The 208904-nt window shown below is 41.4% G+C and overlaps 3 protein-coding genes, 1 long non-coding RNA gene, 1 other non-coding gene and 3 pseudogenes across 18 annotated transcripts; 6 read left to right on the top strand and 2 right to left on the bottom strand.

The window, feature by feature from the left end:
- The first annotated feature begins 37944 nt into the window (after window positions 1-37944).
- On the top strand, window positions 37945-105027 carry Vps45 (vacuolar protein sorting 45 homolog). The gene is made up of 15 exons (XM_004853951.3): window positions 37945-38154; window positions 38724-38858; window positions 42087-42147; window positions 50414-50493; window positions 51506-51574; window positions 51696-51833; window positions 52253-52363; window positions 54263-54397; window positions 54793-54906; window positions 55306-55473; window positions 64077-64235; window positions 64612-64719; window positions 65735-65856; window positions 77630-77761; window positions 104412-105027. Exons 1-15 carry the CDS (start codon window positions 38062-38064, stop codon window positions 104497-104499), a joined length of 1713 nt encoding a protein of 570 aa, XP_004854008.1. The 5' UTR covers window positions 37945-38061; the 3' UTR covers window positions 104500-105027.
- LOC147827781 (U6 spliceosomal RNA) lies at window positions 41473-41575 on the top strand. The gene has a single exon (XR_015452131.1). It is a non-coding gene; the product is annotated as a U6 spliceosomal RNA (small nuclear RNA).
- LOC101714303 (ubiquitin-conjugating enzyme E2 N pseudogene) lies at window positions 43548-44340 on the top strand (annotated as a pseudogene).
- Window positions 87987-89602, top strand: LOC110351011 (R3H and coiled-coil domain-containing protein 1 pseudogene; annotated as a pseudogene).
- LOC110351014 (uncharacterized) lies at window positions 95597-177480 on the bottom strand. Of its 11 annotated transcripts, none has more exons than XR_015452091.1 (5): window positions 149432-149456; window positions 137713-137786; window positions 134382-134565; window positions 131122-131216; window positions 126889-127184 (listed from the first exon to the last, which is right to left on the bottom strand). It is a non-coding gene; the product is annotated as an uncharacterized LOC110351014 (long non-coding RNA). The 11 variants fall into 11 exon arrangements; XR_015452090.1 differs by lacking the exon at window positions 149432-149456 and adding an exon at window positions 149135-149264; XR_015452092.1 differs by lacking the exon at window positions 149432-149456 and adding an exon at window positions 149135-149264 and having other exon boundaries at window positions 137661-137786.
- On the top strand, window positions 109231-118571 carry Plekho1 (pleckstrin homology domain containing O1). 2 transcript variants are annotated; one of them, XM_004853952.4, is made up of 6 exons: window positions 109357-109519; window positions 109990-110136; window positions 113554-113694; window positions 114441-114545; window positions 114889-114990; window positions 116197-118571. In XM_004853952.4, exons 1-6 carry the CDS (start codon window positions 109493-109495, stop codon window positions 116899-116901), a joined length of 1227 nt encoding a protein of 408 aa, XP_004854009.1. In that variant the 5' UTR covers window positions 109357-109492; the 3' UTR covers window positions 116902-118571. The 2 variants fall into 2 exon arrangements, with proteins under 2 accessions (XP_021121537.1, XP_004854009.1); XM_021265878.2 differs by lacking the exon at window positions 114889-114990 and having other exon boundaries at window positions 109231-109519; window positions 116197-117016.
- LOC147827782 (small ribosomal subunit protein eS28 pseudogene) lies at window positions 171339-171756 on the top strand (annotated as a pseudogene).
- Window positions 177481-190748: 13268 nt separating the features above from the next.
- Anp32e (acidic nuclear phosphoprotein 32 family member E) lies at window positions 190749-206590 on the bottom strand. Of its 3 annotated transcripts, none has more exons than XM_004853953.4 (7): window positions 206174-206590; window positions 202958-203107; window positions 202356-202478; window positions 201894-202059; window positions 200652-200815; window positions 194821-194875; window positions 190749-193296 (listed from the first exon to the last, which is right to left on the bottom strand). In XM_004853953.4, exons 1-7 carry the CDS (start codon window positions 206225-206227, stop codon window positions 193226-193228), a joined length of 783 nt encoding a protein of 260 aa, XP_004854010.1. In that variant the 5' UTR covers window positions 206228-206590; the 3' UTR covers window positions 190749-193225. The 3 variants fall into 3 exon arrangements, with proteins under 3 accessions (XP_004854010.1, XP_012931051.1, XP_012931049.1); XM_013075597.3 differs by lacking the exon at window positions 206174-206590 and adding an exon at window positions 205400-205523; XM_013075595.3 differs by lacking the exon at window positions 206174-206590 and adding an exon at window positions 204234-204391.
- Between the last annotated feature and the right edge of the window lie 2314 nt (window positions 206591-208904).

Genomic DNA, 208904 nt, shown 5'->3' on the forward strand with positions numbered 1-208904 from the left:
GATCATCTAAGATGTTTTCAGTTTGGGGCTATTATAAATGAAGATTCTGAAGAAAACACAAGGTCCTGCTGAACTTATCATTAAGTTCCATATATCCCACTAAAAGTGGCTGATGCACATGGATGTCAAATTATTTGGTTTGCATTCTTTTGGGGGGGGGGTGTACCGGGGATCAAACTCAGGACCTTGTGCTTGCCAGTCAGACACCTGTGATTTTGGATTTTTGAGACAGTGCCTGGCTTTGTAGTTCAGGCTGGCCTTGAACTGATATGTCCAGGCTGGCCTCTTGCTTCAGCCTCCTGAGTGCTTGGATTAGACATGTACCACCACATTCAGCCTATGTGTATGTCAATTGTATACTTAAAATTGCTGTGTGTAGCCAGGCATGGCGGCACACACCTGTAATCCCAGCACTTGGAAGGCTGAGGCAGGAGGATCACCATGAGTTTGAGGCCAGCCTGGGCTACATAGTGAGTTCAGCCCTGGATCATATAACAAAGAACTATCTCCAAAAAAGAAAGAAGAAAAAATGAAAGAAGAGAAGAGAAAGAAAGGGAGAGGCTGGGCATGGTGGCACATGCCTATAATCCCAGCACTCAGGAGGCTGAGGCAGGAGGATCACTGCAAGTTTGAGGCCAGCCTTGGCTATATAGTGAGTTAAAGGGCAGCCTGAACTGCATAGCAAGACCTTGTCTCAAAAAACAAAAAAAAAAAAGATAAAAAATATTCACCATTCCTTTGTAACACTTAACCAGGTTATAAATTTATATTTACCTGTGAATCATATGATTGATATTTGCTTTGCTCCTTAGATTCTGAAGCAAGCATGAGGTCCTGGTAAACTTACCATTAAGTTCACCATTTTATGTACAGTAACTAACATAGTATCTGACCTATGGCACTCATTCATGAAATATCTATTGAATTCATTAATAAATGAGCAAACTGGCAATTGGTGGTTAAGAACCATAACTTTGGTAGCTTATTGTTTCACACCCAGACTTCTACAATTATAACTGGGTCTGTCTATTCCCTGGCCCTCTGTCTGTGTGCACACCATTACTAGAACATACTTCCTAAAATATTTCATTGATTGCTTCTGTCTTTCCCAAATCTATTGCAGACATATTGATTGCTTAGCCAGTGTCCAACCCCTTCTTCCCCCTTGCCTGTAAAACCTTCATTAGTTCCAGTAGCCATGCTTCTCTGTATTGCTCCTAGCTTCAGGGAAGACTGGTGCTGTGGAAGCTGGGCACGGCTTTGCATGACTGTAATACAGCACTTGGGAGGCTGAGGCAGGAGGATCACTTCAAATTTGAGGCCAGCCTGGGCTACATAGTGAGTTCAAAGCCAGACAGACAGCGGGCAAGACATCCTAGCCTTCAGCTCACAACAGACAGGATGCCTTCGGGCTCCTGGAGACCACAGGGCATCCTGCTGGCACCATATTCCTTAACATGAGGAATCCCGACATGGGCTAACAAACATACTTCTGTCCTGATCACATTTCCTTGACCTCTGGCATAAGCCCAAGGAGCATGTGTGCTAAGAGATTTAGGGTATGAGAAGGTGGTATCGGTTACTGTAATAGCATTGGCTCTGTGGTTTTGATCCCCGGGTGGGCTTTGGCAGCCATGCTGGTTCTGATCAAATAGAGTGAAAAATCTCCCCTCCCTACATGAGGGTGGAGACTCAATTAATTGGACAGAGCCCAATTAGTTATGAACCCTGACCTGTGCCCAAATTCTAGAAACACAAAAGAGAAAGAAGCCAGCCCTGGAACTCACTGGAGTCGCTGCCTGAGCTCTGCCCGCCCTGCGTTCCTGAGCATGTACTTCATAACTGACAGCTGCCTTCTCTCGTGCTGCCTGCTTGGAACTCTCTCAAGTGGGTTTTAACCTCAAACCTAAACCAGACAGGGGCTGCTCTTGAGTTTTCTCATCAAACCAATCCTGCTCTATAGGGCATACTTCCCTTTAATAAATATCCGTCTTTCTCACTACTTCTATGCATCCTGCTCAATTCTTTGTTTGGGATCCAGAGAACCCGGATATTGGGTGAGTCTGACACCAGCCTGTAGAGTAACAGTGGAAATCTCTCTGATGTGAGGCAGGAAATCTGCTGGAAGCTTTTGGGAAAGATTTCTTTATTCTTACAAAGAGACAAAGAGAAGGGAAAAAATTTTTTCTGCTGTTGTATCTTGTTAGATTTGGAACTATTGTGCTGGTCAAAAAACAAACTAACATTCTAAGGATGGCAAAGCAAACAGTTTAAAAGAATCTGGATCTTTGGTGAATAACTAAATTAACCAACCCTGGAGTGGTCCTACTTACAATTCTTGTTATATGAGATAATACATCTTCCTTAATGTTTTGAATTCCTTTTTAATTGTTCTATTATTTATAATCAGAAGTAGCTAATACATTTTCATCAACAACTCCTCAGTATCTACAGGACAAAATTTGAATTCCTTAGCATGCTTTGTAAGATCCTACACAACCGGACTCCAGTGTGGTCCAAAACTCCAGAATATCGTAGTTTCCTAATTCCCATCTCTCCCTTTATGCTCTATTTCCTTTACCTCAAGTGCACTGGTAAATATTAACCACCAGCTCTCTGGTTGGGAGAAAGCCCTGACTTGTAGCATTTACCAATTTCCATTCTGCAAATATTCCTAGGAATGTAATGTAACTGAACAAGAAGTTAGTAGGAGAGACATTAAGAGACAGCTTACTCCCCTATCTATAAGTTTTCTTCAGAGATAGGGTTCAAGGCCAAACTTGTATCACTTCCTTTCAAAAATTTCCTCTAAACCAGGCATGGTGGTATGCACCTGTAATCCCAGGACTCTGGGAGACCAAACCAGGAGGATTGTAAATTGAAGCCTAGCCTGGGCAATTCAGCAATTTAGGAAGACTCTGTCTCAAAATTAAAGAATTAGGGGCCGGGGATTTAGCTCAGTGGTTCTGCCACCTGCCTTGCAAGTGCAAGGACCGGAGTTCGATCCCCAGTACCAAAACAAAAACAAAAGTTAAAGAATTAAAGACCAGAGATGTAGCTCAGTGCAAAGGCCTTGGGTTCAATCCCTAGTACCACCAAAAGAAAAAATATATATATATTTCATATAAAGTTCTAAACTATAAATGTTTTTACCAGTTGGATTATTTGTTCATATAACAAATATTTGTTAAGTCGGCTTAATGAAAAAATAGAAGAATAATAAAAATACCAAAAGAGAAAAGTTCAGTGACACCAGATTACCTTCCTGTACTTCGTAAAGGCTTTCTAGGATTAGATATTAGGGGAGCTCCTAAGAAAAGAATCCCTACCTGCAGGCCGCATGCGCTCTCCAGATCACTGGAGGTACTTTACTATAAACAAGGCTTAGCAGCTCCCACCTACTGCAAGTGCCAGGCCCCAGGAAAGCTGCAGAGGACCTTAACGAAAGGGCTCTTGGCATGACTGAGTGTGCTCCTATTCTGGTCCTGACAAATCCTCTCAGGAGGTAAGAATGGGCTTTTAAGGCCATCAGAGGCCAACAGGTAGGTAAAGGGGAGAAGCCAGTTTCTGAGGCTGAGGAAGCAAGTGCTGCCTTTACCTGTGTGGAATGCAAGCCAGGTGTGTCAGCTTTCTCTCCGCCTGACTGGGGGACACACCCCCAGCCAGGCTTGGAGGAAGCAAATAATTTAGTGGACCAGCACGTTGGCCAGAGGCAGTGAGGAGAGGCCTGGGAATGGAATGACTAAATCCCTCTGCCCCATTAGGTCAGCACTGGAAGACAGGCCAAACTCCAGCTACTAGAAACTGACAGAGCATTCAGGAGACAAGATGTGATACTGAGTCAAGCTCTGATTGTTGCTGCAGGATGTTTGCTTGACCTCTGTTGTTAACTCATTTTTTTTATGTAACTAATTGTCCTCTTTGACCTCTATAGGTTCAGCCCAAAGACTGTTTTCCTAAGTTATAAATACTGTACATCTTCCTTTCCTGCATCAGAGCACTCTGGGGCTGGGTGACTACACCTAATCCATACCTACTAGAGTGCCTCAGTGCTGTGCTCGCTGTTGTTTTCTGGATTATTGAACAGAAACCTTCCGACTGTTCCCATGTGTCTATGGTCCACAGAATAGCCTGCAGATCACAGCGATGACTCACGGAGAAGGCAATTTTTTTCAGCTGGTTGAAAAAAAAAATCTTAGATTTGAAAAGTGTGACTATTACCTAAGTAAGCTACTCAGTTTAAGAAAAGATAAAAATCCTGAGGTCAGAAGAAAATAGTGGGAAAAAAACTAAGAACTAGGGCAGGATCATGGATGAATAAAGTATTCTAGGAGCACCCAGGCAAAAGAGCAGGAACTGAGGGCAATTTAAAAAGAAAGTACTTAATCCCAGCACTAGGGAGGCTGAGGCAGGAGGATCGCCATGAGTTCGAGGCCAGCCTAGACTACATATCAAGACATTGTCTAAAATTTAAAAAAAGTATAAACTATAGTAGCAGAGAGAAAGAAGAACTGTGGGGCTGAATAATGAAATGATGCAAGGAGGTCCCAAGTGCTAAGCAGAGGTGCTGGCCCTGCCACATTTTTTAAGCAGACTGGCTGCCCAAAAGTAGTGTCCTGCCTCTTCCCTAGGCCACAGATCAGGGACAAATGGCAGCTCCCTCTTACTTGTAGTAAATAGTGTTGAATCAAGCACCAGACTGCTTGCCCCCTTATCCAGACCAACAAGGTCTCAACCAGATGGCAATTACTACAATATGTGAATTCTGTTGTTTTTTTAAGTGTCCACCAGTTGTAAGAAATGCAAAAATGCAAGTACTGGCCTTAAGGGGTTTTCATGAGCAAGACTAGGAATTAGAAGTCCAAAACCTCTGCTTGACACTTGTCCTTCATCTTATCCAAGAAAGAAAGATGGAAGGTGGTGTCATCTGTACAGGGACAATATGGTGTTTGACTACAGACAGCCATTCATTCCTAAGGAAACTGGAAGGGCGAGTCTTTCTCTTCTCACTCAGCTACATCCTCAGCCCCAGTCTAAGCCACCAAGAGTGCTGAGGATTACCTGTGTGCACCACCTCACCTGGCTAGGAATGGCTACTCTTTTTCTTTTTCTTTTTTTTTTTTTTGGTACCGGGGATTGAACTTGGGACCTTGTGCTTTCGAGGCAGGCAGCTGAACCACTGAGCTAAATCCCCAGCCCTACTTTTTTTCTTTTTAATAGACAGGGGTCTCACTTTGTAGCCCAGACTGGCCTTGAATTCACAGTAGTCCTCCTGCCTCAGCCTCCAGAGTGCTGGGATTACAGGTGTGAGCCACCACCTCCAGCCTAGGTAGAGCTACTTGCTGCCCACACAGTCTATTTATTGCCCTATTTCCTGCTTCTTATGAGCTGTTGCGTTTATTCCTTAGTCCCCTCTTCTCTGTATAAATACTATTTAGAGCCCCTTATGCCACAACATCTTCTGATATCCAGCAGGGCAGCACAGTGCTTACTGTTTAGCGAAGCACAGCACAGCCCATTGGTTTTGCTCCAGCCTATTCCTCTCAGATGCCCCCATCCTAGACATCCACACATCCACACAAGGTAATGCTGTGAATGGCTGTACCAGCATCCCTGCTCAGCCTGTTAGTATTTCTTTTGTTTTTGTTTTTGCTTTTGTTTGAGACAGGGCCTCACTGCATAGTTTAGGCTGGCCTATGGGACTAGGCGCCATCACACCTGGCAGTATTTCTTTTCTTTTTTTTTTCTTTAATAAATGTTATTTTATTTTATCCCTTTCCCCTCTCAAGCCCCTTCCCCACCTTATGTACAAAACCTTTGTTTCCATTTTTTCCTTCTATTTTCATTTTTTTCTTGTCCCTTCCTTCCTTTCTCCCTCCCCCCTCCTCCCTTGTTCCCCTTCCCATTTGAGCATTTTCTTCGCATTTCCCAATATCCATTATACATCTGAGTCCTTATTTCCACTTTCAGTTTCTCACATCAGAGAAATGATGCGGTATTTAAACATGTGTCTCCGATTTATTTCACTTAAGAGTATGGTCTCAAGGTCCATCCATTTAGCTATAAATGTCTGAAGCTCATAGTATTTCTTTGTTTACTATCTGAATCCATTGTCAATATCTCTACATCGAATCACTGTAAATTCCTCTCAATCTCTGCGTATTCTTCTGACTCCCACGCTGGGAACTAGAAGGGATGATCTGTTGTTATCTAGCAAGACATGTAATAGAATCCTTGGCTATCATGAAATAATCAAAATCAAATTCTAGCCGGGTGTGGTGGTGCATACCTGTGATCCCAGCACTTGGGAGACTGAGGCAGGAGGATTGCCACAAGTTTGAGGCCAGCCTGGGCTACATAGTGAGTTCAAGGCCAGCCTGAAATACATAGTAAGAGCTTGTCCCAAAACAGTAAATAAATAAATAAATAAATAAACAAACAAACAAATAAAATTATAAAAGGGCAGTTCCACAGAAAAATGGGGAATCTTTAAATGAGCAGAAGGGGCAGAACCATATGGCAATATACAACCTTGCCACTGTCCCCAAATCTTCTACAAAACCTGACATATAGACACGGATATCCTGTGTGAGAGTTATTGTCTGGTGAAAAGTAAGCAATTGGTTCACATCTTAGTGCAATGTGGTGCAACCAGCAACAGCCCATTAGCAACCGTGAAATGACCCAGCCGTTGAAATAGTAACAGGGAAAGCGGGAAGGCACATCCTCACCTCCAGAATCCCTGGAGAAATGGAAGGAGCTTAGCATGCAGGGGGAATCTCAAAGTACTGAGAGCCTTCACAGGAATGGGGCACTTCCCTAGCCACTCACTTTCCCTGTGCCAGGGCCTTGTGTGGCATCCACTGCCCACCATGTGAACAGAAAATAAATACTCACCTGGTGATAGTGCCGACATTTGCTTTCCATTTTCCTTTCATTTAAAATAGTCTGCTCAGAGCCGGGGATTTAGCCCAGTGGTGATGCCTCCTGCCTTGCAAGCTCAAGATCCCAAGTTCAATCCCTGGTACCAGAAAAAAAAAAAATTAAAATAGTCTGCTCAGGACCAGGGATTTAGCTCAGTGGCACCATACCTGCCTGGCAAGCGCAAGGCCTTGAGTTTGATCCCTGATACCAAAAAAAATCTGCTCAGAGGTCTGGTCCATGGTGGGTTTTCTGTTCCTCTCTAGCTGTGATCGGCAAGCCGTAGTTCCTCCTTCCCAGCATGAATGCTCCTTAGAGCCACTGCCCCTTACCTAAGTGGTGCAAGCTGGGCAAACGCTGTGAACAACTCGATTTTGGAAGCCTTTTCCTCAGTGAGAAAGGACATCCATCTCTTCCTCAGACTTATTGCTACCCGTGTTCTTTCTTTCCTGACAGGCCACACATGGGCAAACTTTGCTAATAAGAGAGTTCCCAAATAATTAGTAAGAGAGTTGGAATCAGAGGGAGAAATAATAGAAGACCCCATCTAAATGTCATTCTGCATAGCCTGAGGGGAAGTAATGGACAAGAAAAGAGGCAAAAAAAGAAGAAAAAGAAAAGGAGGGCCAGGGATTTAGCTCAGTGGTACTGTGCCTGCCTTGCAAGTGCAAGGTCCCGAGTTCAATCCCCAGTACCACAAAAAAAAAAGAAAGAAAGAAAGAAAAGGAGGCAAAAGACAAGGACAGAAGTTTCACAGTGGAGTAGGAATAATGAAGGGTGATTTTTAGGTGACAAAGTATTTGGTACTATTTGAGAGCCCTGGGCTCTGAGCCCTGGACTGGAAAAGGCCCATTTCTACCTTCCTCCAGCCATATCCCTTGCTTCGGATTAAGGAGCCTGCAGGACCAGGAGACACGTGCGCCAGAAACCTAAGACTCCCTTAAAAACCACCCCGAGAGCGCCCAGAACTCATTCCCAGCCCAGCTAAGGCCATTTGCAGAGCTTGTGTAGGCCTCTTCCTAGGCCCAGATTCCTGAGGGTGAACCAGACCACTGGTTACAGTGTGAGACCACCGGGGGACAAACTTCTGGGCCCTTAACCTGTTACTCATTAAAAGTACTCTCAATATGTTTTCTCCTGAGGTAGTCAGGGACTTGAAAAAAAAAAAAAAAGACTTCAAGACTAAGGACATCAAGATAAGAGATTTACAGGGACATTCAAATGCCAGTCACTGTGGTAAACCTCCGGTCACCTCGTCACCTTGGATTCCAGCAGAGCCTCCAGAAGACTGAGACTGCCCCAAGCAGAACAATGGAGACCGGGTTGAGCAATCAGGACTTCTCTGAGAGCCGCCTTGCCAAACCAGAACTGAGACAGTGGTCAAGCAGACTCTAGGCCAGGCCAACTCCATCAACGCTGTTGCTGGTTGAAGGGCCAGTCTGATCCTCTATATCAGAGCTGTGCCCCCTTTAGCTCCTCAAACTGAAGTCCTTCCTTGTTTTGTCTAACTTTCTAAGTCTGCCTGATAGATCGGACTGTGCCTCTCATGGAAGCATCCTGAAATCCTTTTTGGATGTCAAGAACCTATCTGGGGGCCTGGCATGGTAACACATGCTTATAATCCCAGTAATCCCAGGAGACTGAGGCAGGAGGATTTCCATGAATTCGAGGTCTACCTGGCCTACATAGTGAGACCCTGTCTCAAAAAAAAGAAAGGAAAAACCTATCTGGGGTAAGTTGAAGTCCACATCGCCTTTAGGGGACCTCCTTAGACCTCATTCAATGACAGGCTGGCTCACCCCATATTGGCATGTTCTAGGCCACAGCTCCAGGAATCTGATAATTCTAAATTTGAACCTAGCGTTCTAAGTTGCCAAGGTAGGAGAATAGAATATATTTTATTTAACAAAAATTATTAACTGCCAAGTGTGGTAGCCAACAGCTGTAATAGGAGCACCTGGAGTGGGAATTCAATGCCAGCCTGGGCTACATAGCAAATTCAAGGCCAGCCTGGACTTTGGTGAGACGCTGTCTCAAAAAACAAAAACTAAACCCAAAACATCAAACAAAAACAATAACAAAACTTGTTAGTCTTATGTATAACTTAAATATTTAGTCAAATGATATATGGGCTTCTACTCATACTCTGGGCCTACGCCCCACAAATGTTAGGGCTAGGCTTCTTTAAAATAAAAAGCGCTTGAAACTGCAGAGCTATATATTTAAGGGAAAATATGTTTTCCTGTTACTGATTAAAATCCTACTATAACTTAGAGACTTTCTTAAAGTTACTGACTGATCTTGAAAACGTTCTCTAGAATCAAGTATGTCCCAATCATAGCTGTCTATAAATCATGCTTTTCCTAAAAATGTTTGATATGACTCAATAATTACTGGCACTTGTTGATTTCATTGCTTCCACACAACGTGCGAATCGCAGCCCTTGGTGGGTTGATCTGACCTTGCCCTAATCTCTGTGGGCAGCCCCCTAGCTGCTTGGCCTCAGCCTCCCTCTCCTCTCTTCCATTAGAAACACTTCTAATGAAACTAAAGGAATGTATTTTTTTTTCTTTTTTTTTTTTGTACCGGGGATCAAACTCAGGACCTTTTGCCTGCAAGGCAGGCAGCAGAACCACTGAGCTAAATCCCCGGCCCTAAAATTGCTTTTTTAAATGACTCAGATTTTCCTCTCATAGGGTTTATACTTCTACTAGGAAACACATTCTATTTTGCTGTATCAAACAGTATATTGCTGAGGCTTTGGATGTCTTTTCCCCCCTCCTAAAGGGATAAGAAAGAAGCAGGCCAGGCATGGACAGGATTCTAGAGATTAGCAGGACCTGAGTTTGGTGTTTACCGACAGGGGCTGGGAGGGAATGAAGCCAGAAGGGGACTGTAAAACTACTCAGGAGGTGTGGCAAGGTTTAAGCATTAATCTGGAGGAGCACAATCTTGTCATCTCCTCAAATCTAAGGGTCAAATTCAGAGTTGAAAATAGGGGATGAAGTCAGAGATGGGGAATGCAGTGAACTCCAGTCTGGTGGCTCACACAGGTACTCAGTGAAGAGACCAGGACTACTGAGAGCAGTAGGTGGAGGCCCGCAGCTCTCGGTCAGGGATGAGCAAGTACAGGCTGAACCGGGGTTGGAGATAGTGAAGGAAGACACAGCAGCACCAGCCCAGTAGAACCCACGTTCTAGTGCTCAATGAAGACTTTTTGCATGATGAAATGAATTTATTCACCAGTCAACAATATTTATACATATTTATATGGCCCCAAAATTCAGTAGCTTTTCTTAAGAGAGGCAGCAGGGGAAAAGAGGAGCGAATGTGGGTACTTAAAATTCACTATAATTAACCATACAGTCGTTACTTTAGACTTTCTCTTGTTTCCAAAGATAGCATCTAATCTAGTTACTTAAAAACAGAAACAGCAGGCCGGGGATTTAGCTCAGTGGAACCTTGCTTGCCTTGCAAGCACAAGGTCCTGAGTTCAATCCCTGGTATCACCAACAACAAAACAGAAAGAGCCTATAATCCTAGCACGTAGGAGGCTGAGGCAAGAGGATCACTGGGAGTTTGAGACCAGCCTGAACTGCATAGTCAGTTGAAAGCTAGCCTGAACTACAGAGGGAGGGCCTGTCTCCAAAGGAAAACAACAAAAACAGAAACAGCCAGATAAAGTGGCACAGCCTGTAATCCCAGCACTCTGGGACGCTGAGACAGAAGGATTGCAAGTTAGAGCCCAGCCCTGGCAATTTGGTGATCTATTTAGCAAGATCATGTCTCAGTGTAAAAATAATAAAAGGGCTAGGGATGTAGCTCAGTGCAAAAATTCAATCCCCAATACCAAAAAGGCTGGGGAGGTAGCTTAGTCCCTAGGTTCAATTCCCAGTACTGGAAAAACCAAACCAAACCAAACAAAATCAGAAACAGTTTCTTATTCCAAAATGAAGAACCTAGTCCTGTTCTCCCCACCCCCTCCACCCCGCCCAGTATCAGGGATTGAACTCAGGACCTTGCACTTGCCAAGCAGGCGTGGCGCCACTGAGCTAAGTCCTCTGCCCTAGAGGAATCTAGTCTTATTCTCCACCTGTGTCCCCTCACCCCTGACCCCCTCACACCTGAGTCTGGAGCTCATAATAGAAGTACTGAGGTCTCCGTCTGCAGTCTACTTTTCCTAAACCCAAGCTTGCTCTGCAGAGCCAGTTCCTCCCTCACTCTTCACTTTTACTTTTTCAAATAAACTTTGCCACTGCTTTTTGCTTGTTTTGTTCAATTCTTTGTTTGGGATGAGAACTTGGAATCTAATTCCAGAAGGAGAGCCGAGCAATCCAGAACCCAGTAACATTTATTTGAGCCACTTTTAGAAGGAACTACTAGATCACATTTTGGCATAGCCAGCCAGGAGAATCAAAAGCCAGGAGATTCCAATAACACTATGAGAGCCTCCCTCTGGGATTTTTCCAACTGAGTTCCTTTCCAGTTACGAGAATACAAGCCCAGAGCTACTGAAACCTATGGCTGAAATATAGTGGCCGCAACTTGAAAGAGTAAAGCCAATACTGAAAGAGAAACAGAGATGAAAGGTGAAGAGAAAGAAAGGAGGAATTTCTAGATAATATCCAAATGCTTGGTGCCAGTCATCCATGAGAGCATCTCCACCCTGCCCTTTCTGCAGTTTGGCCATGTGAGCAAATAATCTCCCTTTCTTGCTTAAACTCATTCCATCTCATTATCAGTGCTTTATTTATATTTTCTTGTTTTGGGGGTTTGATTTTTTTGTTTTGAGACAGAGTCCCACTATGTAGTCCAGGCTGCCCTTTAACTCACTATGTAGCCCAGGCTGATCTCCACCTTGAAGTGATCCTCCTGCCTCAGCCTCCCTAGTGATGGAATTATAGGCATGCGCTACCACACCCAGCTACTTGTGTTTAAATATTATTTAAATTTAAAATATTGAAGATTTTGGGGTTAGGGATTTAGCTCAGTGGTACCGCCACCTACCCCACAAGCACAAGGACCCAAGTTCAATCCCAGGTACCAAAAAAAAAAAATTGAAGATTTTAATTTTTAAACACCTGACAAATGGTGCTATCTACAAAATCAATGGATGCCATTAATCATGTGATTCATGTGATGTGCTCCTGCTTGAATAATCTTCACCTTTCAGGCTTCAGATATCATAAATCAAATCTATTGTGACCAAAGCATGGTGGTCCATGCTTGTAATCTCAGCATTCTGGGAGGCTGATGCAAGAGGATTGAGAGTTTGAGTCCAGCCTGGGCAAATAGGCCAAGCAAACAGGCCACTCTCAGCAAACAACAGGTTATTTTCAGGTGCTTTTTTTTTTTTTTTTAGACAGGGTCTCGATTTGTAGTTTGGGCTGGCCCTGAAATCACTATGTAATCCATGCTGGCCTCAAACTCACAGCAATCCTCCTGCCTCAGCCTCCCAAGTGCTGGGATTACAGGTGTGCATCACCATGTTCAGTCCAACAGGCTACTCTTTTTTTTTTTTTCAACAGGCTGCTCTTTAAAGCAGGAAACTATGAGGACTCTGGACTCTTAATTTGAAGATAGGAGTAAAAAGCAGCTTTTAATGCTGATGGCTCAGCGTGTGACTATTATCAGTCTCAAGAGCCCCAAATAGAAGTTTGTGCTTCTTTATGTACCTCTTTTTACATCTATGAGGCCTAATTTCATTGGAATTTCCCTGGGAATATAGCAAGCAGGATTTACCCTAAGCAGAGCAGCAGAGGGGAGAGAGCAAAGAGTTCTGGCAGGACTTTCTGAGTCCGTTACACTCCTTTAGTGACAGAAGTTGTCATGGCTACTCAGGTACATTCTACAAAGAGCCTAGTTACCTAGTTAACCCATAATTACCTAATAACACAGTTAACCCATAGTTGCCTAATAACACAGTTAACCTATAGTTGCCCAATTCCATAGGGAGGGGTGGTCCCCCTCTCATCCCCAGTAAACAGGACAGATGGCCATAAGACAATATGCAATCTCCCCAGCACTGAAAAGTTCAGTGATTGTCTGCACACCTGCACTGACCGTCCTTGGACCGGCAGTCATAGACATTCTTTATAATGATAGCCCCTTTCCAAAAATCTATATAAGCATAGTTTTCTTTCCCATCTAGCTGCTGAAATCTATCCCTGATTTCAGTCTCTGCTCACTGGAATAAATCTTTTCCCTCATAAAGCCCGTTTCCTAGCAAGTGGCCTCACACATGCCCTTTATGACATTAGTGAGACCCTGTCTCAAAATAGAAACAGGCTGGAGATGTAGCTCAGTGCAAAGGCCCTGGGTTCAATACCCAGAAGAAAGGAAAGAAAGAAAGAAAGAAAGAAAGAAAGAAAGAAAGAAAGAAAGAAAGAAAGAAAGAATTGTACTGAGAATATTGTATGTGATAGGCATCTGGGCTCTGAGAGTGAGGTTATGGCACTCTCTCTAACTTCAAGATGCTCATCTTCCTTAGGGGAGGCAGAGAGGTAATAATTACAGTGCTACTGAAATATGTGAAATGTGAGTTAATGGCACAAAGACAGGCATGATCAACCCCACCTTTCTGGGTTCACTTACCAAAGATGGCTCCATATAATAATTAAGAGTTCCTTTTTTTGGTATCAGAGTTCGAACTCGGGTCCTTGTACTTGCAAGGCAGGCGGCGGAACCACTGAGCTAAATCCCCGGCCCTCCACATAGTAATTAACTGGGCACTCTAGTTGTATCTTTTAGTGTTAGAAGGATAAGTGCTAAGAAAAAGTGCATTTTCTTAAAAACCCAAATTAAAATTTTTTGCTTTTCTTTATTATTTCCAAGATGATCAAATTCTATTTTATCACAAGGGATTTCAAGTAGAAGAGTAAAGAAATCTAACTTAATATGGTTAGTTCCAATTGTTGAGATGATCAATCAGCCAAGACCAGATGAATTTCTCAGGTGTTTTGTTTTGTTTTGGAAACAAGATCTTGCTATGTAGTTCAGGCTGGCCTTGGACTTATTCTGTCAAACTCAAGATCCTCATGTCTCAGCTTCCCAAGTGCTGAGATTTCAGGCATGCCCTACCATGCCTAGCACACAAGTATTTTTAATACCAGGAAAAAAATATAAGAAAAAAGACTTCGACTGCTGGGCCTAGTGACAAATGCCTGTAATCTATGTGAGCACTCAGGAGGCTGAGGGAGGAAGATTTCAATTTCAAGGACAACCTGAAGTAGTTATATACTGAGTTAAAGGCTGGTCCAGATTACATAACAATACTCTGTCTCAAAAAAATTTTTTTTGAAGGAGCTGGGTATTTAGCTCATTGGCACCACACCTGCCTTGAAAGCACAAGGTCCTGAGTTTAATCCCTGGTACCAAAAAAAAAATTTTTTTTTTAATTTTTTTTGAAGTAGTCAATATGTCAATATCCAAATCTCAAAACCATAATTTCAAACTGAATTCCTTTAGGTGGGACACTAATGTATTACACAGTATGTGATATTCAATAATATTCATGTTTTCACTAGATTGTCTATACATAACTATTCTTCTCAAAAGAGTTATTTGTCTAAGTCAAAAAGATGCAATAAGGCTGAAGGCTGCAGTTGTTTGGGTTTTGTGTTTGTTTTTTTTTGTTTTTTTTGGTACTGGGGATCAAACTCGGGACATTGCGCTTGCGAGGCAGGCAGCAGAACCACTGAGCTAAATCCCCAGCCCAGGCTGCAGTTGTTAATAGTACCCTTAATACAACAGATAAGCATGTGTTACAGTTGAGTGGGCCAAAAATAGTCCAAGTTCTTGGGTACACAAGGAAAGAATAGCCAAGAGTACACCTTGTAGTATGTAGTAAGTAGCTGCGTTATTGAAGATCACAGGACAGTAGCAGGAACAGGGAGAAGGATAAAAGGGAAAAAAAGAGGCTCAGTAACTGCAGCTTCCAGGATTTATAGGGTCAGACACCACTGATCCAAGGTGCCTCCCACTGCTTCTCTCTCTCTGATGTCAGCATTCTGCACAACCTCCTAAATTTAAACCTGGATAACCATTAGGGTGGTGTTGTGTTTATGGTTAAATGGAGAGAAGGGAAGTGGCTCACACAGCTTCCGCCTTAGGATTATGGACTCCCGGGTGATCATGAGGGTGGTGTGGCATTTACAGTTGAACGACGAGAAGGGAGTGACTCAGCCCCTTTGTTTCTAACTGTACCACACACACCTGGAGCCAAGCAAACATTTAGCTCCACAGAAGCTCCTCAAGCCACCACAGTTCCTGGATTAAATCCCCCCAAAACCATTTGGCCTAATGAAAAGTTTCATACTTCTCAAGAGAATGCAGACAAAGCCAAATTAGGAGAAAAGACAAAGTGAATGAAAAATTAAGCACTGTACCACAAGGTATTTTTCCCTAAATTTTTATTGTAGTAGAATATATAGAACATCAACTTTATTTTCATCACTATTTTTAAGCATACAGCTCAACGGCATTGAGTACATCATATTGCTGCACAACAACCACTGCTATCCAACTCCCCAGTGGTCCTCCATCCTCCAGTCCCCCACCCCTGGTAACCACTGTACCACTTTCCATCTCTATGATTTGCACTGCTCTACCTCATTTAAGTGGAATCATACAGTATTTGTTTTTTTGTGATTGGCTTATTTCACGTAGCATAATGTCCTCAAAATTATTCTGTTGGACACATGTCAGGATTTACTTCCTTTTTCATATTATTTTCAATAATATTCCACTATATGAATATACCACCCTTTGTTTATCCATTCATCTGGCAGTGGACACTTGGAGGATTGTATTGTTTTATAAATTAAAACCATGTTATTAATAATGTCTAGTACCAACTACATTCAATAAATAGAAGAATAACTGAATTGATAGGAAACTCAGCTTTGTTTCCAATTCACATAAACATTTCAAAGAGAAGTTCGATCCCTGGTACCAAAAAACCAAAAAATAACAAACAAAAAAAAGATTTCAAAGACAATATATTCATTTATGCAAACTATTAGAGAGATGTTTTTTGTCAAAATTGTTACAAGTTTAATGAGAAGAGTTCACTGATTAAAAATAAACAAACAAGCCGGGCATAATGGTACACTCCTGTAATCCCAGCACTCGGGAGGCCAAGGCAGGAGGATCCCAACTTCAAGCCCAATTGAGTGAGACCCTGTTTCACAATAAAATGAAAAAAGGGTTTGGGATATAGCTTAGTGCAAAGGACTTGGGTTCAATCCCCAGTACTGAAGGAAAGAAAGAAAAAATTCTATCTATATTTGAACTGTCTTTCAAATAAATTCATTCCTGACAGAAGATGTGTTTGTATTCAGAAGATAGGCAACTATAGTAAGCCACTGCAGTGACGAGCCTATTGCTTAAGAATGTTTCAGATTTGTCAAGAATGAACTTAGGAAAGAGTCCAGAAGTTTTGCCATTTTCCCCCCAAGGAAAATGTGTTTCCCCCTCTGGGAACACACTCATTTGCAGCTGTCTCCAGGAGAGGTCGCTCGTTGCTCCACAGTTCCCAGGTTAAGCGATCTGGTGGTGGCATTGTCCTGACCTCCCATTTTTCAGATGAAGAAATCAAAGATCAGACAATCTAAGGAGTTTACCCTAGGTCATATAGTAGGGAAGTGACCGTGGATTCTCCTGGCTTACTACACCATATTGTCATCTCTGGAAAAAAAAATTTTTTTTTGAGACAGGGTCTACCTATGCAGTTCAGGCTGGTCTTGGACTTACTATGTCGTCCAGGCTGTCCTTGAAGTTTTGGCCATCTTCCTGCCGCAGCCTCCCAGGTGCTTGGATTTCAGGCAACCGCCACCACACCTGGGTGTCATCTGTGAAATCTTAAAGTCCAGTGATCCATAACCTGTAGCGATTTCCTATCCCTCTGCTCACCAAACTTACACCTGTCTTTTAGCATCAGAGCTGTCTCAAAGTCTAGATGGCCTCACTGTCTCAAGGTCCCTCTGAACTTTCCCAGCAACACTTCCTGCCAGTGGAGCCTGGCTCCCATAGTCCACTGCCGGGGCTCTGGCTCCTTCTGTCCTTCTGTCCATGAGTGCTTAACCTTGGAGCAGTCAAGCTGCCTTCTCCACTGCTATGTTCTAAGCAGAACTGCAGAAAATTATACCTGGAGACTAGTAACAATATTAAATTGTAAATATCAAATTAGAGTTTAAAAACACTCTAAATCCTTCACTTCACATTCCACACTTACACTACACCCCACCTTTATAATCATCACTTTGCTCCTTTTCAAAAGATGACCTAATCTCCCAGTTCACAGAGAAAATTGGGCCTTTGGTGTGATGGGAAGGGATTTATTTAACCTCTGTGCCCTGCATTTATATCTTTGTTTGTTTTTGTTCTTTAAGACAGGGTCTCACTATGTAGCCCAGGCTGGCCTTGAACTCACGGTGATCCTTCTGCCTCAGCCTCCGAAGTGCTAGGATCACAGGTGTGTGCCACCATGCCCAGCTTGGGCCCATGTATAACTGAGTCCATCCTTATCTTCTATAAGTTTCTTGATAAAACCCTTCCCTCCCAGCTTAGAGGAAATATTCCTTCTATTCAAGATTAATTCTCCCAGTTATTGTGCAAAATTCTCTTGCCTACTGCTTCTCCAGGGAATTTATGCCATTAATGTTCCATTCATCTCTTATATTTTCATTTTCTCTCTCCCTCCTAGATCCTTCTATGTAATCCATCTCAGCCTCACTTTGAAACAAACAAAATGAAAACCAGACTCAAGAAACAATCCCTGGAACCTGCATCTCCTTTAAACTCCTGAGCCCCTCAACCAACCTTTTAGTTTACATCAAATCTCTTCTTTCTACTTCTTAAATTCCATTTGCTCTTCTTCTTTTTTTCTGGTACTGGGAATTGAACTCAGGACCTTGCACTTGCCAGGCAGGCACGGCGCCACTGAGCTACATACCCAACCTCTTCAAGCCACTTAAATAGGGCTTTCATTCCCTTCAGTTCACAACTCTTCTCACAAATGTCTGAAGTTTCTGTAATGGTCACCCGCTTAATGATTACTGTTCTTTTTTTATTAGTACATCTTTGCAGGAATGATTGCATTCATCACAGAGAGTTGGTTCATGTACTTAACACATTTTAATTCTTCTTTTGGCCTGAGAGGGTTTTTTTTTAAAACTCTTTCTTTTTGATTGATTGATTTTTTATTTTATTGGTACATTTTAGATACACATAATGGTGACATCCATCATAGGGAATTTGTACCTGTATATGATAGATAGATAGATAGATAGATAGATAGATAGATAGATAGATAGATAAAGACGTATCTTCTCTTTTTTCCCCATCCCTCTCCCCTCCCTTCAATCCCACTTCCCTTCCTGTTTACAGAAGGTTTGTTTCCATTTTTTTCCTTGTTCCTTCTTTCCTTTCACCTCTGCCCTCCCTTGTTCCCCTTGTCATTTGAACATTTTCTTCCCATTTCCCAATATCTATTATACACTTTGGTCCTTATCTGCACTTTCATTTTCTCTCACCAAACAAACAACACAGTATTTAAACATAGGTGTCTGATTTATTTCACTTAAGAGTATGGTCTCAAGGTGCATCCATTTAGCTAGAATCTCCACACTGATTTTTTTTTTTTTTTTTTGAGACGAAGTCTCACTATGTAGCCCAGGCTGGCCTTGAACTCCCTGGGACCCTCCTAAGTGCTAGGATTACAGGTGTGTGCCATCGTGCCTAGTTCCCCTTTAGTATCTAAAGTACTTAGTGAATTTTATTTATAGAGTTTCTAATATTAAACCATTCCAGACAACCTAGAATGAACCCTGGTGGACCCTCCTAACACACTGCTGGCTTTATTTGCTCAGGCCATACATTTGTATCCCTAAGTTAGACTGGCCTAGTGTATTCTTTTCTGGTGCTAATTTGCACCCTTTGGGTACCCCGGCTTTGCAGGGGATAAACAGAGCTAGAATGTTTTCTTCCCTTTTCTGTCTTCAAACTAGATTAAGTTATAATTACTTCTGTCTCTGATGTTAGAAGGTAAACTCCCTGAAGGCAGGAACTGTCTGTCCCCTCACTTGCTGATTTCCCGCACCTAGGACAGCGCATAACATTCAGCAGGATGCAGGAGAGATTGAATAAATTGCTCTCCCAGCCCTGTCCTCTTAACGCTCGCTCGAAGTCTGTACGTGGGCGGCTGGTCTACTGTAGCGCTTCCTCGTCTCCCTTATTAAAACACTGGCTCCTTGCGTGATTTCTGCACTGTGTGCCTGGCCGTCTTAGCAAGGAGGAGTCTAAAGAGTATTCGTAAAATAAATTAAAGGCAGTTTTAAGTGACTTGAAAGCGCGCTGTGACATCGCCCACACTCCTCACTAACCTGCTCCTGCCGCCTCTGGCTCAGTGCCCCTCTGCTGCCCTGCGGTTCCTGTTTCTCCTGCTCCTCTCCCTTCTACTTCCATAAAACTGATTTGTCCTACTTTTCATTTCCTCAGGGCCTAAGGATTCAGCCCTCGAGTCAGACAAACTAATTTTCATTAATAGAGAACAGTAATTGGAAAAGCCAAAAGCAGCGCATACCTTGGCGATAAATGGGCATTTTAAAGAAAATATTGTCCCTTTTCTGATTATAAAACACATGTTTGTTACAAAAAGAAATTAAACACACACATAAAAAATCCACACACACAAGAGGAAACCAAGCATGGTGGTGTATACCTGTGATCCCAGCACTCTGGAAGGCTGAAGCGGGAGGGTTACAAGTTCAAGACCAGCCTGGGCAACATAGTGATTTGGTAATAATAGTAATAAAATTAAATTTAAAAAATAAAAAGGGCAGGAGATGTAGCTCAGTGCAAAGGCCCTGGGTTCAATCCCTACAAAACACATACCCACACACAAGGAAAATAAAAAATACACAGGAAATCTTAAGTCACATTTTGGTTTTAATTAACAGCATTGCAGTTAGTATTTATCTAAATTTTAGCTATCTCAGAATTTTTTATTTTTTAAAATTTTTTTTATTTTTTGGTGCCAGAGATCGAACTCAGGTCCTTGCGCTTGCAAAGCAGGCAGCGGAACCACTGAGCTAAATCCTCAGCCCTATCTCAGAATTTTTAAATAGCAATACATTAAAAATTACAATTGCAGATTTAAAAAAAAAAAGAAATCTTCTTTAGACAACTTTGACATCTTTTCTTTTTTTTTTTCTTTTTCTTTCTTTCTTTTTTTTTTTGTTTTTTAAGACAGGGTCTCATTATGTAGTTCAGGCTGGCCTCGAACTCATCCTCCTGCCTCAGCCTCCCGAAGGCTGGGATTACAGGCATGTGCCACCATACCTGGATAAATATTTTAAATATCTTTAATACATATTTCTCAATTGTCTTATAAAAATTGTGTTGCTTTGTGTTTCTGCCAGCCATTTCCTAGAACAGTCACTGATACCGGTATTATTAATTTTTACCTTTTGCCAAGAAAAGACCTATTAATACAATAGTGTGCATCTTTTAAATGTAGCTGATTAAGGACAAAATATCCCCAGTCTTCCAAATTCATTCTTATCCTGCTGTTTAGACAGCTAAGTGAAGGGAGATAAGAATCTCAGCTACATCCTTAAATGACGTACAAGATCATCCAAGTGTCTCTATGCCTCAAAGAATCTGCCAGTGGTAAATAGCAGGAGTAAATTAAGGAAAATCTTTTGTCTCAAGTAACCTCTATCATCCATCTATAAAAGTAGCTGAACATGGTGATGCAAGCTGTAATTCCAGCACTCTAGGAGACTGAGGCAGGAGGATCACACCTTCTAGCCCAGCCTGGGCCACTTACTAATTTACATAATTTAGTGAGACCCTACCTCAAAAAAATAAAAAATTAAAGGGATAGAGATGAAGCTCAGTGTAAAGATCCAGAGTTCAATCTACAAGGAGAAGGTAGAAGAAGGTACAGAGCTGGGCGTGGTGGTGCACATTTGTAATCTCAGCACTCAGGAGGCTGAGGGAGGAGGATCATCACAAGTTGAAGGCCAGCCAGGTAGTCTAGTACCATTTGCTGAAAACACTATCTTTTCCTCTGCTCTTGAATTGAGTTTATGTTCTATAAAATGTAAATGTTAAATAATCTTTCAAAACTCAGTGGACCATATATGTGTGGTTCTATTTCTAGATTCTCTGTTTCATTCCATTGGTCTATATGTCTTTCCTTACACCAACACTGCCTTGATTACTGTAGCTTTAGAGGAAGTCTTAAAATTAGGTAATAAATGTCTTCCAACACTGTTTTTTTTTTCTTTTTACTTTTCTAGGTCCTTTGTACTCCTACATAACTTTTTAATTTCAATATCCAACTCTTCATTTATGGCAAGTATACATAGACCTGAATTTTTATATATACCTTGTGTTTTCTAATCCTGCTAAATTCAAATACAAGTTCTAGGGGCTCCTAGAGATTTCTTAGTATTTTCTCTGTAGATGATCATTTCATCTACATATAAAGATTTTACTTCTACCTTGCCAATCGTATGCTAATTGTGTCTTTTTATTGCCAGACTATTTTGTTTTGAGCCTATGTTTCAAAGTTTAATGGACAGATGAAGAGTAGGCATATCTGCCCTGTTTCCCACTTTAGGGAGAAAGCATTGTATCTTCTCCATTCATATAAGCCATTTTTTGCTGGAAGTATGGAGTACATGGCTTATCTGTTGAGAAGGTTCTGTTCTACTTCTAGTCTCCTGATAGCTTTTACCATGAACAGCTGTAGAATTTAGTCCAATACTTTTTCTGCAACAACTAACAGGATCATATGGCTTTTTCTTTTCCTCTGTTAAAATGATAACTTATGGGGGTGGATCTTCTAATGCTGAACCAACACTGCCATCCCTATAATAAAACCACTTTCTACATACTGCCAGATCTGACTTCTAATTGTTTTGTTAAACAAATTTTTATCTATGTTCATACGTTTTTCTTCTATTATCTTTATCCAGTTTTAGTATTAGCACAATGTTGATTTCCTAAAATGAAGGGAGAAGTGTTCCTTCTTTCTTCTGCTTTAAATGTTTGATATAATTCATCAGTTAAAATGTATATGAGCCTGTTGTTGTCATATAGGTAGGCTTTCAAGCTAGGAATATACTTTCTTTAATAGATGCTATTCAAATTTTATATTTCCTCCAGAGTCAGTTTCATTAATTTATCTTCCAAGGTACTTCTTAGAAGTTGTCAAATTTATTTCAAAAAAGATTTTTGTAGTATGCTTTCTATATCCTTTTAAATTCTGTAAAATCTGTGGTAATGTTCCTCTAAATTTTTATATTGTAATTTTAAAATGTATAATTGATATTGTATAATAGGAAGAAAAGGTCTAAAGGAGTAGGGGAAGTGGGAGGGGTAGGGGAAAGGAAAGAAGGGAAAAGAAAAAACATGAGAAAAGGGAAAAGAAAAAACATGAGAAAAGGAAAAAAATGGAAACAAAGTCTTTGCAAATAGGGAAGGGTAGAGGGGGTGAAGGGAGGGCAGAGGAAGGGGAAAAAATAAGAACCAAGATACAGCATGTGAAGGTACAAGATCCCAATGAAGAATGTAACTGTATTTTATACCTAAAATGTACCAATAAACTTAATGGAAAAAAAAAAAAGAGGTAAAACCTAGTGAGAGAAAGTTAGGTCATTGGGGGTGTACCCTTGAAGGATACTGGGGCCCCTGCCCACCCCTCTTCTTCCTCTCTCTTTTGCTTCCCAGAAGCCATCAGGTGAGCAGCTTGCTTTATCACATGCTCCCAACCATGATGTTCTGCCTCACCACAGGTCTAAATGCAACAGAACCAACTTACCACGGACTGAAACTTCCAGAACGGTGAGCCATAATAAATCTTTCCTCTTTTTAAGTTGACCACATCAAGTATTTTGTTATAGTAACAGAAATGTAACACAAATATCATTCAAATTCCATTTGAAAAGATAATATTTTATTTGTTCTTAAATTGTCACAATCAGAAATATTATTTGGGGACTGAGGATGTAGCTGATTGTAGAGCACTTGCTAGCATGAAGAGGGCTATGAGTTTAATTCTCAGCACAAAAGAAGAAGGAGAAAAAGAATATTATTCAATAGATATATATATCAGAGTTGAGGGAAATTTTTTGAAAATGTAGACCAAAAAAAGCAGTAGCAGCCAAGTGCAGTCACATGCCTGTAATCACCACTACTCAGGAGGCTGAGGCAGGAGGATTGTAAATTCAAGGCCAGTCTCGGTAACTTAGCAAGATCCTGTCTCAAAATTAAAAGTAAAAGGGGTTGAGGATGTAGGTAAGTGGTAAGTGCTCCTGGGTTTGATCCCAGTATTGGTGGAAACAAAAAGCACTGAGAAAGTTAATTCTGCTGTTAGAAATAAATGTTTTAATTAGATAGTAATTTACTTGCCTTTTCCTACTTTATGTCATCTTTACTAATTTGTTGTTACAGTTTTAATATGTTAAATAACAGAAACAAACTAATTATATATTTTGCATGATTGGTATGTTACAACATTAAGCTCTAATAATACAAATCTACCACTGTCAATTTTTTTAATTCCCTACAATCTTAGAGCAAGCCCTTAAGTACATAAAAATGTGAACAAAAAGACTTTATGTTTATCTTACACCAATTTATAAAGAAGAGACATAAGCTCTATTTAGTTAAAAGTAATTAATTAACATGATTACAAAAGCATTTCTAATAAAGCAGAGGAAATAATAGATTGTAGTCCCACTCAGTTTATTGGATCATTAAAAACAATTCCAAAAATAGTAAAAAATTTTAAAAGGTGGTTATCGAAATCAGTTTGTACTGCTCTAGCATTCACTTTTTCCCCAATCCAAACAGCCTACTTTCAATTCCTGTGGTATAAAGCATGGCTTGGAAAGAAAGAAGCTAAAACTGAGCTGTTTCTGAGTTCTGCTTGTGTGGCACATGGCCCATCTAAGTAGCAGTGAAACTGATTTCAGCAGAAATGCAGTCTTCCCGCACACAGCCCGTTTTCCCTACAGTTCACTGCCAGTCCCCAGAATCCAACTCCTCCCTGGCCACCGCTGTGTTCTCAGCTAAAACCTCCCATCTCAACTGGATTATTCATGGGAAAAGCTCCTACCTGGCCTCCCTTCTTTAGCCTTTGTCCATGCAATCTATTCTAAGCCCAGCGGCCAGATCAATCCTGTCATCAAGGCTCTCCAGGGTCATCGCATCTTCCATAAATGAATCACCACAGGTCCCTGCACAGACCATTCCCATCATGCATTTCCCCTGCTAGTGACTCAGCTCCAGCTACAATGGCCACTTTGCTGTTTTGTGAACATCCCTCTCCCACCTCAGGGATCTTGCAGTTGCTCTTCCTCTTACTCAGAAGGTTTTTTAAAATCTAGATTCTGGTTGCTATTCCTTTTACTTACTTCAGGACTTTGTTTGGTGTTCACTTTCCAGCAAGTGGTTCCTTGAATACTTTGTTTTGTTTTGAGACAGATCTCGAACTCACTGTGTAGTCTAGGCTGACCGTGAACTCACAGTGATCCTCCTGCCTCAGCTTCCTGAGTGCTGGGATTACAGGTGTGCACCACCATGCCTGGCTTTTATTTGGCAGAGGGTGGATAGAGGGTACAGGGACTCACTATGTTGCCCAGGCTGGCCTCCAATTCTGAGGCTCAGGCAATCTTCTTGCTTTAGCCTCCCGACTCCTGGGACCACCAGAACATGCTACTATGCCTATTGAATATTCTATCTATCTATCTATCTATCTATCTATCTATCTATCTATTTTTTTGAGACAGGGTCTCACTATGTAGTTCAGGCTGACCTTGAACTCAATATGCAGCCCAGGTTGGCCTCAAACTTGTAGTGATCCTTCTGCCTCATTCTCCCAAGTGCATATGCCACCACACTCAGCTCATGAAGATCCTATTTATAACAGCAAGTCTTACACATCTCAATACTCCCTCTATCTTCCCTCTCTCCCTTCTTTATACTTGTTTTGTTTTTCTCTATAGAATTTACCACCACATAGTTACCATTTATTTTACTTATTTGTTAGCGTCTAATTGTCACTAGATTGTAAATTCCATGAGGTCAGGGATTTTGGTGTTTTGTTCAATTCCATATTTCTATGGCTAACATATAGCCAATGTTCAAGAAATCCTTGTTGAATGAATGAACACCTTCTACACATCCTCTAGCAACCAGGGTCACGAACTAGATGTCTACATATTTGACTCAAAATCCTTCCTCTAAGCACGATATAGAAAAATAATTTCTTTGAGTTTAGACATTTTTTCATTCAGTTAAAAATAGCAGGATTTAACATTTATATAAAAACCAGACAATCCTATTTACTTTTTTTCTACCTTAAACCTCATCCTGTCACTTTACTTTCAGAAAGAAATAGTTCCTAATACCTTCACAGAAGAAAGCAAAGGAACATCAACAGATGTACTGTGTCTACATTTATCCAGTTGTTCCTTCAAAAACTGACAAATTCTGCACCCAGGATTTAAGAAGGGAGAGATAGCCCTCTTCTCTTGCCTAAGTAAATGCATCAACCAAAACTTAAGGAGTGAACCAGCTGTCCCTAGGAACCCATGCATAAACAAAAGAAAAAGCACATCCAAAGAAACAGCAAAGACAAATAACTCTGAACCTTACAGCATTTTGAGGATCCACACTAGTGCTGAAGCAGGTCCATGACATTATTACATTTATATTAATACACTGTTCCCAGAAATAAAACCAGACCTGTAATATATATACATATATATAATAAAACAAAAAGATTCTCATATGCAAAATGTAAAATTCACAGATTTATGAACTGAGATTTCCTAGTTTATTTCCTTCATTTGAACACAGAGTTCTAGCTAAATTAATTTAGCACTGGAGCTCATTCAGGTATTAGTAGCAAAGTAAACTGTAACTCAGATTACCTTGTTCTCAATTCAGTGTCCTTTCCATCCTATCAGCTACTCTCTAAATGTGTGTTCTCTTGACCAGGAATTGTTAACTTTTTTTTTTGGTACCGGGGATCAAACTTGGGACCTTGCACTTTCGAGGCAGGTGGCAGAATCACTGAGCTAAATCCCCAGCCCTCTTGACCAAGAATTGAATTCTTATAGTATCTGAGTTTAAATTACTATCCCACCAGGAAATTAAAATTTCACTTTCCCAATATTATTCCTAACTGAAACTGAAATTAAGTTTCAGTTAGGGATGAGGATAGGGATTGTTGTATGATTTCAACAATAACTGGAAGTTAAAGGAAAAGAAACTTTAATTTACCATAATTTATGTATTTTGTGCCATTTACAGTAAAGTTTTCTAGGCATAAGCCTGGATTCTGATATTCAGGATTCCAGGTTCAAATCCCAGTTTGGTCACTTACTAATAGAAATCATCCTAATCCATCTGAGCTTCTATTTTCTCATTTTAAAAAAGAAAATAATTTATATTTCAAAACAATATGGTATGCTCAAAAAGAAGTACAATTTTTGTCAATTTAAAATAAGTAGATAAAAATTTTAAAAATAAAAAGAAGATAAAATCACTGCTTACGTTACTGAGTTGTTCAGAGACTAATACATGGAATGTACCTAGCCCACAGCCTAAGACATACATGTGTTCATACTCACAGATACATTGTCAACCATGCCAATCAGGCATGAATAGAAATTACAATCAGATTCCCATTTTTCAAATTTTAGATATGACTTTATATTTATTAAATCTTTCACATTAGAATGGTCTTTGATTTGAACCTCAAAGTAATTATTTTTATCTAGTCTTTAAGAAATGAAAAAAATTATATAGTATTCAACTCATACAACAACTCAATACAATGTAAAGCTATGAACAAGTTGAACTCCACACTGAACAGGCTTTTTGTAATCTCTTTGACCAAAACAATGCTTCTCCCTCAACCACATAACCATTCCTCAATGGGCCGGCACTCAGAATGTGAGTATTACTGGTACCTTCTTGGCAGTCCAAGAACGCCCTCTGTCTGAGTGCTGAAAAAATTAAAAACTAAATTAAATGCTTCATAAAAACTAATGCTTTCTTGAGTACGTTCTTAAGAGTTCTAGGGATTGATCCTATTTTTACTCATTGCTAGCAGCTGGTCAGAAAAAAAAAAAAAAATGTCGTCTGTCCCAAGGGCACCAGAGCAAGCAGGCATCCCTGTAATTTACCTGGGAATTTAGAGAGAAGTTTTGTGCTATTTGACTCAGACTTTTTCCTATATCATCTAGTAAAATTACGGGCATTAATCACCTAGATAAGTTTATTGATCCCTTTGTTTGTTCTGCCTGTGTAAACCTATACTTTCCTTAACATGCCCTCGTAACCATTTACCCAGTAATGAGTTTCACTGACATGAAATATTTACTGAGTATCTTCTAAGTGCAGGACACGGCAGGAGAGGTTAAAAAAAGATAGAGGAAAAAAGCTCTACCCTCAATGAAATGATAATCTAATTTATAAAACAGGATGTGTAAAAAGAACATGTACAAAGAAACACATGGCAAAATGTCCCTGAAAAAAGTACACTTCTCTCAGCTCTCTGCTTTGTGGCATCTTAGGAAACTCATTCAGCTTCCCTGAACTTTAGCGTACCCGTGTGATGGCAATAATATCCACACCGTGTGCTCAAAAGAAAGAAAGTTGCAAAGGTTAATTAAGATATTTATAAAGTATTTATAAGGTATTTGTAGAGTAAAATTTCAATGAAAGTTTGCATTTCTTATTTATTACTGTCATTAAGAGAAGAATCATGCATAATGATGCCCTACATTAAGGAAGTTTTATTTGCTTCAGTTGGAAAAGTGTATAAATAAAGTCTTTTGTGTCTAATTTTTACAACATTAAATATTCTCCATTAAGATACTGGTTTTTTTTAAGACAAGATACAGGACACCATATTCATCTCTAAATTGATGAAATTTAAGCAATTTGATGTTTCATTAAACTGCTTCTCAATCTCATGTTAGAAGAGGAAAACATAACCCGAGAAGCTTAGGCGGGAGGATTACAAGTTTGAGGCCAGCATGGGGAATTTGGCAAGACCCTGTCTCAAAATTAAAAATAAAAAAAGAGAGCTGGGGATATAGCTCTGTGTGAGCACCCCCTGGGTTCAGTCCCGAGTAACACACACACACACACACACACACACACACACACACAGGCAAATAGAAAAAAATAAGACATTATAAAGGGTATTTTATTGTTTTGTTTTGTTTTCTGAGACAAGGTCTCGCTATGTAGTTCAGGCTGGCCTAGAACTCACTATGTGGCCCAGGCTGGCCTCGAACTCTCGTCAATCCTTCTGCCTCAGCTTCCCAAGTGCTGGGATTACAGGCATGCGCTGCCATGCCCAGTTGAAAGGTATTTTAGATATAGTATTCTTTATGTTTGTCTGTTAATGACTACTTAGTAAAAAATCCTTTTTTTATAATGTTTCTTATTTCATAATTTTCTTCCAGAATGTACCAAATTTGTTTTTAAACATAGATCTAAAATTTTATTAGTTTTTTTTTTTTTTTAAAAAAGAATACTGACAGGGCCGGGAATTTAGCTCAGTGGTTTTGCCTCCTGCTGCACAACTGCAAGGACCCGAGTTCGATCCCTGGTACAAAAAAAAAGAATACTGACAAAGTAAAGTACTGAGTGAAAATAGATACCTACTTTTCACATTCTTTCTTTAATACCCAATCTAGGTAAGGAATATAAACATTCACTAATGTGTTCATTGAAGTAAACTTAATTACAATATAAAGACAAATTGTTCTGCTAAACGTAAGAGAGATCAATATGCAATACATGATCCATAATCTCTATTTGTCATTCCAAAAAAGGTAATCTTTTGATTTAGTATATTTTCAGTAATCTCAACCATTTTATGAAATACTATATAATTTTTTTTAAATCAAGGGATAGAACTAGAGTCATACATTGAGTGTGTGTGTGTGTGTGTGTGCGCGTGCGTGTGTGCATTGTTTTTATTTTTGGTTTGGTTTTGGTTTTGTTTTTTGAGATAAGGTCTCTCTGTATAGTCAGTCTGGCCTTGATCCTCCTGCCTCAGCTTCCAGAGTCCTGGGATTATAGGTGTGCACCACTGTGCCCAGCATGAATCATATTCTTATTTTAGAGTGGAGTAGAGAAGAGGAAATGCCACACCAGCAGTAGCTCTTTCAAGGAAACTTTCAATGCCTCCTCCCACATGTTTTTATGCTGTTAAGTAACATCCAGGGCTGAAGGACTTATTCAACCATCAGAATCTGTTTAGGGAATGAAATGTGTCCTCCCATATTCGTGTGTCTAAATCCCAATCTTCAGTGCTTTAGAATGTAACTATATTTGGAGACAAGGTTTTTAAGGAGGAAATTAAATTAAAACCAGGTCATTAGAGCGCGCTGAATCCAACACGACACAGACACTCCACGAGAGGACCACGTGAGAACACAGGGAGAAGACAGCCATCTACCAGAGACTCAGGAAAAAACAACCCCTGACACCTTCATCTTACTTTAACATTCTGACGTTTGAGAAAATAAATTTCTATTATTTAAGCCATTCATTCTGTGGTACTTTGTTACAGCAATCCTAGCAATTTTTTTTTTTTGAGACAGGGTCTTGCTATGCAGCCCAAGCTGCCCCCAAACTCACGGCAATCCTCCTGTCTCAGCCTCCTGAGTGGTGGGATTACAAGCATGCACCACCACACCCTGCCACCCTAGCAAATTAATATAGCATCTGATATAGAAGCTATGTGATAGGTATTTATTGAAGAAATGAACATTACATTTATCCAGAAATTAATTCTGCCCAAAGTTGAAGCTGATGACTGACTTTCCACCAATAAAGTCAGAGAAAACATTTATTATAAAATAAAAGAGCCAAAAAAAGATATAAGGAATATTGACAGAACCTCCACTCATTTTAAGAATAAAGCATCAGCCAGCAACAGTGGGGCACACCTGTAATCTCAGCTTCTAAAGAGGCTAAGGCAGAAGGATCAAAAATTCAAGGTCAGCCTGGGCAACTTAGCAAGATGCTGTCTCAAAATTTTAAAAAGGGCTGAAGATGTATCTCAGCATTCCCTGCATTCAACCCTAAGATCACAAAAATTAAAACTAAAAGCATCAGCATTGTAGCTGAATCACCCTGCATTCTGGTCCCCAGTTGCATCCCTCTTGCATCCCCTGTAGAAATAACCACTAAGTGAATTAGCTTCTCAAGCTTATGCAGCATTTACTTATGTATCTTTCTACACATTTGTCTCCCTTAAACAATATATTATTATTTTCGCATGCTATATACTCTGTAAGGACTATTTATCCCCCCCGACTATTGTTTTGAGATTCAACCATATGGATAACCCTAGCTCCAGTTCATTCATAATCACTAAATATGATTTTATTATAATATGATTTTAATTATAAATAGGATTTATTCTTTCCTCTGTTGATAGACATTTCAGTTGTTTCAATGTTTCTGCTACTCTCAGCAATACCATTAAAAACATGTCTCATACATGTCTCTTTCATGATCACTCATAGGAAATATCGGATAAGCACATAGGTAAAGGCATCAGGCTATTCACAGGCAGCAGTGACCTGTCTAGGGGCTGTAACCACCCTAAGCCCTACTTGGCTACTCTTCGCATGACAATAAGGAAGTTCTAGAGGTTCTGTCTACTTGTGTACCAAGAGGCAGGATTTTAAAAATATTTAATAATATATTTAAATTTTTTCTTAACATAATAACTGAACATATTTATGGAGTGTAATGTGATTTTTTTTTTTTTTGGTACCGGGGATCAAACTTGGGTCCTTGTGCTTGCAAGGCAGGCGGTGGAACCACTGAGCTAAATCCCCGGCCCTAATGTGACTTTTTTTTGAGACGGAGTCTTGCCATGTAGTTCAGGTTGCCCTTGCACTCACTATATAGCCTTAGGCTGGCCTCAAACTCAAGGCAATCCTCCTGCCTCAGCCTCCCGAGTGCTGGGATCACAGGCATGTGTCACCATTCTGGTTGACATTTCAATATATCTATACAATGTGTAATGATCAGATCACAATAATTGACATATTTATCACTTTAGACATTTACCATTTCTTTGTGTTGGGGACATTCAAAATCTTCTCAACTAGCTATTTTGAAATATTCAAGTAATTGTTATCAACCAGTTATCCCACTGTACTATAGAACATTAGGAATTTTTCTCCTACCTATCGCACCCCTTTCCCATTAACTTTCCTCTGTCCACACCAACCCCCATCTACTACACCTTTCCCAGGCTCGGGTCACTATAATTCTACTCTCTCTTTCTGTGAGCTGAACTTTTTAGCTTTCACATATAAGTGAAAACAAACAGTATTTGTCTTTCTGTTCCTGACTTTCTTTACTTAACTAAATGCCCTCCAATTCTAGCCATGTTGCTGCAAATACCAGAATTTTTTGTTTTTTATGGCTGGAAAATATTCCAGTGTATATATGTACCACATTTTCTTTACCCATCTCTCACTGAACACCTGGGCTGATTCCATATTTTAGCTACTGTGAACAGTACCAGGAAGAATTTTTGAGTTCAGGAGTATGCACACCTTCAGCTTTTTAAGGTATTTTCACTTTGTTTTCCAAAATGTTATACCAGCCAGGCATGGTGGTGCACACCTGTAATCCCAGCACTTGGGAGGCTGAGGCAAAAGGATCTCTGTGAGTTCAAGGCCAGCCTGGGCTACATAGTGAGACCCTGTTTCAAAAAAGAAAAAAAACGTTATACTACTTTTTGTTCTTCTACTAGCAATATATGAGTTTCTTGTTATATACTTTCAACTATACTTCATATTATCAGGCATTTAAATTTTTGCCAATCTGATGGAAATGAAATAGTATCTCTATTGTGACTTTAATTTGTATTTTTCATGTTACTATTGAGTGTCTCTTCAGGCATTTACTAATCATTATTTCATCTTTGGTGAATTGACTTAGCTTTTACCCAAGGAAATATTTCTTTTTTTTTTTTTTTTTTGGTACCGGGGATCGAACTCGGGTCGTTGCGCTTGCGCAGCAGGTGGCAAAACCACTGAGCTAAATTCCAGGCCCCACAAGGAAATATTTTTTATTCTGAGTAACTGTTCTTTTCTACCTATGCTAGCAAGGATGTTCTCTTAAAATGACATTCTATATTACAAAACAACCATGGTTCAGTCTATATTTTAAAAGTTGCTAAACAATACAATCTGGAATCTACAACTGGTTAAAAAAGTGGAGAAGGAAACATGGATTAAATTCACAATAAGCCCAAAATAATACAATCATTTTATCCTTGGGAATGGGAAGCTCTTACTTACCTGACTAATTAGTTGGCTGGGCAGGTCTTGAGTGTGTTGCCTGTGTTTCTGTGACCAGGGATGGTTTAGAAATCCAGCTGCCCCTTTCTTCCTTCCTCCTTTCCTTCCTTCCTTCTTTACATTTTTACATTACTGGGGATTGAGTCCAGGGGCACTCTACCACTGAGCTACAGTCTCCAGCTCTTTTCATTTTTATTTTACATGTTTATTTTGAGACAAGATCTCACTAAGTTGCCCACGTAGAACTTGAGGTCCTCCTGCCTCAGCCTCCCTCAGTGCTGCTGGTATGTATTATAGGCATGTGCCACCATGCCTGGCTAGAATCCAGCTTCCTTAGCAATCACAAAATATTAACAACGATGAATTTATCTGTGATCAGAAGTATGAATCTAGGATTTTTAAAGGGCTTTGCACAGGATTTGGTTTTGGTTTTGGTTTTTTGAGACAGGGTCTCGCTATGCAGTTCAGGCTGGCCTTGAACTCACTACATAGCCCAGGCTAGCCTCAAACTCATGGTGCTCCTCCTGCCTCAGCCTCCCAAGTGCAAGGACTACAGGTGTGCCCACCATGACCTGCTTGCAGAGGATTTTATAGCAGGTTGTTAGTCATGCTACAAGCCAATTCAGCTTGGGAGTATTGTCAATTAAAATACCCAGAAAGGCAAATTACTGAAATTATTACATGTAGAGACAAAACCCTTCAACAAACAATTTATACGTAATGACTTAGAGCTATTAAATGCTTTTGCTACCGTGACGTTCAGTATTGAACTATTAACTGGGAAGAAAATTTTACAAACTCTGTTTGATTTAAGGCTGGATAAATAGTAAGACTTTGTAGCAAACCCTGCCACATACACACTTGGGACTGATGGACACAGGGCCTTTTGGAGACAGGGTCTTGTAAATTGCCCAGGCTGGGCTAGAATCTGTGATCCTTCTGCCTCTGACTCAAAGGGTGCTGGGATTACAAGAATGTGCCACCACACCCAACTAAGCCTTTGCAATTATTTGAAGCATATTTTCCCTAAATTTTTCCTTCACAAACTGTATGCTGGGCCAGGGATGTAGCTCAGTGGTGCCATGCCTGCCTGGCAAGTGCAAGGTCCTGAGTTTGATCCCTGGTTCCACAAAAACAAACAAACAAAACCAAAAAACTGTATGCTTTACAAAAATTATGATGGACTGAGTCAAATCTTCCCATTAATAATTCTATTATTGTATCATAACATCAGATAAAAGTATTTTTGTTGGGCCAGGATGTAGCTCAACAGCACAGTGCCTTCCTGGCAAGCAAGAGGCCCTGGGTTTGATTCCCAGTACCAAAAAAAAAGGGGGGTTTTTTGTTGTGTTTTGAGACAGGGTTTCACTATATAGTTCAGAATGGCCTTGAACTCACTATAAAGCCCATGCTGGCCTTGAAGTCACTGTCATCCTCTTGCCTCAGCCTCCCAAGTGTTGGAATTACAGGTGTGCGGCACCATGTCCAGCTAAAACTTTTTTTTTTTTGGGTACCAGGGTACCAGGGATTGAACTCAGGTCCTTGCGCTTGCACAGCAGGTGGCGAAACCACTGAGCTTAATCCCTGGCCCCGAGCTAAAACTTTTTATGGAAACTATATTTGTTTTTTGTTGTTTTTGTTTTTTGAGACAGGGTCTCACTATGTAGTTCAGAGTGCCCTTGAACTTACTATGTAGCCCAGGCTGTTCTTAAACTCTGCAATCCTCTTGCTTCAGCCTCCTGAGTACTGGCATTACAGGCATGTGCCACTACACCTGGCTGGAAACTATGAAATCAATTTTATTTTTCCTTGTTAATGGAGACTATGCTATAAGTAAAAAAGCTAAAAAGCATACCACTCTTTTTATTTCTAATAACTAAAGCTGATATTTATTGAACATTTACTATGTGCCAGGCACTGTGCAAAATACTTTTCTGAACATTATTGTCACAATTTCCTGGGGTATGGTATCACCATTTGGAAAAATGGTCGGAGAGGTTAAGAACATTGTACAAGACTGCTGTCTGAGCTAGCAATACTGCCATTCTTTCTCCAAATACGTTTCAATTGCTATCAAGTAGGCAACCTTAGATTCACTGAATTTCACCTCTACTTCCCTCCAGGACTCCAGGGAGAAGTGTTAACATAAAGTAACGAGGAGAACGGTATACAGAGAATAATCAAAGATAACTAAGAGTTCACCATATTATTAGACTGAGCCTTACTTACATAGCCTTTGTTTTACATTGAATTCTTTACATTGAGAAAAAATGATTTTTATTAAATATAAATTGGCATTTAAACCTCTAAATAGTACATTTAGAGGTACCTGGAGAAAGTCCCTGCTAGTAATTTAATTTGTACACATACTTACAATCTAAATAAAAGAGACGACTTCTCATTTTCTATCCCTGAAGCATTGATTTCTTGGATCCAGTGAAAATATATTTTTCAAATAACTGCATTTGGAACTTTTATAATTAATGTTATTCCTATTTGAAGGATGTCATGATTTATTTTCTAAATTTAATGACTTTATTATAAAAGTGTTTATGTTTATTTATACCTCTAAATAAAAAGTAAATAAGGTTCCTCATATTGGCGTCCTAATTTGCTTTCTTGCTTATAAGGAACTCTGAGTTTTTTTCTGGAAAAGTCTCAAAGCAAGAGTTTGGACTTTATCATTGGTTTCAGTCCCAGTTTTAGAGGTATGGGGATACAAAAGAAATTCTTAATCTGGAGACATTTGCAGTGGTTTGCATGGCTTTCTTCAGGAAGGAAGTCTCCTCTCAGGCTTCCGGACCCATCGTGGCACCCTTTAAATATAATATATACCAATCATTTTGCTCAGAATGTTTATGCTCCATATCTGATCACTTGGTGTTTAACATTCCACTGAAATGGATGGAATTTTATGGGAAATGGAATGAGTTAGTAAGCCTTGTCAAAACAGGGATTCTTCTCCTTCTAAACGTTGTTTAGAGCCAGGCACGGTGGCACAGGCCTGAAATCCCAGTACTCTGGGAGTCTGAAGCAGGAGGACGTCAAGTTTCAGCCCAGCCTGGTCAAATCAGAAATTTAGCTAGATCTTATCTCAACATGAAAAATACAAAAAAGGGCTTGGAAATGTAGCTCAGCAGGAAAGCCCTGGATTCAATCCTTAGTACAGGAAAAAAATTATTGTTAGTCCAAGGATAAATAACTAAAAAGATGCAAATTGTTTTCATTTATTTTTTACACACTGACTACAGTCTTAAAAAGTACAAATTTAATGGGCAAGACCTTTTCTCCTTTTTAAAAACATTTTTCTTTTTTGGTACTGGGAATCGAACTTAGGGCCTCACACTTGCCAGGCCTCTGCTTGCCTCTGAGCTACATCCCTGGCCCGTCTCCTTTTCTTTTAAAAAATGCAGAAATAGAAAAGGTTTTAGGGTATACTATACAACCATTCATATTATAGGTAAGAAAATCAAAACCCAAGTAATATGAGAGATCCGAGGTGAATTTTCAAATATAAATAACTTAGAGGGTTTGCAAGTGTATTTTTTCATTAACATTGCTTCAGATGTTTTCAACAACATCTGAACATTTTAAATTGATAAGAATAATCATATAACATTCAATTTTTCTTTCATATCTGTAGGGACAGGGATCTCTGCAGGCAGGAAAAGATAGGATAAAGGCCTCATTGAGCTTTTTAAAATTAATTAATTTTTTTGTTGTATCAGGGATTGAACTCAGGACCTTGCACTTTCGAGGCAGGTGCAGCACCACTGAGCTAAATCCCCGGCCTTCTCATGAGCTTTATTAAGATCCATAAGAAAGCTTACTAAAAACAGTTTCTGCCCTCACAGGTAGGTTCTGCCTTTAGGGTAATCAGAAAGAAAGGCACAGGAAGAGAAGCCAGCTAGACCTGCAGAGGCTCCAGGCACCAGTTACCAGGGAGGCCAGCTCCCCTCACCCATGGACAAAATGCAAGGGGATGGGAGATGGACAGACAGACAGACAGACACACACACACACACACACACACACACACACACACTCTCTCTCACTTTAACATCAGTATATATTGAACACACGTGTACACATGTCCCCTTTACTTAATCATTAAGTCTAAAGCTGCCTTTCTACAAGCCCTCCTTCCTTATTCATTACAAAAGGACAGGAAGAAACCAAAAGGCCAGAAGAAATGCCTAAATTCAGATCACAGCGAAGAGAGCAGATCAGCTAAGCAGATACGGACAAGCGCCCACCTGGGAGATGGAAGACCCTGGACCACCTAAATAAAAGGAGCTTGGGACAAGAGTTAGAGGGCTTTCAGCGCTGACGCCCCCCACCACCTCACTGCAGCTGTCTATTCTCTTTCTTCTCCATCTCTTTCCCCAAATAAACGTTCTTCTTTGTCTTAACTCTGCCTTCTTTAATTCATTTACTGAAGCTAAGTGTTACATTCCTGGCATGTTCCAGATGAGGAGCGGGGCGTACAGCCCACCCTGAGCAATAGTATTTTCACTTTAACATATAAGTTAAGACTTTTCCCTCAAAACATATCTCAAAAACAGTAAAATGACCAATGGAAGATTTTATTTACTTGGTTGGAAAACACATTCTTCAGTTTCAGTGTCGACAATCAGTTCTACTGCTTCAAGCAGCTTCTAATCTCTTTTAAAGGATTTGAAAATTATACACAACCTTGCATATTCTTAGCCAGATTAAGGTCTTTTTACTTGTACTGTCTTACGATATAGTGAAAGAATTTATTTGGTATGCTAAATATATTAAACTGGTCATTATTTTGGTGGGAATATTTACAAGCATTTGTAATCACTGATTTCTTGGAGTCGTTTCTTGTTATCTTCCTGGCTTTACAATTCCCAAAAATAAAGGTGCGGAAAACATCCACCCTCCTTTCCGAGAAACGACTTGAAGAGATCTATGTGGTGTAAACACAAATACAGACAAGTGGAAATCCATGGCTCTAAGATCAGTTTTGTTGCTAAACTTTTGTCGTTTCGTAAATAAAATTTTGCCGGTGTCCCTTTAGAGCCCCAAGCTAGTTTGCTTCCGCCCCGAGAGACAGGAGCCCCCACCCTTCGCGGACGCCGGAAACAACTAATATTTGTTCAATTTCAGGGCTCCTTTGTCTTCGGAAAATCAGTTCGGGCCTCACTTTAAGCCCTAACACCCGGCGCCACTGCCCTGCCTTACTCGTGACCCAGGAAAGCCACTGCCTCAGTAAATTCCGCGTCTGATTTACCAAATGCGGTCCCTCCTAGGACTTAAATGGCCTCGAGCATTACGCCAGCTTCCTTCTCTTCATTCCTCACTGCCACCCAAGAAAGCGTTAACGACAAAGTGACCACGGTCACTCTCAGCCGTTGTTGCAGCCGAGCCAGCCTCGCACTGCGAGGCGCCACTCTGTCTCCAAGCAGGACAGCCTCAGGGTGCGGCCAAGTCTACTGGACAGAGGACCAGAAGGGGTCTGAGTCCAGGCTTCCAACACCTCCAGACAGGAGGCGGGTCGGAATTCTGCGGGTGTCCAGCAGCCCAGGCTGTCTCAGCTAGACTTTCCCATCCGGCAGGGAGGATCAGGTCCCCAAACTCCGCAGCGGAACTACAACTCCCAGGACCGTAGCTACCCGGACTCCCGGAAGTCCATGCCCCTCCGGGCGGAAGTAGCTGAGACCCAGCCAAGAGGCCGGGGGTTAATTCAACTAGAAAAAGTGGGCGGGAAGGGCTGCTGGGCACCTGTCAATCCGCCACCATGAACGTGGTTTTTGCTGTGAAGCAGTACATTTCGAAAATGATAGAGGACAGCGGGCCGGGTATGAAAGTACTTCTCATGGATAAAGAGACGGTGAGTTTGTTTTTGCTCAGTGTTTGTAAAGGAACCCTCTCTCGGAATAATCGGTCCCTTCCACTGTAGGATTTGGTATTTAGGTAAAGATAATGAGGGTCAGTTCTGTGTGGAACTGAAAAGTTGTATGAAGCTTGCCCAGTGGATTTTCAGTCTGAATGGTTCGAACTGATGCCCAGGGACGACTTCCACCCCGAACGATGTCTCAGCCAAGAAATCATTAGTGTTTGAGACAGCACTTGGAAGACTTTGAGATGGCCCTGTTACTTCCATTCAGCATTGGGGTTTTAAAGTAAAGCTGTTGGAGCTTAAACTGAGATGACAGATTTGTTGGCCACAGAAAGAAAGAAAGAAATGAAATGAAATGAAATTTATGGATTATTTGTTTTCAGAAAGAGGATGTTTTCCATTCTGGTTCATTACAACCTGTACTGAATTTTTGTAAATACTATTCCATGTTAGGATTTAAATTAACCAGTTAAATTTTAATGAAAAACTGATTTAAATATCGATGCTTATATCAGTTATTCTGGACTAGAACAATCTTAGTTAATTCTTTTTCTTTACAGACTGGCATAGTGAGTATGGTATACACACAATCAGAGATTCTTCAAAAGGAAGTGTACCTCTTTGAACGTATTGATTCTCAAAATCGAGAGATCATGAAACACCTGAAGGCAATTTGTTTTCTTCGACCTACGAAGGTACTACATCTAAGCTGCCATCTACCCAGGCAAATGCAGAACACTCTGATCTTAAACATTAAGAAGGCCAAATAAATTTGTATTATCATCTGTGGTATTATAATGATCCTGGTTTATCAGAATTATAACTTTCATTCTTCTTTTCATGTCTCAGTTCACCCCAGTTCTTCCTTTAAGATGTTTTCTAGGTCACATCTACTCCCAAAGCCATTAACTGTTCTAACAAAGACCCACATCCCTTTATTCCTGGATTAACTTCCATACCTATCACTGAACACCATTGCCATTGAATCTTATAACAGTAATCAATCAGTGTCTCGAACATTTACCATTTATTCACTTCTATGCTCAGGAACCTATAATGGCTCTGGCTCAATTTTCCTTTCATGGTTAAATCTATATCTAATATATAGTAGTTAAAGGCCACCTTTAACTGGTTTGGTCTGACATTATGTACCCAACTTTTGTATATCCCAGTTCTTCTTTTCCACTACATCTAAGTAGGCCTTTTTACCATCTCTCAACATACTCATTTCTGTCCTTTATTTCTTCCCCTAATTAAGGCTCTTCAGCCACTTGTTAGCTTTTGTCCATCACCTTCTAAATCTAGCTTGAGTACTCCTTTAAAAATCCTTTCCTCTTTCAATCTTATTTCAATGTGTACCCTCTTGCTTCATTTTCATATTCTTCAACTTCAGTGCAGTTTTGCCATGCTTGTACATTATGTACTTTCTAAAATGCAAATCTGAGCATGTCACCCCAACTTGAAAGCCTTGATTGACTTCTCATTGTTTTTTTTGGGGGGGGGGTCTTTTTTGTTTTATTGTATTTTTTGGTATTAGAGATAGAACCCAGTACCTTGCACATGCTAGGCAAGCACTCTGCCAGTAAACTGCACTGCCATCCCTTTTCATTGCTTTTATGATAAAGATAAAATTTCGGAGCCAGGTGTGGTGGTGCACACCTGTAAACCCAGCACTTGGGAGGCTGAGTCTGGAGGATTGCTGTGAGTTCCAGCCCAGTCTGGACTAAACAGTGAGTTTAAGGTCAGCCTGAACTACATAGTGAGACCCTGTCTAAAAACAAAACAAAAACCAAACTTCCTGTTGGCTGCAAAGTCCATTGTGGTTTAATTCCTACCATTTCTTCAGCCTCATTTCAAACTATTCCCCACTTCGTGTTGTGCACCTTAGCCTCACTAATCTTTCAGTCCACTGTATTTCCCTTTTCCATCATGCCACAGTACCTTTGCATAGGCTCCCCCCACAACTTCTTCACTTCCTCAAACACACCTTTCCCCACCTTACAAACCAGGTCAAACTCTCTTATAAGCACTTACTGCACCATCTTCTCCATGTCTGTTGTCATAGTTAAAGTTACATGGTTTTTGTGATTAGTATATGTTCACCTATTAGCAGTAAACTCCAGGAGAGTAGAGATGATATCTGTTTTGTCTCATTTTTATGTCCCCGGTGCCTGCCACACTGTGGACACTCAATAAATAGTTGCCGAATTGATAGATATGTTTTATTATGTCAATCTCCAGTTGTTTCACATTTGTAGCCCTTAGAGCCCTTAGTCATGAAATTTTCATTCAAGAAGGATCTTAGAGATTATTTAGTTATTTCCTAACATTTTTTATGAGAGAATCACTTTAACAGTTGCATATGATCTCTCAAACTCTGCTGACCTTCATTTTGTCATTTTTACCTGGTATATTATGAGGAAGTAATTTAGGTTTAAATTTTTTTTTGGTACAGGGATCGAACTCAGGACCTTGTGCTTGCAAAGCAGGCGTGGTGCCACTGAGCTAAATCCCTGGCCCCTAAAATTTGTTCTTAAAAACAGTATCTTTAAGATTATATCATAAAGTTAATTTTTAATACATTTTAAATCTAAATGACAATTTAAAAAACTTTTCCCATTTAATAAGAAATGTATCTCTTAAACTATTTTAAATACTGTAAAGAAATGATGTGATTTTAAAAATCATTAAAACAATACGTTTAGTTTGGAAGCCCAATTTATATTGAAATTTAACCATGTATTATATGTTTAAAATAGATAAAACCTGAACCAGAGATTTAGCTCAGTGGCACCACACCTGCCTCACAAGCACAAGGTCCTGGGTTCAATCCCTGGTACCAAAAAATAATTATAACAATAGATAAAACATGCATGATGATTTTGTGTAATTGGAATTCTCATGGTTTTTGTTTTTTGTTTTCTGTCTTTGGTTAGTTGGTTTTGTTTATTTTTTCAGACAAGTTCTCACTATATAGACTAGGCTGGTCCTGAACTCCATATGTAACCCCATATGTTTCTTGGTCTCAAACTCAAGATCCTCCTGCCTCAGCCTCCTAGCTGCTGGTATTACAGGTGTGCACCATCATACCTGGCTTCTCCTGTTTTGCCTTATAAAAATACCTGTTTTTTGCTCCTGACATTCATATTTTATTTTAAAACAATGTATAGACAAGGTCTTAGTCTGCTGTTTGCAAATACTTTACAACCATTGCAATTGTGCAGATTCTTAGGTCCCAATAAATTAAAACCTAAAATAAATATAACTAACTACATTTTCTCGTGAATGTTGATATTAAAAGGCTAGACAGTGCTCACTTCAGCACATGTACTAAAAGTGGAATGATACAGAGAAGATTAGCATGGCCCTATGCAAGGATGACATGCAAATTCGTGAACCGTTCCACAAAAAAAAGGCTAGACACATTTTAATGTTCTAAGTAAGAATTTTGGTCTGATGAATATGGTTTATAGACAAGCAGCTTGAGGCAAATTTATAGAATTATTAGCAGTTTTATTGTATTTCAACATGTGTCTTTTATACATTATCTAGTTAATATTTAATATTAAGTGTATAATTTATATGATTTTGGTTATTATATTTAATATATCTTTTTGTATATATATATATATATATGGTACTGGGGATTGAACTTAGAGCCTTCACACTGAGCTACATCCCCAGCCCATTTTTTAGTTTTTATTTTGAGACAGAGTCCCACTAAATTGCCCAGCCTGGGTTCAAACTTGTAATCCTCCTGCTTGGGCCTCCCGAAGTGCTGGGATTATGGGCATTATGGGCATTATGGGCATGATGGGCATGCTCCTCCCCCTCCCGCAGTGCCAGGCAGGTGGAGTGCTGCTGAACTACATCCCTGGCTACAGACGTGCTTTTTCACTTAATCAATTATCTTTATTTTCTAGGAGAATGTGGATTATTTGATTCAGGAGCTTCGAAGACCCAAATACAGTATATATTTTATTTGTAAGTATGTTGGTTCATTGTTTCAATCTTGTACTTAGATCCCAGTTGTATTGTTCCATTGTGCACTTCCTATCGTCAATTTCATTGAATCTATCACTATAAAAATTTCTTTTCAAATTATTAAAAGTATAGTGGCCATTATTCTCTTTCAGAGAGCTAAATATGATTTTCATTCATCATTGATTTGCTTAAGCAATTTTTAAGGGGTTTTTTTGCCTTTCAACCTGCTTTGGAAGTCGAAAGTTATAAGTAGTCAAATTTCATATCCCACCTCCACTAAAAAGACATACTTATTCCTATTTTTCCATTTACGAATGGGGGCATAGAAGCTGACTTATTTGTTTGTTTTGTTTTTTTGGTACTGGGGATCGAACTTGGGACCTTGTGCTTGCGAGGCAGGCGCTGGAACCACTGAGCTAAATCCCCAGCCCCCGACTTATTTGATTTAGGAGGGGATATACTTGAGTTTGTTGGAAAAGCACAGATTTACTTTACATGGAAAACATCCAAGCTGGGCATAGTAATCCCAGGACTTGGGAAGCTGAGGCAGGAGGATTGCTGTGATTTCAAGGCCAGCCTGGACTACAAAGCAAAACCCTGTCTCAAAAACAAACAAAAAATCCTACTTTGCCACTTTATATTAAGTCACCAGGTAAGTATCTGTCATGCACACAGGTGTTTTGGCTGAGTGGTGTGCAGGGGAAGTCAAAACTAGCTTTATGATTAAAACTAGACCCCTATCTTTCACCATGCACTAAACTAAAATCAAAGCGGATTAAAGATCTAAATATTAAAACAGAAACACTAAATTTACTGGAAGGTAAGTTAGGTAGAACTCTCGAAGACATTGGCATAGGAAAGGATTTTATGAACAAATCCTCAGTAGCATGGGAACTTGCACAAAGAATCAACAACTGGGATCTCATCTTATTAGAAAACTTCTGCACTGCAAGAGAAACCACCAACAGAGCTAACAGACAACCTACAATGTGGGAAAAAATTTTTACCAGCTGTTCCTCAGACAGAGGTATACTATCTAGAATATATAAAGAACTCAAAAAAAATCAGACCCCCCCAAATATAAAAACCCGATTCAAAAATGGGCATCTGAAATGAACAGACATTTCTCAAACAAGGAAAAGCAGCAAATAAATATATGAAAAAATGTTCAACATCACTGGTCATTTGGGAGATGCAGATGAAAACAACACTGAGATTCCACCTCACCCCAGAAAGAATGGCTGCTATCAAGAAATCAACCAATAACAAATGTTGGCGGTGCCGTCGGGAGAAAGGAGCCCTTCTTCATTGTTGGTGGGAGTGCAGACTGGTGCAACCACTGTGGAAATCAATATGGACATACCTCAAAGAACTAGGATTAGAGGTCCCATTTGATCCAGCTAGTCCCTCTGCTGGGTATCTTTCCAAAAGGATTAAAAGAGGGCGGGCGCGGCGACGTCCCCTGGAAGTGGAGCCCGGAACTTCCTCTCGTGCGTGAGGCGAGCGGAGCCGGAGACTCGACCAGAGGCCGAATACTGGGTGTGGCAAGATGCCTGGCCTGCCCCACAGGATCATCAAGGAAACTCAGTGTTTGCTGGCAGAACCCGTTCCTGGCATTAAAGTGGAACCAGATGAGAGCAACGCTCGTTATTTTCATGTGGTCATTGCTGGTCCCCAGGATTCCCCCTTTGAGGGAGGGACTTTTAAACTTGAACTATTTCTTCCAGAAGAATACCCAATGGCAGCACGTAAAGTACGTTTCATGACCAAAATTTATCATCCTAATGTAGACAAGTTGGGAAGAATATGTTTAGATATTTTGAAAGATAAATGGTCCCCAGCGCTGCAGATCCGCACAGTTCTGCTCTCGATCCAGGCTTTGTTAAGTGCTCGTAATCCAGACCACCCAAACGATGTAGCGGAACCGTGGAAGACCAATGAAGCCCAAGCCATAGAAACAGCTAGAGCATGGACTAGGCTATATGGCATGAATAATATTTAAGTCGATCCGATCATCAAGTTTGTGTCACTTGTCCTGTTCTGCCAAGACTTCTTCCTTTTTTGTTTGCATTTAATGGACACGGTCTTAGAAACATTACAGAATAAAAGCCCAGACATTTTCAGTCCTTTGGTGATTAAATGCACATTAGAAGATCTATGTCTTGTCCTGACTCACTGTTGTAAAGCATAAGCAGAGGCTAAAAGTATCATCGAGATTGTCGTGAAATGTTTAAAAGCAGTGGCTCTCTGCTTTTATTCATTTCCCCCATCATGGTTTAAGTATAAAGCACTGTGAATGAAGGTAGTTGTCAGGGTTAGCTGCAGGGGTATGGGTACTCTTTATTTTATTTTTTGAGGGGAAATGCAGTTTTAAAATTTTATGGACTCCTTCCCCCCCCCTTTTATGGTGATCTAATTGCACTGGTTAAAAAGCAGCTAACTAATTCTCTAGAATACGCTCTCTAGCCAAGTCTAACTTTATTTAGACGGTATAGATGAACAAGCTGATTGAACCAAAATGGGAACATTAACAAACATCACAGCCCTCACTAATAACATTGTGACTTTGCTGTCAAGTGTAGATTCCCCCCTTCAAAAAAAACTTGTGACCATTTTGTATGACTTGTCTGGAAACTTCTGTAAATCTTCTGTTGTAGTAAAATATTTTTTGTTATTCTACTTTGCCTTTGTACAGCTTATTTTACTGTGTTTATTTCATTTTCCCAATGTGACAATCGTATTTAAAAATCAAAACTGATGGAACATTCTGTTTTGGTCTTCACCATCTGACAAATAGAATGGCAAGGGATGGATTTGCCAATTTCTTTTCACAGATGCAAATTTGTGTTAAGATATTACTGAATGGAGTATTTATAAACAGGCCCTGAGCATGCATAAAGCATCCGTAGCTGACTTTTTCTTAATCCCCTAGAAATTTGAAATAAATACTTTGTGTTATCTGGTTAGGTGATCATAGGTGTCTTGCCACAATGTTTGAAAATCACTGTACAGGAGAGTTGCAGCAAAGAAAGCAGCTGTGACTGACATCTAGGACTTCCACATATTTTGTGGCAGTTTTTTTTTTTTTCTTCTTGCCTCAATTTTGGGTTATGACCTTTCTTGGTTTCTGTCTGAAAACTTCATGTATTACCATTGGTGTGTGATTAGGAAATATCAATCTGATAATCATTTGGGGTTTGTGGAGATATTTGTCAAGTTTTCCTTACAGAACTAAGAGGAAATCTCAAGCAGCTTGCGTTGTCATCAGAAAGATTTCTTCCTTCAAGAGCATCAGACTTTGAGTTAATGAGTCTTGCATCCATCCTTTCTAGTATACTATGGGAGCTTTTAATTTGGTTTTAGTAAATTTTTCATGGATAAGAGTTTCTTCCCTCACAAAACTGTTCTTTCCCACCTCTCTCCACATCTAATTCCCAATTTTTGTTGTTTTTAAGTCTTATGTAGCCAGTCATAAATATGTAAGTGTTAACCTTTGGGTCGGAATCATTGATTCTTGCAGTTTAAGGTAATGGATATTGTAGCCCATCTGGATTTTCTTCACTGTCATTCTCATAACTTCTGGAGTTTCTTCAGAACGTGGTGTATTTTATTGTACTCCTATGTAAGATGAAGAATTATCTATTAAAATTACATTTTCAACACACACACACAAAAAGAAAAGAATCATACCACAGTGATATATGCATACCCATGTTTACAGTGGCACAGTTTGTAATAGCTAAAACATGGAAATAGCCCAAATGCCCATCAACTGGAAACTGGATAAAGAAGATGTGGTTTTTCTATAAAATGTAGTACTACTCAGCCATAGAGAATGAGAAACTAGGGCCTGGGATTTAGCTCAGTGGTTTCGCCACCTGCTGCACAAGCGCAAGGACCCAAGTTCGATCCCCGGTACCAAAAAACAAAAAGAATGAGAAACTGGAGACATTTATAGCTAAATGGATGCACATTGAGGCCATACTCCTTAAGTGAAATAAATAGGACACACGTGTAAATACCGAATAGTTTCTCTGGAGTGAAATACTAAAAGTGTAAATAAGGTTCAAATGATATAATTGATAATGTGAAATAGGAAGAAAAGGTCTAAAGGAGTTGGGGAAGTGGGAGGGGTAGGGGAAAGGAAAGAAGGGAAAAGAAAAAAAATATGAGAAAAGGAAAAAATGGAAACAAAGTCTCAGTAAATAGGGAAGGGTGGAGGGGGTGAAGGGAGTGCAGGGAAATGGGGAAAAAATAAGAACCAATATACATCATGTAGAGGTACAAGATCCCAACAATGAATGTAACTGTATTTTATACCTAAAATGTACCAACAAACAATGAAAAAAACAAACTAGCTTTATGGTTACTATACGCTTTGTGGAGATTTCTCTGCTCTAATACATTCGGCTAGGAAGTTACATCTCTTCTCCTCTAGATGTCATCATTGATCTTTGCAGGATTAGTATAGTCTCCGTAATGTTAAAACCAAGGACCAAATTTAACAGTAAGTAGGGCATCTGAGAAGTTTTAAAGCTTAAAGACTTTAGAGTTTTAGGGTTTAGACTGTATGACATACATATTTGCTTCACTGTATACTACTATTTAATAAAGATACCCGAAATTAACATGTGTAGTAAGATTTTATATTTTATACAGAGTTGTCTCATTCTTTATTTCATTTGGCCCTTTGTAGCACTCCAGGAGGTAAAAATAGGCTGTTAGTCTCTCATCTTAGTTTTTCTTGGGGTTTTTTTGTTGTTGTTGTTGTTTTTTGTTTTGGTACCAGGGACCGAACTCGAGACCTTGCGCTTGCGAGGCAGGTGGCAGAACCACTGAGCTAAATCCCAGCCCCAGTTTTTCTTGTTTGTTTGTTTGCTTATGGCTAATAGCCACAGGTTTTCTTCTTTAATTACGCTTTTCATTTGAAATAATTGTAGATTCACATACTCTGTGGTTTGAGTATGGTTTGTCCTTGCAAACGCATATTGGATTTCAATCCCTATCGTGAAAGGTTAGGAGGTGGGGCCAAATGGAACCTCTGAGAGGTAATGAACCCATTCAGGTGATTAATGGGTCATGTGTTGGAAGTGGGTCTGCTGTAAAAGCCACTGTGGCTGGCTCTCCCCTTGTCACTGTGTGATGCTCTGCTTTGGGTCCCTGCCAGCAGGAATGCCATCACCAGATGTGGCCCCTAAACTGTTCTCCAAAATAAACCTCCTTTCTTTGTAACTTGCCTAGGCTGTGGTATTGTGTTATGAGCAATAGAAAGACTAATCAGACAATATGTAATTGTAAAAAAATAATACAGAGATCCCATATAACTTCCAGTAGTTTTCCCTAATGTTGCATTTTCCATGACAACAGGGCAGAATCACAACCAAAATCTTAACGTTGATGCAGTCGGGCTACAGAGCATTTCCACCTCCACCAGGATCTTACACTGCCCTTGTATTAGCTACATGCACTTCTTTACTACCTTAACCCAGTCATTAACCCTGGTGACTGTTAATCTGTTCTCCAGTCACTTCAAGACTATTCTATAAATGGACTCATATAACATGTAACCTTTCAGCATAGCTTTTTTCATTCAGTATAACTCACTGGAGAGTCACCCAAGTTGTGTCAATAGTACATTTCTTTTTATTGCTGAGTAGTACTCTACATTGGTTGAACTGTGTGTTTGTTTATTCTCCATTGAAGGCCATCTGAGTTGTTTCCAATTTTTGGTTTTGGTTTTGGTTTTTGATGCTGGGGATCGAACACAGAGCCTTGTTCATATCAGTCCAGTGCTCTACCACTGAGTTTTAGCCCCTTGTTTCAGTTTTGACTACTATAAATAAAGCTTCTATTAACAGCTCTGTACAGATTTTCATGTGGACATAGTCTTCATTTCTTTTGGATAAATAACACCCAGAAGTGCAGTTGTTGGGTCTTATGGTAGTTACATGTTTAAGAAACTTCCAAATGTGTTCCAGAATGACTAAGCCATTTTATACTTCCACCAACAATGTGTGGGTGATCTGGTTTCTTTGCATCCTCACAAACATTGGTGCTATCTCTATTTTAGATATTCTGATAGTTGTGTAGTCATTCCAATATTTTGGGGGGGGGGGACAAGGTCTTGCTATGTAGTTCAGGCTGGCCTTGAACTCACTGTGTATCCCAGGCTGGCCTCAAATTCATGGCAATCCTCCTGCCTCAGCCTCCCAAATGCTGAGATTATAGGCATGTACCATCATGCCTGATTCATTCCAGTATTTTTTTAGGCTGATCACAAGCTAGCTCCTTAGTCTCATATGTATGCAAATATATAAAATATATATAGGGCCGGGGATTTAGCTCAGTGGTTTCACTGCCTGCTGCGCAAGCACAAGGACCCAAGTTCAATCCCTGGTACCAAAAAATAAATAAATAAAATATATATATTTAAATTTGACAGCTCGGAGAATATTCGATGGATATATAATAGAATCACTCTTTTGCTGAGTCTCTTTGCTAAAAGTTAAGTGGGACAGTGTGGTGAAAGATTCCTTCTTTCCACTAAAGAGAATTCTTCAAGGACCCGAGTTTGATCCCCGGTACAAAAAACAAAACAAAACAAAAAAGAATTCTTTTATGCAGTGGTTGAGATTAATAAAGGGTAATAAATCTAGTATTTACTCTTCTGGTTCTAAAGATTGGCTTGGGCTGTAACTGTGAAGCAGAAGAAAAAAATTATATTGGTTAATACTAAAGCCTATGAAATATAGGATGTTGAAATATCTAGGGTGGGCAGTCAATTTCAGAATTGTATTTGTTTGAAGTAGACTAAAATAAAATTTAATGTAATTTTATTCATTAACAATTTTCAGAACAATTTATGTTAAACTGTCCTGTTCATCTCATTTTTTATAATTTTATTTATATATTCTTTGTGTCTACCGAATCTCTTGTATTATAGGCTCCTCCTCTTATCAAAAAACTTTTTATTATGGAAATTTTCAAATGTATACAGAAGTAGAATAGTAATAAATCCCAATGTACCCATCACCTAGTTTCAACAATTATTAAGCCCTGCCTGATCTTATTTAGCTATGCTGTCACCTTCTTTACCAATATTACTTTGAAGCAAATCTATGACATTATATAATTTAATCCATAAATATTTCAGTATCTCTAAAAGATATAGACTCACTTAAACAAGCACAATACTATTATTATATCCAAATAAAATGAAAAATTGGGGCCAAAGATGTAGCTCAATGGTATAGCACTTGCCTAGCCATGAGGCCCTGTGTTTGATTTCCAGCGCTGCAAATAAGGGTGGGGGGAGAAAGAGAAGAAGAAATCCTTACTATTTTCAAATAATCAGTGTTCAAATTTGAAATTCTCTCATGTCTTTTTTTCATTGTTTGTTTGAATCAGGATCAAAATAAGGTCCACACGTTGCTATTGGTCAATATATTAAATTTCTTCAATCTTCTGTAGGTCCTCCCTTCCAAGCAATTTATTTATTGAAGAAGCTGTTAAAATTTTCCATACCTTAGATCTTGCTGATTATATCCCCATGGGTAGTTTTACATGTTCCATACAGTTTAAAATGTTCCTCTATCCTTGAATCTATAAATTCGTAAATGGATATAGAGCCTTAATTAGATTCAGTTTCAATTTATTTTTGGCAAAAATACTTAATAGGTGATGAATGGTTGTTTCTTCTTGTGATATTAGCAGCTGTTGCTGCTCAATGCATAGGTCCATCTATTGATTCATTATGTATTGGGAAAAAGATGACATTCTGGGTGGGAGATTTAGCTCAGTGGTTCTGCTGCCTGCCTCACAAGCACAAGGACCTGAGTTCGATCCCTGGTACCAAAAAAAAAAAAAGAATCAAAAAGATGACATTCTATCATTAACATTTTTTTAAGTGGAATATTTCTATAAAGAAAAAAAATTTCCTCATCTATTTGGTACAACTTTTATATAACAGAGAGTCTAGAAAGCTTGCTTCTTTCCCTTTCTTTGATATTTTCAGTTTAATGACTTGCTTCCCTCATATCTTCTGAAACCTCAAATGGTGGTTCTTTTTGTTTCTTAAGTATTACTGTGAATTTATTGATTTGAACATATTTGTGCCATTCATTCCAAGCTGAAGGTATGTGACTTTGACATATACCACGATGTGTACTAAACTTATTCATTAGGCTTTAACTCTCAGGCTCATTTATGTCTAATTGCAGCCAAGATGATCTCCTTTGAGACAACCACACTCATGTGTCTGTTTCAGATTTCAGTAATGTGATCAGCAAGAGTGATGTGAAGTCATTAGCTGAAGCTGATGAACAGGAAGTTGTGGCCGAGGTTCAGGTAAACATGTTGGTCCTGTACCACATTTTTTGTATTGGCCCTTTTAAAAGAATGTAGTCTAAAAATAGAGAAAGTGCTGTCTCAAAAGAAGGGAGAGTATTGATTATGTAAAATAGATGTGCATTGCATCTACTTATATTTACTTATATTTAGAAAGTTTGGAAGAATATCAAATTTGATAGAAATAGAATTAAAGGAATCAGTGGGAAGACAGGCTGATGAGTTGGTAGGAAGGATTTCACAGAGTTTAGGACAGAGTAAGGTATGTCCTTTGTTAGTTTTATATGCCACCCTGTAAGAATATTCATCAACAGGATTATGCCTGATTGAGAGAGAATAGAAAGCTAAGGCTGTGAATAAGTAAAGCTCTGTTTGAGATTATCATGATTTGGGGAGTAGTAAACAGATTTTTTTGTCATTAGATTAAAATCTGTTAGCTCTAAACATTTATTCTGTCTGCTATATAGTACATCACATTAGGATATAATATGTTACCTTTTCCTTTGTGAATATTTTAGTGTTCTTAAATACATTTATCACCAATGTTTGAATATTTGTTTATTATCTAAGTGAAAAATACTATATTCAGAAGCAGCAAATAAACTAGTTTTGAATTTTCAGAATGTGCTAGGTGATCAAAATAATGATCTATTTTAAATCATATTCTCCCTCATGAGAATACATTGGACATCAAAGCTCTTTTTTTATCTGAGTGTGACATTGTATATCCTAATGTAGTGTTTTATTAATTGATTAGTACATGGTCTCCAAACCTTATAATGTGTATACTCTACATTTTTTCTTATTTTGAGAAATTTCATCATTATTACTGTTTTATAGTTAATTCATCCAAGTGACTTTTGATACTCAATTATTAGTTGAACTTTTTATATCTCTTTTATAGCTGTATTTTACTGTCTGATTTATCAGAGTATATTGCACATACAATATTTCTGCCTGATACAATTGGAGTTTGTGGATTGACTGATGATCTTGGTGCTTTTATTTGCAGGAATTTTATGGTGATTACATTGCTGTGAATCCACATTTGTTTTCCCTCAATATTTTGGGTTGCTGTCAGGTATGGAAGGGAAGGATTAAAAAAAAAGTTAATTTATCAGGTGGGAGTTAATTCAGTAAGCAATTGGACTTGGAAAAGAAAATTCAAATATATTTCTCTAAATATATGTTTTTAACAATAGGGTCGAAATTGGGATCCAGCTCAACTATCCAGAACAACTCAAGGACTGACAGCTCTCCTTTTATCCCTGAAGAAGTGTCCTGTTATTCGTTACCAGCTTTCATCAGAGGCCGCAAAGACACTTGCAGAATGTGTTAAAGTATGGCATTCCCTGTCCCTGCTTCCAAAACATCAAGGCCATTCATTTCTCTATCATGTTTCAGAAACTATCAGGAATGTTTTCTGTACAGCTGTGGAGATGATGATGTGTTAGGCTTACTGGCAAAGAAGTAGGTCTATGTAATTCAAAACAAATTAGAGCTGAGACTATTAGGTTTAACCGATGAAATATCCACAAACTATTTAACTTTTGGGGTCCAGTTAAACCACTTATAAAGTAGGGTTTCAAGTCCTAACTAATCTCTTAAACAGTACAGTACATGAAGCTTTTGAATCCTTTTATGAAAGGCCTATGAGGGTATGCAGAACTGCTAAATGTGGTTTTTCTATATTTTCTATTTTAATCTTCCCTATCTGCAATGAATTTGTTGACCAAGCCATCTCTCTGTCTTACCACAGCAAGTGATATCTAAAGAATATGAACTGTTTGAATTCCGCCGGACAGAAGTTCCTCCATTGCTGCTTATTTTAGATCGCTGTGATGATGCCATCACCCCATTGCTCAACCAGGTACAGAGCCTTTTGTCAGCATGATAGGATTAGAAGGATTTTAATTATATTCACCAAAATGCAGATGTGAAAATACCAAGATAGTGTATTCTATTCACCTCCTTATTTTCATCTATTCTTTTTCTTTGCCTTGTATTTCCTGGTGTTTGGGAAGCATTATTTCTTCTGCCAGAGTTACTGTTAACTCCTTCTTCTGCTTCATCTTTCCTATCCCTTCCTGCCACTACTCCTACCCCTAATCAAGGCGGTTTCTAAATTCTGTGGATTCTAATTTCCAGTGTTTCTTTCTGTCTGCCTTTTCCCATTTTTATTGCTATTGCCTTGGTATAGACCCTACTCTCTTGCAGAAATATTGAAATAGTCATCTATTTGATTCCTCTTAATTTCTTAGCCCATAGACACAGTGTTGTTAAATTACTTTTCCTAAAGTACAGATCCAATCCTATTAAAATATTCCTTGGTTTCCATTGCTTACTTGCTTAAAGACAAACTCTTGGCTGGGCATGGTGGTGCACATCTGTAATCCTAGCACTCAGGAGGCTGAGGCAGGAGGATTGCTGCAAGTTCAAGGCCAGCCTGGGCTACATAGTGAGTTCAAACCCAGTCTGAATATAGAGCAAGACCCTGTCTCAAAAAAATACAAACTCCTGAATTTGGCATCAAAAACCTTTATAATGTGTTCTGAACCTCATATTAAAATTTCAACTCACTGCTACATAGATGCCATGTGGTTTCTTGTCATTATGCTTTTACTGTGACCACTGTCTAAACTCTGGAATGTTGGGGATACCTTCTCTTCTTATCTCTCTCTCTCTCTTTTTCTTTTTGTTTTTTGTTTTTTTGCAACAGGGTCTCGCTGTGCAGTTCAGGCTGGCCTCGAACTCGTAGTTATCTCCTGCCTCAGCCTACCCCCCTCCTCCGAGTGCTGGCATTACAGGCATGCACCACCATGCCTGGCCCCAAATTTCTTATTATTTGTTAAGAATGCATTACTTTGTCATAGGCCCATTACACAAGACTAAGTATTTTCCAGAAAATTACATTCTAAATCTAGAATCCAAAAGTTAGTATTATATATGTATATGTATTTTATCTTTTTAATGTATTTTATCTTAAAAACTAAATTTATTAAGAAATAATTTAGACATAGTAAAGTGATTTATTTCCTAAAAGATTTGCCAAAGGTGTCCTTGATAAGGAATGTTCCATTAAGGCATTTAAAATAAGTTCAATAAGATGTTTTATGCCTCTATGGATAGTGTGGATAAGAACAAAAACTGGGGTTTCTTCTTTCCAATTTTAACAAATTTACATTTTGTAAGACTGGAAGGCAATCCTTCTTCACAATTCATACTAGGTAAAAATATTAAAAAATGGAGTCAGAAGCAAGTTTCTGAACATGCCAATGTTTTGATCAACTCACAAGGTTTTTCCTGATAATATTAGTGTTCCCAGGATAAATATAGCACCACTCAGATCTGTAAGAACACACTTATGCTGCAGAAAGCCACAGAAGCATACAGGAAACGGTACAGCTTGTAACTGAGTACCAATATAGCCCTATCTGTGAAGCCAAAAATATGCTCTTAATTCACAGGCAAAAATTAGAGCTAATGATAGATCTAATTTGTTTTCTTTCTATCTAGAATATTAATCTTGCTGCTCTTCTTTCTAAAGTGTGAAATCTAAAACTATTTTGACTTTTGGGTATTTAACCAATTAATATGACAATCTTAGTGCCTATTATAGCAGAAAATATTCATAAAATATGAACTAAAGAGAGAATTTTCACATAAAGTATACTAGTTACTAAGAATGTTCTCAATTTTTTGTTTTCCTGAAGATTTACTATTTCATGTTTACCAGTTAACAATTTTTTTGTCACAATTCTTTATTTAGTGGACATATCAAGCCATGGTCCATGAACTACTGGGCATAAAGAACAATCGAATTGATCTTTCCAGAGTCCCGGGGATCAGTAAAGACTTAAGAGAGGTCGTCCTGTCTGCTGAAAATGATGAGTTCTATGCTAATGTAGGTGGTTTTAAGTTTTTTAAAATTGTTTTTGGTTGTTTTTATATAAGAAGGTCAATATTTGCTTGTTAAAATGGAAAATATATGAGATATCATGTGGAAGGATGATAGAGGCATCCTACATCTGCCATCTCAAGCAAAGGCAAAAGACTTGGATTCTGACCCTTTAACAACATTTTTTTAAAGAAATCATGAAGTTATTTACTTCTGCCTCTTCTAGTAGCTCTTTGTGAGAATAATAGTGGTATTCATCATCAGTGTCCTGGCTAATGTCCAAATTTGGTAATTAAAATGGAATTTGCCCTTCAATTTTGTGTTCAGGATTCTTTTTCACTTCTTTTAAATTGTCTGAAAGGCTAATTGATGAACTGTGCTTCCATCATTCTTTTTAATAGAATATGCACCTGAACTTTGCAGAGATTGGTAGTAATATAAAGAATCTCATGGAAGACTTCCAAAAGAAGAAACCAAAAGAACAGCAAAAACTAGAATCAATAGCAGATATGAAGGTAAATCAAGCATATACATGGATGACTTATGTATGAGACTTTGGAATTAATCATATAAGCAACATTTTTGTAATCTTCTGGGTCTGATTTCTACCTTGATTCACTTTATTTGGCTTGATATATTTTCTGTAATGTCTCTCTTTAGTAAATAATGTAGTGAAAATTCGTAATAAGCCATGTGCTTCTTTCCATTCTTCATATTTGTACTCTTTAAAGATGCATCTATTGCCATATACCAGTTACTCTCTTCTTAAGCATTACAAAATGCCATGTTGAGAGTTATAGGTGCTTCAACCTGGGCAGAAAAACAACCCCAGCATTTTAAAATTCCTTCTTTGTACATGCATCCTCAGCCAGAAAATAACAGAATCTCCCATTAACGTTTTTCTCACGTGGCAGGCCTTTGTTGAGAATTACCCACAGTTCAAGAAGATGTCTGGGACTGTGTCGAAGCATGTGACAGTGGTCGGAGAACTGTCTCGGTTGGTCAGTGAGCGGAATCTACTGGAGGTTTCGGAGGTTGAGCAAGAACTGGCCTGTCAAAATGACCATTCGAGTGCTCTCCAGGTCAGTCCAATTTGATGAGCACCTACTTTGTATAAGACACTGTGCCAGGCAGAGCAACAGATACAAAGGCAAGTAATGCTTCTTCACCAACATGGAATTGAGTGTAACAAGGAGTTAGACAGGAACACAAATGAACACCATTTAAGATAGAGTTATAATCAGAGCCACAGAAGAAGTATGATGTGCAATCCCTGAGTTCAGTCTGTGAATTGAGTATTTATGAGGGTCACCTAGTTTACTAGAAAGACCGCTAGACTAGAATCAGAAGATCTGCATATTAGTGTTTGATTTACCAATACTGGCTTTGTGACCTAGAGCTGCTGACTTAGTCACTGAGCCAGTTTCCTCATTTGTAAAGTAGGCATAATACTACCTATCTCACAGGTTATTAGGAAGACATTGAAAGGTAAAATGTATATTAAAATGTATTATCTAAGTTTTTTTAATTACTGAAGATTGCTTTTCATTCTACAAACATGTGAATGCCTTCTACATATGGATACTGCTATGAGGATCTAGGACTACAAAGATGAATATGATACCATCCTTTTCCCTAATGTACTCACACTAGAGGGAGAAAGAAACTATATGAAGTTGTGATACCATGCAGTAATTGCTATAATAGAGGTATTTACATGGGAATATGGAAATACAGAGGAAGGGCAACTATTTTCCCCAAGGATTAGGCTTCTGAGAGCTTCTCTGAGAAGATAACATGAAATCTGAGTTTGGACAGATAAGTGGAGAAAAAGGAGAAACACGAAAACATTCTCAGCAGAATAGTTCAATGTAGATAGTGCAGGGAACAAGCTGAAGAGTGGTTTAGATAAACTGGAAAGACAGGTTGGGGCCAGTTTATGGTCAATGAAAAGAAGTCAGGCTTTAATCTTTTTTTGTTTGTTTCCTTTTTTAAGTTAAGTTTATTGGTACATTTTAGGTATAAGCTTTAATCTTAAAATGATGGGAGCTACAAAAGATTTTAGAAGAAAAGTGATATAATTAAACCCTGACCTCAAGAAATTTTCTAGTCTAGTTGAAGAGACAAAACTAAAAGTATAAGAAAAAATTATATAGTGCTTCAAAATGGTATTCAATTAAGTCAAAATTATGATACTGACTGTAATAGGCTTTGAGATTATTAGAAAGAGTTTCTTAAGGAAAGGAGTATTAGGATGATCCTCATAAAGAATGAATAGAATTTGGAGGAGGAGTTCAGTCAGGAATAACAGCAACAGCAAAGATGCAGAAGAATGCAGGAAATAATAAACATTTGACCTTTTGAGATTAGGGGTGGAAGAGAAATAAAAGATAAAATTGTGTAGGTAGCCGGGAACCAGCTTATGAAGAAGCTTGTAAGGGGAATTTGTATTTGCTGAGGTAGCCAGAGAGGTCCAGTGTAGGATCCAGTGTGTAGAAAGTTGTTATGAAAGCAGTATTTTAGGAAATTTAGTCTAGTAAGGATGAAATGGACATGAAAAACTGAAGTCAGAGAGGTTCGTAGACTTACAGTGATAGAAATAAAAATGTATAGTAAGGAGCAAATCTGAGAGACATTGAAAAGGAAGAAAACAATTAAATGACAAATTAGATATAAGGATAGAAAGAATAAATTAGAGGTAATTCCAGGATTCCTGAGAAATGACAAAATTTAGTGCCCCTAACAAGGAACTTAGGAAGAAGTGTCCTTTGGGAAACACCTACAAGAAGCACATTTCCTCATTTATAGGACCCTATATTCTAAAGCTTAATTTCTCATTCCCTGCTGCAATTCTACTCTGTTTCATTAAATGAAGCCTCCTGGGTATATCGGAAGCAGCACAGGCTTTGGAGCCAGACTGTCTTGACTTATACCCTCCCTGTACTTACTGAAGTTTCTTTGGAAAATTACTGACTTTGCCCAAGCATCAGGGGTAGTAATTGCAGACCTTCAGATTGTTACAGGAATTCATACAGTATACAAAATGTTTCCCATATGATAGGCATTTTGTAAATGTTGGTTCCCTTCCTCCAAGCATAATTTTTCTTTTTTGGTACTGGGGATCAAACTTGGGACCTTGCTCTTGCGAAGCAGGTGGCTGCACCACTGAGCTAAATCCCTGGGCCCCCAAGCATAATTTTTTTATACATACTGTAATCAAAAGAAATAAATCCACCTCCAGCTACTCTATTATGTTAAGATCTTTACTGAGATTTACAGTTTTTGGTGTTAATTTTTTTAAATGTTTGTTGAGGTTTCCTCTGAAAGTACTAGCATTTTGTAAATCATAAAGATACTAATTACATTAACATGAAGTGCTTTTTCATCTCTGTTTTAGTTTTGTCACTGCATTCCTACATCTTCACAGAGAACTCTGTCCTTTATTCTGATATTATTATTTTTAAAGTGTGTTAACTTCTAATTCTTAATAGTTAATGTAAATATTTGGTGAGAGAGGAGTATAATAACAGCTGAGTCTGTTAATAAGAGGGAATTTTTTTTTTTTTTTTTTTTTTTGATACCAGGGATCAAACTTAGGACCTTGCGCTGCAGTGGAACCACTGAGCTAAATCCCTGGGCCAATAAGAGGAGGTTTTAAAATTTGTTTTTATTTTAGTTTTTTGTTTCAGTTTTGTGGTGCTAGTGATTAAACCTGGGGTGCTCTACCACTGAGCTATATCCCTGTCCTTGTTTTTTATTTTCCAACAAGGTCTAACTAAATTGCCCCAACTGGCTTTGAACTTGTGATTCTCCTACCTCAGCCTCCTGAGTAGCTGGGGTTATAGGAATGCTCCACCACCCCCAGCATGTTAATAGTTTCATGTGCATCCTTACAGTTATTCCATGTATATGCAAGGCGGTGTGTTTGTGTTTATCTTTTAATTCATATGTCACCAATCTCTACGTGGAGTTCACCATTTGTTTTTTCACTTAACCATGTGTCTCAGAGACTGTTTCAGATCAGAATCTAAAGACTCATTCTTTTTAACTGCTAAATAGTATCCTTTGTAAAGATGTACTGTACCATAATGCATTTAACTTAGCCAACCTACTTTATTTGTTTTTTGTTTTTCTTGGTGCCAGGGATCGAACTTGGGTCCTTGTGCTTTCGAGGCAGGCTGCGGAACCACTGAGCTAAATCCCTGGCCCCTAGCCAACCTATTTTAAACAACTCCATCAATAATAGTTCATGGTTGTTTTGTGGGTCTAATACAAGTGTTTCTATATTTATCTCAATAAAATGAGTCTTCTACTTCTTACTAAATAAAAATGAAAGTTTGTCTTATAACTAAATTTAAATTTACTTGTGTTTCTTTATCATTTGATTTTTTTCCCTTTAAAACAATAGAACCAAACTTAATCACTAACCCATTTTAAATTCTTTATGTCTCTCTACCATTTGGAAAACAGTTAGAAAAAATTATTGTAACTTCTTGCCTGAAACTTTACTTTTTGTTAACTTTAAAAGTAGATATTTTAAAAATGTAGCCTCTATTTGTGATCTACTTTACATTGCTAAAACTTATTTCTTGAAGGTTTTCTTGTCCAAGGTACAGAATTGGGGCTTTACAGTAAGCTGTAGACTTGGGCCCCCTTACCATAAAAGATCTCTTTCGTAACATGATTTAAATAGTCCATAAAGGGAACTTTTGTTTGATAGTGATTGGACACTGGGGTCTGACCCCTAGATGGGTTATAACATTCCTTGGCTTGACCTTAGATAGCAATACGTCATAAAGCAATGAATTGAGGTTTTTGAGTAGAGATGGGGTGTGCTTGACTGAATAGTAAGCATGTCATGGTAAAAAAAAATGCTCATATATTGCTAAAAATTAACCTATAAATTGCTGCCACTTCTAGCCCATTATCCTACAGGCTAACAGATTTTTGATTTAGAAAGAATTTCACCAGAACCAAAGTAGTGTCTTATCATTGAAGCATATCATCAAAGGAGATTTATTTGACTTGTAAGGAAGATTTTTCATAACACGAAGAGAAACATCTTCAGAAAGTGAGCAGTCCCCAGCCCCTAGTTCCACCCATGTTGTCATATCACAGCCTTCCATTTAGGAAAAACCAATATCTTTTATATCCTTCTTTCCAGACCTTGGTTAAAGATCTCAAATCATACTGTTAATGGTACATAGTAAAGAATCACTTAATATTTGTTAGAAAAATGAGGAAGAAGAGTTCTACTGAAGAAATACAGAATAATGGCTGAGAATGTAGGCCTCTGATGACATGGATTTGAAAATGATTCTTAACCACTCTGATCCCCAGTCTTTTCGTTTGTAAAATGGGAGAAAATAACAGTACTTACTTCAAAGATTATGGTGAGGATGCAATGAGTCCTTAATATGGTACCAGGTACTTAAAACTTGCAACAAATACTGTCTCCATTAGGTAATTATTATTTGATATTATGTACATTTCTACTTTCTTTATGGCAGCCAGAACCTGTTTTTAGTCCACGGATGACCTTGAATCTCTTCCTGATTTTTCTCATCAAAATCTTTTTTTCAAACTCCTTGAGACAAATAGCACTATTTTGATCAATTAAGAGTAAAAATTATCTTTTTTTACCTCTAATCAACACTTAGCCAGTATTTCAGAAACAGTGTCAACCAAAAGACCTCCTACAAAGCTAAACTGTACGGTGATTAGTGATTGAGAAAAAGAATACAGTACTGACTGAGATGTTGTGTAGTCAATGAAATTGAGTCTTGCCTTTATCATTTTTCCCAGATAGCTCTTTATACTCCCACAAGAGTATTGTTTCAGGCTGTCAGATCAGCATGTTGAGTGAACACTTACGCCAATTCCATTTTGCTATCCTAATCTGTTGATTTATTTTGTTATTCATTGACTGTTTATTACATAAATGTGTATGGAAGTGATTCTGTATTTAGGTTAAACTAAGGCAAAAAAAAAAGAGAGAGAGAAGGCTTTCTTTGATTACTGAGTTCATCTCTAATGTGTGTAATCGTTTAAAATGTAGATATGTCCTAAATCTTTTTTCTTGCTGTACTGCTTCATCATGATAGAAAATAAAAAACAATGGAAGAATCTGTTAATATTAGAAAATAATTATTTTCCTTGATCTCTTCTGAGTAAATGTTAGTTTCTTTTGGAAAGTTAACCTCCAAAGACACCAAAATGCAAAGTTTTTGAATCCAATCTTAAGTAGATAATAGTTTTCTGCTTATTCATCTGTTGTGGTTATGTAATAGCTTACCTTTCTCTCTTGATAGTTGTAGGGTTATGGAAATTTTAATAAAAAGAACTCAAAAAGTCAGGTATATTTCCATCAAATAAATGCTACCACATAACACATACCTGCTGTGTAGCTAGAAGCCTCTGATTCTTTTTTCTCTTTTCGGGTTAGTACCCTGGAATCTCAGTATAACATATGCCATTGTTGGCCAGTTGTGAGTCAAGTAGCCAAAAGGGAAATAGTTCAAAATGAAGTCAAAAGATAACGTGGGATTAAGGCACACAAGGATTGATAGATCTGTTCCAAGACTGGAATAGCTAAAAAGGAAGAAAGAACTTAGCTTATACCTACAGACTTCTTTTCATGAGGGAATAGATGAGTCTACCAGAAAGTGGACCTGTACCATGAGTTAGGTCTAAAGAGCTCAAAAGTAGGCAAAAATGGTTTACTCAAAGTAATCCTAGGTTGAATCTGGGTCAAGTCCTTAAGGGAGTGCTGAGTTAAGCCAGATAATCTGAATACCAGTACCAAATCTCAAAAAATAGGTATGGATTCTTGAAAGGGAAACCAAATCAAGATCCAAGTGAAGGTAATTAGAAAGGAAACAAGCAGAAAGGGTACAAACTGTTTGCTGCAAATTGTCTCTGACTGTTTCTATGCTACTCGTGTAGGTTTGTAGTTACTTAGCTGTCTCACCTTTGCTTAAAAGTACCAGCCAGCCAGAAATTGAGTGGATTAGAGGCAAAAGGAGCATGGCTGCAGGACAGGAAGTAAAACATTATACCTGGAAGAAAAGTGACAACAGAGACCCCAGATGGAATTTCTTAGGGTTTTAAACTTGTGCCAAGTCAATTGAGAGATGCAATTATGTATGTGTATGTGATAAATAAGTTGTATCATAAAATGTTTTCTTCACTTTATGTTAGAAAATAGTGGAACATTTGAACACATATTCTAAATAGGCTATTCCATGGTTCCTATGTGGAAAGGTTTCCACAAAATGAAAATAAGTAAGAAAATTCATATGAATGTGAGTTCTAAATGAGACATTTCTTCCTTTTTTGATCTCTTAGGGATAATTGTAGTGAAATTTTAACCCGGAAAAGCAGCAGCAGGAATTCCTCTAAGAGAAATTTGTACTTGAAAGCTACCTCAGAGGTTCCCCATACCACCTTAGTGGCCATTCTTTGAGGGCAGAACTGGGTTGCTGTGAGGTGCTAGGGAGATAATGTGTGTGATGGTGTCTTATAAGCGTAAAGCACTGTACAGCTGGCAGCTGTTGTGTCCTTAGAGTCCAGTGCCCTCTAACTCTTGCCTCTTTCAGATTTCTTCCTCTGACTTTCCTATTTCTATATACAGTGGCACTATTTTCAATCTCTATACTCATTCTCTGTATTAATCTCTAATTCCAACTTTGTTTGATTCTTTGAGGCATTTTGTAGATGTTACCTCTTTTATGAAATCTTTCCTGATTCCACAGCAACTAGTTATACTTTCTCCTTTTTTTCCTCCCTTTCCCCTGTTGTACCAATTATCAGTTTATATTTTTGTTTTGTTTTTCTTTTGCATACATATGCATCTGTTATAATACCACATATTTGTTCCTTTAAAAAACCACATGTTCTACAAAGTCATGTACTAAAAATAAGGAAGAACTATAGGAAAATAGGAATATAAGCAGGCCACTTAAAATCTGTACAGCTAGCCAGGCTCTGTGGCATGTGCCTGTAATCCCAGCACTGGGGAGGCTGAGGCAGGAGGATCGCTATGAGTTCAAGGCCAGCCTGAACTATGTAGAGAGACCTTGTCTCAAAACAAAACAAAAATCTATCAAACTGAAAAATAAGAGGGCCAGGGATTTAGCTCAGTAGTTTTGCCGCCTGCTGCACAAGTGCAAGGACCCGAGTTCGATCCCCAGTACCAAAAAAATAAAATAAAATAAAAAATAAGAAATCTATATAACGTTGTAATCAAAGCACTAATAAAAATAATCCTAATAAAATATTAGCACAGTTAAATCTCTACAAGCAGTTCTGTTATGTACTGTATTGATTGAAATAGAAATAGTATCTGTTCCTTATTTCACCAGGGAAATAACAACTTAGCCTGTTAAAAAAAAAAGGAAGACTAGGGGTGTAGCTTAGTGTTAGAGCACTTGCTTAGCATACACAGGCCCTAGGTTCAATCCCTAACACTGTGGTTATTGTTTGCTTATTTATTTATTTATTTATTTATTTATTTATTTTTGGCAGTCAAACTCAGGACCTTATGCTTGCCAGGCAGGCACAGTGGCACTGAGCTAAATCCCTGCCCCTGTTTTTATTTTTAAAACAATGAAACATCATTACTTCCTTTCCATTTGCACTTACCCCTTCCCCCCATAGCTTAACATAATGGAAAGTATAGTAGCTCTTAAAGCTACACAACTAGATACTTCCTGCAGGAAATACTTTTGTGGGATTTTTGTTTTTTCATTAACATATTGATAAAGCTTCCTTTTTAATAGCAAGGAGGCCCACCCATGTTGGAAAAATTACATGTGAATCAATACACCTTCCATGTCACATTGATACTGTTTCAATATTTACCAGTCTCCTAGACCTAAAGTACATTGAGAAAATCCTTTTTTCAGAATGGATTATATTTGTTTCATCTCTCTTTGCTCCATTGTCTGAACTCACTGGGACAGAAGTTGGCTCTAACTGATCAATATTTCTCCAGTAGTGCCTGTCCTAGAGCACATAGAGACTCAAATGTATTTATTGGTTTGAATTAAATTAATTGTTCTGCTGAATAATACTGTGTGTACTATATTATACTATACTGAAGGCCCTTACTGTGAGGATGACAGAATCTAAACAAGATTTATTATGGGCCCCTTTGCTGTCAATACTTGCATTTTAAGATTATAAATGCTAACTTTAGAGATGACATGCTATTACACACATGTCTCTGTGCACCATGTCAAGAAATTGTTATTTCTGACGCTTCCTAGAGATTAAGCCTAGTGCTATGCAAAACTGTATCAACCTGTCTCCATTTCGATGTTTAATCACTACACTTAAGAGAAAACAAGAGAGTTTTGCAAGTCAACTATTGTATGCTCTATTGATTAAAGTAGTGGAAAAAGTATATATTCATTATTCCAACAAAGAGATGATAATTTAGGCTATTTAAAAGAAAAAACTACCCTTTCTTAAGCTCATTCTTTTCCTAAAGCAATAGGAATATATTGCCTTATTTAATTCTTACTGTGGGCAAAAGGCAGTTAATGACTTGTATATTGTCATAAAAGTTATCTTAATCATGAACTCAGATGTGTTACTACCACTCAATAGCTATTAGATCTAAGGGATTATACAAGAGATCACTCAAGTAAGGGTAATAAATACTAGTTTTATCCTTCTTCAGAATGTAAAGAGGCTCCTGCAGAACCCTAAAGTGACAGAGTTTGATGCTGCCCGCCTGGTAATGCTTTATGCTTTACATTATGAGCGACACAGCAGCAACAGCCTGCCAGGCCTCCTAGTGGACCTCAGGAATAAAGGTGTTTCTGAGAAGTATCGAAAGGTAACTAAATTTATATATTAATCCCAGCAAACAACCAATTCTGTTATAGTCTTACATCCAACAAATGATAAATCATATTTTTTTAAGAAAGTACACAGAAATGTGTAATTCTGTCTTTTCACATCTTTAATAAAGTTATTATTTATGCTGGACATAGTGGCGCATGCCTGTAATCCCAGCACTTAGGAGGCTGAGACAGGAGGATTGCCGAGAGTTCGAGGCCAGCCTGGGCTACATAGTGAGTTCAAGGCCAGCCTGCACTACATAGTGAGACCCTGTCTGAAAAAAACAACAGTCATTATTTATGAAGCAAACTCCTGATCCTAAGCAATAAAAGACTATCTCTCCCCTCCCCTTTTTCTTTTTCTTTTTATAGCTTGTGTCTGCAGTTGTTGAATATGGTGGCAAACGGGTTAGAGGAAGTGATCTTTTCAGCCCCAAAGATGCTGTGGCTATAACCAAACAGTTCCTCAAAGGATTGAAGGTATAGACATCTCCTTTCTGCTTTCCTAAGTGAGAAACAGTTAAAGCTCCTGAGACTGAGCCTGAATAAATATGATCTTCCAAGTCTCTTCAGGGTTGCTGCTGGTTTCAGTTAAATGAAATGAAAGCAGTACCCTCATAAGCATTTTCTTTTAGTAGTTTCTGTATTGACCACTATCAGCATTGGTGCAAAGAGCTGAGCGAGCTGGGGATTTAGCTCAGTGGCTCCACTGCCTTCCTCACAAGCTCAAGGACCCAAGTTTGATCCCTGGTACCAAAAAAAAGCAAAGAGCTGAGCAAGGAAATAACTGGAATTATTCGAGGAAGTACTCAAGGGCAGAAGGACAGTTTCATTAGTTACAGCTATTTTTTTTTCATTTGTTTATAATTTAAGATTTAGGTAGGCATCGCTTCTCGGCCCTTTGGCTAAGATCAAGTGAAGATTTAGGTAGTTTCTCTTTGAAAATTAAAGAGAAAATAAAAATTTATTGATCTTTTAAAAATAGTAACTTACTTTTTTAATGGTTAAAAATTAGTTTTAACATACTAGCCTTTCTTACATTCCCTGAAGTGCTTCTACTTTCTTGTATTTTTTGTTTTGTTTTTCTGAGACAGGGTCTCGTTCAGGCTGGCCGGGAACTCCCAGTGATCCTCTCATCTCAGCCTCCTGAGTGCTGGGATTACAGGCGAGCATCACCATGCCTGGCTCTTATGTGTTTAAAATCCCCCTTTTTATACAATCTTTCCTTTTGTTTGTTTTATCTATCATTTACCATTTTCACAAAGAAATAAGACTCATTGAATACATGATAAAAGATGTAAGCTATTTCAGTTTTTAAATTCCTTTATAATAGCTAGTGTGAAATTTAGTATTTTTATAAAATTGGAGCATTTCTGTTTGATTAAAGTAATTTTTTTATCCTAAATTCCTGTTCGAATCTCTACTGAGTGTATGACCTTTTCTAATCTATGAGTATATCTCAAAATGATATAAGAACCATTTCCCCCTGTTTTAGGGAGTAGAAAATGTATATACACAGCATCAGCCTTTCCTGCATGAGACCCTGGACCATCTCATCAAAGGGAAGCTTAAGGAAAGCCTCTATCCTTATGTAGGCCTCAGCACACTGAGAGACAGGTAAGGCAACAAAGATGCTAATAACAAAAACCAGAAACCCTGAGGGAGTAGGAAATTTAGAGTAATATTAGAGACAAACACTGCAGTTATACCATTCTGCCCCACCTCCCTCTTTTGTTTCATTCATTTGGTTTTACATGTCAGTGTTCCACTGCTAAGCCTGAGACATTTTCTTGCTTTGGAATATATTTTAGTATATGTGCTGCCAAAGCAAGCACTTGCTTTGGAATACAGAAACAGGTGTTGTGGAGGCCCCCAAGTCCTTGTATTCTGTATTTTAGTAGTATGTCAGTTTACTTATGCCATTTAAGGTTCAGTTCGATGGCATCTGGCATTTGGAGTTTCAAACATCAGAGCCAAAAATAGATTTACTGCTTGCTTGCCATTAGGAGCAGGTTGTTACTATTTTTGGTGAGGACTGGACTTTGCCAAATGTGGCCAGCACACAAACTGAGAGACCCAATTAGCAAAGGCCATTTGTTACACAGGAGAAAGGGATGACTTGCTTTTAGCTGTAATTTTAATACAGTGGTTAATTTTAATTAAAAAAAGAAACTTGTCCAGAACAACTTATTTGGCCCAACCTGAAATTTTAAATGCAAACAAATTGTACTTAGTTAAAAATTCCATTCTTATATTTTTTTATTTGGAGTGCATATTATAAAGGGCCTAACATATGTAACTGAACCATCCCGTGTAATTTAATGTGAAAATTTTACTGTTGGTATAATTCTTCTATTGTTTCACCTAATGATAATCTAACAGCTTAGATATGTAGAGTTTTATATGTAAATGAATGTCTAAAAGGGGAAAATATTTTAAGGTTCATTGATTACTCTTTTATATCATGAAGTAAATTTTTTCACTTTGTCCCTTTTTAAAATCTTTCTGTAATTTGGTACAGAATAGAAAAATAATCAACTTTTAAAAGACTAAGGTTGAAAGGCTAAACATCTGTTGTTAGAGTACATTCACTTTGATAAGATGTTTAAGGACCTTAGCATCAAGATTCAGAAATGTCAGCCAGGATTATAAGCCTGTAATCCCAGCACTCAGGAGGCTGAGGCAGGAAGATCTCAGGTTCAAATCCAGCCTGTACTACATAACAAGATCCTGTCTCAAAGAAAAAAAAGAAAAAAAGTTAGCTAAGTAGGAAGAATGAAAACCAGCCCAAGTTATTCACCTGAGAAGATTTTTGAAAAACAACTCTAATCTTGAGGCTTTTAATTAATTTGATAAAATCATTAATTTGCTTATGGATTCCATATAAGAATTACTGAACAAGAAATTAGTTGCAGTGAATACTAAAGTGAAACCATAAGCCAGGCATGGTGGGGCACACTGGTAATCCCTACTGCTTGGGAGGATAAGGGAAGAGGATCATAGATAAGAGGCCAGCATAGGCAATTTAGCAAAACTTGTCTCAAAATTTAAAAAAAAACAAAATTAAGGGGTGGAGATACAGCTCAGTGGTAGAGCACTTAGCTTATCTCGTATGCACATACGGTAGTCCTTGGTTCAATCCTCAGTACCACAAAAAAAACCCGCAGACTAGAAGAATTTATGATGTATAATTAGTGCACGACAGCAGACCTTTCTCAGTTGAGCGATTCATTCCCAAACAAAGCTCAAAATAACGCTCTTCCCCCAAAATGCACAATTATCAGTAGTTGGCATCTGTTAGTATTTGTCACTATAACCTAGATATGTATGTAATTAATAATTCATTTGCTTGATCCTTTAATAGAGCAGATGTTTAGTGAGTGCCTTCAGTATGTCAGCTGTTGTACATGCTGGGGGTGGGGTACAGATGTAGCAGGAGAGACAAGGTACCTGCCCTCAAGGAACTTAGGTGAAGGAGACAAAGTAAGCAAGTAAACAGACATCTTGAGTGTTAAAAAGAAAAGATAGTAAGGTGCAAAGTAACTGTGGGAGTAGGGGGGGCAACTTTAGATAAGGAGAACCTCTCCAAGGAGGTGATATTTAATATCGGTTTTGAATTACTAGAAAGCCAAAAAACAATGATTAGGACTGAAAGCCTCCCAAGCAGAGGGAATACCAGTGTACAGGCCTTGAAGAAAGGAAGAACTTGACATGTCTGCAGGCCAGAAAAAAGCCCTGTATGGCTGGAGTATGTATAGTAAGGAAGGAGGAAATAGAGGTCAAAAAGATAAGTGGGGGCTCTATCACATAGGACCTTGAAGTCCCTGGTAAAAAGTTTCGGTTTTTTCTCTTTATATTTGTTTTAAACTAATTTTTTTATTTTAATCGACTATAATTATTTCTTTTTTGTTGTTGTTGTTGTTTTTTGTTTTTTTGAGACAGGCTCTTGCTTGGTAGTTCAGGCTGGCCTTGAGCTCACTGTGTAGCCCAGGCTGGCCTCAAACTTGCAGTGATCCTGCCGAGTGCGAGGGTTACAGGCATGCACCACCATGCCCAGCTAAAAAGCTTTTGGTTTTTGTGATTTTTAAAAATATCATAGAAAGCCATCAAAGAACTATAAGTGACATGAACTCAATTATGTTTTAAAAGATCACTTTGTGGGGAGAATGGATTATCGGAGGCAAATATAAAAGCAGGGAGACTACTGAGGGAGGTTGCTGCAATAGTCCAGGCAAGAAATGGAAAGTGGTTTGAATAGGAGGCTGAGAAAAAAGGTAGAATCAATGGATTTATTAATGGAGCAGAGTGATAGAACAAGGGTAAGAGAGAAGTAAAGAGTAACTGTCAGGTTTGGAAAGACAGTGTTGTTAAGTTGGAGATTCCTGTTAAATAACCAAGTAGAAATACCACAGACTGGTAGTTGACAAGACATTAGTGATATTTAAAGCCATTGGACTAGATAAAATCACTTAAGGAAAAAGCATAGAAAAAGCAAGAATATTGCTCAGAACCAAGCACTGAGTAGAATATAGGAGCCAGCAATGGAGACTGAGAAGACACCAGACACTAGAAGGAAAGCCAGGAGAGACAGCGTGGCATCATAAAGACAAGGGAATGCTGTGTCCAGTCTTCCAAGAGGTGAAGCAAATGAAGTAAGAATTTATGAGATTTGGCAATATCAGGGTCTTTGATGGTCTTATTCCCCAGTTTCAATGAGGTTGAAATCCAAATCAGAAAGATTTATAAGATATAAAATAAAATGGAGACATGCATATACTGTAATACTTTTTAAGAAGTTTACATAAAGAGGGCAGAGAAATGGGATGGTATCTAGAAGAGATTGTGAGTCCAAGAGACAGATATTAGAGCATATTTGTAATCTGATGAGAACTGTCTCATAAAGGAGGAGGAGGAAGGAAAAGAGGAAGAGTAGGAATGAAGTCCTTAAGGGATCCAGAACACAGAGGGCTTCCCTTTGATAGGAGCAGCATTACTGCTTTCATTTTGACAGGAGAGGGAAAACAGAACATACATAGATACAATAGGTTTATAATTTTGGTGGTGAGAACATGAGGCCATCCTCTGATTTTTTTCAATAAAATTTGATGCCAAGTTATCAGCTCAGTTAAGGGGTGAAAGAGAAAACATTGTGAAATCGTCATCTTATAGGCTAAGAATCTAATTTACTATATAAAACAAGTCAACTTCTAGGCAAGGTTGAGTACCCATTATTAGTCATTAATATTTTTTTCAGTACTGGAGATTGAACCCAGTACCTTTGCAGTGAGCTACATCCTCAGCCCTTTTATTATTTTTAATTTTGAGACAGGGTTTTGCTCATTTGCTAAGTTGGGCTCAAACTTGCAATCCAAGTACAGCCAGCAAACCTAGTTGTGTGGTTTCCTCTAGCAACTATTAGCTATGTTGGGTTTAAAGTAGAGAAGGCACATAGTTAGACCCAACTAGGAATGTGAAAAATGATAACAGGAAGAAAGTGTTGGTGAGTAGACTGGAAATTGATGAGGTCAAAGAATTATTATGGTAGGGTATTAGCATAGGTGAATTAGAAGTTCAGAGTGGTTAATGGAGAAGATCTTTTATTCAGAATTTTGTAGGTGACTTGTAATGAAATGTTTAGGTTGTAATTGTGATGTGGGCTGTCCAGGAGAGGAAGAGATAAATGTGGGTGTGGGCATAGAATTAGATGAGGAATCCACATTGATGTTAAAAGTCTCTGAAAGTCTTGAAAAGAGAAGAAATAAAAAGGAAGACAGTAAGCGAGAGGTAAAGTCTTTAGGGAATAAGAATGACCATAAAAGGAGGTCAGGAGGAAACAGTGCAACTATATTATGAGCTTCTAAAACAGTGGAAATTTTGAAGGAGGAAGGCGAAGAAATGGTTGTGACACTACATTGAGGGGCATAGAAGATACCCACATCACCTCCTGCCCTGCTTAACAGAAGCAAGACTGCAAAGGACTCAGAAAAGATTCCTACTTAACACTACCGCTTCTGAAAGTTTACCATATAGATATATTTGCACAAGTACACAAAGATATATAAATAAGGATGTTCACTGAAACATTTATAGTAGCAAAATCTGGGAACAAATTAACTATCAATAGAAGACTAGTTACCTAAATTACTACTAGGCATAAATTGCTAGGCATTCTTTTTTTTAAATACCCTAACTCTTCACAAGATGATATATAAAACTTATTCGGGTATATTAGAAAGAAAAGCAAGGTGCTATCATATCACTTTTGTGTAAAAAACATGACTATAGGGGCCGGGGATTTAGCTCGGTGGTTCCGCCACCTGCCTTGCAAGCGCAAGGACCTGAGTTCGATCCCCGGTACCAAAAAAAAAAAAAAAAAAAAAAATGACTATAAGCATAAACATGGCCATATACATATATATATATATATGTTTGCCATACCTATACACATGACGTGTATGTTATATATGTGTGTGTGAATGAGCACATATATGTATTTTATGTTAACTTTCTGAAAGAATAAACAACAAAATTTTAATAGTCATATGGAGACAGTAGTTAATTATATACTTATCTATCCTTCCTGTTAGATATTAGGTATTACAGTAGTGAAGTCAGAATTATATTTTGTTAATCTTTGGAGTTTTCACTTTCACACAGTGCTTTGCAAAGAGTAGGTATTCAATAGCCATTTGTTAAATTAGGTAAATACTTCTAGCAATTGTTATGCCAAGGTTTATAGTTAGAAAATTTAAACCACAGAATACATTTAATTGATGCTACAAAAAATTTAGATTTTTTTCAGGTTGTTAGTGACCCTATGCAGTATCTTAGCTGTGCATCTCCTATCTGCTTACGCACTATCTGGTGTAGCCACCTTGGCTTTGTTTCATCACATTGAGAAGAATCATTGATTTCATTCATCTTTAAGTATCATGATAGAACACCTTGTTTTATTGTTCTAATATTAGAAGATATCAAAGGAGATTTGGCAAGAGCACAACTTTGCAAAACCAAAACACTTTTAGCCATTAGCTGTTAAACTAGTGTTTATTTAACCTCTTTGTCAGTATGACCATGTCCACAAATTGGATTTGAACTCTGTCCTGCAAATGGGATTCCTACATATCCTGTTATCAAGCTAATTTTTTTTTTCTTACTAAAGAATTGCTTCTTATCCCTGATTGTTTTTTTAAAAGCAACTTTTTCACTTGGTGAAAAAAATGAAGCTATATGATCATGGGTTCCAGAATTGAGCATTTAAAAAGGAAGTACTTTTCACATTTACACAAATTGAGTAGAATCTTGTTGCAGCAGTTTACTTTTGTTTCTATAAAAGCAGCAGTCCTTTTCCTTTGGCTTTTCTTTTTTCTTTTTTCCTGTAGTAAATGCTCTTAAGAACTTTAGCATCTGTAAGTATAATTAAAACTTTAGTGGGCTGGGGATTTAGCTGAGTGGTGCTGTGCCTGCCTTGCAAGCACAAGGTCCTGAATTCGATCCCCAGTACTGGAGTGGGAGGGGGGGGACTTTTGAATTTTCAACATAAATGTAATGGCCCACAAAGTAGATTAAATGTGGCCTTTTGAAAGTTTGCTTTTTTGCCTTACGTATAGAAATATTGATTTCCAGAAATACCATACATGAAATTTAAATTTTTTTCTAATAGTAAGATACAAATCTATTGAGTTTTCAGGATGGCCTTGTATAGCTAGATGCAGCACGAACTGGCTGCTGTTTCCTAATGTTTGCTGTCTACATTAATTAATGCTTTTAGTTGCAATGATGAATTACAGAGCGCAGGAAGATGCACACAAAGAACTGAACTTGTGTATTCCACTTAGCTTTGGCCATCATATAAAAAAGATTTGCTGTATATTTTACTTTGGACCTCACTAGGACATGTACTTTTAAAATTCACTGTGGAAAGGAAAAATGTCAGAGATATTTAAAACGTTTTTTTATAGATGTTTTTTCCTTAAGCCATTTGAATAAGTAATAGAAGGCTCAGGAAAATATGTATTAATGTTTTTGTAATCAAATGTGACACAGTCATCTTTGTTGGGTATATAATTGAGCCACATTCTAAGCAGCTGTGCCTGTATCTAGGTTTTGTCCTTATATTTATGTAACCTACACCCACAGATAAACATCCCTGACATTTTCTTTCCTCTCCAGTAATACAAAAATACTCTGGCACCCTGAAATTATCACACAACATTCTCTGGCTATACTAGAAGCCCACTTGAGATTCTTCTCTTCCAGTTCTTGTTTTTTCTTTTCCGTAACAGAGAGTTGTACTCTTGAAGTGGGTGATGGTCAGAGGGCAGCTCCTGAGAAGCAACATCATTTTTTAGGATGATCCTTGTTCGTTCACCCAGTAGCTTTTTAAACTGACTTATCAGACCAGGTGTTTGCAACAAAGCTGGTGGCTGTAACCCTGCAGGGGAGAACCCCACCCCCACCCCCACCTTTCTTCTTAATGGGATAATCTGTGTAATTCTTCAGTATTTATTTAAGATAAAATTGTGGAGGGCCAGGAATTTAGCTCAGTGGTTCCACTGCCTGCCTCCTAAGCACAAGGACCCGAGTTTGATCCCTGGTACCAAAAAAAAAATTGTGGGCCTCAGGATAGTTTTTGCCCCTCACCATAAGAAGTATTCTATATAGTATTGTATAAAAAAATACCAATTTTTCCTGAGAAAATGTCTGTATTCTCTAGTGTCATCTCTTTTCTTACATCGCCACCAGGATTCAGGCATAGAGGCTCTACCCTAATGACCCTATCTAATCCTAATCATGCTCCTGTACCACTATGATCAGAGTTAAGTCTCCACCCTCTTACTACTTCACAACAAGGATTAAATTTCAGCACATGAACCTTTGGGGGACACCCCCAAACCATCCCAAACCAAAGCAAGTAGCTATTGGCTACATGTGGCTATCGAACATTTGAAATGTGGCTAATGCTACTGAAGAATTTCATTTTTAACTTAGTTCTATCTTATTTAAATTAAATATAAGTAGCCATTTGTGGCTAGTATTTACTATATTAGGACAGCTCTAGGGAATATGTACAGATTAGGAAGAAAGGAAGGGAAGTGGCTGGCCTCTAGACTCTCACCAGTAAGAGGTTAGGGAGATGGTATGAGATGAATCATCAAGGGACACTGAAAAGTAGCAACTAATTGGGTAGGGAGCAAACCAAATACATGATATCCTGGAAGCCAAGTGAAGGAAGTACCTCCAGGAGGAGCAGATGATCAGCTTAGGCAAATGTTGCTGACAGGTCAAAAGAGACTGAAAAATGATCATTTGGATTAACAATATGACCTTGACAAAAGAAGTTATTTAGTGGAGTAGTAGAAGCCAAAGCTGACTGAAATTTAAGATAAAATGACCATGAGATAATTACTTAAACTTTATGAGTTTCTACCTTCTCAACTGTGATGTTTACCTTGCAAAATTTTAAGCAAAGTGTCAGGCAAGTAGTAGATAGTCAACACATGGTTACCGCTGGCATAAGGTTCTTTAGAGAGAGAGGAAATAGAGTGATATTCAGTCATTTGTCACACCATTATTTTGAGGGCTGGGGATTTAGTTCAGTGGTGCCATGCCTGCCTCAAAAGCTCAAAGTCCTAGATTTGATCCCCAGTACCAAAAAAACAGAGTGAAGGACTAAGTTCCTAAAATCTCCACCATTATTTTGAAACAGAATGAGCACCTGCCCCTCCAAAATTTTATTTTTACCCTTATGCTCACTTTCTAGTAATATGTGTAACTGAAGAACAAGAGAACAGAGAATAGAGTGTAACAAAGAGAACCAGGCTAAAGTAGACTAAGAGCTGGTTGGAAAAGACTAACTGCTATACATTAACTAAGCATTGCTGCAACTGCTCTTAACTTTTAGCAAAGAAAGCACAGGATCATATATATGTTTTAAACAATAGAGATGGTTCATAAATGAAATATAAATAAGTCATGAGTATGATAGGCTAGAGGAGCTGAATAAAGGGATGCACTTGAAACAACAGACCAAGAACAGGATAAGAGGGCCAGAAATGAAAGAAAGAAAAAGAAAATATTACAGTTGTCTGACTTGTGTGATGGGTAGATTGTTCCCGTAGTAGGCAGAACAGTGGCTCCCCAAAAGATGTACACCCATGCTCTAAGTCCTGGGCATGTGAGTGTGTTACCTTACCTGGAGGAGATCTTGCATTGTGTTTGAGTGTATGCACCAGAGACAGTGAGATTATCCAGATGGGCCCAAACTAACCATGAGTCTATAAACTCAGGGAACCTTTTCCAAATGTTGTCAGAGAAAGATGTAATAAAACCAGGGTAAGAGACATGAGATGTGGCTAGCTTTAAAGAGGAAAGAAGAGAGTCAGAAGCTGAAGAATGCAGGGCAGCAGCTAAAAGCTGAAAAAGACAGTGAAATAGATTATTTCCCTAGCTTCCAAAAGGAACACAGTTCTGCTAACACCTTGATCTTAGCGCGGTGAGACCCATGGCAGACTTCTGAGGAAAGAGGATTGCCACAAGTTCAAGGCCAGCCTGGGCTACATAGTGAGTTCAAGGCCAGCTTGAACTGCATAGTGAGACCCTGGAGAGAGAGAGAGAGGAGAGAGAGAGAGAGGGAGAGGGAGAGAGAGAGAGAGAGAGAGAGGGAAAGCAAACAAGCAAGCTAGCTGTTTAGTATGGTGAATCTGAAATGTCTGTGTTGTCTCTGGTGCCCAGACGTGTGGATCTGGAACCAAGGGTAAAGATTAAGGCTAAAGAGAAAGATTTGGAGTGATGAGACTGTGCTAGTTTAATCTAGGTAAAATGTGTGTTTAAAAAAATAGGGATCCAAACAGGACATTGAGAGTACACAAGTTGGGTTGTAAGTTGGGTTAAAAAAAAATTTAAACTTTTCCACCAGAACTGCTGTCACTGTAATCATCATGACATCTATGGATAAATCCAGTGGGCATTTTTCACCCCTAATCTTACTTGATCTGTCTACAATTTTAAAAAATTGTATTTAGTGGGCCGGGGATGTAGCTCAGTGGTTCTGCCGCCTGCCTCACAAGCGCAAGCTCCCGAGTTCCATCCCCATACCAAAAAGAAAAAAAAAATTGTATTTGGTTTTGGTTCCTTAAAACATTTGGCCTCCATAACAACATATTCTGGTTTTACTATTACCTTCTATAATCTATCTATTCCTTCTTTGTCCTTTGAGATTTCCTGTTCCTCCAGTATCTCTTCATTGTTGGAGTTGATCACAGCCCTCTTTTCTCACATTATACCATCTCCAAAACTTTATATGCTTGTGATACATAGATCTGTATCTATAGCCTTAGATCTTTATCGGACTCATCATTATAGGAAGCTATGATGAGATACTAGTTTTTTACCTATCAGTTTAAAAAGACCAAAAGCTTTGAAAATATATAGTGTTGATAAAGATGTGGAGAAATGCACATTTTTCTGAATTGCTGGTAGGTGATATCTGTGAAGCAACTAGGAAATAGCTCTCAAAAATTGAAATGTACAATATATCCAAGACAAAAGCAAGGGGCAGAAGGGTATGTATAAAATGCTTCCATGTGTGTTTAAATGTACATGCACACACAGATAATATCTTTGAAAGATATGTAAGAGACAAATAACAATGCTTATCTCTGGGGAGAAACTGGAAATGGCAGTTAGGAAGCATCAAGAGAACTAAAATGAGAGGGAAACTTACTTAACAAAAAATAATTGTAGAATATATAGTAGTACATAACTCTCAAAGCACTGTGATGCTAGGTATATTGTTTCAGGTGGGTAATCACGAATAAGTTTATTTTGTCTTAAAAAGTAAATTGAGTGTTTCAAAAAATGGTTTTTATGTCCCAAGTCCACATATAAGCGTCATAGTTGATTGTCTGCCTTAACCCTAACTGCAAAACAGCCACGTCTTCATAATTGGAACCATTCATACATTTCACTGGGAGATCTCTGCAAGTCAGAAGCTGTCTGAACATATTTAAACAGCTATAAAATCTGATTCTGTTTCCATGAAGTCCCACAAGAACACATACTTTCTCACTTAATTCCTTCAAAGCATCTTAGAAGAAGATGGAGAGACAAGCAGAAAGGAAATGTCGCGTTAAAGGCTTTCTTTCATGATTTATACATATGTACATATTATCCCTCTTTTAAAGATGTTTCTATTTAGGAAATTTTGGGCTGGGGATTTAGCGCAGTGGTTCCGCCGCCTGCCATGCAAGGTCCTGAGTTCGATCCCCAGTACCAGGGGGAAAATAAAAAGATGTTTCTATTTAATAATGGATGCTTCCAGTTGATGCAGTTTTGGGGGGGTTTTTTTGGTATTGGGGATCGAACTCGGGACATTGCACTTGCGAGGCAGGCAGTGGAATCACTGAGCTAAATCCCCAGCCCAGATGCAGTTTTAAATAATGTCCAATGAATGATTTAACTAAATTACTTTTTTGTGATTAAATAATTTTATCTTCTTTTAATGATATGAGAAAAGAAAAACAAGTCAAACTTCAATGCTTAGAAAATAATATGATCTTGATATCTGCAGAAAGAGCTAATAAAGAGACCACTCTCTTCTTTGTTATGAAGCTATTTTGATAAAGACTGAAACAGTAAAACAACAAATTGCTACTGAATGAAGCTGGTGGATGAGCAGATGTGTCAGCATGTCCAGTAGCAAAACCACCTATGTTTTGTTTTATTTTGTATTGTTTTGTTTTGTTTTGTTTTGTTTTAAGTTTCCATGGTTTCTTTTCCTTAGTTTATCAAAGGATTCAGAAACAAAGATTTTAAAAAGAGGCAGAGTTCCTAGAGATACCATTTAGAGGTCTCATTTTTTTAATATGCAAAATACTAAATGTTTCCAGTTCTCGTGTTATGGAGACATCCAAATATACCAATGCTTTGAAGTCCTTGGACAGAAGCCATTGTAACAGCACTGTACTAAGTATTTGATGGGAGGCTCTCTGTAAGAGGTGGTGTGTAGTACAGGTATAAATTACTGCTATACTGATGTCACAGAGTAGCACTCTTCAGCCTCTTGAATATAAAAGAATATTTCTGCATTTAGTTCCAGCAAACACTATTGTGCTATTTTGAAATCCACAGCACAGAAATTATAAGACATCCGCTCATAAACAGAAAGCAAATCACTATTCAGCATTTCCTGCTCTGTTTCCTGCCAATTTCAGATAATTAAAACTTTTTTTAAACCTTTTATTCTATTCTGCCTTAATTCTGCTTCCTCAACCAAAAAAAGAGAAAGATTTAGAAATTAAAACTCTCTGTATATAATAATAATAACAAATCTTTGCCCTTTTTTTCTTATCCTGAGACATTCTCTCTCTCTCTCTCTGCCTCATTACAGACCTCAGGATATCATTGTGTTTGTAATTGGAGGAGCCACCTATGAAGAGGCTCTGACAGTTTATAACCTGAACTGTTCCACTCCTGGAGTGAGAATTGTCCTGGGAGGAACCACTGTGCACAACACAAAAAGGTAAAGAAAAAAATTCGATCCTCCAATTCTCTCCCCTTTCCTGGAGAGTAAAGCTGAAATTCCCATCTACTGTCTGTTGGAAAGACTGGTCAATAATGATCAGACTGCTGTACACCAAAATGCTCTGGTGTTTCTGCCATCAGTTCACAGAATAATTTAGCATTTGTGAGATGAAGGATCTATAGTCCCATTAAGTTCACAAGTCACTTTACTAGGTCAAAGACCTGGAAAATAAGTGAACAATCCTGTACTGTTAACAATTTATATCTCCTGTGTCAAAGAAGGAGAAATCAAATAGCCACAGCCTGGCACTTTAAAAATAGCTAAACATAATGCCATTGAATTCTGTGAGTTTATCTATTTTGTTGGTTAATATTTATTTAATAAGAATTTTCTAAGAGAATACAAAAATGAATAAGCTAAAGATCCTATCTCAAGTAAATCATTATCTGTTAGGAAAGGTAAAACACAAAGAGTTCTTACTCTTTGGAGTGCCTGGAGAGACAGAGGAGAGAGCCATGGATTCTTAGGGTAACTAAGGGAAATGAGCAAGTGTTTCAGGGAGAAGATAGCATATAAGCTGAGCCTTGGATAGAAAATGGGCATATGGAGAGAGAACACGTTCTAGGTAGAGCTAATCACATGAACAAGTTACAAGCACAAGTTATGAACAAGTTATTAAAGCCCCAACAACATATGTATACAAAGAGTAGTAAGTAGTCAACTATCTGGAATGTGTGGAACAAAGTAAAAAAGTTGATTGAGTGCTCTAATTATGGAATGCCTTGGATGCAAGGCAGAGAAGTTTCTACTTATGTAGAAAATGGAGAATTATTAAAGGTTTTTAAGCAGTGAACTTATAAAAGGGTCACAGTTCTTTAGGAAGAGTAATTTGGCAGGAAAGGTCAGAGAAAAAAGAGACTGGAACCATGACAGGAAGTTTGAATTTAATGACAGAGACCCTGAGAGATCCATGCTGACCCTGTGTGCATGGGTCACTGAGAGAATTAAAAGTATTTATATACTTTTTCATTGTGTATTATTGTTTGAATTTCTAACATAACTTTCTCCTTTAATATGGAAATAACATATGCTTATTCTAAATTTTTTTAAGTCAGAAAGTGAATAGAGAACAAAAAGTTCCCATGGTCAGACCACTGTTGTACTTTGTTCTTTTCTTCTGAGCCTGTGTAGACATTTATGTTAGCAAGTGGGCAGAAAGAGGGTCTTGTACATTTTGTCTTACATCCTTCCCTTTGTAGTCTGATACAAATACCTATAGTGATAAATATATAACCATTCTTTCATTAAAGAAATACTTCAAGGGTAGGACTGCCTCGGTTTGAATCCTAACTTTCTCTCTTAACTATTTTCGTGAACTCGGGCAAACTATTTCCCCTCTTTGTCAGTGTTCCTGAGCTCACTGGCCACTTGATGTTTGTGTGTGTGTGTGTGAGTTGCCAGTTCATGTTCTTTGCTCATTTCACAATTGGGGCATGCATTTATTTTTCCTAATAATTTTTTTAAATCTCTACGTAAAATTAACAATATTGCCATTCATCTCCTATTTGTCTTTTTCCTTTATTTGATGTTTATGTTTTATATTTTCACAGTATTTTGCAGTATTTAGCTTTGTTGTTCTTGTTTTTTTCTTTGTTTTTGTTTTTTTGGTACCGGGGATCAAACTCCGGTCCTTGCGCTTTCAAGGCAGGCTATGGAACCACTGAGCTAAATCCTCGGCCCTGTTGTTATTGTTTTAATTTTATATAGTCAAAGCTACCAGTGATTTCCACCATTGGTGTCAGGCATGGAAAGTTCGTTTCCAATCAAGGTTATACAAATACTAACATACATTTTGTCCTTTACTTTTAGAACTCATATTTAAACTTACATCTTTATAATCTATCAGAACTTGACTTTCAGTAAACTGTGAAGTAGAGTTTTATTTTAGAACTTTTACAGAAATTTCACATTGAGAGGTTTTTTCCTCTTGACACCAAACATCTGTTGACTTTTCTCACACCACTCCATTTCTCCAGACACCAAGTTCATGTCAGACAATCCAGTTCAATTCTAACATTATCTAGTTAGTGTAAGATCTCACAAATTAAAGTACTCAGCCCCCCAAGACTGCCCCCACTTCAGATGCCGGTCACAAGTCCAAGACCACCTAATACTTCTGACTGACCGGCTATAAATCAGAGATTTCCTTGGCCTCTTCTCCAGGGTTAGTAATTTATTAGAACAGCTCACCGAACTTAGGAAAACACTTTATTTACATTTGTCCATTTATTATAATGGATACAACTCAGGAACAGTCAAGTGGAAGAGACACCTAGGGTGAGGTATAGGGGTCGGGTGTGGAGTTTCCAGAACTGCTCCAAGCACACCACCCTCTGAGCACCCCCCGTATGTTCACCAACCTCAAAGACCTTCGCACTTTATCATTTGAAGAAATTGATGCAGGTGTCATGTAGCTGCAATTGACTAGATCACTGGCCTTGAGTGTTTTCTCCATCTCCAGCTTCTCTCCACCCCAGAGATTGGGGATGGCTGGAAGTTCCAACCTTCTGATCAAGGCCTGGCCTTTTCTAGTGAGGAGCCCCTATCCTGAAGCTATCTTGGGCTCTCCAAGAGTGGCCTCATTGGAACAAAAGTCACTCCTGTTTTCCTTGTCATTTAGGAGATTCCGAGGGTTTTAGGGTGCGGTTCTCCTAAATTTGGACAGAGATCAGATTTCTTTCTCTGATATGATACCACATACATGCTATTACATACAGAAAAGTATATAAATGAAAAGCAGACATCTCAGTAAAATATCACAGGGAATACACCTATGTAACAACTACCAGCTCCCTCAGAAATATCCCTACTCCTCTACAAAGTAATCATTATGACGACTCCCATCACCAATATTAGTTTTAGCTGTCTTTAAAAGATAGTTGTTGAAATAAAAAAGAAATAGAGGGTTTAAAAACAGAAATAGAGCCTGGGATTTAGCTCATTGTTGCTGTTGCCTGCCTCACAAGTGCAAGGTCTTGAGTTCCAAAACAAAACAAAACGGAAATAAAGGGTAAACTCTGCATGGGTGCATACGTGAGTGTGGGTGTGTGTGTGTGTGGGCGTGTGTTACTAGGGGTAGAACCCAGGCCCTTGTGTAGTCTAGACAAGCACTCTACCACTGAGCAACATCCCTAGGCCCCATAGAGGCTTAAATTAATCTGCCTCAGCTTTTTTCACAAACAGATTTACCCACATGTTTGCCTCTTTTTTCCCCTCCACTTTCTTTCATCCTGGTTCTTTCTTTAATTTTCTTACTAAAGAACATCCTTTAATAGTTTGGAGTTTTTTTCTCTCTCTTTCTCTAAAAATGTCTTAGTTCAGCTAAGTTTAGAGTTCTAGGTTGATAATTTTCTCTTAGCACTTAAATGCCAGATGACAATGTAGTATTATTTTCAATTGTTACCATCAAGAAATCTGCTATAAATAAAATTGTTTTTCGAGCTAGGTGTGTAGTGGATGCCTATAAACCCAGTACTTGGGAGGCTGGGGGCAGGAGGATCTCAAGTTCAAGGCCAGCCTGAACTACACAGTGAGACCCTGTCTCAAAAAAAAAAACCCCAAAGATATACATTTTTTTCATTTGTAGACAATCATCTCTGATTCTTTTTAAGATTATCTTTTTATCATTCGCAGCCAGATATGGTAACTCATGCTTGTAACCCCAGCACTCACGAGGGTCAGGCAGGAAGATTGCACATTCAATGCCAGCCTGTGCTACATAGCAAGTTTGAAGCTTGCCTGAGCTACATAGTGAGACACTGTCTCAAAAAAAGAAAAAAAAAGAGTATCCCTTTATGTTTAATGTTTTACTTTTAATATTTTGTATCTAAATGTGGACCATTTCTGTTATTTGATATGAAAATTCATGGGTAACATACTTGGTGGAAATTTTCCAGTAACATTCCTGTGACTATTGCCTGTCTTCCATTTCCTCTGATCTTTCTGGAGCTCCTATGTGTTGAACCTTCATCTATTCTTACTTATTGATTGTATTGTCCATTTTTATCTCTGTGTGCTGCCTTCTGTATTATTTTTTCAGATCAGTATTCCAATTCTCTTCAGCTGTGTCTAATCTGTGTTTAAAAATTACATATTTAGGGTCAGGGATTTAGCTCAGTGGCACCATGCCTGCTTTGGAAGCACAAGGTCCTGTGTTCGATCCCCAGTACCAAAAAGAAAAATTATATTTTTATATCTACAAGTTCTAGTTGCTTCTTTTTCAAATTTCCCAATGTTTCTGTTAATGTTCTGCTCTTTTCTCATGTTTTTAAGTCCTTCATTTTCTTTTAAGTGCTATAAGTTTTAAGGAAAAATTATAGAATTATTTGGAGGTCTGATTCTGCTATTATATCTGCTAACATTAGCTCATGATGAATCATGTCTACTGTGTTCTGTAATTTGGAACACTATGGATTATCTTAAGCAAGATTTTATCTGTGGGACGCATGAGGGGCCTAAATTTAAGATATATCTTTCCTGCATAGTTTCCCTGTGATTTTGGCTAGGTATACCAAGAATGTTGTCAGTCTGGAGTCATTTTTGCATTAATTTCTATACAGTACTTAGGATTTCTGTGCTATGCAGAGCAGTCCCAATTTACAATAATCTCAGTTCCAATTCCTCTTCCTACTGTGGCCTATACCTTGCTTCCTGACCCTCTGTGGCTATTAAAATACAGTGTCCTTGTTTAATAACACTGATGCATGCTTATCAGATAGTCACAGTATCAGCTTATACTCATCAATATAAGTTCTGATTCCCTTTGTATGATGACCCTTAGAGATTTCTCTTCCTGCCTCAAAAGCACAAAGTCCTGAATTCAATCCCCGGTATCCCCCCAAAAAGAAAGTAATTACATATTTGGGATATTTGTCTTTTTTTTTTTTTCTTTGAGGCAGGGTCTCACTATGTAGTTCAGACTGGTCTAGAACTCTCAGTGACCCTCCTGCCTCAGCCACCTGAGTACTGCTGGGATTACAGGCGTGCGCCACCACGCCCAGCCAGGATGTTTGTCATTTTTATCCTACCTTTCTATGTGTTTTGTTGTAAGTGAACATAATCTGCTTGAAATCCAGAAATGGAAGTGTTAGTATGGTTAGATCTTGAGAGAATATAGAATGGTAGTGACATTATATGAATTTAATTTTAAAACTATTAGATAATATTATTTGGAAGGTAGCTCTGCCTCCTAAAATGACAAACTGAGGTTTTGTAAGTTAATCAGTGGTCAGTGGGGCAAACCTGAGTATCTTTGAGCACAGGCATAGCATAATTCTCTCACAAGCATTTTATTCAAGTTTCTCCCTTTGCTGCTGTCATTACTGATAAAAGCAATGGTTAACACTTATTGACTTGTACTGTGTGCCAGGCATTACACTACATGCTTTACATATACAGTATTAATTCACTTGGTCCTGGTCTGTACTATTGTTTCCACTCTGTTTAAGAAAATTGAGGCACAGAAAAGTTAATTAACATGGCCAAGCAAACAAGGCCAGTGAGAGAGAACTGAGATTAAGAACCCAAGCCACAGTGCCTTTCTCTCTCTTTTCTTTCTTTCTTTCTTTCTTTCTTTTCCTTTTTCAGAACTAGGGATTGTATCCAGGGCCCTCACTCTGAACTATTTTCCTACCCCTTTTTATTTTTTATTTTATTTATTTATTTATTTATTTGGTACCGGGGATCAAACTCACAACCTTGCGTTCGCAAGGCAGGTGCAGTGCCACTGAGCTAAATCCCCAGCCCCCCCTTTTTATTTTTTGAGACAGAGTCTCGCCAAGTCAATAAATTGTCCAAGCTGGGTTCAAACTTGCAGTCCTCCTGCCTCAGCCTTCCAGATTGCTGAGGTTACAACCATGTACCATCATATCCAGCTTGTTTTGTTATTGTTGCTGTTTGTTTTGTTGTGTTGTATTGAACCCAGTGCCTCAAACATGCTAGGTAAGCACTCTACCACTGATTTACCCCCTCTGCCCTTTCTTTTAATTCTGTTTTTAAGTCAGGATCTCATTAAGTTGCACAGGCTGGGCTCAAACTTTCTATCCTCCCCCCTCAGCCTTCTGAGTAGCTGTGATAACAGGCATGTGTCACTGAGCCCTGCTTCAATTCTCTTTCTTTCTCTCTCTCTCTCTCTCTCTTTCTCTCTTTCTCTCTCTCTCTCTCTCTCTTTCAATACCAGGATCAAACTCAGGACCTTGTGCTTACAAGGCAGGCGTGGTGCTACTGAGCTAAATCTCTGGCCCTTCATTTCTTTCTTGAGTATTAACTGGGCTCTGTGTGTATGTGTTCTTTAAATAATATTTAGTAATTTAAGTTCAAAAGCTTTTGTTTATTGCTTGCTGTTAATGCAGAATTTTATCTTCTTGATCCAAATGAGTTCTCTGAAGCCTATTTAGTCATATGCTTTAAAATAGGCACTAAAGTGGGCTGGGGATTTAGCTCAGTGGTGCCGCCACCTGTCTCGAAAGCACAAGGTCCTGAGTTCAATCCCTAGTGCCAAAAAAAAAAAAAAGGCACTAAAGTCAAAATTTGAAGATTAATTGACTCTTAAATAAGCCTTTTGAGAGTTAATATTTCCTACTGAGTCTTTGTAGCTTCATGTCACTTCTCCAGTGTGGGAAATGCTTGTCTGAGATATTTCTGGGATACAGATCACTTGATTTCCCTGATCTTTACAACTCTTAAACAAAATATGAGATCACTGCAGATTTTATTCTGCAATCAAATCTCAAAACCAAGCCAGGTGTGGTGGTACACGCCTATAGTCCCAGCACTTGGGAGGCTGAGAGGGGAGAATCGCCACAAGTTTGAGGCCAGCCTGGACTAAATAGTTCAAGACTAGCCTGAGATATATAGCGAGACATTGTCTCAAAATACAAAACAAAACAAACAACAACTCAAAACCACTGCTTAGTAAAACTCACATAAGCCACCACAGTGTGTGATTTTGAGTAAGTTACTCAATACAGTGGGTAAATGGGTCAAAATTGGTCCCTTGCATTCCAGAAAATTACAGGTATCCTTATTCCCAGTGTAAATAATTTCAACAACCTTTGTCCTGACATACCTTCCATTTCTAATATACATCAAGATTGTACTACAAAAGTAAGCAATTCTTTCCTTTCCTCTCTGGTATATTTCCAAAAATGAAGATAATTTTTGGTGAAAGAAAAGGGCTTTTACATTCGTTTCTTCATCTTAAGCCAGAAGGTACCTGAGGATGCATGTTCCTTAGATCTTAAAAGGAAATATACATTAGTTTAAGCTGAAATTCAAGGTGCCACTCAAAGTTATAATTTGAGCAGCTCTTTTTTAAGTAACTTGTTTCTTTAAGATAGTTCTTTTGAGGTAATTTTTTTATTAATCCAAGCCTGGGCTATAATGAGAGTTTTGTATATGCAGACATTCTGTAGTTTTATGATGTGTTTCTCTAGGGCCTGCTTTGATTAGGTGTAATTGTGATTACTTTTGTTTAGATTTAAACATCATTTAAAATAGAAGGTATATATTTGCTGCTAAGATACCAAGGAATTTGCAGAAGATAATTTTACCTTCTTAGTAATATTCTTTTTTTTTTTTTTGGTACTGGGGATTGAACTTGGGTCCTTGCACTTGCGCAGCAGGTGACAAAACCACTGAGCTAAATCCCCTGCCCCAGTAATATTCTTAATAAAATTACTTTTTGAATAAAGAGAAGCAGTCAATATTTCTGCAGCCATATGAAGTTTAATATGAATTTTGTATTGCTTTCCCTTTTCCTTTGTGTATAACAAAATACAAGGAAATAAAAGATAGTAACTGATTACAGAGCCCTCTTTAAAGGTATAACTTTCATGCTTTCTTGCCAAAGAACTGCGGCAAAAATGGAATAGGTAATAGATTCTGCAGCATACTGACCACGGCCAAGTGCTGACCCCAAGCAGTTAGTTCTGTATATCTTGGGAGCCCAGACAGGCTTGTGAGGCACAAGCTGTCATCTCCTGTCTCAGCAGTGCCCTTCTTATGGGTTTATAGAATAGGCAAATATTTATTGAACACATGAGAACAACACACAATCAGTAGTTCATTCACTCAAATATTTCCTGGGCATTGGGATACCTCTATGAAGAAAATAATGATCCTGGCCCTTCTGCAGCTTTCATTTGAATACAAGGAGAGACAGAAATAAGTAATAAACTTAAATAAATACATTTCATGATAAATCAGAAGGTGATATACACGACAGGAAATGTAGAACAGGGTAACATGAACTTGATAGTGCTTGGGGACAGTGGTGCAGGTCACACTCCTCAGAATAGTAGGAAGCCCTCCCTAAGAGGCTGTGATGAACAACACTGCTAAAAACATTTATGTATAAGTATCTGTGTGTGTTGTAGGGTTTTAAGCAAAGCCATGATACCTGCCTTGTGTTTTAGAGTATCCCTTGGCTATCAGAGCTAATGTGAACGAAGATTATCCACCAAAATGAACATTTGTTTATTATAAAAGTGCAAATTCATAGGTGTAGTTAAACCGTAGTCATTACAGCATTTATCCACCTGCAATAAACTGAACCATATTCTCATTCTGTTTCTGGAGCACATGATTCTCCCTTGCAAATAAATAAGCATCTTGGTTAGGGTTTTGATCTGGCCTGTCTTATCACTTCACAAGTCAGTCAATATTAAAGAGTTCTAGTCCCAGCTGGCAGCAATTGACACTTTAAGTTAGCTGTGTGAGCTGAGCAGCCAAGAACCTGATCCATATAGATGGAATTGTCCTCCTAATAGAATAAAATCCCTGTCTTCATGGGATTCAGGCTAGAAGTGGAAAGGAAGAGGCTAGGTCAGTGGCAGCGAACCTGTAGCACGTGCTGCAGTGGGCTGCTGTATCGTTGAAAGCTCTAAAAGTTTCACCAGGTGGGCACGGGTGCATCAGCCAGCTGTGCCTAAGCAGCACTTCTGCACTTTAGTCTCCAGTAAGGCCAGTTCAGTCCTCCCCGCCCCCATGCTGGCACCCAAACCAGGGCCAATTCAATACTTTCTAACTTTTTGACAGAGACAACAATGTATCCTGCTAGAAGGTGACCCCAAATCCGCAATGCTTTTACTACCAGATTCAAGTAATAATTACTGCACGTAAGCTGGACGTGGTGGTGCATGCCTGTGACCCCAGCACTGTGGGAGCCTGAAGCAGGAGGATTGCAAGTTCCAGCCCTTCCAGGGCACCTTAGCAACTTAGCAAAACCTTGTCTCAAAATAAAAAATGAAAAAGTCTGGATATTTAGCCAGAACTAGGAAAACAAAATACTAATAACTGCACCTAGTAGGTTTTCTATATTAAATTAAAATAAATTGGACTCAGTTAAGTCTCATTAATTATAAAATAATACTTAATGATTTCATTTTTTGTTTTCTCTCTAACTCACAAAGATATATAAGGTCGGCAAACATAAATAGGCATTCCCCCATCAAGTATTAATTTATGCTCATAAACTATAAAAGTAAAAATCATAACATTACAACTCAGAGATAACCACTGTTAATAATATTTGGCTTATTTCCTTCCAATTTTTTTTCTTTACCTAAAGTTTTTTGGGTCTTGTTTATGTTTTGGTTTTGGCATAATTAGGATCACATTATATATATAGTTTTTTATGTTTTTCTTTTAATGATATTAAGAACATTTCCCATGATATTAAAAATTCTTTAAAGTAATATTAATGAGGGCTGGGGATGTAGTTCAGTGGCAGCGCACCTGCCTGGCAAGCACAAGGTCCTGAGTTCGATCCCCAGTACAAAAAAAATCTTAATGATTATAATTTCAATTTAAGAATGTGTCTTTAGGGCCCAGGAACTTAGCTCAGTGGTTTCGCCGCTTGCTGAACAAGAGCAAGGACCCGAGTTCAATCCCTGGTACCAAAAACAAAACAAACAAACAAAAATCTTGATAAATCCTTGTCCACATCTCTGATTATTTCCTTATATAAGTATGCAGTGTGGCAGTCTCCAGTAAGGTTAGTAGGAATGTAAAAGCATTTTGGCATTATGTTTTCAAAGGTATGAGATTGGCATCATGGCTTTTGTTGGGTTTTGTTTGTTTCTTGATTTTTAAGAAGCTCTTGTTTGCATGATGGAAATGTCCTATTTCTTGATTGAGGAGGTGGTAACTCAGCTGTATTAGTCAGACTTATCAAATGATACCCTTAAAATCTGTGAATTTTATTGTCTATGAATTATAGCTCTAAAAAATTAAAATGTAAAAAAGCAAAGCAGTGTATACAAAACCAGTACTTCTTGATATAGTCGGAAAGATAAAAAGACAACTTTTTAAAAAAACAAACCATAGTTTTCCCTGAGGACCCCAACAGCGATGGCGAGGCATATGGTGGCCCTGGCTCTTTCACCTGTCACCCTGGCCCTTCTCTGCTTGGATGGTGTCAGCTGAGAATGGCTTTGTCCACTATGCGCAGGAGGAGCTACACCACATCCTGGTGCAGAAGCAGCCGTCGGAGGTTTTGCTTTCCCCCCGCTCTGCAGTCGCCTGTGGTACCCGATCCACAGAACAGCAGAGAAGTTTGATCTCTTGAGCAGCTTCTCTATGGGGAGGGCAGGAGGAGGAGGAGGGTCATCCGTCACCTGGACATCAGGATACTGAGTTCAGATGGCGCCTGCCACCCTCCTGCCTCCCCACCACCCCGGGCAAGTACCGTGTTTCTCGGCCCACTGCAAACCAGGGGGTGGGTGCTGGTCCCTGAGGTTCACAGGCTGGCCAGTGACATCGTGGACACAAGCCAGACCAGCCTTTGTATGTGCTCTGGGTGCTGTGCCACAGGCAAGGAGATGAGACAGGGACCTCTACCCGGAGGCTTGAGGGAGAGACCCCAGCTGGTGGGGCTTGGAAGAGCTGGAAATGCTGGTGCTGGGGACCCCAACACTGATGAAGAACTCCTCGTGTTGATGATTCAGGGAACAGAGGACCTGGAGGCCCAGCCCAAAGCTTTGAGAATGATCCACAGCTCCAGCGAGCTAGCACTGAGCCCCCAGAGCCTGAGGACACCCAGGGAGGGGATGCAGGGTGGAGAGAGCCACACAGCTGAGGTCCAGCCGGAGCTAACCTGGAAGACTGGTGCAAGTCAGCTGAAGCAAAGCCTAGTGGACAAAAAGAAGAAGGTCCAGGAGGAAGAGGGACCCACAGCTGCTCCAAGGATGACTAGAGGGAGCTGCTGCAAGCAATCACAGCCAGCCTGATAGGAGATTCAGATGGAGAAGATCTCACTGGATGTGTTTCTCAGAGGAGCTCCCAGGGGAGAAGGACCTGGCCCATGTGGTGGAGATCTGTGTCTTTGAACCAGCGCTCAAGACAAGGAACTGCTGGCAGCTTTCTCCAAGTTCCAGGACAAAGGCTCAAGATCCGTGGGTGGATGACATGCATCCCATCTTGCCCTGCCTGGTTCAGCTGCTGAAGCCCTGACCAGGAAACTGAGCAGTCAGAGGTCCTGCAGGTGGTGAAGGAGAGGCCACAGACTAATGCAACAGTGGCCCGGAGGCTGATAGCCACAGTGGCCCGGAGGCTGATAGCCACAGTGGCCCAGAGGCTGATAGCCGGGGCCCTGGGGCTCCAACACAAAAAAAGATTCCAGCCAAGTCACCTGCCGTCCTGAGGCCCCAGGCCTGGCTGCCTGGTCTAAGCTGGGCCCCAGCACCACAAACCTTTGCAGACACCAGGATGGCTGTGCGCCTCCACACAGCTTCACCGTGGGGCTCACGGGGTTGGCTTCAGTTTGGTTTAATCCCAGAAATTGAGAAAAAATTAAAATGTTAAAATTGTTCTAAAAACAAAACATACTTTTCTCACTATGTGATTCAAAGTTGTTTAATACTCTGTCCCAGAACCACCTGATACCAGCTGATGTTAAAAGGCACGCACTTTGAGAAACACTGAGCTACAGCAGTTCCCAAAAGGAGTTATGATGGTACTGAAAACTAAAATTTATGGAGCACATTCTATGTCCCAGACATTGTTTTAATATTTTATACTTAAGCTGTCCAGTACAGTAGTCTCCATTCACATGTAGCTATTCAATAGCAAGTGTGGCTAGTCTAATCTGAGATATGCTACAAGTATAAAATACTTCTTGGATTTCAAAGACTTAGTACAAAAAAATGCTCAATTTTTTCAAGGTGGGTTACATATTAAAATGCTATTTTGGATATATGCTATTAAAATTAACTTTCCCCATTTAATTTTACTTTTTTAATGTGGCTACTAGAACATTCTAAATTTCTGTGCAACTAACATTTGTGACTTGCTTTACTCATTCAATTTTGTTTTAATTGTAACAACCCAATTAGGTAGATTTTTTTCTTTCAGTATTGGGGGTTGAACGCAGGGCCTTTGCACTGAGCTACATCCCCAGCTCTTTTTCCATTTTCTTTTGTTTTTGTTTTTGTTTTTTTAAGACAGGGTCTCATGAAGTCTCTAAATTGCTCAGGCTGGGCTAGGATGGGCAATCCCACCTGTCTTGGTCTCCCCAAAGGCTGGGATCACAGGCGTGCACCAACACAACTGGACTAGATATTTTTATTATTGTTGTAAACCTCATTTTTCAGGTGAGGGAACAATTATTAAAGATATTAAATACCTTGCCCAAAGTCATAAAGCTAGTAAGTGGTAAAGCTGAAATATACTGAACACAGTATATCTGGTGTGGGTACTCAGTTGAAATAACATTTTAGGAAGATTTGCCTAGCTATGATTTCCTTCAATTCCTTGTTTTATCGGTCAATTCTTTTTTTTTTTTTTCTGGTACCGGGGATCAAACTCGGGACCTTGCGCTTGCGAGGCAGGTGACGGAACCACTGAGCTAAATCCCCGGCCCTAATTCCTTGTTTTAAAGTGTCACTTATAAGGTAAGCAAAATATATTTACCCAATGGGCAAAATGAGGCTTTCTGCCTGCTAAGAAATACTATAAGGCAAAGTAGGGGAAAAAATATTGAAGTGCTGGGCATGGTAGTGCACACCTATAGTCCCAGATACCCAGGAGGCAGTAGTATCATACCTGAGACCCTGTCTCAAAATAAATAGAGCCCTGGGGATGTTGCTTACGGGTAGAGCATTCAATCTCCAGTACTACAATAACTAAATAATATAAATTTAAAGATTTCTCATCATTAAAAGATTAAGATTTTAGAGACAGTGTTGCTCTTTAAATAAAAATTATTAAGTTGATTAATTAGTGACAGCTATTAATTTCAACACTATCTGAAATGATGCCTAAGGTTGATAATTTAACTGTGACAGTGAGTCAGGGATAGTCATGCTTTTTGTGGAGGATGCAGTGAAGGGCTCAGAAGACAGTTGAGTGTATGTATTTGAAGCTGGGAAGGGACCAATTCACATTACCAGCAGGTTCTGTACTTCATAGATTTCTACCTAAACAAGTAACAGTAGAAACTTGGACCTTCTCCCGTAACCACAAGTTGGTTCTGTCTCTGAATTATTTACAGAAAAATTAGGATACTGTGACAGAATTTGCATTTCAAAGAGAAAGGAATCTAGAGAGCACTCTTCTTCACTCATGAGCATTCCAAGATCATTTTTACACTGCTAGAACCAGCACCTTTTTTGTAGAAATTTTCTTTGGGAGCTTTTCCCTCCTGTGACCAAAGTGTTAGACACCACTGCAAAAGCTGTGATGGAATAGCTCACCTGTGACTGACAAGCATTTATGGAGTGCTGATTGCGTGTGAGGTTTTGTTCAAGGTGCTAGAAAGATAAAAACATGTTCTATACCTGTAAGATATTAATTCTTAATAGGAAAATGAACGTAGAGTGAATAACTCTAATAACCTTCTTTTAAAATTGAATTATTTAACCCAGGATCCAAACCTAGTTGTGTCTCATGATTCTAATTTATTTATGCACTATGACACTTTTTAAAATTAAATTAGTTTGTCACTGCTGGGCATGGTGGCACACACCTGTTATCCAAGCATTAGGGAGCCTGAGGAAGGAAGATTGTCTCAACTGTATAGCAAGACCCTGTCTCAAAAAAAAAAATAGTTTGTCATTAAAAATCAATACATAATCCTCGTAGGAAAAAATTAAATAGGACCAGGCAGGGCTGGGGATTTAGCTCAGTGATTCCACTGCCTGCCTCGAAAGCGCAAGGTCCCGAGTTCAATCCCCGGTACCAGAAAAACCCCAGAAAACAAACAAACAAAAAAACATAAATAGGACTAGGCAAAGGAATGTTGTCAGTATCCTGATCCATCATCTTTTAGACTTTGTCTATCAATGGGTACACATATATTTTTTAAATAAAAGAAAATATACTATACATATGCTTCCATGGAAAATACTTATCTGTTTTGTTTTCAGTGACTGAATCACATTTTCTTGTTTGTGCCATAATTTAACCAATCCTACATTTTTTATTCATTCAACAAATACTTATTACTCGCTGTATTCCAGGAGTTATCTTAAGATTGGATATACAGGGGTAAACAAAATAAGTATTTTTTGATATTAGTTCTTTGTAATTTTTCATTTTATAAGCAATGCTGAAATAAACATATATATACATATATGTGCTTTTCCAGTTGTTCACTTAAGATAATTTTGAGCATATGCTATATGCCAGACAGTCTGCTTACTTCAGATTATTGCGATCCCAATTTCCAAATGAAAAACTATATGGTGATACTGAGTTAATTTGCATTAGACCATATAGCCAGGAAGTGGAAAGCTGGAATTGAAGCTCAAATTCATGTGTTAGCAATGTTGTGATGCAATTGCTGCATCAGAGGGCATCAGCACTTCTAAGATGGAAGATTACCAAATTGCCACGGAGAAATATTTTACCTTTATACCTTTGTGGTATAAATACCTAGACGTGTATTCATACCTTCACACCATGCCTGTGAGCTTTGCTGCTGCTTATTCTTAAAAATACACTTAAGCTAAAAAACCATCAGTTTGTATGAGGAAGGTTGATTTAAAAGCAGTTTACTTGAGGCTGGGGATTTAGCTCAGTGGTGCCGCCACCTGCCTCACAAGCACAAGGTCCCGAGTTCGATCCCCGGTACCAAAAAAATAAAAAAGCAGTTTACTTCAGCACGGATGCAGACAAAGAGGAAACAGATTAACAGTGTGCAGCTTACAGAGACAACTGAGAAAGAAAGAGTGAGAGAGGTAAAGACTATGTGGCTTCAAAGAGCTTCCCAGCTGAGTACTGGGCTGGATCGGGCACTGATCTCTCCTCACAGTGACAGCGGCTCCCCACCCCAGTGTGTGGTGTGTAAATGTTTTTCTTCTGCTTGAGCTGATTTGAGTGAGTGGTACATAATAGGAAAATATTCTCGCTCACAAGTTTGTAAGATACACTTTTTTGTGTAGATGTAAGATCCAACACACTGCTTGCATGTTTCAAGACCTGTTGGATGAAATAATAAAAACTTAAAAATGGAAGAAAAAACTTAAACACACTAACTCTGTATAGTGAGACAAAAAAGATCCATTTGCTTCATTATTTCCTATACCATCTGTATTTCTGTTTTTTATCATCAGGAAAAAATAGCAAAATACTCTACCAATTTTTAAAAATCATCGATTTGATGCTGGAATTACTTATATAGTGCAGTTTCTAGTTAACTGTCCTAGCACAATCTTGTGTTGTCATTCCTCTGCCAAAACAGTATTACCTTCCCAGAATGAAAATGAGCCCTTTGGGACTTAGGTTCTTTCGCTAGGATTGTCATTAGAGCTTCTGGCCTTAAGTGGGACCTGTGATTTAGAAATCACCTTTTGGTCTTGTAAGGGGCAGCCTGGCATCCAGTTAAGAGCATAAGTGTCAGTGCCTGGCTACCTTTTTTCACTCCCAGTGTTGCCACATGTCCATCTTCAGCCCTGGGCAAATTATTTAACGTTTTCGAGACGGCATTTTCAGCAGTAAAATAGAGGTGCTAATGGCGCCTTCATACCACCGTTGTGATGATAAGATGATGTAACATACACAACGTGCTTAGAGAAGGTTGGCGCAGAATAAGAACTCCATAGATGCTTCTTGTTAAAGCTGCTGCTGCTGTTACTACACTTACACTTAGGGGAAATAAAGTACAGTAAAAAAAAAGACATTGGGTAGCCAGGTGTGGTGGAGCACGCCTGGAATCTCAGCACTCTGGGAGGCTGAGGCAGGAGAATTCCAAGCTCAACCTCAGTCTTGGCAACTTAGGGCTTAGTGAAAGGGCCAGGGATGTTCCTCAGTTGAAGTCCCTGTGTCCAATCCCCAGTTCTGAGAAAAAAGATGGTAGGTATTAATCATCCCCGTCTCTGTCATCATCCTTACATCCAAATCATGTGTTTTAAGAACATGATTCAGGGGCAGAATTATATTATTACCCCAAGAGGAAGCATATAAAGAGAGTGGTAAAATTTACTATGAAGGTAGTACAGATACCAAATGACCTCTGTGTTCTGTGAAGAGACAAAAATTTAGTAGTTCCATTTCCATTCACCCTCATGTAAAATTTTCTCTTTGAGACCTGTGGAAGTCAGTACCTCTGTAATTAAAAGACTTGCAAGGAGTCTTCAGCCTCCATGGTTGCTACAACTGGGTTATTTAGGGCTTTTTTTATGGGTTTTTTTTTCTGGTAACCACAATTCTATTCCCATAGTTGTGGTTGCTCTGACAAATTGATGAGGTCTTGAATGTTCCCATCGATAAGAAAGCACATCTATAAGCTCTTCTTATTCTCAGACAGTAACCCCCTTTCAGACCTCTGTGTGACTGATATTGATCGATTTCCCCCCATTTTTTGTTGTTTTTTGAGATAGGGTCTCATTGTGTAGTTCAGGCTGACCTTGTAGCCCAGGCTGGCCTCAAACTCATGGCGATCCTCCTGCCTCAGCCTCCTGAGTGCTGGGATTACAGGCATGGGATTACAGGGAATGTGCTACCATGCCTGGCAGATAAAAGTGTTTTGTAGCCAACTCAGTTTGAAGAACTCTTGGAAAAAATCACAATTCACATCAGCATGCTTAAGATTCTAAGAAACCGAAAAAAACTCAATCTTTGTGGGAGGGTTGGATTTTAATATACTATTTGATATTTATAAAAGAAGATATATAATATGTAAATTACAAAGCATAATGATACCATGAATACCCTTGAACCAACTGTTTGCCTAACTCAAGGACTAGAAAACTGCCAGTAACATAGATCTATCCATGTGTTCCTCACTAGTTACATCCCTTATCTCCCCACAAGTAAGCACTGTCCAACATTTTGGTGGAGGAAAATTACATTTTTATCAATCATCTATATATTTCTAAATAATATATTATTTAGGTTTGCTTGTTCTTGAACTTTATAAAAATGTTATCATATATTTTTCAGTAAACATTGCTTCTAAGATTTATCTATTGTTACATGTCAATTTATTCCTCTTTCTGTGGTATGTAACATTTTATTATGTGGACATACCACAGTTTACTTCTATATTCACCTGTCTGTAGACACGGTTTTTTTCTTTTGTTTTTTACTCCTCTCAAGGGGCAGAAGAATTGTGAGCCAAGAGAATTGACAGAATATTATAATTATATTGTTTGAGAGCAAAGGGAAAATATTTGTTGAGCTACTTTTCAAAGCTGCAACTAAAATATAAAAATAGCTACAGTGTGCCTAATCTTATGTCTACTGAGAGCATCAAACAAGTCCATATTTCTCAAATTAGGATATGATTAGTCCGAGGGACACACAAAGGCACAAAATAAACACGACACATCTTTCAGAATGTCCATTTTATTATAATTTGAATTATAATTTGAAGAATGTGCAGCAAAAATTACACAATTGAAGTAATAGGTATTCTTAAATATGTTTTTGTCAAATTTTTAAAAGTCCTTTCATAACAAAATTACACATTTTTAAAACAATAGTGGAATACTCTGCTTTCTCTTCAGATTGTATAAATCTTTTGCCTTTTAAAACAGTAGTAGAACTCAAAAGATGTAAGCTGGTTTACTAATCCAGGCTACACCTCCAGGACTGATAAATGTATTCTGTTCTGCTCCTAGGGGTTCTTAGGTTTAAGAAAACTTGGAGAAGTGTCAATATATATAAGTTAAATAAAATGTTTCCTAACTAGAAATAATCCTTACGGAGTAATTAGGAAATGCTTCACAGAGGAGGGCAAGGCCTTAGAGGATAAGCAGGCTTTCCATGGGAAGAAAGAACAAGCAAGGCCAAGGAAACAGCATAATTAAGGACGGGGGCCAGGGTGGGGTGTGTGGCACATTTGAGGAATAATGGTAAGTTCTTCATGGTAAGGCATGTGTCCAGCGAGGAGCAGGATGATCTGTGTGTGTGAGATTCCCAGTATTTTCTGACACAGATGTTGAATACTGCCCTTTTCCTTTGTGCCTAATAAAATTCCTGTTGGATATTTAGGAAACATTTAGAATAATGTGTGACATCTAAATGAGGATTTTATTTAAAAGATATGTTTCTCATGTATTCAACAAACTTAATTCAACATCTACTTTATACAAGGGGTACCTATGTGAAGAAGGAAATAACTGGGGAGAGAAGCCATTAAAAAGAACTCCCACAGCTCCCTGCGCCGCCACCCGCTGCCTGCATCCTGTCACAGTGGGTGGTGCTCTCCGCTGAGGTAGCCCCAGCCCCAGCCTCAGCTTCTATCCCTGTCACTTTCTCCTGACAGCACTTGGTCCTCTTTCCTTCCTCAGTCGTTTCCCTGGCTAGTGGGTCATTCACAGAAGCATAGAAACATGCAGCCATTTTCCCCATCTTTAAATGCCCCTCTCTTAATCTCCTTTCTTTTTGGGGGGAGGGGGACCCGGGATCAAACTCGGAACCTTGTGCTTGCAAGGCAGGTGGTGGGTGGCGGAACCACTGAGCTAAATCCCGGGCCCTTAATCTCCTTTCTATATCCATGCTGTGTGTGATTACTGAATCCAGGGCCTTGGGCATCCTAAAGCATTCACTCTTCCACTGAACCACACCCCACCCCCTCCATTTTTTTTTCTTTCTTTCTTCCTTTCTTCCTTTCTTTCTTTCTTTCAGACAGGGTCTCGCTTTGTAGTTCACGTTGGCCTTGAACTCATTATGTAGCCCAGGCTGACCTTGAACCTTGAACTCACGGGGGTCCTCCTGCCTCAGCCTCCTGAGTCTAGGATTACAGACATGTGCCACCATGCCAGCCTCTGTTCTCTTTTGTAGTAGAATTCTCCAAGACTTGTTCTTTTTTTTTTTTTTGGTGCTGGGGATTGAAACTCCAAGACTTCCTTACACACCGTCTCTAATTTCTCTCTTCGTATGTTCTGCTACACCCTCATAGCCCCCTAAAGCACTCCATTCAGGCTTTTACTCTGCTCCCCAAAATTGCTTTTGCTGTCCCCAGGGACCTCCAAATGGCTGAACCCAGCGTCAACTTAGACCTCATTGTACTTGACCTATAGGCCACATTGCACAGTCAGTTCTCTCTCCGTCTCCCCACCCCACCCTCTCTCTCCTTTCTTTTTGTGCAGGGATGTGAACCCCAGGGCTCATGTATGCTGTACAAGCCCTCTGCCACTAAGCCACATCCCTAATCCCTGAAGTTTTGTTTTGCCACTTAGCTTCCAGGAACTCTCCTCTCCCGCCCCCTGCCCTCAGTGGCCGTTCATTCTCTGTCTCAGTCTGCTGTTTTCTCCTGTTTTTAGAATCTCTGGGACTCAGTCTTAGACCATCACTGTTCATCTCTACACCTTCTCCCTGACTGTATCATCTGGCCCACCGCCAACTCCCAAATTTCTGTCTTTAGTCCAATGTCTTAACCTTAACACTACTGCTATTTTGGTCTAGATAATCTTTGCTGTGGAGAACTATCTTTGCATTATAGAATGCTTAGCAATATCTCCTGCCTCTCTCTACCCACCAGGACCAGTAGCACTCCACCAATTATGACAATTAAAAATATCTCCAAACTCTGACAAATATCCCCTGGGAGTAAAGTCAGCCCCCCAGTGAGAATCTCTTTCTAGTCTGAACTTCTCCAGACTTCAGACATATATATCCAACTGTCTCCTTGACATTTGTACTTGAATGTCTGATAAACATCTGTACTTTACATGATCAAAAACAAATTTTGGGGGCTGGGGTATTATATACTGCAGTAGTAGAGTGTTTGCCTAGCATGCCCAAGGCCCTGGGTTTCACTCCTAGGATGCACAAAACACACATAACACACACATGCACTCATGCACCAAAATCCACTCTTTCTTCCTAAATATGCTTCCCATCTTAGACATTCTGTCTCAGTTAGTGGCACATCCACTCTCTGAGCTGCTAAATCTTGGTATTTTCTTGACTCCCCTCTTTCTGTCACCTCTGCCTCATGATTTATCAGTAAATCCTGCAATCCTTCCCTTCAAAATAGGTCCATTCTCAAACACCCTGTCAGTACTACAACCTGGGTCCGTGGCACCATCATTTTGCAGCAGGATTTTATAACTGCCTCACCTTTGTTTCCCGACAGTCTCTTCTCCAGATAGCGCCAGTGATCCTGTGAAAATATAAGTCACATTCTGCACAAAACCTTCCAGAAATCCCTTATCTTACCCAAAGTAAGAACCAAAATCCTACAACAGCCAGCAAGCCTTCTTGAGCACACTGGGTTTAAAATCTCACACCACTACCACCATCTCCAATTCTCCTTCTTTAAGCCTGCTTTATCTTTCTCCGTAGCGTTTTTCTTATCTAACACATTGTAGAAAGACAACAGAAAACCAAAATCTTCTGAACTGTCTTCCTAAACATGCTTCCCATCTTAGACTTCCCATCCCAGATAGCAGCACATCCATTCTTCTTCAAGTTGCTTAGATCAAACCTCAGTGTTTTCTTGATTCCTCTTTCATATCTAGAGAGAGAAGGGAGTAAGGAAGATAAATAAAATGGGTCATCTCCATAGTTAAGAAAACAAACTGAAGCAGGATTGCCTGGCGTTGTATCCCAACTCTCACTTCCGCCATGGAAGAGCTTGGCTTCCTTGTCCCTCGGTGTCTTGGTACAGTGGGATACTTTCTACCTCATTATCATTGTATTAGTTTATTGTATTTCCCCTACTAATTTTATTTATCTTCCTTACTCCTCCATTGGAATATAAATCCCATGAGAGGGTTTTCTTTGTTGTTATTTACTTTCATTGCTGTCATACTCGAAGCTTCTCACAGTAGGCACTCAGTAAATATTTGTTGATCAGATTGTTATCTCTGGAAAAAGTAACGGAGAAAAGAGTTGAGGAAAACTTAAAGTTCATGTTTGCTGTTTAAAACTTCTACAAAGAGCCAGGCATGGTGGCACACGCCTGTAAACCCAGCACCCGGGAGGCTGAAGCAGGAGGATGGCCACGAGTTCGAGGCCAGCCTCGGCTACATAGCGAGACCCTGTCTCAAAAAACCAAAAACATAAAAATAAAAAATAAAACTTCTACATGTATTCATATGTCACTTGTGCTCCCCAAAATTGTTAGGCTTACATGGAAAATCAACATGTAGACAAATGACAACTCAGTGTAGGATATCAAGAAACTCGGGAGGGCAATGCGAGGAAGGACAGCCATGGTGTGAAGAATGGGTTTGAGGAGACGCACAGCTCACGGGACACTGTGGGGAGGGGGGCAGCAGAGGTGAGTCAGGGCCTCGCTCCGAAAATTGTAAGCAGTGGAGACTGAGTAGAGGGAGCAGGGGAGTTTTCGGTGTTTTAAACTATTAAAATTTCATCCTATCCTTCTTCACCTGCTCCCATACTGGGCCAGGGATTTAGCTCATTGGTTCCACTGCCTGTCTCGAAAGCACAAGGACCTGAGTTCGATCCCTGGTACCAAAAACAAGACAAAACAAAAACAAAAAAGCTGCACCTACTCCCATACTCACAGGCTTTAGCCACATATTTAACTGTAACTAGAAGCTTACTGCTGCTCAGGTCTTTTTTCTCATTATTATTTTCCTGAAAATCTTTTTTATTCTCCATTTCCCTACAAGGTCCTTTTTTCCCCCATTAAACTCATTGTCTTTTTTTTTTTTTTTTTTTTTGGTACCGGGGATCGAACTTGGGTCCTTGGGCTTGCGAGGCAGGCAGCGGAACCACTGAGCTTAATCCCCAGCCCACATTGTCTTTTTTTTTTTCTTTTCTTTTTGAGAAGGGATTGCTGGAGATTGAACCCAGGGCCTTTATACTGAGCTATGTCCCCAACCTTTTTTTTTTGGTACTGGGGATTGAACTCAGGACTTTGCACTTATGAAGCAGGTGGCAGAACCACTGAGCTAAATCCCCAGCCCTGTCCCCAGCCTTTAAAAAAATTTTTTTTTTTTAATTTTGAGATGGGGTCTGGCTATGTCACTGAATTGCCCAGGCTGGGCTCAAACTTGCAGTCCTCCTGCCTCAGCCTTACGAAGTCCTGGAATTACAGGCATGTGCCATCATGCCCAGTTTACTTTTTGTTGTTTTTGGGGTTTTTGGAGACAGCTCACTATATAATGCAGGCTGGCCTTGAACTCACTGTGTAGCCCAGGTTGGCCTCAAACTTGCTATGATCCTCCTGCCTCAGCCTCCTGAGTGCTAGGACTATAAGTGTGCATCATCAGGCCCCCTATATTTGTTTTCAAAATGACACCCAAAGACATAAAAAGCTACACATATTTATGGGGTACCATGTGCTGTTTCAATACATGTATACATTGTATAATGTTTAAATCAAGGTAAGCATCTGTTTCCTCAAATATTTTTCTTTCCTTATGTTGAAACATTCAAAACCCTTTCTTCTAACTTTCTGAGATGTGCAGTACATTGTTGTAATCTCTCGTCAGCCCACTGTGCAGTAGCACCCCAGAGCTTCTTTGCCTTATCTACAACTTGGTACCATCAGTCAGCTTTTCTTCCCCAGCGCATGTAATTTCTACCTGGATTATGTGAGAAAGAAGGAAGACACATCTGCAACTTAAATACATATGCATCCACATACATGGTTTTGTTATAGTAGACCGCTCTGTTTAGGAACATGGTTTCCAGCTAAATTACTCCAGTAATTTAAATTGTTAATGCTATAAGCGCTGGGCTCACCTTTTCTTTTAGGAGCCCTCACCTGCTCTGCCCGCTCCACACTGAGCCGAAGCCCAGCCCTCTAAGTGTCGCTCTCTAGTCCCTCACCAGAGGCAGTGGGAAGGGCATTTGCTTTGCATTGTGCAACTCAAGACTTTCTGAGGTTGACTTTTTAAAGCAGAGGCTGGGGTTCTGCTGTTTTCTACCACCCTCCTTGGGTCAGTAGAGTGGGAAGAACACCCTTGAAGACAGCACAGTCCGAGAAGAGCAGTTGTGTGAACCTACTCTGCCCGTTGCAGGCGCTCTCTTCACACCATGTCTGCTGCTGGGTTGTGCTTGTGTATCTGCCGCTGACTGGGTGCCCTTAGCTGGACATCCTGACGAATACTCATTCATACCCTAGTTCAATGTCCAGTTCACAGTGGAGGCTCAGTAAACACTGTGAAATTGAATTTAACCGAGTTGAATTGCTTTATGATGCCACAGAAGGGAATCTTGAGTTTGTTTTTTAAGTAAGACTGACTTAAAACAAATCTTTTAGAAATCATTCTTTTGTTTTATAATTAAGCATAGACTAAATTTAGGATATAGCTACCAGTGTTCATTGCCTATAATTTTTAAGCATTCTGTTCAATGACTCATCAAAGTCCCTAAATAGATTTTTTTAAACAAAGCACAATGGCCCTAGGAAACAAAATTAGTCTTGGCAAATGTAGTGTTTTCTCTTTGCAACCAGGAATGTGGGGTCTTGTTGATATACAGAGAAGGATCTTAAGTATAATTTTAGCAAAGTTATTTTTTTTCCTTTATAGCAAAGTTGGAAATGAAGCAAAAATCACCTGATAAAATCCCATAAAGCCTCCCAGCACATTTGTTTCATTCTTACTAGAAGTCACTAATCAAAGTTCTGTTCTGCTATGTTTCTAGAAAGTGGCACTACCTCATTCCCTAACACTGTTTTTTGACCTCCAAATGTTTCCAGTCCAAACGTTTTGGCCAGGCCAGAGATAACTGTATTTCCGTAGAGGAACAAATGAACTTATCTTCTACTCCTTTCACTCTACTTTACATTTTTTTTCTTTTGCAAAGGAGTTTGAAATTTAAATCCTCCAAGCCCCAACTCTTCAGGTCTAAAACTGTAAAACAATGGTAATAATAAGATACCTAGTCATTCATCCAACCCTGTGTTCTGAGCATATCTATAAATACCATCCAAATAACCTATATGTTATAGAGAAGTTTCTCTTGCCAGTTTCCCATTCATTCCACATACCTTTACTGGGTACCTTTGCTAACTCCTAGAGAAACAAGCTGAGCTAAACTTACTCCTAGCCTAAGGAGCCCATGGTATCATTTGGCAACAATAGTCTATCCAGGGAGGTGGATGATCCAGAGCTGAAGTAGCATTGGGCAGAGTGATAACAGTGACGGGAGTGCACAACAGCATGGAGGGGCCTGAGAAAGCTTTGCAGAAAAGTGACTTAATATTTCCCTTAAATATAAACAAGATTTCAGCAGAGAGGAGTAGCCGTACATCTCAGACATGGGACACAGTAGGAGCAAAAGCACACGAATATGGAAGCTCATGGGTGTGTAAAGAGCAGTGAGTGGCCGGGCACGCATGGCACATGGCTGCTCTGTGTGACAGGGAGCCCAACAAGGGAGAGCAGCGAGCACTGTGTGGTGCTGAAGGCACAGACTCTAGAGCCTGGGTTTGAATCCCAGCTAAGCCACTCACTAGCTACTGTGACCTTGGCAGGTGCTTAACTTCTCTATTCCATATTTCTCCCAACATTAAGTCCTAACTGGAAAATAAGCCCAGTTAAGATCATCTGCCAGATGGACATGTTTAGTATGTCTGAGGTAACACATGAGGGACATACTGAATTATAAAATAATATTAATATATCATTCAATATAAATAATATTATTGACATTAACATTTAAATGATAATACAAATTATAATTATTTATAAATACCTAAGCAGGCACCTTTAGATAAAGAGATAAACACCTACGTAAGCAGATGAACTCAAGACTTACTGCTGAGTGACCAGTCGGAGGACAGACACAACGCACAAATAACGTGCACGCTTGATAACAAATGGACGTGGTTGTATCTAACACAAATGTTTGTAATTCAATACGTCGTGTGTTGTAATGGATGTACTTAATATAGTCATGTGAAATAATTTTCTGAATTTTGCTGCCTGCAATTTCTGCCCACTTTTATATGAACTGTCATTCCACAAATAACTGTCATCATTTTTGTCTTCAATTAATGCTTGATTTAATGGAAACTTTATGAGGCCCAGCTTGCAATGAATGGGTCATGACTTGGGTGAAGAATTCCTGGGATAAAATCGCTGATAGCTGTGTTGCCAATGCAATAGAGCAGGCTACAGGGATAAGAAGTGCTCATTTAAGGCGAGACTGGGGCCAGTGGTTCTATTAGAAATGGAGCCGCAAGAAATTCAAGCCAGAAGTCAGGGTTTGGAGAGTTACGATAATGTTCAGAAGATGTCATGACTGTATTTGAATAAATGTAGATTGTTGTACATGAAACAGTAAGACATCCTCTAGGGCTGGGGATTTAGCTCAGTGGTTTCACCGCTTGCTGTGCAAGTGCAAGGACCTGAGTTTGATCCCCAGTACCAAAAAAAAAAAAAAAAAGACATCCTCTGAAAATAAGCCCTATTGTGTCTTTTGGTGCAAAAATTAATATAAGACTGGTCTTATTTTCGGGAAAATATAGTAGCTTTGTTTCTTTTTTTTTTTGGCACCGGGGATCAAACTTGGGTCCTTGCGCTTGCGAGGCAGGCAGCAGAACCACTGAGCTAAATCCCCGGCTCCTGTTTCATTTTTTTAAAGTGAGGATAAGAAGCATGGAAGTCATAGGGCTACATCCATATATATGCATGTACAGGTATGTAAAGCAGTTCTCAGAACAAAGTAAATAACAATGTTTTAGTTATTATCAGGCCACAGTATGAGTGGCTTTTGAACTTTATGTACAGTTTTCTGTAAGCAAAGGAAAGATTTTTAAAGAAGAGACGAGAATATGCAACAGGATAGAAACTGTTTTGGAAGTCATCCTGGCCCACTTTACTGAATAGATAAGGAAGAGACTCCAGGCACAATGCACATGCAGGTTCCCAGGCAATTTCTAGAGCACAGATAAAAGGCACTGGTGTAACATGGCCTTGAGTCAGTATAGAAGCCTTGCCCTTAAAAATCCTGGGCTCCTAACTAGAAATTTTAAACTTAAAAATGAATCCTAACAAATCTTACAAGATGAACCTAGAAAGCACAGGACCCTGGGGAAGAGCACAAAGGGGCTGTCCCAGTCTGGAGGTGTTAGTGCTCAAGGGACACTTCGCCACCCAACTGTCAGACCCTTGCTTCCCGCATACCATTCACCGTATCTTATGTCCTTGAATGTCAGGAACACGAGATTCTATTAGGTGATGCTTTTCCTTTAAGTAACCTTAAATCTCCTTGTCAGTTTCCTCGAGGAAGTGCTGGCCTCGGGACTGCACAGCCGAAGCAAGGAGAGTTCGCAAGCCATATCGAGGTCAGCAAGTCGAAGATGAGCGGGTGATGGAGACTGGGATCGTGGCCCTTCCTGGACCCTCCCCCCAGGCCTTCCCCAGTGACCACAGGGGCTGGACAGGGGCTTGTGCCTGTGGCTGTAACTCATCTCCAGGCAGGCCGCTGGCTCCTGAACTGTTGGCACAGACCATGGCTCCCAGAGATGAGATGAGCATAAGTCTGAGCCATTGCAACCCGCTCCTCTTGTATTTTATCAAGTAAATAGTTATTTCTTTGTGTTTCTGACAGCATAGTCACTTCAGCTGCTGATGGATTCTGTGGGGATCTTACTTGGGAAGGGGGTTATCAGAGCCAAGAGGGGTCTAAAAAAGTAATCATGCCACTCTCCTCCGTGCCCTCTTCCCTGGAGCCCTTTCTTTCCATTAACCACATTCCTGCACAGTGTGTTCCTGAGAACTCACCTTGTTTCTTTAGAGAGCCATCCAAAAATTGTTTGTCCCTACACTGCAATTTCTGTGGCACTAAGAAACCATGTTATGACTACAATAAAAATGCATTCTGTGAATAGACTGGGGTGGTTTGATTTTATTTCTTCAGGGTTCGCAGATGGGAATCCATGAGGTGAGATCTGAGATGACTACACCAAGCACATGAAGGCACTGCTTCCACCCAGAGTATATTTAAAGAGTGCCAAGGCAAATCATCAATTCTGCTGCCAGTTATGCCATTCTCAGAGGCAACAGAAAGTGATGGCCGGGGAATTAGGGCATCTTCAAATCATCATAGCAACAGTACCACAGCACAATCAAATCATCAGCAGTACCACAGCACAATCCCTCCTTGGTTCACTGGAAGGGCGCATGCATGTCTCTGTAACTTTTCTTATATGTTGACATTGTCTAGCAACAGCCAGCCTGGGGTCAATCTGTCATATCTATGTGACATTGGCAATATTAGTCTCTTTGTGGCTCAGCTTCCTCATCTATAAAATGGGATTTTAAGGATTAAATGAAATACATGTGAAGTGCTTAGAACATGGATGCATAGTAATCATTTGATATAATTTGACTACTAGTAGTAAATGAAATGATTCCTGCCTCCAAATTGGGGGTACAGAATAATAATACAAAGTAAATGATTTCTCCTGACCCTCCCACTGCCCTGATCAGCAGTCTAAGAATGAGGGAAGAGCCGAGAGGCTATTCTGTCTCCCTTTTCTGCACTTCCCCCAGCTCTCACAAACACATTCATATGAAGCCTTAAGCTTCCGCCCATATTGCAGCTAAGATCTAAGTTCTTTTCTATTTTCTTTCCCATTGTTGTGGTCCCTTTGGGTAATTATTTTTAATCCTTCGGGGTTTTTTCTAAGTTTTTGAGACAGTTTGTACTTCAGGTGGCAACATTGTATAAATGCAGCATTTTACAATTATTATATAGTCTTTTTTAAAAAATGGAAACCAGGGCCAGGGATTTAGCTCAGTGGTTCCACCGCCTGCCTTGAAAGCGCAAGGTCTCGAGTTTGAGCCCTGGTACCAAAAACAAAAAAAGGAAACCACCTTCCTTCAAGTGGATTACATGTGCTCACATTCCTCTTGATAAAATAATTCTGGAATAAAAAGAATAAAAACAGAGACTTTTCTTATGTTATTTGCTTCCATTGTGCCTACTCAACTAACAGTATCAAGAAATCCACTCAAAACTTGCCATTTCTTTAGTAAGAATCAGACTTGTATTTTTACATATGATTTACAGAGCTGATTCCATTATTATTGGCCCTTCATTTTTTTCCTTTAAAAAACAAATTTAAAGCTGGACTTGGTGGCACACACCTGTAATCCTAGCACTTGGGAGGCTGAGGCAGGAGGATCTCTGAATTTGAGGCCAGCTTGGGCTACATAGTGAGTTCAAGGCCAGCCTGAACGACACAACAAGACCCTGTCTCAAAAAAAAAAGAATGTCTTGTATCATTTTACTAACCCTCTTCCCCATAGGTTGAAACGCCCCAGATAAGACCTCTATGTCTCATTCACAAAGGCCAAGGATATTTCTTCTTAACTGTTTGTGTAACAGTTCTGCCCAGTAAACTGGCAGCAGCAGTTAACAAGTTTTTACCTCCAGTAACTTCCTTCTTTTTCCCATAAGTGGAGTTTCTTATAGAATATGCAGTTGAAGAATGAAACCAATGGCGCAGTGGCATCTTATGCGTGGATGTCGTTAGGGGATTGACCCCATCATGAGTCCCTCAGTATCTCCTCTCCCCTGAAGCCAGGAAGAAGCTTCAGAGTTACTTTTGTGGTTTGGGTGTGTGGTGGTGTCAAGCTTACAGGGAAGATAGTGCTAGAAAAATGTGTAAAGAAACCCAGAAGTGCTTGTTCTGATTTCTCACTTAAGATCGGTCCTTGGAAAAACAGTCTCACATAGATTCAAATTCAGGTGCCTTGAGGTTCACCTGGTGAGAGAAAAATCAGCTCTGAGAAGAGGCCAGGGGAAAAGTGCGGCAAGTACAGGGGCTGAGGTGCGGGACAACGGGAGAAAGGGAAAGGGAGGCAGGGGAGGGCAGCAGGGCCAAGCAGTGCATGGTGCAGGTTAATATCGGGAGAGAGCCAGCCAGAGATTTATGTAACATCTTAAGGAGCAGACAGGCAGAGAAGGTTCCTCAGCCCACATGCATCTGCTCTAGAATCTGAAAATTACTTGGGCGGGTTATTTTTTATGGGTCCTCTGCCTGATGTTTCCCAAAGCGCCAGCTCCTGTCATGTATTGCACAGGGAGCTGAGTACTGTGCACACGGGAGACTCCCATATTGGTTCAATAAGTAAAAGCTACCAGGAAAGGAGGAAGGTGGGGCCAGTCAGGGGTTACTTCTTTCCCCTAAGCCAAATCTACTTAGACTATACTCTTTTGTTTTCCTTCGCAGTGCTGGGGATCAACCCACGCTTTCACACACACTAGGCAAGTGCTCTACCCCTGAGGCACAGCCCCAACCCCATTTAAGTGTTAAATCCAAAACCATTCCTACCTAGTTCTCACATTGGTATGTTTTGATTACTTATTTATGAAAATATCCTTGATTTTTCTCATTCTTTTTCATGACCTTTTAAATAGGAAGGTAAGAAATAGAGACGGTGAGTAGGAGAGGAGATGGTCTGGGAAATGTGCTGTGTGTGTGTGTGTGTGTGTGTGTGTCTGTGTATGTGTAAAAAGTCTAAACTGGAATCAGAGAGCCTGGATTCTAATCCACTAAGCCAGTAACTTGTGTAAATTTGGACGAGTTGATTTGCCATGCCCCGTTTCATTTCCCAAGTGGGAATATTAATACTTTTTCTATAAGCTTCACAAGGTGGCACTAAAGATTTAAAGAAATGACAGTATTTTGAAAGGATGAAGTTTCGAATTAGTCTCAAGTAGAGGAATTAATTCGGATGGGTGGTGGAAAGAGGTTGAGTCGAGTACTATTGGATTAGGAAGGTGTGCCTGACAGATAGCAGAAAAAGCCCAAACACCCTCCACCCTTGGAAACCACAAACTTAGCCCACACTTCCACCTGAGACAACTCCAGAAAAAGGTTTTCCTTTTCTCCTGCTCCTCCGTAACTGGGGTTTCTATTCATTTGTGATTATTGGGTGCCCACAGTAAGTCAACCAATGGATGTGCTTATTAGCTTGTTATTCTCTCATAAGCTCTGCAGGACAATACTCTTAACATCAAAGAATTTTCACAGATCATCTCATATATCACCCTGACTTTCCTTGTTGATGGAAATGGCAGCTCATCTCTCACCATTTATTATGTGGAGGACGGAAGCTTAAAGAGCTTCAGTGATTTGACCGAGGCCACTGAGGGGCAATGAACCCATTACTCAGAATGGGCTTCCCGGACTCCTCCCCCCCGCCACCCAGGTGAGATGCGTCCTGTGAGCTCTGGGGCGGATCTGGGCCAGAGGGATCGGATCGACAGAGGCTCCCCAGGGCGGGCATGCTCTGGGCGCCCCGCTCTTCCAGCCCCTGGACTCCGGTGTGCAGACAGAATGGGATGTTCACAGGGCAGGGCAGCGAGGAAAGATGCTTGGGAAGTTTAAGCCTCGCCTGCAGCTTCTACTTCAAGCCGGCTGGCATAATGGATCATCGCTTTGGAGACGGTTCTCCTGCCAGCTCTAATACAGGAAAGGGGCGCGTCTGAAACCTCTCAGCCTTTCCCAGTCTCGCTTGTCTCCCAGTGAAATGGAGATCCTAACATCCACCTGACACTTAGGGTTGTTCTCCTGCGGCTCAAGGCCTGAGGCTTTGTAAACTGGAAGGGACAGAGGGGACAGTAACTTCTCTCCCACTCCATCCCCAACAGCACACTCTTGGAAGCACGAAACTTTTCCCCAACATCTGACCTGCCCAGGCTCCTCCATCACCCAGGCAGGGATCGTGAACTCGCGGTGCCCGCGCTCGGCGACGCGCCCTTCCGGCTCGCGCCACGGTTTTTGTTTCGGGTTTGGGTGGGAGATGGTCTCGATCCCGGTTGTTTCCGGTCCTCCCCGATCGCTCCCGGTTATCCGCTTGGCGGGTCCGGTTATCCTCTCCTGGGCCGTCGGGTCCGGGCCGGGGTCGCGGCGGGGCGCCGGTCCGTCTCCCCACCCTCCGCGAGTCAGAAACAAAGGCGGGGGGGCGGCGGGCGCACCGGCGGCGGCTCTGCGATTCGCCCTTCTCCTGCCGAACTCGCAACGTCAGCGGCCCGCGATGGAGCCGTTGGGCGCGGGCCGCCGGGGAGCGGGCGGGCGGCGGGGGCGCGCGCGGGGCCCGGGCGGCGTGGGCGCCGGGACGGAGGGCGCCGAGGGGCGGGGAGCGGGCGGGCGTGTGTGCGAGCGAGTGCGAGGGAGGCCGGCCCTAGTGTAACCCGAGCTACAAAGAGGGGGAGCGTCCGGGCGGAGGAGGGCGGAGCGGCGGCGGTGCCGGGGCATCTCCGCCGCCCTCCCGCGGGGAAGGAGCCCGGGACCCGGCCTCGGCCCCCACGCGGGGCCGCCCTGCGCCCGCGCCCGCCGGAGCCATGAAGAAGAACAACCCCTCCAAGAGGGTGAGTGCCCGGCCGCCGCCGACTCGAGCGCCGTGACCCCGGCCCGGCCCGGCCCCGTCCCCGCGGCCGCCCCGCGCCCGGGCTTTTGTTTGTTTACTCGCGCCGGGGGCTTGAACTTGGCTCAGCCTCGCCCGGCCCGGGCTCTGCGCGGCAGCCCGCACCGCGCTTTTCGGCGGCGGCGCGAGGAGACAATGAGAAATAAAATAAAATCCACGCCGTCGGCCCGGCGTGCGGGAGAGGCCGGAGCGCCGTGGGCGCCGGCCGCGCTCCGAGCCCACCGGCCCTGTCCCCCTCGGCTTCGGGGACTTGGGGTCGCGAGGGAGCGCGCGGAGCTGCTGCGAGCGCCAGCCTCCCGCGGAGTGGGGGCCACCTGGGCTTCCCGGCCACGGGGCGCCGCGGGATGGGGGGGGGACGGGTAGAGCGATCTGTAACCACCTCACTGTCTGGTTGTCCCCTCGCCCCCGGCACAGGGGCTGCAGGACGGAAACCATCAGTCCGCACCGCCAGAGAAGGTCGGCTGGGTCCGGAAATTCTGCGGGAAGGGGATTTTCAGGGAGATTTGGAAAAACCGCTATGTAGTGCTGAAAGGAGACCAGCTCTACATCTCTGAGAAGGAGGTAGGCGCCCTTTGCCGCCAATTATTCCTGTTTCCTGCGTTCCCCACTTTGTCTCCACGGGGGACGTCTACAGCAGGTCTCCCTTTAAATCAATTTTGAGTCCGCACCCCATCCTACTCCGCGGAGCAAGGTCGCTCTTCCGTGAGAGAACATGGGCGAGAATTAGAAGTTGAGTTTGCTTTCTTATTTCATGTTTTTTCTTTGCAAATACCTCTATGACAACAATGATAGTCATCTCCCAACATGTCCCAGAAGTCCCAAGTGTCCCCTGCTGTCTCCTACCCTATCCTGGCATCCTGAAATACAGGATTTTTGTCTTTTGTTGTTGCTGCTAAAACAGCTGTTCAGCTCTTCCCTCACCCTTTCCTGCATCCCCACCGCACCCCAGCCAGCCTCTCCTTTCCTGTCTGTGGCCCGAGGTGCTGGTCCTGCCAGTAGCACACAGCCCAGGCTCAGTCTTGTGACCTTGGTAGAATATCTGTGAGTGCCAAACAGTTATTTCTGTGGAAGCCAATGTCCCTAACTAGTATGCTCTCTGTTCCACTCCACTTAAAAAAAAAAAAAATAGATAAGGTCCTCATATTCTAACTCCTTCCCACCCACCCGTATTTATATCAGAGGGGAGAAAATGGAGTTACAAGCCGCTGATGTCCCTGCATCGCTGTGGCTCTGTAGTTAAACACGAAAGTCACAGGCCACTTTTGACTTTGTAACTGTGCCTTGTGTTCTCTCTGGGATGGCCTCTCCTCCCTGTCTGTGTTCCCTTGCCCAGGGCTAACTGAAAGTCCTGCCTGAGTGCTAACCACTTCTGCTTTTGGCAGTAGACAGTCTATTCAGTAGATTATATTTAGGTAAATAAATCCTTTTATGGTATTGAAACCGACTGCAGCCCAAGAGGACACACTCATCTGAAAACAGAACGGGCCAAGGCAACTAGGGAAGAGCCAGGCTGTGCCAGGGCTAAATCGACCCCCCTGCAGGGTATCTAAACCTAGCTGTTCCTACCACAAGTCAGGAACCTGCTGAGGGAAATCCTGAGGGGTGAGGTGAGAGAAGCCTGCCCGGGTGATTGAATAGTAAGGGTCACCTCCGTTCAGTCACAAGTTCTGCAGAAAGTTCTCACCAGTTTTCTGGCTTTGTAGTTTAAAAAAAAAAAGAGCAAGTGTCAAAGTGTACCTTCTGCTTTCCCAGACTTCATAATGGCAGGAAACTTGTGTGAGCAATCAGGGAGAATTTCCTACACGTCAAAGAGGAAACTAGAGAACAGTGAAAGGGTAAAAGAAACAGGACATTTTTTCTCTTGTTTGTATTTGTCCAAAGAGCAGAGTCTCAGGTCAAAAGAACTGGATTGCGCCTTGTGAGTGGAAGAGCCACTCGTCCAGAGCTAGGGAAGGATGGGGTGACCTCAGCCTGGTGTCCTGTGAGTCAGGAGCATCTGACTGGCCTGGGGCCCGCTGCCCCCTGCCGGGAAAGGCATTGGAAAAGAAGGAATAGTATACTGAGTTACTGTCCCTTCCTGCCAGCTTTCCTGCCGCAGCAAGCCTACCTTAAGGGTGACACTGACAGAGGACTCCAGGCTTTACTCTGCCCATTTCCCAAAAGCTCCAGAACCAATCGATTCAAGATTTTAAGATTTTTTAAAAGTATAATGTAATATTTGTAATTGACATGTTAGTGCAAATACAAAATATCCATATCCTCACTCTCACAGTTTACACCAATCTTGTCGTCGCTACTTCTACTTGGAGCGATGAAATCTACAGCTACCTCCACCGTAGAATTCCTTCCCTGTGTTTATCATAAAACATTTTTCTGATTCCTGGGCCAAAGGCCACCCTTTTCCAGAGAGGACTGGGGCACCTTTTCTCGGCACTGACAGATAGCAGCAGAAGCTGGATCCCAGGGAGACCCCAGGGCAGAGGAAGCTGGGTTCCGGGCAGCTTTTAGCAAGCACAGGCATTATCTCTGTTGGGCCATGAAGAATCAGGAGAAAGAAGGGAGAATTCGAGAGCTGAGTGATTATAAATGAGACTGGGAATTAGATTGTAGGGAACAGAATACAGAGGAGAGCAGGGCTCCTCGGGGGTGCCCATCCTTTCGGGGCCCTGGAGCTGTCCTGTTGTCTCGCCCTGTCTTCTACCCCTGCAGTTCCAAGGGTTGGGCTCTGTCAGTGTCTCTGTCCCAGAGCTCCTTATCAGCCATGTCCAAGCCAGAGTAACTCCCTTCCCTTCCCTTCCCAGTCCCTCAGGAAAATGGAACACGTTGCTCTCTTCCCCTGGCTACACACACACACACACACACACACACACACACACACACACCCAGCACTTTCCTCTCCGAGGCTCCTGGCCTCTGCTGATAGTCTAACCCCAGGAGAGGTGGGAGAGGGGGGATGATGCATCCTCCTACATCCTGGCTCTGGGTTTCTGGGAATTGTTCTTGGATGGCCCTTGTAGCACCTTGTCCCACTTGCATCCGTGATCCTTCAGAGCCTCTGGTTGCTTCCCAGTCCGAAGCCAGGGAACAAAGCCTTCCCTAAACAAACAGCAGAGGTAGACGATGGGTTGTCACTCACCTCACAGAAGCCGTGATCATCTGTCCTGTCTTCAGCCCCCTGGGTCCAACAACAGTTTAGAAGGATAGGCAGACACAAGACTTTAAGTGGGCTGTGGAAAGGAAGAGGCTACTTCCCCACTTCGAGGTTGATAAGATCCCCGAGGAAAGACGAGGGGACACACGCGCACACACACATGCATGCTTCCTGTGCCCAGGGCTTGGGAAGCCAGGGCTCCTTTGGAAAACAGTTCCAGTCCGGGAGGGTAGATTCCCCAAGGAAAACCTGGGGCTACTTTTACATATTTTTTAAGTTTTTACCAGATAAGTGCTAGCTGCTCTGCCTGGATGAGTCTCTTTACAGTAGTAAATACCGTACTGGAATCAGAGGAGAGTACAGGGAGTGAACAAAACCAGTGAGGCCGGAGACAGCCTTTCATTCCCTGCAGACTGACCAGCTTCATCTGGATCATCAAGCAGCACTCAGATCCTCCTTGGTTGGGAATGATTGGATTTCCCTGTTCTCCATGCCCTTTTCAGGACATGAGGATTGTAAGGACTTGTGAGTCTTGTCCTTGAGGAACAGAGTAGGGATCATGGGTAAAGAGGGGCTCTGTAGATGGTGGGTTGGTTGAGGAGAATTGAGCAAGGGGTTTAAACAGAAATCCACCTAAGGACTCAGGACTAGGAGGCTCCCCAGCCCCACACCCCGCTCTCAGTCCTCTGTAGGCCTCGGGCAGGATGGCCCTTTCCTGTCATCCCTCCCTCAGGCTGCTGCTGGTTCCGGAGACTTCTAAACTAACATTAGGGGAGGAGGGGCTAACTAATTTTATCTTCCTTACCTCACCCCTAAACCTCCCCTAGGTGAAAGATGAGAAAAATATTCAAGAAGTGTTTGACCTGAGTGACTATGAGAAGTGTGAAGAGCTCCGAAAATCCAAGAGCAGAAGCAAGAAAAATCATAGCAAGTTTACTCTTACCCACTCCAAGCAGCCGGGTAACACGGTAGGTTTTTCCTGCCACCCTGGCCATGGGAATATGGCAGTCAGAGGGGCCTGGGAAGCGTCCCCTCCAGGTTCTTCCCTCAGCACTCTTGTCTCAGAGGCCCCAAATTGCTTGCTGTCCTGTTGGCTTTTGTTATTTAACCAATGACTATTGTGGCCATTTCCTTCCTTCCAGGCAGGACAGGCCTTCACTGTCTCTCTTCTCCTTCCAGATCTATCTCTCTTTCTCTCTCCCTCTCTCTCTCCCTCTCCCCCCCCCGTCTGTCTCTCTCTCTCTCTCTCTCTCTCTCTCTCTCTCTCTCTCTCTCTCTCTCTCTCTCTCTCTCTGTCTGTCACACACACACCCCTGTGTGCACAGTATATCTCTTGGGAGAAAAGTCACTATCTGTGCCCTGGTAGGTGATTAAACTTCTGAGTCTGACTCCTTTTGTCTGAGAGAACCTGGGGAAGCCGTTCCTGTCACATCCTGTTTCCTCAAACATTTAAAGATCCTTAATACCTGTCCTTTATCAAACCTCCTCTAATATCCAGTGCCCTTCTTAGCTCTTGCTTGGTCATTTCTAAAACAAGCTCTGAACTATGGCATTTTGCAGAAATAGAGACTGAGTTCCCTTCAGTTGTAGATGAATCTGCCTCCTGCCAGGAGCTGGATCTAGGAGAATGAGATTATAATTTCTTATTTCTTCACTATCAAGGTGAGCCAACAGCTCTAAAACCCTGGCTGAAACGAGAATCTTCCCCTCACAGGCACCCAACCTGATCTTCCTGGCAGTGAGTCCAGAAGAGAAGGAGTCGTGGATCAACGCCCTCAACTCCGCCATCACCCGAGCAAAGAACCGCATCTTGGATGAGGTCAGAGGACTTGGGGGGAGGGGGGCAGTGGGGCAGAGGAAGCAACTGCAACTTAACAAAGAGGGGTAGTTTAGGGGGCCTATTATTTGCTCCCCCATCAGATCTACTTCTTCCCCCTCCTGAAAGCCCTCTTCTTCCACCTTCAAGTCTTCTGCCGTGTCCTCCTCCCTCACCTCATGACACACAAGCCAGCTGGGGCCTTCATGTGCAGGAAATCCTTTCCCGTGGCGTTGGCAGAAAAGCAGTTCATGGGCTGGCTGTATTTCCCTGTCCAGGCCTTGGGGGATGCTGGGTTGGGACAGGGCCCTCGACAGCATCCATGACATACAGTGCATCTCTTCAGGTCACCGTTGAGGAGGACAGCTATCTCGCACACCCCACAAGAGACAGGGCAAAAATCCAGCACTCCCGCCGCCCCCCAACTCGGGGACACCTCATGGCTGTGGTACGTAGGACTACAAGAAAGCAGACACTGACAGGGGCCCATTCTGTGTCAGTCCTTATGAGGGGCCTTTGTGGGGGCCTCTTGGACCAAGATCAGAGGCTGAGGAGGTCCCCACCACCCAGTCTGCATTTTTATTAGATTTCTGTAGAGCAAAAATATTTATTCAGCACTACCATGAGCTCTCTTGTCACTGCCATCAGAAATTTTAGTGGGGAAAATGAGATACACCCCAGGGAAAGTGAAAAGAAGAATCTGTACAAGACGACAGGAGCCACTGTTTTGTGGTAGCGGCTGTCCTGACAGGCGGCAGCACTAAGCGCTAAGCACCAGTCCACAGTCAACTTTGATCCAAAGTAAGTGTCTCTGGCGCTCATCTGAGCTCTCCAGGGAGAGTCCCAGAGGTGCCAAGGAAAGAAGTAGGCCCTGCGGTGGACAGAGTCTGAGCTGGGGCCTGAGCTGCAATGGGGCAGTGCGCGCGCCAAGCCTGAGCGGTTGCTGTGAGGCGTGATTGTAGCCAATAACTACATACAGAATAGCGAGCCCCTTTTTCATTAGCGCTTTCAGTGATAACAGCCAGCCGCAGCACGTGTGCCACAGGTTCACCACCGTGAATTGGACTATTCTGGATGTTTAGAATAAGGCAAGGGGTTCACATAGCAGAGGGGGCCGAGGAAGCAGATGGCGGGACAGCACCTGTGCTGTGTGGCGCACCCTGAGTGTGCCAGGTCCTACAGGAGACTTCAGTCCCCATACAGAGGAAATGGATGCTCCTCAGGAAGTTTGCAGCCAGGGGGAGAGTATGGGAAACAAGCGGGAGAAATTAAATCATAGAAAAATGGAAAGAAAGAAGGGGAGGAGAGCCAGGGCATGGTGACACACACCTGTAATCCCTGCACTGAGAAGGCTGAGGCAGGAGGATCATCTTGAGTTTGAAGCCAGCCTGGGCTGCATAATGACTTGAAGGCCAGCCTGAACTACATAGCCAGACCCCATCTCAAAAAAAAAGAAAAAGAAAAAAAGGAGAGGTTTAAGTCACCATCAAAGGAATAAAAACCAGTAAACAACATAGAAGGGCCCAGTCAAGAGTGTTTAGAGAAGGCAGACCGAGCAGGAAAATGACCACAACCTGCATCTCCCTTTAGGCCGTTGCTCCTGAAGTGTCTACTGGTGAGTTCACCCCCTTCATTCCCACCCTGTCCTTCCCAGGCTTCCACCTCTACCTCGGATGGGATGCTGACCTTGGACCTGATCCAAGAAGAGGACCCTTCCCCTGAGGAGTCTACTTCCTGTGCGGAGAGCTTCCGGGTGGACCTGGACAAATCTGTGGCCCAGCTGGCAGGCTGTCGGCGGAGAGCAGACTCGGACCGCATCCAGCCTTCCTCAGAGCGGGCCAGCAGCCTTCCCCGGCCTTGGGAAAAGCCCAACAAGGGGGCCACCTACACCCCCCAGGCCCCCAAGAAGTTGACGCCCACAGAGAAAGGCCGCTGTGCCTCCCTGGAGGAGATCCTGTCTCAGCGGGACACGGCCCCTGCCCGCATCCTCCAGCTGCGGGCTGAGGAGTCTCCAGCCCCCGGCCCACCCCACCCAGGGCAGCTGTCCCGCATCCAGGACCTGGTAGCAAAGAAACTGGAGAAGACTCAGGAGCTGCTGGCAGAGGTTCAGGGACTGGGAGATGGCAAGCGGAAGGCCAAGGACCCCCCTCGGTCTCCTCCTGAGTCTGAGTCAGAGCAGCTGCTGCTGGAGACAGAGCGGCTGCTGGGAGAGGCCTCATCGAACTGGAGCCAGGCAAAGCGGGTGCTGCAGGAAGTCAGGGAGCTGAGGGACCTGTACAGACAGATGGACCTGCAGACATCGGACTCCCACCTCAGACAGACCACCCAGCACAGTCAGTACCGGAAGAGCTTGATGTGAAGGAAGACTCGTCGGGAACTTGGTGGGGGCGGACAGACTCTTATCTCCAAGTGTTTGCAGGATAAAGCTTTTTTATTTACCTCAATCAAAAAAAAAAAAAACCCACAAACACAAACTCATTGCTCTTGCTGGTGCCTGACCCCTACCACTCTGCTCTGCCCCTACCCTCTCTCCTTACTTAGCCCCCCACCACTTTTGAGGAAAGGTGACCCCGATAGCAGGAATAAGGAGAGAGAGAAGGGTCGCACAGGCAACCCGCTCGCTTGCCAGACACTGCCTGCCTCGCGGGCCTGTGGCTGATGGACAGAGGCACACACAGGCTTCTAAATCCATGGGGGCTGGGGAGAGCAGGTTTTCTCGTATGTCCCATTCCACACTTTCAATCTGAGGGTGAAATTTCAGCTGCCCAACTCTAGTTCTGGGGATGTGGAGGCCAAGGCCACCTGTCCATGCCATAGGAGAAGTGAAATTTACCCCAGCCCTGCAGAGGATGTGTGGAATTAAACTCTCAGTCTCTCAAGATTGAGCTGCCTTGGGCTGGGGCCAAGCAGGGCTCAGTGGTAGAGCAGTTGTCCAGCACGGTGAGGACCTGGGTTCCATCCCCATACTGCAAAAAAGGAGTGGGGGGTTACTGGCGGGATTGGGCTGCCCTTCCCTACAGAGATACTGCCTCCACTGGATGGACTAGCTTGGTCATTTGACTAGGAGGCCTGGCACAGGGGAACTGGGAACTGCTGACCCCATGGAAGAACTGAATTAAGAATGAAACTGATTTGTGATACAAGCTGAGTAGGATGAAGAGGGAAACCAAACCTATGTCTGGGTTCCTCTTTCAGCCAGGCAAGGGTTTCCTATAGTCTCCCCCTCCTCCTGCAGACCCAGTGCCGAGCAGCTCAGCTCAGAGGACCCTGCTCGAGTACCAGCCTGCAGCTGCTGGGCTTCCTTACATGCTTGTCCACAGTAGGATCCACAACTCAATTTATTTTATTTGCTGCTTTTCTCTGAAGTGTCTGAAATCAGGTGTAATAACAGTGATAAGTTCCACAGGGGAGTTGTGAACATACAAATTATGTTTGGAAAGAAGGGGACAGAAAGCCTCATGAATCAAGTGAATGAGGGGCTAGAAAACCCTTGAAAAGCTTCTTGATCCTTCTCCCTAAATTTCTCACCCCCAAGAGCTGAGTCCTAGAACTTCAGCGGCTGTGAGTGGGGAGGAGAGAGAGGAAATGGAGACAAGTTCCTTGTAGAACTTGGCCGTGAGGCTGCCTTGGTGTTAGGGAGCTGGACTACGAGAGAGAGGAAAACGCTATGGGAGAAGCAGAAACCCTTCAGTTCCCCTTCTGCTGCAGCCACCTGAGCAAAGGGGGCCTACATTAAACCAGCCAGGGAAGAGGGACTCGCTCTCTCTCCCCCCGCACTCCCTGTCACGAAGGCTTGTCCTGTATCAGGCCTGTAGTTATGTAGTCTGTTCCCCAAAACAAGCATCCTACTTGAGTCAGGGAAAGTGTGGCGGTGCCACCGTGCTGTCCTGCCCAGGGTCTCCTTAGGGACGACAAGAGGGAACCGAGGTCTGCAGGCTTCCTGTCCTCCAGGTAGGCTCCACTCCCAAACTCAGCCTGTGCTACAAATATTGAAAGTCTGAGTTAAAATTACACTTTCTTATAAATCTCCATCTTTGAATTTTATTTTACCACCATTTTGCCTTCTCTCGCTTTTTCTTCCTTGTCACGCCCACATAATGAAAAAAGACAAAAGCAAGAGTGACATGTGTGTCCCAATATGCCAGTCATCGGTGGCTCCCAGGAGAGCCGTGCAGTGGTGGGAGACACTGGTGAAGAGAACAGCAGGTGAGGGGAGGAAGAAAAGGAAGTCGGACCTCGGGAGACCCTGGCCGCTGGCTCCTGGGGTTTTCCAACAGCTTCAGCTCTGCAGTAACTGCTGGAGCACCCATGCCACACGGTGGTGAAGTGAGTCCAGCTTTGAGCCCAAACATGGATTTGAGTTCCGACTCTGCCACCTTTTGGTTCTAAGGCCCTCGGTAAGCCAAGGCTTTCCGGGTGTCTGTTTCCTCCTGGGGTTTAAACACGAGCTACTGAATGGGATGGAGGCAGTGTGTGGGAAAAGCCTGTCGGTCAACACGTGGTGGCTGAGGCTCCTCTGATTAGCACAGCTCAGCAGGCCGGGACTGTGAGCTCAGATGGCCAGAGCACCCTGTGAACGAGGGCTAGGGTACAGGTTTCCTCACTGTCACTCTGTTCGAGGCCGTGCACTTGATCAGGCCACAGGCTGGGCCCCACACCTCTCTTCCAAAGAGAAACAGTGCCAAGGGCCAGAGATTTAGCTCAGTGGTTCCGCTGCCTGCCCTGCAAGCACAGGGACCCAAGTTTGATCCCTGGTACCAAAAAAAAAAAGAGAGAGAGACAGTGCCAGGTGCCCAGCTAACGGCGAGGGCTGTAAGGGGGAAGCACAGTCCCTGGGCTTCAGAGCAGAGCTCAGCACAAAGCCAGGGTTGCACTAGAAAGATCATTTATGGTGGCGGCCAACCAGCAAGATGAGGATGCCGCTTCCGTCCCTGGCTCTGTTTCTGGGGAGTGGACGGAGGGAGCCGCGGGTGAAATGACAACGCTCAACCCACAGCTGCCTGTGGACACTTTCTCAAGATGTTCCTATTCTTACTCTTTTCTTCCTTCCCATTAACTTTGTTATGTTATTCTTGCCCAAATGAACTGGAAAAGGGAAGCTTCTCTGGGAGGCTCTGAGGTGGGGAGGGGGAAATTGAGGACAGAGTGGAAATGGGGTGAGGGAAGAGGCATGTGCAGAACCAAGTCCTCTTTCATATTTCAAGGGCATTTCCTTAGCTTCTCCTGTTCCTGCCCATTAAATTGTTCAGGAGGGACTGGGGCATCAGTAAGGGCACAGGGCTGCTCTTCCTGCACTAGGAAGAATGTCTGAGGTGTTGGCCAGGAAAGCTGATGAGTTAATTTGCATGCAGTTTCCACAGCATAGTTGTCGGTTGTCTAGGGTGAGAAGAATGGAGTGGGGAGCACAAGTGTCTCTAACCCCCGCTCCTGCCCCCACAGACCGAGCCACACTAAGCCTGACCCTAGGGAACCACTTGTCCCCTTCCCCACCCACTCTCCCAGCCCCTCTGCCAACAGCACATTTAGCTCCTTCTCCCCCAGAAACTGGTCCCAAAGACTCTCTCCGCTGTCTAAAGCTCACAGACCTAGCCCCTTCTGCAACCCTGGGAGCCGGGCTCTGGCGTCCTCCCCCTTCTCCCTGCCTCCCTGAGCCGGGTTCATTTCTGTTTCTGCTTCCCTCCTACCTCCCGGTCTCCCAACAACAGTAGCCAATCCCCAGCCCGCTCTAGATCCACACCATATATGGAGAGGTTGGCAGGAAACCCAGTAAAAGCAGAAGGAACACACACACACACACACACACACACACACACACACACACACACGCACGAGCGCGCGCGCCCCCACACCAGAGTTGAGTGCCTCTCTGCACGTGATCCTGCTTGTCTGTGTACCACACGAGTCCCACTGTCCTCTGTCCCTAGCTCGCCCCACCCACAGGGAGAGGAATCTGTTTGCTCCTCCCCACCTTTCTTCAGGCCCCGGGAGACCATCGCTCCAACCGTTGCCTCTGACCTAGATTCCCTGCACTAATTACAAGCCTAACAGGGAGTTAACAAACACCCAACTTAGCACAGCTGAGACCCTCGAGGTCAATTAGTGCATCCCGGCTCCACTCCGGAATCGAGAGATGGAGCCAAAAAGTCGATTGGCCTCGGCCCAGCCCCACTGCAACCTAGAGACTGGGAGCGGGGATGGGGAGAAGAATGCAGAAATTAGCGGGGCCGGCTTAAAAATGGGGATCCTGGAGACTTAACCAGTGTGGGGAGCAATGTGTTCAGGATGGGGAGCAACACAGAGTCCCCACTCTTCCTAACTGATTAGAGGCATAGAGGTTGATGCAGCTGCAGAAGTGATAAACACGAGGCAGGTTTCATAGAGACTTCATATGAGCACCGGTAACAGAAAAGGAAGCAGAGCCGGAACTCTGTCCTCTGGGATCTGTGTCCTCGCCTCTGGCGAAATCCCTCCTCTTCTTGGCTTCCAGCTTTGGACAGTTGAGGTTAGTGCCCATGTCTTTCCTGCTGGTTTGGGATAGCTCAGAAATCACCCCTTTCTTTTGGAAATTCTAGACTCAAGCTCATTCTTGCTTTTCCTTCCTCCAGATATCAACACCATGACAGCACAGTCCTTTCCTGCCAGGTGGCACAGTGAGGTGCTAGAAGAGCTCTCGTCCTGTCCTGGGTGTGTGGACAGTGTCCTACCCCATTCTGATGCTCGTGGCTCTGTGGGGGTCGGAGGGGAAGGAGAGGGCCGGTGGCATGCTTTAAGTACAGGTGAGGGAATGCCTTACAGCCGCCCCAGGAGTCAAATCCTCATCACCCTTCGCATCCACCAGCTCTAGCTGCAGAGGGCAGTTCTGCCAGCACAGCCTCATGCACTCCAGGCTTACACCGTAACCAGGAGGATTCCCATTAACGCCATGTCTAGATGTTGATGTCTCCCAAGTGTATTCCTCCAGCCCGAGCTCCCACCCCCAAGATCAAGGCCCTTACAGCCAAGTACCCATCTGACATCTCTGCCTGCGAGGTCACTAATGGGCATCTTCAACTTACTGTGGTAGGTCATTAAATAACGGTTCTCAATCAGCTCGCCTCACACACTTCTTCAATGTCGGTTTGTGGTTCCTTCTATCTGACGGGCATTGTTGTTTCTCCAACAGCGGCTTGAATCTGAGTTTGTGTTGATTGATAAATAGAACTTGCCACTGTGTAAGTTCCAGAGCTTAAGGATCCTGTAGTTTCCACTCTGTCCTTAAAATTCAGCTGCATATAAGAAGCCTGGGCTAGCATCCTTGATGTGAGACAATGTAGTTTAGAACTGAAAACCACGTGGATCCATCCCAAATCCAAGCATCCAGCAAAACATAGCCGAAGACGTCCTAACTGGCAGGACCAGAAAACCAGCTACCTGGTCACTCCCCAGAATTTGGAGAAATTAAAGAGCTCTCCCCTGCGGCCCCATACCAGGGATCAAACTCAGGACCTTGCGCTTGTCAGGCAGGTGAGGTGCCACTGAGCTACATCTGCAACTGGAGGAATTAATAAACCATTGTTGCCTTAAGTCACTAAGTTCTGCGGTGGTTTGTCACTCAGCAGTGCATACTAAAGCATAAATGGGTTCTTGGAAAGGTGATGCTGCCATAACTAAAGCTTGAAACACTCAGTGTTAACAACAGGACCAGGAGCACACAGAGGCTGCCAGGCAGCAGTTAGCAGAGGAAGCTGCTATTGGAGTTGGGAGGGAGGTTCCCTATGGTTATACATTGGTGGAATAATTTACAAAACGGTAACTTGGAAGACAGAAAATATATACCTAATAAACTTGTTGGAACTTCTCTGTTTGTAAACAAAATTTGAAGGAAAACTAGTAGCCAGGACAGTCTGCAGTTAAAAAAAAAAATAGTAATGTAAGAGTCTGATCTCAGAGGGTACAACCCTGACTAGCAAAAGATTGGGGCATTTGAAAAGTACCTTAGACAAATATGTACAAGGACAATGGAATTGGCTGTCCATTACTAAACTGCTGGAATCATATTAGAAAAATAAGGAAGAGCCAGTCACCAAACAACTGAAGCTGTGTGAAGGCCAGTAAGTTCTTTGCTAGCTTTCAGGGGCCCTTATCTCCCGTGGAAGGAGGGCTATAAAAGATGAAGACCCAGCCTGGTAACAAAGATGCAAAGCTGAAGAACTCACAGTAGCTAGAACCCTTAGCCAAAGTAGATCTAGTGAGCCAGGATCAGGGCTCTGGTTCAGAAAACCTGACACATGGAATGGGGACATCTAGTCCTTTGGTTAGTCAGTGTCACTGAAGATTTCAGATGTCTACATTCCTCTGGACCCTCATGGCCTTCAAAGGCAGCCCACCGATCCCCAGTAAGAGACAGCAGCACTGGCCACCCAGGAAAGATGACAGTCTTTCCTTAGGAGGGAACAGCAGTGCCCTCCAGATCTGGTTCTTTCCCCTCCTGGCTTCCAGAATGATAATTCAGGGTTAGTCACAGCATAATCCTGCCAATACCATGCAGGACCTTAAACACCCACCGGATGGATACCAACAGGAGCCCGGGAGGGGCCCATGATCTAGATTTTGATGATACTAGCATATAAAATTGGGTAAGAAAGAGTTTATATGATGTGATATATACACATATCAAGTCCCAAGATGAATGTGATTATCATGTGTTGCAAACATAGACAATAAATTTTTTTTAAACTTAAAGAAAGCAAATAAAGAATCTCAATGAAAACAGAGAGATGGAGACAGAAAGACAGAGAGGGACTATTAATTAGAGGACACTCTCCTGTCATACAGAATTACTCCAACTACTAGGGTGCTTCTAGAGTCCTAGAAAAAGCAAAATAACACTGAGCAAAGTTTAGTGTCTGACCGTCAGCAATGGAGGAAGGAATTTAAAAGCTTAGAGAAGTAGACATGCTGGAATGGATCTCGTATTTGAGGTCCAGAGACACCATGGGATTACATCACCCTGGAGACAACACCATTCATTCACCAGGGCCATGAGGAGTGCACTCGACAGGGACCCTGGCATCACTCATCCCCGCAGTGGCCTCCTCTGGGGGCTAGGGGTGGAGGTAGGAGAGTTAGTAACTGTGATGGTTCACTGATTGTGTCAAGCTGCGAAAGAGAAAGTCGACCAAATGGGCTCAGCCATTCCACACCCTGGGCGGGAAGACGCACCCTGGGGCGGCTTGTCCCCTGGATGGAATAAAGGGGAAATGAAGGACGGGTCTGCTTCTGAGTCTTTGGAGGCACTCCAGCTCTCACCTTCACCGTGGACGTCATCTCCTGGCTTCCAGCGCACTCTTCAGCTTCTGGTACAGGTCCCTCAGCCTTCCGGCATAGACTCAGCCTTCCAGGGCAAATGCATTGGCCTCCTGATTCGACTCAAGAGGGACACTGCAGTGAGCTCCACACCTGCGATGAGATCCTTCCGTCTCCAGTGTGCAGACAGACCCTCTGCACTCTTCCACATCCGGCTCTGTGGGCGGCCATTGTAAGCCAATCTTGTAAATTCTTATATACTTGTGTTTCTTTTATCTGTTTCTCTAGTAGACATGGACTGATATAGTAATAGAGCAGGGATTATCAATAGCAGTGGAAACAATTGACCCCAGCCCCATAGCCAGGCAAGAGAGGCCAGGTGACAGCAATAGAACCCAGGGAGTCTACTGGGGACAATCATATTAATGATCTACAAAATCAAAAGGCCAGGAAAAGGGCTTGACTTACAGGGAGTGAAGTTGGTTAACAGAAGATGATCCCTCAGGACAAAATAGACAGGCAGCCAACAAAGGCGGTGCTGGATATGGGCAATCAAAAGAATGCAAGAGATGAGCAGGAGGCTGACTACAGTTGTCCCAGAGAAGTCATAAAATCCTGATATAGAGAAATCAGAAGGCTTGTGCACTGTTGGTGAGAATGTAAAATGGTACCACCAAGGTGGAAAACAGTAGGATGCATCCTCAAAAACTTAAAAAGAGAATTCCTCATGATCCAGCAATGTCTCTGGGCACATCTACCAAAGAATTAAAAGCAGGACCTCTAAGAAATACTTGCACAGTTGTGTTCACTGTAGCATTATTCATAAGAGACAAAAGTTGGGAGCAACTCAAGGGTCCATTGATGGAAGAATGGATATTGCTCAGCCTCCTTAAAATAAGCAGTTACATTCTATGATATGGTTGATATTTGAGGATATTATGCTAAGTGAAATAACACCAGTCACAAAAAGACAAATACTGCATGATTCTATTTATATGAGGTATCTGTTGTTGTCAGATTCATAGGAACAGAAAGTGGAATGAATGGTGGTTCCCCGGGGTTGGGCGGGGATAGGGAGTAATATATTAGGCACTGAGTTCCAGCTTTGCAAAATAAAAAGTTCTGGGGCTTAGTTCACAACATTGTGAATATACTGAACACGACTGAACTGTACGTGTGAAGGTTAATATAAGTGTTATGTTTTCTTGCCACAATTAAGATTAAATACATTTTTAAGCACTAAAAATAAAGAATGCTGTGATCCCTTGGCCATTTCCTAAATCGGAGACACTTTCCAAACCTGACATCTATGAAGTGAGAGGATGAGCCACACTCCCAGGAGGAAGGGCTCCCTGCTTCCCAGCGAGAGCACACAGGAACGCACAGCCTTTACTCGGCAGGCTATAGACTAGGGGAGGGGAAATCAGCATTTTGAAGACTATGAGACACACAGTCTGAAATGACACTGACATTCAGAAACCTGAAATATCACTGTGGACCCCAATAGAGAGGTGGGAACCGGGTAGGTCCTGCACCTGTGGTTCCAGCTGCACAAGGGGCTTCAGCCCAAGGGTTCAAGACTAGCCTGGGCAACATAGCGAAAACCCTGTCTCAAAAACAAAAATAAAAAGAAATGGAGTCCTGGCTGAAATTCAGCTTAGAATATGCCCACCGGGTCCATGGCCCACCTGGTGGCCTCTACCCCAGCATTGAATGTGTGTGAAGTCCGTGTATTTACAGCTGGAGGAAGCCCACACTGGGGACTTATGATCTGAGCCGTTAGGGGAAGGAGGTTAAATAAGAGGCTTTGAAACTGTGCCCCTCTCTCTACCACCACACCCAGGCCAAGCCGGTAAATAAAAACACTCCTATTTTGAAGGAAGATGGACATTAGCATGCCCTTATGGATCTCAAAGATGCAGGAATAGCTGTCCCTATCATCCTCTGTTATTTATGAGCCAGCCCTGCAGAAAATCAATGGGTCCTGGAGAATCTCTGCAGACTGGGGCTATCTCAACTCAAGCCCCAGCTGCAGCCACTGTCTTGGGTGAGGTCTCACTGCTGGAACCTGTAAATACAGTTTTGAGTACACGGCAGTGGCCACTGGTCTGGTAAATACGGTCTTCTTTATCCCAAGAAAGAGGATAGAATGAGCATCCACCTAGACTAGACAGCAGTATTCATTTAGTTTCCCTCCAGGCCCCCAAGCTATAGTAACTCTCCAATCTGTGTCATGATGTATTCTGGAAAGGGTTAGGCCATCTGGACCTCTGCGGAGCAGCACTGGTCCATTGCACCCTGACATTTTCCTGACTGCAGAGGAGCAGCAGGTGGCGAGGACCGGAAGTTGGGTAAGACATGCGCTTTAGAGAGGAGACAGAAATTTAAAGTCTCCAGGACCTGCCCCTTCAGGAAAGCTTTCTGTGGCCTGGAGCTCAGGGGCACGTTAGGACATCCCCTCAAAAGGAAAATACACATAGCTGCGTCCTGACTGCAAAAGAAGGAGGCACAATACTGGCAGGGCCTCTTGGGCTCTGGAGGCTACACACTGACACTTAGGAATACTGCTTCAGCCAGTGTGCCGGGCAGGTCCAGTGCCAAGCTGCAGCTGCTAGTGAGGCCGGGGAAGGGGTAGAACAGCTACTCCATAGTGAGGCAAGAAAAGGTAAGGAGTTCTGGAGATCTGCCAGGCACCTCCAGGCCCTCTGTGTCTGCAGACACAAGTCCAGGGGGCCTGCTGTCTCCTCTGGTTTGATCATTTACTAGAATAACTCACAGAACTCAGGAAAGCAAAATACTTACAATTAAAGTTTTATTATAGCAAAAGGATACAAATCAGAAGCTGCCAAAAGAACACACAGGGCAAACTCTGAAAAGGGCCCGAACACAAAGCTTCTGTCTTCTCCTGTCATCTCTTCCTCCCAGTCTCTTGGGGAGGCAAAGCTGAAGCATCCTGCTTACCAGGATGCTCACCCCAGGATTCCGTGCCAAGGATGCCCTTTCGTCTCCCTTCCGTGGGGACTGATGCGGCCAGGTGCAAAGCCCCATTATGAATCACACTGCTCAGCCACCTGCTGGCCAGGCTCCTCAGGCAAACAGATCTTCCCGCCAGGCAGGACATCCCCAGGCGAGACACCATCTCCCAGCAGCTAAAGACCCAGGCCAGACTTCTCTGAGTAAAATTAATTCTTCACTTTCCTTTTTTAAAATTCCAAATCTAGCACTCTAAGCACCCTGTCCTGTCTAATCTTTGATCTCTATGTCTTTGACCCACTCCTCCTCTTTCAGAGTTGGCTTCAGGTCACAGGTTGCTCTGGAGACCCCAAAAACATCACTAGACCAACAGCCAGCTACAACCTGCAAAGAAGAGGACAAAAGTCATCCAACATGAGATATGCTGCCCACAAAGGAAATTATTACAAACTCTTTCTTTACACGATGTTGAAATAAGATCTAGTAAATGTGTCTGTTGGTAAGGAAAAGACTAAAACAATGCCCAGCAGTGACATCAGAGTAACATAATACTGTAATCTACTTGACATTCTCTGATGATACGCTACATCACAGCCTATAATTTCCTACAGACGAACATCCCAAGAAAACGTCAGTTATTTATTGAAATGCAGAGTTTAGATGCTTTCCTCTGGTGTAGAGGGTGTTGTAGCCAAGGTTTGCAAGGGAATCGATCTAAAACAGGATACATAACTTATATGATTATTTTATACTATTCATCCAAAAAGTCAAAAACAGAGGAGTGCAAGAGATCTATCCACACGCTAGAGACCTGAAGAATCCAGCCGAGGGCCTGGAAACCACGGCAGTGTCCCACACAAGTCCAGCTGAAGGCCTAGAGCCCAAGGCAGTGTCCTCCAGGAGTCCAGCCAGAGCCCTAGAGCAATGTCTCATGTAAGTTCATATCAAGGATCTGCACCAGAAAAGCCCAAAGGCCACTGGTGGAAGCCAGAAAGCCTGTGCCCCAGGGTGAAGGGTCTATGCCACCAGGCCGAGGGATCTAAGCTAGAGCCACAAACTGATGCTCAAGGAAAAATCAGAGCTCCCCTGACGAGAACAGCAGCCATTCCCAGCGACACCGAGACCCTGAGCTCCTCCGAAGACAAGAACAGCCAAGTTTGCATCAGAAAACCAGCCCCAGCAAGCTTCTCCTAGAAAATCAACAGCACATGATCTTCCCCTCCAGGTCTCTCTTTATGCCACTGACGACAATCCTCAGGTGGGTCTTCCACGCCCAGACCACACTGATTCAGTACAGCTGGGCTCCAAGTTGACCATTAGTCAATCGCCACAGAGGGGTACATGCCAGTTGGTGTGGATCTGCAATTGTGTGACTTCTTTCTCTCACTTTTTACAAAAGCTGATTTGGGGCCGGGTGTAGTAGTGCATGCCTGTAATCTCAGGACTCAGGAGGCTGAGGAGGAGGATTGGCACAGGTTTGAGGCCAGCCTGAGCTAATAGTGCATGTAAGGCCAGACTGAACTACATAGCAAGACCCTGTCTGAAAAAAAAAGGAAGTAGGGGCCAGGGATTTAGCTCAGTGGTTTTGCCGCCTGCTGTGCAAGCGCAAGGACCTGAGTTCGATCGTCGGTACCAAACAAACAAAAAGAACAAAAAAATATATAAAAAGGGCTATGGATGTAGCTCAGCACTACAGTGCTTTCCTAGCGTGTCCAAGGCCCTGGGGTCAGTTCGGAGTATGGAGAGGAAGGGAGAAAGGAAGGTGGGCACGAGGGAGGAAAGGAGGTCACATTTTGAATTTTGATCTTCTCTGGGCTCACCTGGGTTGGATTCTGTCTGCTGGGCAGTGGCCGTGAGCCGAAACCCAGAGCAGAGGAAGGCACAAACTGGACAGTGGACCAGGCCTCGAAGTCTAACATCTGGCAGTGAATTAAATGCATTTTCACTTATAATATTCTCAACTACTGGGACATACTACCATTATAAGTTGAGGAGCAATATGTCTAGAAATGAGCTATTTCTTATTTTTTAATTTTTATTACTACATGTTTGCAGTACACAGTGATTACATTCATCACAGAGAACTGACACATGTACAGAACACACCTGAATTCTTTTTATTTCCACTCCCCCATCTGTAGATCCCTTTCCCATTCACAAAAGATCTCCCTGATTATTATCCATCCTTTATTTTGCTCTTTAAATTATTTATACTTCGGGTTTCTCATATAAGAGAAGCTATATGATATTTAAGCTTCTGTGTCTGATTTATTTCACTTAAACTTATGGTCTTGAGGTGCATCCATTTTTCTACAAATGCCTCAAATGTATCCTTCTTTATAGCACAGTAATACTCCATTGTACATAAGTACCACATTTTCTTTATTCAGTCATCTGTTGATGGACATATAGGTCTCTTCCAAGTTTTAGCTACTATGATTTGTGCTGGGTTGTGTTGTTGTTGTTTTATTTGTGCTGTTATAAACACGGGTATAAATGTATCACTGTAATATAATGTCTAACCCTTTTGGAAAGATACCTACAAGAATAGCTGGGTTGAATGGAGTTTCCATGTTTCGTTTTTGAGGGATCTCCAGGCTGATTTCCATGGTAGTTCTACTAGTTTATACTCCCACCAACAATGTAGAAAGAAGGGTTCCTTTTTCCCCTGAAGCCTCGCCAGCATTTGTTATTATTTGATTTATTCATGATGGTCATTTTTTTCTGGAATAAGGTAAAACCCCAGTGTTGTTTTGATTTGAATTGCTTTAATACACAAAGATAATGAACATTTGTACATGTGTTTACTGGCCATTTGTACTACTTCTTCTGAGAAGTGTCTACTCATTTCAATTTCCCTTTTTTTTATTTGGTCTTTTATTTTGGAGGGGGTGTCTTTTTTTTTGTACCAGGGATTGAACTCAGGACCTTGCATTTGTGAGGCAGGCGGTGGCACCACTGAGCTAAATCCCTGGCCCTCCTTATATATTCTAGAGAGTAATCCTCTGTCAGAGGAATAACTGTGAAATTCTTTCCTCATTCTGTAGATTGTCTTTTCACTCAGTTGTTTCCTTTGCTGTGCAGAAGCTTTTCAATTTGATACGATCCCATTTGTTGATTCTTGATGTTATTTCTTGTGCAAAGGGGGTTCTGTCCAGGAAGTCTCTACTATGCCTGTGCCTTCCAGAGCTGTATCTGTTTTACCTTCCAGCAGATTCAGTGTTTCTGTTTTCATAGCTGAGTCTTTGATCCATTTTGATTTTATTTTGGTACATGGTTATAGACATGGGTCTAGATTCACAATCTTTTCCTGGCACAGGGGAGTTGAGACAGGGTCTCACTGTGTAGTTCAGGCTGACCTTGAACTCACTATGTAGCCCAGGTTGGCCTCGAACTCATGGCAATCCTCCTGCCTCAGCCTCCCAAGTGCTGGGATCACAGGTGTGTGGCACCATGCCCGTCTTCAGATTCAGTCTTCTCCTTGTTATAACCAGTTTTCCCAGTATCCTCTGGTAATGAGGCTCTTCCTTCCAGCATGTTTTGTGCCCCTTCATCAAAAATGAGATGGCTGAATATGCCCGGGTTGCTTCTGTGTCTTCTATTCTGTTGCACTGATCTACAAATCTGTTTCTATACCAACACCATGCTGCTTTTTCACTGTAACTTTATAATATAACTTGAAATCTGGGCTTGTGATGCCCCTTGTGCTCTTGGTGTCCAGCATTACTTTTGCTGGGTCTCTTCTAGATCTGTGTGAATTTTAGGATTGTTTTCTTTAGTTCCGTGAGGTGTGCTGTTGCTATTTTAACTGGGATTGAATTAAATCTATATATCAGCTTGGGTAATATGGTCCTGTTGACAATGTTGGTTCTGCTTATCTAGGAGCAAGGGGTATCTTTCCAATTTCTGGCGTCCTCTTTGATCTCCTTTTTCATAGTTTTCATTATAGACGTCTTTCATAGAATTTACCTATTTTTGGTCTCTGCTATTCATTCATATATCTTCTTGGAGCCTCAGATTCTTAAATCAAGCACTCCGAGCCTTGGTTTTGTCATCTGTCAAGTGGGAATAAAATGTGCCCTTGGGCCAGGGATTTAGCTTAGTGGCACCGAGCCTGCCTGGCAAGCCCAAGGTCCTGAGTTCAATCCCTGGTATAAAAAAAAAAGTGCCCTTTCCCAGAGTTTGTTAGGAGGTTCACATTAGATCATTGTTGAAGTCCTTTGCAAGCCATACAGTGCTATACAAATATAAAAAAATCTGGGGAGAATCCCCTAACTTTTAGGAGTATTTTCAACAAAGAACGCAAGTGTGGGATGCTTACATTGGCCGGCCGGCCCAGGGAAGAGTAGAATATGCTTTTCTCTATCATCTTAGGGTAGATGGCACACTGCCTCGTAAACTCTACTCTGGCCAGGCCTTGGGAAAGAAAGGCAAAATGAAACACAGACCCTCCACATCCATCAACTCATTCAATCTTCCCCACACTGCTGCCAGTTGAACATTCTGCCCATTTTATGGATGGAGGAACTGAAGCTTGGAGATGTTACTCAAGACTATGCCACTGGTAAACAGCAGCTTCCAGACTGATTCTTCCAACATCAGCAGGCAGAGGACAGAATGGAGGAACTGGTGGGAGGCAGCCTGAGACATAAGGCTCGCTTCTCGAGTCTCATCTCCCTGAACAAATTTCCCCAAAAGCTCTAGGTCTCTCCTGTGTCCTTTCGAACCCTTCACGTTTCTAGCTTGAAAACGGGGCCCAGAAAACCATGCTAATGGTCGGTTGACAATAAGGGGGACAGCTGGGGATAGCAAGAGCGTGCGTCTCCGGAGGGATCCTGGGGCAGCTCCTCTCCTGGTCTAGAGGAGCTGTGGCCAGCTTCTCCCCAGTCCTGTGCGACATGTCACAGCCCAACTCACAGACTCAAAGGCCTGCACAAACATCCATTCTTTCCCACCTCCGTCCTCATTAATATGTTCACTTCCACAAGCAAGAGTAGCTCCTGAGACAAAAATGCTAGGGTCCCCTGTTTATGTATAAACATCTTTCCAAGCCAGGCATGGTGACCCACACCTATACTCCCAGCTACTCCAGAGGCTGAGGCAGGAGGATTCCATGTTCAAGGCCTGCCTGGACCATTTAGCAAGGCTCTGTCTCAAAATAAAAAGAAAAGGGACAGGGAGGTAGCTCAGTGGTAGAGTGCTTCCCTAACATGGGGAAACCCTTGGGTTCAATCCCCAGTTCTACAATCAATCGATCGATCAATCAAGATTTTTTTTCATAACCTAGAATCCTCCCTTCATCAATGTGTGTCTCTTCTCTTATTTAAAATTTAACTCAAATACCAAACATTAAAAGCAGCCCCAGGGTCCTTCAACTTGGAGATCTATTCAATTAAATGATGGTAGCATTGTCAGAAACAGCTTATTAGGCAGTTATTTAAGAAAACAAAGTAAATTTAGCAAGACTGCCAAAATGTAGTACTGAGTGAGTTGATACAGGGATGGCAGTATGCCTTAATTTTTTTTTTTTGATGGTGGTAAGGATTGAACTCAGGACCTTGCTCTTTCATGTCTTGCACCATGAGCAAAATCTTTGCTGTTATCTGAGAAATTATTTCTGATTTCATTTTTCCCAGATCCTCTTTTGTTGCCAGTTCAGAGAGTCCAGGTGGTTGAGTATCAGATTGTTCCATCTCGTTTCTCTTTGGGGTTGCTGTAGGTGATCCAGAAGTCTGTTTTTGAGGCTTGTTTATGTGTCTTCTCATTTCCACGGGGCGGGGGGGGGGGCGGTGCTTCTGGCGCCCACGTGGCTCACCTTCTCTGCCCTAGGAGCTTGGGATGGCGGTGGAGGAGCTTAGGACCTTGCTCTTTCGAGGCAAACACAGAGCCACTGAGCTACATCCCAGGCCCATGTTCTAATTTTTGTAAAAGAAAAATATTAAATATAAGTTTAGGGGGGTGGGGATTCAGCTCAGTGGTTTCGCCGCCTGCTGCGCAAGCTCAAGGACCCGAGTTCAATCCCTGGTACCAAAAAAAAAAAAAGAGAGAGAGAAATTAGAAATAAGTTTAGGGCAGCACAAAAAGTTCTAGAGAGCACACAGAACCCACCTCTGGTGCTGACCCTGGCTGCGGAAGCTCCCGTCTCATGGTACAGCTAGTGCTACTCAGACGCTACCCTAGCGTGCAATCTTCCTTCAGTTAAAAATGAAAAACTTTAACTCAAATCTTTTTTTCCCCCAAAAAAGCTTATCTTGTTGCGCCTGGTACCATGGCACACACCTGTAACCCCATCATTTAGGAGGCCAAGGCAGGAGGATTTAGAGGCCAACCTGGGCTACACAGAAAGACCCTCCTTCTCCTCCCAAATCTGATCACTGCCCTTTTATTTCCTCTGCCCCAGCCTAACTACGGGATTGGATGATGCTTCGCCCTTGAATAACAAAATCTAGAGGGCCAGATTATTTTCATATAATTATTTTAAAAGAGTAACACTTGGTAATTCAGAACATTGAGTTAAATGTTTTTGTTTTAGTTTTGAGACAGGGTTTTGCCATGTAGTTCAAGCTGTCTTTGAACTCACTATGTAGCCCAGACTGGCCTCAAACTTGTAGTGATCCTCCTGCCTCAGCCTTCCAAGTACTGGGATCACGAGCGTGTGCCACCACACCCAGCAGTTAAATGTTAGTTATCAATAAGACAAAAATTCTGAGCTGTCCTAAATTTAATTGTAAGGATCAAAGAACGAAGAGGAAGAGAAGTAAGAGAAGTTCATCTCTGATAGCTTGTGGCCAAACCAGCTAAAACATCTGCTCCCCACTCCTAAAAGTGCACAGACACCTTGGCTAACACCAGGCCCAGGACGCACCTCGTCACACAGAGCTGGCCCAGCACGTGTGGGGCCCTAGGCTGGACCCAAAACAGAACAGCCATCAAAGGTAACCTCACATTCTACCTACAAACACCAACCGAGACACATTAAGTACAGCAGCTGGGGAGGCTGAGGCAGGAGGATCACAGTTCAAGCCCATCCTGGGCAACTCAGCATGACCCTGTCACAAAATACAAAATTAAAAACTGGTAGGCATGTGGCTTAGGGTGCAGGCCCTGGACGCAATCCCTATTCCTGAAAAAGAAAAAGGCAGCTGTGAGAACTCACCAAGCACCCTCCTAACCCAAGCTTGGCTGTGTCCCACCTCTCTTCTCCACACCCAAGGAGCGGTCGGTGGCAACATCATGCGCCCTCTTTCCCCCAACATTTCCATGCTCTCAGTCTCTGGAACCGAGGGGAACAGTCTCTCACCCACCACCTGTCCTCCCTGCTGGGGACAGGCGCTTGTCCCAGGAGTCGTCCCTTTTTTTCTGGCTCATCTCTAATGACTCAATAAACTTCTTTTATTTCAGACACCTCTCAGGCTTGAGAGTTCTAGTTCATGCAATCAAAAGACATATTACTGGGGCCGGGGATTTAGCTCAGTGGTTTCATCGCCTGCTGTGCAAGCGCACGGACCCGAGTTCAATCCCTGGTACCAAAAAAAAAAAAAAAAAGACACATTACTGGTCACAGCAGTTTGTGGGCCGTACCTGGGACAGCAGAGCTGTGAGAGGTCGATTCCCAGCAGCTTGTCCCCATGCCAAAATTGCTCTTCAGGGTTGTGCCTCTGCCGCTTCAGTCCCTCAGCCCCTCTCTTCAACACCTGCCACAGTCTGCTCATGAGCCTCGGGTCACACTGCCTCTCATTCTTCTGCTCCCAGGATCCACCCCATGCTGCAATCAGAGTGATCAAAAAATTCGAATCCGATACTTATTCCCCATTGCTCAGGAGTTTAAAGCCCGCCCCCCAATACTGGGTATTGAACCCAGGGCCTTCACCCTGAGCTACATCCCCAGCACTTGTTTATTTTTTGTCTTGAGACAGAGTCTCACTCAGTCACTAAATTGCACAGGCTGGGCTCAGACTTGAGATCCTCCTGCCCCGGCCACCCAGAGTGCTGGATTCTGAACAAGGTTTAAGAGGCCCTCTGTGGTCTGCAGCCTGCTTCTTCCTGCAGCCTCCTTCTCCCTCGCTCTCTGTCCCCATGGACTGTCCTTACTGTTCCCCAAACCAGCCCTGCCCTCTCCTCCTCACACTCCTGCGGCTGTTTCCTCTTCCCGGAGCCCACCTCCCCCAGAGCTGAACTGCTGGGCAGTGACCAAAATACACACCCAGAGCAGCTGCGAGGCAGCTGCCAAGGGGCCTGCCTCTCTTCTCCTGTTGGAACAAGCATCCTTTCAATTAAAAGTAATAAATCTCTTCTTGTTTAAGTGGCAGATGGTTAAGATTGTTACTTTTGCTTCCAGCAAGCCTCTAAAAAATTTTTGAAAAGGAAACTATATGATTTAAGTGAGGAGAGATCAAATATTAAGGACAAGTACGAACTCTTACAGCAGCCATGCAGAAGTTGATGACTTGTGTTCCTTATGTCAAGGCCTTCACAAAGCCCTCTCCTGTCATGGAGTCACAGTTCTAGCAATCTAGGCTCATCCTCAAAGATGGAATGGCACTAGGCAAGGTGGTACATGCCTATAATTCCAGCTACTCAAGAGGCTGAGGCAGAAGGATCTCAAGTTTAAGGCCAGCCCTAGTGATTCAGTAAAACTCTGTTAAAAAAAAAAAAAAGTGAAATAGCCTTTCCAACCTTACTCAAAAATCTGTGAGTCAGGCCAGGGATTTAGCTCAGTGGTTTCACTGCCTGCTGCCCAAGCGCAAAGACCGGAGTTCGATCCCCGGTTTGGGCCAGGGATTTAGCTCAGTGGTTCCACCACCTGCCTCGCTAGCTAAGAACCCGAGTTCGATCCCCAGTACCAAAAAAAAAAAATCTGTGAGTCACTTGGAATCCGCTTCCCCTTCAACCTCAGACCCTCAAACCTGGAGGCTTCCTTTTTTATTGGGAAATCGGTGGGTTTTCAGCATAATCCATCCCTCTCCACCTCGATCCAAAGGATGCACTGCAGGGGCTTCCTGCACAAACGTGTGAAGGCTTCTCCAGACCTGAACTGTAGGATACAAACTTCTTCATGTGCATCCCCAAAGCAACCCAGACCAGAGCCCAGGTTTTCTGATTCTCCTGCAAGCTGCACAGCATGGGCATCCTTGAAAATCTGTCCACTTCAGACAAATCCAGGTAACAGCAAACTGCCCAGAGAGGCAGGGACAACTGATTATTCAACTTGTTACTTCCCCGGTATGGTCCTGAATGCTCCCTAACCATCCCGAAGCAATTTCAGCCACAGCAGAAGGGACAAAGAGCGCACTCCAGGGGAGGAGACAAGCTTGGTTTGTTGGGGTCTGCGCTCTGAGGGCTCCTGTACACCATCCTCAGGGCACCAGGGCACATGGCAGAGCCTGTTATCACTGGGATGAAGACCAGTGGCAACGGCCCCCTCTGTATCAAGCCATCATCAGGGAAGAGTCTGAGTCTCTAAGTGATTCCACCCCTTCCCTGATACAAATCTACTAACTCTTAATATGTCCACTGAGGGCTCTCCAGATCAACCTTCAGAAAACTAAGAAAGCAGCAGGCATGATTTAAATCACCAGCCTTGAATTTGCCTTGCTTCCCACCCAGCACCCCCTTGGCAGCAGCACTTAGATTTGACTTCAGAAAACCACGGAGCGGGTGCCTCAGCACTGAGTCAGGGAGCTGCACCCTCGCCCAGGCCCCAGGGTTCCTACCCAGGGAACCACGGGAATGTTGCCTGGCACCCAAAGGCAAAAGATAAGCAAAAACAAATAAGAGTTGGCTGGATATAGTGGCGCACACCTATAATCCCTGCACTCGCACTTGGGAGGCTGAGGCAGGAGGATCTCAGAGAGATCGAGGCCACCCTGGGCTCCACAGTGAGTTCAAGGCCAGCCAGAGAGAGACCCTGTCTCAAAACAAAAACAAAAAACAAGAGAAATACCCTTCAGGACTTTCACTTGGAAAACTGAGAATAATGGTGAAACAAAAATAATTTTTGAAGCTTTTGGCAGCGAAGGGGTGGAGAAATGTGGAGAGCTGTTTCCGAGGGCACCGCACCGCGCAGAGACAATGTGCTACAAGAAGCCCTCGGCTGCGGCGTCAATTAAGTCTTTGAGGCAGCCACACTGCCTCGCTTGTTCCCCTAAAGTAGCGCTTTCTGGAAGCGAACTCTCAGCTGGCGAGAACAGTGACCCCCGTTCCAGTCGTCTGTCAACGTCTCAAAAAAGAAAAACCTCCCCCTGTCCAGCTGTCTTGTTTTGCATTTTCTATTCTGTACTTCAGTACAGTAATGACAAACAGGAGGTAAGGGGTCTTGCAAATTTGGAAGAAAGAAGAAATTTAAAAGCACCCAGAAATCTCTGCTTTCAGCTCCTAGTGAAAAGTCTGCGTTTCAGAGAAACCAGACTAATTTTTTTAAAAAGAAGAAACCCTGAGCACTGGGAAGCAATAAGCACTCCTCAGTTTCTGGCCTACCAAACAAATTTAAAACTAAAAACGGAACATGCATATCCCATCCATTCTTTCCAAATCAAGCAGTATCAACGTTCCATATTTTAAACATTAGGCTCTTTCTACATGTGACTTTCACCTCAACAAATTAAAATTTTTTTTTTGTTACCGGGGATCAAACTTGGGACCTTGCACTTGTGAGGCAGGCCCCAGAACCACTGAGCTAAATCCCCGGCCCAAATCAAATTTTTTAAAAAAATCTTCTCACAACCAACTCTGCTGGTACCACCATAAGAAAATAAAAGATGCAGATCACCCAGAGAAGCAAATATTCTCAAAAGCATTTTTTTTTCCTGAAAGCATTTTTACTACACTTTGGTATACCCTAGGTAGATTTTATAGGTTTACCTTTGCAACTTTATTTTTCTTAAAAAGTCAGGCAGGGCGCAGTGACACACACCTGTAATCCCAGCACTTGGGAGGCTGAAGCAGGAGTATAGAGTTCAAGGCCAGCCTGAACTACATAATGAGATCCTGTCTCCAAAAAAAAAAAAAAAAAAAAATTAGTTTAGTAAAGGTAGTTTATACCCCTTGAGCAGCGGTCCACTAACAGGGCAGAAAAGTATGCAAAATCAGTTACTAAGAGGAATTGAAACTCAATGTTTTCCACAAATAAGATACAAAAAGAACAAACCCTACAGGTTGAAAACCAGCATTTAAAGGAATATTATTTTAAAAGAACTACTGTAGCAACACTTCATTTTTTAAAAAGTTAATGTTTTGATACATCAAAAATTCAAGGGAGGGCTAGGGATTTATTCAGAGGTTCCACTGCCTGCCTCACAAGCACAAGGTCCCGAGTTCGATCCCAGGTACAAAAGAAAAAAGAAATTCAAGGGAAATAAGAAAAACTTGAAAAAAGAACAAAGTAAATAGTGATAATACAAATAAATTTACAATTACCATAAATATGGTAAAATACTCATGCTTAAGAATAATAAAGAGTTTATAATGAAACAATAAAATAACATTTTTTTGCCCCCAATTTAGCATTAAAAAACACTGACACACCTCAGCACTGGCAACAGTCATGTGGTGACCTGGAAATTTTGTCAAAACGTATCAAGAGCCTGAAAAATGTTTCTACCTTTCTGCCCAGCAGCTCCACTTCCGGAAATGGAGCCAAAGAAAGAAAATCCTGACAGGAAAGAGTTTGTGCATAGCCAGTAACTGAGGCCTCGGGCACAGGACCTGGAGAGGGACAGCAAGTTACGACACAACACTGCAGTCACAAGGGCTCTCAGAGATGTGTGGACACTTCACAGCAAATGCTTAGGATATGATCTTAAAAGGGAAAAAGCAAACTAAATAACTATAGGCCTGATCACACATATTTTGTAAATATCTTTTTTAAAAACAACGAGAAGGAAATACACAAAAATAGTTGTCTGTAGGATTATGGAAGTTTTTTGTTTTTGTTTTGTGTTGTTGTTGTTTGGTTTGGTTTGGTTTTGTACTGGGATTGAACCCAAGGCCTTTTGCATTTTTTAAATTTTTTATTTTGAGACAAAGTCTCACTAACTCAATAAATTGCCTAACTAGGATAGGCCAAACTTGCAATCCACCTGCCTCGGCCTCCAGACTTAGTTTTATGGATTAGTTTTTGTTTTTTTTTGTTTTGTTTTTTGAGACAAGGTGTCACTCTGTAGTCCAGGCTGGCCTCGAACTCATGCTGATCCTCCTGCCTCAGCCTTTCCAGTGCTTGAATTACAGGCATGCCACACCTGGCTAGCTTTGTGGATCAAGTCTTAAAAGCTCTGTCTCATAATAGGAAGAACAGATTAAACTTACACTTAAAATGTACAGCTTCTATAGTGTACAAATAATGCTAGTTTATCTACTAAGATTAATATGAAGTTGTTTCTTAAGGTCTAGAGATTTCACTTTACCACATGATCCACAGTGATCTCTCTTTCCCCTTAAGCATTTCTAAAACCATAAATGTAGCACTTGGGAAGATCAGGGCTATAGTTTGAAGGTTATGCGAAGTTTCTTTACTCATGACTTTGCCCTCTAGATTTCAAGCTTGTTGAGGCCAAGGTCACACAGTTTTTGTGTGTAGCCTTCTGCACATAACCAGAACTTCTCAGTGACTATTTCTCTAACTGGTAAGGAACTAGGCAACCAGGTAGTGTGGCTGGTGAAATAATCAAATTCAATTGACACAGGACCTTTTGTTGCCTGGAATAAGCAGCTAGGTGAACATTAGTTCAGAAAATGCAAAAAAAAAAAAAAAAATGTCATGACCACTAGAACCAATCCACTTAGCAGTCCCCAGAGACCCACTTAGCGGTTCTATCAAACTAGCCTGCTTCTCTAAGGGGCTGCTCGCTCCCAGTATGGCATCCAGGGTTTCCAGCACTTTGGGAGGCTGAGGCAGAAGGACTGCAAATTCAACCCCAGCCTGGGCAATGTAGCGACTTAGAACTAGTCTCAAAATAAAAAATAAAAAAGGGCTGGTGATATAGCTCTGTGTGAAGGCCCTAGGTTCAATCCCCAATACTACAGGGGGGAGCTCTCATTTACCATCAACCATGCTTTAATTTTTCCAGGATCAGGAATCAAACTCAGGACCTTATGCTTACCAGGCAAGCACAGCACCACTGAGCTAAATCCCCAGCCTCAACCATACTTTATTATCACACACACACACACACACACACACACGATCATAAGATTTTCACTTTGGTCAGATTATATGCTCTCAAGAGTTTGAATTCCTTCTATAATTTACAGTTTCCCTGTTCAGTTACAGTTGCTACTGGCACGTGTGGCTACTGACCATTCAAATTGTGCTCCTAGGGGCTGGGGATGTAGCTCAGTGGCCCCATGCCCGCCTGGCAAGCACAAGGTCCTGAGTTCCACTCCGGATAACAACAACAACAACAAAAAATTGTGCTCCTAGCCAGCCAAGGTGGCGCAGGCCTACAATCCCTGCTACTGAGGTGGGAGAGCAAGCTCTCATCTGGGAACCTAGTGAGACCCTGTCTCAAAATAAGAAATAATAAGATCCGAAGATGTAGCTCAGTATGAAGGCCCTGGGTTCAATTCCCAGTACTGGAAAAATAAAAGTTCCTGCAAATTCAGATGTGCTGCATATGTAAAGTACACATATCATTTTAAAAACTTAATATGGGGCCGGGGATTTACCTCAGTGGTACTGCAGCTGCCTCGAAAGCACAAGATCCAGAGTTCAATCCTCAGTACCAAAAAAAAAAAAACTTAATATGAAAAAATAACGCAAAATATCTTGTTAACGTTTATATGGGTTACATGGTAAAATGATACTTTTTATACATTATTAAAATTATTTTTAAAATTTTAAAAGTGTAATGTGGCTACTAGAAAATGTTAATACAAAAGTAGCTCCTTTTATATTTCTATTGCCTAGCTGGATTTAAAAGGATTAGTCTAGGGCCGGGCATTTAGCTCAGAGGTGCCACCGCCTGCTTCACAAGCACAAGGTCCCAAGCTCAATCTCTGGTACCAAAAAAAAAAAAAAAAAAAGGATTAGTCTATAGAACTTCACAGATTCTTTCAACAATAAAATTCTTCCAAACTGTTTGGGTTCAAATCCCAGCTCTGCCACAGACTAGCTTTGTGATCTTGGGCAAGTGACTTGAACTCTCTATTTCTAGTTTCCTTATTGGTAAAAATAAAGATGAAGATGATGGTGATGATGATGATGATGATGATGCTATCTCACCACAAACACAAGTATAGCCACAAGGTGGTTATGTGGATTAAATTTGTCTACACATGTAACTCATTTAGAACCATGTCTTAGCACCTATTTACATGTCAGCTGTTTTCATTATTATTACTCACCATGCAAGGAGTCATAAATTACGTGTTCATTGTGTAAATATCTTGATGAAAATAGGAAATGTCTTACATAATTCCAAGTATAGCACTGTTTAATATTAAGTGATAAATTATAAATATCTGAGTAGCTCAGTGGATTTCAAGCTTTCACAAAAAAACCCAGTATCAGATGGATGGATCTCTTCATATTCATTCACTTAACTAATAAATATTCCTTGAGCACCTACTATGTGCTAGGTGTTTCTACAAGGACAACATAAACAAAAGTAGACAAAAGTGCCATCTTTGTGGAGTGTGCATTCCAATAGAAGGCACTAGTTAAGGCTTTTAGGTGACTTACTCTTGTATATTTAAAAGTGATCTTATGGGTGCCTACTGGGGCCACAACTATACACACTCAGCCTAACCATGGAAAGCCTCTTCCTCCAGCCTTGTGGGCCACCTTGAATCGAGGTACAGTGGTGTGAGTGTGTCAAGGTCAGAGAGCCTACAGCAGAGTGGTGTGTGAGATGTAGTGTCACCCCAGCATCGAGAAGCAGAGCCACCCCCAGCGCAGAGGAGGTGAGCCACTCAGGCACCAGCAGCACACAGCCCATCCTCCACCCCCCCACCGTTGAAATGAGAAGAAACTTAAGTCTCAAAACCAGACTCCCAGATCACCTAAAGTAACCCCACAGGGAAACAAGACCTGGACTCCCTGAACTGGCAAAAAAAAGAGGATCTGGAAAACATGAAATCAGAAATAATTTCTCAGATAACAGCAGAGATTGTGCCCATAGTCCAAGACATGATTAATAAGTCTAGAGAGGACACCGATAAAAAAGTAGAGGAGCTGAGGAACACGATGGAATCCCAACATAGGAAACAAATGGAATCCATAAAACAGATGCAAACAGATTTCCAGGAGATTAAAAACTCCACTGAAAGTTTATGCAGCAGAATAAGCCAATGTGAGAACAGAATTTCAGATATAGAAGATAAGATTGCAATTAGTGACCAGTAAAAGAAAAACTTCTTTAAAACAGTAAGGGACCATGAGAAATCAATCCAGCAGCTGCTAGATGATGCAAAGAAGAATAACAGAAGACTGATGGGAGAGAGTGCAGATGACATAAAAAAACTGTTCACAGAAGTGATGGCAGAAAACTTCCCAAGCAGGGGAAAGAACTTGACATACAGATAAGTGAGGCATATAGGACTCCAACTAGCCTTGATCAAAAAAAAATCTACACATAGGCATAAAATAGTTAAGATTCTAGAAACCCAACAGAACAAAATTCTACAAGCAGTTAGAGAAAAGAAACAAATCACATACAAAGGAAAACCCATCAGAATCACAGCAGACTTCTCAATGCAAACCCTCAAGGTAAGAAGAGCTTGGAGTGATGTATTTCAAGCCCTAAAGGAAAACAGCCTCCAAGCCAGACTGATGTACCCTGCAAAATTATCTTTCAAAATTGATAGAGAAATAAGATACTTTCATGACAAAGAGGACCTCAGGAACTTCATGAATACCAAACTGGCACTCCAAAAAATTTTAGATAATATCCTAGGAAAAGACAATGAGGACCACAATTCCAGGAAACCCAGCAGAATGAATCTGTCAGGTGCGACAAGAAATCAAACACAAAGGGGGAGAGTCCAACAGAAAGAAAAAGTCATGACAATGATAAGTCAATATGTATCAGTTATGAGCATCAATGTTAATGGTCTCAATTCACCAATCAAAAGAAATAGACTGGCAGAATGGGTCAAGAAGCAAGATCCAACACCATACTGCATACAGGAAACACACTTAATTCAAAAAGAAACTCATAGACTGAAAGTTAAAGGGTGGAAAATAATACTCCATGCAACAGGGACCTAAAAAAAACAGGAGTAGCTATCCTCTTTGCAGATCAAGTGGATTTCAAACCAACACTGATTAAGAGAGACAAAGAAGGACACTACATCCTTGTAAAGGGAACAATCCAAGAGGAAGAGATGACGATCATTAATATATATGCACCAAACACTAGTGCGCCCAACTATGTAAGACAAACACTAACGTACATGAAAAATCATATAAGGACCAATACAATAGTAGTGGGGGACCTTAGTATCCCACTCTCACAAATAGATAGATCAACTAGACAAAAAATAAACAACTAAATACTAGAGCTCAATCAGACTCTTGAACAAATGAACTTAACAGATGCTTACAGAGTGTTTCACCCCACAAAATCAATACATATTCTTTTCAGCTGCACATGGGTTGTTCTCCAAAATAGACCACATACTCACACATAGAACATGTTTAAGTAAGTGCAAAGGAATTGAAGATATCCCCTGTATATTGTCAGATCATAGTGTGATGAAGTTGAAGATCAATAGCAAAAGAAACTGATAGGTCTCCCACTAGCTCAGCAGTTATTATGTATAGCAGCTGACCTCTTCCTATGGTGCCTTGCCCCCTCCCCTGTGTGACATCATGCCACGATGGTTGCTCCCACCAAAGAACAAACCTTTCTTCCCAGCATGCCCCTGGTCCCAGCTAGAGAGTAACCTAATACTCGCTCACCTCCTACCACCTAGTGACGTCACCGGCTCCTCCATTCCCTAGTCACTACCTCACTCAACCCCACCTCAGCCCCTACAAACCCCACCCCAGTCTCTATAAAAGACTCTCCCTGCCCCAGCCATATTGCTTTTGTCTCTCCTTTGTTCAGAGACAGCCCAGCAGATCTGTTTCCCTAATAAAGGCTTGTTGTGGCCTGGTCTGGTCTTGGTTTTCGGGCTTTTACTTGACAGAAACTACAAGAATTTCATAAACTCATGGACTACTGCACAACACACTTCTAAATAACCAATGGGTCACAGAAGAAATCAGGCAGTTCCTACAATTAAATGACAATGACAATACAACATATCAGAATCTATGGGACACAATGAAAGCAGTCTTACGAGAGAAATTCATAGCAGTGAATACTCATATTAGGAAAACAGAGCAAGCCCAATTAAACAACCTGATGCTGAACCTCAAGCTTCTAGAAAAAGAAGAGCAGGACAAGCCCAAAGTTCATACGAGGGAGAAAATTATAAAGATCAGACCAGAAATCAATGCAATGGAGACTAAGAGAACGATGGAAAAAAAATCAATGAAGCCAAGAGTTCATTGTTTGAAAAAATAAACAAAATTGACAAACCCTTAGCCAACCTTATCAGAAAAAGGAAGGAAAAGGCCCAAATCCGTGCAATTAGGAATGAAAAGGATGAAATTACAATGGACCCAGCAGAAATCCAGAAGATCATCTGTACCAACTTTGAGAACCTATACACCAATAAGATGGAAAACACAGAAGAAATGGACTGATTCCCAGACACGTATGAATTACCAACATTGAACAAAGAAGACATAAAAATTCTAAATGACCCAATATCAATGAAATTGAAAACATAATTAAAAGCTTACCAACTAAGAAAAGCCCAGGTCCTGATGGCTTCACTGATGAATTCTAAAAGACATTTAGAGAGGAACTACTGCCCCTACTGTTTAAAGTCTTCAGTGAAATTGAAAGGGAAGCAATACTCCTGAATTTATTCCTGGAACCAAGCATCACCTTGATCCCAAAAGCAGAGAAAGACCAAACCAAAAAAGAGAACTATAGGCCGATCTCACTAATGAACATAGATGCAAAAATCCTTCATAAAATACCAGCAAATAGAATGCAGAAGATCATCAAGAAGATCATACACACTGACCAAGTGGGATTCATCCCAGGGATGCAGGGATGGTTCAACATACACAAATCAATAAATGTAACACACTATATTAATAGAGCCAAGGACAAAAACCATATGATCCTCTCAATAGATGCAGAAAAAGCATCCGACAAAATCCATCATGCATTCATGATAAAAACCCTACAAAAAATTGGAATAGATGGTTTCTCCCTCAATCTGATAAAAGCCATCTATGTAAAACCAACAGTTAATATCATACTAAATGGTCAAAAACTGAAATCCTTCACACTAAAATCAGGAACAAGACAAGGATGTCCACTATCACCACTTCTCTTCAATATTGTTTTGGAAACATTAGCCACAGCAATTAGATAAGAGAAAGAAATAGAAGGAATAAAGATAGGAAAAGAAGTCAAATTGTCATTATTTGCAGATGACATGATACTCTATATAGAAGACCCCAAGAACTCCATCAAAAGTCTTCTAGACTTAATAACCAAATTCAGTCAAGTAGCTGGTTACAAAGTCAACGAACAAAAATCGATAGCTTTCCTCTACACAAACAACAGACTCACTGAGACAGAAATAGGGCAAACAATTCCTTTCACAATAGCATCCAAAAAACTTAAATACCTAGGAATCAACCTAACAAATGAAATCTAAAGACCTCTTCTCTGAAAACTATAGCACTCTGAAAAGAGAGATTGAAGACGATATCAGAAAATGGACAGACATCCCCTGCTCCTGGGTAGGAAGGATTAATATAGTGAAAATGGCCATACTTCCAAAACTGCTATATAGATTCAATGCAATCCCAATTGAAATCCCAGCTGTATACTTCATGGACCTTGAGAAAACAATCCAAAAATTCATTTGGAATAAGAAGAGACCTAGACTAGCAAAAGCAATCTTAGGCAACAGAGACATGGCAGGGAGTATCACAACTCCCAACTTGAAACTATACTACAAAGCTACTGTGATAAAAACAGCATGGTACTGGCAAAGAAACAGACCTGAGGACCAGTGGAACAGATTAGAAGATGCAGAAACAACTCCAGACATACTCAGCCACCTCATCTTTGACAAAGGAGCCAAACACCCTCACTGGAGGAAAGATAGCCTCTTTAATAAATGTGCTGAAAAAATTGGGTTTCAACTTGCAAAGATTAAAACTAGACCTATATCTCTCACCATGCACTACACTAAAATCGAAATGGATTAAAGATCTAAATATTAAAACAGAAATGCTGAACCAGCTGGAACAGAGGTTAGGTAAAACTCTTAAAGACATTGGTGTAGGAAAAGATTTTATGAACAAAACCTCAGTTGTCCGTGAACTAGCACAAACAATCAACAAATGGGATCTCTTCTTATTAAAAAGCTTCTGCACAGCAAGAGAAACCACCAACAGGGTGAAGAGACAACCCACAATATGGGAAAAAATTTTCACCTGCTGTTCCTCAGACAAAGGTCTAGAATCTATAAAGAACTTAAAAAAATCAGACCTCCCACATTTAAAGACCCAATCCAAAAATGGGCATCTGAAATGAACAGACATTTCTCAAAGAAGTAGAAATAGCAAATAAACATATGAAAAAATGTTCAACATCCCTGGTCATTTGAGAGACGCAAATGAAAACTCTAAGATTCCAGTTCACCCCAGAAAGAATGGCTGTTATCATGAAATCAACCAATAACAAATGCTCTCAGGGCTGTGGGGAAAGAGGAACACTGCCCCACTGCTGGTAGAAGTGTAGACTTGTGGAAATCAGTGTGGAGGTACCTCAAAGAACTAGGACTGGAAGTCCCATTTGACCCAGCTATTCCCCTGCTGGGTATCTTTCCCAAAGAACTAAAAGAATCATACCACAGTGATATATGTGCACCCATATTCATAGCAGCACAGTTTGTAATAGCTAAAACTTGGAAGCAGCCCAATTACCCATCAACTGGAGACTGGATAAAGAAAATGCGGGGGGTTTTTTAGTAGAGTAGAGTACTACTCACCCATAAAAATGAGAAATTAGAGACATTTATAGCTAAATGGATACACACTGAGGCCATACGCTTAAGTGAAATAAATAGGACACACGTGTAAATACCAAATAGTTTCTCTAGTGTAAGAAACTCAAAGTGTAAATAAGGACTAAAAGGTATAACAGATAATGTGAAATAGGAAGAAAAGGGGAAGGGGAAGTTGGAGGGGTAGGGGAAAGGAAAGAAGGGAATGGAATTAATATGAGAAAATGAAAAACTGGAAACAAAGACTGTGTAAATAGGGAAGGATCGAGGGATTGAAGGGAGGCCAGGGGAATGGGGAAAAAATAAGAACCAAGAGAGATTATATAAAGGTGCAAATTTCCAATGATGAATGTCATTATATTGTATACCTAAAATGTACCGATAAAATTAATTTTAAAAAGTGATCTAAGGCCAGGGATTTAGCTCAGTGGTTCCAGCACCTGCCTCAAAAGCACAAGGTCCCAAGTTCAATCCTCAGTACAAAAAAAAAGTGATCTTAAAAGTAAAATGAAAATTATTTTTCTAATGTTTTCCCAACTCTCAGCATTCTCTCCAAAGAAAGACAAACCGAATCTGCATTCTTCTCTATGACAACAAATCAGTACCCACCAGGGGCCAAAAAAGAAAGAAGCCACATCAAAGATGTGCTTAGCCCAAAAACAAAACAAAACAAAAAAAATGTGCTCAGCCAGGGATTTAGCTCAGTGGTTTCACTGCCTGCCTCGAAAGTGCAAGGTCTTGAGTTTAATGCCCAGTACCAAAAAAAAAAAATGTGCTTACGGCTACTTAATGAAAGCGTAAGATTCAGAGAATTCTTTTTATATTTGTCCATTCATTTTAGAAAGCAGATTATAGAGTTTTGCTGGTTTTTTCAGGTTAAGTTTAACTGATAAGACAGCGAAGAGTGAAAGGTACAACCTGCATCTCCATTCCACGAATACATGACCTTGGGGTCAGAAGGATTTTCTGTAAAGGTCAGATAGGGTTTTAGCTCTGCAGGCAACCAAGTCTCTATCGCAACTGCTAAGTCCCCAAAGTAGCCATAAACAATATATAAAGATGTGGATATGCCTGTTATAATCAAATTTTATTTATGGGCACTGAAATTTGAACTTTTGCATAATTTTGACATTAGAAAATATTAGTATCCTTTTTTTACCCCCTGCTACGGATTGATCAAGTCCTTCACACCAAGCTCCAACCCCAGCTCTTTTTTAATTTTTTTATTTTGAGACAGAGTCTTGCTAAGTCATTTCATGGCCCAAACTGGGTTCAAACTTGCCATCCTCCTGCGTCAGCCTCCTAGAGCACTGTGATTACAGGTATGCGCCACCATCCCTGGCTTCTTTTGGTTTCTATAAACCATTTAGAAACATAAAAAAACATAGCTTGTGAATCTAGCCCTGCCCAAGAAAACTCACACACATGAACAAGCTCCATTAATAGGAAAATTTTTATAACAACATTATTTGCATTATCAAATACATAAATACCAAAAGTTGTTACACTATAACTGGGGCTGTGTGGATCAACATGGATAAATCTTACAAACCTAATGTTTGAGGAAGAACACAAATCATAGCACAATTATGATGCCATTTATATACAGTTTTTAAATATACAGAAATCTTACATGACTGTGCATGATTAATGATGTAACACAAGCAGGAAGAAATGTATGGATGGGGCCTGGGGGTGTAGCTCAGTGCTGAAGCCCTTGCCTAGCACGGGCCAGGCCCTGGGTTCCATCCCCAGAGCAGAGAGCAAACAAAATCTCTTACGTGGCAGGAAGGAAAAGGTGTCAACTGGACTATTGAGGTTTTGTTATTTTAAACTGTGAGGCACATGAATGTTCATTCTTGGTACCTCGTTATATATCTTAAATATTTAATTTTAAGTAATAGGGAGTCGGTAGGTTTCGTGTGGGATTAGCAAGTACTTTGTCCTATTTCTGAGGGAGGGGCAATTATTCAAATATACCCAAGGTAGGTTTGAGCCTACATCTGATTCTAAAGAGGAGAGACAATTGTTTCATTTTTTAAAAATTGGGCTGAACTTTAAGAGGAAATAGAACACCCGTTACATTTTGCATAGTTAGCTAAGGTTAAAAAAAATTTCAATGCAAAATTCAAGCAACTGAAGGGTTACAGTTTATCTGTTTCAGAGAATCGAGGAGCTGCCCCTGACTCAGCCTAGTCTGCCGGTCGCCACACCTCGCCGCCTGTGTCCTCCGCGCCCCTGTCCCCACTCACCTTCCCCGGCGTCTCCACACCCACGTGCTCAGAGAGCGACTCGCCACCACCTCTCCAGGTGACACGGACGGAAGTGTAAGTGGCAGTGACGCTGGTGTTCCTGTGTGTGAAGGCCTGGCGCGAATGCTCCCTCTTCTCTGGCACAAGCTCACGAGGGAGGCCTCGTTGTCAGGAGGAGGGGCATCCTGTCTGCTCGGCTTTCACGGACTTCACAGCGGTTGTCCAAAGCCTCGTCTGATTTAGAATCACTTAAATCATTCTGTAAGGGTCTCCTGCAGCCCCTCGGATTCCACTCACCTGATCTCCAGCTTCCTCCAGACACCCCTCATCTGCAACTCTTGGGTGGCTGCTGCCCTCTAGTGCTTACGCTTTGATAATAACATATTTAAACACTGCCCTTTCATCTGCCATCAAAAAGGGAAGAAAGTCTGCCAAAAATTAAACAACATCTTATTAACTCAAGAGCTGTCAGCTTCACCCCACCAGCATTGTGACTGGATGGTCTTTCTCGTAGGGCTGGCTTCTCCGTCGGGGGACACCGAGCAGCAGGCCTGGGACCTTCCACACAGCCCAGGCCTGGCCACATGTTGACGCTTTTCCAAAACGTTCACATCAATTCTGAAAATCACGAAGAAAAACGTTCCCTCTCTGAACCAAGTCCTTTGAGTGAAATAAAGGAGAACTTCATCTCCTCACGAAAGACAAAAACAAGAGTCAGGATTTTCAGTCCCTCTCTGCCACCAAAGTCCTGCCAAGGAGGTAACCTTCATTTGGTTTGCTGTTCAAGCTTTATTTCTTAGATCTGTTCATTCGCTCCTCTGGCCTGATGCAGGGAAAGCAGAGGAAAGAGTGAAGGAGAGATAAGCATCCTGCAAACCTGGCCAGGTGCCCCTCACAGTACACGCCACCAACGACAGGTACTGACTGGGGCAGAACATGAAAAGGCTCATGACATAGCAAAAGGAATTTCGGATTTGGTTTTTAGAAAGGCGTTTAAGCTAATTCAGATCTGCTATGAATCACGATGCCTCATCAAATCCATTGTGCCTTAAAAACCCTGTTTCAGGGCTGGGGATTTAGCTCAGTGGTTCTGCTGCCTGCCTCACAAGCGGAAGGACCCAAGTTCAATCCCCGGTACCAAAAATAAATAAATAAATAAAAACCCTGTTTCTATGAACTTTAAAATTTGCAAATAACTGAGGACTAGATATCTAAAATATCAAAAAGAAATCTGAAATGGCAGAGAGTTAACTTCCTCCCCTCAATAAATTTCTCACTCACTTAATTGATTCCTCTAAAGAAACTAAACAAGCAATAAGAATCAATAAACAGGGCCAGGGATTTAGCTCAGTGGTTCTGCCGCCTGCCTCAAAAGCACAAGGTCCCAAGTTTGATCCCCAGTACCAAAAAAAAAAAAAAGATGACGATTTGATAAACAACTTTGACTCACATTTATGATTAAAATAGGTCACTTGATTAATACATTCAGACCTAATATTTTAGGTGTTATTTAGTGAAATTCAAAACACTGTAGCTCTACAATTGCCAAGCTCTTATTCGCAAAACTTTCAAATGGAAATCTGCTTTAGACACAACCGATTTGTGGTGACCCCTCCCTCCTCTTCAGAGCTTGCACTACGAACTCTGTTTATACTGGTTTCATCCTATCCTCTCTAATTAAATGCAATTATAAAGTCTTCTAATCACATAATAAAGCAAACCACAGATAGTTCTAGGCTTTTATCTTTTAAAGAACAACCAAACGAGAATCTGGACATTTTACATGACTGGATGGAAGTAAAAAACTAAAAAAAATTTTTTAAATCTGGAAAAATGCCACTCTTATTTAAGAGGGAGAAGAGGCATACGGGATTAGATGGAAAAGGGTCCTTGGTCAGTTATGCAGAAGTTCAGCTTCCTCTGGAATATGCAGTTACTCCAAAGCATCAGGTTTGGGGGGGTGGGGTTGGATTTGTTCCGGAACCAGGGATCGGACTCTGGACCTTGTGCTTGCAAGGCAGGTGTGGCACCACTGGGCTAAATCCTGGCCCAGGAAGGTATTTGAAAGCAAATTATTCTAGAAATTAGTTTATATATTCATTGTTTATTTCATAGCACTTTCAACTCCTTAGCGGAAGAAGATGTTTCATTAGGTTTTTATTTTAAGAAACTGTAGCAGGCAGTTCTGTGCCCCTCCCCACAGGAGGTCTGTGTCCTAGTTCCAGCCTGTGAATCCGTTACTTTCTGTGACAGAAGGGACTGCAAGTGTGATGAAGTTAACGATTTCAAGATGGGAAGAGTACCCTGGCCCCAACGTCATTACAAGTTTCTTTTGAAGTAAAAATCAAGACAAGGACCAGGGATTTAGCTCAGTGGTTCTGCTGCCTGCCTTGCAAGTGCAAGGTCCCCAGTTCAATCCCTGGTGCCAAAAAAAAAAAGCCGAAACAAGAAAGTAGGGTCAGAGAATGTAGGGTGACAGGGACACAGGGCTTGGAGTGATCTAGACACCTTCTTGGGAGATGCGGGGCCCAGGCACCAGGGATTCGAGCAGGGTCTCGAAGCTGGAGGAGCTCACAGCCCTGCTGACACCTGGATTTTAGGCCCCTCAGAACCATTTCAAACTTCTGACCCCTGGGCTGGGGATTTAGCTCAGTGGTTCCATCGCCTGCCTCACAAGCAGAAAGACCCGAGTTCGATCCCGGTACCAAAAAAACAAACAAAAAAACCAAACTTCTGACCCCAAAACTGTAAGAAAATGAATTTGTTGTAAGCAATGTTTGTGATACTTTTTTATAGGAATGATAGGAAACTAATGCAGGAAAATGTCATTGAGCGTGTTATACTTTACCCTAGTAAATCTGGACTTCAGCACTTGAATAATCCCATCTCCTGTTATTATCACGTTTGTGTTATAAAACTGTGCATTCTTTTTCTGGTTGCCACTAACTCTCTTGTTCCCACTAAAAATGTGTGCTATTTCCCTTGAAGTAAATAATATGTTCCAAAATTAAAACCGTGAGGCCAGCACATGTACAGTGAGGAACATCTCTTCTGGCACTGCAAGACAAATTAATGAACTTAGCACAGCCACTCAAATCTGAGGCAAATGATAAGCAGTCACCTATCAAATCTCAAGATAAAGCATGTGCGGCCCAACTCTGCTGGCCACTGGACAGAATCTGACTTCAGAAGACAAAAATGGCTTCTACTTGGATGGGACCCCATCCAGAAAGCTGACCTTTTTGATGGCCATTGAAAACATGTTAAGCCTTTGTAGGAGATAACGGAGCTTGAAAAGTGATGGAAAATAGAGCGAGCTCCTTAATAGAGGTAGAACTCATCTCACCAGCGGAAGCTGCCCTGGGAGAGCCCTATCCAAACAGCAGCTCCCATAACCCCTAATTGCAAGCACCCTGCACAGTCCTCCCCATGGTGAGGTCAGACACTCAAGGAGTCGTAATGACAGCTTCTAAGAGTTGTAATTCCTTCAAAGAACAAAAACAACAGCATACACTCCAAGAGAAAAGAACTTTCCTTTTTTTGCCACATGTTGACAAATTTCAAAAAGACACACTTCCAATCACAGTGTTCATTATTCTTATGATTATGACTCTTCAAACTTTATGAAGCCAGAGGTGGTGGCACACCCCTAAAACCCCAGCACTTAGGAGGCTGAGACAGGAGGGTCGAAAATGCAAAGGCAGCTTGGGCTACATATACATAGTGAGGGCTTGACTCAAAAAACAAAACAAAACAAAAACCCACTTAATGAAGAAAAGTACTTGTGAAAAAAAATTTACTCAAAACACTGTCTTCTAAACTGTGCTATTCCCTTGAAATGTAAGAAATTGTTTATTTTAGCACTTAAAATTTAAGAAAGTAAATTTCACAAATTTTCTTGTTTTCTCTCATGTCACATTTCAGTATCATCTGACTCTTGGCTTTAATTAGGACTGAATTCATTTCTTCTTAGCCTCAACCAATGGTTCTGTATACCCTGACTTTTAAAATAGTGTCCACACAATAAATTAGTTCAGAAGAGAGTGTCTTCTTTATTCGATAGGCATCAAGTTGTGCTTTGTACTAAGCAGTTTAATCCAAATTGGTAATGTGTATGTGCATTACATTATGTATAGTAAACTGAGGGTTCTACTGTATTTATCTTAAGGAATGTTCTAGAGTTTTGTTCGTTTGAGGGGGAGGGGTTACTGGGGATCGAACTCAGGACCTTGTGCCTTTGAGGCAGGCGGCAGGACCACTGAGCTAAATCCCCAGCCCTAGAGATTTGTTCTTGTTTCCTGTACTCAGGGGCACTTTACCACTGTGCCACATCTCCAGCCCTTTTTTTTTATTTTTTTAAATTTGAGACAAGGACTCCCTAAGGTGCCTAGGCTGGCCTCGAACTTGTGATCCTCCTTCCTGAGCCTTCTGAGTAGTTGGGATTTCAAGGGTGTTACCACACTTATTTTCTTTTCTCCTTCCTAGATGTGTTAAAATGCCTTTAAAGAACTTTATGCCTTAGGTCTAAATACCAAGTGCAGTGTAGGCTTACAGAATAATCGCTCAGAAGTAAACTGTAACTATTTTTAAGCATGTTTTCCCTTCTTACATTTCTGTAATGAGGCGCTAATCACAACTAAGGGGATTACAAAGATTTAGGCATTGTAAGCAAGGCGTTGCTACAAAAAAGCACAAGATGCAAAGACAATCTGCCCTCCACGAGTGTACCCTAGGCAGAAGTAACGAGGAGGAGTAGGTAAGTGCCTCCTGGTCAGGGAACCCGAGAGAAGCAACCCAGGTGTGCGTCAGGGAAGGACTGGATCCAGAGCGGCCTGTGAAGAGCTTCCCGGGCCTCACGAGCAGAGACCCAGGCCCCGCCAGGCACCAGGCAGAAGGAAGCCAGAGGCACGGTGTGCGGCCTGTCGAGTGACGGGTGACTGCCAGGGTGTGTGTGTGTGTGTGTGTGTGTGTGTGTGTGTCCCTGCCTCTGGCGCCCACAGGCCTCGACCCCTCTGGCTTTCTGCTGTGGCCAGACCCTCCTGTGAAAATATCTAAGGGCCCACTTGAGTCACTTCATTATCATCAACTCCGGGATGGTCAGAGGAGCTCAGAACCAATTTAAACAGATGCTCGGATCGCTCAGGAGACTCCAGGGTTCCTGGAGCCTGTGCCAGGAACCAGGGGCAAATGTCAGCTGTACCCTTTATTGTATCACACTCCTAAGAGTAACGATTTCTTAGGAAAGACTTGATGTCCAACAGCACACTGAACCTTCATACCAGCCTTATTATTATCCACTTTGCAAATGAGGAAATCAAGGCTGAGATTATGTACTGAGCCTCGATCAAGTGAGGATTTAGAGCCTATGCTGGAAAGCAGGACCAGCACTGCTGCCTGGGCCTCCTTGGCAAGTCATTTAACATCTCCAGACTTTAGTTTTTCATCTAGGAAAAGGAAGGGCCTGGATTCCATGATTATTAATGTGCTTCTGAATTCCAATGATTCCCCTTTTCACTTAAATTGTTTCAAAGTACCATTCTTAAAGACTGCATGATATCTTACCTTGGAGTAGAGGATATTTGCTGTTACCCTTATGTTGAACAAATATTTAGGCTGTGCTATGGGTTCAATAGGAGGATCGCTCCAAGTTCAAGACCAGCCTGGGCTACATAGTGAGTTCAAGGAGGCCACCCTGAACTAATAGTGAGACGCTGTCTAAAACAAAAAAAAATTAAGACCAGGGATTTAGCTCAGTGCTGCTACCACCTGACTCTCAAGTGCAAGGTCCCAAGTTCAATCCCTGTACCAAAATTGTAAAAAGCAAAAATATATATATATATATAATTGTCCTCCAGATTACCAACAAAGACATGTTTGGAGGTGGGGCAGAGAGAAGTGGCTGAATGAAGGGTACTTCCCTCATGAATGGATTAATCCTTTGGTGAGTTTATTAGCGGAATGCCGTTAGGAGGTGGGGTGCAGCTGGAGAAAATAAGGCTGTGGGGGGACCTTTGAAGGGTGTAGCTCTTGCTCTCCGCTTCCAACCATCACTATGTCACCAGCTTCCTCCACCAAGCCCTTCTACCAGGATGTTTCCACCTTAGAGCCAGCTGACCATGGACTGAACCTTCAGAAACTGTGAGCCTAAAGAAACCTTTTCACTCCTAAATTGACTTTCTCAGATATTTGGCTACAGCAACAAAAATCTGACTAATCCAGGCTGCTTCCCAATTTTCCCTACTATGATTAGCCCTCCAATGAACATTTTGGTACTTTATAGATTATTTCCTTACCATATGGATTCCAGTGATAAGGGTTTAAAGAAATTTTTTGTTGTTAATCTGTGAGAGAATCTTAATGTGTACTGTTTTAATATGCCTGCTTTTTTTTTTTTTTTTTACCAGGGATAGAACTCGGGATTGTGCACTTATGAGGCAGGCGGCACCACTGAGCAAAATCCCCAGCCCTATACCTGCTTTTTAAAAGCAATATTATGCTAGAATAGGAATTTAGTGCCAAGCATGGTGGCAAATGCCTACAACTCTAGCACTTGGGAGGCTGAGGCAGAAGGATCACCATGCATTTGAGGTCATTCCAGGCTAAATAGTGAGCTCAAGCCCAGCCTGGGATACATGACAAAACCCTATCTTAAAAAGGGGGGGGGGGATTTAGTGAGAAAAGGGCTGGAGATTTAGCTCAGTGGCACCTCACCTGCCTTACAAGGTCCTGAGTTCAATCTCCAGTACCAAAAAAAAAGAAAAGATGTAACATACTTTTTATCATTAACTTTTTTCTATCAGGTCTAGATTTTATTACATTCATAACATTAAGTTGTGGTGCTGGGGCTCAAACTCAGGGCCTCGTGTGTGCTAGCTCTCTAGCACTGAAACATATCTTCAGCCCCCACCTTAAAATTTTAATACTACCAGGTGTGGTGGCACAGTCCTGTAATCCCAGCACTTGGGAGGCTGAGGCAGGAGGATCACTGTGAGTTTGAGGCCAGCCTAGACTGTATAACGAGACCCTGCCTCAAAAAAACAACAACAACAAAATTTACACCTTGTTCACTGATGTATCCGATGGGGTTCAGGACATGCTGCCTCAAAATAAGGCCCCTGAGCACTGGAGGAGACACCAGTGGCAGAAAGGTCACTTTTACCCTTCCTCCTCCTCTGCCCGTGAAACAGGTCATAAAACCTTTGTTCCTGAGGTACGTTCCCTGCCCCTGCAGGAAAGAAGCACCCTTATCTTTGAAGACAGGGAGACCCAGAGAAGAATTTGGACATGTAGCCCTCACTCACTCCCCCAGTTTGTGAGCATTAGGCTACACTTCTACCCATTCCTCATTGAGACCCCGTCTTCAAAGGGGTCAGTGTAAAAACCAGGGGTCTCCTTGTCTCTTTGGGTTTCATCTCTGAAGGTTCCTGTGTTACATAAAACTTATTTTAAATAAATGAGTGTTTTTCTCTTGCTAATCTGTCTCCCATTCTAGGGGCTCACAGGGCACCTTGTGACAGGTAAAGAGAGTATACTACTCCAACTACTTCCCCAGGGCCTTGTGCACACAAATCAGGCTTTGTGACACAGAGCTACAGCCCCAGGCCATGTCTTGCTCTTGTTTGTTTGTTTACTTATTCTTTTAGGTGAACTTTAGGGGGAAAAAATTGATGTCCTTCTCACCCCTAAAATATGTGATGGGAATTGTACTGAAGTTTGAAGTTGATTTAAGACCAGCTGAAAGAAATCTTTACAATATCTCGGCTTTCCACCTAAAACTTAGCATGCTGCTCCTCTATGTAATGGTGAAAACTTAAAGCCATGAAAATTGAAGGCTGTTTCTAATTTTTTTCTCTCTGTAATGGTTTGATAGTTTGGATTATATAGATCAAACACATTCCTAATTAAGACTATACCAATGGGGCCAGGGATTTAGCTCAGTAGTTCCAGTGCCTGCCTCAAAAGCGCAAGGTCCCGAGTTCGATCTCTGGTACCAAAAAATAAATAAAAGGTAAAAAGACTACACCTATGTATTTTATTTGTTGTGGTGGTAAATAGAATCTTTTTTTCCTCTACTTTGTTGACCTACTTATTGCCCGAATGTTACAGTAGTTTTTCCTGAACTACTTTATTGATTCAAATAGTTTAGTTTAGCAATTCTACCATCTATCTACTTTTCTTGATGTGAGCCACCACTAGTCAACAAAGTGCAGCAACCTGTGCAGGAGATGAACCTTTTGCCTACCATAAATAACCCAGGAAGCCACCCTGCTTTAAATTGGACTTGCAAAAAGCCAGATTGCTATCTCTAGTGACCATCCAGGAAGCCAAACAATAGCCACTGCAACACTGGGAAAAATGGCCAGAAATTGGTTACAAATTGATGGCCTCTCGAGGTGTGATGGCGCATGCCTACAATCCCAGGACTGGGAAGGCTGAGGCAGGAGGAGGATACGGGAGTTCAAGGCCAGCCTGGGCTACAGAGTGAGACCCTGGCCACAAACTGACAGCCACCCTAATTTTGGTCCCTGCTTCTAACATAGGAACATCCAGAGAAGGTCAGGATCTCGGCTGCCTGAGCCAACGGCCTCCCCCTGGGCCCTACAGGCTTCCCTCTCCTGTGTCTGCCATAGCCAGAGTGATAGTAGCTGATTCCCTGGCTACACAAGCTCCAAGCAAACAGCCTTTGCCCTCTTTCTCATTTGATTGGTCTTCATTTATTTCCACAAGCAATAATGGTCACCCTTAATTTTGCTTCTTCTTTTAATGAAAATATCCTTCTTGGACCAGAGATTTAGCTCAGTGATTACGGCGCCTGCCTTGCAAGTGCAAGGTCTCGAGTTCGATCCCCGGTACCAAAAAAAAAAAAAAAGAAAAGAAAAGAAAATATCCTTCTATTCTCTGGCCAAGAATAAATCTTTCATTGCTCAATCCGCACTCAGTCTGATTGGTTCTACAATTCAGAGAGGAAAAAAAGAACCTGATGAGGTCGAAAATTGGTAGTAGGAGAATTTAAAGCCGTGTTTAGAGAAAAGATTCACTTTTAGTATTCACAATTTGTTGTTGTTTCTTTTTTGGCACTAGGAATTGAACTCAGGGCCTCACACTTGCCAGGCAGGTGCTGCGCCGTTAAGCTACATCCCTGGCCGCAGTATTCATTATTAATCTAATTTCAGTTTTCATTGGATCTTATTCTCAGATCGAAAGGCCGTCTTTCAGCAACTAAAAAAGATGAACCACACATTGTCAGTAATTGATAATCGCAAAGAATAATAAACACTGGGCGTGCCTTCAAAAGCGTAACCGTAATCCAGAGCTGTGTTTGCCCATTGCTCTCCAACTCCAGGGCAGCCTTTAGATCCTCAAAGTAAGGAGGACTCCCGCTAGAGCCGCTGAGAACACCTGGGATGATCACCCAGGAAAGAACCGACCAGAAAAGCAGCGCTCAGGAGCGCGCCCTCTGCTGGAAGAGTGAGGGAAGCTCCTGCTACCGGCGTGAGGGTACGGCCCTCCGTGGGTCTCCCTGGGCATACACAAACTTCTCCAGCATGTGGTGCTGAAATTGCATAGGACCTCAAAACAGGTCGTCCGTTCTGGAGCACAGCTATTGGTGTTTTGCGGGAGGCCTTTTGAAAGCGCCAAGCTGTGTGCTACGCCAGCCAAACACGCAACAACTATGCCAGGAGACATCCGGCTAACACACTGCATGTGTGGGAAATGTGTGTAAGAATCCACTACTTTATTCCCGCCGCCCCCAAAAGAATTTTATCTTCCTGTTGTTGGGATTTATGAACCTTAGAAATATTTTCCCCATGGTGTCAAACGATAACTAGTTATATTATTGAGAGTGGAAGAATAAGAGGAAAATTGGGTTTTTCCATTTTTATTTATTTTTATTTGAGCTTGAATTTTTATATAAATACAACAACAAAGCATTAACGTAAATAAAAATATTTCAGTTTGTAAGTGTTAGGACTTCAACTTCATAACAATTATAAATAAAATTGTCGATTTTTTTCTAGACAATGCCAGCCTTTGGATTTTAAAACAAGTAAATTTCTTAGCAACTTAGCAACTAAAGTATTTGTGTTCATTTACTATACTTTTCTAATTGAGTTGTTCCATATGCAAACACGTTCTTAATGTTTCTATCTTCTGGGCTGTTCCTTTAAGTTTTCCATTAAAATACATTAAACTTTTAAAATACTGCTGGGAGGGAGGGGGAGGGGCGGCACATGCCTGTAGTCCCAGCGCTGGGGAGGCTGAGGAAGGAGGATTACTGAGAGTTTGAGGCCAGGCGAGGCTACATAGTGAATTCAAGGACAGCCTGAAGTCCCTCTCTCAAAACAAAACAAAACAAAACAAAAAGAATAACAATGCCCAAACACACTCTGAAGTAAAGTGAAAATAAACCTACTTATAAATTCCTGCTTTAATTAAATGGAAAACAACGTTTTTAAACATTGTCTTTACAGTATTTGAAAATACTATGGAGAATCATGGCACTCAAGCTAGAGAAGGAAAGGAAAATTCAGTACAAAATCTGCATCCATGAGACCAGCAATTTGTCTTGTTTTCCTTCATATCCACATTTCCACATCTGTGAACAACCAACTGTGGATAGAAAATATTCGCAAAAAATAAATTGTATCTGTACAGAACATGCAGACTTTTTTTCTTGTCATTATTCCCTAACAACACAGTATAACAATTATTTACCCAGCATTTACACTGTGTTAGGGTTACAAGTAATCTAGAGCAGCATGAATCATAATCCCAAAAGATGCGATCCCAAGTGTCATGATCCTACACGTTTATATCCCTGAAGATCAAAATCCTAGCCAGGTGTAGTAGTGCATACCTGGAATCTCAACAACTGGGGAGACTGAGGCAGAAGGATCTCAAGTTCAAGGTCAGCCTGGTCAATTCAGCAAGCCCCTGTCTCAAAGAAAAATTGAGGCGGCGGAACCACTGAGCTACATCCCCAGGCCTCAAAATTTTTTTTCTTTTTTTGGTACCGAGGATCGAACTCGGGTCCTTGTGCTTGTGCAGCAGGCGGCAAAACCACTCAGCTAAATCCCCGGCCCCGCTCAAAAATATTTTAAAGCGGAAAAAAAAATTTAAGGGGAGGGGAGGCTGGGGATGTAGCTCAGTGCAAAAGCCCTAGGTTCAATCCCTAGTGCACATGAGGGTGCATGCAAAGGATCAAATCCCAAATTTTATAATCCTGAAATACTCAAATCACAAATGTTGAAATCCTGAAAGCTAAAATCCCAAACACTGCAATTCTCACTGAAAAAATAAAAATGGCTATATAATAGGGGTATATAGTCTAATTCTGGGAAAGGGATTATTAGTTCACTTTTGGTTGTACAAAGCATAGTTGCCAAATTATTCATTCATATACTACTTCTGCCCCTTTATACACAGCACTTGCTTACCTCCAAAGATGCTCTTTATAGAGAATAAATTTTTTTAATTCGACAAGCTCAATAACCTTCTGAACCAAAGATATTTGCTGATCTAGAAGTTCCTCTAGGATTTTAAAACTCCATGTCAAAGAAAAGAGACTTCTTATTCTTACTACTAAATTCAAAAGAAAAACTGGAACATGCTTCATTTAACTAATAATGTATGGTACTCTCAAAGCTGCTCCCAGTGTTTTTTTTTTAATTAAATATATGTAATGCATGTCCTGCTGAAACTAAAAATTCTAGAACCTATCTGTTCATTCTACATTAATGCCCAGAAACAGCAAAGCACTTCATAAATTCGTATTTGGACATTTGATGGACTTCACAGAAGAAAATGAAGATGAGTAGATTGGCCGTGAAATACAGCACTTTATGTACAATTATCACAAGTTAATTTTTTAATTTTTTAAATGTTTAAGAAGATGGAACTTCTAACTACCCTGACTTGATCATTACACTTTGCATATGTGTATCAAATTATCACACATCCATAAATATGTACAATTGATAATAATTTTAAAACTAGTTTTAAAATGCATAAAATGATACTTTCAAAACTGCTCTAGCAGGGTGAGGGATGTAGTCCAGTGGCACAGTACCCACCTGGCAAGCACAAGGTCCTGAGTTCCATCCCCAGTACTCCTGTCCCCCAAAAAAGCTGCTCTAGCAATCCCTCTGGGAGATGAAATTCCAGAAGCTTTTAATGAATTAAAACCTCATTTGCTTGAAGAAGCCAGCAAAGTTACTGACTGGTTCAAAAATAATTATGTGCACAGTGGGATACAAAGATACTAACACAAAAGCACTGCTGTTCAATAACTAGTATATTTCCATCAAATATGTGATCTATACTGAATTTACCTGAAAATAAGACCTAACCAAGGGCTGGGGATTTAGCTCAGTGGCACCGCACCTGCCTCAAAAGCTTAAGGTCCTGAGTTTGATCCCCGGTACCGGGGGGAAAAAAAGAAGACCTAACCAAAAAATAAGCCTTAGCATGATTGTTCAGGATGTCATAATATAAGTCCTACCCCAAAAATGGGCCCCAGTTAAGATCCTCAGCCAGATGGATGCATTCAGTATGTCCGTTGCAACACACAATGGATGTACTGAATTATAAAACAATAATATTAATATATATAATTAACTATAAATAAATATTATTGACACTAGTACTTAAATGATAATATGAACTATAATTGTTTGTAAATAGCTAAGCAAGCACCTTTGGATGAGAAGTGAACACCTAGGGAAGTAGATAAACTCAAGACTTACTGCTAAATGACCAATCAGAGGACAGACACAATGCACAAATGCACCTGATAACGAACAGATGTGGTTGCTTCTGATATAATTTGATTTGATATGTAATGTGTTGTAACAGACATACTTAATGCTCTCATGTGAAATAAATGTTTTACATTTTGGTGCCTGAAATTTTTCATCACTTTGGGGTGGGCCATCATCCCCCACCCTGCCCCGTGCATCATGTTGGGTGACAGACACCCCTACCATACTTTTCTAATGAAAACTTGTACTTTAGCATAATGGTAGCCAGCTATGTGTCTCAGTCACTGTGCTGGGAGATACAGGAAGCAACCTTTGTGTTCACCCACTTGGTAGACAAACAGCAAGGTGTATGCACGTGTGAAAGTATCAACAGGTAAGTTTTTACCCACTTTACCCTATGTGTTACATTTTTGTACATTTATAATTTGTTTTATTAAATATTTTCTTTTGATTTTTCTTGTAGAATTACCCCAATTCAGTACCATGTCACATGGAAATCCACTTTTACAACTTTGGGGGAGGGTTGAGAGTGAGTCATCAGATGATTTAGCTACCGATGATGGCTTGAATCATGTAAGCCAAAGCTGTGACACTGAGACAGAGCAAGATATGATAGAGAAGTACAGAATGAGGAAGAAAGCAGTAATGTAAATAAATATTTCACTAGTCGAAATGCTACAAAATGATTACATAGGCCAGAACAATCCAACATTAGAACTAGGTCAGAAAATGTGATTAGGTTCTTGCTGGGGGTGAAACCTATTGGATGAAATGCCAACAATGATTCAATGTTGGAATTGTTTGTAACTGATGATATGCTAGAAGATATGCTATTTGTTGTGAAACATACAAATAATGAAATACAAGTAAAAGGTTCTATATGTACCAATAGTAATATTCAAAAACATATTTATCATGGGCTGGGGATTTAGCTCAGTGGTTATGCTGCCTGTCTCACAAGTACAAGGTCCCAAGTTCAATCCCCAGTACAAAAAAAAAAATATATATATATATATATATATATATATATATATATATATTTATCATGACAGCTCACTATCTGAACTAAAAGCCTTCATATCAAGACTTTATCATTCTAATCATCAGAATCTAAAGGATTTATGGAGAAGTGACAAATGTGCTGCTGAGATTTTTAGACTAACAGTGACACTCAGATATTTGTTTTACTTCAAAATTGCCTATGTTTTAGGGCTGGGGATTTAGTTCAGTGGCACCTCACCTGCCTTGCAAGTCCAGGGTCCTGAGTTTGATCCCTGGCACAAAAAAAAAAAAAAAAAAAAGACCCACCAAGAAAGAAAAAAACCCAAAAATTTGGCTGCTATTCACTCATTTTTTGAAAGCTTTGTTTAAAACTGTCAAGCAATTTATACACCATCCACATACATGACAACTGATGGACAACTTGCATCATTTCATGGTTGTTGTAGCTTTTGGCAGTATATGCCAGATAAACCTTCCAAATATGGTATAAAAATATATGCCCTGGTAGATGCTAATTGAATTTAGAAATTTATCCTAGAACTTAGCCACTAGGTCTTTATTTGTGTAGTAATAAGCCGTATGATGGTGTGAACACATTTGTTACACCTATTTCAAAAAGTAAATGAAATGTCACATCCAACAATTGGTTCACTAGGTACCCACTGATACTTACAGATTCTTTGTTAAAAGAACACCAGTTGACCAACACAGGAACTATTCACAAGAACAAAGTGGAGATTCCCAGAAAAGTGTTGCAAGTTCACCATAGAGAAATGTGTGGTATTATCTTTGGATTTCAGAAGGACATAACATTGGCCTCTTATATGGCAAAGAAAAACAAAGTAACATTGATACTGTCAACCTTACACCATAGTGATAAGACTGATGGTAAAGCCGGGTGTGGTGGTACATGCATAAAATCCCAGCATTCAGGAGGCAAGGCAGAAGGATCCTGTGAGTTCAAGGTAAGCCTTGTTACATAGTGAGTTCAAGGCGAGCCTGGACTACATGGTGAGTCTTGACTCAAAACAAACAAAAAAAACTGATAGCGAATCCTCAACACAAATGAAGCTAGGAATGGTCACATTTTACAACAAAATGAAAGGCAGAGTAGATACTGTTGATTAATTATAAAGCAACAATGATGTCACTCAAAACACAAAGTGTTGAGCAGTGGTTGTGTTTTACTTGATCCTAAACATGTCAGGCATGAATTATATCATAGTTTACAAAGAAAATAATAAACACAAAGTATCATGGAGAGATTTTCTTAGAGAATTGGGACTGGAACTGATAAAAGATTAATTACAACAGAGGAAGAACAATATGTACCTTCTCAAAGAAGTCTGCAAAAAATTCTGGAGCAGACCAGTAAGCAGACAGGTAAAACATCACAAGAACTCCTAAGAAAACAGCAAGACCAGTGAGATGTCAAATACGCCCTAACCAAAAAAAATAGGGAAACAAAACACACGTGCTGTCAGAGTAAGCAATATCTGTGTGTGGAACTTGGTGTTTTCACATGTGAAGACTGCCTTAGGAGTCATAATTGAAGCAAAGATAATTTTTTGTTGTAGAGTTTTATTTGTATTTTCTTTTTTTTTTTTTGGTACTGGGGATCGAACTTGGGTCCTTGCACTTGCGCGGCAGGCAGTGAAACCACTGAGCTAAATCCCCGGCCCTATTTGTGTTTTCATTGTAGTTCATAAAGAAATTTACTTCTGTTGTTATTTCTTAGATTTTTTAAACAAACAGTTGATGTTGAAAATGTTGATGTTTATTATAAACAATACATATTAAAAATGTACTATACACCCACCTTATGCTCCTTTTTTAGGAAATTTAAATTGATGCACCCCATTTTTGTTTCCACTCCTGTCTTGTCAGTCTTCAATTAACGCTTGACTTAATGGAAACTTTGGAGCCCCAGCTTGCAAAGGGTGATGACTTGGGTGAAGAATTCCTGGGGTAAAATCTCTAACAACTGTGTTTCCAGTGGACTAGAGCAGGCTACAGGAACTAGAAGCACTCATTTAAGCAGAGAGTGGTTCTTTGTTTGTTTGGTTTTGGTTTTTTTGTACCAGGGATCGACTCGGGACCTTGCACTTGGGAGGCAGGCGGTGGCACCACTGACCTAAATCTCCGGCCCTGTTTTGTTTTGTTTTGAGACAGGGTCTTGCTGTGTAGCCCAGGCTGGCCTTCAATTCCTGGGGATCCTCCTCTCTCAGCCTCCCAAGAGCTGGGATTACAGATGTGCACCACCTCACCTGCCTGTGTAAAGATTTTTAGACAACTCTAATTCATTTCATGCATTTCTTTTTTTTTTTTGCAAATTTGACTCCACAAAAGTACATTATCCCAGCCAGGCGTGGTGACACATGCCTGTAATCCCAGGAGGCTGAAGCAGGAGGATCACCATGAGTTCGAGGCCAACCTAGGTTACAGGGTGAGCTCAAGGCCAGGCTGAACTGCACAGCAAGACCCTGTCTCAAAAGAATAAGGTGTATTATCCCAACACTGACTTTGTACATAAACACTGTACATAGATAAAAATGCCAACATACACTAAAATGTCCACAATAAACAAATGACCATCTGCATCTGTGAAAATAAAGTTTCTCAGCCAGATATGGTGGCACACTGCTGTAATCTCACGAGTTCAAGGCCAGTCTGGGCTACATGGCAAGTACAAGACTAGCCTGGACTATATGTAGAGACCGTTTCTCAAAAAAACAAATCAAAGCAAAAACCTGAAGATCTTGGCACTTTGGGTCCCCTCTCTGTACTGGGGATTGAACTCAGGGCCTCCCAGCTGGTAGGCAGGTGCTTCTGCCACTAAGCTACACCTCCTGGCCTTTTTAAATTTCAAGACAGGTCTCATTGAGTTGCCCAGCCTGGCCTTGAATTTGTAATCCTTCTGCCTCAGCCTCCCAAACACTGGAATTACAGGTGTGGCACACTATGCCTGCCTGAGGTTTCTGACTGATCTCATCAAAACAGTTAGTTGTCCCTCATGGTATTTCAGATAACCAAAGTTAAAATGCTGGTGCATACAACTACCAATCACAGTGATATGTGTTTCTACATTTCACTATTGGACCTTCCCCAGGTACCAGGGATAGAACACAGGACCTTGTGCTTTCAAGGCAGGCACAGCACCACTGAGCTAAATCCCTGGCCCCCAAGTGTTGGACTTTTTATGAAAAAGATTGGTCTGCTCAGAACTGCTATACCTATGTAATTGTCATTATACCCCTGAGTGCTTATGCTCATGTTATGATTGCTTATTTTATCATGGAAAGTGGCCTACGAAGCATTCTGTTGTATTTTTATGTGCTTCCCAAAAAAAATCACCTCTAAAAAAATGTAAATAAATGTCTTCTAAAGAATTTTTTACTATTCTTCCAGAACTTAGATCTTTTAAGAGTTTAGACTCAGGATTTTGATCTTTGGGGATTTCAGCATTTGGAATTATGGGACTCAAGTTTGTATCTCTCTGGATTATGGCTTAAATTCATCTGGGGATGGTTTAAAGTATCCCAGAGAATATATGTATGTTACATACAAATACTAGAGTTTTATATAAGAGACTGAAGCATTTGTGGATTTTTATATCATAAGGGACACTGAAACCAGTCTTCTGCTGGAATAATGTACCTCACTATGCTTGGCACAGAACATAGAGTAAAATTTGGATGAATATTTGTTGAATGTGTGAATTAATTTATAAATTTCAAATTACTAAAATATAGTATTGAATAAATCAAGCAGAGACTGATTATTAAGCAGAGGTACTCAAATGACGAACTGCAAGAGGCCAGCTTGAAACAACACCGAGCAGGCTTTAGATATTATTGATTTGGCTTATGAATTTGGCTATTGATTAAAATTCTGAGTCATTCAAGGCCTAAGTGTGACTTGCTCAATGAGCCTTGGGCTGGTGTACGGAGACAGACTTCCCTATGCCAATGGTCACAATTGAGATCTCTATGATTGATGACATTGTGACATCTCTAATAGCAAGAAAACACTGCAGCTGAGGAATTATGACTCTGTGCAGCCATTCTCCAAGATCAAACCTTAGCTAAGATAATGAAGGTGGCTTGTTGGCTACAACTTGCAAGATAGCACAGGTGGCTTGTTAACTATGACCTGTCCTGCACAAAAAAAAATCACTCCTCCCTTTACAGCCTGGCTCGTTAGAGCACTAGTTCTGCTGTTCCCTCCATCTGCCTTTACCCCCTTGAATGTTGTATGATCATAAATACTGACTGATCCAGAGATCTTGGTCTTAGCCAGGAGAGAGATAAGATCAGATCCCACCTGCCCAAGTAATAAATTATCATTCTTTCTTTATTCTTTCTTCCTTGTTATTTGTATATTACTCTTTCATCCCCTGCTGTACCCACAATCAGGCCATTAGGAATCCCCTAATAACTAACTACCTGGTGATCCAGCCATCACGCGACAATAAACATCTTGTACTTCTACGGGAAAAGAAAAGTGGGAGAGGCAGACAGGCAGGTCTGCGGACGCTGTACCAAGGTCGTGAATTGCGCGGAACATGCCGAATCATCCACTGGACACGCCACCCCGACCCCAGCTCCTCTGTACAGCCACCTGGTTCCACACTACAAAGACGCAGAGGACACCGGACCACCAGACCACTGTACTGGGTAAGCTGGAGTCATCTTCACCTCCCATCAGGACTGGGACTATCTTCAGGGGAAGGGCAGCTGGAACCTGCAATACAACTCTGCAGAGTTCAACCCTATAGGAGGACAGGGAGCTCAACTTGGGACTTGCAGCCAGGAATCTGCCTGAATCTCATGGGTCTGCGACTGGCTTGCTGAGACTCATTGACTTATATCTGCACACTGCTACCCACGTTGTCTATTGTGACAGCAGAGACATACCCTGAAAGAGGCCCTTCATCTTCATGGTTATTTTTTATTCCCCAAATTGGTATTATTAGTTTGGGGTTTTTTCTCTTTTCTTTTCCTTTGCTCCTCTTATCTTCAATTTTTTTTCCTACTCTTTGCAAATATTTGTTTTTCTCTTTTTTTTCTTTTTTCTTCTTTCTTTTCTCTTTCCTTTCTCTCTCTCTTACACTCACTCTCTTGCTCTCCCACATTGTTCATCTTCCCTTTTTGTCCCTGTTTTGGTCCTCATTCGGAGTTCTTCTTTATTTTCCTATTAGTCTCTTTTTCCTTCTCACCTGTGTCCTCTGACCACACTGCTAACCTTCCCCTATCCTTCTTCCCATCTGTCTCTCCCTCCCCAACCCCTTCTAACTCCTCATCCCAAAGGGTAAAGTTGTTATATTGAAGAGTTTATTCACTACAAACATGTTGGGTTGGTGCTCCATCTTGATTTAATTCACACAGCTAAAGGTGATAGATTAATAACTACCACAAAATGTAATTTTTGAAGATGTACTTGTTGCAATGGTGTTGCTGATTGTATCACTTGTGCTAGGGTGTTGTTATTGATCTAGTCAATGAACCTTCCTAGTATGAGGAAAATGAGATAGCCTTAGAGTCCTTAGAGACTCAAAACTTAAAGACCAGCTATATCTGGAAGACACCTCTGAGAAGCAATCATTCCATAAGGGTTCTAATTACAAGAAACAAAGATACCTACAATAAGCAATTTCAAACTATCAACCCAGGAGTTAAACCAAGGACAGTAAAAAAAAAAAAAAAAAAAAAAAAAAGAGAGAGAGAAGACACTTAAACAAGGCACAAACTCAGACTTCCACCCCACCAAGGGTAATTCCGGGGAGAAATGAGATGGAAAAGTCCCATAACCAACCACCTGGATACCCTGAACTGATAGCTAGGAAGTAACAAAACAGATGAATGAGGCTCTAGAAAAACTCAAAGCAGAAATAATCTCCCAGATGGCCACAGAGATGGTGAGCAGAGTGAAAGACATGATTAGAGGATCTAGAACAGAAACAGATAAAAAAATAGATGAGCTCAGAACCATACTGGAAGCCATGAATACCCAGCATAAGAAAGAAATGGAAACCGTGATCACCCAACATAAGAAAGAAATGGAATCCATGAAACAGACTCAAACAGATATTCAGGAGATCAAAAACTCCATTGAAAGTATCCACAGCAGATTAAGGGAATCTGAAGATACAATATCAGATATAAAAGACAGGATCGCAGTTAGAGACCATGAAAACAGAGATTTCTTAAAAATAGTAAGGGACCATGAGAAATCAATCCAACAACTGCTAGACGATGCAAAGAAGAATAACATAAGACTGATAGGAGTTCATGAAAAAACAGGAGAAAGCACAATTGACATAAAAAAACTGTTCACAGAAGTAATAGTGGAAAGCAGAGGTAGAGACAGACAGAGGTAGAGAATTGGACATACAGATAAGTGAGGCATATAGAACTCCAACTGGCCATGATCAAAAAAACTCTACATCTAGACATATAATAGTCAAGATCCCAGAAACCCAACAGAAAAACAAAATCCTACAAGCAGTTAGAGAAAAGAAACAAATCATCTTCAAAGGAAAGCCCATCAGAATCACAGCAGACTTCTGAACACAAACCCTCAAATCAAGGAGAGCCTGGAGTGAAGTATTTCAAGCCCTAAAAGAAAATAACTTCCAACCTAGACTGTTGTATCCTGCAAAATTATCTTTCAAAATCGATGGGGAAATTAGATACTTCCACGACAAAGAACACCTGAGAAATTTCAAGAACACCAAACCAGCACTACAAGCAATTCTAAACAATATCCTAGAAAAAAGCAATGAGGGCCATAACTCCATGAGGCCCAACAGAGGGAAGCCACCAGGCAAGGTAAGAAACTAAAGGGAAAGGGGGAAAAAAATAAGAAATAAAAGAGCCAACAGAAGTAAAACATCATGACAAGGATAAATCAATATCTATCAATTATAACCCTCAATGTTAATGGCCTCAATTCACCAATCAAAAGAAATAGACTGGCAGAATGGATTAAAAAGGAAAATGCAACAATATGCTGTATACAAGAAACACACCTAACTCAAAAAGAAATTCATAGACTGAAAGTAAAAGGATGGAAAACAGTTCTCCACACCATAGGAACCCAGAAGCAAGCAGGGGTAGCAATCTTATTTGCAGACAAAGTAGATCTCAAACCAAAACTAATTAAGAGAGACAAAGATGGTCACTACATCCTTGTGAAGGGAACAATCCAAGAGGAAGAGATGACAATCCTAAACATATATGCACCAAATACGAATGGCCCCAACTATACAAAACAAATATTAATAGACATGAAAAAACAAATAAACACTAACACAATTGTAGTGGGGGACTTCAATACCCCACTATCACAAATAGACAGATCATCTAGACAAAAAGTTAATAAGGAAATTCTAGAACTGAACAAAGCTATTGAACAAATGGACTTAATAGTTGTTTACAGAGTGTTCCAGCCCACAAAATCGGAATACACATTCTTTTCGGCTGCACACGGGTCATTCTCCAGAATAGACCACATGCTAGCTCATAGGACATGTCTAAGTAAATGTAAAAGAACTGAAGTTACCCCCTGTATATTATCAGACCATACTGCAATAAAATTGGAGATCAATAACATAAGAAACCGCAAAATCCCAACAAACTCATGGAAACTGAATAACACCCTCTTGAACAACCAATGGGTCACAGAAGTAATTAAAGAAGAAATTAAACAGTTTCTACAAGTAAATGAAAATGTCAGTACAACACACAGAAATCTATGGGACACAATGAAAGCAGTTCTACACGGGAAATTCATAGCAGTGAATGCCCATATTAGGAAAACAGAGAAAACTCAGATAAATAACCTAATGCAGAACCTCAAGCTCCTAGAAAAAGAAGAGCATAACGAATCCAAAGCTCATACAAGAGAGGAACTTATAAAGATCAGGGCAGAAATCGATGCAATGGAGACTAAGAGAACAATACAAAAAAATCAATGAATCAAAGAGTTGGTTTTTTGAAAGAATAAATAAAATCGATAAACTTTTAGCCAACCTTATCAAAAAAAGGAAAGAAAAGGCACAAATACATGCAATTAAGTATGAAAAAGGTGAAGTCACAACAGATCCAACAGAAATCCAGAGGATCCCATCAATACCTACTTCAAGAACCTCTACTCCAATAAAATGGAAAACACAGAAGAAATGGGCAGATTCTTAGATACATACAAATTTTCAGTTAAATGAAGAAGATATAGAAATTCTAAATACCCCAATTACAATGAGTGAAATTGAAAATGTAATAAAATATTTACCAACAAAGAAAAGCCCAGGTCCAGATGGCTTTACTGCTAAATTTTACAAGACATTTAAAGAAGAACTAACACCATTACTCTTTAAACTCATCAAGGAAATTAAAAGGGAAGCAATACTTCCAAATTCATTCCTGGAAGCATTACTTTGATTCCAAAACCAGGGAAAGACCCAACCCAAAAAGAGAACTACAGGCCAAGCTCCCTAATGAACATAGATGCAAAAATCATCAACAAGATACTGGCAAACAGAATACAGTGGGTCATCAAGAAGATCATACACCCGCCTCTCAGCTGGACCGCTGGCAGTCACCATCATGGACATGAGTCAAGTGCAGCCTATTAATTTTGCTAGGGTCACCAAAGTGCTGGGCAGGACCGGCTCACAGGGACAGTGCACACAGGTGCGTGTGGAATTCATGGACGACAGAAGCTGCTCCATCATCCACAACGTGAAAGGCCCTGTGCTCAAGGGCGACGTGCTCATCCTGTTGGAATCAGAACGGGAAGCCCGGAGGTTACGCTGAACTCAGCTGCTGGGTCCTGGATATCGACCACCTGGCCCACGGCATGAACTACAACTCAAAATAAAACATTTTTATTGTGTGTAAAAAAAAAAAAAAAGAAGATCATACACCCTGACCAAGTCAGATTTATCCCAGGGATGCAAGGATGGTTCAACATTCGTAAATCAATAAATGTAATACACCATATTAACAGAGTCAAGGACAAAAACCATGTGATCATCTTAATAGACGCAGAAAATGCATTTGACAAAATCCAGCACCCATTCATGATAAAAACCGTACAGAAAATTGGAATAGAAGGTCTCTATCTTAACCTGATTAAGGCTATCTATGAAAAACCAACAGCCAACATCATACTAAATGGTCAAAAACTGAAAACTTTCACACTAAAATCAGGAACAAGACAAGGATGCCCACTATCACCACTCCTGTTCAATATAGTTCTGGAAATATTAGCCACAGCAATTAGAAAAGAGAAAAAAATAAAAGGAATAAAGATAGAAAAAGAAGAAGTTAAACTGTCATTATTTGCTGATGATATGATACTTTACATAGAAGACCCAAAAAACTCCGCCAGAAGACTTCTAGACTTAATTGACAGATTCAGTAGAGTAGCTGGATATAAGGTCAACACTAAAAAAAAATAGCCTTCTTGTACACAAATAACAGACTCACTGAGAGAGAAATTAGGGAAACAATTCCTTTTACAATAGCATCCAAAAAAATGAAATATCTAGGAATCAATCTAACAAAGGAAGCAAAAGACCTCTACACTGAAAACTACAGCACTCTGAAAAAAGAGATCGAAGAGGATACAAGAAAATGGAAAGACATCCCTTGCTCCTGGGTAGGAAGAATCAATATAGTGAAAATGCCCATACTTCCAAAACTACTATATAGATTCAATGGAATGCCAATTGAATTCCAACAATATACTTCACACAACTAGAGAAAACAATCCAAAAATTCATTTGGAACCACAAGCGACCTAGAATAGCTAAAGCAATTCTAAGCAACAGAGACATGGCTGGGGGTATCACAATCCCCAACTTGAAACTATACTACAAAGCTACTGTGATTAAATCAGCATGGCATTGGCAAAGGAACAGACCTGAGGATCAGTGGAATAGATTAGAAGATGCAGAAACAACTCCAGACATGCTCAGCCACCTCATCTTTGACAAAGGAGCCAACCACCCTCATTGGAGGAAAGATAGCCTATTTAATAAATGGTGTTGGAAAAACTGGATTTCAACCTGTCAAAGATTGAAACTAGACCCATACCTATTACCATGCACTAAACTAAGACTGAAGTGGATCAAAGATATAAATATTAAGACAGAAACACTAAACTTGCTTGAAGATAAGTTAGGTAGAACTCTTGAAGACATTGGCATAGGAAAAGACTTCATGAGCAAAACCTCAGCACCACGGGAACTAGCAGAAAGAATCAACAACTGGGATCTCATCTTATTAAAAAGCTTCTGCACTGCAAAAGAAACCACCAACAGAGCTAACAGACAACCTACAATATGGGAAAAAATTTTTAGCAGCTGTACCTCAGACAAAGGACTACTATCTAGAATATATAAAGAATTGAAAAAAATCAGACTCCCCAAATTCAAAGACCCAATTCAAAAATGGGCATCTGAAATGAACAGACATTTCTCAGACAAAGAAGTAAAAGCAGCAAACAAATATATGAAAAAATGTTCAACATCACTCGTCATTCGAGAGATGCAGATGAAAATAACACTGAGATTCCACCTCACCCCAGAAAGAATGGCTGCTAGCAAGAAATCAACAAATAACAAATGCTGGCAGGGTTGTGGGGAGAAAGGAACCCTTCTCCATTGTTGGTGGGAGTGCAGACTGGTGCAATCACTGTGGAAGTCAGTATGGAGATACCTCAAAGAACTAGGATTAGAGGTCCCATTTGACCCAGCTATTCCCCTGCTGTGTATCTTCCCCAAAGAATTAAAAGAACCATACCACAGTGATATATGTGCACCCATGTTCATAGTGGCACAGTTTGTAATAGCTAAAGCTTGGAAGCAGCCCAAGTGCCCATCAACTAGTAACTGGATAAAGAAAATGTGGTTTTTTTTATAAAATGGAGTACTACTCAGCCATAAAGAATGAAAAACTAGAGTCATTTATAGCTAAATGGATGCATATCGAGGCCATACTCTTAAGTGAAATAAATAGGATGCACATGTGTAAATACCGAATAGTTTCTCTAGTGTGAGAAACTGATAGTGTAAACAAGGGTTAAAATGATTAAAAGGAATAATTGATAATTTGAAATAGGAAAAAAGGTCCAAAGACGAAGGAGTGAAGGGAGGGGAAGGGGAAAGGAAAAGAGGGAAAGGAAAAAACTATGAGAAAAGAAAAAAAAAATGGAAATGAAATCTATGTAAATAGGGAAGGGTGGAGGGGGTGAAAGGCACACAGGTAATGGGGAAAAAAATAAGAACCAAGATACATCATGTACAGGTACAAGCACCCAATGATAAATGTAAACAAACTGTATACCTAAAATGTACCAATAAAAGAACCAAAAAAAAAAAAAAAAAAGAATAAATGTGGGTTTGACACAACCATGTTTCTGTGACTTTATGACAAAAAAATGTGTTAGGCTTCATTCATTCTCCCTCTTTGTAAGCGGACTCTTTTGGTCATTCTTAGGAGGCAGGGCTTTGTTTTCCGATTCAAAGTGATAAATTGAACCTATTCCCATGCCTGCTGTCAATCTCCTCTGGGTCTTGGCATTTACCACCACTTGTCCCTGTTATTCAAAACCCCCAAGGCCATGTTGAAAGGTTGATTAATGATTGTCTAAGAAACTATAGCCTGCTTCTGAAGCTTTTTGACAAATATCTGGGGCAAACTGGCGAGTAAAATGTGTTCCTGATAAAACATGTCCAGCCCAAGAATTGGGGTCAATATTAATTTATTTATAGAGGGCCTCAATTAAACACCCCAGAAATAAAGCAGGCCTTTCTTCCTTGTCTTGGGTGATTTCCCTAATTTTTTCATAATTGACTGGTTTAATTATGCATTTTTCTCATCCCATCAAGCAAATGAGTAATCATTTCATCACATCTCTTTGCGCCTTTATATCCAATATGATATTGCCAATCAAGGTCCTCCATGGACACTGCAACTCTATCTACATCTTTGCCACTATTTTGGGCATGAACTTTTTTTGCCTTGGCCTGTGCTGCTGCCCATATGCAGGCATTTTGTTCAGGAGTGCAGCAAGTAGAATAGTACGTGAACACCTGTCCATGTTAAACCATAAGTTATAGTCAAACTCTGAAATATATCTATGAATCCATCTGGGTCCTCTGAGAAACATCCACATTTTTGTTTAGTCTAGGACAGATCACTCATGCGGAAATGTACTACTATAATATCCTCTTTCCCCATCCCCACCCTGAAACTTGTTGTTTTTTTTTTTTTTGGTACTGGGCACTTTGCCCCTGGGAGGCAGGCGTGGTGCCACTGAGCTAAATCCCCAGCCCCTGAGACTTCTTGAAGTGGACAAATATTAACGACTGAATCGCTGGGATAATAGGAAATGCTGCTTCTTGTCACATAAGGGGGCTGTATTCTGTTGGGAATGGGGTAGAGAGGTTGATAAGGAGGTGGGATGGGAGAAGTGGCCCTGGGAGAGCATGGGCTAGAGGAAGTAGCTGAGCTGGGTTCCAAGCTCTCCTCAGTGGAATCTGGAGCCTCTGCAAGCTCTGCTGCTGGTGCCATGGGGACCCAGGGTGCACTGTTTGGGGCATTCAAGAGTCCACAGGGTTTGGTTCTCTTTTATGGGTCCTACTGGCACATGGGCATAACAGGTTGTACAAGACCCGCCTCATTTTGGGTCATGATATAGGGCCATAAAACGCTATTCCCCTGCTGGTTACCTTCCCCAAAGAATGAAAAGAATCATACCACAACGATATATGTGCACCTATGTTCATAGCAGCACAATTCGTGATAGCTAAAACTTGGAAGCAACCCAATTGCCCATCAACTGGAGACTGGATAAAGAAAATGTGGGGTTTTTTTATAAAATGGAGTACTACTCAGCCATAAAGAAGGAGAAACTATAGACATTTATAGCTAAATGGATGCACATTGAGGTGATACTCTTCAGTGAAATAAACAGGACACACAGTGTGTGAATACCAAATAGTTTCTCTAGTGTGAGAAACTGAAAGTGTAAATAAGGACTAAAAGGTATAATAGATCATGTGAAACAGGAAGAAAACGTGTAAAGGGGAAAGAGAAGTGGGAGGGGTAGGGAAAAGAAGGGAATGGAATTAATATGAGAAAAAAAAAAATGGAAACAAAGTCTTTGTAAATAGGGAGGGATGGAGGGGGTGAAGGGAGGGCAGGGGAAGGGGGAAACAATAAGAACCAAGATGGGTTATGTAAAGGTGCAAATTTCCAAAGATGAATGTCTTTATATTGTATACCTTAAAAGCACCAATAAAATTAATTCATAAAAAAGTTGGACATAGAGGATTTCTGTCCATTTTCCCTTCTACAGAATAAATCCAGCTGGAACATGGTTAAAATTTAGGGTCCCATTCCAAGGCCATGCCTCCCCACTTTCCGACCTATGTTGACCCCATACTGAGTTGCGAAGGGAAATCATCCATTTCCTTTTTAGATCCTCTGTTTTAATGTGGTCTCAATTTCGCAAAATACAAACTAAAGAAGACATTTCAGGGATAGATGCTGAGTTATCCCTACTCTTAAAGAGCTGCACTCTCTGCCTTCAAGATTCCCCTTGAGTACTAATGGAAAGATAAAGAAACACAAGAGAAACAAAAGGATAGGAGCCTACTGAGGTCCCCAAGGCCAGGCAGTGCAGCCTTTAATAAGAAGGGAGGCGGGGGGGGGGGGGGTGCCTTTAAGAAGCACAACCTGGTACAATGTCCTCTGGCTGTTCGGAGCCAGGAGCCATGTCCTTAGGGGGACGTTGGACCCGGCCCCTTCTCTTCCCTTTCACAATTTGGCCATGAGGCCGCCAGTTTCACTACACACTCTGCCTTGCCACAGAACCAGCCAACGAGGGACTGAAACCTCAAAAACTGTAAGTCAAAGTAGATCTTTCCTGTTTCAAAGTTTATTATCTGCTGTGTTGTTGTTGTTGTTCGTTTTCGTCTTTGTAATACCGAGGATTAAACTCAGGGCCCTCAAGCTAAGCTACATCCCCAGGCCTTTTTTAGTTTCTATTTTGAGACAGAGTCTCGCTAATTTGCTAAATTGCCCAGAGTAGGCACAAAGTTTTGATCTTCCTGCCTCACCCTACCAGAGAGTTGGAATCAAGGCACACATGAATTTTGTTACAGTAACAGAAAGTGGACCGACACCGTGAAACAGAATGAAAATGGTATCTGTTATTCAAAGACACTGAAGAGGGCTTTAATGAATAGAGATAAACCTCGTTCACGGATTGGGAGATTCAACGTTCTCTACAAGTTGCTCTCCAGAATCAATGTAATGCCACCAAAACTACCCAAAAAATTGTCTAAGGAATTTGACAAGCTTACTCTGAAGTGTACATCTTAAAGCAGAAAACCAGTACTAGTCACAATAGCCCTGGCTAAGAAAAACAAGTGGGAGATTGGCTTTACCAGGTGTGGCGAGGCTCGCGGGGTCCCGTGGGCGGCGGCGGGAACAGGGAGGGAGAGGGGGAGGGGGAGCCCTGCAGCGCTGCCCGGCGAGTGTGCGCGCCCGGGGTGCCGGCGGGGGGCGCTGTGGCGGGGCGGCGGGACTGGGAGGAGGCGCGGGAAGCAGCGGGGACTCCGCGCGCCTCTCCCGCCTCCGCCTCGGCCATAGCCGCGCGGTGCGAGCGCAGCCAGACGCCGCGGCAGGCCCCGGACAAGTCCTCGTCGTCGCCGGCGGGCCGGGAACGCCGCCCTCGGGGCCTCGGAGGAAGTGCCGGCTGCACCCGAAACCGACGCCGGGCGCCGAGGCAGAGGCCCCGGACTCCTCCCGGCTCCGCGGCCAGGGCGGCGGGTGCAGCTGCAGCCCCGCCCCGCTCCGAGGGCCGCTTCCCACTGAACTGTTCTGCGGGAGTTGCGCGGGGTTACGCGCTCTTGGATTTCACAGACTCTTTGAAGAGCAAAGAGATTTTAAAAGAGCAACGCTGGGTGAGCTGGTTGTGTTTCAACTAAGGGTGGTATAATGGTTCAGTCAGCGGGCTCTGGGGTCGCAAAAATGATCGGTGCTGACATCTTCCGCACTCTTCGCCCACGTGATAATCCAGGTTTTGATCCAGAAGAGGAAGAACCCCCGCTTGAGCGCTCTTGGCCTCACCACTGGAGTCTGATTTCTTCTGCCGATTTCTGGGGAGTGCTGATTCCAGCTTAGCACTGCAGAGGGATGCATCCCTCGGAAATTTGTGCAACAGCTCCTGGACATTTGACAGTGAGGATCCCAGAGAACGGGATGTCCTGAAAACCGTTCTGCACGGAATTTATGGGAAATTTCTTGCATTAAGAGCATTCATCAGAGGCTGGGGATTTAGCTCAGTGGTTCCGCTGCCTGCCCCGCAAGTGCAAGGACCAGAGTTGGACCCCCCATACAAAAAAAAAAAAGCTTTCATCAGAACACAAATTAACAACGTTTTCCTCAGGTTTACATATGAAACAGAGCATTTCAATGGTGTCGCTGACCTCCTTGAAGGTCTAGAAAGTATTGTCAGCAGCTTGGCTTTGCCACTGAAAGCAGAACATAAGCAATTTCTGGTGAAGGTTCTTTCCCCCATGCATACTGCTGTAGGATTAGCTTTGCCTCCTGCTCAGCTGGCGTACTGTGTTGTACAGTCCCTGGAGACAGATACAACACTGCAGAAACCAGTGATCCGATCCGAGGACTGCTGAAAGTTTGGCCCAAAACATGCATGCCTTCAGCAGGAGGTGCTGTTTTCAGGAGAAACTGAAGACATCCTAGCTGCCACTGAGCCAACACAGTTCACAAACATAGAAGAGGGCCGGGGGTGTAACTCAGTCTTGCTGCCACTTGCCTCCCTAACGCAAGGTCCCGAGTTCATTTCCCAATAACAAAAAAAAACATAGACAAGCCACTTTTCAAGCAGATATCCAAGTGTGTCCCAATTTGCATTTTTAGGTTGCAGAAAAAACATTGCACCTCTGGAATAATGAAGTGAGTACTTCTAGAATAAGGACAGGTCTGGTCATGACTGTTCTGGGCACCCTGCTCAAGGCATTAAAGGGCTGTACTCTTGGAGATGTCTGTGCTGTGGCGACAAATGAAGCTTCTTCTTAGTTTGCTTGATAACTACTGCCCATTATGTTTGCCAGTTTGTACAAAATTTCCAAGCAACACTGGAACCAGACCATGGTAGCACTGGTGCACCGTGTGTTGAAAACCCTCATGGATAAGCACAACAAGCGCCTCCCAGGAAGTAATTATGTGGGGCACTGGCTCTGGCAAAACCAACCATCAGCACTGTGTAGTGCTGGTTAACATGGGGAGGTTGGAAGTGATTGGGAAATAGCACAATCTCTTATTTAGGAGTCAATTCTACATCTGTTTCTCCTGTCAATGTGACAAAACCAAGTGCAAAGAAAGCTCATAGTTATGGGAAATCTTTAGAGAAGTCACTGTGCTTGGTGCTTCTGCACCGTCTGTAACATTTAATGTTAAAATCACTGATCAGAGAGTATTTTTACCCCATCTAAAACAGAAGGCCAGGGCCAGGGATTTAGCTCCATGGTTTCGCCACCTGCTGCGCAAGCGCAAGGACCAGAGTTCAATCCCCAGTACCAAAAAAAAACCAACAGAAGGCCATTCCAGTCTCTGTGCGCCCTCAGCCTCTCATTGGAGCAAAGAAAGAGTTACATGGTTACATGGTTGTCTAATGAAAACAGAAATTTGTGTGAAACACTACCTTACGTGTGGTGACTAGCCACTTGGTGCCCTCCTATCCCCCAGACATCTCTGGATATACTTGTAGCATTCACTACTTTTAGCCTGAACACCCAGTTTCAAAAGAGTTCTCAATCTCCAGTGCATTTTATAACTTTTTTGTATCATTTGCACTCATCAAATGGTAGTCTCATTGTGTTATTCTATACATGACCACTTACGTTAGGTTCAGCAGGTAGCGAAATACATGAAGTCCAGGGGCCTGAGTCATTGCAGGGAAGAGAACTATTGCTGCACATTATACACAACTAAAATTCATAATTACATCTTTAGGATCGAAAATGGGGAGTCTGGAGGGAATGATGCCCATGTGAAGTTAGTGGAGCTCTCTGTTGCTATGGCCCTCTCTGACTGGAGGAAAGTATGTGGTGCAACTTTGGTGGAGTGAGTATTGGCCTTCGTTGGATATCTCCAGTGTTTCCTATTTCTGTGTAACCAGGTACACACAACGCATGTTTCTAAGCTCTCACTGTCCGTGGCCAATTGTCTGGTCACAGCTGTTCTGGGCACCCTGCGCATGGAGTTAAAGGGCTTTGCTCATGGAGATGGCTGTGCTGTGGAACCAACTGAAGCTTCAGACTCCCTTCTGTGCTGTATGGTAGAAGCTGTTTCAGGTCAGAAGTAGAACACCCAATCTAAACCCAACACTAGCTGGAGCCCGAACCCAAGTTCTAAGCTTAAACTTAACTCTTGAGCCTACCCTACCTCTAACTTTAAATCTAAGCCTAGCTCAAGAAATAGCCCTAAGCCCAGCCCTAATCACACATGTAGCTGTAGCACTAGGCCTAACCCTACTCTAAAGATAACCCTGAAAGGGGGCCGGGGATTTAGCTCAGTGGTTCCACCGCCTGCCTCACAAGCACAAGGACCTGAGTTCAATCCCCAGTACCAAAAAAAAAAAAAAAAAAAAGATAACCCTGAAAGTATATCTAAAACTAAACTGATTCAAAACTGAGTACTAGCTGTAAACTTGAGTCCTAACCCTAACCATAACCTTAGCCAGAGACCTAACTGCCAACCTAACACTAACACATAAACCTGGAACCTAACCCTAACCCTAATGCTAGCTATAGTGCTAGCCATAACCATAGTTCCAAACCTAATCATAACCTGAACTCTACACGTAGCCTTCACCCCAAACTCTGCCCTAAGCCAAACCCTACCTTTAGCCCTAATCCTAATTCTAACTGTAAGCCTATTCCTAACCCAAACTCTAGGACTAGCTTTAACTCTAACCATAACACAAAAACTAACCTTAAACCTAAGCATAAGCTTAGCTAAAGACCTAAACCTAACTCTAACCAAAACCTTTAATCCTAGCCCTCGCCCTAACCCAGACCTTAACCCTAGTCCTAACCAGAACATTAAACTAAGTCATTCTTTTCTTTTTATGTTTTTGGTACCGGGAATTGAACTCGGGTCCTTGCGCTTGCACAGCAGGTGGCAAAACCACTGAGCTAAATCCCCAGCCCAAACTAAGTCATTCTTAAATCTAAATCTGGAAACAAATCGTAGCCCTAGTCCTAGGCCTAGACCTCACCTTATTCTTAACCCTTAACCCAGACCCCTCTATAACCCAATGAGAAAGAAGCAAGCAGCAGGACAAACCAGGGCTGCCTTTATATTTCCCCCAAGATACCTGAACTTTGGGTGGTCCCAGCCATACCTAGGGTGGGGCAGCCTTAATCCTGGCATCATAACTTAATCCAAACATCACACACTTAATCCCAGCATTACACACCCGAGATGCACCTACCTCCTAAAACCCCACCTACAACAGCATGAGGTTTCGGGGGAACAGCTAGACACAAGCCATAACACTAACATCCTTAACACTAGCCTTAGCCCTAATCCTAACTCAACCTAACCTTAAAATCAACCCTAAAGCTAACACTAGATGGAGCCCTAGCCCTTCTGATCCCTTCTGTGCTGGTGGGGTAGAACCTGTTTCCTGTCAGATGTAGATAACATGACCTAACCTACTCAACCCTAACCTAACCCCTGCTCAAGGAATACCAGTAGCCCTAGACCTAACTAATCCTAGCACTAACCCTAAGCCTAAACTTTACCATAGTTCTGGCTCTAGCTTTAACCAAAGTTCTAAGCTTCACTCTAACACTAACCTTACCACTAATCCTAAATCTAACACATACCCTCATGAAAACCCTTCCTCTAAAACTGGACAAATAGCCCTGACTATAACCCTAACACAAGCCCTAACCCTAACCCTCACACTGACACTAGCTCCAGCACTAGCCCTAATCCTAGCCATAAAGCTAATGCTAACACTAAACACTAATGTAACCCTTAAGCTACCTCTAACCGTAACCCTAACTCTAGACCGGTCCCCTACCTTAGTCCAAAACCTTAGCCTAACACTGACCTAAATAGTAGCCCTAACAAAAACCGTAGCTCTAGCACTACCCTTAAACCTAGTTTAACTCTAAGGCTAACACTAACTCTAAACCTAGTGCTTGTCCTAGCTCTAGTACTAGTCCTATACCTAAGAGGAAGCCTAACCCTAACAAGAAACCTCACTCGAGCCCTAGACCTAACACTAACCTTTGCACTAGCAAGAATCCTAAACCTAACTATAACCCTAAACCTATCTGTAGCCCTAGCCTAACTCTAACTGTAACCCTGACCGTAGATCTAGCACTGGCCATAAACCACATTTTAACCCTAGATTTAGCCGTAGCATTAAATCTCAATAGCCCTGACCTCAATAGCCAAATATCCATAATCCTAAACCTAACTCTAGCCATAGCCCAACCCTAGCACTAACATAACCTAATGGGAACCCTAGTTTTAGCCCTAATCCTAATGCTAAAGATAAACCCATCCCCAAATCTAACCCTAGCCTTAGCTCTAAACCCAACCCTAGCCCTAATGCTTGAAGCTCTAAACCCCTAACCCTAGGCTAGCACTAGCCCTGACTCAAAATGTAACACTCACTGAATCCTAATCATAACCCTAACACTAGCACTAGCCTTGTTATGGCTTGGGTTTAGGTGCCCCTCATGCATTTACAAGCCTCATGCACTTCCATCGGTGGTTGAATCTAGAGTGTGTGATTGATTCATGGTGAGTCTAGGCCTGAAGGCACTGGGATTAAGGGCATGAGTGCTTCCTTTCCTAAGTATTTTGAACAATGTAAAAGGGTCAGGAAGACACTGGTAAGGTTCCCTTGTTGCCTTTGCTGTCTTCCACCTCCGTGAACTGTTGCCCCTCTGAGACCCTGCCTTGGAGCCAGCTGATTATGGATTGAAACCTGTAGGAAAAAACCTTTGCCCTTTAAATGTGAGTCTTGGTCTCAACAATGAGAAAAAAGTAACTAACACAAGCCTTATTCCTAGCCCTAAACCTAACCCCAACCCTAAAACTAACCAGAAACCCAACCCTAGCCAAAGCTCTAAACCTAGTCTAACCGAGCCCTAGCCCTGATCCTAACCCTAGCTCTGCTCCAGTCCTCACTGTCATAGTAACACTAACTCTAACACTAAGCCAAGCCATAGCCTTAGCACACACTTTTTCCCTTTTGGAATTGTTTTCCTTCTGAATAAAGGACCCATTTTAACACTTCTAATCGGGAACTTCTTGTGCTAATATATTTTTGACTTTTGTACAGGAGAAAGATTAGCTTCACCTTGTTTGGGAAGACATGTTTATTGAGCACTGATTGTGGGCTGATGATTGCTAGAACTTGTTTCCATAAAGCTGCTGCTCCTCTGTGTCCTGGGTGGCACTGTTTCTAGTGAGAACCCCACTGGAACTTTATGTGGCACTAAGGATGGACTGTGAGTTCATCAATTTTACAAGGGATGGGGAGCTTAGGAAAAAAAAAAAAAAAATTCAAGCTGGGAATGTACCTCACCGGTGCAGCAACCCCTGACATGCTCGAGGCCCTGAGTTCAATTCATAGAACCAAAAAAATTTAAAAAATAATAATGAAAAGAAAATTCAAGCTGATGTCAAAACTGGCTCAACTTGTTTCTGCCATTTGTGGAGCCTGTAGATTGCTACTTCCAATCAAAAAACCTCTCACATGCAAATTCTACATTAGCAGGCCTAATTACATCATGGAAGGATGAACCACATTTCTTTGGAGTTGTACATATTTTCAGAATCACAATTAAAACCAAAATTGTAGAATTTACCTTACCTATAAAATAAGCTTCTACAGAAAAACCTGGTCTTTAAACTTTTAATGAGTAGTTTTAACACTACTGTTGAAAAAAAAGGGTCATCTTTTAGCTTTTAAAGTGTAGTTTTACTTGCAGCTCTTTAATCTTTCAGTATAATGCACATTCAGAAACGCACACTGAACCCTTTTATTATAATTTTTCCAGAAATATTGTACTTTCAAGTGTATGCTGCTTTTGGTACAAATACACTAATTCCATTAAATCTTTTTTTTTTTTTTTTTTTGGTACCGGGCATTGAACTCGGGTCCTTGCGCTTGCTTAGTTTCGCTGAGCTAAATCCCCGGCTAATTCCATTAAATCTTAAGAATTGTGTGGCACCTCGGAGGTGGAAGCAGTCTCTCATTGTAGACAGTGCTACCTGACATTTCACAGGAAGGTCACTATACTCTCTCATAGCTTCATTTGCATAGATGACAGTTTAGTCTTTCTTGGAAAATAGAGTATTTAAATTCATAAACTCTGGAAATATAATATTGTTTAATCAGGACTATTATATTAAAGATAGATCTTAAAACCTCTCAAAATAGGAATAGTAAGTACATATAATAATGCTTTAACACTAGCCTATTCCTTTATTAGATGATGGTACATAGTGGGTCAGATTAATACACGTTTAAATTTTAATTTCATGAAGTTAAAATCATAGTAATTATTTTAATTTTTAATTATACACAAGTAAAATACAGTACATAAGGAGACATCACAAATCATTGGTAAACAGGTCGACTGCTCATTAGTAAGTAGTGTGGTGTCTCTAATAAGGACCCGGGGTCCCCCTGGGTCCCCCACGAAGCAGGGGCTTGGGTCCAGCAGTGTTCAACTTCCCCGGGCCTCCGAGCACTGCACAGCTGTCTTCCTAGAAGTCCTCTAAACAGCTGGCACCCTAGCTCCGGCTGTTTCACCCCCAAATTCACCTGCTCCCTCAGGATGCTCCCAGAGCTCGGAGCAGCCTGGCTTCCCTGGAGCAAGGACACCTCCCTTCCAGGTGGGAACACAAGGTCCTGCGCATCCCGCTGAGCCTTCTGCATAGGAATTAATCCCTAGCGAACCAGGTACCGCGCTGCTTGCCTTGACCCTTTGCTTGAGGAAATGAGTTGAAGCCTTGGCCTCACATTATAAACCCAAACTAAGTCTAAGTTATTAAGGCTAAACAATGAGATTCTAGAATAAAGCAAAATGAAGTCACTGTCAAATCTCTAGGGGATGTTAAAAATTTCTACGCTTCAGGGCTGGGGATTTAGGTCAGTGGTTCTGCCGCCTGCCTCCTAAGCACAAGGTCCTGAGTTTGATCCCTGGTACCAAAAAAAAGTAAAAATGAAAATTTCTAGGCTCCATAAGATAAATCACAAGCGAAAGTAGTAATCAATTTACTACATAAATACTTTATTTCGTTAATTTTTTTTATACTGGGGATCAAACCCTGGGCCTTGTGCATGCTAAGCTGGTGCTCTACCACTGAGCTAAACATTCATATAACCCCCAGATTTTCAGACCCAAAATAAAAAGACAACAGATTAGAAGAAATATTTTCACCTATTATGACAAAAGTTTACCATTATCACATTAAAAATTAATACAATTATTGCCTAGCATGCATGTGGCCATGGGTCCAATCCCCAGTACCATAATGATAATACAGTTTAAAATTTTTAAACCATATAACCCAGTTGATGAAGGTTAACAATCTGTGAAAGGAATATGCAGCCAGTAATCAAAGAAATGCAAATGAAGCACCAACCAGGTACCCTTTTTTTAAAGACAGGGTCTCACTATGTAGTTCAGGCTGGCCCTGAACTCACTATGTAGCCCAGGCTTGCCTTGAATTTGAGAGGATCTTCCTCCCTCAGTCTCCCGAGTGCTGGGATTACAGGCAGGAGCCACTACGCCTCGCTCAACCAGGTACCTTTTTAACCTGCTTTTCCTCCTTTGTTTCTGACAGTTCTTTCTTAGACTCTTGTTCATTTCCTCAACCATTGTATGTTGAAGTACTTCAGGAATTAGTTTTCAAACTTCTCTTTCCTATCCATTCTCATTCCCTAAATGATGTAATCTAATCTCATGGCTTTAAAGTAACATGTATTTATTAATTCAAGTATTCTCTTCTCTGCCTTCCATGGCTCCAAAGAAACCTTTCTGTTACACAAGAGAAACAAATATTCTCTGAAAGGTGACTTCATGATTCCAATTTTTTTTAATGTAATGACAGTTTTGTTTCAATAGTCTGACGCTTCTAGTAAACTATAATTCAGGTGCTCTTTAAAAGAAGAAAAAAAATTGGGCCGAGGATTTAACTCAGTGGTTTCGCCGCCTGCTGCGCAAGCGCAAGAACACGAGTTCGATTCCCAATACCAAAAAAAAAAAAAAGAAGAAAAAAATTAAGACCTATTCCTTCAAAATGACTTTTGCTGAATTTCCCCGTGAGGCCCCACGTGTGCGCCTTTACCACGCGGCTGGGGACGGCGGCCCGTGTCGGCGGTGGCCTCCCGCCACGTGGCCGCGCTCCGCGTTTCCAGAACGGATTCGTCCTTAGGAACCAACCTGACAGAGTCAGCAATCCTGGCAGAAGGCAGGGAAAACAGGACTAGGAATAGCGCGGGATACTCGGGGCGGAGTTCGCTGAACAGAGTGCGCCCAGTGAAGCAGACGCAACCAGCAGCAAAGCGATCTCAGTTCTTTTTGAGCAAAAACAAAAGCACCAGCGACCTCTCGTTCCCACTTTAGAGATCTTGAAAACGTCCACTGCACCGCTGTTTAAAACTGCTGAGTTTATATCTAGTGAGTCGGGAAGGCAGGATTTCGAAAAATTCAGTATTTCAACTTAAATTAGAAAAAAAATAGAGGCTGTTAATCGTTAAGCACGAATTTCAAAATATTAACACAATAAAGAAAAGGAAGGTCCTAAGGACCTGCCGAGACAGTGGCGTCAGCTGGTGAACCGAAGCAGGAAGGATCCGAGTCCACAACGTTTCCAAAGTCCGCGCGAACCACCCCCTGCTACGTCAACCCCACAACGCATGCGCAGGCCCCGCCTCGGCATCCGGGCGGCTGCGCATCTGCCTGCCCTTAGCTGGAGGGGAGCGAGGGGCGTGGCGAGATCGCGTGGCCCGGATTGCGGCATTTGTGGCCCTATCCGAGGCTTCCGAGAGCGCCCTTGGAGAGCGAGGCGAGTTGCCCCGTCTTTCCGGAATCTTCACCTCCTTTTTTATTACTGCGTTTTCGACTCTGCTCTTGAGTCTAACAATCTGGCTTGAAGTTTTTGGCTCATGTCCCGTGAATAAATTTTGGCGCACACTATAAAGCGCTTTCAGTGGCATTTCTCTAATTTAAAATGCTATTGTTCTGTACAGTACGCTCAACTCCGGTTGCTATTGCTTGAGATTCCAGAATCGCTGGCGGGCGTCATGTTGTAAAAATAGCACCCCAGAAAAAGTTTTCTATGTATCTCAGGGGTTGAGAATTGGGAAAGTCACGGTATAAACTTAGAGGTAAGTGTCCCCAAATATTATGACAAATAACTGACCCTAAAACCTCGCACCCCCAGAGAGCACATTGTCAGTGTAAGCACTTGACACAGCGCGATCCGTTGTTCCAACCTCCTGTCCAGCTTGAAATCCAGCAGCGAGGCTGAGTAGCACGAGGCTGGTCCCGGAGAACAGCCCGAGGGAACCCGGGCTTAGATCATCTCGTCTTCAGGCTGGAGGGCAAAACTGAGAAGGGCCTGGGAGGAGCAAAGTGACTGCTCTAGAGCCCGAATGCTTCCCGCACTGACTGCTTACTGCCCTGTAACCGCGTGGTTCCCATCGCACATCGCGGTGGAAGTGGCTTGGGAAAATACCAAATTTGATTTAAAAATTCCTCACCAGTAATCCTATTCAGGAAGATTTTACTGATCACCTAAAAATAAAATCTCAACGCTGCAGAAATGGGTTTAACTCAGAACAGAGTAGTGCAGCCACACCTGTAATCCCACTTATTCTGGAGGCAGAGGACAGGAAGGTGGAGAGTTTGAGGCTACTCTGGCTAACTGCTAGAGCTTCTCTCAAAATGTAAAATTTTTTTTAAATTACCTTTTTAAGCGGGGGCTAGGGATGTACCTCAGCGAGAGAGAGTTTGCCTAGCAGGTGTGAGACCCTGGATTCAATCCCCAGTAGCACCATCAATCAATCAAACTTTAAAGTTTAGTTGCTTCAACTGCAGTTCCATTACTCTTACAAATGCTTCCATAGACCCCGTAGTTCTGTCACAGCTCTGCATAAATAACTTCAACTGCCACTCGCACTGTGCCGAGTCAGGCACTCTAGGACAAAACTCTCCAGGTGGAAAAGCCATAGGCCTTGGTAAGCTACTCTGGCTGTCGGGCAGTCACAACACTGAGGGCAGAGAGTGTGGTCTTTGCCTGCAAGATGGTGAAGTCTAAGCATTTCATATGAGAATCAGAGAAAATGGGCCAAGTGTATACAGTGTCAGTTACTTCTTGAAGCCAGAACAGGTTTTAACCACTGTCCTGTTTGCTGGCCTGGGTCGTTATTAACAATTAGTGTGGGGGCCGAGGATTTAGCTCAGTGGCACCACACCTGCTTCGAAAGTGCAGGGTCCCGAGTTCGATCCCCCATACCAAAAAAAAAACAATTAGTGTGGGCCAGGCCTGGTGGTGCGAACCTGTAATCCCAGCAGGAGGATCACTTTGAGCTCATGGCCAGCCTGGGCTCCAGAGTGAGTTCAAGGCCAGGCAGAACTGCATGGCGAGAGTCTCAAAAATAAATAAATAAATAATGCCTTAACAAAACTTTAAACAATTTGTAAATATTCATGAAAATTAAAAGTCCTATTTATTTCTGATTCTTTAATCAGGATTATTATTATGGGATACCCTGACTTCAGGGTCTTACTACCCAAACAAGTGACTGCACTTCTATGAAATGAAAATATTTTTATGAACCCAGGGCCTTTGCACTCAGCTACGTCCCTAGCCTTTTTTTCTCCAGACTGTCACCAAGTCACTAAGTTGCCAGGGTTGAACTTGCTATCCTCTAGCCTCAGCCTCCCTGGTTGCTGGGATTACAGGCATGTGCCACCACAGCAGACTATAGTCTTTTTAAAGATTCTCCTGGGATTAATTTATTCTGTAATTTCCATTTTGTGGTGTAACCTGTTCTCCTTGAAGTTCAACAGACTGTCGAATAGGGCTGTTCAATAAAGTAGGAAGCCAATAGCTGCCTGGGGCCAAGTACTCCTGCCAGCTGTCAAATCCGAGGGCTGTTGGAACAGGATAAAGGCAAGCAGTAGTAGAATGCTATTTTAAGCAACAGCTGGGGAATATCACCCAGTACTTGAAAGAACAGTAATTTCCAGCAACTCCAAGAATGTCTGTCCATTAAAAAAAAAAAAAGAATGTCTGTCCCAAAGCCTCTCTTTAAAATACAGAAAAAAAATTAATTAAAAAATACAGACCAAGGACAAGTGTATCATATAGTTTCTCTTACATGAAAAACCCAAAGTCTAAATGAGTTAAACAGCAAAATAAGATAGATAAATAGTAATGTGAAATAAGAAAAGGTCTAAAGGAGTAGGGAAAGTGGGAGGGGTAGGGGAAAGAAGGGAAAAGAAAAAATATGAGAAAAGGAAAAAATGAAAACAAAGTCTTTGTAAACAGGGAAGGGTGGAGGGGGTGAAGGGAGGGCAGGGGAATGGGGGAAAAATAAGAACCAAGATACATCATGTACAGGTACAAATCCCCAATGATGAATGTCATCATATTGTATACCTAATATGTACCAATAAACTTAATGAAAAAACAAAAAGGTAATAGGAAACAGAGAGGCAGCTTTTGCAAAAGGGAAGAGGACCAAGAGATTGCGGCAGGAGGGGAGGAACGGGGGGGGGGGGGAAGCGGTATAAGGGTTAAAGATGTGTTACATACATGTACCATCTCTCCACAATGAATTTAATTATATACTGTAAGCATGTACTAATAAAAATTTTAAAGTAAAATGCAAATCCCTGCCCTCCCAAAACACAGAACAAGGAATAAACTACTTAAGTGTTCTGAATCACAATCTCTCACTGAATTCCCCTAACCAAGAGGGAAAAGGCTTTTTTTTTAAAGACAAAACAAACAAAAATCATATTTCAGTAAACAGTATCTATAGTTGAAAATACTTCAGTATTTTCCATCTCTCAGGAAGCAGAGCACTATGTATTTTCAATATTTAACTATAAAGCAATCATAAAAACTTAGCAGTGGGCCAGAGATGTAGCTCAGTAGCACCGTGCCTGCCTCACAAGCGCAAGGTCTTGAGTTTGGTCTCCAATACAAAAAAAAAAAAAAAAAAAGCATAGTATTTGTGCCCTTATTTTACAATATGTAATCCAGAGTGTTTTTAGGACAGGGTCTCACTGTGTAATTCAGGCTGGCCTTGAACTCACTATGTAGCCCAGGCTGGCCTAGAACTCCATCCTCCTGCCTCGGAATCCCAAGTGCTGGGATTACAGGCATGGGCCTCCATGCCCAAACAACCGAGTTTTTTTCGTTTGTTTTGTTTTTTGAGACAGAGTCTCACTATGTAGTTGAGGCTGGAATTGAAGTATGTAACCCAGGCAGACCTTGTGACAATCCCCCTACCTCAGCCTCCCGAGTGCTGGGATTACAGGCATGCACCACCATGCCTGGCTCAAAATAACATTTTAAAAATCATTTATCAGAGAAAATAAAAAAAGAGGACCAAAAAAAACACAAAAAACAAAAAACACTACTGTTTCAAGATAAACAAGAATTATGTATATTTGTATATTATCAAAAGATTCTGAAGGTAAACATTATATACTATAAATTACCAAAAAAGTGAATGTCATACACTGAAACTAATCATTATAACAAATCTTCAATTTATTTGAAGCAATTCAGTTTCAAAAACTTTAAGTTACAGCAGTCACAGAAAAAACTGGGAATAATCAGAAACAATAAAAGAATGATCAGGAGTACTGCATTTTTAAAATTTGTTTTTAACACTGTCATGGCTTTATTCAAAACACAGTTGCACAAAAGTATTAACTTCAAAGTTTTAAAGAGAGGTTCTTGAGGAATTTAACACATTATATACATACTGCCATACAAAGAGCATTAAAATAGGACCCAAAACTTCTACAAAATATAAAACCCACCCTTACTTATTTGCATGAAAATACCACCCACAAAGCTACATAAGTCTTAAAAGTTTTTGTGGGGTTTTTTTTGGTACCAGGGATTGAACTTGGGACCATACGCTTGTGAGGCTGGTGCCAGAACCACTGAGCTAAATCCCTGGCCCATAAGTCTTAAAATTTATCTGGAGGCTCTACATGCCGTTTTCAAACCAAAGAACTCTAATTATGATTGCACAATAAAATGATTGATTAAGTCAATATATAGATTTAATTTTAAAAATACGTATCTTCTAAGATGGCATAGTATCCAGTGAGAAACCTTAGGGACTAAACAGGGCATTCCAATTGTTAAATTAGGGGAAAAATGTTAGGAGATTCTGGCCCCTGATAAATTTATCCCCAGTGTTTTCAGCCAGTTGTGTAACTTTTTGTTTCTCCACAAATAACTTCATAATTTTTACTTTAAAAACGCCAAGTTGGCCGGGGATTTAGCTCAGTGGTTTCGCCACCTGGTGTGCAACCGCAAGGACCCGAGTTCAATCCCCGGTACAAAAAAAAAAAAATGCCAAGTCCTCCATTTTAAACTAAAAAAGGAGCAGCAATACCATACTGGTTTGAATGTGTCCCAGTAGAGAAGCATAACTTCAATTTGCTGACACTTTTTTAAAACTTACAAATATTCAAAACAAAGAGAAAAAATTTCAGACGGCCAATGCCTTGGACATGGTGGCTCCTTGACAAAAAGGGAGAGGGACTTGTCCCGTCAGGGTCTGTTTAGTAGCCATATAAACACACACTCATACTTATCTCAAATATTGTTCTATTTGTAATGAACATCAGCTTGAAAATAACCCTTAATATTTAGTTTCAAAAACTTTTTCAACTACCTACCATACTCCAAAAATGTTATATCTGGTAAAGCGTTAAAACTACAGGAAGAATAATTAAAGTTCTACTGAGAAAAACTATAAATACTTCACAGGGTTAGTATCCAAATCCTTTGGGAAGCCAATTTAAATTTAATTATCAATAGGCAATGGTTCAGATTTTTTTTTTTTGGTACCGGGAATGGAACTCAGGTCCTTGTGCTTGTGCAGCAGGTGACAAAACCACTGAGCTAAATCCCTGGCCCTAGATTTTTGAGAAACATTAATACTACTTCCAAAGGCCTCGCTTGTTTCTCCTTTCTTCATCCTAATAATGGTCTCCCATGTTGTCAACCCAGAAACATTTACAGTAAGTAGAATCTGTTGAATAAAACTATCAACAATATTCAGATCTCAAAAAATACTCAATTTCTTCCTCACTTATTTAAAACTGGACAGGTCTGAAAAGGTGACTGAGGTATGAGACTAAAGGTTTTCTGGGAATCCACAAGTTGCCCAACCTTCTGCTGGGACAGAAAGATGAGTGAAACAAGAAGGGAAGGAGACCACAGAAGTTGCTAAGAGGAGAAAGAACATGAACCTAAAACAAAACAAACAACCGCTGGCATCTCAGGAAAGGGCTCACTGCATGCCTCAGACTTAGTATAAGCAATTTTTCCTTAAAAAGTAACATCTTATCAGTCACCACAAAATCCATGAACTACATTAATTTCTGAATAGCACCCCCCAAAATATCCACGAAATACACTGCTGAATAGAACCTGTATTATCCTGCATCTGCTTTCCAGCTTAACTCGTGTAACAAGCATCCAAATACCCTTAGCCGGTAAGTCACTGCCTTCAAACCAAAGGTCTCTGCATCACTTCTAAAAAAAATAATGAACTTATCATTCAAGAGACTTTTGTCATTTCATATTATAGCTGACTGTAATTTCAGTTAATTTATAAATAACTTTAAAACCTTATGAATGAAATGCACCAAACTACACCTGTGTAAAAGTGATGTTTAATTATGGGCTAAAAATGACTAATACAGTGTGCTTGAATTAGAAAAATTAAGATTCTAAATAAATTGCTAGAGAATTTCACGATGGTGGGGAGCAATGAAAATTTTTCTCTACATACAATCTGATCTTTAACAGACTAGTAAATCTTAATTGGAATGATAAGGCAAAAATAGTAAAACCACAATTTTCCTATAAAAAGTTGCACATTATCTTCTGCAGGGAACAGCTATCATACAGGAAGGAACAAAGATGTGACCACTCGATTGCACACCCAGGAACGCTAGGGAATGCGCCCTTAGAGTGACCTAGTCCTCTTCCTCCTCTCCCTCGTCATCAGCATCTCGTTTCCTCTTCTCCCCCCTAAGACCTTCTTCTTCTGAAAGAGGGACAGGAAAAGTGTAAAACACTTAATCTTAACAAAACAAATGAGTATTTGTTAATTTACAAAGTTATGAATCTTAGTAAAAAGTTAATGGCAAAAGAAAATTATAGACTATTTCCACTCTGAAATGACTCTAACAGTCATGGAAATCCATAAACCTTGCCGGCCCGCTACGCACCCTTGTGGCCAAACCATGAAGTACAGACCAAGAAGCTTGCTGCCCATGGGATTTAGTACATTTCTTTTTGTTTTGTTTTGTTTTTGAGACAGGGTCTAACAATGTAGTACACACTGGCCTCAGACTCCAACTCGAGGCAATTCTCCTGCCTCAGCCTTTGAGTGCCAGGATTACAGGCATGCACCACCACACTCGAAAGAATTGAGGAAATTTTAAAATTATTTTGAAAATGAAGAATACCAAAGAGCGAATCTAAAAAGGCAATATACAGAGTTTAAGTGTGCTTCTCCTATAGAATATTCACCCTCTACAAAATGAGAAAGACTGAAAAACCAGTAAAATGACCTCAAGATTCCAGGATCTCTTCATTCCTGTTTTGGTTTGTTTGGCTGGTTTTTTGGCACCAGGGATCAAACTTGCAGGGGGCAGGTGCGCCTGAGGTAGTGAGATCAACTTTGCACCAGCCTGGGCTACATAGTGAGACTCTGTCTCAAAAGCCAAAAAAAAAAAAAAAAGGCCAGGCATGGTGATTCACATCTATAATCCCAGCACTCAAGGAGAGGACGAGGCAGGAGGATCTCAGTGAATTCAAGGCCACCCTGGACCACAGAGCACCACCGTCTCAAAAAAAAAGCCCAGAAAAAATAAAATAAAATACATGTTATAAGCTGTTTATTTTCTAATGGAATTAATGAATGCCCCGAAAATTACTCTTAATAAAAATGTTATAACTTTCTCCAGGCGTGGTGGCACATGCCTGTAATCTCAGCACTGAGGAGGCTGAGGCAGGAGGGTTGTTCTGAGTTTGAGGCCAGCCTGGGCTACATGGTGAGTTCAAAGCCAGCCTAAACCAGAGATCCTGTCTCAAAAAAATAGGGCCGGAGGGCTGGGGATTTAGCTCAGTGGTTCTGACGCCTGCCTTGCCAGCACAAGGTCCTGAGTTCAATCCCTGGTACACTCCCAAAAAAAAATTAATTAATTTTTTAAAAATTATACCTTTTGGGCCAGGGATTTAGCTCAGTGATTCTGCTGCCTGCTGCACAAGCGCAAGGACCCGAGTTTGATCCCCGGTACCAAAAAAAAAAAAAAAAAATTATACCTTTCAAGGCCCTCTATGATTAAAAAAACAAAATCGGGGGCCGGGGATTTAGCTCAGTGGTTTCGCCACCTGCTGTGCAAGCGCAAGGACCAGAGTTTGATCCCGAGTACAAAAAAAAAAAATCAAAAGGATCAGTAATAATTTGCATTATACATTCAATCCTTAGTAGTCCATGAAAATGTCGACACTTAAAAAAAAAAATGTGTATGCTTAATTTTAAAATTTATGGTTAGTAACTCACCCTCTTCCTCCTCCTCTTCTCCTTCTTCAACATAGTCATCATCATCCTCTTCATCCTTGAAATTCAAATATTCAGTTTAAGACTAAACTGTGACGTAAGATTTCCCACTATTTAGTACATCCCAACAGGAGCAAAGAAACTAGTTTTTCTATGTTCTGACAATCATAACTCTTGCCTACCTGAATACAGGCCTTTTTAGGAATGATCTGAATCCTGGCCCCAGTGTAGTTATATGTGTTGAATAAGTCAATTATCTACAACCAAGTTTTCCAATCAATTAAAGCAGAGTACAGATTGAACATTTTTACTCTCAAATCCCACATCCAAAATCTGAACTTTCTGAACATCAACACACCACCACAAACAGAAAATTCCACACTCAACTTCACTTTATGGGCTGCAGTCAAAATGTGAGCACACTAATAATATTGTATAAAAATTCCTTCAGGCTACATGTATGAAACATGAATAAATTTCCTGTTTAGTCTTGAGTCCCATCCCATCTCATTACATTTATGTAAATGCTCCAAATTTTGAAAATATGAGAAATTGGAAATAATCCTGGGTCCCAAGTACTTCAGATAGGAGACATTCAACCCATATTCGTCTACAACGATCTCTCAAGTAGTTTCTTCTACATCTAAAAATTTATACATCAAAATAGCATATGTCAACAAAAATCACAGTAAGATAAACTACAACTCTGGTGAAATGAGCAATTCTAACATTTTCTTATTTACTCTGGCCAACTGTGACACAAATCACCGTGGCCCACTGCATCTCTTCCACCATTTCATCACTATCACCCTCTTGGAGTAATTACTGTGCAGAAACACTACCAATTAGTATAGGTTGACTCTCTTAGACCCTATCAAGATATGTAGGGTACCAGGCATGGTGGCGCATGCCTGTGATCCCAGCACTCGGGAGGCAGAGGCAGGAGGATTGCCTCGAGTTCAAGGCCAGCCTGGGCTACATAGTGAGTTTAGGGCCAGCCTGCACTACCAAAGTGAGACCCTGTCTCAAAAAATACATACATACATACATACATACATACATAAATAAATAAATAAATCTGTAGGGTGGGGGTTTTTTTTTTGAGTTGTCTCTTCCTAGTTTTTATGTCTTTCTTTTACAGTCAGTTACAATTCCAAATTTATTCTACCAAGAAAGCAGAAATCAAAAAAAATAAAAATAATAATAATAAAAAAAGAAAGCAGAAATCTGGCCGGGGATTTAGCTCAGTGGTTCCGCCGCCTGCTTTGAAAGCACAAGGTCCCGAGTTCGATCCCCAATAACCCCCCAAAAAAATAAATAAATAAAAGAAAGCAGAAATCAACAAGTCATCAAAGAAGTGAATACAAAGAGCACACTGGCTCAATGTGAACAGTCTCCTCCCAGGGACAGGACCGCTGTCACTTAGGGCTAGGCTGCTCGCAGCCTTCCACGCTGCCTGCCTTGTTGTTGGCCATGTTACAAACGGCTGAGTTCCACATGGATGAGGTGCTACTTACAGGATATGCTTGAAAAACTAAACCAGTCTAGGGTCTCCCCTCCAATACCACAGAAGTTTACTGTTCCTCAAGAGCACTTAAACCTGCTGGGTGCAGTGATGCTTGCCTATAAACCCAGCTACTTGGAGGCTGAGGCAGGAAGACCGCAAGTTCAAGGCCAGCCTGGGCAACTTGGCAAGACCATACCTAGCCTCCTTTTTTGTGGGACTGAGTACTGAACCCAAGGCCTTTGTATTAGGCTACATCCTCAGCACTTTTTAATTTTTTTATTTTGAGACACGGTCTCACCAAGCTGCCAAATTGCCCAGGCTGGACTCGAACTTCTGATTCTTCTACCTCAGCCTACCAGAGTGCTAGGATTACAGGTGTGCCCCAGTAATCAGCGCAGCGCACCATGCTCACAGACCCTCTCCAAAAACTTTTTAACAAAGGCTGAGGGTGTTTGAGGGCATAGCTCAGTGGAAAAGGGTCCCTGGGTCCTGGTTCAATCCCTAGTAGCAGCAAAAAACCAAAAAACAAAAATAATCTCTAAACGCCAAGAACCACCGTTCAAGAACACTTGGACAATTCTCCCTTTTCACAATATCTATACTTCATTTGTTTCTAGAAATATTAAACAGAACCCAATTTCCCAGCACTTAGCTAGAAACCCTGAGAAACTAAAATGTATGATTCTTTTATCAGAAGTCATTCTTATCAGTCAATTGAAACATTATTAAAGCATATCCATACCAGGGTACCAGTAAGCTACATGAACAGAAGAAATAAACAATATAGCAAATAGCACAAAAAAGACAATACAAACCAGAAAAATCTGTTGCTTTCAACTGAAGAAAAAGAAACAAAGGAAGAGGAGTGAAGGGGTGAGGAAAGAGGAAAGAAAGGGGGAAGAGGTGTGTATCTGCCCGCATGAACATGTGCTAGTGAGGACTGAAACAAGGGCCATCTGTATGCTAGATGGGTGTTGTACCACTGAGCAAAATCCCCAGGCCTTTTTTTAAAATTTATTTATTTTGGTACCAGGGATTGAACTCAGGACCTTGCACTTACGAGGCAGGCGACAGCACCACCGAGCTAAATCCCTGGCCCAGGCCTTTTTATTTTTTAGAAAGAAACTCACTGGGCCAGGGATTTAGCCTGGTGGTGCTGTCGCCTGCCTCACAAGCACAAGGACCCGAGTTCGATGCCTGGTACCCGCCCCCCCAAAAAAAAAAGAAAGAAAGAAAGAAACTCATTGCTGTCCAGGCTAGTCTCATGCTTAGGATCTTCCTGCTTCAGCCTCCTGAGTAGCTGGCATTACAGGCATGTACCACCATACCACACTCAGGAAGAGATATTTCGATGTTATTTTTTTTGGTACCAGGGATCAAAGTCAGGACCTTGCACTTGTGAGGTAGACAGTAGAAACACTGAGCTAAATCCCCAGCCCCAGGAAGAGATATTTAGAAAAGCCCAAGTCTAAAAAACTGATTATTTCTTTTAATTTTGTTTTAAACAAAATATGATTTGATTGGTTCATGATTTATTTAAAATCATCTTTTAGATAATATCCCTCAATAAAAACTCAGCTTTTGCCAGAAATTTGCTCACTAGAGACCGAATGTTCCCTCATTTGGTATGAGTAGTACAAAGGGCATCATAATTCCCAATTTTCCTAAAACCCTCAACTCCATTTTTAATGACTTATATTGCACAGACATGAAGTTATTTTTTCCTTGCAGTAATGGGGATTGAGCCCATGCCAGAAGCTCTCTCACCGGGCTACATCCCAGCCTTTTTTCACTTTGAGACAGGGTCTCACTAAATTACCCAAGCTGCCTTGAGCTTGTGATGGATCCTCCTGCTTCAGCCTCCCAAGTAGCTGGGATTATAAGCATGAGCCATCATGTCCAGCCACAGTCCTCTATACATCTTTCACTTTGAAAAGAAGTTGAAATAGGAATAAAAAGACCCCGGAAAACAGCTAATCAAAAATGCTATTTCCTTCTAATTTCTTTTTAAATCTCCGTAGTCTCTGAAGCTTCCCCTAGCACTTAGCTTCTAAAAACAGGACTTCATTTGAAACATCCAAATTATCTCATGAATGAAAACTCTTTCTGGCCCTGCTGTCCCTATACTGACTGCATGTTGTCTGTATTACCAGAGATTTTTCCTCCGCACTTGGTAATGTCCTTCTTGGTTAGTATTTCCCAGTACTCAATAGAATGATAAATCTAAACATTTGCAGTTAAAAGTAATTTTTAAATTACTTAAGGAGGAATTATTGGCAGAGAAAATGAAAGGCGAAAAATAAAATAATACAAGACACGTATTTTGCCAAATGAATAAAATCTTGGGGGAGAAACAAGTTGTACACGGATATAAACTGAACAGGCTCTCTGTACAGTTAAAATACTTAAAGTTCTGTTCTTCACTGTTATACAGTTCCTAAGTCACTAAGGCCCTAAACAAGTATAAGTCCTTGTTCTTCCACATTATCTTATATTAAAATAGTATGGGGAAAAGTATTATTGATCAGATGATATCTACCTAACCAGGGTAAAAGCAATTAGGAAAATAAATAATACTAACAATACCTAGCTTAACTGAGGTTTGGGAATTTTTTGTTTGCTTTTTCACAGTGCTAGGGATTGAACCCAGGGACTCCTACCTACTAAACAGACTCTACCACTGAGCTACAACACATCCCTAAGAGATGTTTTTAATAATAGTTATTTTAAGGCCAGGTGTTGTGGCACACGCCTGTAACCCCAGCACTTGAGAGGCTAAGGCAGGAGGATCGCCATGAGTTTGAGGCCAGACTGAGCTAATTAATGAGTTCAAGGGCAGCCAGAACTCCCTAGTGAGATCCTGTCTCAAAAAAAAAGTTATTTTAAATTATGAATTATGAGGCCAGGAGTGGTGGCGCATGCCTATAATCCCAGCACTAGGGAGGCTGACACAGGATTGCCATGAGTTCAAGGCCAGCTTGTGCTACATAGTGAATGCAAGGCCAGCCTGAATTATATAGTGAGACCCTGTTTCAAAATAAATTAAAAAGAATTACGAAAATAAATCTCAATTTAAAGTAACTTCTCTCAACTCATAGGACCAAAGAGCACCTACCCTTGGTGCAGTCAATGTACGAGGCTTGGATACAAAGATGAACACACCCACCCCCAGAACTCACCGCCTCACAGAAAGTGGCCATGTTGTTAAGTTTTTACAACAGTGTCTACCAGCAATAGAAGTCTGGGTTTAAAGGGAACAGGGGAAGGAGTGACTGCCCAAGAAAAACGACAGAAAGTTTCAATAATGAACTCCAGAGCTGAGGTGAAGGATAAGAGTTCACAAGACATGATTTGGGGGGTATCTGCACAAATATATACAAATGTAAAATCTGATGGAGTTGTATATAAATTAATTCACTTTACAAGCTTCACTATATATATGTTCACCTCAGGACAAACAAAAACAAAGTTCAAGAAGCATAAGTAGAGAGTCATTTCAGACGGGGCGAACAGCATAAACACAGACACAAAGTCAAGTAATACTCCAGCATGACAATTTAATTTGGTCTGAAGGGAGATACAGCTATAGAAGGAAGCGGGGGCTAAAAAGAAAAAATGAAGAGCACTGTCTACTCAGATGGAACTGGACTGCTAAAGGCATTTGCATTAGACTACCAGGCAGACACGGAGGGTGTTCCTAAGTGGGGATTCTGTGTGCAGAGACCATTTAGAAAGCTACAACAGGAGTAGAAAGCAAGAGATAACTGGAAGGAAGAAATTAGTTTTCTTGAGTGCCTTCAATGTGCCAGGGACTAGATATTTTAAATATATTATCATGCTAAATCCTTACAACAGGAGGCAGGGGTGATGGCACACACCTGTAATCCCAGCTCCAGGGCAGCAAGGCAAGAGGATAGCTAAGTCTGAGGCCAGCATGGGGTTCACAGTGAGATCAAGGCCAGCCTGTACTACAAAGCAAGACTCTATCTCAAAAAAAAAAATCCTTAAAACAATCCTATGAAGTTGATATAATCGTTCCTTTATAAATGCAGAAACGGATGCTTGGAAACCTTTGTAAAAGATTTCCACCACACCATGCCACTGAGAATAGAGTGGATTGGAAACATAATGGAGAAGCAAAATCAACAAGTATCTATGATTCCTTGGCCATAATCTAGGGCAGGAGACACTGGGAAATACAGGTCAACAGATACATGCACACTCACAAGTTAGGAAGCAACTCTCAGATTTCTACACAACTCACTTTTTATAGTATTTAACCCTATGCCTAAATAATTTTCAGGGCAAATACAAAGCATGGATTCACCTGAATTTCTTCTTTCATTAAGTATGAGAGGCCCACTTCTTCTTCTCCCTCTCCCAGTTCTGAGCCTGCTTCATCTTCCTCCTCATCTTCATCCTCATCTTCCTCCTCTTCCTCTTCATACCCTTCAGGGAGACCAGCCTCATCTTCATCATCTTCATCTCCATCTTTTAAAATTTAAAAGATGAACAAATGGCTTGGCATATGGGCCTGGCTAGCAGGCTGACCCTTTCTGTCCTTGCTGAATCACTGGAAATTTTTATGTCAATGTGTGAAAACTACCTCAGGTGACTTTTTTTTAAGACTTCAGTTTTATAAAAGTGATATTACTTAAGAAGTATAGTTTCTTATACTGATATTTACCTTTCAATGTATACATTTTCATCAGAAAGTTGAGTTTTACTTTGTGGACACTTGAAAGCCATCATTCCAACCTTTTACACCATTGTTTCTCCATCAAGTTTAACAGTGAAAAATTTTTTACACAGTAATAAGCAATGTTCTGTTACTTACAACAGCTATCCTGTCCGCTCATCAGTTACTCTTCCATTTACCTAGAAATGCACATGCAATATCTACTTCTACCACACTTTTCATCACTTCAAAAGCAAACCCCATACCCACTAGGGACTGCTCTCCACCCTCTTCCACTCTTCCCCCGGACCCTAGCAACCACTTTCTAGCTCTGTGGATGGGCCAAATCTGAGTTTTGCCTATAAATGAAGACAAACAATAGGTAGCCCCTTTGTGGGCTTCTTTCAATTAAAATGTTTTCAACATTCACTCATGTAACATGTAGCAGTACTTCACTCACTTTTACATGGCCAGATATGTTACATTTTATGGATGTATCTATCACATTTTTTTTTTTTTGTGGTACCGGGGATTGAACTCAGGTCCTTTCTATCACATTTTTTAACCCATTCATCAATGGGCTGTTACAATAATGAATGGTTCTTTTAATTAAAAAAAAAAAAAAAGTACTATTTAGGAAGCTACTGCTATTACTGGGTGGTAGCCATACAAGTTTCTCATGAAGCATCATATTATAAAAATCATTACGTTCTCTGCAACTATTAGAAATCTAAAAGAATTAGGCTAGAACCATGCGTTTTTATGTTTTTTTGTCTTACTAGTATTCTGTATGTTTTTTCTTTCACATCCTAATCTCCAGGCCCAATGTAATTTGATGGCTACAGTGGAGGCTATAATTATGACACATCTGTGAGTACTAAGAATGATCACCTTCATCATCATCCTCTTCAGAGTCTGGGGCTTCATTATCTTCCTGATCATATCCATCTAAGTACGTGATTTGCTGCAGCAGTTCAAAAATACTTTCTCTGTAATCTTCCAGGTTTGTGATCTCACAGTTAAACAAATCCAGACTTTTTAGATTTTTAAGATTTTGCTAGAAAAGTGAAAATTTACAGTCAAGATGTTAAATACCGTGTTCTTTCTAATTCATGATCCAGAAAATATATTTGAAATCGAGAGAATTTTGGAATTTTTACAATTTTGTAACAGGATCATTCTACCAAGCATACCCAACTCTTTTAATTAGCCCCTGGCGTGTAAACTCCACAGGAATAGGAACTTTATTTTTTGTTTTTGTAGAGTGAAGTAGAAATTCACAATATAAAACACAAATAAATCTCAGAAAGTTAAAGTTTAAAAACAGCCCAGAGACCAAACTTGTCCACTTACCAGAGCTTCTACTGTGCTCAAATCTTTGATTTTGTTTCCACTCAGATTGAGGTAGGTAAGGTTGGGACACTTCTGCGCCAACACTTCCAATCCTCCAGAAATTGCATTGTCACTGAGCTCCAACTATGTATCCAGCATGGGCAGAAAGCAGAGAGCCATGAAGCTTTAGGGTAAATGCAGGACTTTAAGAGTACCAATTTGAAGAAAAAATAGTCATTCAAGAGGTCATCACTAAGACCGAGACTACAAATCATAACTTCCAGATTCCCATCTGTATCTGTCAAATAATAATTAGAATCCCTATATAATGTGCTCCTGATTCAGTTTTGGTTCCTACTGTTTTACATTTAAATTTTTATTCAGAGAAAAATATTTGATAGATGTTAAATCCAAATTTGTACCAAAAGCAATTCCAACAATAAATTTAAATTGCTAAATGCAAGATTAGAGCTGATTCCAAAATCCTGTATAACCCTCTCTCCTATCTCTAGAAACTTTAAAATTTCTAATTAACAGACAAAATAGTCCTTTCATCTAGCCAAGAACTAGACAACAGCCCATGGCTCTCAAACCATGATGCTCACATGTTAATCCACACTAACCTTCCGAAGTTTATTGAGGCTGGGAAGCTGGGCCAGTGAACTTAATGCCACGTTAGCCATACTCAGAAATTCTAGTTCTTTAAAAGTGTCATTCAGGCCCTCAATTTCCCCATTGACACACAGGCAATTATCAAGGACTAATTCTGTCACCTGTAAGAGAGAACACATTAATGATTACTTCACAATCTGTTTAGTTATAGACCTTGGTCTTGACACTATGGAAAGGCATGAATGTTTAAAAAAAAAAATACCAATCCCCAAAGCTTTCCACGGTGGCTACTGTTGTCTGCAGTCCCAGCTACTCCAAAGGCTGAGACCGGAAAACTGGGGGTCATTTGGGCCCTGGAGTTCCAGGCCAGGCTGGGCAACATAGCAAGACCACATCTCAGGAAACAAACCTTCACCTAAATCCTTTCATCCTCCCCCAAAACTGATACACACCTACCTGTCACTATAAACAAGAGCAATTTTTCAAAATTGTACTGACAGTTCAATGCCTGCTTCAAATCACTGAGGCATAAAACACACAACTTTCTCAAAGGTCCCATGGGAAATGTTTCTGACCCTGAGGAGGAGGCCCCTCAACCCGGGAGCGCAGATTTACACAGGCAGGGCACACCTGCATAACTGGGAAGATTCAAGTGAGCTACCGTAAAAGAGAGGAAGGAGAAGAAATGTTTTTATCACTCTTTCAGTTTAAACCTCCTTATCTTTGGTTGATAAATGTCATCACAACTCAAAAAAGCCTTGTTACCCTTTATGCAGAAATGTCAGAAGCTACTTCTGGGCCAGCCCAGCTTTCGGGCACTATCTGGGGCCAAACTATCACCAGAACAATACATCCTTGACAAACGTTATTTCTCCCTGACACCCTGGTGGCATTTTTGTGGACTTTTTCCCACGAAGGAGGAGGGATTCTTTACTGGGCAAGAGCTGTAGTCAATTTACAGGTGGTTGCCCGAGCGGGCTTAATCTTAAGGAGAAGGCAGGAGAGTCTAGCTCTCTATCACTAATGCCAAAATATATTTATTTAAGGGCTAAAAATTACCAACAATGAATGCCACCTTCTCTCCTTGAGTATGACTGTGATGTAATTATTTCAGTGAGCAAAGTTGGTATCATGATCTTCTTTTTATAAATGAGGCAACAGGGCCGGGGATTTAGCTCAGTGGTTCCACCGCCTGCCTTGCAAGCTAAGGACCCGAGGTCGATACCGGTACCAAAAAAAAAAAAAAAAAATGAGGCAACCAAGGTCCAAAAAGCAAGAATGACTTACCTTGGGTAATACAATTAGTATGTGGCTTAAGTCTTGCTGCTCAAAGTGTGAAGTTAGTCAGAAGGCTCCTGCACTGGGTATCAGAAAACCAGTTCAGGTGAGCATGGTGGCACACACCTGTAATCCAGCACTTAGGAGGCAGAGGCAGGAAGCTCACGATCAGCCTGGGCTACATAGTGAGTTCAAACCCAGTCTAAAAACTACACAGCGTGACTGTTTCCCCCCTCAAAAAAAAGCCAGTTTTTCCCCTTGTACAAATCACTATATTGCCGAGACTTCGTTTGTTAATTTGGATTCTAGAACAATACAATAAACCTTGCAAGTTTGTCCAAAGAAGAAAATTAAGTGTTTTCCAAAACTATACAAACATAAAAAAAACCATCATTACACCACAGGGGAGAAGTGGTAGTGGGGGGGCTTCTAAGAGACAACGTCCTGCCATCCTCCAAACTGGTGAGAAAATTACTATACCTCCTTAGGTTTAAAAGAACGGGGAGCGGGGGGGGGGGATTCTAGTCCCTCCCCCAACACATAAAAAAACCAACCTAAATGTAGGCTTCTGAGACAGCTTTTTAAACTCTTTGTTTCGTTTCTGCCGAAGCCCTAAGAATACATAAGCGCTAGAAAAGTTCAAGTTTTTTCCTGGGATGACCCTGATAACGCTCCTTCCTCCTCCCGGCCTCTGTCAATTTCAGGGAAACAGGCCTGCCCCCCACCCCCCCCAAAAAAAGTACAAAAAAGATCCTGAGTTCTCACTCTTCGCGAAAGCCCATCCTCTTTTCTGGTACATCCGAACACCAGGCCACTTAAAAACAAATGTAGGCGCGTGTGTGTCCCCTGTACCCCAGTCCTAAGGCTTATTTCAAGGGTGCAAACGAGCACGATCTTGCCGCTGTCCTCTGCGACTCCCGTGCTCCGTGACCTGCTGCTCCCGCAGACGGGCACCTCACGGGCCGGGGGCTCTCCAGGGAAAACGGAGGTCACCGCCCAGCCCGCGCCCCCCAGAGCCTCGGCCCCGGGGCCGCCTGCGTGGAGGCGGCGGAAACGCCTAGCGCCTGACCCCCGAGAAGTTGACGGCGACCCCGCCTCACGTGGCCCCTCCCCACCCGGCCTCTTTAAATCCGCTACAGCGACACAAGCACATCCTTTAGTTTCGCCGAACCCACCTTGGAAATATTGAACAGCTACGACCCATTGGCCCAGTGTGGGGAAACCGTCTCCAAGGCTAAAATTCGAGCGCGCCGCAAGCCAAATAGCGTTCCCGGGCGGCGGGGGCTGGGGCGGACTACGCCTCCGTCCCCTCCCCACCTCGGGCACCACGACGAGTCTCGGGACTCGGCCGGGTCCGAAGGCGTCGCTGACCCAGATTCGGCTGGGCCGGGCGGCGCGAGCCGCTTCCCGGGGGAGTGGGCGCCGCCGGGGCGGGCAGCGCGGACTCGGCGGGCGACCCCATCCCAGCGCGAAGCCGGACGCCCCGGGGCCTCGAGGTGGGGGGCACCCACCCCCCGGGGAAAACCGCCGACTTGGCAGAAGCGCAGAAAAGTTGGACTAACTTCTCGGGCGGCGAGGGCTGCAGCAGGCGCGAGGGGACCGAGGGTCGCGCCCACGCCGCCGGCCCCGGGAGGACGCGCCGCGCTGAGCCGAGCCGCGAGCGCCCTCGCCGCGCGCTTCCCCCCCCCCCCCGACGAGGCCGGGGCGCCCGACTCCATGAGCGCGAAGCCCCCGCTCACACAAAAACGCCCCTAGAAACTTAAGCCCTTCGCCATTTTAAGTAGATGAGCTTAATGATTTAAAACTTGAAATTACACATTTTCCCAGCCCCACTCTAGGTGAGAATTAATTTGCTAGCCCTCCCCCACACACCCATCAGGGCCCCCCAGAAATACAACCCTCAGAATACAGGGCTAGTGGGGAAGGGGTAGGGGGCTGAGTCATCTCACCTCCTCCGGGGCTCTGTTCCTTAACTCCAGGTTAATCCTCTTCTTCATCTCCATGTCCTCCTCCTGCTCTTCTGCTACTACTCTCTTTTCTCCTTTCCTACTGTTCCCACTACCCTAACCTTAAAATTTTTGAAAATTTGGAAATGAATGAAAAGAATCGCAAATATAAACGCCAAATACCACCAGATAGGTGTGGGGGAGAAAGAAAAGAACAGCAAATGGAGCCCAAGGAGTTGGGACTCTTAACTCGTCTGCCCCCACCTCCTTGTCCACAGACCCGCGCGCGCACTCACACGCACACACGCGCACACACACACGCACACACACACACACGCAGTTCCTTCCCCTTCAATGGCTGCTCAGAGACTGAGCCTCCATGACACGGCACCGCCAACCCCCTAGCCTACTCTCCACCCACCTCCCGAACACATTGGTTGATTCTTTATCGTCACACTATTCCATTGGGTTAGGTAGGTGTCTATCAGCCTTCAGGGCGGACCTGGACTAGAAACTCTGTGCCTATTGGCTATGACCAAGCGCGCAGTTAACTCCGATAGGTCCATAAGATTGTACGTCCCGGCGAAACGATTTTGAATCCCAGTAGCCCCCTCCTTTTCTTTGTGTGGATGGCGCGCTTTCCCCAGGCAGTAGGACGGTTTTGAAGTCTATTGGACTTGTTTTTGTTTGGGGGGTTTTGTTTGTTTTCCTGGTTTAGTGTTAAAGGGAGAGAGAAGGCATCCTTACATGTCCAAGTTGCTTACTGGTAACTCAGCGCCCGGCACACACCAGGTCTTGGCCTCTGCTTTGCAACCAAGGTGTACACCAGCGTGCACATCACATTACACGCGTGCCTCCGTGGCACTGCCCTGCTGGGGACCGCAACATCACACAGACTCGCCTTCCGCGGCGCAGAAACAGAGCCGGGGTGAAAATGGTGTTTTAACTTCCACCACGAGAGACAAGGAAAGATGTTTGTAAACAGTTGGGTGAAGCATATAAATTGGGGACCTTTAAATAAAACTATCCCGGAGGAACTGTACTGAGGAATTGTGGCTGATAGTGAATGCTGAGACCTTCGGGGTAAAACAACGCTATCCTACTGAAAATCAGACATTAATTCACGTAGAAACGGTACAGAGATGCTTCTCCTTTCTAATTTCTTTGGTTAGTTTCCATAGAAATTTTATATGCAGTGCGCTTTTTTTTTTTTTTAACGGTGGCAAAGTTTCACGTTTATTAAAGGTAGGAAATAAACAGAGGGGTAAGGGGGAAACGGGCTCTCCAGAGCGAGTTTGGGCCGAGTAAAAAGGGAGGAAAAACTAAAATACACCCTATCGTGAAGACGATAGCCCAGTGCGCTTTAAAAAGCCTATGTAGGAATTTTTTTCCAAGAACTTAAAAAATGGTTTTTGCTTTTTATTATGGAAATTTTGAGACATGAAACTAGAGAATATACTACAGTGACTCCCCGTGTCCATCACCCACCTACAACAATCATGAAATCATAGCTATACTTGTTTTAACAATTATTGTGAAACAAATACTAAAGAATCATTTTAATTAAAAAAGTCTATGTAGGACATAAAAGGGGATAAGAATAATTTTTAAGTATTTGTTTTGAAGGTTTAACTTTCCTTATATTTCTTGCTAATTTCTGCCCACATTCTTTAAACCATTCCCAGAAAGAATACTCAAAGAAATTCCAGATGATTTGGAAAAGAAAGTAGGTGCACTGATCCCTGCTTCCCCGAATCTAGTGTTGTTTTTCTAGTTTCTCAAATTAGAGACCTTGGTTTTTTCAACAGGGACTCCTTGCCCCTCCATTCCTACTCCCCACACGGAGAAACAAATAGGTTTACACTTAATATAAGTCAAAAAACAGCCAGGCATGGTGGTGCACACCTGTAATCCCAGCACTCGGGAGGCTGAGGCAGGAAGATCACCAGGAGTTCGAGGCCACCCTGGGCTACATAGGGAGACCCCACCCCATCTCACAAACACACACACACACACACACACACACACAAAACAACACATCTGGGAAGCATTTGAAGATTTAGTTTTGTTTGTTTTAATGTAAACAATGGTAATGGAAGCTAGGATGTTCTGCAAATTGAGCCACAATAGGGTGAGAAACAAAGTAAGAATTTAAAATGCAAGGGAATTTTTTTTTTTAAAAGGAAGAAGAGGAGAAGTAGGAGGAGAAGAAAGAAGTGCCAGGTAGAGGAGGAGGGGAAAAAGAGGAAGAAGGAGAAAAAAGTAGAAGAGAAGAAGGAGCGTATTTTAGTACCAGCCTGGGAATAAGTCCTGAATTCTGATCCTACAATGTGCCACTTCGGGGTCTGGAATGAAATCCAAAAGAGTTAGGGGAAGGAGATTCCCTGATTGATTTAGGAATCACCCACATGCAAGTGATGGCGGGGACCATGAGAAAAATAAGATGTCCACAGGAGACCTATATCGTAAGTCTGTCAGTCAAAGGAGAGCAAAACACAGCTGAGGGGGAAAGAGAGAAGGAGGAATTGCCTTCCAGAGTACTCAAGGAAACTGACTAGAGGTAGAGAAGAAAAAACAAAGAAGAGATAAGAGATAATTACTGAGGCTGAATAATAGGTTTTAAAGAATGGACTGGGATGTAGCTCAATGGTAGCCCCTCTTCAATTCCCAGGACCGGAAAAAAAGAAAGGAAGGAAGGAAGGAAAGAAGGAGTTAGGCTGGGCATAGTGGCCCA

The sequence above is a fragment of the Heterocephalus glaber genome, unplaced genomic scaffold (genome assembly GCF_053883595.1).
Source record: "Heterocephalus glaber isolate CG9 unplaced genomic scaffold, H.glaber_assembly_v1.0 deba00001442, whole genome shotgun sequence".
In the NCBI taxonomy this organism is placed as follows: Eukaryota; Metazoa; Chordata; class Mammalia; order Rodentia; family Bathyergidae; genus Heterocephalus; species Heterocephalus glaber.

Coding starts and splice junctions, on each gene's coding strand:
- Vps45 (XM_004853951.3), top strand. CDS start 38,062: ATGAACGTGGTTTTTGCTGTGAAGCAGTACATTTCGAAAATGATAGAG. Junction 38,859..42,086: donor GTTTTCTTCGACCTACGAAG/GTACTACATCTA, acceptor TTTATTTTCTAG/GAGAATGTGGATTATTTGAT. Junction 51,575..51,695: donor ATATTTTGGGTTGCTGTCAG/GTATGGAAGGGA, acceptor TTTTAACAATAG/GGTCGAAATTGGGATCCAGC.
- Anp32e (XM_004853953.4), bottom strand. CDS start 206,227: ATGGAGATGAAGAAGAGGATTAACCTGGAGTTAAGGAACAGAGCCCCG. Junction 202,479..202,957: donor GCCTCAATAAACTTCGGAAG/GTTAGTGTGGAT, acceptor CTGGATACATAG/TTGGAGCTCAGTGACAATGC. Junction 202,060..202,355: donor TGAGCACAGTAGAAGCTCTG/GTAAGTGGACAA, acceptor TCACTTTTCTAG/CAAAATCTTAAAAATCTAAA.
- Plekho1 (XM_004853952.4), top strand. CDS start 109,493: ATGAAGAAGAACAACCCCTCCAAGAGG. Junction 110,137..113,553: donor TCTACATCTCTGAGAAGGAG/GTAGGCGCCCTT, acceptor AACCTCCCCTAG/GTGAAAGATGAGAAAAATAT. Junction 114,546..114,888: donor AGAACCGCATCTTGGATGAG/GTCAGAGGACTT, acceptor GCATCTCTTCAG/GTCACCGTTGAGGAGGACAG.